Source organism: Poeciliopsis prolifica, unplaced genomic scaffold (assembly GCF_027474105.1).
Source record: "Poeciliopsis prolifica strain line A6 unplaced genomic scaffold, Auburn_PproV2 SCAFFOLD026, whole genome shotgun sequence".
Taxonomy (NCBI): domain Eukaryota; kingdom Metazoa; phylum Chordata; class Actinopteri; order Cyprinodontiformes; family Poeciliidae; genus Poeciliopsis; species Poeciliopsis prolifica.
Window position 1 is genome coordinate 7,356,690 of NW_026562401.1, and position 288,358 is coordinate 7,645,047.

At 38.1% G+C, this 288,358-nt stretch overlaps 7 protein-coding genes and 3 pseudogenes across 17 annotated transcripts; 7 read left to right on the plus strand and 3 right to left on the minus strand.

The window, feature by feature from the left end:
* The first annotated feature begins 32,939 nt into the window (after positions 1-32,939).
* On the plus strand, positions 32,940-79,016 carry erfl1 (Ets2 repressor factor like 1). The gene is made up of 6 exons (XM_055047457.1): positions 32,940-33,024; positions 66,782-66,855; positions 67,395-67,629; positions 70,055-70,232; positions 74,550-74,679; positions 76,051-79,016. The coding sequence occupies exons 2-6, from the start codon at positions 66,795-66,797 to the stop codon at positions 76,860-76,862; spliced, it is 1,416 nt and encodes a 471-aa protein (XP_054903432.1). The 5' UTR covers positions 32,940-33,024; positions 66,782-66,794; the 3' UTR covers positions 76,863-79,016.
* A 1,801-nt stretch (positions 79,017-80,817) lies between these two features.
* arhgef1b (Rho guanine nucleotide exchange factor (GEF) 1b) lies at positions 80,818-127,949 on the plus strand. Of its 8 annotated transcripts, none has more exons than XM_055047655.1 (32): positions 80,818-81,100; positions 102,835-102,921; positions 103,027-103,140; positions 105,436-105,534; positions 107,267-107,309; positions 107,456-107,561; positions 107,720-107,860; positions 110,690-110,719; positions 111,963-112,065; positions 112,212-112,281; positions 112,495-112,524; positions 112,934-113,104; positions 113,820-113,949; positions 114,794-114,805; positions 115,450-115,608; positions 117,667-117,857; positions 117,954-118,100; positions 118,322-118,404; positions 118,486-118,611; positions 119,948-120,062; positions 120,580-120,680; positions 120,825-120,899; positions 120,993-121,068; positions 121,592-121,759; positions 121,845-121,932; positions 122,011-122,118; positions 122,629-122,681; positions 122,780-122,923; positions 123,026-123,151; positions 123,238-123,419; positions 123,844-123,948; positions 124,963-127,949. In XM_055047655.1, the coding sequence occupies exons 2-31, from the start codon at positions 102,871-102,873 to the stop codon at positions 123,916-123,918; spliced, it is 3,117 nt and encodes a 1,038-aa protein (XP_054903630.1). In that variant the 5' UTR covers positions 80,818-81,100; positions 102,835-102,870; the 3' UTR covers positions 123,919-123,948; positions 124,963-127,949. The 8 variants fall into 8 exon arrangements, with proteins under 8 accessions (XP_054903630.1, XP_054903627.1, XP_054903629.1 ...); XM_055047652.1 differs by having other exon boundaries at positions 80,819-81,100; positions 123,235-123,419; XM_055047654.1 differs by having other exon boundaries at positions 80,819-81,100; positions 112,215-112,281; positions 123,235-123,419.
* Positions 127,950-128,935: 986 nt separating this feature from the next.
* Positions 128,936-133,308, plus strand: cd79a (CD79a molecule, immunoglobulin-associated alpha). Its single transcript, XM_055047948.1, has 5 exons — positions 128,936-129,049; positions 130,838-131,155; positions 131,745-131,860; positions 132,036-132,098; positions 132,681-133,308. Exons 1-5 carry the CDS (start codon positions 129,010-129,012, stop codon positions 132,801-132,803), a joined length of 660 nt encoding a protein of 219 aa, XP_054903923.1. The 5' UTR covers positions 128,936-129,009; the 3' UTR covers positions 132,804-133,308.
* A 319-nt stretch (positions 133,309-133,627) lies between these two features.
* Positions 133,628-163,381, plus strand: lipeb (lipase, hormone-sensitive b). 4 transcript variants are annotated; one of them, XM_055047795.1, is made up of 15 exons: positions 133,682-133,771; positions 137,865-137,905; positions 142,234-142,475; positions 143,223-143,507; positions 143,800-143,890; positions 144,219-144,245; positions 145,136-145,281; positions 145,578-145,763; positions 146,378-146,530; positions 150,360-150,504; positions 152,659-152,886; positions 154,356-154,556; positions 156,753-156,934; positions 158,158-158,424; positions 158,799-163,381. In XM_055047795.1, exons 2-15 carry the CDS (start codon positions 137,878-137,880, stop codon positions 159,201-159,203), a joined length of 2,586 nt encoding a protein of 861 aa, XP_054903770.1. In that variant the 5' UTR covers positions 133,682-133,771; positions 137,865-137,877; the 3' UTR covers positions 159,204-163,381. The 4 variants fall into 4 exon arrangements, with proteins under 4 accessions (XP_054903767.1, XP_054903768.1, XP_054903770.1 ...); XM_055047796.1 differs by lacking the exon at positions 137,865-137,905 and adding an exon at positions 134,104-134,158 and having other exon boundaries at positions 133,686-133,771; XM_055047792.1 differs by lacking the exon at positions 137,865-137,905 and having other exon boundaries at positions 133,628-133,771.
* Positions 163,382-164,323: 942 nt separating this feature from the next.
* tmem145 (transmembrane protein 145) lies at positions 164,324-217,871 on the plus strand. The gene is made up of 15 exons (XM_055048109.1): positions 164,324-164,657; positions 185,762-185,836; positions 186,819-186,896; positions 190,585-190,671; positions 191,272-191,373; positions 203,298-203,382; positions 203,844-203,915; positions 205,611-205,679; positions 206,151-206,231; positions 206,543-206,621; positions 208,977-209,070; positions 212,751-212,923; positions 213,960-214,080; positions 214,432-214,620; positions 216,366-217,871. The coding sequence occupies exons 1-15, from the start codon at positions 164,547-164,549 to the stop codon at positions 216,603-216,605; spliced, it is 1,656 nt and encodes a 551-aa protein (XP_054904084.1). The 5' UTR covers positions 164,324-164,546; the 3' UTR covers positions 216,606-217,871.
* A 4,319-nt stretch (positions 217,872-222,190) lies between these two features.
* Positions 222,191-224,644, minus strand: LOC129371320 (39S ribosomal protein L17, mitochondrial-like). The gene is made up of 3 exons (XM_055047874.1): positions 224,284-224,644; positions 222,700-222,768; positions 222,191-222,606 (listed from the first exon to the last, which is right to left on the minus strand). The coding sequence occupies exons 1-3, from the start codon at positions 224,455-224,457 to the stop codon at positions 222,346-222,348; spliced, it is 504 nt and encodes a 167-aa protein (XP_054903849.1). The 5' UTR covers positions 224,458-224,644; the 3' UTR covers positions 222,191-222,345.
* A 1,480-nt stretch (positions 224,645-226,124) lies between these two features.
* LOC129371505 (transmembrane protease serine 9-like) lies at positions 226,125-231,832 on the minus strand (annotated as a pseudogene).
* Positions 231,833-237,022: 5,190 nt separating this feature from the next.
* Positions 237,023-238,232, minus strand: LOC129371506 (trypsin-like; annotated as a pseudogene).
* Positions 238,233-239,253: 1,021 nt separating this feature from the next.
* Positions 239,254-241,207, plus strand: LOC129371507 (trypsin-like; annotated as a pseudogene).
* A 22,859-nt stretch (positions 241,208-264,066) lies between these two features.
* On the plus strand, positions 264,067-285,838 carry LOC129371557 (B-cell lymphoma 3 protein homolog). The gene is given in 11 exon segments (XM_055048192.1): positions 264,067-264,796; positions 264,799-264,909; positions 266,755-266,872; positions 273,507-273,615; positions 280,151-280,352; positions 282,120-282,208; positions 282,332-282,409; positions 284,272-284,438; positions 284,494-284,497; positions 284,836-284,935; positions 285,018-285,838. Coding segments are annotated over 11 exon segments (1,485 nt in total). The 5' UTR covers positions 264,067-264,396; the 3' UTR covers positions 285,125-285,838.
* The last annotated feature ends 2,520 nt before the right edge of the window (positions 285,839-288,358 follow it).

Here is a 288,358-nt window from a genome sequence, read left to right on the forward strand (position 1 = left end):
ACCTTTCTGAAGTGTTTTATAAAATTATTTGAAAAATAATCATTCTTTGCAGTCAGCAGTCATGTAAGAGCTGGAGCTACTTTCAAGATTACAAGTTATTTGGAATAAATAACTTGTAAATATTTATTCCAAGAGAAGAGAAATCTGATTTCTCATCAATTTTAGGAAAATTTAGGAAAATTGGTGGAAAAATTTTATTTTAACCAATTATTAATGACTGTCTTTACTGTCTCTAGTGTTAATTTATTTATTGCAGTTCCAAACTTATTGCACTGATGTTTGGTTTAAATCTTAACGGCAGCTTATCTTGAGGGTGGAAAAAAATGGGCGACAGACGTATAAATGATACGTTAGCTGGTGCCACAGAAATGTTGGCAGCAAATTGGAAGAAATTGGATGACCCCTCGCTGTTAATGTGATATGCCATTTAGCCATAGCATGACCCAGTCCCCTTGCAGGGCTCAGTGCCGTCAACATCCTCCAAATGGTCTTCCCTTCCCTTTGTCTCAAGTGCATATTCTTCTCACTCAAAATGACCATCATTTTCTTCACCGGCTGATTCTGGTCCGGCTCTAAGTCTGCGGAATAATTGCGCAGACAGACACCCACAAGGCGCTGATGAGCACATGAGCTTAAAGCCACTTACCACCAAGCAGTTTGCAGCCAGAGACAAGGGAAGGAGAAAAAAAAAAACAACAGTGCAAGAAAACATTAATGGATAGGTTGCAGGATGGACGGATAAATTGATAGATCTTTTAGAGAAGGTCAAACTTCTGTGCCCACACGCGGGACCATCATGAAGAGAAGAGAAATTGATTGCCGCTCACAAAGGCGCTGAAATGACTTGAGAAATTATTTTCTGGGCAATGAACATTCTGGGAGGTGCAGAGGGGGAAGGAGAGATGTCTGAGGGAGAGTGCAGCTTTCGTACAGGCTCATGCAAGCTGCTCTCAAGTGCAGTTGTTGGTGAGAAAGCTCATCGAGTGGATCCTCAGGTAGATCCCCGCCAAGTTGGCTGAGTTGGTTGTTAGAGCATGTATGGTCTGCGTAGGTGCACGTGTGTGTGTGTGTGTGTGTGTGTGGATGTAGTGGTGTATGGTCTAAAATGATAAAAGAAACTCTTAATAAAAAAGCTGTCCAGAGAGCTGCACTGTCACTGTGACTTGAAAGCACACGGCTGTAACACAATTACCTGAACATTAGTTGTCACAAACTTCCAAAGCTCTAATGTAAAAGTTTCACCTTCTTGGGTTTTGCAAGTATGATTGTCATTGATTTAAAAAACAAAAGCAGATCATGGTCTACTTTTAAGGTTTTATTTCAGATCTTTGTGTTCTTGTAATTTTCTTTTCTTAGTTTTTCTACTTTTCTCAAGTTGTGGACAAATACAAAGTATTGTAGTGAAAAAGTAGTAAAAGTCCAGGGAACAACAAACCTTCAGGAAGGCAGAAGAAAAATTGATTAAAACTTGTAAAATAAAAACATTTGAAACTTTCCATAAAAGCAATGTGTAAAGACAACAAGACTGGTTAAAAACTTTTTAAAGCACTGCAATTTATGACTAGTAATACTGGCTTCTCTTTAGTATCAAAATTGATATTATTATTAGAGTTTACTCATTCACACATTTGTTCGAGTTATAATATTTCACTTTCAATTAATTGGTCTTTGTTAATGTATGGCGTTCTACATTGACTCCTGGGAAGGCTATTGATCACCTGGATCAATCAGTGGTGAAGTTTGTAGCTAGTTCATATACAACATTTGTTCTTTTTGACATAATACTTGTTCTGTTTAAATGATGACTATTTTACATTCTCCAATGACTGTCGATGACAAGCTGACACATCTGGGTCAACTACTAATAATTCTGTAGACACGTCAAGTGTTTCTGAAATGTTTCACTCTGATTACTCTCTTTAGCATTCACATAAAAAAGTGTTTACTTATAAAATGTGCTTTATGAAAAAGCTTTACTTAAATGTTTTTATTCACAATTTCACCATGAGGAGGAGGAATTCATAGTATAAACTCATTATATTCTACTTTACATATTTTGCTATTTAAAAATTATCTTCTAAATCAAAACTTCTTGTAAAACACACTTTTAATTTTTTACTAAATGTTTCCACCTGAGCTTTGTAATGCTGAGTATTGATTCTTTTCCTAAGTGTCTTCTCTGAGATCAGAAGATTTGAATCAAATGTCCCACCACCAACAAACCATTTTGATTAAAAACTGAGTCTTTTCAGCTCATTAAAAGTGGCCAAATTATGCAGAAATGGTTTTTGCAAATCTACAGAGCCCAAAATACACTCGCCTGCATCATCATGTTTCTAATTACTTTTCCTCCCACATTTAACAGCATCATTGTGAAACACTTTTTTTCCATTTCTGCCTCATTGGTTGTTCTGAACCAGCAGAATGATCACCTGCCTCAAGGTATTTCTGAATGGCCAGCTGACCAGTTAATGTTGTGAAAAATGTGCTTTCAGCTTAAACCCTGATAAAACGACGAGGTAAAACCAGGCTCTTCAGATGGAGGATAGATTCATCTGTAAGGTGTATTGTGGTAAAAGAAAACACTGATATAAATCTGGAGACATGAGTAACTTGAAGTAGTCTACAAATCTTTAAAGAGCATGAATCTGGCAAACTGCATGGAGGAAAACTTGATTTCCACAATTATTCACTAGCCTTTAAACCTGTATTGCAGTAGCAATAGGAAACCAGCAATAAGAGGAGAAAAATCTAAAATATAAAGCAATTTTCTGTCATTCAATACATTCCAGAGTTGTTTCTTTTTAACTACAATTATTGATAACACTTTATTTGACTGGGTGTCTGTAAGACTGACATGGTACTGTCATAAACATGACATAACACCTGTCATGAACATAACGAGTCTTTATGAATGTTGTCATGAAGTGTCATTCGGTACAATATAATAAATTCAATAAGAGTCGACCTGGCATGGAACTGGATGGGCACACAAAAGAAGATTATGTACCCATAATGCCCAGGAAGTGATTAATGGAACCAGTATCAGGCCAGTCTAATCAACGTAATGCATAGCATCTGTGAAGGGAGCAACCTATGGAGGTCACCGAAATTCATTACTGACACAAGAATATTTAAGAAATCCTGGAGAAATATCTGCGAAATGTTAAGTTACCAGAACTACAGCTTATAAACACTAAACATAGCTAAATCACAAACAAAAAAAATGACTCAAAACACAAGAACCAGACAAGAGAACCTGGATGAAAGCAAATAATTTTGTGTTCCTTCTTTAAATTCCAAGACATCCTACAAGCTCTAAGTTCTTCTTATCCATCTAGCCTTGTAAAAAAAATCTCACCTATTTTGTGCTTCCATGTTTTCAAACATATTTCCATCTGCCACACACACCTGTAAAACTTAATTGTGAGGCATACTCTCATCCTCTCATCCAATGATAATCCCCAGCTACTTTTGCAGTTATTTTGTCATTAGGTATCTGGCAGAAAACACTAAATGAATTACTGCCCTGAGTTCTCATGCTCATATTCCCTCCTGCCTGTGTGCTTCCAGATAACTGAATCGTATTTCAGTGAATCAATTTAGCTAGCAAGTGTGTCAAAGATTCACACTACTAGTTCAAACAACTATTACATTATGACAGTGCTCGGTTTTAGGTTTCCATCTATTCATCTGCTGTCTTCCACTCATTTGAGATCATCTCATCCTCAGATCCAGGAGGGAAACCCGGACATTTGTCTACTCAACAACTCTCTCCAGCTCATTCTGGAGGATCCCAAGATATTCCCATGCCAGGAGGGATTTATAATCTCCAGTTAATTCTGGGTCTGTTCTCCACACACCCAAGAAAAACCTTCAAAAGGAGATATAAGGTGGTATCCAGGTCAGATGGACAAACTCAACTCCTTCTAATCATGGGGAGCAGTGCCTCTGTTCCATGCTGTCCCTAAATGAAATGAGTGCATCTCACCTCTTCTCAAAGCTGGCCACCCACCCTACACAGGAAGCTAATTTCAATTACTCCTATCAACATCACCTGTTTTGTGTCTTTGCCACTCCATGCTACCTTTGCTCATGCTCTACATCGACATATTTTAGGTCCCACCTACCAGGTGGGAGAAAAACACTTCCCCTCCATACCCCAATGATCCAGGGGGCGATGTTCTCCCAGGCTTCATCTCCTGGTAAAGTATCCCATTGCAAGCTGGTATCAGGGAAGCCCAACACCTGTAAGTATAGAAGTTGGGGTCTGGTGTCATAGGAGACCCTGGTATCATAAGACTGGCAAAGGCAGGGGCCACATGCTGATTCCTTGCATCACTGTCTGTCTGTAAATGTCTTAACTTCAGTACATATATTGCTATAAAATGATTCCTGGGATTCTTTCAATTCTCCTTTTATCACATATCTTCAGTCTTTTCATTTATCCATCATTTATATGTTAAAAAACACAGCTTGAGTATTAAATTCATACAATACTCAAGCTGCCCCACGAGACTTCAACTAAATTACTTTTTATCACATTACAACAGTCACAGTGCATGAACACCCGCCCCCCCTTCACCCTAAATATTACATCACTAGGAAATTAATCACATTCATTCTTCGAATTTGAGGAAATATCCCTTGTTTTAACACACGAAGTTGTCCTTGCACCAACTTTGCATTGTACTTAGCAAATACATCAGTTCCCTTTTTTTTAACATAAAGGTATCTATCACTTTCAAACTGCATCACAGAAATGAGCAATCTTCTTATACTGACAGTCACCACTTTGATGACAATGAGCCTCCTTTCCTCCTCCTTCTCCGCCTCCTCCTCTTCATCTTGCTTAATGACACTCGGATTGATAGAGACCTCCGCCAGCCGCCCAACAAATGGCCCAGCATCAGGACCAGAGGGATGGTGCGTGGTGTTGGATGTGCAGACTGGGGGGAGCTGCAGACAGAGATGGATCAGGGGGCTTATGTGTGGATAAACAGAGTGAGGTTGATTGCTAGCACAGAGAGAGGCCATTACGGCGAATCCGCACGCTAATCATAATGAATCACTTACTTATTAAGCGTTAATTATGGCACGCACATACATCCCCATGAAGGCGAGCAGGCAGCTAGGCGGGAGACGGTGCTTGCCACGGTTCTGGGGGTACAGGAGGAGGCAAGGAGGCCACATTAATTTATTCTTATTTATTAATTTCCTTAATTAAAACAACAAGGCTGTGGAATAGAAGTGTTTTCTTTGGGTGAAACAAATGAAGGCCCTGGAAAAGCAATATGAAACCAGGCGTGGTATGGTGTAAATATTAAATCATGTGAAGTGATGGTGCTTGTTCAGCTGTTCATTATTAAAATAGCTTTATCCAATTGGGTTGCCCCCCTCATACTCCTTCTCTTTGTTATTACCACACAGCAGAACCTCCTCTGTCACAACACACACACACATACACACAGATACCCAAACTCATGTACTCTGGTGATGTGGATGCCACATTTCATCATCATTATTCAGTAAATGCTTTAGTTGCGATCCACACTATTCTCCTTGAATGCATCCGCCTAAAGTGCCATATCTTCCCCATCTGATTGTCAGATGTTTATACCTTCTCCCCACAGTTGCTAAGGCCTTTTACTGAATCTAAACTGCCTCTCCCATTTTCTCAAATTCATCCATCTCCTCATCATCCTGCGCCTTTGCCTCAATTTTTATTTCCCCCTCCTCCTCTCTTCTTCTCTCCTCTCCTCGGTCCCAGAGTGGCCCACCTGAGCGGGCGGGGTGCGGTAATGGCGTTAATGCCCGGTAATGCGGGCCAGATATTATAATCTCAACACTGTCACATTGCGTTAGCCGTGGGAGACTGACGTGTCAATGCCACGGTGAGCAGGTGACGCGCGGGGCTCAGGAAGCGCGGCCCGGTAATCGCCCAATACAAACACATTTATTCTGCAGGCGAAATATTTTCTCCATGCTGCGTTTCTCTGAAGCGCTGCAAGTGTGGGCCTGTTTTATCGGAGGAAACTTGTTTCAGTCCAGCTGTTTGAGAAGAAGCATGCAGTCTTCTCAATGTGAACTTCATGTTTCTTTCTCACAAAGAAAGTTACTTTAAATAATGTTCATGCTGATATTTTTTGTGCATCAACACTTGGATGGATGGATGGATGGATCCCCCCATCAGTCTCTTTCAGCTTCCCTTTAGTTCTGTAGCATAAAAGCTGTTCTACATCAGTGTAATCACTTGCCTGTTTCCACTCCAGTCGTCACCTCCTTACCACTCAGAACCAAATTTTATAGTCATTGTCAGATCCTCTTATTAGCTCCTGCTCACCTGTTTGCTATGTGTCGTCTCCCATCTTGTTTCTCAGCCTTTAGGCTTCCTGTTGCGCTGTTCTTCTTTTGTTTCTTGTGTGCCTGCTTTTCATTTTCTCCCCATCAACATTTTTACGGTGAGTTTGTCTCTTTTCATAAACTTCACCCTCCCATTTTTCCTGCCCACTTCTTCTCTGCATTTTCAACATGTGACAATCAAAAGAAAACCTATCAACATCTACATTATGTCTGTACTTATTGTCATGAGTCTCATTTGTTATACATAGTATACAACCTCGATGTGGTTTATGTGTTGGTTGCAGTGTTACGATGCATCAGATATTTCATATCGATCTATATCATCACACCAAACATGTAGATATAAAAATCCTTTGTCTGATGGATCTGAGAGTCTTTCTTGTTTCATGTATTCTCATTTTTTTCAGAGTAAAAGCCAAATAATTCTCACAGATCAAAAGTTCAACCTGCACTGCGTTGGGTGACATCATCACTACTTTTTTTTAACTTCCACGGAATGCCTCGAATTTGAAATATTCAGTCAATATTGCCCCGGACATTTTATAAGTTCTTCATTGTGACCATTTATTGCTTTCATATTTACTTTTACAAACTAAAATCAAACAGCAGGGTGCTGCTCTGTCGCACCTTTTTCTCTAGAGTCTAGGCGATCCCCTCAGTAGTTTCTGTCATTTTTTCAGGCACTGCCAAAATAAAGTGATATGTCCCTCACACAGCAGTCCCCAGCCTCACTGGTGCACGATTTGTCTGTGATTTATGCGTGTGTGTAATTGAGTGTTAATAAAATGTGTGTCCGGAGTGCATGTAATTGTGTGTTTTCAGGACCTGCCAAGTGTGAGCTTATGTGTAATTGGGTGTTATCGATGTTTGAGTGTAAGCCGGGGATGAAAGGGCGAGTGGATGGGTCAGTGTGACCACAATGTCGAAGAGCTGCAGGTGTGTATGAAAATGCAGACACACACACCTTTACAGGATGCTGTCAGCATCTTACAGCTCTTTTGAATTTCTCAGCAGAAGAATGTACATATATATTTTTTTGTTTTTCTTATATCTGAAAAAGTGGTAGCAAAGTATTTTGTGCATAATGTCAATGTCAAAGGTTCAACACATTTTTTCAATAATAAGTAGACATTTTTAAAAAAAAAATCAATCTTTTAATATGAGTTCATTTATAATTTGTTACAAAAGCCACCTGTCATTGGCACACCACAGTTGTTGATAATTTGTAAAAACAATTTCTTGCTAATAGGAAAACTCTTAGTTTCCTTCTTCTAAAATAGTTGACAAGGTTGGAGCATGCCGATAAAAGGACATTTCACTTTCTTTCTATCTCTGTAGCAGATAATCCTGTTTCAGGATTTATCATACTATATGTCTTCTCTTCAGCTTGCACCAAGTTTTCTACGGGGTTTTGGTCTCAGAATTTAAATCACCATGGAAGAACGTTGATTTTGTGTCTCGTCAGCTGTTTCTGTGTTGGTTTGCCCATATGCCTTGGATCATTGTTCTCTCGAAAGGAAACCAGGGCTTGTTTCAGTTTCTTGCAAAAATCTTTTAGTACTTTATTCAGCCCAAGGTGCCATGAACTCTTGCTAGGGCCTTTGGAAAAGAATTAGACCCACATCGTCCCAGAACTTCTCCCATACGTTCAGTAACTCAAGGTGTTTTTCCCCAAACATTCCTCTTTTGATAAATAGAAGTCTTACAAATTGAGCCTGAAATGCTCAATCTTAATTTTGCCTAACCAAGGCTGGTGATTACAGTTAAATTGCAAAGAGCACTTAGTGAATGCAACATGATATAGATTATGATAGTGGATCAGAAATGTTTTTGTTTTTTTTCCCCTGTCTTTATTCACGCTTCTATCACTTGCATATAGAGTGTCTTTAGGTTGACTCATTGACTCTGGGATCTACTTAAGTCAAATATACATTAAAAATGCTTCCAATAATTATTATATGAACGGTTAGCAGTGCCAATAATTGCGACATTGGTGATTTTGTTCAAAACATTTATCTCTTTTTTTTTTTTTTTTTACATTTATTTCCCAAAGTTAAAACATGCACTTTAATTACAGGTGGGATATTTTTTTCTCAGTGTGAGGTTATTTCCAGAGGGTGATAGTAAATATGGAGGGCTCCGTATATGAAGCGTTGGTGTTGCTGTAAAATGTTAGGTGAGAGTGTGTGAGAGATGTGTGTGTGTGGTGGTGGACGGTAGGGTATAGAGGGTTTCTTTGTATATATTCTTATATATAGTGCTGTGCGGGTGCAGTTTAATTGATGCGGGCTGGCCATCGATCCCTCCCGCCCGGCCTAATGAAGGCCTGATTGGTTTGTGAGGGTTGGCTGGTTCTGCTTAGCTGCCTCTGCCTGCACACACCACAAAACACACACTGAATTCAACATCATTCTTTTCTGCTTTTGTTCCTCACGTCGTCTTGTGTTTCTTCTTTGCCTCCCTTCTTTGAATCTCGCTGCGTTCTCTCCTTTTGTTTCACTGTCTGTTATTTCCCGCCTTTGCATCGCTGCATCCATCATGAGCCAGTGTCTTAAAATAGGATCTGAATTCCTCTATAATTCGCAGCAAAGTGCTACATTTACTGATAAGGAGTGTATTCAAACACCCTGATGTCACAAACTTGGCCCCGGTTTAGTTACATTTCTGATCGATTTGAAGAAGTTTGTGTTTAAGGGTCAACAATGTCAGCGATAGATTGTGTTAACCTGTTCATGTGTGCACATATCCTGCAGCCTTCGAGAATATCTGAATGTTTTCTCTCTCTGACAGGCTTTATATCATGTGTCTGGTCTCCATCACACCATATCTCTGGTGTTGGAATCGCTCTCCTTTTATCAGCCAGCACAGCCACCAGTCAGTCAGTCAGTCAGTCAGTCAGTCAGTCAGTGAGTCGGTCGGCTGTCACCTTGCGTCTCCTGTCATGGCAGTGCCCATGAATGTCTTTTTGTGTCGTTTAGCTCTCCTCACACACAGACATTACACCACCCTGTTAATGGCTTTGTCAGATGGCCTTTTCACAGCGCTGGTCAGGAAGACAGACAGCTCCTCTATCAGTCTGAGTGTTTATGTCTGTGTGTGTGTCTTTGTACATGTTTCGGTTGCAGGCATCAGGACGCTGCTCGGGAAACAAAACGCCGACCAGTTGAGTATCAGACGTGGAACTTTTGAGATGAAAAGCGGAACAGATGTTCCTGTTTATCATGAAGACAACTAAAACATCTGGATGTAACAGTATTTTAGAAACATCTTAATACTTTAAATATTACAGAAGTTTGCATTGCTAAAGTTAAAATTTATACTTAATTTACGCCATAAACTTATTCATAAAATTTTAAGAATATATAGCTTTTTGTAAATTTGTCACATTTAGGCCAAATAGTATCTGCAGACATAATGTAGTTATTCAAGAGAAATTAGTTTTATTTCCTATGTAATATATGGATGGAAGTTATACCATCCAATTATGGGTTTTAATTTCTATTAGACGGATGTTATGTTTTATCAAAAAATATTCATTATGGTAATATTTTTTTAAAAAACAACTTTTCAGTTAGTTTTTTGTTAACCAATTAAACTAAAAACATTGCAGTTAACTTGCAAATGGGCTTTGATAATCCACTTTCACAAGTTGTAATAATTTTTAAAGATGGATTCAGTCTGGATTGCTTAAGTTTTTGGCATAGTGTTTTGCAAACATATTCTTAACCCTCAAAACTGTCCAAATTTTATCATGTGACAACTATAAACTTGGAAAGGTTTTTAGGGGGGATTTTATGTCCTACACTCGCACACAGTAGTGAACAAGTGTGAAGTGTCTTAAAAATAAAAATCTAGCTTTCATTGCAGTTACAAATGTTTTCTTCTTCTTAATTGCTCAATCTCAATAAGTTTGAATGAAGGGTACTAAAAAAATACGTTCAAGTCCTGCTGCAGACTCTCAGTTGTGGACGAGGACATTCTATCTGAAAGCTTAGCTTCCTCCCCAGTGTTTTTCAGCCTCTAGCAGGTTTTCTTACCTTCATCCATCTTCCCATTATGTGACCAGCTTTCTTATGTATGCTGGATGAAAATCCTCACATCGTGTTGGAGTCACTACTTTAAAATATCAATGTGTTTTTTGTGGAAATCTATCAAGTAATACCCAAATAAAAGATATTATAGTTTATGGTTGAAACATAAAACAATGTGGAAAAAGTTTGCAAGGCATCGTACTAACAGACATTCTTGGAAGAAACATTTGGTACTTTTATGCAGTGCTTGGTAGAAGGAAGAATGTCTGCTGCCTTTCTTGAGCACGCATTATACTTTAAAAGTGTTATTCCTCTGCAGCAAGTCTTAGTAGCAGTTTTAGAGCAAAAAAGGGGGTAAAGTGATCACCAAATGGTGCATTGATCAAACTGCCTTCCAACCTGTGGTGCATCTTTATTTCTTGTCTTGCTAGTCTGGTACGGTAGCCAACACCTCTGGCCTCATCTACCAGAGCCTTCACCTCTCCAGCCTCCGCCGACAAATACACAACAGCATACAGCGCGATAAGTGGTGTGTGTTTACAGCTTGTTCATTTCCACTCTCCAGCTCTCAGCAGAGGAAAAGGACGAGGGCGAGCGGTGGGGGAAAAGAAAGAGACAGAAGGGTAGAAAAAAAAAACGACAGGGAGAGAGTAAGAGGGCTATCGGAAAGGAGAGGGATGGCTTGTGGGTAGTGTTTTTGTCCTGGAGAGAAATAGCCCTCTGGGTTGTAATTGGAGGTGGAGGGAGAGGGAGAGAGAGAGAGGGACAGAAGGAGAGAAAGTGGGAGAGGAGGGAGGAAGAGACAGGAGAAATTGCTTGGCTCGGGCTGTGTGGGATGATAGTGTTTTTGACAGGTAAATAAGGCTGTGATTGTCGACAGTTACACTGCACCTCGCTGACCCTCGCACGCACCGGCCTCCTCCATCTATATTTCACTCTGACACACATGCTGACTCTTTGCCTTGCTTTTGTCTCTACTCACACTCACACACACACGCACACGCACTTAACCGGGTACTCCAGTATGTGAGCAATTTTAACTTGTCAGAAAGTTGGTTAATATGTAAAGCTGTTTCTCTAATCTGGGGTTAGTTCATAACTTAAAAGACTGAGCACAAAGCACAGGCATCTGTCTTAGTTCTTCAGGCTGGATGAACTAATGTCTATAAATGGAGAAGCGTTTGCACATTTAGTCCCGTGCAAAAGTATTCATGCCCGTTGAAGATTTTTTCAGGTTTTGTCATATTACAACCACAAATGTCAGTGCCTTTAAATAAGAACAATGAAGCATGCTTGCGGAACATTATTATTGCTTTTTCATTTTTTTTTTTACTAACAAAGTGGCAAGAAGAAAAGTGTCATTGAAAGAACAAGTTTCTGGTTTAGCTTACATAAAAAATGTTATAGTTGGTGGCAAACTGGGCATCACACCAACACTCCATCCCTACTAAGAAACATGATGATATATATATGTGCTATGGGAAGAAGGATGAGCAATCCTATAAAGAACCCAATAAGAGGCTTTGAAAGACTTAAGACTAGTAGAAAAATGTAATTTCCATAAGGTCAAATACTGAAAGTCTAAAACTACAATGGAAACTCGTATTTCCAGTTTTAGCTGTCTATTAGAATGGCCCAGTCAAAGTCAAAACCTAGTCCATTGTAGAATCTATGGAAATCTGTGGCCGGGAAGGGAAACAGTAGTACAACATTGCACATCTCTGCATTGGAATTTCACCCAGAATCCCAATAGAATATAAAGAAGTCTAAAAAGTCCAGGGGTGGAACTCTTTTTTTGAGGCACTGTAAAAGGAAGAAATGACAAACGAGAAGGAAATTCCATGCAACATCTCTGCAAAAATTGTATCACCTTTTTTTTTTTAATACAAAATAAAATGGGACAAAGTTAACAGATGTGGCAGGTTTTTATTGCAAAAAGATTGGGTTGGTTTTTATAAAGACTGTAAAGATTTTCATGGTATCCTTTCAACATATATATTGTTTTTATAGATAGATAGATAGATAGATAGATAGATAGATAGATAGATAGATAGATAGATAGATAGATAGATAGATAGATAGATAGATAGATAGATAGATAGATAGATAGATAGATAGATAGATAGATAGATAGATAGATAGATAGATAGATAGACTGCTGTTGTGTCCTCCTGTCCACCAGTTGTACCTCTTCTTCCTTCCCACTTTTTCCCTTTCCTTCCATCTTCCCATTCTCTTTTATCAAGTCAACAGCCGTCTCCACCTCCCCTCCTGCCTGCCCTTGCCTGCCCCCTCCTCCCCTCCCTTCCCCCCCTCCCTCGCTCGCTCCCCTCTCTCCCTCTCTCACTTCAATCTCAAGTGTTTTCAATTTTATTCTAGAGTGGAATTAACTACCCCCGATGTCAAATTGCCGACGAAATCGATAATAATATCTTTACAAAAGAGGATATTCCAGTCTCTCGCGTCGGCTTTTGAAAAATGGAAAATTTAGCCGAGATTGATTCATTAGTTGACACGTTATAGGACGGTATAAGTATTGATCGCGGCCTGTCATGTCCCATCTCGGCTAATCGAAGCTGAGGCGCTCTGTCGATGGGCGCATTTTTCATAATTCCGTCGCCGGGGAGAGAGACCAGCCGGCAGAGGCGACTGCAAGGCACAGAGAGAAAAAGAGGAGAGGAGGCTATAGGGGGGCAGAAAGAAGATAGACGGGGGGAGAGAGATGACTTGAGGGGGGGAGAATAGGTAGGGGGCAAAGAGTGGAAGAGCGAGAAATAGAGTGAAAAAGAGGCATGGGGTAAGAAAGGGAACGGGGACAGAGCGATTGTGTGCGTCTGTGCGTGCGCACGGCTGCGCCTCCCTGCCCGTGCGTCCAAACTGCTCAGAGGCCTGGAGGTGAGGCAGAAAGGGGAGCCACGGGGAGGAGAGGGTAAGTTAATAGTGCAGGTATTGGGGCGTAGATAATTAATGCATTAACTAATTAAAGTCAAATGGGGGAGATAACGAGGTGGAGGGAAGTGCGAGGGAAAATAGGAAAAGACGGTGGGATGGAGAATTAGGGAGACAACGGGAGAAGAATGGCTTTTAATGCTGAGCGAAGAGATGCGTAGAGGTGTGAAAAAAGGAGAGATGAGAAGGAGGATGACGAGGTTTTTTTTTTTTTTTTTTTTTTTTTGGGGGGGGGGGGAATGGGGGATTGTGGGGGGAACCGAGGGGCAAATAAATAGAAATTGAATAGTTTGGGTGGGAGCAGGCAGAAGTTCTGAGGCGGAAAAAAAAAATATAAAGAAGACAGCGACAATGATGGAGAAAGTTTTGATAGTTGTGGAGTTCGTTTGAAAAGTTGATTCAGAAACATGATGGTGCTCCTCTGGTAGTCTTTCCACGGTTTGCACAAATATGAGGGTCCCTGTCAATCAAGGGAAGGACGTTGTTTGGGAGGAATGAAGGGGCCAGTTTGTCTTCTGAAGTCTACGGCTCCCTGTTGGATAAACAACACATATTTAGATTGTAGTTGTTTTCAAAACTACTACAGTAGCTCACAGAAGGACTCACATCGAAACCAATATTTTATGAAACCTACTGAAAATAAATTCATCCATCTATCCTTTTTCTATACATGCATATTCCTTGCAGCATTTAAAATCTCCTATGAAGCATACTTCTCAGGTTTGATTTATCAAACAACACTCAATATGACAAACTTCCTCTGACATTGGATGGAGCAATAATATAATTTCATAGTGCAAAGACGGTAAAATCATCTCAAGTTTATGGCTAGAAAACTGGGGTTTGATGTCGATAGCAGACATGTTTTTTTTTCCTTTTCTGCTGCCTCAAAAGTGAGACAGAGAATCATCAGTTTTAGTTTTATTGCGGAAAACCACAGGATTTACATCTCATTGCACAATGACTTAAGGGAAACGCCTCACAGTGGAAATGCTCACAGGAAAACGGGCAAGGAAACAAAAACATTCCAGGTCTGATAGTCGAAAGACGCCTTTTGAATCCATCATTGTCCCAAAAGTCTGATGGCCTGTTAAACATGTTGCTGCTATCAGCGGCACCATGCAGTCCCTGTCCATGGTCCTGAAGCCAACAGCAGCATGTGACATGTAAACCCAGTTGTGGCTCTTTTGAGATGTTTTCTGCTCCATCTGTCCTCTTTTTCAAAAGCAGCTCATTCTCCTTAGATTTACAGGCCTTAATTGTGCACTACAATTAACAGTTTTAACAGTTTTACTCTTTGAAAGGCTGCTGGAAGTAGTAAACGGTCAATAGTGGAATAGGTCACCGCTTTTTGTTTGGCCAGTGTGATTGCAGGCTTTGACATTGGTCAGATATTTTAAGCTAAAACTTGTGAAGTGGTTGTCATTGACCTCACTTAATATGCAAGCTTTTAACCTGGGCCAACAAAAATGACGTTGGAAATAAGATTCTATTTAGATCATAATCTCTGCAGTGCCCTTACTTCATAAGAATTTGATAATGGGTTTGATTGATGGTTGGGAAATATGTACATTCTCTATTTGTGAACATATCAGTGTAGGTAGAACTGTTTCAATACATAAAATAGAGTTGTTTCATGACGGAGAGACCTGGATACATTACAGTCATTAAGGACCAGTGACTCGTCTGTGTAGCAAATTATTTTAGAGGGAAATTTCAGTACATCTGTGACACATCTGAAATTAGGTTGAAAATGGGTCACAAAACAGGACAATGTTTCCAAACACAGTTTCCAAACACAGCAGCAAATCTACAATTGAAGGGTTGAAAAGAAAAGCATCCAGTCCCTGCAAAATACTGCGGCGGGACCTCAAGTGAAATATTAAACAAGCGCCCAGGAACCTCAATGAACCGAAGCAATGTTTAATCAAAAATGGTTGATTTTGATAGATGGTTGGAGTTTTTTTTTGTGTGTGTGTTACTTTCTTGGGGTACAGATTAAAACAAAATGAGTCCTGAGTGCTAAACGTTACAGGGTCACAAAGCAGAGCAAGGCAGATACAGCGATGGAGTGAAGGGTCAACAGAACATCCTCTACATGTGTTTGAAGGTCTACATACGACGGGGCTTTACAGATTAATGCAGTATTTTATTTTTTATTAGGCATTAAAGGTATTGGACCTTTTCTTTATAACATTTCAGAACCATGCCAGGTCATTTCTGTCACGTCTTGCTTCAAAACCCTGGAATGGAGTGAGGGTGTACTTTCTATTTCACCTTGACTGAACGCCAAGCATCTGAACCACCAGTGAGTCTGAACATGAGACTGAGTGAGCCACTCACACAGCTTGTGCTCAAACCTCTTCTCGCCAAACGACATGAATCTCAATCTCATAATTGATTTTCATAAACTGCCAACCATGGTGTGAGGAAGTCCTGTTGCACCAACTGAAAATGGGACGGGCAGGACGGGCCGAGCCCCCCCACACACGCTCTCAATTCAGCAATGATAAAAGTGGAGCTGAAATGGGTTGTGGGATGGAATCAAGAGAAATGAGATACACCAAATTAGAAGAGATTGGCCTGATGGACTTGGATTAGAAGGGAAAAAGGTGTATAGGGAGGGGATATCGAGAAGAGGAGGAGTGAGTGAGTGCATATGTGGAAGATGGGGAGAGATGGAAGAGAGAAGCAGGGAGGGGTGGGGGGGTCTTGGTACTTGGCAGTCTCTGGGTATCTCAGGTTCTCTCCGGCCGGGAAAGCGGTCGATATTTAATTGTTATTGCTAGCATGGAACGCACGGAAGCGGGGCCTGTACGAAAATTTCTCATTTATTTGGTATTCTTGTTTTCTCTGCTTTTCCTCCCTTCACCCGCAACCCTCTTTGCGGGGGAGGAAAGCTGCGGGGGGGGTCCTGTGTGCGAATGGGGGCAAATGAGAGAGGGGATGAGGTCCTTGGATGGATCTGAAAAACCCAGTGTCGTCCTCTCCCCAAGTTTAGTTTCTGTCCCCATACACATCATATCCCACCCACTACCACCTCCACCTGCACCCTCCGTCATTTTCATCAAACGTTCAACCAAATATTATCCACACTCCATCCCCGAAGATCGAATCTTATTTAGAGAAGACGGGATTCGCCATCTGTTTTCAGATTTCATTCCTCCGTGAACTTTATTTTCCCCCTCGACTTCGGACAAAATTATAACCCGATCGATCCGCTTTCCCGGCCGCCACCTCCCGTCTACATATATTTTTCCGTGCGCGACCACTTCACCGCGCCGCGCGGGTCAATTTTCAGCCGAGACAACGCGTGCAGAACGCAGTCCGCAGCTGATAGAAACTTAGACGCTGATGTGAGGTGGAGGTTCAGCCTCAGCACCTTCTCTGCTACCTCCCCCACGCCCCTCCACCCGTTTCTTCCTTCTCTGCGCACTCATCCCTCCCCATGCGCCCGGATCGCTCCCCCTGCGCGCCTCTGACCAAATCTTTGCGCTTTCTTCTTCACGCTCCGCTCCTGTAAAGTAATATCAAACCACTTTCGGACAGCAGCAGGTTAGAGAGGAGTCCGTTTTTTTTTTTTTTTTTTTTAATCTTGACAACTTTTTGGAGATAACTTTTTCCTCTCTGTGTGTAGCAGTGCGCTTCCACGCCTCTCGCGATTTCTTTTTTCCGTTCGCGCCGGTATTCAGTCACGTTACTGCTCATACATCATGTCAGCGGAGAGTAGTTAAATGCAGAGGAGGGGAAGGATGCGCTGTCCGAGCTCCTAAAACTGCACAGTTACCGTCAGTCCTCCACGCATGTCAACGGGATTCCCGTTCCAGCCCAAGAGGGAGCTGCTGGACAAGTCAATGAAGGTGTGTCGGTGAAGGTAAGCGCCTCACTTCCCTATTCGGTTATAGTCAGATGGCATTAATAATTGAGAAAGCCGCCAGAAATTAGATTCTCACGAGAGGGGAAGCCGTGCCCCTCTCCTGCAGAAATTGATTGGTGCAGCCTGTGAGCTGCTCTCTTCAAACATGTCTGGAAGTTTGCAACTGTCTCCTTCACAGCGAAAGAGTTCCTGGCTCACATTTGCTTTTTACACACATCGTTGTGCCTCGGGGCGTGTTGTTCAGGGACAAATGCACGATGAAAAGTGAAAGACCTTCAGGGGAAGTGGAACTTTGGAGAGGAAACATTTATTTATTTATTTAAAAGTTATCCAACACAAGCATAACAACTTTTTAAATTATTTGAGGGGTTTTTTTTATTCAGTGGGATCCTCCCTCCTTTCCCTAAAACATAAGTAAAAAAAATGTTGTCAACCACATATTTGTAGCTGATAAAACGGCCCCTGTAGCAGGGGCGCATATAGAACATTTTAAACAGGGTGACAAGATGGGGGGCCACTGAGAATTTGGAGAGGCCCTCTGAAAACAAAAGTCATGTTGGAATTTTGTCAGTTTCCTCATATTAATATGCTTATAGAGAAGTCAGACATAGCTATTGAAAAATAGCTTGCAGTAAAGGGCTCAAGAAGTTCAAATTCATGAAGTTCCAGCAAATTTAAAAGGATTATAGTTGATCCCATTTGACCTCCAACTCATTTTGGAAGTGCTACTACCTTAAAGTTGACAATAAACCACAAAACACATGTGGCTTTTTCTTTTGTGTGTGTGGACAACCAACTAGAATTTTACTTTTAAGACATCGCTGACTTTACATCAAATATGGTCACATTTAACATGCAGATGCTGTGATAGAAGGAATTTTATTCAGTTTGAGAGCACTGTTGAGGGTTGTATGCTCAGTTTTTTTAATTATCATTATGGAGGACTCCTTTCCAAACACAGAGAAGTGAGTCTCTTAATTTGATGCTGATGTTCATTCTAGAGCTTCTGCTTTGATGCAGGATTGCGTTTAATGTTGGACTTTTCAGATGCTGTTTTTCAAGATTTTTTTTTGCTTTTTATTGAGTTAATTTTATTTATGAAACATTCCCCACAGGTCAAAGTCTTTTCTGCACTTTGGGTATTTCCACATTATCCTAAAGCAAGTAGTCTTAACTATTTAACATATTTCTCAGTCACACATTTTCTTGAAATGTTCTTTGTGTTTAAAAGAAAAACGCATTTTAACAGACACATCATGACAATCTCTATCTCACAAGTGCCATCCTCCTGTGTAAGAGGTGCGCATAGGTCATCGAAGCATTTTCAGCCTGACCTCTTCATTGATTTCAAGTTCATGTTATTCAAGGTCAAAACAAACACAAGCGTCAAAATTTGTAATGCAGCTTGGAACTTCTGTTTTGCAGTAATTCGCATTTTCCCTTTGAGGAACTAAAAGTATTATAGATGTCGTTCAAAAAAATCTCAATTACATCTTTAAAACTTGTGTTGAATTTTAAAACTGTTGAGCCACATTGCTATGTGGCTCAACAGTCATGTGTGATTTCATTCTTTAATATTAAGTACATCAATCGATAGTACCCTTTGCTACCTCTGCATTGATCTGCTGAATATTGCAAACAGGAAGATCAGCTTGTCTTCAGCTTCATTACTGCAAACACACTAATTGAAAGCCTTATTTTTTTCCCCTTTGTTTTGCATCGTCTTGGTTTATGTATTTAGGCAGCTTGTAGGCATAGTAATTCTATTCAGGGAGAAAATGACCAGAGACAACCTGAAGTCAACTCATTTGTCAAAGTGTCAAAGTGTGATGTTTTTTCAATATTTCTTGACGCGTATGATAAGACCCAAGGGATTAATATTGAGCTAAACTTCCAAATAGCTAAACTCAGCATTTAAATTCATTGTTACCTTCAAAGCATCAAAACCCTTTTGCGACATGTGTCTGTTTTTTTTAAGTCAGGTTTTGTGAGTACTTTAATTGTTGATCAAAATTTTTGGAGTGACTTCCTAACAGAGTCCTTGTCAGCATGTTACTGTTGTTACCAAGTTGCAATAATTAATTAATTTTCTTATATATATTGCCATAATGTAGTTAAGTTAAATTAGTGGCAGCAATAAGTCTGTTAACCAAAACATTACAATGAAACAGATGACAGCATCGAGCTGAGATATCTGATAGTTTAGCTCTTTGCTGCCCAAAGTGCTTTACAGGAAATCAAATGAAAGAAGTTAAATAGAAAACGTTTCTTAGAAAAGTTAAATGTATCAAACACTTCAAAGCATTGCATAAAAAGACATGAATGTTAAAACGAATATTCATTCCCACATGTCAGTCACTCACCAGCGATCAAACAAACGGTTCATTAGTGAGGTTCTTTGATCGAAAGCTGCAGTAAACAATATTGTTTTCGGTCCTGATCTACTGCCAACAGTTCAGTACATTTCAGGTTTTCAGAGTTTATTCCAGAACTGATGATAGTTAAAAACAAGAGTTTGCTCTGTAGATGTTTGGTGCTCTTTGGTTGATCCAAAAGGCTAAGAAATTTGACTTTCAATATCTTTGTTTAGGTTATTGCATTTGGACAGGACTTATGAGCTAAAAAATCAACTTCCTCTATGTTTATTCTTGATGAAAAGGCTGACCTACAATAACCAAAGAAAAAGATGTTCAGGGAGATTTATTGTTGGAGGACAAATTTTGTAACATTCATGGATTTTTCCTCTCTGTTACTATTGCATTGGGTGAGATGCTACATTTTACCTGGTATTTTATTCACTGCAGAATGACTATAGTGAACATAGCCCATGATTGACACATGTTGTCTACACCCAGATTAAGTGAATTGCTGATTCAAAAGAGAAATTGAATGGAAATTTTGTTTGATTTGGGGAAAACATTGGTCTCCTTCCAGCTCCGTTTTGTATTGTTCATAGCTTGGTTCCCCTGCCAGAAATCCTCCAAACTGGAAGAACTCTGGAGCTCTGAGTACAAGAGACTGACATCTCATAAGTAATTCACACAAAGAGAAAAGAGAAGAAGAGGAATAAAAAAAAAAACAAACTGAACTTCCTCTTAGATATCATCCTCCATGTGGGGCATCTTTTTGTCTACAAGAACCTGAACTCGCATCTAAACTGCATCTTTTATACTGAGATCCCTGCTGGAGAGCCTGAATTTCTCCCTGAATTACCAGCAGGATGATTCCCAGTGCAGTTCTGAAGCTTTTTTTTTGTTCTACGCAGACTTTTTAGTACCCCTGCCGTTTTCACTTCTCCCAAATAAAGCCTTTCCTATTGATGACGATAATGTGCTGATCAATAAGGCAGTTTCAGGCTCATTCTGAGTGACTTCATATCTGCAGCCTCTGTATGAATCGAAGGTCTGCTGCGGGAGAGTTTCCCCTACATTGATTATGCATTAGCTTGGCCAGTTCCGACGCCCAGCCACTTGTTTGCAAACGGTGGTCTATTTCCGAGGTATTCAAACGACCACTAAGCATGCAGAGCTGATATTTATAGAGGCTTTAACAGGTTCATTATAGTCATTGTGGATGGTTCCACGGGGGGTTGGGACGCTCATAAAGGGCCGAGCAGAGTGAGTCCCAATCCACTGAGCATCTGACAGTACAGTCGATGACTCAAATCATTCCTCATCCTCTTTATGGCCACATGGACATTTACAACCGTTATGGGGTTAAAATACAAACACAAACGAATGCAAAGTGTGATCAAGGGTCATTTTGTGTGAAGGCCATTGCACTTGATGATAAATAGAGCTGCCTCAGGGTTCTGGTTGTGCTATGGTTTTAAAGGAAGTAACCAGTGAAATGGGATTATTTGTTATCCTCTGCATAGCTGAAGACCAAAGTCATTAAAACAAAAGGTGATGAAGTAAAAACATGAAGTAGTTTTTAAATATGTCAGATACTTATCAGAATAGTATTGGCATTTGTAAATTAATAGTACCTTTTAAAAGAGTCATAATTGGTGTTCTCTGAAAAGGAGAGACGTGAGTCACTCAAATTTGATTTCTATATCTGTTCTTCTGCAAAAGTCATAAGTGGGTTGTTGTCTGTGCATTAGCATGTCAAATTTATTAAAACAGCACAGAAAAAAGCTGATGTTACAGCGATATGTGGTTTCAGGCATACAGAGATGAATGTTATGGGTTTTTTTTTTTATCTTTGTTCAAACAAAAATTTTGAGGAACATGGTAGAAACTACCTCTGGTAACACCCCTGGTTAAGTATTGGTCAATGCAGTTATCTGTGAAATACAGGAATATTATTAGCAGAAATCAGAAAACATGCAGATGGTTTAGCCATAACTGCACACCAGAATGTGAAAAAGGCATATAGTGGAATAGATTTTCTTTTTTAAGTGTTGTGTCTTTAGATTTTCAAAATAAAACTAAATATTGATGATTTCACCACTTCATTCTGCAAGACATCCATTCTAATTATGCCTGATTCATATTTACCAGGGGAAAGTTTTGAACCTGCTTTGACAAATTGAGTCAAAGTAGTTTTCTGTAATCTGTTAATAAATGTACGAAGAAATGTGGTTGCCTGGTTCCTTCGAATCATCTCCTCTAGTTAGAGATCAGTCAGTTACATTTGATTTGGTTTGTTATTTTTCTTGTAAATTTCAGAAGAATGAACTGGTCCATGTCTGAAACAGCACAGCAATCAATGGAAATAGATTGTAATACAAAGTTTCAGAAAATAGCATGCAATTAAATAATATGAGACTTGAACATTTAAATATTTGTTTTACTCCACAATTCGTCAAAAATACCTAAGACTAAAAACATTACCAGAGTGAAGACAGACTTTTTCCTTTTAGCGCCACATCTTTAGAAGGAGCTTCAAAATATCAATATTTTTATATTTCCCTCTGTTCAGATTCCTCAGGGGTCTGAAACATGTCATTATTATATTTAGACTTTTATTTGTCATGAATTGTCTTGGATTTTAGTTGGTTTGATTTCAAATATTTAGCATCTGCTTTCTGTGAATCTTTTTTAAAAAAAATTTTTTCCGATGTCGATTTTACTTTTTCTCTAGTGTGTGTTTGTGAATATCTGATGATAAGAAGTCCTTTAGAGAAGAGTTGCTGTAACTTGTGATGTATTAGCTGTATAAAAGGTTATTGTTATTAATATTAATGTTATTTATAGTAATAGTATTTACTCTATCGAGAGAAATAAACAGATAAAATGTAGTTTAACTACTGGCATACATGATGCTTTGTTCATGTTTACAAAATGGCAACGGAGTGAGTTGAGCTGAGGTCATCTACCACGCCCACTATATTTTTTATTTTCACTGGCCGAAGATTTCTTTTGACCAGTTGAGCAGTTGCTTTTGTTTGAACTCCGTCTCTCCACTCGTCTCCCCTCCCTTTTTCCAGCCATCTTCTCTATCTTCCACAACAACCACAGCGGTTTTCTCCCTTTGGACTGCATGAACCCTGTTTTGGAATCGCTGACCCCCCTCAGCTCTCTCTCTCCTTTCCCTTTCCCCTCCCGTCTTCCACTTAACCCCATATTTCACAGCTGACATACGGCTAATTTCGCCCTAGTCCTCCGAACAGAGCTCTCTATACCACTCTAGCACGCTTAATTACCCACAATTAAAGCCAAACGCTAACGAGAAAATTGCCCTGTTATGAAATGACTTCAAAAGGAGTGGAATAAGTAGAATGGATTGGAGGAAAAAGTTGGTTGGTAGCCCTTAGGTGGCGGGGAAGAGCTTCACTGCTGTGTTTTTCTCCCTTGGGCCGCCTCTGTGGACGGTGGCAAGCAAAGATCCCACTGGCGTCACCTGAAGCTGTAGACAGCAGTGCTTAACAGAGATATGCAAGTGTTGGTACTGTGAAAGCACAGTTATTTCTTTAATAATGTAGAGGTTAATCTGGGAATGCTGTGTTGTGAAATGGAAAAGACTTTCACTTTGATTTCTTTGATCGCAGCAGTTCACAATCGTGAACATTAAAGATCCACTGTGGAGGATGTGCAACACAATTTCAGCTTCCAGAGGGCACAAACCAACCTAGAGTTCACTGTTTTATTGGTTGATTTACTCTGGTTAGAATATATTTATAGGAGAAAATCAAAAAGATGGTTAAATAACTCACTGTCACATCTTGCAGCACAGTTAGATTCCATGATGTCGCCTTCCTCTGGCTAATACTTATGCACAAATTCATACAGTCTATAGAATTGCTTAATGCACCTTTACTTTACATCTTTCCTGTCTAACTCTACATCTTGCACCATATTTTATGACTTGAAAAGAATAATGTTTCCATGTTGTGTGACCAGTGCATTTTTAGTATGTTCCATAGTATGGTCCATATATATATAAAAAAGGTTATTACCTCTGCAGATCCCTATTTTGGTTGGTTATTACTACAAAGTGTAATCATGTGATGCACTAAAGTAGGTCAAGAATAACTTAACTTTTTCCCTTTAAAGCCAAAAGCATGTGACAAATACAGTCTTCTTGAACTTTGTCACTGTTGGTCACATCATAGCCACGGATTTTATGCAGAAGACCATCACAATGCACAATGCAGATGGTAGTGACATTTAAAGCAGAGAGTAGTAATACAGCAATAAAAAGGCTTTGGATATCTCACAAAGCTCTGTTTAATCCGTAATCTAAAAAAATAAAATGAGTATGACACAATTGCAAACCTGCCAAAACATCGCCATCCACCTAAACTAACATGCTGGGAAATCAGAGCCTTAGCCAAGAAGTCCACAGTAATTCTGCAGAACCCGCAGAAATTCAGGTGTTGACATCATAGTGCTGTGGAAATGTTTTTCTGCAGGGACAGGACAGCTGGTCAGAGTCAATGAAACATTGTCCAGAGCTGAATAAAGGGAAATCCTGGAAGAAAATCAGTTAGAGGCTACAACAGACATGAAGTTGGGGTTGAGATTCCACTTTCAGCAGAACAATGACCCTAAGCATATTAAATTATATGTTGAAATGCCCCAGTTAAAGTCCAGACATAAATTCAATAGTGCCAAGGCTTTAAAATTGATGTTCACAAGTGCTTTCCATCTAATCTGTCTGATGCTGAGCTATTTTGAAAAGATGAATATGCCAATCAGTCTCTAGATGTGCAAGGCCTCTTAGAGACATGAAACAAGAATCAGGCCATTGAAAGGCAACCAACACAAAGGAAGGACAGCAACATATTGATGAACAATTTAAAAGGGGGGTATTAAGTATTTTTCAGGCACACAGTGCTAGTTTATAGCACAATCGAGTAACTTTGTTACCTTTGTTGTTATGAAAATACTGTGTATTTCAAAAACGACTTTAAAAAATTTGACTTTGCATAATAGCCATTTCTGAGGCCTTTAAATTTGCTTCTGTCTCTTCCAAAACCTCCAACCCTTTCTGACACTCCTTCTTCTCGTTAAGCTTTAGCAGACATGCAGTTCCACCAGGTTTCTGCGAACTGTTGCAGACTCTAGTCTGGTGGAGCTGTGAGGGGGAAACACAGGAAAAGGGAGCTCTGTGAGGCAGAAGCTTGACTGAACTGAAGCTACAAGGAGGAGTTTTGGGCAAATAGGCGGCATTTAATATGAACAGGTGTTAAGACACCCCTGAATGGCCACCAGTGGAGATTCAAGAATTTCTCAAACATGCATGTGAGGTACACTCTGCACAGGTCACTAGTCCAACACAGTAAAAGTGTTATTTTTATTTATTTATTCTTTGCAGTCAGTTCATTTTTAAAAGCCTTTTGGTCAACTGGCCTAATTTTAGCATCTGTAAAAAAAATGCTTTAAAACTATCTTTAAACAAGCAAGTTTATATTTTGCGACGTATTGCTTTCTAATGTTTGTAATTTGTTTTTGTCAGGCTGTAGTGATAAAACAAAATACTAGATTGCTGCTGGATGGTGAAGCTAGAATAAATACTTCAAATTACTATAATCTTGAGAAGGTTCCTCACAGAATGACTGCATGTATGATAATAATAAAACTGCTAAAATCGCTTTACAGCTGCTCATCTGAACTGAGGGATCAGGCTGCTTCTCCATCCCTAACCACAGAGCCCATTTCTGTTCCAGAGACGTCCACACCATCAACAACCCCCCAATCCAATCTGCACTTGGCAAAATGAAACAAATAACCAGTAATTCAGATTATTTATGTCCAGTTTACACCTCACCTTTGAGGAGGAGGAAAAAGTGAGCTATATGGTCTATGGATAATTGGAACAGTGGTAGTAATAAGTGCAGCAGCTACAGTGATAACAATTAGATTTGATTTCATTTGAGAATGCCTCCACAGCTGCTCCCCACTCACCCCCTTTAAGCCCCCTTCTCCCCTTCTTGCCTCCCTTCCCCCTCGCCCCTCTCCCCCTAGATTAAAGTGGGTGTGTTAATTCCGTGGTGTAGCGATCGAACAGCTCTGGCAACAATGGGAAATGGGCTATTGATCAGAACAGCTCAGATTAAGACTAGGCACTGGAGCTCTTTCTTGCTCTCTTTCCCTTCCTTTTCTCTCCATTTCCCACCTTCCACTGCCTGTCTTCCTGTCTGTCCTGCTTGTGTCACCCCCCTCACTTTGCCCCCTGATGCACACACTCTCCAGTCTTTTGTCTTCGGCCCTCAAACCAGTGGAAAGTGCTTAAGAGTCCATGAGGAATTCCCTTTCTTCCTCCTATGTCTTTAATTTTGAGTAAGAAGTATCTTCTTTAATATTTTTGTGCCAAAAGAAAGCAGCAAAACGGGAAGCACATACAGGAGCCTCATCTTGAAATATCATCCATTGAGTTTTCTCCCTTTAACAGCTTTCTGTGCTTCAATGTGACATCGACTCGTGGTAGATTTCATATCAGTCCGTCACAAAGAGGGGCCCCCGCCTTTTGTTGTGCCACAATTAAAATCTGCCCCATCAAAACGGCTCGTGTCCCCAAATGAGCTGTCACGCTCGCGCCGCAGGACGGAACACATTGAGTTTGCATTGAACAGACATAAAACCCGGCAAATGTGAGGAGACAGCAAATCCATAGAGTGAAAAGTGAGCTAGGAATCCTCTCCTCTACTTATATTAATTAACTCAGTCGATGGGGATGTGATAGGTCAGTTTTTCATCCTCTTTCAGGCGCCTCCCTGCTTTGTCACATATACCTCCCAGGTGTCGGGTTGTGGGTCGGGGGGTGGGGGGCGGGGGGGGGGGGGGCTCTCAGACGCTCCAGCTGCTGTGCAGAAATCAGCAGGGGAGGATTGAAAAACGAAAAAAAAAATTTAGTCGGGCGTGTTTTCCCTTTTCAGATTCAGAGGACGACGAACAGCTGCAAATGAAAGCATAAATACTGACAGAGACCAGCAGCACACAAATACACAAACAGAAAGCCATGTTTGCATCAATATTGCCACGAGCCTCAGGGGACTCCAAGTATTGGCAAAGCTTTCATCTGCTATGTGTGTGAGTGTCTGATATTCAATGCTCAAAGCCCTCAAGACTGACACACATCAAGAAAAGAAATAAAACACAGTTGTATATGCACTCATGGACTGGACTCACGGTTGCGCGACTTGAATCTAAACACCAGAGCAAAAGTGGAGTTTGGAACAGATGGAGGCACCAGTTCAGGAGGTTAACAAGCAGTGATAGACGACTGGAATCAGAAGTCGGCACTAGAGGGCAATAAAGAGGTGCAGGAGCTGTTGTATGAATATGTGATTGTGTTGGGTGCTTGGCTTTGACCATGAACATGAGCATGCAGAACTGGTAAACCTTCTCTAGCTCTATGCGTTTTTCTCTCAGATCTGTTGTCTATCATAGTTCACAGCAAAACTGCAGTTTTATTGAGGACAACATCAGATTGACCAAAGGGAAACACTCAAGATTGAGATTTTCTAGCATTTTCAAGGGCAAGCTGATAATACCATCTTATTACTACTCTACACTGTTTGGTGATTCTAACGCATATGGCACACAGAGCAAGTCCCTTTCCTCTGCTGCTTGATACATTCCTACAACAAAGCCACAAAAGATGTGCAACGTAACAGACCCACTAAATAATTTAAACTAAGATCTTCACTTTGCTTAAACTGAGACATGTTGGCTGAATTTGACAAATAATCAGAGCCCATTTCAAGGCAAACTTCTACTATATTGACTTCTTCAATTGCTCTGCTCTTCATAAATCACTAACTTAAGTTGTAATATCCAGCTTACATGTGAGCTTTCAAAATTCAACCGAAAGAGGCATGGAGTGGAACTTTGAAGGCTCAAAATGGAGAGTCATGAATAAAATCAGTGTTGGACATCTACAATACTGAAGTGCTAAAAACACTGGTGGTGTGGTACTGGTACATTTGTGATTTAAATACCAGCTGGTCACACTGACAGACTGTAAACGTGGCAACATACCCTTGAGTCTCATAGCCATTTATCCCTTGCAGAACTTAGATGACATGAAGTTGTGACTTCCTTGCTTTAACCTCACAATGTCACCTTAGACCTGTCAGAAAACTTAAGGTGCTGGTCTTAGGAGTTTTGCTGAGCATCACCAAGGTTTATCCCAAAGGAACCAAGGTTTATCCCAAAGGAAGCAAACTGAGTAAAACCTTTCAACTCAGAGTCACACTCTGAAATAAAGGTAGAGCTCTGAAAGCCCATAAAACAGAATTTCCATAAACTACTAAAAGACTTTGATTTTTGTACTCCTTCAAATTAATTTAAGACCAGAAATTGAGGACACAAGAGCACTCTATATTTCTTAAAACAAGTTGATGAAATGTGCTTGTAAAGATTAAATACAAACATGACAGCAATGTAATGGTTCATGTAATAGTGTACTCATAAACTTCTTTAAAATGTTTTGATTGCAGTTGTTTTAAATGTTTCTTGGCAGGCAGTGTTGATGCAACGTTTTAATAAAAAATAAATAAAACATGCTAAGAAAACTATGTATCCCAGTTGAATCATATGGTCTTGTGATCTTGCAATCAATTAAAAATAATAAATAAAAAAATCTGAACTATGCCTTTAACTGTTATAGTTACCTCATTAAGTTTAAAGCACAGAGTGTACAGATGCAGATATGAAAAAAACAAAAAAAAAAACAAATCTGCAACATGTAAGAGACATTGTTGGTGATGTAGTAGGCGTTGGTCAGATTGTCCCTGCCTTGGGTCGGCTCTGCATCTGCAAAAGTAAAACAAAAATGCAAATGAAAAGAAAAAAAAGAAGCAGGCCGACTCTTCCGCCACTAAAATCGACTCCACCCTTAACAAACTTTAATTATTCAATTGATCCTCTATCAGTAAGTTAATAATCAATTAAGTAAACCAATGGAATTCACTTGGGTGCAGACAGCCGGTGTCCATGACAATGGGATCAAGAGAAGAGGCGATGGAGGAGAAGGAGGGATTAAACTGGATGCTCACCTCTGAAGCTTGGCATATTTAGGTTTGGCGATGGACTGAGATCACATTCTTGTAAAATTAGCATTTCATGAGCTAAAAACAGTCATGGGAGTCAAGTCACAACTTTTGTCTAACCTGATTTTAAAAAGGACAGTTCAAAATTAGGTCCTAGTAAAAAGCTTTACAATGTAATATGAAGCCGGAACTGGATAAATGTTGGTAGCTTGCCTTATCTTTCTAATATGATCCAAGAAAAAGAAAGACAATCAGAGATATAATTCTTGTTTAAGGCAGTCAGGACACAAAATCCCATTGCACTTGAACTCCACAAAGTGACCTCCTTTATTGCTTGTTTGGGGGGGAAATTGGCAGTAGAGTCAAACTGATGAACTTTTTGATGGGCAGCACTAAGTTTTTCTTGAGAGAGCATGCAAAGCGGCTCTGGCTGGAGCCACGGAAAGGCTCGTCTTGTGGCAGCAAAGCACAGAAAGCGCTCAGAGTCGCAAAACGGAGCACAGCGCACTCACAGCCCGCTCACAAACCTCAGACTTGAGACACAAGGAGCGGAAACGGGTCGAATCCTACTTCAAATTCTCTTTCCTCTCGGCTTGTCGACCGGGGAAAACAAACCGACCTGAGGCGCGGCGAATGGGGATTTACTAATTAACTACTTGCACACACACTCATACACACACGGAGAGAGAGAGAAAGAGAGAGAGAGAGAGAGAGAGAGAGGGAGATGCACACCTCCTGTTCTCCCTCCTCCTCCCCCTCCTTCTGCTCGCCTCCCCGGGTTCAGGTTGGTAGTTGAGCTGCCTCTCCTCCGTGTCTCGGTGCGCCGTCAGAGTGGATGCGCTTGGATTGACTGTGTGCGCTTCAGCCGGTGAGAAGATCACTTCCTAAAAACAAACAAACAAACTAAATCTGAAGGTATGTTTTGTTCATAATACTGATGATGTTGGTTTCATTTTGTTGGCTGACTCACGTCTGTTTTAGACTGATGGAAAAAAGAAGAAGAAGTTGTCTGCGCGTTAGCTCCAAAGTCTTCAGTGATGAAATTATTTCGCTTATTTTTCGCTAGAATATAACTTTCCCTTGTTTACATGGACGCTGTTTTCAGGAACAAAAAAAAGTTGAACCGCGCGTGGCATTTTCTTTCTTTCTTCTTTTTTTTTTTTTTGGTTGCAGTTGTTTTGTTTTTGGAAGAAATGGAAACAGGTTTCTGTGCGCGCACCGCGGGGGGTGGTGGTGGTGGTGGGGGATTTTGCTCTTTAAAGTCTGTAAGCAGGTGGGGAAAGTCTCGGCTCCACACGCGTTCAGCTGTCTGCGTTGGCCCGGATTAGCCTTTAAATGTCTCTATTTGTTAAGGCGTCTCGCTCTCACCTCCACGCGGCCGTATCAATCAGTCAATTAAACAGGCATTCACGCGGCGAGCTGCACGGCGCCGCTGGAGCCGGCGCACATCTCTCACTCCCTCTCTCTCCCGTTAATGAGCGCTGCCCATTTGGCTCACGGAGAGTATTCATGGGTGAGTTTGGATATTCATGAGGCCCGCGTTGCGCTTTCGCGTCCACTAATTTCATTAATTAGCTTATGATTATTTATTCATCACTTTTTTTTTTTATGTTCGTTTTGTGATTTAACATTAGAGTCGGGTTCAAGTTCAATCGCCTGTCTCCAACGTGCAGACTTTTTTCGGAATGTCTACGACATTTTTTTTTTTTTTTTCCAAGTTTCTTCTCGCAGATTTCTCCCAAATTTCTCCCAGCAGAGGTTTTCTTTCTGGGATCAAATGTCAATGTGAGTCCTTTGCAAAGGACGAGGCTGAAGTTTACAAGTTTACTCCCGCAGAAATGAAGCCAATAATTTTTTATTTTATTTATTTTTGGCTGAGCTTGTGTTGGTATCCAGACTCGCCTGGGAGTTTGTGGGCACATCGATAACACTTCGCAGTCAAGCTTTAAAAACATATTTGGAATAATCTTTATTTGATTTCGCAGGTTTCACGAGTTTTTATTTATTTATTTATTCATTATTTATTTATTTTCTGTCTCTTTTTTAAGGTGTTTGCCCCCCCCCCCCTCTCTCCTTCAAGTTTTGATGCATATTTATGCGCGCCATGGGTGTAGTCCCATCAATTATTTGTGCCGGTATATTTCCAGATAAACAGTGTTTGTAAATCGATACATGCATGTAACTATTGCAGATTAAGAGATCGATCAATGGATCCACCCGAAGACCAGAAGTACAGCCAATCCGTGCGCGTGCGCGTGTCGGCGTGTGTGTGTGTGTGTGTGTGTGTTTTTATTCACAGCTGACTTCAAGAAACATCAGCCATGCAAAAAAAAAAAAAGCGCGCGTGCATGACGGTGCGCCTATGACTAAAAACAAGATATACACAAATTGAAAAGTTAATTTGATTTATGTCTTTTACGTACCAGACGAATCCAATTATTATTATTATTATTATTATTATTATTATTATTATTATTATTATTGGTTGTGTGTCAAATATAAGGATGGATTGTAGATTAATCAAACACGTTTTTATTACATTAATATATGGATCCGCGCAACTTTCTTCGAGTTTCATTTTTGAACATCATTATTCATTTGTTCATGCTTACAGATGTTTGGCTTTTTATTCCAGACTCTTGGTCTGTGATTCAGTCACGAGCATCAGTCTGTGTTTCTGGTTGATGTTTTAGTTTAGTGTGTGTTCAGTCTCAGGCCAACATGTTGAGCTTCCTCTTTCCGGTGGAGCTCGTGGACTGTTTTTTTTTTTTTTTTTTTTTTCAGCTTAATTGTTCCGCTCTGTTGCCACTGAAGGAGGGTGAATTAGCCTACGACATTTAATTGCATTTCAGGAAACGCATTTCCATATTAGATCTTTCACCTTTTCAGGGTCGGAATTTAACTCATCAACTCGTCCGCATTACTTTGATATCCAACTTTTTTTAATGCAAATAAATAATTGTAGACAGTGATTCACACGATGTGTGGCTGCTATACAGAAAATTATTATTATTATTATTATTATTATTATTATTATTATTATTATTATTATTATGAAACTAACGACTTCTGACAAAAAGGCTAAATTCCGCCTTTTCCGATTATTTTTATTTTATTTGAATTTTCAATTTTTAATTAGTTAAATTTTTTTGTTTTTTTTTTAGGCCCAGTAAAATGCTTTATGTTTTTTTCCCCCCACTTTCTTAATTTTGAAGAACTTTTCTGGTTTCTCGGCCTCCATAACTTCCGCAAATCACAAAATAAATACAACGCGGTCGGTTTTTGTGCTGTTTAACTAAACTCCACTGTATGTTTGTTGTTACTCATTTATCTTTTTTTCGAGATACTGGTAAAACACATTCAGGACACGTACATCTGTGAATCAAACTTTCATATCTGCTATTTATTTGTTGAGTTCTTAAGACTTTCTCCATCAGTTGCAGTTGTGAAAAAAATCAGGAATTTTTACCCCTAAATTCCCCCCCTCCAAAAAAATGCTCTCATCCTTAATGTGTTGTCATCTGGAAAGCAATTTCGTATGATCAAAGTACAGCTAGTTAGTGTGGTCAATATCCTTTCCAGCAAGTTTCACATATATCGATAACAAGACGGCGGAGCCTCCCGCCGTGCTGCATTCAGGTTCCCTCTCTCTCCGCTCCGTGCAGAAAACCCGGAGAGTATCAGCGCTTAAAGGGAAGAGATAACTTTATATTCATTTGAACATGGAAATATGACTCCCCGAAGGAAGTAAAATTTGAATTCTGTTTGCATTCGGATTGGGTAATTCGTGAAAAAGTATGGAGCCTCCAAAAGACGCGTCAAGCAATTAGTGCCAGTGATCATCATTTGAAGCTTATAGTGTCATGTGTTGGTCCTCCTCGCTGCCCCTTTACTGTATGACACTAAGAGTCAATAAAGCGATTGATCTGTGGTCTGTGAGGCAGCAGGGATCCTGCGGGAAAACGTCAGAACACAAGTTTTAGTATCGGCCCGACTCATCTGGGCCGAAGCGGCGCAACTCCCCAAATGCTTCTTCATCATTTGATCTAAATTCCATGAATTTCTATAATAAAAACAACAAGAAAAAAATGCAAAATGCATTTGCAAATGTTTGTCAGATAAACACCCATGTAGGTAGTAGTTTTTTTTTTTTAAATTGTCTATATATATACATATATTTGCATGTTTGGGTTTTAGTGACGCCTCCGTGCAGTGCGACAGCGGCGCTCTCCCCTCGTCTCCTCCCTCCTCCCGGATCGGACGACCCGCAGCGGCGCGCAGACTCCAGCCCAGACCGGGAGAAGGTGATCGAGCTTCGGCCTCAGGTGCATCTCTGAGGCGGGGCGACGCGGAAGGTCCAGGTGGGCGATTCCTTCTTTTTTCTATTGTCCGCTCGTGTCAGTGCTTCCATATCATTTTAAAAGTGCAGAATTAATTGCATCGCAAAAGTTTTAGTGCTAAAATGACGAAGCTCACGGACACAAATGATCTAATAAGTTCCGTGTTTTATTTTTATGATGAAGTTGTTGTTAAACGGCTGTGCTGTAAAACTGACAGCCGTAAAACCTTTTTTAGTGCTGGATAAACTAACATAACTTTGTGGCCTCATTGCTGAATAAAAACAAACCGCCATAAATGTTCTATTTATATTTCCCAAAATGCTTTGCAAATCTATGATGTAACCACATAAGCATACAGCAGTTTTACTGTCCAAAGCGATATTTCTGTCCACGGGCTGCACAGGCTTTTCACTGTTAGAATAATCAAAATCACAGTGTATTAAATTGTTTATTGTTAAAATGTTAATTGGAAATTGCAACAATTATCCAGTAGTGTCTGAATTTTAGTTTTGCAGTTATGTTATTGTTGAACCGTTTCACAGTATGGACATCTGTAATACAAAACTACAATAAAACTGTTATCAACATGTTTAATAAACTGAAAAGCTACCATAAATTATTACTGCAATCCAGCGTAAATCAACAAGAGCATGACATAAACATATAACTTGCTGGTAAAAATAGCTGTATATGTTTTTTTTTTCCAACGGTCAAAAATGATGAGATTATCATTTACAATAAAAACAGCAAAATGTTTAGAGTGGACACAAAAATAAAGTGTTATTTCAAAATGTGCCGATTTTGGTTGGTATAGATTAATACAATTTAAGATTCAAGCTAATACTGTAGATTTGAAACACATTATACCAGTTTGATGCCACAACATAAAAAAATACATATTAGTTAAACTTTTTAGACACTCCAGCTCTTTTTTTTTGAAAAAGGAGTGAACAAAATCTGTCTGCGCATAATCAAAGATTTTCTCAGCAACATTTTTAGACCAAATTCTAGATTTTCTTTGAGCCAGCCAAGGCTCGGACGTCTCCCTAAGCTCCTCTTTGCCTCCCCCAACTCTTCCTGTCTGATATTAGCCCCCTGGCTCGCCTTAAAATGTGCGTTTCATTATTTAGGATTCAGTTCTGTTTGCCAGTGTAGACACACTTGTACCTGTTACATCTCAAGCCTATAGGGCAACTGAAGGACTCCTCTGTATCTTTTCCACCACTTTCTCACCTCCTCCCCTCTTCTGTCATCCCTCACTATACCGCACCTGGTAACTACAAACTTGTACACAATAATAACAGCCGCATGTACCTATCTATCTCTCTATCTAGCCTGTCGGCAGTTAGTGGAGTGGCTGAGAGACTTGCAGGCGTGAAAGGTCAGTTAATCAATGGCTCACAATTTGACAAATCCCAGCGACTCTTATCATCCTCACGGGTGTTTAGGGGCCAAAAGGAGGACCACCGAGATAAATGCTTAATCCTGGCCGCTCAGAGAGGAGCGAAAGAGAACAAGCGGGTAAGCAGATGGGCATGCAGAGAGGTTGGGAGAAGCAGGGAGGTGAGGAGGGGGTTGTTTGGAGGAGTAGGTGAGCAAAGAAAAGTAAAAGCAGCAAAGAAGGAGATGTAAAAGTGACTCCATTGCACAACTGGAAGGTGAACAAATGCGCCTGTATTTGGAAGATGTCAGCCCACTGCTTTCGTCTGTCACGTTCAAAAAGAAGCACGCGACTTTGCGGCTCTCAGATCACTAGGCTTGCCTGGGGCTGGACAGGCCATGCACATGCCTTCTGGGCTGACGTACAAATCCGCTTCAGTCTTAGTCATGGGTTTGACACGATGTGTAAAGTTGAGAAAAACCTGAGGAAAACAAAGGTGTATGAGTGCCTGAATTCTCCCGTGGCATGTTAGCTCGCCTGCAGCAGTGTGCAACCAAGAGGAAAATGAGCTTTTGTCCACAAGGCTGGCCCTTTTCTTCCCTCTATTTTTCAAGCTGCAGGGGTTTGGAAGGTGGCAAACTCTCTCTGCCCTGTACCCTTGACAAAGATCACCTCAGTGTGACATCGGATCAGTTGTTTTTTTTACCCCACTGAATTGTTTGTGGTTTTTAATCTTTTCTAGCTGTTTCATCATGTCTAACATAAACTTAGGTAAATGCTCAAATCTAAACACTGAATATGTTTTCCGGCTTTCTCAGGTTGACCAAACCATTGCTTTACTTAGTCTAGAATAATACATTGTACATGTAATATTATTTTGTTGGCTAATTGGTCATATTACCATTGAATATAAAGGAAGATCTTAAAACTTATGGCTTTATAGCCCATTTTATCAACTATAAAAGAATTTCTGCTATATTCAGAAATAATAGATGCAATTCTGTAGTTTTTTTCTCTTTGTAGTCATATTACTTATTTATAAATAATATGACAGACAGTGCTGGTCCAAGTCAAATGCGAAGTAAGTTGCTGGATAGGGCCTCCTGTCCAGCAGGGGGCTTAATAACGCACAAACATATATATATATAAAAACTAGCCTACTTTCATATTTTCCTAAAGACTTAGGAATAGCACATTTTTCAGAAATGTAAAATATTTCTCAAAATTTGTTTAGGATTTGTAAAAATTGGTAAATTATTGACATGTATTTTTGCAGAGAAATGTATGTGTAGATTACAGTTAAGATGGTTCTAATTTAGTTTGTTCATGTCTTCTGTTTGTGTCTGTGCTGAAGTTACATTTCATCCAAACTGTAGCCACAAACTAAGCATCAACTACATAAAAATTAGCCAATTATTTCCAACTCGACACTGAAACGTAATAGTCCACGAATGACTGCCAAACAGTAAGCCACAATTTATTCATTTATGTTGGTTTAAATATTATATATACTACAACCAGGATCCAAAATCTAATTTGGATTAAGTCCCCATGCCCACTTGAACTGGCATTGCTCAGACAGAAGGCAATGTTATCTTGTTGTTTGTTCAACCAAATTTTGAGGAATTGAGTTTGCATGCATGCATTGAGATTTCATCTGAGCTCTTTCTTTAGAAGAGAATCTGGCACACCTTGAGTGTCCTTTATCGCCGTCTCAATACAAATCCAATGTAATTCAATTGAGATAAGTTGAATTGGCATGACAGCAGATCTCTAGTATTGCCAAACCACTTAGGAGGCAATGACAGGACCGCGTCGATGCATACTGACACATACACAACACCGACCGACCTCGAAGTGAACCTGAGACGCACTCACAGATGAAGCTCTAAGTCGGTGACGAGCCAAGTCAAAGACATTTTGGGAAAGTAATCTCAGGAACATAGAAGTTGAAGGTTTTTTGAAGAATATGAAGCAAAGAGGAAAAATCTGATGAAAGGAAGTGGATGGAGAGAGGAGGATTGGGATAGAGGAATTGAAAAAACAGAATGAGGCACCGGTGCCTCCAAAAAGTTTTTTAGGGAGCATCCAGTTGTTGCCCACTAATAACTTTGGGTTGCCAGGCCAAAAACAAAAAAACGGAATAGAATTTTAGAATACTGTTTTGATGTATACAATGGCATTCAATGAAAGCCAAAAATGTCACAACTTATTGAAACATTTGTTCATTTATTGAAAGATGTTTGCAGTGTCGGACTGGGGCGAGTGGGGCTGCCTCCTTGGTAGCATGGAAAGAAGTTAGAGGAAGAATGAGACCATAGACTGAAAAAGAAGAGCAGAAAAGATAAAGAGACTAAAGAGGGGCAGGTTCAGAGGGGGATAAAATGTATAAGAGTGATGTATGAGAAGAGAGAAAAGGAAGAGATTTACTACAAGAGAGATTAAGTCAAGTTGTCCCCGGTCAGTCATTAATCCGATTTAAGCGCAATTAAGGTGAGACTGATTCCTTCCTAGAGAGAAAGAAATAGATGGAGAGGCTGTAAAGAGGGAGAAGGGTGAGAGGGGTTGGAGGTGGGAGACAGGAATTGTAGACGAGGATGGAGTGATTGAAAGAGAAAAGTGGGAAAATGAAAACAGGTGTCTGAACTCAGAGAGGCTGTAAAGTGGGCAAATTAGAGACAGTGTGATGCAAACAGACTCCTGATGAAACATTTTAATCTGTGCATTTGATCAGAGGTTTGATATTTTGAAAATACAGGTGGATATTTTGCAAACTCTTTATCAAACATGTTTGCTGGAGTTACTATAAGAAATCGGCTATTGGCCAAAATTGGCTGATTTTCAACTTGGCTGGTCTTAACTTATGATCTCATCAAGAAAAACAAACAAACAAAAAAACCTCACCTTTGAGTGTTTGTGAAATCACTGTACTGTACTAGAAACCACACTCTTCTGTGTGGAAGTTTTTTCCAGAAGGAAGAAGACTCTAAATTAGCTATTTTCAGAGTAAGTGAGATGAGAACCTTAATTGTCAAATCTGAGCTACTGAAATGGGAACTTAATTGTCTATGTAGACATGATTGCAAAGTGTTCACAGTGGTCATTCAAAATGGAGTGTGGCTTTCGTAGATAAGAAAGTTCAATGTAATATAGTAAAGATCAAAATCAGGGATTTCAAACTTAAGGCAGTTTTTAAAATGAGGTCATTAAAGGTACTCTGCTGAACTTAATGACTATTTGAGGAGGTAATTCAGCAATTAGATTCAAGGGAGCTGAAGCATTTGCTCCCTATTTATATTTTCTAATGCTAATCATGCTAATTGCCAATAAAAGATTCTCAGAACAGATAAAAATTGAAACTGACATTTTTTTTCATGTTTTAAAATACAACATGTTTTTGTTTGTTTGCCATCGACATTTAACAAGATTCTGATAGTATTGAATACTCAAGAAAGCTGAAAGGAAATGTTTTGAACTTTTAATTGTGGCTCTTAAAAAGACATTGGATTAGGCAGAAATTGGTATGAAATTGGTCAAAATAACTGATCAGTGCATATTTGCCAATGTTAATAATTTACACAGAATGCACCTAACACTATCTTATTCCCCTTACGGCAACTAACCAGTTTGTTGTTTCTGCTATTAGTGACATTAATCATGTGACTGTGGACTGAAGCTGTAAAGATTAGCTTGAAATGGTAGTGGCTGTTTTTCTGTAGCTTCAGGAGTCAATAAGGAGCAGAAAGAACACAAAAGAGCAAAGAATGAATCTTTTTTGAATAGAAGTGTAAGGAAAGTAATGCAGAGCATCCCTCCTCCTCTTGTGTTTGCAACATACCCCTGCTCTGTTTGTTCTAGATGTGTATCAGGGGTCTCGGGGTCGACAGAAGGGTCCCTCCACTGCTGTAGCATTTCTGTGTCTATTGAGAGATGGTGGTCCCGATAGCTCGGCCCATCTGACACGTACACAACGGTACATAAATCAAACGCACGCTGGCTCCATTTATCTCCTGCTCGAGAAGCATGGCAAAAGCGACCAACTCTGCATAGAGTCAACGTGAGTCAGGTCTTGTTAAGTGGGGAAAGTAATGCTTAGTTGAAAAGGGTTTGTTTGTGTTTCTGCCGTCTCTATTGTTCGGGGTTTCTTCCAGTGTTTGTGCTTCTTTTGTTTGATAGTGTGCAGCTTGCTCTCAGCTACAGACATAATTGCTGCCCCCACATGTAACTGCATGTTATTACAAAGCTTGTTAGGGCAAAGAATGGGGCAAATTGACAGCTTGGGTCATAGATTTTGTTTGCAACATTTTCAGCTTTTTCATGGAAATGGCTTTGCATTGTTTTGATTGACTTACTTGCCCTTTTCAAAGCATTTCCCCATTATTTGGCAAGAGGCTTTATATCTGCACTTTTTGTTGCGTCATTTTTTGGACACTCTGTTAAAGATTATCTCATTGTTTTTTCTCTGGCACATCATCATGACTCCCAGATTGAGAGGCCATTTGGCTGCTGTTGACAGGAGGGAGCAGCTATTGACAGAGCCCTGCCGGGGAGGCGTGTCTCCGGCCCTGCGTCCAAAGCGTTTGTGGCGTTTAATACACTGTAACAGAGGTCCTCACAGCCATCGCCCTGCATGCTGCTGCCATAGGGATCAATATGCACTGGGTTAGGAAGAAATGGACCATCTGATGCACACACAGAAAGGAGGGGTTTAGAGAAAATGAGTGGGAGAGACAGAACCAGTGAGATGGAGTGGGGGTACCAAGAGGTTTAAAAGGAAAAAGAGAGGAGCAGACTTGGAAAATGGGGAGATGGCGCGACCAAGAGCAGCAAAGAAGGAAGAAAAAAGGGAAATGATTAGAGGGATAGTTGAGGCAGAGAGCTGCTCTGCACAGAGATAGATAGCAGGGGAGAGAAGTCGTCAGTGGTTGAAAGAGATGTTCGGCTGGGAGAGAAAACAGATTGGAGTGAACGGGGATAGACTCTGAAGAAGAGGAAGACTTCAGACACCAGGGAGGATACACACAGGAAAGGAAAAAAGACATAAGGGAAGAGTGGGAGATAGGAACGGAGAGGGGAGTAGAAGAAAGAAAAAACAGAGAGAAGGGGGAGCAAGACAGGAATGGGGAGGAAAGGAGAAGAAGGGGGGTAAAATTTCCATCAGGTTTTCAATTGGGGCGGATCAATAGTGTATTAGAGCTCACCTTGACCCCGTTCCCCCCCCTCCCTCCACACACACTTCTCGCCGGCCCAGCACACAGTCCAAGCTACTCTCCCTCACAGCAGGGGACAGAGAGGGGGAGAGATTGCATTACGGCCTCTCCTTCGTGGACCAAAGTGGCAGAAAATGGCACAATAAAAGCAAGAGCGGCCAGAAAGAGAAAGGAGGAAAACTAAGTCGCGGCAGGCAGAAACAGAGAAAGTGGGAGACGGGGAGTGAGAGGGAGCAGAACGAGAAAGCAGCGGGTGTTGTCACACTTGTTTGGTAGGATCTTTCTGAGCGGGGAAGATACTTGTTGTTGTTGGGCGCCTTGTTGTGTGCATGACTTGAGTGAGTTTGTGTCACTAAAGCTCTTAAAAAGACATATTGGAGCTGATGCTGTCCACACAAAACGAGAAAATGCACAAGGATGGAGAAATGTTTAGTCTTCACCCAATCACTGTTCATCAGTCATCATGCTGGTTTTATGCTCGTTTCTTACTTTTTCTCTCCTTGTCTGATTTATCAGACTTGTGTATTGTTCGCAGAAGAATCCTGTTTGTTTCCTATACATAATTCACACAGTGTTTCCAGTATTTAAAGGGGAAAAATGATATATTGCACATTGCCAAATCATATCCAAGCTTTCATAGATGTTTCTAATTTAAAAAAAAAAAAAGTTCTGCGCATTTTATTGTCTCCTCTTACCACATATAGACTTCGCTGCAGTTGCAGGTAATTTATGTTGGAGTTTAACATTTAGATGAAACCAATCCATCTGTAGCATAGTAATGTAGAGGCGATCATGATATTGAAATCATATTAAAGGTTGTTGAAAGATGCACAAACATACAGGAACATGACTTTAATTACAATATGGTATTTGAAAAAATTCTATTCACATCAAATTCTTGATCTATTATTTTCTAATACGTAGCTTAAAATAATTTAATTTGGTTAAATATTATTTCCGATAATGAAATAAATCATTAGTAATCCCGTCACACTGGTGTGTCCCAGCAGATACCCTGCCTTGGGTAAATAACCTTGATATTCAGTGTACATATAATTTGATCAACAACTAAGCCAGGCTACTAGAAGATTAAAAAAAACATTCTGCACCCATCATGTGCCCTGTGTAGTGAACAGGGACATCACTGTTACTGGATTTACACAACTATTTAAACACTGTAGCATTGGCACAGTAATACATTACTGTAACAGTCTGTGCACATAAAGATTGACTCACATCATCATGCCAGATGCTTAAAAATGAAAAGAAAATTGATGGCATGACATACCGCTTGATCAATTCAGTTAATAATCGTCTGGGGCAAATAAATGTTGGTAGAATTAAAATAGGAAACCCTAAAGCAGTTAAGCGCAGTGACTTAAACACCCTTGATCCTAATACACAAGCATTATTCAGACCATGCATCATAGGAAAGCAACACTAATACTTCAAAGATGCAGCAGCAGTTAATGTTCCACTAAAACGATTACGTCTTCATGTTTAGACCTGCATAACACACATTTCTCAAAATTTCAACTTACATGGCCGGAAGAGAAACTGTGTGAAAACACAAATGAATTAAAACAAAAATCAAACGAAGGGTAAAATAAGGTCAATAATTAAAAAAAAAACAGTTCAGTGTTTCAACAGCCTGAGGCAGATTGCTGTGGTGGTTCTGTTGTTGATGTTGCTATGTTGTTGTTTGTTTGATGACAGCAGTTCAAAAGTTCATGGAGAGAGTGTGAGGAGTCTCAGATGGAGTTAAAGGCGATGGCTCTGATAGAGACCCTGGTTAGAAGTACAACGACTCCCAATGACCCTTTATGGTCCCTTGATTTTCCATCTGTCTGCCATATTGCAGATGAGATACTGCTCTGAGGAGAACATGTCAACATACTCTCTGCAAATAGTTAAAGAGGATGTTGGTAAGGAAATATTCTTGCCTTAATTGCTCTGAAATAAATGTGAATATTAAAGAATAATATTGTTCAGATTAAGACGTCTTAAGCATCCTGTCAATAATGTCAGGTGCCCTCATTACATTTCATTGTTCTAACAAGGGGATACCTTGCAAGGGACCTTACAAGAAAACACCTTACAAGGGTTGATGTAAATCCATACTGTAAAATGTACCTGATATTATGAAGCTTCTTATTTACTTGTTTAAGCACAAAGATTAACAATGCTGGGAAATAGCAGTTCATCTAACAAAAAAAAGGAAATTAGACACAGAACAAACCAGAGAAAAAGAATTACACCGTCTCAAATGAGCTTGATTATAGATGAGATGTTAACATTGTGAAAATTGCTTTTTAACTGCTCAAAATCAACAGTCTGTCCGGCAACAACGATGCGGAAAAGTGTTGTAGACCGTCTCAGTTTTGGTCACTTCTTCATTACTAATATTTATCATAGAGTCAGCAAAGTTTAACTCCTCAACTTTCCAAGGCTTGTAACATCGAAATATTAACAATGTTTAGAGGTGAGTGCGATTTTGAGAGTTATGGAGTTGAGGTCCACAGAAATCCTGTTGGATTGCCAACATTATAGATTTTCAAATAGTTTCTATTGCTCCAATATACAATTTCTCCAATTTAAAGCCTTTTAATATGGCACCACATTAAAATGGTACCTATTAATGGAGAGTAACATAGGACTATCTCTATCTGTTGTGCTCTGCTTGTTAGCTGACTGTAAGGAAACAACTATACTTTTATCTCACCTATATGCCTTAAAAATACAAAACATTTTACATATTTGCAAATATTTGGAAACAAAATGGAAAATTGCCACATATTGTTGTCAGACACTGGAACTTTTACTGCAGGCTCAGTAGGAACAGACAGACTGTCTTATGAACCAGTTAAATATATTCGACTTAGTTTTTGGTTAAAGAACAGGAAAGCAAAATAAGTCAAAGTGCAGAAAGCTTATAAAAACTTATGCTACTTCATCTGTTCTATTATTCATTCTGTTTGGAATGCATCAAACAGAATATTAAGCTCATTATACTCAATTATATAGTTTTTGTACCACTGCAACAATGATTTTAAATAAAAGCAATGAATTCATGGCATACACTTTCATTTAAACAGTGTGGTACTGTTAAACCAAAGTAATTTTTTCACAAAGTTATAATGTAATCCATATCGACCGACAGCAAAGGTCAACTTTAGCTGGACTGCTAATAGTAGTATAGCCTCAAGTTTGCATTAGAAATATTAGATTTTATGGGGGTAAAGCAGTGAATCTTTCCATTGTCAAGATATATATTTTTCAAGTTGCAGGAATCTGCCATTGCTGCCATTTTTTTAATGCCCAAAAGCAAAACAAAACAAGAACCTGAAATGGCAGGGAGAGGCCCAGGTTGCTCAGAGTCACAAAAGAGACAATTTCTGCAGAAATGTAAAGAACCATATAGGCTATTCAGCCCAACAAAAGAGACGTGAGCTACCATCTGTGGAAATCTTTGAGTTTCCTCAGGGGATTGTTCATATGAAATCACACAAATATGCTGGCAGCTACAAAATATCCACGCACTTCTGTCCTCCATCAGCAGTGGACAGCGTGTTTCTTCAGGAGGGCAGCGGGGGCCAGAGGGAGGTGACTGGGGGAGAGAGGTTGAATAAAATAAAATTGATCCAGGATTTTAGCATTTAGACACAGTTTACAAAGCGATATAGAGGGGGACTGTGCAGGGGGAGGATAGTTAACTTTACAATAGGTCAGCTCTGCTTCCAACTCTGTTACCAACCCCGATGTCCTTCTACCCGCGCCCCTCTGTGCATATACAGAAGAAAGTAAACAGAAAATAGAATCCTCTTATTCTGTGTCTTTGGCTGAACGTGTGATTTAGCTGTTTAGATGTGAGCTTGTTTGTTAACGCGCAGACCTGTACCAGCAGCTTCATCCCCATCTCTTCCCCACATTTCCTAATGCTGTTCCCATTGTCGCCCATCCACACTCCAGTGCACAAGCACACGCCAAGAAGACACACACGCACACACACAGCTCCACACAAACTCTGTCCCACTCAGTGAGGGGGAGAAAGGGGAAGAAAAAAGGAGAGAAAAAAAGAAATCGATCGCCGGGGATAGCGGTGCGCGTCGGAGGATCGTATCTTGTCAAAATAATATATTACCCTCATCCCCGCCTGATCGATGCGGTGGATTAGGGACGGAGGGCTCCCTTCTCTCCTCTCTCCCTCCACCCCTTTTCCTCCCCTTCCACCCTCTCTTCTTCCTTGGTGCTTGGTGCAGTTTAATATTTACCTCCGTGAAAGAGCGGCCACGACGGCTCTCAGCCCTAATTGATTCCGACACATGCGGCTCTGTGCTCGGGCTGCGGATGAGAGAGTGAGAGCCAGCAGGAATGCTGAGGGAGAGGGGAGAAAGGAGGAATGAAAAAGGGAAGGATGACAAGAAAAGATAAAGATTTAGGGATTAGGAACTTGGAGAGAATGCCTCCTTGTGCAGAAAGGTGCATAGCTTTTTCATTCGTATCTTGTCATGATACAACTTTTTACTTTATTTTATTGGGATTTAAAGTGACAAACTAACACAATGAGCTACATATTTTGAAGTCAAATTAATTTGACGTGTCGTTTTTCCTATAAAAATCTATAAGCTGATATTTTTGTTCTTTTTTTAATCTGATAAGATTGGTTTTATATTGAATTTCTGGTCCAATGTGCCACATTGCCACAGTGAAGCATGGCAGTGGCAGCAGCATGCTGTTTTCTTCAGCAGAGACAGGAAAGGTATTGAGAGCTAAAGGGAAGGTAGATGAAGCCTAATAAAGAGAATAAAGCATGCTGGACGCTGCTAAAAAAGTCCAGAAAAAAAGTACCTTAAAATCCTTAAAAAAAAAAACCTCTGGCTGTGGCTACTGTACAAAATATTGACTTTTGAAGACAAGGCATGAGTTCCTTACTCTTCAGGTTTTTTGTTACAAAAAATATTTCATTGGTGGAAGCACAGTTGCCTTGCAGCATGAAGGTCCTTACTTCAAATCCTGGCCTGGAGTCTTTCTGCATGGAGTTTACATGTTCCTCTGGTGTATTTGTGGTTTCTCCCCTGATACTCCGGCTTCCTCCCACAGTCCAAACAGTGGGGTGAGGTTAATTGGTCTTTCTGAATTGTCCTTAGGTGTCTATGTATGGTTGTTTTTGTCCTCTGATGTATCCCACCCCTAGACTATGACTGCAGGAGATTATCCTGAGACACTGCAAGAAAAAGTAGATGGATGGACATAAAATCAGACATTTTTGGTTTCAACATAGCGAAAAGTAAAAATGTTTAAGTAAAAATTTTTGCAAGAATTAAATATATGTAGAGACTGCAGCAAAAAAATAAAGGGAAATGAAGTGTCCCATCGCAATTCCACCAATTGTGATGGAATACTTTGACAAATGGATTTAGGAAGAAACCTCACAGCGAGGTCAGAGGATATCCAAACGGGAAAAATGTGAGCTGGAGATGACAGAGCCATGAGGTAAAGAAGGATGGTGATGTTCTGTGGTGCAAATAGAAGAAAAGGGATGAATGGAATAGATAGCCGAGAGGAAATGAATCAGGCAGAACGAGGGAAACTGAAAGAGCGAGTGGAAATGGGGACGGTATGCAGAGACGGCTCCAGGAGAGAGAAAACGGGAAGTGGACCGGGGCAGAAGGTAGCAAATGAGAGGGGATTAAGAGAGCGACATGAAGATGGATAGAAATGGGGGACTGAAACATGACGGGTGGAATGTAGAGCACCTATAAAAGCACGGGAATGTCTAGGGTAGAAACAGGGGGAGGGAGGATGATGGAAAAAAGAGCCCACTGCAAAGAAGTGACAGAATGATATCAGGTGGGATAGGCAGAAAACAGGAGTGATAGCGGAGTGAGAGGCGGAAAGGTAGAGAGGGACCATATTTTCCGTTGAAGGAACTGGGCTGTCACGCTGTTCCGCCAGCACAGAGCGGCTCTATAAAATACAGAGAGCAGGCAGGTCATGTCGGGTGACTTATGTGTATATCTAGGCTCTGTCAATATTTCTTTCTGTCGCGCTTCCTCTGTGCTCCCCGGGTCCTCAGCTCCAGCTGTGCTTCCACTCTCTCCTTGCCCCAGTTGTCGCTTCTTGTCCAGCAGGTCTCTGATCTTGTTCCTTGTGCCAACCAGAGGCATAAGCAGAAGGTGTACATTTTGATCATCAGCTCACAAGCCAAATACAAATGTGGCCCACTGGCTTGAGGACTTGGCAGCCTCTTATTCCCCAGTAGTTTGACATTATGAGAGAATATGGGGGGACACACATCTATTCGTTGATGCGTATGATTCAAAGATCCCTAAATTAGGAAAAACAGCGAGTGGTAGTTTAAATATTTTACCATTTTTCTTAGCGATGCATAAGATGATGAATGAATTAATGCGTGTTTGTTTGCATCTTTCCACACATGTGCTCCTTTTCTGCAGTGCAGAGGCGCCGGCTGGTAGGCTGATTTATTCATGCCTTCCCAAAGAGGATTCCACCTCCTCCTTCTCATTTGGCACACTTTGCATCCTGAACACAGGCCTGTGGAGGCCAGGGTCTGTGGGGGGCAGGCATCCTGCAGGTGTACTACTTTAATCTGCAACTCATAGACGCTCACAAATTAGCAGAAATGTCATGTTTATTTATTAGGAAATTGGGTCAGAACTTCTCTGAACAGTTCTGTGTTTTCAGTCTTGTGGAGTTGCTCCCTTCTTGACTTGTTCACATGTTGACACTGTACAACTCCAAACTGTAATGTACTTTATTAGGTCTGAAAATGTTAGGCTATTTGGCAGATATCCACCGTTTGGAAAGGACTTTGTGGCTATTTGTCATGGACTCTATACCTCTGGCCATTGTGAAGGAGTAGCATGAAGAAAGTCATTGTTAGTCACAGTGGAAAGAAAACCATGAGAAGTTCTATTTTCAGATGTAGGGACACAGAAATCATCTAGAAGAAGGTACTCTGGGAAAATTAAATCCAAAAATAAAACTTTTTAACCTGCTTTTAAGTAATTTTTGCAGTGGAAAACTAAAACTGCACATCACGTAGATTGGACTATGCACACTAGGAAACATGGTGGTGGTAGCATCATGCTGTGAGAATGCTATTCTTCAGCAGGGACAAGGAAACCATGGAGTTGAAGGAAAGATGAACAGAATTAACAAAAACCCAGAGCGACAATGGGATGGTGTGGATCAAAGTATATTAATGTGTTTGAATTGTCTAGTCAAAGTTCATGGATGAAACCAATTTAGGATCTGTGGCAAGACATCAACTAACTGGTGTCCTCCCTCCCAATCTGACTGAGCTTGAGTTATGCAAAGATGAGAAATTAGAAATTGTCTTTCACTGAAATCTTATTTTTTGTTATTTTAAAAATCCAGCAAAATTTATTGGAGTTTGAAAAAAAAAACGTATGCGAATGCTTTTGCACTTTAATTTCCAGCCTTGATTCTGGTTCGGCTGAAGCCCAACTGATCGAAAATATTGTTTTGAATTAGTTTTAGGAAAGGGGGAAAAATATTGTTTCACTTTGCAAATTTTTCTGTGAATCTATTTTGAGCTGCCAATAAGATTGTGTGACAACTGATTGCTAACACAGAACCAGGGAGACAAAAGAAAAAAAAAATCCAGGACACTGATACAGAACTTATTTACTTCACGGAACAAGCTGAAAATTCCCAATCCATCTCCGTGACTTCCTATTTCTCTGAGCCGTTGTTTCTTTTTCCTTCCCGCCCGCTTCCCTCTCTGCGTCTCTCTCACCTTCTCTCTGCCACTGTGCCTAGTTCTTTATTTACACATCTCCCCTGCTCTCTGCAGTGGCTCAGGGAGCGGTAACAGAAGTGTCACTTGTCATTATTGGTCTAATTCAGTAATCCGTCATCGTGCGCTCACTGTATGCAGCACATTATATGCCGGCACAGCAGGTGTACTACGCACCGAGGTGGAGATTCGATTTGACACGCGCGCACGCAGGCGAGCGGGCGGCCACTGAACGCGTGTGTACGTTTGTTAGTGTGACGACGGAGGAAACGCGGAAAGATGGAGAGGTTGAATCCAGGTGTTTCGGTGTGTCTGCTGTGGGTGAGTGGGTGTATGAGTTTTTGTTACAGTCACAGCTCAAGCCTGTCTCATCAGTGACACCGAGTGCTGTTTCACAATAAACCAAGCAGTAGGTATCAATCTAAAATCTTTATGTTAGGTGTTTGTGTGTTTATTATTAGCTTAAGACAAAATCACATAATATAGGTTTATTGTGGCAGCATATTATAATTTAATGTAGCACAATAACATATAACATAAAATTAGTTCTATGACATATATGGTGCCTTTATTGTAAACTTAGTTTTGCACTATAAATGATGTCATATTTGTTTAAAAATAGTAATTGATGTTTTTTAATGGATGAAGGCTCTTCGAGGTTTTTGTTGTAGCTACCTTAATACAAAATTAGCTTAACATCGGAGAATCAAATCAAAAATTTTGCGAATATTGAAGACACAAGATTAAATATCATTATAATATATTTTTATAGAATTTATATGTTTTCTATGAGACAGTTGAAGTTAGATGGTTTTGATATGAAATGGAAAAATGACGAAAGAGCTTGTTTGATATTTTTGTGCTGCTTAATTAAAATGTTTATTTTTTATGTATTTATTTACTTTATGGCAATAGTGCAATTTTAATTTACCTATCTCAAACAGCATTTTGTTTTGCATCTCCTTTTGTAAGATCCAAAACACAACAACTCCATCGTGCTTGGACTCACCTCTGCAGGTCAGTCCAGTTTCAGCGGGTTTCAGACAGTCTCCGGTGTAACGTCTCAGTGCATTCTGGGTAGTATTTTGTTGGAACCAGAATGAGAGTGAAGAGCTTTTAAGGTTTGTGATAGTGCAGCTTCCCGTTCTCTTTTTATCAGTGGCAATTTGTATGTGAGCGCACACCTCTGCACTCCCTACAGACATGGCGGATTTCATCAAGTTCTTAACCCCACAAGGCTACAAATCCGGTTACCACTGTAAGTGTTTTAAACTGTTTAAACTATCAGAGCGCTCCATGCTGAGTCCCGGGCCATGAGTGAGTCACACCTAGATCTCGCTGAACCATACAAGTCCTAACTGCATTTACTTTTCTCATTTTTTCCATTTTGTATTTGCTTCATGTAACACCTGCCATTTCCCAGCACCTTATGAAAACCAAGCCTTTATAAAATAACTCCAGGGGGATTCAGTACTATTGTGCTCGGTAAAGTTTTTATGGTTTTATTGATCCCTTTCTCAAAATTCCAATGTTTTATATAAAAAAAGGTTAGTAAAATACTAGATAATTGTATATAACTTGAATATTCTCTTTTTATGGGTGTTTTCATTTGCTTTAAAATTAGGTCTTGCATCGTTCTGGGACAGCCTGAATGTTTCTGATGTAGATATACTAATTGCTGGATAAAAACAATTGCACCTCAAGGGTAGAGATCTACATTTATTGTACTTTAAGGTTGTGAAAGATGTCCCTCTATCGCTGACATTGTACTCCTTTAACATTTTAAAACTCTTTCTGGGACAAGCTTCTTAAAAACTTGAATGAATAAGTTAATCTTTTTTGCTTCATTTAAATCCTAAAGTCATTTCTCATCAAACACAAAGACAAGAACCTGGTACATGCAGAGGATCTACATCTTTCATCTTATTTCTTAACATGTGAACAAATCTATAAATAGCGGCTTATAATGGCTCAAGTGTCAACTAAAGATCTTAACTGGGAGCAGAAAGGATTTTTATCCCACAAAACACAATTAGTTAAACATTGTTAATTTTGACCATCTTATAATTCATCATCCAAATTATAGAGTGCTGCACAAGTGGAAACAAATGGTCTCTAATCAGAGAAGCAGCCAAGAAGCCCATGGCAACTTCTGGAGGAGATGCAGAGATTTGCTGGTTGGGAGAAATATTATTGTGTAACACGGTGGTGGCAGCATCATGCTGTGGGCATGCTTTTTCTGTCTTTGGTGGGGGGCAGTGAGGGGAAAGCTCATTGAAGTTGATTGGAAGATGGATGGGAACTACAAATGCAGGAAAATCCCTCTAAGCAAATTTGCTTGAGGTCATAAAACGCGTAACACTGAGCAGAAGTTGTGGACGTTTGCAGAAAAAAAAAATGTGGAAAAAGTTCATGGCGTCTGGATACTTTGTAAAACCTTTTAATTTGACCAATTGGTTCGATTTCAGGAGCCGGTTTGCACAATGATGTATTGGGATCGTGTAAAAGAAAGTGGAGGTGGAGAAAGGGGGAGAAGGGGAGAGGGAGAGAGAAAAGTTAAGATGCCATAAAAGAAGTTCTTGCGGAAAGAAATAGTTTGAAAGATTAAACTGTGCGCTTGAGTGGATGTGAGAAAAAGCGCACAGGGAGCATTATATGGGGAGTTGTTGAGGATACAAAAAAAAACATAAAAAACGATGATAGGTGATGCCACCAGAAGCAGAGGGAGGGAGATGATGAATGTAGGGAGAGCAGGGATGAGAGACGGAGCAGCATGAAAAGAGCGGGTACGGTGCGCGGCCGCGCTCTGACGATGATGAAACGTTAATTAAAGTAAACGAGCTACCTGCGCCCCCCAGCCTCCCGGTAACCCCAACAGCCCCTGTCACAGTCTGTCAGGAGACAAAAAAAAAAAAAGAGTGAGAGGACAAAAAATAGGAGGATGGGAATTTAAGAAGATGTTGGATATTCCGCTTTAAAGTTGATTTGTGTCACATTTTCAGGAAGATGGGAACCTTTAAAGAAGCAAACATTGATGGATAAACAAATACTTTTTTTAATTCCTAGAATTCGTTTGAGTCTTTGCTTAAAACTGTTTGTTGCAAATAGTATTTATCATCCAAAAACAGTATGTTAGAGCGTTTTTTTTTTAAATTGCCATAATTTCCTCTTTTCACCTTTCACTCCGGCCCGCGTCCCTCCGTGTACATCAGCCTCATTTCCCGTTCAAGTACACGCAAGATTTACCAGCCAAGTTCACCTTTTGCTTCTCTTTTTGTATTTATTTATTTATTTTCCCCTCAGTGCTCATATCCATTCAGTTAATCTGGGCTCTAATTCTTTTATATATATATATTTATTTACTCGCTCGATCACTCTCTTCTGTTTTTTTTTTCCCTACTTTTTTTTTTTTTTTTTTCATCTCTCTCCAACGATTATCCTGGCGTCTAATTAGAAATCGATGCCGCTGGGCCGGCGGGTATTTGCAGTGTGTTTGTGGACGTTGAGAACAATTCCCCGGACAGAGAAGAAAGGGAAGAGAGAGGAGGAAGAGGAAACGCTGCACCGCCGCTCCGAATGCGCGCACAAAAACACACGAATGCACATATATTCTGACAACCGACCGTGCAACCGCTCGCAGCTATTCTTATGTCTAAAAAGCATTTTTTTAAAAAAAGAAGACAAAAAATACAAGGAAGAAAAAAATAAAAATAAAAATAAAATAATTTGTTTTGAACAAGTGACGCGAGGGAATTTTTCAAGATTGTTGCGGATTGTCTTTTAGCAAAACAAGCTGATCTTAAACCGAGCTAATTTATTATTATTATTATTATTATTATTATTATTATTATTATTATTATTATTATTATTATACGTAGATTTGCATGTGTCCTTTAAGGCCTATCTGAATTGGTTCATTTCTTTCTAAATAGTTACAAATACTTTACGCGAGCTCTCTTTTTTCTCATTCTCCCCCTTTTTGCAATACAACAATCGAAAGTTTTAACCCTGTGAGGAATGAGGTTGAATCCAGACCAAACTGTGTGACACGAAGCTCCTCTTGTTCCCCCGCATCGTTCTGCGCCACATCTGTCTGCTGCTCCGTCCTCATATATGAAGTCGACGCTTTAGCGCCATTACCGGAGCCGGTCGACCCTAACCGGATTATCAACTGCCAGATGAAGAAAAAAAACAAACCTAAAGTGTTCCAACCAAGTGAAAAAAACAGGATAGAGTGTAGAGAATGAGAGCCCCGCACTTTTATTAGTTCAGCTTTGCACCACAGTGTGTTTGTTTGTTTGTTTACCGTCTTGTGCGCGCGACGTTTTATTGGCTCGCTCCATAATCTGTTTTCCAGCGGGTTCTCTCTCTTTTTTTCTGTTCATCATGAACAAACGAGATGCATCACACACTGCTCAACCCACAGAGAGTTGAGCAGTGTGTGATGCGTCAGGGGCAGGGGCGCATCCAGAATGTTTTGTGGAGCGGTGGCCAAATTCGGGGCCAATAATAACCCCGGGGGAGGACAGCAAAGCCAAAGGCTATGGTAGGAATTCAACGTTACATCACAGTAAATATCACTCCTCCTGATGAGTTTTTAAACGTCCTTAGTTGTCTGTAATAAGCATGCTGGTATGAGATTCTACCATTATGATAGACTTGGATATAAACACCTGACTGTATTGAGGCAAGAAATTGAAAATATGTAAAATGATCAAATTCCTTTTGTTTAAAGAAGAAAAGCAACCATTATTTCTGGTGCTGCTATAACACTACATTAGTTAAAGTCAAATAATTTGTTTTAGGGTTTTCTTTTGATGCAGTGATTGAAGTAAAAATGCGCAGATAACCAGCTATTACATTGTGCAGCAGTTTTAAATGTACATTATAACTTTTCCCACCTCCTCACATAAACATATAGCTGAAATTAGCTGATTAATTAGTCATGCTATCTGCTGAGGTAGCCACCTTCCAGTCACATTGCCCTTGATGTTGGTGCCTAGAGTCTTCTTAGTGTAGTTGTCATCTTTAGACTTTGACTTATTTTAAGCCATCTGATTGGTTGTGCACAGCAACATGTGTCAGGGAAGGGTACTGTGGTACTCCTAAAAAAAAAAACTACAGTGCTTTCTGTGTTTGATATATAATCAGTAATGCTTTTAAGCTTCAGAGACAGAAATATAATGTCCTGGTTTAAACTACTAAGTGTTGACAGCATCAATAAATTTATGTTGTCAAGTACCTCTACCCCCAAAAATCTGTTGACTTCAAAGGGCTTTTTTATCCATTAAAACAAACAGTGTCTGTGATTTTAAAAAAGTGTAATTTTTTAGCTAAATGCCATGGATGGCGCATCATTTATTGTGGTAGACATCGATCCCTGATGTCTTACTTCTTATGCCACTGCAAGAAGTGCAAAGTCTTGAAAGCGGAGGCCACATCGTGGGACTCCAATAATCAAAACATGTGACATTTTAAGCCCCCCACAAAATGAAGTATCCATGATTTTAAATTCTTTGCATCTTAGCCCCCCAACCTGTTAGCCGCACATTGGTGACGCCACTGAGGAAGTGTCACATCGGTGGATTCTGTGTTGGGGGTGTCGCAGCACTCTGCATGATAAGGAAAACTGAATAAGTTGCTTTTTCTCCTTGTTGCTTCACATTTCGTCAACCTCTGTGATGCTTTGCTTGTTTCAAAACCATCAACCTCGACTCCCCTGCGTGTGTTTGTGTGTGTGTGCGTGTGTGTTTTAAACATGTCTGTGTCTTTCTCATATGTGCGCTATCACAGTCAGTCCAAATTTCAGACTCCATCTACACATTTTCTGTCAGCCTATCCTTCCATCTTGCACTCTCATTAAATGTAACCCCCCTCTCTCCAACACACACACACACACGCACACACACATACCCTATCTCCCTCTCTCTCTCTGAGTCTCTCCTTCTTCTTCCTCCGCGCCTCACGCTCCCCTTGCCCGTGGCTATATGATCGTGAAAAATGTGTTTACAAAACTCGCTCTCTTGCAGATCAAACCGTACGGACGAATCAAAGACTTTGGAGGGAGAGTCAGAGGAGAAGCGAGGGAAGAAACAGAGAAAGAGAGATAGAGAGAGGCAGAGAGAGAAGGGGATAGGAGCAGAGGGTGTGGAGGCCTTATAATTTTAAAATTCTCTGTGTGTTATTCCTTTTTTTCCTTTCTTCAAATGTCTTTTTGTGTGTGTGTGTGTGTGTGTGTGTGTGTGTGTGTGTGTGTGTGTGTGTGTGTGTGTGTGTGTGTGTGTGTGTGTGTGTGTGTGTGTGGGTGCGTGTGTATGTTTTTGCCTGCATCTCCTTGGGTAATACAATATCTTTAAGGCCCCCAAAACAACTGTGTCTCGCAGTTAAACATGAGATAATGTAATATTGATGTCTCCTTGTCTTTGCTATAACGCAATACTGGGCCCATTCTGGCTGGACACTCTAACATGGGCTGATGGTGTCTTTGCACTTAAAAGAATTACTCCGCTCCTGTAATAAATTTTATAGTGATGTTACACAAATATCAGGTCCCAGAAGGATTACAGAAGATGGTGAAACCAAAGCAGTCGAAATTACTCCAAAAGGAGCATCAAGAATTTACTAGAAATGATGCATTATGTTCAGAAAAGCTATATTAGTCTTCGGCTTGCTGTCTCATCATTTATTTGGCTGTGGATGATCTGCTTTTGGTTTAGAATTTAAAGTGATTTAGAGACATTCTTACAGTCAGAGTGCTCTTAGTGGTCATTAGTTGTTTTCACATACATTCAAGCTTCAATAAGTCACTGTTTTTGTGTTTCTTAAGATTGATACTTTACTAGTTTATAAACTAAGAAAACACCAGATATAGTAGAGCACAGAACAAACTTAAATGGCTCAAAGTGATGAAAATGTTCTGCATCGAACAAGTTGCTAACTTGGATTTACGTAACTGGAATGAATGCGAATTTGACTATTACTAGTGATGTACTGATGTATTATAATGTAACCGACTGAACTGAGTTGGGATAAATATGTGAGAGTTGAGTTTAGCCTGTTTGTTTTGTGGACCTTTTTTGTGAACTGAATGTAACTGAACTCAGTCTGATTGCACTGAGCTCAATTCAAATGAACTGATCAAAATTTTATTTAAATCTAAGTTGAACTTGAATTGAAGAACAATTCAAGTCTGAGGAAATTGCATCATTTCCTCAGACTATTCACCAGCTTGGTCACGCACACTTCTGTGCTTAACTAGCACTTTTACAAGTCAACTAGTGTGACTGTGTGGGTCACTCTGTCATTACAGAATACCTGAGGTCGTTCCAATAGCTGTTCATTGAAGAAAAGGTCAGGACTGCTGTCAGATGCTTCCATCCTCTACACTTGTGAATTAAGGAGGAAGATTCTTATAAACCCCTCTCTGTAGGAGTGAGCAGTGGATAGAGCTTAGTCCCTAAGAGTGGAGGGGATTGCCACTGGTTGCACAATCTCATTGTGATATCCTTCAGATCGCCTCTGATCATGACAAGTCCTATTTGCCAGTGAGGCAGATGCTTCCCCACATCGTCCCACTGTTTCCACGAAACCTTGTTTGGCATCGGCAGAGTAGACTGGACAAGGATTTCATGAGAACAGTCCAAATATTTAACACAGTAACCTACAAATCCATGTTCTTTACAAATGAGGAACCCTTTAAAGGGAATTAAACTTGCTTTTCAACAGTATGACATTGTTGAAATGCAACAATGTTATTGTTGCTTGCTTGCCCAACAAAGCATTGCTGTAACAAAGCAGAAAATCGACCAAACAGAATTTCTTTTGAAAGTTACTTGTTTTAAGTCTTTCTTTTAGTAAATGTCTTTCTATACTTGTGGATGTTATGGAGACTTTGATCAGACTCTCAGCATGTCTCCTCTTCAACAAAACCAAACCAAACTGCATGATGAGACTCAGGATGCACTCAAAACAGTATTTGACCTTCTTATTTCTTAAATACAAAATTGATTTGGTTGCTAAATATATTGCTGGAGTGATAGCTGAGTGGTACATATGCATGAAATTATCCATTGAGACTATCATAATGACAAACGTGTAGTTTTATTTAGTTCTGCTAAATTGCAAAATTGATAGAGCAGCTTCACAAAAACATTGATTACCTTCCTGTGACAAAAGTTTTATGGTTATCAGTCTAAAATAATCAGACGTTGAAAAGTGGAAGGCATGTAAATGACAGAGGCACAAAAAAGAAAGGGAAGGGGTGTGTGAAAAGTGTGCTGGTGGAGAGGGGTGGGGGTTAAGAGAGGAGAGGTTAGACTGGAGGGAGGGGGGCAGACAGACAGGCAGGGGGAGCGATTATAGCAGGGTTTATGTATGAGCTATTGATTGAGTCGGTGGTGACTTCTTGAGTGGTTAATTCGGGAAGTGAGCGCGATATAGAGAGTAGCTCACTGACCAAAGAGGGAAGGGAGGGAGGGTGAACGGGGGGGATAAAGAGAGCGAGATGGACAGGGTATGATGTGGAAAAGGAGAGAGACGGAGACTCAGATTTGCACATTTCCTCAGGTAAAAGTGTGGAAAACACTAATTGTTTTACAAGGAAAAATGGTAGCTCTTAATGACTCCAAGGACTCCATACACACTTATCCTGTTTGTTTAAGAATGATAATAAACATCCTCCTTTTCCTTCTCATCTTAGTCTCAGCACACAAAAGAAAAAAAACATCTCAATGCACACTAACTGCTCAAAACTTTAACTTTATAACATGTTTTTATTCTTTTATATAGTGTGCACTTCATTAAGGTACAAGTACACTGGAGATGGCCACAGGTTCTTAGCCATAACATGATTATCTAAGATGAACCATATTACTTATTCACTTTAAATTTCCGAGCCTGGCTCTTTTACAGCAGGAATTTGGCCTGCTGAGCTCTTGACACTTTTTAAAAGAACCAAGCTACAATATTCACAAAGAGGCATTTGACCTTGTCAGATGAGTAAGATATTAGTGAAAAGTTCAATATTTCTGGATATTGTTTGTCATAAGCACATGAGTTTTGATCCCCTCCCAAGTTTGTAGATGTAGACGGAAGAATTTTGGGACATTAGTTTCCCTCATTGGGGTGCGCCAGGCTAAAGAACTTAGCTGGTGGGTAATAAAATATGATTCTGAGAAAGATAAAATTGCAAAATTAAAAGAAATTACGTTTTACCAATAAAGAACACTTTGCCAAAATGAATCGAGATGGCAGCAGAGTCCCTTTGCTGAAAAACCCATATGCACTGTCCCATGTGAAGTTTGCAATTGGACATGTGAATGATACAAAGAAGGCTTGTGAGGAAGTGATGTGGACAAATAAAACCAGCATTGAGTTCTGCTGGATCAACTAGAGGCAGAGAAATGATAAATATGAACCATCCACATAGAACTTCCGAAGATGGGTCATAGATTTCACCTTGAAGCCAGTCCCAGAAAAAATGACTGGAGGGAGTGGAAACTTTGAGCCACCAAGTGACAGACAGCCTTGAAACCTTTGGAGAATAAAGACAAGTGAACCAAAATCCCTTCTCAGATATTTGCAAACCTGACCTCTGTGCTAGATTTTGGTTGAGGATGAAACACTTATTTAATTCAATCAAATTATTTCAGGAAAACTTACAAATTAATCTGGGGTTTCAAATAGGGTTTTCCTCCACTGTACATGCACAAAAGTAAAAATTTTATACGATCTTGTTAAACTGCTATCATTCCCACAAATTTCACAAAAAGGGTAAATTCTATATGACCATATAGTAGTTTTTCATATAAAACTACATGTTAAAACTGAGTTCTCAATATCTCCACCTCTCTTTACTGAGAATTTGAACTTGTTCATGACTCATATTCCCTGCGCTGAAAAGATGTTTGCATTTTTTTCTTGTGTGTCCCAACAGCTAAAGCTGCAGCAAAACAGACCAATGGCCATTTTTATTCTAAATGTTTTTGTTTAAGCTATATTCACTTTTGATCCACAAAAAACACGTTCATTTTATACATTTTTTTATATGAATACTTTTTCATCCTCTGAACTTTGAGGGTTTTTTTTTTTTTTTTTTTTAGACCTAACAACTTTAAACATTGTAACCAAGTCCAGGACTAAACCACCCCACCTTTTCTTCTCAATAGGCGTGAATTTAAGCCCACAGGACACTCATCTGCTCCCTGGAAACAACAGATGGTTCCCTCTTTCTCTCCGCATCACCTTGTCTGAGGAAGTCAAAATAATCAAGAACAGCAGCAACCCGACAAGGACACACAGTGACGTGTGCGCGCGCGCGTGCGGGAGTATCACCCTTGTACTTGAACGTGGCGTTTTACCATGGACCTCTCATGTAGCTTGTTTGCTCATAGGATCTCCTGCAGTCAGGTTCCTAAAAGCTGCGGTGGGCTGCGTGGCGTTTACGCACACATTACTGAGAGTGCGTGCGCGTGTGCGCGTGAATGTGTGTGAAGGTCAGCTCGCCGGCACAGTTTCTTTTCCTATTTCTCTTCCCTCTCGCGCAGGTTTTGATCTCTCAGCCGCGAGATCAAAGGCGCTCTCTGGCTATTAGTCAGCGCGAGCCATTGATCCCTCATCGATCCACGCGAGACACAGCCGCCCCATGAACACCGCGCGAAGCTCCCCAAAGCTCCTCTCGTGCGTCAGGAGAGAGAGAGAGAGAGAGAGAGAGAGAGAGAGAGAGAGAGAGAGAGAGACAGAGAGAGAGAGAGAGCGAAGGAAGGAGGTGCAGTGTGTGTGAGTGTGTGTGTGTGTGTGTATTTTTCTACTGGCTCGGGCAGATCCAAACTCGGGCTTTTTCTTTGCCGCGGGACATGAAACAATGAGGCTCGAGCCGGTTTTAATAAAGCGCGCTTTCCCTCCTTTCAACTCTGGCGCGAGGCGGACGAGCCGGCAGCGGAGAGCGATCGATAATTAATGACGATGAATAATTTAACCCTATCGATTGATACTTTTTTTCTTCATCCTTTCCCCTCCTTATTTTCTTAAGGCCGGCGTTCTATATCATACCAATGTACCGTTTCGCGCACTGCAACATCCTCATCCCCACTCACCTGCTCTTCAACTTCTTGTAGGAGTTCTTCACCTTTCATGAACATCTGAGAAAACAAGTTCCTTTATTTATCACAGGCTATGGCTCATATTTATGAGCCCAGTTGGAGTCTAAATTTCACCTGACTTCACTACATGAATAGAAATGGCTTTTGAAAGACTATATATATATATATATATATATATATATATATATATATATATATATATATTTATATATATATATATATATCTGTCTCTCTCTCTCTCGTCTGTCTCTCTCTCTCTCTCTCTCTCTCTCTCTCTCTCTCTCTCTCTCTCTCTCTATATATATATATATATATATATATATATATATATATATATATATATATATATATATATATATATATATATATATATATAGTATTTTATGCAATCTTCAAAGTGATTTTCTTACCCCGTAATATTAACCTGAATTGTTTTTTGAACAATTAAAAATGCAAGAAGTCACATTGTTATTAAATGACCTCCTTTGCTTTTATGAATCCAACTTTACACCCTTTACTTACCTGTGCATGCTTTATGTTGCATTTAAGGCGCATAGTCACCAGCTCTGTAAGGCACTGTTGCAATTCATTGCTTTTCAATGTAAATCGTGTTATAAATTGTACCCATTCCTAATTAATAGTTTTCATAAGGTCATATTTGTTTTTGTTGTTGTTGTTTTCATTTTTTTTTATTTGACTTTAAATTGGAGTTGGTTCATTAATTTTGCTTTAATTTGGTCATATTATGTACAGCTTTCCACACAAAATTTTCATCTCTATGCACCTGCTCTTTTTCTTGTCAGGAATATTAATAATTGGAGTTCAGATAGATAGATGTCATTATTTCATTTATAAAACTTGTATGCTGTTGTACTATCATCTTTTTAAGTTAATCTTCATATGCAAACCACTGTCATTGTAGCAAAGTTTTGTTAATATTTTGGTCAGGAAGTTTCCTTTGACATTGTAGGGTCAAATATCTCCCTCTGACCCCTGGGTTTAGGCAAAGACTTCCTTTAATGATTGTAAATTACATTTGAAGATATATAAAATATTTATATCTCTTTAATTTAATTTAATTTTTAGACCATTATTGTTTTCAAAAAACTTAAAGGTTCAAGGAGTTTTTACAAAGGAATACTTTTTCTCTTTGTAACTAAATTTCAAATCCTGCTGTCCTTATGTGTTTGTAATCAAATCAATACAAGGAAATTAATGCTCACTTGTGACAATTGTAGGTTAAAGCCCGTTTTGACAACCAAACTGCATATTTTATTTCTTTTGATGTGTCTACTACAAGAAGACAAAATATAATCTAGTTTTATAAGGAGAATTATTTGCTGAAAATATGGTTAGACATTGACTTACAATATGATTTATAAAAATTTCTACAATCATGTTAAGATTTGCTTAACATGTTTTGCTTGTTTAAGAAACATAAGGAAACTGTCAATAAGTGGCGAGATGTCTCATTATTCCTTAGTAGGACCATCTCCTGATAAAAATCATTTTTGTATTAGCCCTTTTAGCTTTTATTATCATTAAAGTACCATTTATGTTTCTCAAAGGCAATCATCTGCAGACTTTGTCTATAGAAATTAGTACAAATAATGTTTCGCTACAACGAGCCCCCTAAAGACACAATGTAAAATTGATTCCTTTCGAGGTTGTTTGCTCAATGTGGACACAACATTTGTGCAGTCTTTGTGTTTTGGTGTCGATCAGGTGCTTCCATGATTCATAGATCACTGATAAGTGGTTAAGCAAACAAAAATACAAATCCTTTGAAAATGATGAGGTACTGAATTGAAAATGAAGGGAAAATCAGCCATTGTCCAAAGGAAAGAACCCCCAAAATCCTTGTGGACCATTAAAAAGATCACATTGAAAGATTATCAGAAAATCTATATTGCTTCGGAAGAAAAGTTTTTGGAGAAGGACTGCTACTGTATATGCAAAACGTTTAGCTTCCCAAAGCTGGATAAAAATCCTGTTTGTATTTCTCACCATTCTGAGTAGTGAAGAAACAAATAGAAGAGCGGAGCGGCCATAACAGTGACCTGACAATCATCGGCAATCCTTATAACCACCGTGGCTCTGTATCTTTCAAACTGAATTTCACTGGCTGGTGTTCTGACTGGGCCGTGCTGTCAGATGATAGCCCGTCTCAGTGTGAAGGACTCAGTATTAGCTCTGCCCCTGCAGTGTGGAGTAATGTGCGCTCTGTGGGAGAGCGGGCAGAGAGCCTCGGTGCTCCTGTAACTATACATCTTGGTTAAATATACTGACAGAGCTGCAGTGCTGCCTGTTCCCATTACAGCAACTGCACTGATTCCTCTCCCTTTCATATGACAGTGCGATGGGTGTATGGATTCATGATACAAATGAGTGATCATGTGCAAGTTTTGGTGCTTTGGAAGTTGATAGATGAGCACGTTTACTCATACAGAATGGCTTTAAATTGTTTTACTGATTAAACTCTTTTCTGCTTAGAAGATAGAAAAATGAAAGGCATTAACTTATCCACTGAAACACTATAAGCTGTCTGTTTTTGGTGATTTAGGATTGAATCAAAGGAGTCTTTTTTTAGTATTTTGAAATATTTGAGGCTCTTAAAGTGGTTTCAGTTTAATTGAGGATAGAGTAAGTTTTAACTGTTGATATTCTTGCTTTCAAGAAGTCTGTGGACTTACATCTATATCGACTAATGAAGGTATTGTTCTTGCTAAAAAATGAAACGGTTTCTCTTTGATCCTTATGATTTAGGTGGAATTTTAAAAGCAACCTTTTGTCAATTCAAGTATGAAAGCCTTAATGGTACAATATACATAAATTATTCAATATTTATATGATGCACACATCTTCAGTATTGCTGCACGTTTTTAGAAAAAATGTGGACAAATGAGAAGGACCATAAGCTACTATACCTGCAGCATTGACTTTTTTTTCTTTTGCGTTTGGATAGACGGTTTCTATTTCTTTTCCCTGAACAACCCCCTTCCTCCTCCTCCTCCTCCTCCTCCTTTTTCAGTCTTCTATCTCTCCCCTCCTCGTATCTCCTCTCTCCTTCTCTCCATCTCCTGTAACAAACCCATAGCAGAGTCCCTCTGTTCTTCCACCCCGAGGCTGACCAGTGTGTCAGAGCTAACCAGGGAGAGGAACAGAGAGAGGGGAGAAAAGCGGGAGAGAGGAATTGAGAGGGAGAGGGTTCAGTCGGGCCTTTTTCAGGGGCAACTGAAGAAAAAAAAAGAGGAAGATGAGACAGATGTACAGAGTCCGTTTCATCTCTTGGAAAAAGAAAGCAAGAGAGGCCAGACTCTTCATGCTTCTCACAGTTTTCTATCTTTTTATATCGCGACCCATCACTCTTTCCTTCTTTAGACAGCACTGGAGACATAATGTTGCCTGAATGTCAAACTGCCCCCCCTTTTCTATGCTCTACCTCAGTCACTCTGCAGAATTTCTAAACAGAGTTACAGTATGTTTTCCCTTCATACGCTCGTCAGTGGCCTACTAACCTCAGCTGCACAAAGTAGAGCAGCTCTTATGATGGACCCAAACGTGCACACACCCCAAAAACCATTTTAGGATGTTTTAGATATCAGAATTTGCATTGTGGGTTTTAACAACAATTCAAATGCAAGTTTCAGTTTAAGTCATACACTTTCAAGATAAATTAGAATGTTGGTTTAAATAGACCAAAGAGTGTGGTCGGGTTTAAAAAAAATGTTTAAGCAACCTTAGACCTGAGTTGCACAAGGTTTTGAGACAATTGGTCATCGTTTTGGTCATGTTTTAGTTTTCTTTTTGTTTTTGCACCAAAAGTGTATTTTTACCTCCCTTTTGGATCTTTGTTTTACAGTTCGGTTACTTTGGCAAATTTGGCAAAAAGAAAAGTTCAACTATGACTCAAAGAAAATTGTTTTGCTTTGGCTTGACTTCTTTGAAAACTTTATTGTTTATTTTAAAGGTATATGGTGTCAAGATGAATGAACTTCTACACATTTGAGGCTCTAATAATCAAGACGTTATTGAAACGTTTTATAAAAACACATTTTGCAAAACAAAAATACTGACACAGACAATTATCCCAATTATCCATTTCTTCTTTTTCTGAATCATTATTGGTTTTTATAATGTGTAAATAATACCTGGATTTAGTGTGCCTTTAGATATTTTTGTTACCCAAGAGAGCTTATTCTTATGAATAAAATATATAAAAAAATATATTTAAACATTCAACCAAAACTAAGAGGTTAAGTTTTCTATATTTATAATCAACATAGCTAATTTACTTTATTGCCTAAACCAGATTTTGTCTGTCATGCTTTTAAGTGAGTGAATTCACTTATGCAATGTGAACACTATCCCATCTGATCTGCCACTTGAAGGGAACCAGACCCACCAGAGAAGGATAGTACACACATAAAGTTCACTCAAACCACTTAATATGATGTGGCTGCACTTTCTGCATCAAAATCCAATAAAAGATGTCTAATATAATTGCAATGAACTTTAAATTCGAACTTTAGAATGAGTCCAAAAAAGTTAAAGTTACTCTGTATTTAAAATTATGAACTTGTTTTCCGAATTAATCTTCATCTTGTTGTGTCTTTAAAACTGGCCCAAAATGACAAAATAGCCTTTGAGCCCTCAACCTTAATCTTCTAATTTCTGTGTGCCTTTGAATGGTTGTTTTGCCAGGTCACAAGCACACAGTGTTTTGCTGCAAGCCGTGTGAATGTGTGTGACTCATCAGCCCACTGGAGGGTCCTGAGCAGTAATGATCTGTTTGTTAATGCCGGCGCAGGCGGCTCCTTCACAACACGTGGAACACCATGAGTGGATAAAATTGGTTTGATTTGTTTATTTTTTGTGTACAAGATGTGACTACGTACAGTAACTCTGTGTCTCTATTGTGCAGATTGTCACTCTGCTAAGAGTGTGATCTGTCATCCAGGCCGGGCTTATTGATGACCTTTTGTGTGAAAGAGGTCTTTTGTTTCGGCCTGTTGTTTCCACAGCCGCTCTGCTCAAAACAAAGTGCTTTGTGAGTCTTTTTGTATGTCTTTCCTCGCAATCAGCACAGTAAACAAAGTGCATTCTCACGTTCTGCTCACTGAGATGTGTGTTAGTGTGTCAGTATTGATTCAGTCAATATCTATGGGCTCCATGTCTTATTTTTGTGCACTGCCTCTCACTGTTTGCGTGTGACGGCTACCTGGATACTCGCACATTTTTGCAGAATCTGTTTGAGTCTGTGCAATCCATTACAATGGGCCTACATCTGACAGTCTGTGTATGCATGTGCAACTGTGTCTGTGTGTGTGTGTACGAGGAACTGTATTCCCTTGGCTGCTAGTTATAATGTTTCTGGGGGTGATGGGGGGAACTTGAAAGCCCTGTGCTGCCCAAATCAAAACTAACAAGGAAATGATGGGGGCTCCTTTATCTCCTCTCTGGCCTGGGGGGCCGATAGGGGCAAGAACAGGAGACTAGGCAGGGAGAAAACAAGGAGAGAGGGAGGTAGAGATGGAGAGAAGAAGGAGGAGGAGAAGGAGGAGGTAGGGGCAGCCTGGCTTCCTCTTTGATTTGTAAAAAATGCATTACCTCCGAAATCAAACGGAAAATTACTGCGGCGAAGCAAAACACACAGAGTAGGACTGAAAAGGAGGTGGGTGAGGCAGGAGGGAAGGCAGGGAGTGAGGTAAGGCAAGACAGTGGATAGGTGTGTGAATAGAAAGGAGGAGGGGAACAGGAAAGGAGGAGTCACCTGTATAGATATGCTGCCGGATTGGGGATGGGGAGGCAGAGGGTGGATGGGTATGGATGTGAGGTGGTGCGTAGGTGGTTTGAGAGGTAGATGGAGAGCCTCCCAACTGTTAGGAGCACATGCATATGGTCCTCTGAGGAGACGGGTCCATACATGCTGCAGACCATGTGAATATGGCAAATGAAAGAGATGATGCAGTATTGATGACCTGCAGCCCACAGGGAAGAGGAAACTTATAGATCACTACCTCCGACACAAAGAACCTTCCATCTTTCTAATGATCGCACTTTGAAGCAAGGAGTCCTTCAGAGACAGTTTATTAGAAACTAGTACTCATGTTGTTGGTTGAAAATAAAACTTTGGATATTGCATGACATCATATGCAAATCGAGCAACGTGACAAGTAGTTTTCTGTGAAGACATACAGTAACTGGCATTAGAACACTAAAATCGAGAGCAACACTGTGTGCAGACAAAAAAAAAAAAAAAAAGAATGACGAGAAAGTCAAAAAAAGAATGAGCGAAAAAGGTTGCGGACAAAGAAACCAGCTTGAACACAAGGAGAATGAAGAGCAGGGGGCACGATTCAAGGGCTACAGAAACGGGGCGAGAGCGACGCCGGGGCTGATAGAGAGAGAGTGAGAAGTGCCTGGAGTTAGCAATAATAATTTATACAAACACACCTTAATAATTCACGTTCCATTTCAATGCTGGAGGGAAAATCCAAAATTCACAGAGCATAATTAAATAGAGGCAGAGAGAGAGAAGAGACGAGACGAAACGGAGAGAGGCTAGCGTTAAAGACACCAGCAGGTTCGCCTCTTCCATCTGAGCTTTTGTAAAACAACCCCCATGAAACAGCAACATCCAAACCTGATCCAGCGCTCAACAAAACCTCCTTCACGTCTCCTGCCTGCAGACATCTAAATGAGTTTATTTGGCAGGTGTTATCATTATGCTCTCTAATTTAATAAAATGTTGCAGGTAAGATTGTATTAACGCCGTAATTCTGAGTGACATTCAAAAGTCTTCTTAATTTTTAAATATTGAGACCTACTGATGTTCATCTGCAAGATCAAATCAAACAAAATGACTGATGAGAAATTTCAAACATGTCAATTACAAAAAACTTTCATGACAGTTTGCTCTTGCTTATTAATTTGTTGTGTTTTTTTATGGTTATTAAAAAATAACTATAAAAAAGGCCACTTGCCCAGGTCCTTCTTTAAAATGAGATTCAGATCTCAACGGGGTTTACCTGGTTTAATAAAAGAAATACAAAAAAATTTAAAAAAGGTTCAAGACAAACATGTGGTTCACGGTTGTTTAATTTTGAATACATTCTGAAAACTGATAATTTTCTTTTAATGTCAGTAAGTACAAAAAACAACCATAAATGAAGTACAATAGGCCTTAAAAAGGAAACGTTTCCTTTAACATCTTCTGTTCACAGACGCTTTCTGTCCTACAACACTGTTGCTGCAATTTGTGACAATCTTAGATCTTTTTTCTGTATTTTTCTTTTTTCACAACTTTTAACGAGTTGTCTGAAAATGCATCTTCTGGCCCCTCCCTTGTAACTGTTTCATACAAAGAAGGCATTGGTACTCGACACAGCAGTTTGGGGTTCAATTCTCGCCCTTAGCTCTTTGCCTAATCTACTGCAAATAAAGGTCACTGGTCCCAGTAAAACCTTTGAAAATAAAAATTGTATTAACATTTTCTTTTAGTCTCATCATGCATCACTTTGTGTTGGTCTATCAGAAAGAAAAAAAAAACATTATATACACTGAAGTTTGGAGTTATTACAAAATGGAAAACTAGTTCAAGGAGTCTGAATCCTTTTGGACGTTTATTGTTGTGTTTTGCCCAGATTATCATTTTAAAGAGACTTTCTCAGAGCAGTTCTAATTTTTAGTTAATATTTTAGCTTGAAATTTATATTTCAGCTGAAAGTTGGGTGAAAGTTTTGAATTCTTTATATGATGGGCATATTAACTCTTAAACTTGTCCACACCTCCATTCTGCCTACATATCATAACAGCTAATCTGCCCTTTATATTTTGTAATTTTGTTTTGCACTTTCTGCTTTTAAAAATCCACAGAGAACAAGCCAAACTCTAACATATATGTTTAAAATACTATTTCTTTTTTAAATGTGATGTGCTTCAGCGGCTTTTTTGGTGGTTTTTAATAAATCTGTGTAATTTTTGCGGTTGAAAATGCACTATAGGGATGTCCACCACATTGCATCAGACACGGCCTCAGGTGGCTGTACAAGATCACATCCATCAAACACCTTATCTCAACCGAAGACATATGAAACATAACCTTGCTGTATTTCACATCGATTTGAGGTGCCGTTTTGAACTCACGGCGCTTCTCTAGACCCTTACGCAATATCTTGATTTTTACCAAAGTTGCTGCTCGGCTGGCGTAAACTTTACTAATAGTGAATATTCTCTTGTGTTTGACCGCTTCTATTTGCAGAAGATATAAGAAAATGCATGGTTATTGTTCGTATTGTTTCAGGTGTTGTGGAGGCATGGACTGCAACTGCGTCAGCGATCTGCTGCTCCCCCCGGTGCCCGCCCTTTGGACGCCAGGTGAGTCCGATCCCTGTCAGTCGACTTATCTCCACACACTTGATGACAAAAAGTTTTTCCTTTAAAAATTAATTTTACACAACATATTCAGGGGAAACCATCCATGTAAATTTATACCTGATCAACCAAAATCATCATAAAAAAATATTACTGAAAAACTCTTCAGCAATGCTACAGATTCTGGTGGTAATTGGCTCTGTCTTGTGTTTTTACAAGGCTACTTACAGCCAGATTCACTGGCAGCTGAAGCAAACTCCTCTGTGATGTGCATACAGTTGGCTGTTAAAATTCAGGTCCAGGCAACATCAACCAAATCTCCCCCAGCGAGCTGTCATCATCCCACTGACCAATCTGTTGAGGCTAGAGGGCATTAGCACAGACTAACATTGCTCAAGGCACGTGCTGTGATATTAAACACATCATCCCTCAGCTCCATCACTCATCAGTCATTCAGACAGCAATCCCCCCCTAGCGAGCAGCGGGACAAACGACAGGCCTTAACCTTATCCCTCCTTTGTTGTTTCTCTCTCGCTGCCTAGGGTTTGCCTTCCCGGACTGGGCCTACAAGCCGGAGTCGAGCCCTGGTTCCAGGCAGATCCAGCTGTGGCACTTCATTCTGGAGCTGCTGCAGAAGGAGGAGTACCAGGGTGTGATCGCTTGGCAGGGAGACTACGGGGAGTTTGTCATCAAGGACCCAGATGAGGTGGCCCGGCTGTGGGGGATTAGGAAGTGCAAGCCTCACATGAACTACGACAAGCTGAGCCGGGCGCTGAGGTACGTCTGTATCAGATTAGTTTATCGCCCCTCCGTCGCCTGCCCTCAGTTTACATTATTTGTTTACTCTCGCCGAGCTTAATCCTCACTTAACGCCTCTCTTTTTCATGTTGGTGAAAATAGAAAGATAAAGGTGAGACTTCTCCAGGGGAACGTCAATAGCCTCAATTTCTCCTTATCAGCTGACATCCTAATGGAAAGTTCACCATTGAGCTGTAAAATAAAAAATTCAATAAGGATTTCAAAATTAAGCCGCGGTGTGAAAATTGCTCTGACTTCCCCAGGAATGGCGAAAACACTCAGACTCAAATTTGAGGAGCAGTTTGCACCCCCTCGATCACTCACAGTTTTATTGTGCTATCGCCCACCACCCCGACTTGTTTCACCCCATCCCAATTCGCCCCCCACCCCTCTCTGCTTTCCTTTGGCCCCTTGTTAATGGGGGCTGTCGTCAGAGTCTAATTGTTATGAATTGGCTGGGGCCACAATTAGCCTTCTTAATTAGCCTCACTTAATTGCTCAATTAGGGGCCAAGGCACAATTGCCACGCAAAGCAAAACATGTACACATCATTGCACTGGGGTTCAGCCACTGTGAATACATGCTGATATGAACATTCTGCTGTTTGTTGATCGAGTGCGTTTGCATAATGAGGAGCTTTATGTTTAATGCTGAGGCTGTGTTTCGCATTCTGTGATCTGCTTGTGACAAAGGAATTCCTTCAACATTTGTCGGAATCTCGCGATGACTCGTGTGCAGCTTTTTTCACCCAACATCCCGCCTTCAGCCCCGATTTCTCAGCTCCTTTACCTGAGCCAGATGGCTTCGTGCCCCCCGCACCCCAGCCGTTGATCAGCTCCACATTCTGGCACACAGTGCACAGTGACACCTCCGTGGGTGGTAAAGGAAACTGGCATGACGAAGGTTTGACATGCCCGTCGGGAGACACCGAAGGTTGCTACCATGGAGATTGCTGTTGTTTTGTCAATCTGCTGCTCTGCTGGAAATTATGACAGCTTCTCAGTGTCTTATGCACAGTAGTCTCTGATAACAAGGCTGATTTTTTAAAGTACAAATTCAAAATAAGTTTTGTTGTTTAATCATACTATAACCTAAATTCTGACTGAGAAATACGTACTGTTTCAGTTCTCTAAAGTAACTTTGGAGATGTTTTTCTAGGAGATTTTGGTTTGTTCAAATGGAATGTTGTCTTGTCTTTTCTGTTCTGAAGTTTGGTAAATTACAAAATGTAAGGTTAGATATAAATAAAAAGCGTTAACATCTGTAGGAATTTACTTTCTGGTTGGAGGGCTTACATTGGTGAACAGTTTGTATCTCATTTCAGAAGTGATTTCATTTATAAACTTTTTTCCAAGTTTTATATATATATTATATATATATATATATATATATATATATATATATATATATATATATATATATATATATATAGATATATATATAAAACACAATTGTTACATTTTTAAAAAGTTATATGAAAAACCAATTCATGTCCTCCTCAGCAATCAGTTGAAATAGCTTTATTTTAGCTGTATTTTATTTTTCAATGAGCTTTAAGTCATCAGTTCTTTAGTTTTGAGTTTAAAACTGGTGCTGTCAAAGCAGTGCCACAGTAAAACATTAAAATATGAAACATATTTCTTTATTTATGAAATAGACTACAAGAAATCCTGTGGAACTGAACAATTATTGAATATTGTTAGAATAATTTAGTTTGTTTTCTGCTGAGACAGAAATATTTGCTGCTTTTTTTCTGTTTCAGACTGTTTTGATAGTTAACTCAAACTCTGAATTGGTTTGGTTTTTACTGTTATGTAAGCTATAGATACATTTATATTGCATTTATTTTCTTACTATGGTATGCTTTGATAGAATAAAATATACTTAGACTTAAAAACTGTTTTATAAACTTTTGTTTTTAACTCTTGAACCTCAGAAAAGATTCAAATTTCAACAAAAACTATAAAGCTGAGTCTGGAAAAGTCTCACATTGTATAAAATTCACAAAACCCTGTTTTAACTGTAAAATAGTCTTGAAATGAAAGGAAATAGTTTGCCGTACTATTTGTCAGGAGTTCAAAAAGATTCTGCATTTTGATTTTTTCTGGTGTTTGTCTTCTGTCCGCTGAGTAAAAGTTCACTCAAAAAACACATTGTATTGAATAAAGGCAGCGAGATGTGAATTGATTTGAGAGAGGAGATGAATAAAAACAGTGGGAAATCAGCATAGCCCTTTGCCTCACAGCGCTAAAGCTGTTTACTTATTCTTTGCTTACAGTGAGGAAACACAAAACCTTGATGCGAGCATTAAAATAATCCTTCCCTCTCCTTTTCCTTTTTCCTTTATCCTTTTCCACCTCTCCATCCATCCCTGCATCAATATCCTCTCCTCCCTCCTCTGCAGGTATTACTACAACAAGCGCATTTTGCACAAAACCAAAGGGAAGCGGTTCACCTACAAGTTTAACTTCAGTAAAGTGGTGCTGGTGAACTACCCCATCCTGGACATGGCTAACTCTCCCTTCTTTCTGGCCCAGAACCACTTTAACGGGGGCTCGGCTGCTCCGGACTGCAGCCCAGAGGTACGAACGGTAGGACGAAGGGCTGGGAAGGGGACTTACTGTATGTTGGTGTTTCTTTATTTTAATGTACATGAACGATCAGTTTCATAATCAGTCCCAGGGCCTTTGTATTTCACTGATTAAGATTGATTTATTGTTATTAAGCTGATAGGATTTTAGTTATTGCACTAAACTTACTGTTATCTAGAATTAAAAGTATTTTAAATCAAACAAATGTATCTTAATAATTTATACCTCATCAGTTTTATTTATTTATTTATTTATTCTTTTAGGTTTGACATAAATTTGAGTTCTAATACCAAATATTAATTTTAGTATAAAAGTTCTGCAGAACCACTATAGTATAACAAGACTAAAGAGCGCACACCATTGGTCAGGTGAGCTGTTTATGTTCTGGGAAATAATTTGACAATCCCTATGTCTTTATCTTTGGATATGCAGAGCTGGATGATGAAAAGGAAAAACACAGCAAAACATTTTGAATGAGCTTTAAACAAAATTAGATTAAATCAGCAAAATGCACAAAACAAACAACAGCATTCTGTGAAGCCGATCTGGTCTGGCTCCGACTCTGCTGGACAAAATCTCTTGCTGGTTCTGTTTTGCTCCATGCTAATCGCAGAGTTTGGCTACTGGGAATAAAGCGGCTGCTGGAGAAGGAATGAGGACCTGATCAGCCATTTGTAGGCAAACTTTGGGAACGGTGCATCCACATCATTGTCCACAGCTTTTAACAGCAATGGATTCTATTTTTTTACAAAATGTTTTAGACTCAGGGAAAGATAGAGAATGATAAAAGTCCATTATTGTCTCTCAATTAGAGCTGTTGTCAGATTTAAGGTTTCTGTAATTATTCTATTAAATCTATGACTAATAATCCTTTTCAAATTGTGTTTTTTAAACAAGAAAAACAGATAATTCATACTTTAGCATATTCAGAGACAATCATATCAAAGTTGTCAACATTTTAAATTTAACATATAAAATATCTTATTATTGGACAGGTCTTCAAAGTAGCCTAACTGTTTTATAACACATTCATCCAAGCTGCAGAAGTGAAAACAATCTCCTTAAAACTTTGTCAACAACAAGAAAAAATATTTCCTTCTTATCTATTTATAGTTTTATTTCATTCCCTCACATTACCATATGAGGGAATGATATACAGCTTTGGACTGGCTCTGCGTATCAGGTAATAAAAAATATTTTTATTTTAAGGATTAAGGATGCCACTCAGGAAGCGTCAGATATGTGATGAAGACAACAGTTTTTATTGAATGTGAACATAAATTTGCACAGTGACAAATCTGACAGCCCAGATCTAAGCTTACAAATTGGGAACAAAGAAAGTAACAGTAAAATAGAGGCAAGCGCCTTTCTTTGCTCTTTAATTTTTTATTATCAATGATCCATTTCAGGTAATCGAAGCTTACTCTTGTAATTTTTTGCTGTTATATTTCTTGCTGCCCTCCTGTGTATTTTCTTTTTACAAGAGAATGATAGCATTCATCACTCCCATCTTTTATTTATTGTCCTGGAAGCTGGGGATAATAGCTTACATCTCAATGAGCCCTGAGAGATTGTTGCATTATACTCAGAATTATTCTATCAGAATATGAAGTAGATGTGTAATAATTTGGACAAAAAAATGCTTTACGTGTATTTAAAATTTTTTTAAGTCTGTTTGAAATTTTCCAGCCGATACATATGCACCACTTTATTTATATGACAAGCTTGAAAATAAAAGTTAAAGTGTATTGAAACCAGGTAAGAACTAGAAAGTTGGAGGCAGAATCATCCATCCTTCGTCTGCACCATCCTTCAGATGGGATAAGAAGTTTCAGACTCTGAAGGAGACATGAGCAGGACGATCTTAAGTCGCCCTTAAAACAAAAGAAGACGTTATCCCTCTCCTTCTCTCATCCTTGTCTCCGATGGTGTATCCATCTGTCATCGACTGAAAATGAAAGAAATGGGAGAACAAGAAAGAAAAAAATAAGCAAAGGGGCCATGTCAGATCAGATCAATAGTGGGTCATTAATGCGGTTTGTTAAGCAACGCAGATCTCAAGGCTTGGAAGTACAGTCTCAACTTTCAAACTTGGTGACAGATACTATCGATCTTGCTTTATGCAAAGGGAGAGAGAGAAATCCCACCTTTGTCCCTTTGATTCCAGAGGTTCAGCTGTTACACTTTAACTTGTCTCCCACTCAATCACATTTCAAGGAAAAAAAAAAAAAAACACACATTTTCTGACTCACACTAGCTGTCCTACTTCCTGATGGCGTCCTTTTTGCTCAAACTGGCCCACAATCCTTCTCTTCTTGTCGTTTATCCTCTGTCCCCATGATCTTAATCGCTGGTCTCCACTTGACTCTGTGTGTTTCCAGCCTTTGAATCTCTGAGACTCTGCATCCCTCTTCACAATGAGTCCCAGGGCGTCCCCTTTTATCCTGTCCTTGCTGTGACTGTGTCACTGTTTGCATCACACTCTGCAGGGTGCTGCTGTCAACATTTGACTTTACACTGTACAGACGCAAAGGATAGGAATTTGTGTACTCAGTTTATAGCATGCTCCAATGCCTTGCCAAACTATTCACACCCCTGGACCTTTTCCCTTTTTTAAAGAGTATTTTCATGGGATTTTATGTAATAGACAAATACAAAGTAGTTCATGAAGTGAAAAAAGGTTTTCTTCTACTAATCCAAACTTAAGTGTGGCAAATATATGAGCCATGAAAATACATTTCCTCCTTAAATGGTTCAGTTGTTGCTGTTATTTCACTCTTTAAGGTTTCAGACCAACAAACTTATTTCAATATCAGACAAAGAGAGTAAATACATAATGGGGGGGATTTCAGTTATTAACAGAAAAACACAAACACTTTCAAGTCTAATCTGGCTGTAAATGTAAGACTCTTGTTAAATGATTAATTATCTGGGATTTGCCACTGTTTTGAAAGTTAAGTACAGTTTCACAAATCACATATAGCCATGGTTACTTAACGACTTAATTACTTCGGTATGACCTGTATTAAAAAGTAAAGTAGGCCAATAGATCTCAATAGGCCAAAAGATCTCAAAAGATCTCATTCCAAGATCTAAACAAATTCAGAAAACTGATGTGAATCTGATCATGTTTATTGTTTACCTGAACTTGGATGGTTTACCTCAACTGGTGTTGTCATAATTTCTAGTTTGTACCCTAAAATTAGAAGTTAAAGTTATCGTTATTAATCCTTTATTTATACTGAAAAATATCTTTGTGATACATTGTCTCATTTTGAGGAGACACCATTAACAACAGTAACACAAAAACAGTGATAACACAATCTATTAAACACTTCGAAATATCAACACCATATAATATATGTATGTACAAAATCACTTTTTGATCTTAAGCTAAAAAACAACATAAATCTTGCTGCAGGACAATAAGGCAAAAGTCTCTAGTAAGTTCACCTTCGAATGGCACAGAGAAAACAAAATACAGATTTTGGAATGGCTTAGTCAAAGTCTGGAGTTAAATTTGATTGAGATACAACCTTGAAACAGACTGTTCCTGTTATATGTATATAACAGGAACAAATATATATATATATATATATATATATATATATATATATATATATATATATATATATATGTATATATGTATATATATATATATACATATAATATATAATATATATATATATATATATATATATATATATATATATATATATATATATATATATATATGTATTATATATATATATATATATATATTATATATATATATACATACATACATATATATATATATGTGTATATATATATATATACATACATATACATATATATATATATATATATATATACATGTATATATACATATATGTACAATTCTGCAAATAAGAGTCAAAGTTCCTCCAAAGTTATGCAAAATATATTTAATTTACTCTGGTTTTCTCATGGCTGACTATATAAAACATGACATGCGGCCAAAAAAAGGCAAAAACAAGAAATCTGTAATAGGCAATTCATTTCCAACAGTAGGACACAATGTATGTACAAACCAGAAAGAGCAGGTAAAATTTTTAAAAACGATGTCAAATTTCTTCTGAGTTTCACAACTATTCACTAAAGTTTGTCTATTAGGTAATAATCCAAATTAAATAAATTGAGGTTTGTGGTTGTAACATTACAAAATGTAAACCAAATCTTAAAAATAGTTTTAAAGATATTAAAATTTATTAATATTGTTCAATCAAATTTCATATTTGTGGATCAAAACCATTTCCAAACATTTTCTTCTCCCTTCCTCTTTCTTAGGCCATACAGTCCCTGTTTCCTCGTTTGCCAGACAGCGGCAGAGGAACGTCCCTGTTTGATCGGGGCTCTGCACCGCCGGGACCTGAAGGAGACAAACTGAGACTGGACACATTCCCTTTCCTCGGTTCAGGTGAGTTGAAGGAGATGTTTTTAACACGAAATTATAGTCGTTCCAGAAACAGTTGAATTTATACTTTTAGAAGAGAAAAGGTAGGAGGTGCAGGGAGAGAAAGGAGGAAAGCAGAGTCAGGATTGAGGATATGGAGAGGCATGAACATTTATTGTTAAAGGAAATAAGAGCGATAGCGGTCCCACAGCAGCCTGCAGTGAGGCTGTGCTGCAGGTGAGAGAGGCCAGATTACCTTGTGAATTATGCAGGCGAGCAGAGGTGAGAGACAAGACCGAGGTTGAAGAAATCATCTTTCTGTTTTGAGTCATAACTTTGCATCCTCATCTTCCTTCTTCCATGCAAACGAGTGTCAACAAATGCTGCACGGATTTGCGTCTTGTGCATCTGATTGTGCTTGTATCTCTTTTCTATACAAGCTTGAGAAGGTAGCATGTAAACAGACACACTCAGAGACACACACACACACAAACCTGCACCTCTCCTCCCTCCTCTGTTTGTCCTCAGGTCCTATTCCCCCCCTTCTTCCCTTCACACCCTCCTCTCTCCTCCCATGTGTCCCTGCTGTCCTAATCCCTTCCCAGGCAGGAAGGCCCTAATTGAGGGTGCAGGCTTCAGTTTGTGGCCTGTGGGCGCCCATTACTGTGTTTTCATAAGCAAGTGAGGCCTGCCTGACTGATTCAATATTCATGTGTCTGCCAGCTACTCCAGGCCCAGCACGCACAGACTTCAGCGCTGTCAAATTAGCCCTGCATAGTAAATAACAGAGTGGTAGGGAGAGAAAGAGTGAGACTTGGAGAGAGGTGGAGGGTGTAGCAGAGACAGAATCCCTGAGTTGGTTGTCATTTGGAAGGAAGTCGGGCTGGTTGAGAGGCAATGTATTTGTTTGTTCATTAAAATTGAATTGCAGCTTCACCTCAGATTTACCTCCTATTTGGGTTATGAACTGATGCTTACAAGGAATTGAATTAAAATTTGGTGCAACAATGAAGCGCATTTGTCTGATCTAATATTATCTAGTAACACATTTGACATTTCTTAAATTTGTTTTAATATTTGCTCTCAGAATCATGTATAGTACGAATCCGTTGTAAGATTTGAGCTGTGTTTAATCACTTTTTACTGCAGTGCAGACTCTTTGTGCTCACATCTGTTCTGCAGCAGTGTGAAGTGGGTGTATAAGACAGTACTGGCATGCATAAATGAACCATCAGGTTTTTGAAAGCAACTGTGCCAGAATTAGCCCCCATGGCTGCTGATTTGAATTGCAAATCCTAGTTATAATTAGTGAACATTCTTGGATCTTGTAAGTCAGGAAACCTTTGCCCTCTTCCGAGAGTTAACCTCTGTTTTCCTGGGTCTCTTCTTTCCTAGGTGCCCCGTGTTACTCCAAACCCCCTTCCCTGCTGGGCCCGTATCCCCGCAACCCGCCCTTTGACTACCCTTGGAGTTTCAACCCATACCTCCCAGGGGCCTTCTCTCTCAATAACTGCCCCAAACTGCCCCCTGGATCCCTCTACCCCTCCCAGTTTTACCCCAACCCTCTGCAGAGCAGCCTTTCCCAGCTGCCTCACCCCTTTTCCTCATTGCTTCCCCCTGGGGAGGCTGCCGGAGGTGAAAGGGGAGCACCGGGGCAGACTGGCGGGACAAACGGCACGGCGGGTGGTCAGCCAGCTCGGCTCTGCCTGCCGCCCTACCCAGGCAGCCTGCCGATGGGTCGGACTGACATCGGCAATGGGGCGACACTTGGGGAGAGGGAGAGGGTGGAGGCAAACCCTCCCAGCACAGGCCTGGGTCTGGGTTTGGGAGCCATCAGCCTCGGAGCCGGGACGGGCCAGCAGAGCCCCACTGAGAGGAGGGGCGGCGTGAAGCAGGACCCCGAATCAGACTCAGACCTGGAGATAACGGATCTGAGCGACTGCAGCTCGGACAACGAGAACGAGCATGACTTTGGTATCGGGAAAGAGTCCAGTCTGGTGAGCCGGTCACCGCTTGTGTTGGATGGAAAGAAAGGGAGCCTGCTTCCTCCTATCACCTCACTCCCCCCACCGGTGTCTCCTCATCCGTTGAAGAGCCTGATGCCCCTTACTCCTCCACCTCCTTCCCTGCCTCCATCACTCTCTCCCTCCATGGCTCTGCATGACAGACACAGGGAGGCAGAGACTCTGAAAATGATCCACAGCTAAGACATTTTCTGATCACCATGACCGGTCTACGCTCTGATAACTCTCTTCTTCGTTCCTGTTGCGATCACTCAAATCTTTGTTCACTTCTGATTATTATTTTTCCAAGTGAAGCACTTCAGTCCCCCACTTCTGAAACTGCTCTTTTTCTGTTTGCTGTGTAAGTTTTTTTATTCATCACATTCTCGGGACTTTATATATATATTCATATTTAAGTACGTTTAAAATATAATTTATTAAGACATAGTCAAATGTTGCCATCTAGTGGTTGTCTTAAGCAATGCTTTTCACAGGCTTTAACTTAATGCAGTCTCTTTTGGTAAGTATTCACACCACCTGAACTTTTTCACATTTCGTTCCACTACAAGCACAAACTGTTATTGTATTAATTCTTGATTTTTTTTTAAAATTGCAAGTTTCAAATGCTTCTACAACTGAAAATCCAAAAAGTGTTGTGTGTATGTGTAATCAGCAGCCCTAAATTTAACATTTTAAAATCACTGTTCACTGCAATCACAGCTGCTGGTCTTTTGGAAAATGTTTCAACCACTTTACTCATCTTGAGTCTTTTTTTGTCACTCGTCTTTACAACATATTTCCAGCTCGGTCAGACTGAACAGAGTGCATTCATTAAACTATCACCGTAAATACAGGTTTAAACAATTGATCCACACGAATCTGAATCATTCTGTTGTACCTCTGGTTGTGTGGCTAAAGTTGCTGTGCTGTTAGAAGTTGAAACTTTGCTCCAGTTTTAAGTCTTTCGCAACTTGTAGGTTCTGTCAGAGGATTGACCGTAGTTTAACTGGACCAACGTCTCTGTCCCTGCTGAAGTTCTGAGCTCTTCGTATTAATTTGATGACATTTGAAGGCTGCTTGCTGCACTGGATTTTTTTTAAAGATGTCATAGTAAAGGAGGATTAAAAATAAATGCACACCACACTTTTTCAAAAACCATAATTTTTTTTCACCTATTCATTACTTTGTGTTTGATCAAAAAACATTTTAATAGAACATCTGGAATTTTCTAATTGCTATGGGACTAAATGTAAGAAAAGGTGAAAGGAGTTTTAATATGTTTTTAACACACTGTAGTCTGTATAAACTCATCCTCCAAAAATATATATATATATTTTGTTTGTACACTCAGTTTTAAGTGTTTTTATTCAAATACAAAAGTTACATTATATATTCAGTTTCAACTGTATCACTCTGTGAATACTTATTTGTTGCTGCATTTTTACCAACAGGAATGAAAAAGACAGATGGAGGCTGGACCAGTTTAAAATTTGTATGAATATTTCTGTGTATATATTTTAATATGGTGTACATGACATTTAATTATCATTCCTCTATGATAAGATTTATCTGTATTGTTGTGATTTACTTCAGTATTTAAACATGTTGGAAAATTATAAGCGTCAGTGTATCAAGGTTTAAACTATTAATGGAAGAAGATCTGCGATCTGAAAGTGAAGAAAGAGCTCTAGCTTATGCTTTTTGATTTCTGATTTCCGTCGACCCAAATTCCAGTAATTGTCCACTTTCATAATTTTTACGACTTGCCCAGTGGGGAAAAAAACCTTTGGATTTCAAAAAAAGCATACTGGAAAATGTATTTTTCTAGTTAGCATTAAGCCAGTATGAAGCTATTGTAATTAGTCAAATATTACTGTTATTGGTCTTTGGATCTTTTTAAATCATCCTCAAAAATCTGCTTTGGTTACTTTTCAGTCAGTGTTATTTTTATTTTTTTCATCTCTGCAGAAACAGACCGTTTCAAAACATTGCAAAAAAAACAAAATAATTATTTCTCTGACACTGTTGTACAGTTTCTTCATTTTAGCTGCTATTGGTTTGCCAGACAGTGTCACTTTCAAGGATCCGTTGTAAAAGCTCTATTGTAAACTTACTGTAAAGCTTTATGTTTTGTTAAGTTGTTCCAGGAAAGGTCACAAGTCACCCTTGTGTGAAATACCAAGCTGTAAATACTGTCTCCTTCCTGTGTGTGTGTGCGTGTACACATCACAAAATGAAAATGCAGTGAGTCTACTGATCATCTTTGTTTATTTTACTGTAAAGAGGGAAAAAATGAATTTGCAAAAAGAAAAAAAAGATTAATATCTTCAAAAGCAATAAATATAATTCTGGATAGCAGGCTATTGGTGAGTTTATGGAATGAATGAACAGACTTGTGTGAACAGAATCAGGGTGACAAAATGGGAAGGGAGCAAACTTTCATTAAGGTTCTTAAAGTGAAAGGAGTGTGTGAACACATAGACAGAAGTGCATTATGTTTTTGTAATTGTAAATGTGTCCTTGAGTTGTGTTTAGAAGCTCTTAGTTATACATGCACATTTTGTTCTGAATATCAAAAAGGCCTCTGAAAGCTGAACATTTAACTTTGAGCAATTTGTTCTTCATAATTTGTTTTTATATTATGTCTTATTTCTGCTTCTCCACATTTTAAATATAGAGCTCTTTCCTCCTCCCTAGTCTACTTTGTTTCACAAATCAGAATTTAGGTGGAGAAAATGCACATGCAGAAAAGGGATATTAAATTCAAGTATTTGAGAGTTTCTACAAATATCCAAAATGTCTGGTTTGTAAATCAGTTAACAAAAAATATCCATCATCTTTAAAAAAATATTCAAAAGCACTGAGCGTTTGTCTAACTTTTTTTTCCTCATTTTTCTCTGATAATTTATTTTTCTAAATTATGAAAAAAAAAAATCTGTTTGTTAGATAGTAGCAATAAACAGATACATTCATAAATTAAATCATCATTAATTGCTGTAGGATACAAAACAATTTTAATGCAACTATGTGATAACTACTTCAATAAGTTAACAAGGTAGCTTTGAAATAAAATACAGGTAATAATAATAATAATAATAATAATAATAATAATAATAATAATAGCTGTAGTAAATTTTGTAATTATTCCCAAATATTTTTATTTTCTATTTTATGTAATAAAAACTTTTTTTAAATTTGTGTAATGCTATGTTTTACATTTCAGTTGAAGCAAGGCTTTTGGGAAATATGGAGATCAACTACTCCCAATGCTTGTACCCTTCCAGTTTGCAAATCATTAAAATGAGCATTTTCTTTTTATTCAGCAAGTATGCAAATCATAAAAAATACAAAAATAAAAAAATAGATGTACTTGATGCAGTTATTCCCTTCTTAGCAAATCTTTCTAGATGTTAGTTTTCCTTTACTTGCAGAAGATGCATCTTTAAATTCATTCATGAGTTGTGTTTATTGATAACGTGTGCCTGACTCCAGGATGTAATTCTATTAATTGTATTTATTTATTTAAGCTAAATTCTGAGTGTTTTTTATTTATTTATATATTTTAGGTCAGAGCTCAAGTCAGCTGTTTCATCAGGCACTGCAAGTAAAACCCTGGTTGAGTAAGAGGAACGTTTTTTCCACAGTGTGGCGCTAAGGGAATGTAATAAAGAGGATTAATCAAGAATATATGTTTACTTTGAACATTCAACACAATCACCAGCTCATCAAACAGCCACATAAAGCAAAGGAATAACATTCACAGGAAGGAAAAAACAATATAACTTATCAAATTAATTGAAGTAGGGTTAAGATAAATTAACACTAAAATTATTTCAGCATAAACAATATGCTATGTATTTCTTTAAAAAACATATATGTAAACAATTTTAATGACTAAAAAAATCGCTCGCACAATGATATTCTTTACATAATATTCCAGCTTTCCCTGAGAATCTAACAAATTCGCCATTCACACTTTTCTCTGGGAAGATGCGCATTTGTTGAAGTGAGCTTGGTTATGTTGTATTATCATGTAAAATGATTTTATCATGTGCTCCAAAATAGGCCTGGAAAACCCAGATGTGGTTCAGATGTGGTGCAGAGAGGGATAGGTGGGGACTGTTTACTGTGTAACACCGTGCGGAAACAAGTCGTTCACGTCGTTCTATCACGGGCCAACTAGGAATACACACAGAAGCATAAAAGAAACAGTAGTATCGTTTCACAATAGTATGAAATAAAGTGTAACTATTTGCTTAATTTTAAAAACTAATTTGTTACTTTTACAGTTTGTTACAGTGAGCCCCTTTTTTCTTTGCGTTTTCCTTTTTTTATGTGTACTTCCGCGTAGTGTGTGTTTTTTTTCTCCCACTGACACTCGGCAACTTTCGAACAGGAAACCCATTAGAACGCGACGGCCGTCGTTTTCTCTATATTAGCCGGTGAGTACATCATTTTAACCCATTTCCAGTCAACATAATGATCCATTGGATCCTTTTCGCCTCTACTTGGTGAGTTTAGAGTCGCCAATTGGAAGAGATATTTGTTTCTCGGAGAGTAATGGCTCTGCTCCCCCTCACCACTCACTCACAGCCCGAGCGGCAGACGGTAGCGTCCGCATACAGGAATCCTGCGCTGCAGCTAAACGCATCCTCGCTATTAACTGCTTTACTTGAGCATTTCAGACAGTTCACACGCCACACGGACAGTTCACACGCCACACGGACAGTTTCTACTCCTGCTCAAGCTCTGGACTCGCTATAAGGGGCTTTGCGTTTGCTGACAGTTGGAGAAAACTTCTTCAGGTAGCAGCAGCGGAGTTATGTTGTGTATTTTCTTGATTTATTCGAGTCGATTTCGGTTTTATCCTGAAACCACAAATCACTTTAATATTCCCAAAGGGAGGCATGTTGTGTAATGGGTTGTCAGTGGGAGGTTTATTGCAGGTGACCTTGTGAAATCTATGTTTTTATCTCCCTCAAATAGTGTCCCCCGCTCGCCCCTCCTTTTCTCTGTAATTTATCAAGCCAACGTAGCCCAGTGGAAACAGGCCGACCAAGGCTAAAAGTTGGCAAAAATGAGAGCTGCGTTCTCCGGCTCTGCTCTGAGAACAGTTGTCAGATGAAGATGCATTTCAAGGGTCTGGGTTTGAGAAAACTTTGCAAGGAAAAAACTACCAACGTTCGTATAAACTAACTTTGCCTTGCAAAAGTATTCATATTCATGAATTTATCTTCATTCATCCCAATCCACCTAAATAAAATCCATTGCAAACAATTGTCTGTGTAAAGTTCACCTGTGTGGAAGCTAATATCAGTGAACTCAGCTGCCGTGAGGCTTTAGATGTTTAGGAACAGCTGTGAACAAACGACATATGGAGAGCCCCAAGCTGAATGGTGGCAGCTTCATGTGGTGGGATGCTTTTTCTCAACAGAGACAAAAGTTGTCCAGATTCAGCCCTGCTAAGTCAGTATGTTATGAAACTATTTACAACCACATTCTGTGGAAGATAAATGTCCACCAGCTTTGCACTACAGGAACCAACAGTTTTGGACATTTTTATTTGCAAAATAGTTTAAGATGTTGACTGTAAAGATTCACATGTATTTGCTTACACGTTTCCATTGTAGCTCTGGCTGCATGTTTAGGGTCAGTGAACTCCTGGAAGCTGAGTCTGTTTAGTCTTTGAACATAGCACATATATATTTGTTTTTTCAGAATTGCTCCATATTCAGCCATGCTCATTTACCATTAAAATCTGACCGTCTTTTCTGTAGTACTGGAAAAAGCACACCCACAGCCTGATGGCACAACCATGTCTCATCGTGTGGTTGGTGTTTTTGCCAAAAATGTCAGCATATGTTCCCATCTGTCTCAACAGACTACTGCTTATGGTAAAGTCTTAAGACACTTCTTATGTCTTTTTTCATCACAGTCCATTCACGTTTGCACTTACAGCATGACAAAGGTAAAATATTGAGGTATGAATACTTTAGTAGGACACTATAGATACAGAGATACAAATTTAGGTCAGAAACAAAGATGTTGGCTTGTGATCTTCGTCCTATTGTGAGACCTCTCCTTTTGTGCATGGGGTGAATTATTTCCTCGACCATGCCAGGTTTTGTTCTCTCAGGAGCCAGGCTGTGAAAGTTGTTCTGCAGTCATTGTACTATATTGCCATTGCTGAATAGAATTTTTATGCCATATCTATCATTTTAAAACAAGCATTCAGTCCCTGGAACAACAAATACCAGATCTATTCAGCTGTTTTTCCTTCAATGCTGTTTTTGCTCAACATGAGAAATTGTGGATTCCTTCTGCCTTTCTTTACCACTCATCATCATCAGATCAGACGGTATAGACTGGGCGCCTCAGTGCAGACAGAGGTCAATAATCTGTGTCTATGCATAATTGATTGTCAGTGATAATTTTTGCCTTCTGAAAACTGAAGGACGTCACTTCCTTTAGCACTGCAGAGGGTTTCCTGCCTTCACAGGAAGCTCTAATTACCGTACGTCTAGCAGAGCAGTTGCATTAACTGATTGCCGTCATCGACTGAAGATTCAGTTGGTGAAACGCCGTGGGTTAAGATTTTATTAAACATACCTTCCAGAGGAAAGGTCGTGGAGCCAGTTTGTCACTCTTGTATGAGTATCTCTCCTGAATTTCTGTCAGGGCAAACTGTTTTAATTTTTTCCCCCTGGATGTTGAGAACTATTGGGTCTGCTCGTTATTAGACGCTGTTTGGGAAGGGTGTTGGTTGGCGCTGGTGGTTTTGGAGACTGTGACGTGTTCTCAGCGAGGCGCTGCACTCGAGAAGCCCCATGTGAAGCAGGCCCTGCCACTTCCTGTTGCGCTCTGTCAGACTGAAAGGAGTGCTGCACTTGTCATCTCTTTTCTTTTACCCACGCTGTGCAAGTTAAGGCTTGTCTGGAACCCAAAGGCTACCTTTGCTTCCTTTTAAAGGAATGTTGGCTATTTAATTTGAGCTGCAGTGCTGCTCTTCCCCATACTTCTCCCCCCCAACCTCCCTGTCTCTCGCTCTATCCATTGTTATAGACCTGCATAAACTCGCCCACATCAACTGCCTCTCAGAAAGTAGAATGATGAACCTAGTAGTACCACTGCGAGGCGTAACAGTTGTTGTCAGCCTCAATGAGAGATGCCCAACAGCTGGAATGACAGGTAAAGGCACCCACAGTTGAACAGCCCGGGGGTGTCTTGAGGGCCTGGAGCTGTGCTGCAGGAGAGCTAATAATTTACTGTAGTCAGGCACAGACTTCAAAGTGAACGCAGGTATTCTTCTCTGGCTGCAGTTAGTTTGACGAACAGGCAGCAGATAATGAGAGACAGAACGGACCGGGCTGCTCCTCTCGTCTCTGCGGGTCAGCACCGAAATCCACTGATTCCTCCTGAATGAGCTCAGTGTTCGGAGTGGGGGTGAAGGCACAAATAAGCATGCAGGGGAGTTGACGGGAAGGTGGTTTTGCCATGCTGCACCTACAACAGAAGTTAAAACCTATCTAAAAACCGCAGCTGTTCTTGGTGCTGTTGTGAGGCAGCAAGCTGCAACGTGCCACAGTGTGTTTCTGCAGTTGTTTGCACAGATCGCTCATGGATTTAAATGTACAAAAGAAGATTTGTGAGCGGTTAGTTAAGTTGTTGAAGGACATCATTTTGATTTGAACAGTCTTTGTTTTGGTATTAGAGTACAGAAAGTATTCTTTCACAGTTTGTTTTACTATTTTGTGATTGACCAACACAAAAATATTTTTTGTAGAATGGAAGGAGACAGATGCCTTCTTTTCACTTCCCTTAAATTAATATCTAAAAAATGTATGTCTTATACTGGGATTCAGCCCCTTCTTTATGCCTAAGTAATATCCATTGCAACCTGCTGCAATTTAGAAATCAGCAAATTTATACATTTATATTGTTGGCTTTGAAGGCTGACACTGCACTTTACCCTGATCCAGATTAGATATGGGAATGACAGCATCATGATATGGGGGAGCTTTTCTTTGACTGCAATCATTGAAGAAAACCTGTTAGAAGCTAATAATCATTTGAGAATGGGGTCAAGGTTCACCTTCCCACAGGACAGTAATCCTCAACATGTGATCAGAAAAGCTGCAGAGTGTTTTCTGTTGGAACATATTATTGTGTTAGAATGTCCTAGTCAAAGTTCAGATGTCAATCAAATAAAGAATCGCTGGCAAAATCTAAAAAAAGGCATTTTATAAATGTTCTCCATTCAATCTGACAATGTTCTTGTTAAAAGAACAGGCAGAAAAGTTCAATCGCTTAGAGGAGAAAAGATGATCGAGAGCTAGCTTAAAAGACCTGCAGAAACAATCATTATTCATGATTTCAAATAATGTTGACTCAGGCATTAAATACAAATGTGCATCAAATGTTTTCAATTTTTACTTGTGTAAAACGTTATGCACTATTTAAAGTTGACCTTTAACATAAGATCTCAATAAAATGCTGGGTCTGTGGTTGTAGTGTGCCAGAACGTCCTGGGTTGATGAACCATTGTGTCACAGTTTGCAGATACTGAGGTATATTTCTATTTATAGGTATCTATGCATTACATGTTTGAGCTTGTTGGTTGAGTTGAACTTAAAAAAAACATTGTCAGACATTTTATATGGGAGGAAGTCATATTGAGGTCAACTGCCTCATTTGTCCATTAGAGCAACAGAAGTAGACAGAACAATGGAATTAATGTCAATCCAGAACAGGAAACATGCCGCCACAGGTGAATGTAGTAAATTTAACAATGACTGAATTCCTTTTAAGCTGCTTCATCTTTAGGATCCTGTTGTTTTTTTTTATCTAAATAACCCACTGCAGATGCTTTGAGGATGTGATGAGGCTATTTTAAACAGCTTTTAAAGGGTACTCCAGATGAAACTCTGCCATTAACTTCTGACATTGATAGACTACTTGGAATAATTTGAGCTGACTTTGTTTTTTTTAATTAACTTTGGATACCTTCCCATTAACCAAATAAAAAACAGACAAGTCTTGTTTGTGAGACTTTATTTTCCTGTATCTGCGCTTCCCTCCTCTTCTATGTAGCCTAGGGTGTTACTCTGTGGATATAATTTTGATCATTGACGCTACTGCTGCAGATTTATTATGTAAAGTTTAACATCATCATTTTGCTGTTGTCACATTCTGACTGCAGGCTACAAGAAAATAAATGCATCAATTCATTTAATTTGATTCATTCACCATTTTCTTTTAGTATTTCTTCCCTTCCAGCAAGCTTAAAACTGTAATTGGAAAACAAAAGGGACATGGCAGATACAGATAGGAAATCTTTAGAAATCTTGCATTGACCTGACTCAGATTTTTGGATATGCCTTTACATACACATGTGTTATCCATCTTCACCTGCTTTACACATTTTATTGGGGCTAGATAAAAGCTGAATCAAAAGCTTAGCTTACATGCATTGCTTTTGCAAAAATGCTCTTAACCTGTTAAACTGTGTTAAGTCCTTTTGAAAAAGATGTAGAAAAAATAATGTTCATATAGATGAACTTTTAATTGCTTAAAATTTATATTTAGAAAAGACAACAAGTTTGAATTAGATACCTTTTTTGTTTTTGATTAATATATTTGTGATAAACATTCTCTAAAAGAAGTCTGACAATAACTAGAAAAAGTTACAAAATATAAAGACAAATGTTTAAAGAATTTCTGATAGTTTAATTCTTTTCTCAAGAGCAAATAAAAGAAAACCAAACAATCACCCTGGCAGGAAAAAATAAAGTTGAAGAGAAAACAGTGATAAAATCTGAATGATCAAATGAAAGTAGATTTGAGGAATCAGTTTTGTTATGGGCTTTCTGATTCATCCTTCTCTTTAAGAGATGAGGGATGGAGACTTGTATAAAACGTTTCTAGATTATAGTATACTTTGTTTTGGTATTCTTGGATTTTTATATATTGTGCTGAATTTAATAAGCTGCAAAGAGATTTCAAGACATGTCTTTGACTTTGTGTATTGGCCATCCTCCATTTCCCCTGCAGAAACAAATGATCAGGAATCAAACAGGATCCTTATCTTAGGTTTGTTGCAGTCAATCACTATTTGCTGAAACTAGAATTGGCTGTAACAAACAAAGCAACCATTTAAAACCATAGATGTATCATATTACATTGTGTGCTGATTTGATGGGTTCTTTAAGTTTGGTCATTGGGAAACAACCCAAAGAGAGGACTATATATTAAATGGCTATTAGCTCTATTTTTTCACTTGTTCTTAGGCAGGGCCAACTCCAGAAAAAGGGCTGACCACCAAAACTAAACTTTCTGAGATTTATTGTGCAGTTGTTATATATAGGAACAGAAACTGAACACTGGCACTCTATTTAAAACAAATCTGCAAAATCTGACCTCAGTCAACTCTATTTAGATTAATATTTTCCTTTTTTTCTTTGAAGAACAAACACTGTTGTGTTAAAAGGTGTTTTCACACCTCCTTGTCCAGTAGACTCTGTTATATTGGGGACCAAAATTTCACACTGCACTGTCGAATGAGCCAAACTAATTCACCCCCTCACCTGTGGAACCACCTTTGAAGAAGTGGGCAAAGTGTAAACAAAAAAATGGATTAGTCGCTGCAGGAATCCTCTCTCACTCTTTCCTAAAAGATAACAAACCCTTTCTTCTGCTAGTGCTAGACTCACATTTTTTTTTTTTTTTTGGTAATATTTGAACAGAATTCCCTTTGATATAGTATTCTTCCTGGTTTTGGAGCAAACTCTGGTCTGCTTAGCATGCACATATGCATTCAAACCACACCAGAGTTCATTTATACTCGACAGATAGAGGTTTTAGGTGGACCAGATTTTTGCTGTTTTGGTCCACATCCAAGTTTAATTAAACATTCACACTTCACCAAATGAACCAGCTTTTCTGGTCAAACAGACTAGAATTCAATTAAAGCCAACTAAACAGGGCTGGTGGGAATGCGCTTTAGCTTTTACTCACATGCACCGCCTGGTTGGCAGCATTTGCATTTCCTCTTTCAAATTATTATAAAATCCAATCTTTTTCACCAGTTCTCTGAGCCATCACTAACCTTGATCTGTCTCTCCCACTTGTCATAAATTATAATGCACAAGCTCTGCATCATATAGGTAATATTTGCTGATAATAATCAATGAAAGCATGCTCATCATCTATTATGATAATTTCCTTCCTGATACTTTAATGAGGCAGGAATCTGCTTATACAAGCCCCTCAGTGTATTCACCTGCCAGTCTCTACTATTGAGTCAGATAAGGAGGCCCGTTCACCTCAATGCATGTGTGGTCGAAGTGTTTGCTGGGGTGACGTTAACCTACCCACCCTCCCATAGGTAAGTGAATGACCACCTCAGACCCCACAGATGCTGAATGCAGTCGAGTTTAAATGTCCCATTGAAGATTAGAGGTTTTAATCTGTGGAGGTTTAACCTGAAGCTGCAGCGGTTTGTTTCTTTGCACACCGTGGAAGGGGTGGAAAGTGCCAAGTGGAAAGGGTTACATCCATCTGGTTAAGTGTGAGTCAGACGGATGGCTGGTGAACCGATGGGTCAGAGTGTGTGTGAGTGAGAGGAAACAGAGAATGAGCTCTTTCATTTGATGGTCCGTGTGGAAAAAGCGAGACTGGACTCCGCAGACGATGTTTACTTTTGAGGAGCGTGGGGGTTGAAAGGTCCTTCAGTGAAGTGAATGTGTGAGGACAGTATGTTAGCCTGTGTGTTGAACTGTGGCATTCCCAAACAATGGGTCCTGTATTAGTCTTAATGTAATAAATGTCTGTTTTCCACACATGGTCTACAACTCTGTAAGTAAACATTTCCACTCTGTTATTAGGCACCAAGATTTATAATTTTATATGACCTAAACATAACCCTATCCAATCATTTAAGCTTGCAGTTTGTTTTTTGTTTTTTTGTGCAGATTCAACTTTAATCAAACATGACATGTGTGAGAGTTTTGCATGCTGAAGTCATACACATACAAATAAATTAGTGCAGGGGAAAAAATAAAGCAGGAAATCATTGTCAGCTTAAAATAATCTGTATCTCATTTCTTAAAACCTTTCTTGAGGAGTGCTTTGGCATTGTAACATACCAAAAATAATTTGGATGCCATTGTTATTAGATGGAGACTATTTATATTGCACCATCCATTAGGAGGCCAGAGGATAAAAACATCTTTCTCTCTCTATAGTGGGACCTCTTGAAATATTGTTTTCCTTGCTACTTTATCTGATAACTATATTAAATTCTGCCATCTTCATATGAGATGGTAATCATTCTTTTGCATTTCTCTTAGTTTATTCAGATGAATTATTAAATGGCCTCCATAGAACGTATTAAGAACAGATTAAACAGTCGGGCTGCTTCTGGCTGATACTAATGTTTGATTTTCTATGTAGTCTGAGCTATGGATAACAATTTAGATTGATTTCATTATTGTATTGAGTGTGTATATATGTATATTGTATAACACATGCAAAGTAAAAGTAAAAAAAAAAATATCCATGCTTTTAGTTTATGCATCTACAACCTGGACATTGTTGGAGTTCTTTGTTTTGATGCATTCAATGGATGCAAAAAAAAATCTGATTATTCAGTTACTGGCCTGCTGATCACCAGTCAGTCGATCAAGTGAAAATCTGATATGTCCAGATCTCTGACTGATGAACTGCCTCATCTGTACTGTTAGATTTGCTGTTGTAAAGAAAGCAAGTCAATATTTATGATTCTAATCGGCTTCCAGTGTTTTTTTTTTCCTCTCTCTCTTTCTGACTTGGTGTGGAAAACAGCATCTTCATTAATGCTTTGTGGCTAATCTGGATGCTTCGTAAAAGCTATTGAAACATGACGCTAAATGAGGAGAGATCTGTTTTTACTTGAGTTTATTCTACTGAATAGTAAATGCCAGCGCTGGTCAGAGCCAAGTTATTATTTCTCCTTAGATATGAATGCACTTCTAAAAAGTAGCGTTCAATATAATTATTCGTAGACGGTAACAGGACTGGGCTGAGTCATTTATTGCCTTTTTGTTATGCACATCGTTGGTCTAAGATTTTCAGCATTGTGAGCCAAGGTGCACCTTTGTGTGAGTGCAGAGGCATTTTTGGCTTACAGGCTTTGATTCTGGATAGCCTGACATTCCTTACAGGAATATTTGACTTGAACCCTGGTATTTCAGCTTTGTTTGGTGCTTTTTTTAAAATCAGCTGAAGCTCAGATGAACCTGCTGCACAAGCTCATGCACATAATTGAACAACTGAATGAGTCGAGGTCAGGTTTTTTTTTGTTGTTTTTTTTGCAGAAAAAGGCTAATCAGAGATTTCTTTGTTTAATCTTGGCAATTACAGCTGCTCACATACCCAAACTCTCCCGCATACACATGGAAGCAGTTAGGCCAAGCTGGAGGTTCATTCTGAACTGCCAATCCATGCCAGTCGATTTCCCCCGGCCTATCAACTGTTTCCATGAGGCCATTGACCTCTTTATGGGGGTGCGGAGGCGAGAGCAGATGGGGGCGGCAGCTAGTTAGAGAAGGAGGCTGGAGTTAGCTTTAGCTGAAAGGAAACAAGCAAATAAGCCAAAAGCCTATTAGGCTTTACTGAATGTGTGTGCTGGGATGTGGGAGAAATTCGCAGCTTGTTATACCTCGTTTATCATCTTTACAATGTAAACAGACTCTGGAAAGCCTTGCGCAGACATTTAGGGGGACGTGGCTGTTCAATATCATTAAAAATGTCTGAATAGAAGGTCATCGACTCCCTGCAGCAGCCAAGTCCAAGGAAAACCACGATAAGCTTATTGCACTAAAACAATGTTACAGAAGTATGTTTCCTTTTTGCAGCAAAAACAAAGAACAGCATGTAAGGCATGTTGTGTGAAGCAGTGGACAAAAAAAGAACCCTGCTTGTGTTTTTCTTTAGCTATTGGCCATAATCTTATTTTAGCAGCTATGTAATGCTTGTTAAATTATATAATTGGCTCTTGACGACCTGTTATGAATGCACTGGCTGTCTTAGAGTGAAAATAGGAGGTGCTTTAGGCTGGACAAGGAGGAGAACAAAGTTAGAAGAGAAGAAAAAAGGACAAATTTCGGGGTATATAAATGAATGGTGGGGATATAGTTCATTTGCTCAGAGAGAAATATGCCTGACGAGGCATATTGTCATGTTCTTAACACCCTCAGCAAGGAGGAGCCACTCCCTTTCTCACCAACTCATGATCTGACTTCCTCATACATGCAGTCAGCTGTGCAACAGTATCTCTAGTATCTCGCCCTGTACGCGCTGCTGGTGTGTTTGCCTACTGTCAGGGCAGCGACAAGATCTCTGGAATAACTTTGCTCCCTGTAAAAAGCTGCGGCCGCTGTTCTTTTACCCTTTCTATGACACTGAAACAACAGGCAGACGTTATCTTGACATTTCTTATCTGTGAAAAAATTAAGGCTTATCTTTAACAGTTTATGGAATAAATTAGTACACTTGTGTTTTCTGGAAGCCTAATTTGTTTAGGAGAAATTACCTCTAAAGGAATTATGTATAAAGAGCTCAGTGCCAATGTGAAGTTCATGCATATTTTCAGGAAAGTTAGGCTATACTGATGCATCAGAGGTTTAGTCTGGAGACAAACAACAAACCTCTAGGACATTTCCCACAATTCACCTCCCATGTGTCTGCTATTAGATTGTCATGTAAACGCCCACGTCTTAGGATCACTCCTGTTATTCTGTTGTCATCACAAAGCTTATGTTTGAGATTAAAGAACAGAGTTAGTCAGAAATGGTTTCATTACTCTTAACGCCTTGATTAACTAAACAAAAGGCTACTTTTTTTTTTCCAGAAATATCCAACTTCAAGTTTTATTCGGAGTCTCCTTTCAGGTTCTATTTTAACTCCCAAGTGTGAGGGTCACTGAGTTCAGGCAACTCCTCACGTTTGCTGTTTTAAGTCAACTTTGGTGCTGCTTGCGTAAAAAGTTAGGAGTCATGTGACACCTGTCAACTGTATTATTTTACAAAGGGGTAGGAATACTTCCGCATTCAGTACTAGAAACCTAATTACACTTTGTAAAATATTTGTCGGCGAGTGAAGCTCATGTTAAAAAAATATTTATGTCCTCATATGTGAAATAAACAAATGTGTCAGTGTGGCGAGAAAAACAAAAGTATGATATGAAAGTTCTGTTATGTGGTTGTCCACAGGGGCCACAAGGTCAGCACAGTGGCCAGCAGTAACACTGATACACACAGCATCAGTGTTATTAATAACAGTTAACTATTAATAAAAGTTAATAGTTTCAGCTGTCTGCTACACATGCATCAAATTTAGACCTTGCCTAAGTCAATAATTGAATTGAAGTCACTGATCACATCAAACATCCTTTGCAATTTTAATGTGACATAAATTACAAATCCTGATTTAGAATTGTGAACGTGCTCTACTTTTGTGATGCGTAGTTCAGAATATTTACCTCAATGTCTTTAAGTCATTTTCAGATCCTTCACTTTTCACTCATCCACCCATCCTGTTCAACGAATACTACTGTCCCCCAGCAAAGGAGCACCTTGAAATTAGCCTCTTGCACCCATGGACACTTTTCTACTCCCAACTTGCATCCTTAGAACATTTTTTTTAACGTTTTGTAAGATGATAATTAGGGAATCTTGTGAAATGATACATTGGTTTTTAATTGTTTGTGTACCCCTGGGTCTCTGCTTCAGGCTCCCCCATAAAGGGACTTTATGCTCTTTGCAGCTCCTCCAGCTACCATGCACTTCCTCACTGCTTCTCTGAGCAATGCTCTCCTTGCCCTTCTTGTCAGTTTGGGTCGAAAGCCATATCTTGTGTCATATATCCATTTCTCTTTCCATGAGATGTTCAGAGTTTGAAATATTATTGTAGTATCAAACCACAGTTTTAAGATTTTTAAAACATTTTTAAGCCATTTTTTTCCTGCCATTTCCCAATTATGCTCTGCGTCTCATATAAAGTAACATGAGCTGGTGGGTCAAAGCACACTATATATTTATTAATGTTGCAAACTAGTAATACATGTTCTATACAGATTTATACACAGGAGACACGCTCTCTAGTCAGAGAGATGTTTTGGGTGTGTAAACTCGGAGCTCCGCCAGCTGCGGTTGGAGCTGCTTGGTCAAGGTTGGACAAGCCGAGGGTGTGTGCTCAGTTATGCTTTGCTGACTTTTAGAAATAGATGTGTAATTATCAAACTCTGATGTGTGGTACCTAACAGTTTCTGGATACTTAACTTCTTCCTGTACTTGCCAAAATGTCTTGCTTATACTTGGATATTTCCGTTGCCTGTTCCCTAAAGTGTTTCCTCTTCTGCTGCTTTGTTTCTTATTTCAGAATGAACCATTTTTCTCTGGTTCCTTACTTCTTCTCCTCCATAGCTCCTATTACCATCCCTCCTTTTATTTTGTTTGTAAATAAAATTTTTGATGATCAATTATGCCATCATAAAACAAATGAAAAGTTATGTTAGTTATGCAAGTTTCCAAAATTGTACAATTTGTAAGATTAAATAAACTGCAGGTTTCACCGAACTATCAACTTGTTAATGTTGCCGCTAGAACCATCTTCTGTTTATTTTATTTTGAAACATCAAATAACCTAATTCATTTGGCTCCATCAAACAGCTTTCCTGTAATGTACAGCTTTTGTCCTTTGAAACATTGCAGGTTAATGATCTTTAATTTGGTGTCTTCGTGAGACGCCTGGTTAATGTGAAGCAGTGTAATTTTTGGAGAGCAGTAGCTTGCTCTCCAAAACATCCCGTCCATGCACAACATTGTTGGTCATTGCTGGGGTTGAGACATGATCATTGCCATCTGCCAATGTGGAGGAGGCGTTTACTGGAGCACCTTTGATTACACTGTGACCTAAAGCTATTACAGGCCTTGCTCCTTCAGTTGATCCTCTGCGGAGGTGAAGCTGCAGTCTTGAAGGTTTTGTTTGTTTATCTTCTGTCTGTCAGTTTATTGATGGAATTTGAACTGTTAGGATTACGTGTGGTGCAGGTGTTTTGATGTGCATCAGGAAGTCTTTTCTTCAGAAATTGTATTGTTAAGAAACACCTGGCCAAACACGTTTTAAAAAGAGCATGCTCGAAACAGAAACCACATATTCTCATCTTGCTAAATGAAAATGATTCATGTTCATAAGATTTCAAATATTATGCTTGAATCATCAAAAAAGTCAGATTGACCTAAACAAAAGTATTCCAGCGTCTTTGTTTATGCATCCTTTTGTTTAGGTTAGATTATCTTACTGGAGTTTCGTCCTTTTGAAAATTGAATCATTTCAGTTTTGCTCAAGTGAACCTGAACTGAAACTGAATGCAGTTTTGTCATGCTTCTTACGGAAACACTTGCGGCCTCCATGTTTTACAAAATTTCTCAGTCTCTTTCTTGATTCTTTCTTTGTGTCTCGCCTTCTCTCACTCTCTTTTCGTGTGATTGGTTATACAGGAAATGGCTCTGATAGCTTCCTGAGGAAATTACACCCACTTCCTGTCTGTATGGCTCTTTATTTGCCAGAGCTTTTTTCTTTTTTGGTCTGCGTTGAGGCGCCCAAGGGTGGAGCTGCTGGTTAGCAGCAGCAGCAGGAGCAGCTCTGGTAGGAATCCCCTAGTAACAGTTAATGAGGGTCTCTGGCCTGATGAATGAGGCAGATAAGCAGCAGCAGTACAAGCTGTCCAAGCTGCAGCCATCAACCTCTGCTCTATTTTTAGTCCCTGCACTTAAAACTCATTTCAGTAACAACTTCAGACACATCTCTATATTTCAGGAACTGAAAATGTGCTAATGAGAACACGTTTAGGTTATTGTGTTGCTGTCAAACACAAAGAGTAGAATACATAGGGACACGTAAGAGATCAATTACTCTTCTAATAACTGCATTAAAATTTATATTTGTATTAAAACAAGCTGAGGGTTCGATGAGGAATTTAAAAGCGGGTATACCGAGTAATGCAATGCAATGCAATTCCTTTGCTAGCCGTAACATGCTTATGAGTAATAGCCCGAAAAGCCCCTGAGCTACAGTAAATTAAGAGGATAAGTGTAATTCTTCAGCTAGGGTGTGTCACAATCCCTGATAATTATATCAGCCTGGGATAATTAGGACTGTTTGTTATTTTTAATGAAATCAGAAACTGTTAGACCTGCTCAGTTGGGCTGCAAGTTATCTTGCAACAAAGGTCAAAAGGGTCAATATTTACTCAATCTGCCAGAGTCTGAGTCAGAACCCTACATCTGACTCAAACTTTAGTAAACGTTGGCCATTAGGACAAAAAAAAAAGAAGTGGGAAGATCATTCTCTTACAGATCTAAGAGTAGAACAGAATGATCGATTTTTACCCTGATCTTCTGTTTCATTCATGCACAACTTACAAAATATGTGACTACTCAGTCATCTGCTGGAAACTAAGGGTTCATCAGATGACTAATGCAGATGTTTAGTTAAGTGCAACTAAACACCTTCATTCAATTCAAAACTGAGTGGTTTGCAAGTTTTGGATGGTTTAGGGTAGTGCATGCACTATCAGTGCAGTTGCAAAGGTTTGCATAAATACAGTCTACTTTGTTTGATTATCTATTGACCTTTGCATGCCAGCAACATACCTTTCAGCTGAGTGGAGGTCCATCCAGCAGGCCTGGCATGCACATTTTGAATGTGGTGCACTTAATATTTTATAAAATGTTGCACCCAGCAGCATATTGTTATTGCAATGATTGCTGCAATTTGATTGTGCTACTTTAATTGCAATATTTATGAAAAGCATTTCATTATATTCCTAAAATTGTAAATAAAACAGAAAAAACACTTTTAGAGCTTATCATCTTACACTGTAATTGCATGATTGAAACTATTTTTATCTTAGTTTTTGCATTCTTTATTATTAGTGTTGCTGTTGATAGGTCATTTTATGAGAACTTGCGGGATCCTTTTTGGTTAGTTTGTGTTGTTGCACAATTGTGTCCTGATACACAACAGTATTTGGTGCTTGCACCAGTTTGTCACTCGCCTGTTTCACAGTCACTGTTATGCAATTACATCTTGATTAAGAGCTATGAGCCTCAACTACTGCTGAGGTATGGGTGCTGCAGAGGCCCACATTTGGGCGAGGGCCACAGTTTGGCTTCTAATCCTGTCCAGATCAAAAAGGTTTCACCTTAACCTCAAATTGTTTCAACAGTTCCAAAGTCGCTAAGATATTTACATAAGAGTTGCTGTAAGAGATGGTGGGTTATCATTAGACTGCACTGACGCTATTGGAAATATTTAATACTAAACTCTGCTGCCATTCAGTCTAAATAAAGAGGCAGCTGCTTATTTTAGCTTGCCTTCATACTGTATTAGACCTCAGCTTGTTCAGCAATGGAGAAGGAATGTTCTTATAAAGACCAGTTGTCACACACACCCACCGGTACACCGGCAGCCGCCGCACACACTCGGGAACACACACGCATACGCACACACACACATATGAGCATAGTCTTAGCTTCAATACACACAACGGCAAACACGCTTGATGGCTATCATTACATTGATGCCACCTGACACTTAGTTAGTAGTGGAATGTGATGGGAGGGAGGAGCAGGGGTCAGCTGCCGACTCTCAGGAACACCACAGTTGATCTCTGCACTTCTGTGTCTGAATGCTGCGTGCACGCTGCATGAGCCAGGAGGAGCCCCAATGGTGGAGAACTGATGCCAACTTTGATGTAATTGTGAGGGGATGGGAAAAAAGTCTGCTTGGTGTTGAAACTCACACTGATCCATCTGTTGTCCGAACTGTGCCATATGCTGGAATGCACCACTCAGTCCAGTTTAGTTAGAGCAGGAGCGACTACTCTGTAGAAGGGAACTGACCTTCTTCACTTCCCTTTGAGTAGCCACATTCAGCTTCCTGTCTGCTCTAATTTCCCTCTAAGAATACCTAAATGTATTAGAGATTCACTGAAATAAACCAAGACACAACAATAATAAGGGTCTGGCTTCAGAATCTCTTATAATGAGGGGACTGAAATGCTGAGGCATGCTGCATGGAAACGGCAGCATACTTTCCTCCATGTTATCTAAGCTTTTCCATTATACTTAGAATTCAGGAATAACTGAAACTGAAATGCATCATCAATCTTTATCCCACTGAGAGCCGTAATGCTTGGTCAGTTTATTCACTTATCAATGGTCTATGTTAATTTTTTATGTTTTTTTACTTGGATCAGCCGATTTTAGAGTGAAGTTGCCCCATACATTCTTTCAAAACAAGCGATGAACATTTGTGGTAGGTTTGTGCTAGAAAAATTAATACCTAGTCATTTTGCAAATATTTCAAAAAGTTTAAGGGTAGTTTTTTTTTTTCGACACACCATGTGTGTATACATGCTACATGTGTCTGTTGATAATATATTTGGCTTTTTTATAATTTTTTTTAAAGGAACACTCAAATGGATAAAACTGAGCAACTTTGTTATATCCCACTCAGCCTTAATGTTATTTGATGGTCTTGCTTTCTCTCACTGTGTTGCAGCCTAAATGAACTGTAGATATTTTCTTTACAAACTCACTGCTAACAAAATAGGTAGGTTTTGTTCTTTATCACACTTTAACAATAATTACCACTGAAGACACCTGGTGGGTGTTTTCATTTGCAGGAAGAAGATTCCAACTTGCTGCTCATAAATCAAGGTAGATCAGGCTTTAAAAACAACAAAAAACAAACTATTATTTGATTTTTCTAAACATCTCCAACAAAAACACAAACTAACTAGATGTTCAAAAAAACTAAATGTGTATTTTTGCAACTACACAGATCTAAAAATAATAACTCTAACCCAAATTTCATGTCTCTACTATGAAGTAAGGGTCCTTTGAAAATTGCTAGGTGGCACCGTTGAGCTGTTTTTTTTTTGCGATTTAAAATACGAAATTATTAAACAGGCTTAAGGCCTGCGCCAAGTTTGTTGAGTTTTTAAATATGATAAAGCCCTCAAAGAGGGTGGCAGAATAATAATAAGAAACGGTACAAAAACAATAGGCCTTCGCAGCGCTTAGCTGCTCGGGCCTAATTATTTTGACTTGAGTTAAACATATAGGGTATAATGTGAGCAAAAATGCCTATCCTTGACTGAAATAACTTAAAATGTCTGAAGTCCTGTTTGAATATTAAAATAGAAAGGTGTTTCTTTGCAGTTAGTTTCTGTTTGATGCATCTGTTATTAAAACTTCACTTCATCTTTTAAAGGAGTTTTAAAGAAAAGCGTTTTACCTTTCAACCAGGAAAAGCCATATTTTGAGGAGGTGTCTTTACTTCCAGCATTGCATTCAGTGTTGTTGTGTTTGTGTATGTCTCTGCAGATGTGCAGCTTTTGCTTTCTCAAGCCTGTGTCGCTCTGTTTAGCTAACCCCTCCTACGCATGCTGCTCCAGCGCTGGCCTTTGTCAGCATGCAGCCCGCTGTATACGGTCATAAATGAACACATTTTTCTCTCTCTGTCTCCCAATTCCACTTTCTGTCTCCCATGCCACCAGTTCTGTTGAAGTCATTCACACTCATTGAAAAGTGGATTTTTTTAGGTTCTTCAAATTTTCTTAATGTGTTTGTTTTTGAGGAAAAGTGGCAGTAATGTTTTCTATTTCTTTTTAAGTATTTGATTCAGTTCAATTATCTTTAACCATACTGCCCTAATTCACAACTTACCATCTCAAGGTACTGTACAAAAAAGTAATTTTAGTTCAATCAATACATACTTTACAATTGATCCGAGTCATCAAACTGTGCATCAAGTTCAGCTCATTATTTTAATTAATTTATAAGACTTTCTTTAAGGAAACCCAGCAAATTGCATCAAGTCAGTTATTTGTAGCATTAGGTCCTCCTGGTCTAGCACATAGTGACAGTGGACAATTGCTTCCTTTGTGTTGTTGACTTTACAGCAATCCCTCATATTGAGTATGCATGTAGTGACAGTAGGGAGGAAAAAAACCCTCCAGCACAACCAGGCCATCTGCTGCAACCGAGAAGACAGAATAATTATTGAAGAACCAATGTAGAAGTACTTTTTAGTACTCTTACTTTATTTTATTTTACTTTACTGAAAAGTAAAAAAAAACAGTGTAGTTTTTGTCATAGTTATTTTAGCCATTGCCCTTCTCCAGGAGGATTTCAGAGTCAAACAGAATGCCACTATTAATTTCATTATGCATAAATGGGGATCTGCCATTTAGCCCCCAGAACAACTGATTTCAAAGTTTTTGTAATGCAGGGTGAGAATTAATAATGATTAGGAACTCTCCTTAAAGTGCTACAAAGAAATGTATATGCCAATCAGGCATAATAATGTGCCTGCTAGCGTGTGTGTCCCCTGTTGGTGCTAAAATAGAACTTGATGAACTGCCTTCACCAGATCCTTGAAACTGTGTTGTGGTACTTGGCATTAAAATGTTAGCATCAGATTCTTTTAAGTCCAGTACTTTATGCGATGGAGTCTTTTTGGATTTGTCTTATTTGTCCAGGAGACCCAAGAGATACGTAATTTAATTGGAGTACTTGGATGTCAAATGAGCACCTTTCAATTGTCCTTTTCTGATGATTCTTCAACTATTTTTGCATTTTAGCAGGAAATGGTATGCTACTGAAATCAGTCTTTATTAAATTGGGTACATGGTAGCCAACAGTGCTTATGTAATGGTACTGTGTCAAAGTAAGATCCACATGGATCTAAGCAAAACATTACCCAAAGTATTGTGCTGCCAAAGCCAGCTTGGCCTTTCCCCGTACTGCATCCCAGTGCCACATGTTCCAGACCAAAGTGTTCATGTTTCATCGGACCAGACCACCTTCTTCCACTGCTCTGTTACTCCATTTCTGATGCTCACGTTCCCCTTTTTTTGGCTCTTTCAAAAGTCTGAAAGTCACAAATCTGTGTTAATGCAGTCTCATGTGCAACAAATTGTAACGCAATGTTTGCTTTAATGGGACACCTTCCGGTCAGAATCAGCCATAACTTCTTTGGCAATTTCAGCTACAGTTCAGTTGCTGAATCGGACCACATGGGCTTCCCTTCATTTCTTACAGGCATAAGACTTTATTGCCCCTGACCACATCATTGTTTTTCTACTGCTCCTTACTTGAAACACTTTTCATGAATCTACAGTACCGCAGACTGAGAACACCACATAAGTTCTCACGTTTTGTCAATGTCCTCACTCAGTCATCAAGCCCTTAAAATTGGGTCCTTTCGGGTTAACGTAAATCCTCATACTGGCCCATATTTCCTGCTTTTACTGCTTTTAACTTTTAAATAAATATAAAATATTCACTTGCTCGTTAGACCAGCTCAGCCACTAAAAGTTACAAAAACAGATAATTTATCTTAATTACTCGTCTTTCAGGGGTCATATAGTTACACCTATTGTTATACTGTACCTCTAGCCATCCAAATATGTGTTGCAGTTTATCTGGTATATTATATTGACTTCCTCAATCCTGAACAAAAGGGCTCTCTTATTTTTCATCCCAATGAAAAATAAGCTGCTGCAGCGTTCGTGACTCCCTGCAAGAAGTTCCAGTTTTATTTATTAGCCTGCAGGACAGGTTACCTAATGTCTTAAATGAGCCCCAGCCCCTTCAAAAAGAAGCACCATCTTGTTAGTTTTAAGAGTGTGCATCAGTGACTAAGCCTATAAAGCTGAAATGCATCTATAGTTAATACTATGGTAGTTGAGGGATGGAGGCTGATTGCTGAAAATTATGGCTTTTTATTGTGTTCTTCTGGATGTATCTGCATATGCCATGTGGTCTGTGTGTGTGTGTGTGTGTGTGTGTGTGTGTGTTTAGAAACTCTGAAAGGCAAACATGCTCTTTATTACAATTTCAATTAGAGTACACGTTTCTAAGAGTTTGTTTGTTAGTTATTAACTACAGTGGCTGCATGAAAATCAACAAACAAATAAATCAGCTTATTTTTAGATAAAGGATTTTCCACTCGGGCATTTTTTTTTTAAGCTGCCTTCACATGTTGTATATGATGTTGCTTTATTCCACATAATGTTACTTGTTTTGAAATGGATCTAAAAAAAAATCTGTTTTATTGAAATTTTGCAAGATCACTTTTAGGATATTTTTGAAAAGTCATATTTTATTAAGTCTTGTATTGTTTGAGAAAATGATTGCATTTGGGCCAACAGAAAAATATCACACAAGATTGAAATATCTTTGCTAAAATTATGTATAATGAGTTAACAAAGAAAAATCGAGTTTTTTTTTTTTTTAGATTTTTCTAAACCAAATTCAATCGCTTATTTAACATTTGGGTTTGTGGATCTTTGTGTACATGTCACATTTCACCGCTCTTCTGTGATGACTGTCAAGCGCTGGCGAAAAGCTCTCATAAAGTATGACAACTCAGCAACACTCTGAACCATGCAGGAGGGCGACTAGTCGTTGCTGTTGTACAGGAACATTGTTTTTAAGCTCTATTGTTTAGCTCTCCAGATGGAACAGAGTTGGGAAAAGACACCGCAATGCTTCCCAGGCTTTCCCTAATATCTTTATGGACAGCACTGTCCTTTCTGATAAGGCTACAGAGGTAGGTTAAATTCTCCACAATCTCAAGTGGTGCTCCATTCATCTGGGTTCTGTTGAGCGGGAATTTATGCACATCTCTTGAGTTTTGGAGCTGTTGATGTTAAGTCTGACCTGTCTAGTGTGTCTGTTTCCGATTACATACAACAGTGGCTTGTTGATGGAAGAGACAGGTCACCTGCAAAGTCAAAGTCTTCCAACTGAGAGGTTAAAGTCCATTGAATGCCTCTGGGTTTGATTGCTATTGTGGTTGTTGTGGTCCAGTCTATTGTAAGTTGGAAGAAATCCCCGTTTCACTTCAGACTCTACATTAGAACACTGTCCTCACATTTTTATTTTCAGATTTTACTGATGGCAATTACACTTATTACTGGTTCTTCAAAAGAGATGTTTTGAACTGGCTTAGACAAACTCTGGGCTCACATCCAATTGAAATGCTGCTTATGCTAGAAAGCCCCCTGGTGAGGCTAAAATAAATCAGTTTTGCAAAAAGTGAACGATATTTTTTGTTCAGTGACAGCAGTTTCTGCCAAATGGTTGCCACAACCATTTAGTAGGTTGAGGGGCACACACGTTTTCTCTGAGCACCAAGTTGGTAAGGACAGCATGTTTTGTAATTGAGAACTGCATTTGTATTTACTCTGGCTATGTATGATAGTGAAATTTGTTTGATCTGAAAGATTTAAAGCATGACAACCAAAGCTAAAATCGGTAAGAAGAAAATGCCTTTTCTTTGCACTTTACACATCATACCTTCATCCTTCTCTTTCAGCGTCATCAAGTTCTTACACTGTGTCCACTGTTGTCACCCAGCGTTGTACAGTTTACCTTTTTGATGTGTGTTTGGGTGTTCCCTGCTGGCGGCTCTGGGTCTGTGGCCTTCAGAGGACTGAATACAGGAGCTGTGTTTTGTTTGTGTGTTTTGGGGAAGGGGAAACGGTGAATAGTGTAAAGGGTGGAGGTAAGTTTGTCACATGTTCCGAAGCATTTTCCCCCTATTCATTGATTTCAAAGAGAAGGGCTGGCCGCAACCGTTATTTTCAGATTAACTCAGTGCCATTTTTAAATCCTTGCTGTTACATCATGACATCAAGAGGAGAACTGTTTGCTGAGTTGCATGTTGAGTAAGAACTTGCCGCTACCCGAGTCAAAACTTTTCCTCCTGAGCTCAGCAGGATGGCATATAAGCTGCAGATATCTGCTTATATGTTTAATAATGCTGAATGTTTTAGGGAATGGTATTTGAAATCGATGGATCTTTTTGCAAGTCTGATAAATTAAATCCCAATAAACGTTTTTGCTACTTGTGATTTTACACTTGGAAAGTTCCCTGTTCTGTCTCTTATCTGGCTTACTATTTACCTCTGGTTCGCAATGATCTATCGAATCACAAAATTCAAGCTGATTGCTTGACTTTTTTGATTCTAGAGATGTAAGGTCTAGAGATGTATATTGAAGATCATGATATTTACTAAGTATTTTGTTTTCTCCTCTTTTCGTCTTCTGTCTCTCCATAGCAGGGTTTCTTTGGAGCTCAGAGCTCTAGGCCAGCCATGAGCATCATTGGGGCTGAAGATGAGGACTTCGAGAATGATTTAGCAGATGTGAGTAAAGTGCAAAAGAAACTGTTGAACGTAACTGTATCATTACTTTTAGCTTAAGTTTGTAATTCTTCCATCTTCTTGTCACTCTTTCATTGTTCGTTGCAGTCAGCGGATGACAAATGCCAACACTTCGACAGCATTGACGTGTTGAAGAAACGGCCAACTCACTTGCTGGTGTTCATGCAGCATGTCATTCTCCAGTTTGACCCTGCACCCTTGGTGAGAACCTAACATCTTGTGTACAGAAGATACATTTTGATGGATTAGATGTGTTTACAATTTTTAAGCTGAAAGATGTTTCACTTTACAATCTGAATTTTATAGTTATTTCAAAAGGTTGGAGTGTTTAGAAACTCACTCACTTTTCACACATTAATGTGGATTCATCTTAATAATGTCAGGGATTTGGTTTAAAGTTTGCAGGTATTTAGTGAAGTTTTGTCTGTGCCAATGCAGACGGGAAATGAGGGGGGAGATTAGGGTTTGGGACAGTTGTGCACTGTAGATTCCCACAAATGAATCACCCTGACCTTTGATTCTGTACATCTGTGAGGAATTTTATCTACATAAAAATACATTTGCTGCAAAATGTAGTTCCTAAACACTGCTAGTATAGGAAAGTAAATGTTCCAGAGGGCCTTAAGTGATTTTATGCCTTTTCTGCTCAACATAATTTTTGGAAAAACTTTTTTATGTATAAAAAATTGCACAAGAACAAAATTTCATACCATGCAATGGATCTGTAATAGAAAATAACACGAGTGTCATTAAATAAATAACAAAATAATTACCAGAATTTCAAAAAATGAGAAACATATATGAGCCCCCTGGTGAGGCTAAAATAAGGGTTCAATGTGATGTGTTGAAGCCTATACAGCAAGTATGTATAGAAAAACATACTTGCTGTTTTATTTATTTATTACTCTAAAATCTAAGATAATAAACCATTTCATGGCAACTAACCTTAAACAGGACAAGTTTAGTCTGACTTAGTGAATGAGGAGGAAAAATAAGGGTTCAGTGTGGTGTGTTGAAGCCTCTGGTGTAACTATATATAATATATATCACACCGTTTTTTTTTTTTTTTTTAAAGATTAACCTTCAATTTAAGGTTGCCATTTTGTCTTTACCTGTAATAGAAAAAACCCTTTATTGTTATACGTGTTGCCTTTTTGCTCATTTTTAATTTATTTATTATGTCTTCCTTTTACTGACAGCTGTCCAAAGACCTCAGAAATATCCAACGCCAAATCTGTAAAGTGCAGTGAACTGAATCCCCCTCTGTCTCACCTTCTCATTCCAAGAGTGTAGAGGAATTCACACTGCAGGCTAAAAACAGAAATACCCTCTATGCTTTGTTTGTTCTGTGTTGCTTTGAAAAAAGGCTAGACTCCCCCCAAAAGATTTGCTTTTTTATCTATTTATTTTTATCAAAAATACAACTTTGTACCAATAATGTTATCTTTATGTTGTTTTATTACTCTCTGCACTCTTAAAATATGTACTTTTTCTTGTTATTGTAAAATAACGTTTTACAATAATCCAGTTCTGCCTTAATGGATTTGAATTTAACCTTTTACCTTTGCCCTACTTTTTTTCTCATGGATCTATGAAGTGTAAATGGAGCACTTGCTCGCCTTTGACTCTTTCATACTCGGTCAAAATCTGTTACAGCAGACAAGGTTAGTTAAATAATTCAGCCCTACATTTGGGAGTAAGAGTCTATAGAAGAGGAATAACTTGTACTGAGTTTTCCACATACTGATGAAGTTCTCTTTTCAAAGTATGGAAAGTCTCATTTTGCAGATTTACAGGATTAGTTCCTTTGGTAAGTTGTGAATAAAAAAAGTTGAATGTTGCAAATTGTCTCAAATTTCACTTCTTATAACCACAATATTCATGAAAGTGCATCTAGTGAGATGTTTTTGCATTTGATCATACTTTTTATGCTCCATTATCTATTTATTTTTCAATGTTGCCATCCATTTATTCATCTGTCTGTTTGTCCATCTGTCCATTCATCCACTTATCCATTCATTTGTACATCTCCTTCATACGTCCATTGATCCATCGGCTCTGTCATCTATCATCTATGTCTGCCTTTCCACCATCTACCCATTCATTTGCTCATCTATTCATTCATTTACTTGTCAGTCGCCTGTTCACTATCCATCCATCCATTTGTTTCTTCACCTGTCCAGTCATCTGTTTGTCCAGCTTCCATCCATTTATCCATTCTTTCAACTTCTCTGATCTGAGAGCTCTAAGTTTGTGCAAGTATATTATGTTCAGTAACCATAATATACTCTAAAAATTAAGTATTACTTGTATTACATGAAGCTGACATAGAGCCAACAGATTGCAAAGACATTGCAGAACAAGAATAAAGAATCACTGTCATAGTCGGTGTCAGTGATTTTTAGGGTTTATGATTAATATTAAAATGACTTCCTCCATCAACAACTGTTACAGATGGCTGACAAAAAGTTGCCTTGTCTTCTGCCTCCTTCACAGTTGTGTTATCTTCACGCTGACATCGTGAAGAACCTCAATGCCAGAGACACCAAGAAACAGTTTCCAGAGTTCTACAACAACTTCTTGGAGAAGGGTGCTGTAAGTAAAATGCTAAATTTCTTTTTCTGCAAAAAAAAAAAAATAAGATGAAAACAAATTCCAAAGATCTGTAGACAAATTAAAGTGTAAAAAGAATAATGGTAAACACCTCAAAAACCTGCCATTGAAGGATTTAAAATTGAAATTAAGCAAATAAACATGAACAGTTAGCCTTAATGGGTCACTTATGCATTTGACCAATATACTAATGCTTGTTTTGGTTGTGATGAAAACAAAACAAAAACTGTAGTAGCAAGAAAAGAACTGAACTGTCAGTCAATAGTCTGAAAATGTACCTTTTTCAGACAAAGGTACATTTTCCATTATATTTGGAAATCAAGGTCTGATACCCTGGAGGAAGAGCAGAGGCGCACAGAGCAAAAGTTGCAGTGTGAAATTTCCACATTCAGTGAAGATTTAGGGAGCCGTGTCATCTGCTAGTGTTGGTCTGCTTTGTTTTATCCATTTAGTGCCGTTAAAGCATTTCATTCTTTGCTCACATTCTTCCAGCAGGACTTGCCACTATGATCATTTCTGTTTCTTATTTAATATTCTAATTTTCTGTGAAATAAAATTCTTGATTTTCATTACATGTGGGTCAGAATCATCGAAGCAAATAGTGATAAATCTTTGGAATTCATGTGTAATAAAATCAGTCTAATTTCTTTTAAATTAAATTCAATAATATGCAACATTACTTAGATGCGCCTGTCATATCCTGCTCTGATAAGAGAGAAGTACTCAGTGTGACCAGGAGTTTGTTTGCTTGTTCCCAACTGTGTGTGTCATCTGTGTTTTTCTCTGTGCCCTCTATCAAAGCAGCTGCCCTCTGTATTTTTTTGTTTTCATATACACTTTCTCTTTTTCCCCAGCACACTTGACCTTTCTCACTTCTCCTCTGCACCTCTTTAAACATCTCCCAGACTCCACATATTAGTCAACTCTGCTCTCTATCCATGTGTCCTTTAACCTTTCAACTTCTTGTCGGGATCGTGGGAAAAACCCCCGAGGAGGAATTATTTGTCATAGGTCTCAAGTTTAAAAATAAATAAATGAAAGCAGCATTGTGGTGATCCACCAGCTTCAAAGTTAGACTATTTAGCTACTTTTATCCACATAAGAGCTTCACGGCTCTTATTATGAATATCCGTTTGCTTCCAACTTTGATATTTAGTTTTTATTGCTGGTGTTGAAATGACCCCTGGTGGAAAAACACAGCAATTGCACCGATTTGTTCTCTTGGTCTTTAATGTTGATTTGGCCATTAGCAGACCCTGAAGTGATTTAAATCTAATCTCAGGTTTTCAAAAGTACACATCACAGATTCAAAGGGAAGTCATAAAGCCAATGTGTCACTCATTTATACAAATCTAAGTACAATTGATCAGAGACTATTTTATTTTTATTGCCAAAAATTTCTATTTAGATAGGTGGCAGATGATTTTTTGTGTGTCTTTTTTAGTTTTTTTTTTGGGGGGGGGAGTTTATTCAAAAAAGTTCTTTAGCAGTCAATAATTCTTCTGCAGCGAAAACCCACATAGTGTCTTCATTTAATGTAAATATGAGAAGGTCAACAGCCAAAGCCTACTTCTTAAAACAGATCCAGTTTTAGAAAGGTTGTAACTTTTTTATAAGTCTTTGAAATGTTCTAGATATATGCAAAAAATATAATTCTTCTGTATTTAAATGGATTTTATTTACTTTTGACAGTTTTTATTTGATTTCATTACAGATTCTCAGAGTGTCGATGCCATCCAGTTTAGCCTTTGAATTGGGTAGGTCAATATATATATATATATATATATATATATATATATATATATATATATATATATATATATATATAAGCTATTACAAATGTTGGAGTTTTTTGTGGATTGTAAGTGTTAATTATTATAAACTCTGTTCCTCCTTTTTCAAGACCGAACTCGCCCAGAATTGCTGTCAGATGACACCCAAAGACGTTATGCTGCAGATGTTCAGAAATTTCAAACTGCAGAAGTAGCCAAACAGCTGGAAGATTTCAAGTAAACCTCTTCTAATTGTAACTCTGTGTTTGAACTGAAAGCAACCGGATTTATCTTTTCCCCCTCTCATCTCCTGAGCACCGTACCTCTGATTCCTGTATTATCTGTGACAAACTTCTCCCTTAACAGCCTCTGCCTGTTTTTTTTTTCTTACACAGGCAAAAAAGGATGATGGGTATGACCCTCTGTGAGGAGCAGGTGATGGACGTGGAGAATCACTATCCCACTGACCGTGTCCCGTTGGAAATGAAGGAGAAGTCTGTGGCTGAGAATCTGTTGGAGAAGATGTATGATTCACAGTAAGTGGCTTTTTCTTTCTTTGTCAGGAGTTACTTCACTTGTTGAGCTTTTTTGATGTTTTGCACAGACGAAGAGTTGAGGCTCATTTTCCATTGATTTTTACCAAATTCGGTGGAATTTGGTAAAAAATTAAACTCTGGTTTAATTTTCTCATTTCTGTCGATAAGTCATTGTGTATCTGTTTCCTCTCATAGAAGAGAGGGATTATGACAACATGAAGTATTTTCTTAATTAGAACTGTATCCTGTAGTTTATTCAAGTGTTTTCATTCTTTTTCTGTTCAACTTTGAGGAATTTAATGACATGCCATTGTGGTCTGGTTACAAGTATTAAGGCAAAGCAAAACTTGAAGAATAAAAGCAGCATAAAATTTCAGCTACTCTTAGGCTTTAACGTCTTGATATTGAGGTGTCAAAATTACTGGAGTGATCAGAGTTTTTCTGTGGCTGTATGGAGCACAGCAGTACTGCCCCTCCTCCACATGTTGCTGTACAATGCCAGTATATTGGCTGGAACAAAGGCCCCTACATTTTTCATTTACTTTCTGGAAATATTTCCCATCACATAAGATGGTGGTGCTGTTACAGTTCCCACACGATGTCTGTCAAGGTTGACAAGCAAGAAGCGGCGTGTTTATTCAGCAGCTGAATGCAGATCCTACCCAGGCAGGTTGTACAGGAGCTGATATTTGCTCCTGTACAATTAGGGAGAAAATATCAGCTTAAATTTACTATTTAAATTAGTGAAGAACAAAACGACAAGAATGCTTAATATACCAATCTTGAACCACTGGAAAACTCTCGTGAAATTTATCAGCTTTTTTTTTTGTTTGTTTGTTTGTTTTCAGCACAAAATATGGAGACATGTATCAAAAATAACAAAATGTACAGTTCATGTCAATGTGTTGCAAAGACGGATATCTACGAATTAAGTCACTAAGAAAGAAGGAGCAAAAATAAAGGCAGGTAGGACACAACAAAGGAAAGGGAAGAAGAGAAAGAAAGGACACAAGAAGAGTGGGAAGGGACAATGTAGAGAAGGAGGAAAAGAAGTGGGGACGCAAGGGAGGAAGAAAGTGGTTTAGTACTTGAGGGAGGAAGGCAGGTAGGACATGAGGAATTAAAGAAAGGGAGGACAAAGGGAAGAAAGATGATTAGGACAAGAAGAGAATAATAAGGAATAAAGGCTGGAAATGTAAGCAAAGAAAATCTCATATTTTTACAGACTATGTATGAACCCTGGATACCTTTTTAGTTACTCAATCATAAGGAAGAATCTGATAGTCATCCGTCCCTAATAATATACAATTATGTTCAAAAGCTGCTCGGTGTGTAATCTTTTTGATTATCATTTAGGCTTTCCTGGATGGGAATCAATAAAAATGCCAACTGTGCATGCATTCAATTTACGCATGCATGCAATATATTTAACCTGAAGCACAGTGGGGAAACCAGCAGCAAATTAGAGGAAAAAGAAGCTCTCGGGGTGAGAGTGTTGGCAGGAGATCTGCGACAGAAGCACAGCAAAACAGCGTGAGAAGGAAATGAGAAGGCAGAGAGGAAAAGATGGAGGCAGCAGTGCCACGCTGGCAGAAAGGCTCCGCTTGGAGTTCAGCCAAGTGTTTGTTGGGATGGAGGTGGGGGCACAACAAGAGACACAGAGCAAAGGATCCTGAAGGTTATCAGTGCAGCGTTGCTTCTGCGATGTGCAGAGAGCGTCAGATCTCTGCTGAAAGTTGTCTTTGACCCCATCAACGGTTTTTCAGATGGCAGGTCAGACAGGGAGGCAAAGGAGGCCATGGAGAGGGCAGAGGATTGTCTGACTTCATCCTGTTGGGAGAAAGGAGGAGGAAGGGAAAATGAAAGGAAAGGAAATACAGTGTTCACACTCTGCTGTCACCCTGTGAAAACAGGCAGGGATAGTGGAAAAAGTTTCCAAACTTTTCAAGACATTAATTCAGCTTCAGACTGTCAGTTGGTTCAGCACTGTTGGATGTCTATCACCACTGCACAAATGATCCAACAAGCTTCGCTCTATTCATTCATTCTAACAGTTGTCTCTCTATTCCTCTGCCTCCTACAATCTCCCACAGTCTTGCACCCGATCACCCTCCACACACGCCAACCTCCTCTTTCACTTGACCACAGCACAGTGACCTCACCCCATTCGTTGCTCATTGGTCTCTGTGGTGATGCAAACTAGATGGACTAGACATTTGATTGGATAATGCAGGGAAATCCCGGGGAAACCCCTCCCATTCTTTTATGTTCATCTCAAAACAGAAGGGTCGAATGTCTGCAGTCTTGCCTGCATGTTGCATCAGACAAAAACATGATTAAATAGAGCATTTCCGCTGTGTTGGAGCAATTCAGATTTCCTTTTTGCAGACTTGTTTTACCAGAGAAGAAACGTCAGCAGATATTTGGGAGACCAAAGTTTTAATTTGCATTTCTTCTGCTTATATGAGTATAGTTTTTGCAGTAGGACAGACATTGTTGAACTTTTGGATGCTTTTCATTTCATAGTTTTGATCTTTTTAATTTTGTTTCCTTTTTTCTTTTTGGGTTTTCTTTTTTTGTGCAAACCTTAGAATATGATCAAAAGCTTTAACTCTGAGCACAACAACCAGATTTTCAGCTTTGAGTTGCATCAAGATAAACTTAGTCATTTTAAGTTCCATCGACCCAAAACAGAACTGATAATTAGTCGAGCAAGCGAACGGAAAAATGCTACTTAAAAAGAAGAGGTAAGCTGTGAATAACTCAGGTTAAATTTTCTCACTTCTGTTGATAAGTCATTGTGTATCTGTTTCCTGTCTTTTGTTTTAGACTCACGTTTGTCCCAGATGAGGATAAATGGTAAGTTATACCCGTTTTTTTTTACTCAGTTCTATTAAGTTTGAAAGGTTTTTCTTGCTTTTTCTTATTTTCATACATTGCTTCTCTGCATGCTTTGCTTGGGTGTGGCCAAACCACAAGATTTCTATGCTGTCAAGCCCACCGAATGCTCATTTATAAAGTTAGCTTTGCAGAAGAGTTAACTTAATGTTTATGCTCTCATTCTCTAAAACCTTGCCGATTTTATTTTTTTGTATGTTTTATGATCCACTCTTAAGTTTTGTTATATTTTCATTTGGCTTTGACAAAGAGTGATAATTTAAACCTCCTCTGAAGGATTTTGTAGTTTGAGTTTGTTCTATTGTCATTGTATCTGATGGAGGCTGTGTTTCTAATATGAAGCTCTGCTACTGTGGGGCTCCACTCCAGGTGCTCCTCCATTTCTCAAATGTCTCCTCAGCTCCTCCTCTGTCTCTACACATGACATATTTTTTCTTCTTCCCACTAGTTGAAGCTCCACCTCTGAAAAACAGTCCCTCCCCTGGATCATTTCTTCTCTTTCTTCCTCCGCCTTTGTTTTAAGTTCTTTTAACTTTTTTGTCCGTTGGTTTGATTTCTCTTGAACTTTGATTTACAAAATTCAACATATTTCCTTTGATTCTTTACTACTTACGGAGAAATGCAAAGCCAGTTTCATCATTAATCATTATCTTTCCATTGATACCTGGCGTCGAATAAGTGGCGTTAAAGATGCTAGCTGTTTATTTTACGGGATCAAACTCTTCATTAATAAACACCAGATAATTTTTATTAATTAAGTGCCATCAGCCTTTAATATGGTATGGCTGTAGCAGGAATCCATTTAATCTTACTTAGTGTCAAGATTGTAATGTTATGGATGAGAGGCAAATAAATATTTTAACTATACCACAGTATAGTTTTAAACTGTCATTAGCATTTTATTTTAGCATTATTAGCATAACAAAATGCAAACAACAGTCTGTGTGCTTCCTAGAGAATACAGACCTTCGTTCAGTTCTTCCTTAAAGCTGCCTAAATTATGAAATCCAGCTTTTTCAATAACAGAAGGCTAAAACATATATAAATGAGCAACTTATATCAGAAATGTTACTGAAAATAGTAGGCTTACTGTTTTCTGCTGATGTGTCAATCCCTTTTGGTAGAATTCTGAAGAAATGTCCAAAATTAGAAAGCATTTTTGTCGCTTCATTTTTAGATAACCTGTCTTTAACTTTTATTCTAGCCAAGCCATCTTTTCTGCAGTGGCTGCCTACATGAAACACCTTGAAGTCAAAAACAGGGCAGGAGATAGTAAAAAGTCCAAAAGAGGTTTCCCTTGGATTAAGGTATGCTATCCTCATGAGTGCAGAAAAAATGTCCAGTTATAGAAAGTAAATTAAATCAACTTTGCCTTTATAAACTTATTTTCTTTTATTTTTGCTTGAGATTTTTGCTTCACCTTCTGTTTTATTCTACCCCTGTGTTCTCTTAGCAGAAGAATCATGATCCTCAAAAGCCCAAGATTCGGGGGTTCCATGTTCCCAACTGGATTGGAGGCAGTGGTAAGATAATTTTTTTTTTCTTCTATATTTTGTATAGAATTTTTTTGTCATGTTAATACAGATTTATTTTAAACATTTAAAATTACATTTATTAATAATACAAAATCCACACATGTTGAACATCTATGTGTTTTAGAAAGATTACAAAACATGCATATTGATTTGAATGATTGATCTGCATATAAGAACCTGTCCTGCCCTTCTTTCCTATAGCAGGTGAAGTCAAACCAAAAGACCCTGAAGGTACTCTTTGTTCAGAGTCCTCCTCCCTTATTGTCTGTAGAATGACTTCATCCCTACTAATCAATGCATCAGCATGTCTGCATGTTTTAAATCAAACAGCAAGTGTGTGGGTGCATCGTTCTTCACCTGTGTTTTAGTGAATATTTAGTTGTGGTGTCCTAAAGAAACTTGTTTAGAAGACTTAAGATCCTCACTCTAACCATCCCACCCTTAACAGGAGCCTTGATTGCATGAAAAATACTTAAATTATTTACTTGTCTTATAGTCTTTTCAGGGTTTCTTTTGTCTTTGTTTATTTTTATTTTTTTTTACTTGACTACTTGACTGGGGTGCTTTTGGGTTATGGCTTTCTGCAGCTGTATTGTTAACAGTTCCGATTGCATAAAAATATCCATTTCTTCTCCTGCAGTGGAAAAAGATAATAAGGGAAAGGACATTAAAGGGGGTTCTGGCAGAGGCTCGTTGACTGACATTCCAGTTCCTTCCATCAAAAAACCTGAAAACCCAGGCTCAATGCCAAATGCGGAGCCTGCTGCCAACAGCTTGACCCCCACCACCACAGAGCCCACTCCAACCGATGGTAACGCAGGAAATTCTACGTTATATTGACTCTGAAAACTGATTAGAGTTAACTGCTGGAGGGCTTTAGCATGTTTTACAGTTTTGACATATTGAATTCACACATCTTTTTTAATCCCAGTAAAAATACAGCCATGTCTCTGCCATGGTGAAGCCTAGTGACTCAGACCAAGAGAACATCTGGTGGCTCAGAAAACCTTTATGATTATGAAGAGCTAATTAGCTAATTAGGATGAGAACATGAGCTTCCAATATTTATTTTCTTAATCTATAAGCCAAAATTCATCAGAATTACAAGAAATGGAGGCTTGAAATTTGACACGTTTTATGCTGTACAAACCATAGATATGAATTTTACAATCTGAAATGAATGACAAGGAATATTGGACATTTCTCAGTATTGGAATATTTGGAGCGATAGCTGTAAGGAAGGGGAAACAGAAAAGCTAAACAATTTGAAATTGTGGTGGAGGCTCACATTCTATCAACCCTAACTTTGATTTTATTACATTACTCTGATTAAATAAAATTTTTCTATCAAATATAAAAATGAACATTTTTGGAGTTTCTGTTGGGAAAATTTCACAATGATTGTTGCAAAATTTTCAGTCACTGAATGATTCTTTTGTTAAGCTCAATTGTACTTGAACTGATCTGGCTGCCTTTGACTCGTAATTTTTTTGTTGATAATAAAATGAAGTTTTCTACCCTCTCAGGTCAGCCAAGCAGTTGCTTAGAGATCCCCTTGCCACCAGATGGGCCCCTTCAAGACATCGGAGCCGGGGTTTCTGTCATTGAGCACAACTCCCCCCACGACACTCACCCAGAGGAGTCGGACAGAGAAAGGTGAGAAGGAAGAATGAAGACTGGAAAGAAAATATTATCCGATTAACATCAGTGTATTGGCTCAGGACTAGAGATGGGGATTAAAATGGATAGAGTGGGAAATGGGGGAGAAAAAGCCAAATGTGTCTGAATTGCGCTGGCTGTGGGAGTGTGGTAAAACTCCCCCAGCTGTCTGTCCCTGCTGTGTGCTAGCTCTTGTCATGCCGCCCGTCGCTCGCTAGCTAACAGAGCCTGCAGTTTTGAGATGGACCCTCACCGAGGTGAACGTGGACTCAGCCCCCTTGCCTTCCCTCTCCCTTTCATCCTTCTTCATTCATCTTCCTCACAATGGCATGTGTTTTCCTTTTCTGCTCTCTCTGTTTTTGTGTGTTTCTTCTCATTTTAACATCAGAGCTTCATCGCAGTTTTTATTGGCCTCAGTTACAGAGTTGTTACAACCTTTTTTTTTTTTCATTGGAATCAATGAAAGCTGATCAGTTTGTAATGAATACAGTATGGTTATTGATGACAGCGAATATTTGCTTTCCAAATGAAGTTTCGACCTTCAGCCAAGCTTTAGTCGTATTTTAGCTGCTTAGTCAATGTGCTTCCTAAGGTGTTTCCGTGTGTCAAAATCAGGACCAGCCCTGCATTTCTGCTTGCGTCTTGTCTGATTCCATGTTGTTGCCAGGAGCTTTTAGCATCGTACCAGGCATGCAGTTTGGACAGTGGTTCAGTAACATCTCCTGAGTGTCACTCGTTGGGGTGTGCGTACATGCATGTTCTGGTTGTGACTGTGGTTGAAGTCAGCTGTTTGAAGGGCGAAGAGGAGTGTGTAACAGTGTGATGTTCCGTGTTTTTGCAGACGGAAGCCAAGGTGGGTGTCAACAGAGAAAACAGCAGAGACACGCTTCAGACCCCAATATCTGTTCACATATGATGCAGACAGAGAGTGCAATTCTCATAAGCAAACACACTTTAAACTAAGCTTTGTGTTCCTGTTACGATGCAACACAAACTGGCTAAGTATGTAAAAACTAATGCGACCGGATTAGCTGGATTATGGAGAACAGCTGGATTGTAAATATCTGCTTTATTTGAAACTGAAGAGATAAAACTAAATTAATTATAGAGGCAATGCATGGCAAAGATACTTGCTGCGTGGCATTCAGATGCTATGATGTCAGAAAAAAAAAATTCTGTTTTTTGTCATACTAATATATGCATGGCATGTCATGCATATTTACTTTTTAGTCAGTATTTGTCTTTGTTAGTTTTTTCTTTTTTTATCTGTAAATCTTTAATTAATTTCAGTCATCCATTATTCTCTCTATTCTGATAATTACCTCAAATTTTAACTCCATCCTTACACCTCTCTGTAATTTTCATTTTTTTCTACTGTCTTTTGGATCTGTATGTTTCTTTTTCTCTTTTTTTCCTCCCACATCTTTATCCTGTCCCTATTTGGTTTCACCCTCGCCTCCTGTCCCCCTCGTCCTCTCCTACCTTCCCTCCATAAAGCAGGAAAGTAGGACGCAGCGAGAGCGCCCGCGTGGACCGGCACTCTTCTCGGCGGCGTGGCTCTTCTCGTAAACAGTCTCGCTCCCGTAGCGACGTGGACCTGCAGCCGCCGACTTCTGCAACAACTCCTGCCCCACTGTCCCCGCAGCACCTCCATCCGTAAGATGGACAGTCCCTGTTTTATTGAAGCCTCTACGGCTGGAGAAGCTCACAGCAGGGACAAACACAATCGCTAGAGTAACAGTTTGGAATAGGGATGTATAAGGAAGATGTTAACGTCTTCGTTTTTGGACTTTTTACAATGATCCAGTAGTAGATTATTTGTAGATTTGCAAATGGTAAAACCATTCTAACCCCACTTAGTTTTATTTTGCTTTTATAAGCAACATCATAGTGTAGAAATGTCCTTGATGAAAAAATCATGTGAAAGTGAAATGATTTTAAAAACTGCCAGTTGTTTAAAAATATGCTGGTTAAAATAAGTATTTGCATAAATATTTGGGACCTCTATAGCAAGTGACCTAACTCATTGCACTTCCTATGGAGTTTAGTTAAGTCCAGTTTGGTCAAATGGGAGGAGCGTGACACGGGTTCATTTGCCTTGTGAACCATATTGTTGGTGCCATCATGGTCTGGGAATGCTCTTTAATGACGTTCCCTGGAGGACTCATAGACTTAGAGAGAAACATGAATGAAAGAAAAAATATAAGATAATCTAACTCCTGAATCTATCCATCCACTTACAATCCCTGTCATGCAGCAAAAGAAACTTAGAAATTGTTCAAAACTGATAAGGTGAATATTTTAGTGCGTAAGTTAAAGCCCTGATCTCAGTCCGGTCAAGAATTTGTGGTTCAATTTGAAATGAGCTGCGATCACTTGATCCCTGGGCCAGATGGTGGGTGTTGGCCCAAGTGATCCCTGGGCCAGCTGTTATGAATGAAAGAATAAAGTGAAATTGCAGCATTTGATTGAGACTGAAATGATTGCACCCAAAGATGCAACAAAAAAAATTATGACCTGAAGGGGGAGAATCTTTCTGAAGCGGTATTATCTGTCTCACTTTGATAAGAATTTTTGTTTTATTTTGCAGTATCATAAATACTGCTGCTCAAATTACTGAAGTTTAGTTTCTTTCCCAAGGGAAACACCTGTGTGTTACTGGAAATCCATTGTGCAGCTTTTGCAGTGCCTTCTACAATTTTACTGGTGAAGATTAGAAAAAAAAAATTGATAAATACAGATTTTAATTGTTAAAAATTTACCTAGGAACTTTTAATTACTAATTTGTCAGTCCCAGTTTCTCCAGGGTATAAAATGTCATGACAGAGAGGTGTCTCTTTTAGGCCACTCTTGAAATGAGAAAAGCAACATCTGAGATGTGTATTGATCCTCATAATTCAGGAAAACCCTTCAAAAATGACTACAGGCCTAAACTTGCCCTTTTCTACATCAGTGAAATAACTGAATATTTTAAAACTGAAACTGTAGTATTTTGGAGACCACTTCAACTTGGGCTTTATTAACAAATATTGGAGAGGTTGCAATGAAGTGAGACAGAACCAATAACTGGACTTCATTTCAGCAGTGGCATCATCTTAAGACAAACATTCTATTCATTTTGTGCTCTTTCTTATCCTATTGACTTGAACTCACCACTTCTCTTGGTTCATTTTTGAATATGTTGGTCACCAGAGTGATGCTAGTAAAGAGTGCTCATTACCTCTTTTGCTCATGGACATCCTCAGTTTAATCTCCCTTGGGAATGGGGATTCTAAAACCAGTATTTGTTTTTTGAGTCAAATGCTAAAATCAAGTTCAGGTCAAGTGTTGTTATGGCAATGGGCTCTGGAAGCTATAAGCTCTTTTAAGGTCTTAAGGAGGTGTCTGGACTTCTGCCTGAATAAAAGCAATATTGCCCCTGGTTCCCTGTGCAGTTAGCATCAACATCTGGCTTGTTATTGCACCTTAAAATATTCAGGAGAGTAAGATTTATAAAATTGCTTGTAAATATTTTGATAAAATGGGACTAAATTTACTTATGTTGTTTTCCTAGTTTTTTTTTTTTTTAGCATGATATTGTGCTACTATAATAAAACGTTTGCTACTAAACTTTACCAGGAGTGGAGGAAACTGTAGAGGGCACTGTAAAGACTGCCAGGATTGTATCTGGTTAAGGTATAGCAGCTGTAAGCTAATGGGTCTTTTCTGTGTTAGTTTGGATGGAGCAGCTTTCCCTCCTGAAGTGCCTGGCCAGGCCCCAACAAGCCCGTCCCCACAGTTGGAGGAGATTGACCCCCGCTTGCAGGAGTTGGAGCAGGACCCGCCCAGCTGGAGGGTGCTGGCGTCTTCTGAAACCTTAAAGAACCTCAGCAAGAAGGAGACCAAGAGGCAGGAAGTCATAAATGGTAATATTTAGCAGTGTGATTAAAAAAAAAAAGAGAAAAATTTCACGTGCCTCTGTTTTATGTTACTCATTCTGCACTTCCTGAATTCCACCTTAGAGTTGTTTGCCACAGAGCATGCCCATGTGAGAATGCTGAGTGTCCTTCAATGGGTGTTCGCCAAGCCGCTGGAGAGGGAGGAAATCCTCTCGTCCCTGGACCTTGAGACCATTTTCCCAAGCCTCGAGGAAATCATTGACATGCACTGTGAGTGTTGTTTTAATTACATAGGCTTCACAAATTTTGACTTTGATCAATTTAATAGTGCCTGGATTCTGAGATTAAGCATAGTTATGTCTGTAAACTAGCTATTTAGACTGACAGACAAATGCTGACATGGTTTATTACTGGTTTAACAGCTGGGAATGAAGTATGAAAGAAGTGCTCTGGTGACTGCAAGTCTATGTTGTTTTCATCTCCTCTTCCAGATAACTTCTATGAAAGCCTGAAGAAACTGCGTGTTAGTGACAACTACGTTGTTAAAAAAATCAGCCCCACATTGCTCAACAGGGTAAATGAATCTGTCCTCTTGTTATTGCTCTAATTTGCTCAGTTTCACTCTGCATGACACATGTTTACATGTGTGTTTCAGTTTGGTGGCCCTGAAGGAGAATGGTTTCAGAAACTTACAGCCAGATTCTGCAGTTACCAGACCTATGCTCTGGACCAGATCAAGCAAAGACAGAAGAAAGACCCTCGCTTTAATTTTTTTATACAGGTATAACAATGACTCAAAGAAATTACTCAAAATGTAATAGATTTACATGCACACAGGGACTCACAAGTCAAAGAAACGGCAAACATACCTTGTCAGCACTATCTAGAGATTTTCTATGGGGAGAAATCATAAATTTGTGATGACCACAATAAAACTTTGACTTTGACCTTAAGCCATTTATCAAATAATTTATCAAAATAGTTGGAGTCGTTGTTCATTTGGAAAAAAACCATCAGTCCCCAAACTTGACGAATGTCTGGGAAAGTTTTGAGTATTTTCACATAATCTTCTTTTCTCATGATGTCTTTTTGGTAAATGTGTTAGAACAACATGATGTCATCACCGCCACGCTTCACAGTGGGAGATTGGTTTCATAAACCTTTTCAAGGCTTTCTTATTTTACTTCTAAGCGTAAAAGCGGGTAGTATGGCCAAACTCTTCAACTTTAGTCTCATCAAATCGCAGGACAAATTTTTTTCATTTGTGAGGACATTTGGAAATTTTAATCTTGTACTTCACACTGATGTATTAGTAAATGATTTCTTCAGCCGTTGTTGATAGGACTTAGCTGTCTGTGGGTGATGATGTGTTCTTTTCAGCTTTGGCCAGCAGTTTTACAAAGCCTTTTTCTTTTGATCTGGAGCTGACCCACCGCACCAAAACACATTGACCAAGGGTCCCAGAGATCAGTAGGCAGCCTGAATTTTCTGCCTATCTACAGGCTCGACATTCACATGGTGTTTAGTTTGAACAGATGAAAGTTGCACGCTTGGTCACCTTCATAGGATAATTCAAAACTTATTTATGTCACAATTGTCTTCTCAAAATTATTGCTGATTTCTCCCATGATCTCACACAACAGAGCAGCCTGTTATATTTGAAGGACAAATCTGATGTAGTGATATAAACCAAAGCAAAGGTAATAGCAAAATGCTTCAGAGCGTCCGTGTAATCTTGTAAAATCGTCAGCAGTCTGATGCAGATAACACACTGTTGACATCACATAACAAAACTGCTTATATTTAAAACCCTGAATGCATTTAGACCACAGCAGTTTGCAGGGATCCTTCATGTTTATTGAACCCATGTTGCACAAGTTAACGTCTAATCTCGTAGGCCACACCCCTTTTGGTTCCACAATCAAGTTGTATGATGCCAATAGTCTGGCATTTAACAAACAGAGATATTTTGGTAATCCTAACTGGGCAAAAATATGGCAAAGTTTAGACTGGTTTAATGTTGAAGAGTGAGGGAAATGCTTTTTTTATGTATATGTATATTTCTGGTTTCAACTGTTATTGGCATTTTTCTGACAGTGTGTGTGTTTGAACCTTAGGAGGCAGAGAGTAAACCGCAGTGCCGCAGACTGCAGCTCAAAGACATTATTCCTACAGAAATGCAGAGGCTAACAAAGTATCCACTGTTGCTGGAAAACATTGCAAAGAACACAGGTTTGTGTTTGTGTGCCATTACCTCTTGTATTAAACTCCGATTTCACTCAAGTTTCTCTAAAAGTAGTTTGGATTTGAAATACAGAACTTGATTGTTTAAAATTTATGGCAGACATTTTTATTACAAAGCTCTATTACAAAGATTAAAGCTTTGAGAAAGTGCTAATTAGTTTGTGGATATTTTACTTAAAAATGGTTAGTACAGGGATTAAGAAGCTTTGCTTTGCAAAACCTCAAGTGTTGTTAAAAGACATAGTAAATTGTGCTGGATTATTTATGACAGGTTGCAAATATTTTAATTATTTATGCTCATTTAGAAAATTACTGTTTTTCAAATCAATCACTTTTCTCTGTTAATTTAAGCACAAGGGTTTTATTTCATTCCACTGAGTAAATAATCATTTAAAGAGCATCATAACTATTTTATTAGTACTGAGTTTAGGTGTTGAATGTTTGCAGATTTCACTGTTATGACTGAAGTTTATTATTTGCTTGCGTTTTCTGCCTGTTTCTGCAGAGGAAAAAGAGGAGAAGGAGTCGATCCAGCAAAGCGCAGAGTGCTGCAGAAAGATCCTCAACCATGTCAATGAAGAGGTCAAAACAATGGGGAACATGTTGGTAAGAACCCCATAATGCATCACTCAATAAACTGTTGTTACCGAGCAACTGGAGTCTTCTGAGGGTCTCTGTTTGTTCAACTCCTACTGCTTCCATGTTGACTTATCAAGCAGAAATCTGATCTCTGTCTGTCTTCGCTCCCAGACTCTAAAGGAGTACCAGAAAAAACTGGACACATCGGGGCTGAAAGCCAGTGTTGAGCTTTATACTGAATATAAGGTAGATTACTGAAAAAAAGCTAATTTCTAAGTTATTGTCCTTTTGTTCTTGTTGTCTTGGCTTTTCTCAACACTTCTTCTTTGTACATTTAAGAGCATTGACTTAACTCAGAGGAAGATGGTGTTTGAAGGTCCGTTGGTCTGGAGAGTCACCAAAGAGAAGGCTATTGGTAAATAAATTCACATATTCAATACAAAGAAATCCTAAAGGTTATAAATGAAACATTTGGCTGAACTATTATTTCATATACAACTACGTATTGGAACAAAAACTTTTGATGACTCAAGTGTGCTTATCCACTTTAAAACTGTGATTTAGTTATGAATTAAATAAAACACTCCCCTTAGCTGTACTCCACAGGGAAACTTATATTCTAAGCCTTTCTGACATTCAATGTAATTTTTTCATTTCCCTTTTTGATATGTGCATATTTAAATTGCAATGATGGGTGACACAGCTGAACTGCACCTGGTGGAGTTTGACTTCCTCTTTTATATTAGTTTAAATTAGTAATGTAAATCTCTTGGTAATAATAGTAAAGCCACTTGATAGACTAAAACAATCTGGCTGGCTTCAAACGGTCTGAATCAGTAAAATACTGCAGTGAGTAATGAAAAGAGCTATTACAAACTATCCAAGAACACAGTGGAGAGAACACATTTTGTGAACCTGCAAACATTTCGTTTTCTTAGATGTGCATTGCTTGCTGCTGGACGATATGCTGGTTCTTGCACAGAAGCAGGAGGACAAGATGTTGTTAAAATGCCAGAGTAAAAGTAACATGACTGCACAAGAAGGCAAGCAGATGCTGAGCCCAATTATAAAGCTGGACTCTGTTTTCCTCCGTGAAGTGGCAACAGGTTGGTTTTTGTAGCAAGTAAGTAAAGATCCTTCCAATATATCTTCAAATTGCTTAATTTCTGTTTTTATTTCTTATTCTGTCAGATCGGAAGGCTTTTTATGTGATATTCACATGGGACAGTGGTGCTCAGATCTATGAGCTGGTGGCTCAGTCTGTTGCAGAAATGAAAACGTGAGAGTCAAAGCTTACTGTCAGAGTAAAAGTCTTTAATCTAAAGATGAGAAACTCATTAGCTTGTTTGTTTTGTAGTTGGGATGATATAATAAAGTCAACGGTTGACGTTCTGAAGAAGACCGGGACATCCATGCGGTTACAAATTCCTCCTGTAGCTGGAATAACTCCTCTCAGTCCCACCACGTATGTACTTTTGTTTTTTAGTTTAAAAAAAAAAAAAGAGTTTTTATTTAAAACAAAAAAAACTATTTCATTTTCCCTTTGTAGAACCACAAAATTCTGTCCATGTTTTTTGTATTTTATGTGATTTCAGATTCACAATTGTTAGAATGTTTAATGCATTTTTTATGGATAGAAATTGGAAAAGTTTTATAAGCCCAGCAGAGTCAAACCTTTCTGCTTGTGCCTTATCTCTCTTTGTGTCCATATTCTGTTTTAATGTTTGTACTTAAAGACTGGATATACATTTTCTCACTGTAGACACATATCCCATAAACATATATTCAGTATTTTGTGCTTTAGCATGATATTAACCACTCTGGAAAGTTTAGCCTAGATTAGTTTGACATAATTTATAGGAAAAGTTTTCAGACAAATGCATTGAAGATTGGGGTTATTATGTTACAAAATGTTCAAAAGCTAAAGCGGAATTAAAAAAAAAAGATTTACTCCTTTTCCTTTTCTTTCGAACAGGCTGAATGTTTCATTGAATCCATCTGAGAATGGAGCTTCAAGAAGCAGTAATGGTAAGGCCACATTAGAGCATCCCAATATAGAGGATCAGGAAAATGTATCTTCATTAGATTTCTCTAAGGCCATAGCTGATCTCTGTGTCCATCTACAGACCAAGACAGGGACAGTGTGGCAGATCACAATGCTGTTCAGTCAACCTCGCTGATAGAGAAGTTGACCGACAGGGGCCTCATTCAGTTGCTGGATCTTTCTAGCAGGAACCAGGAGAAGGTGGCTGACCGTGCTTTGGATGAAGGTGATCAGTCGTCTCGCTGATACTACTTTGTTGTTTTGTTCCTGCCTTCCAAAATTAGCTTTCCAGGACTCATCGAACTGCTGAATTTGTCTTCTCTGCCAGTCATGTCACTTAAAAGATTGCTGATCGGCAGCATCAGTCTGTCAGAGGACTCGCAGCATGATGAAGAGCATGAAGAGGAGCAACCAGAGAAGCCTTCTGATGAAACGGAGGCCCCTCAGCCAACAGGTTAAAAATCTGAAGACATTTTAACTACTAAAATGACTCAACTGTGAGCTGCCATCTCTAACCTGAGCTGTCTTCAATAACAGTAGAAAGCGAGTCTACAGACAGTGGATACATGCAGTTGAACACCAGTCCTTCTACGAAGGAAGATGGAGCAAAACAAGAAGATGAAGATGGGAGCATCAGTGCCCCTCTGGTCTTGTCCCAGGAGAGAAGAGACGAAGTAAGCAGGAGGCTGGACAGCCTGCTGCAAATGATACAGAGACTACAGGTGAATAAGGAGGGAGATGAATGGGAGTCTCAGGAGGTGAGCAGATTGTATGACAGAGGCAGATAAAGATGTGAGAGGAGAAAAGATTGAAGCTGAGTGGAAAGGAGCAGCATCGCTGGCCATTTCAGTAACGATAACTTAAGTAAGGAGCGAGCAGTGGACAAAATAGGGCCAAATGGTAGCAAAGAGAAACTGGAGAATAGAAAACCATTTAACCACTGCTGTTACTGCTTTGCTGAAAATTGCCTTGTAAAATTGGACTTGTCTAAAAATGGCCATTATGTCCGGCGCACGCAATGGGATGTGTCAGGGAAGCAGCGAGGGAGACAAAAGGTGGATGTTAAGAGGAGGAGGCTGAATTGCGTGTGTCTGTAAGTGAGTTTGTTCTCAATTCTTGAGATGATATTGATTTTCTGTGTTTCAGGCTGTGGAAGAGGAACATCACAAGCTGAGCGAGGTCCTTTCTGAGTTCTCCCTGAAAGGCGCCAACTTCCCATAAGATGCCATTTTGCCACCTGCTGGCGACAAGGTGAGAACACCAAACGAGTTCACTGAATTTGGTAAATTAGCGTGTTTTACCTTTAGGTGTTATTATGTATGTTTTATTGTGTGGATAAGACTATCAAGTCTGCTTTTTGGGGGGGTGGGAAATCTGTCAAGCATGAATATATTTTACGCCGGTGGCACTTTTCTAAGATTGTAAGCTTTTGCTTCAAAAGGATAAATACTTAATTGCAAATTTCTCTCTTTTATGTGAAAGTGTTGTCAAAAAGAGAATTTTAGTTTTTAGACCTCTGGAAGAAAAAATTATTCTTCTTTTCTGGAAAAGCTGAAACTTTGTGTTCATTTCTAAAATCAGTTCAGAAAATAAACAAATGATGCTGTTTTATTGTTTTTGATCATGGCAAGATAGTAATAATGTCAAAGCATGAAATATAAGTCAAACACAACTAGTTTTTTAAGAAACGTTGATTTTTAAAATAACATCATGGTATGCCCAGTTTATAGTGATAAAAAATAAAACGTCCAACTATTAACTTGTAATGCTGTTCCAGTGATAGCTGTTTGCCTTCACTTTCCCAACTTAACATTCAGATAAACAAGTAAAAAGTTTTAAACTACAGGACTGAGAGAAGAGGCTGGCAATTATGAGCACAGAGAAGAATGTTGACTGAGGTAAAAATATATTCAGTGCTCCGTCAGACAGAAAAATATTGCTTCAGTTCTCTAAGTTATGTAGCTCCAGTAAGATATTCATTAAATATAAGTTGAAGTCTCTTCACATATACATTACTACTATCTGAGTTTCACTTTACCTTTAGGACTACAAAAGAAAAAAAAAATAATAATTACACACCATAACCCCTAATGAAAGTCAAAGGGAAAGTACCATGAAGACAAACTCTTAATTGGCAAAATATCTTGACTAGTAAAAAAGATGCTATTAAACTAAAATGGTAGAAATTCTGACAACTCTCCGCAACAAAATCCACCGATCTGTTATAATATTTGTTGCACTTTCTTTCTTTCTTTCTTTCTTCAGGTTTTCTTCTGGCTCTTGTTCAGAACAACGTGACTTTCAGAGGCTTCCCTAGAACTTCCAAACCCCCACCACCCAAAAAAAAAAGCTTCTTGCCTGGATCCAAGCTGTCATTATTATATCTTTGTATCAGAGCTGTTTGCTGCCAAAGCAGGAAGTTTTCTGTCTGCCAGAGGAGTGTAATGGCTTTGTGCTCGGTGATGGAGCGTGGGAGGTGTATGTGTGTGTGCGTGCGCGTGCGTTTGTCTGTTTGGATGCATGTTTGAAACAAAGGTATGGGATGGAGGACAAAAGAAAAAGAAAGGAGATATCCTGCTTTTGAGTGGGAGGTTGATTTTGCAAAGAGGTGCCAAAAGTAATGAAGCAATATTTTGGTGTGAGAGACATGCTGCCTAATGAAATGTAGTCTTTTCTTCCTGCTGTAACACACATATGCACACCTGAGACATGTATGCTGGAACACAATTGACAGTAATGCCAAGAATAGCAATGCACAGGAAAAACACACCCTTAAAGGGTAATGTAGCGTTAGAAGGATTATTTAAAAAAACTGCTGGTATGTATTATTTCTAGTTGATGCCAAAGTACAACAAAGATGCACTTTTTTTCTGATCAAGACGAGTTAAAAACACACTGTAACCACAGAATTTCTTATTTAAACTCTGTTTCAGTGTGTGTTTTTCATCTGTTGGGCTTTATGTAAGCGGCCCTCTGTATCGGAAGGATGCATGCAAGAAAGTGTGTGTATGTGTGTTACCGGGTTTGAGAATGTGTTTATTTGGAATTTCCTTTCTGTTATTCTCAGTAAAACATTTATGAATAGCGGCACTATAGGCAATCATGCTGTTGATAATGGAGACGTGTTTGTATGTTCTGCTTTTATTTATTCCTCTGAGGATTTTTTAGGTCAGCGAGTTGCCTCATCTTACTGATACTGTTACAACACTGGGCCAGGTTGAGGCGAGAGCGGCGTGCAAAGGTTGGACAAGGCTGCAGTAGGAATTCTGGGATATGCAATGAACATCAAAGGTGGGAAGAGAGAAAACACACAGGCCTGAGAAGAATGTTTGGAGTTTCTTGATGTTTTTGGCTTTGGATAGTTTGACAGAAGGTCCTGAAGAGGACCGTGGAGAGAACCTGAGTTTAGGATTTGTGAAATCTGATGAAATCTGAACTCATACCTAAAAAGTGCCCAGAACTTCAGACTCGTTCATAAACGCACAGTTTCTGCAGCATCGAGAGTTTGCAACTTCTGACCCGAAACATACTTCATTTGGGGTTAAGATTTGTATTATATGACATTAGATGCGTATATTATTCGTTATAAAGTCCCAACTAGCAATATTTGTATCAATGCTTTTCCTGCCTTTGTATTTTACTCAGCAGTTGATTGTAATTATAATTGTTGTAGTATAATTCCTAAGTAGTGGCATGATTGAGACTGTGCACACAGGACCAAAGACATGACATAAAGCACATTAAGAGTGGAAAAAGTGTTTTCAATAAATAAATAAAAAAATAACAGTTGATTTAAATGAATGTACTGGTAAATATTATTAGGACTATTAAAGCTTTATGACCAAATTGCAGCAGTATTTGCAAGTCTCTGTTATCCTGCTTACATCATAGTGACGTTAACCAACTATCCATCGTTCAGGTGACCAGCTGCATAAGGAATCTAGCTGCAAGAGGCCAAGCACTGTTAATCTGTTTCCAAACTGTTTGCATGGGACCTGTGGAGAAAGAAGGCTAGAACAGGCTTAAAACTAGACAATATAACAAATGATACTTTCAGAATTTGAAGGAAGGAAAGCTATTGTCTTATTCCAATGTCACTGTAATCATGATCACTTCCTGATATGCATTCTCATTGTTGCCACAACAGATCCTACCTTCTGAACCTACTGAACCTCAATATATTTTCACCATTTTGTCACTTGAGTGCCACAAGAACTAGAATCATGTTTGTTTTTTTAGCTATACTTCCATTTTCCCTTATGTCTTCCTCTTTAAAATGTATGCAGTAAAAGATAGTCTGAAGGCACTTTATCTGTCTTCATAGCATATTTACCTTTGCCCGACTGCATAGTTTTACCAGGAGTTTCAATTAATGTACTTAGAAATAGGTTGGGGTTGTTATTTCATTTTTTTTTTCATTGCTTTTTAAAGAAACTCTTGTAATGTTGTGCTATGCATTTTCTGTTTCTGTGAAACAGGGAGGAATGTCTGCAACCAGTCAGTGCACCAGTGAATTGAGCAAACATGCAAATAATCTAACCATGACAGATTCTGTTAACATTTAAAAGTGTCATTTTTGACTTCAGTATGAAATGCTGCTTTTTCTCTATTTGGAACTCTCTGTATCTAATTGCAAAACTCAGAAAGAACTCGTGATGCCTCCAGGCGTCATTGGCTGCCAAGCATCACAGACATTTCTCCCTGATTCTCCCTTTCTTTGATACTTTTTCTCATATTTCCTACATGCCATGTGTAAAGTGTGTTTATATAGCGGTGCCTTCTTCTGTTCATTGATTTGTTTGCTTCTTAAAGGGCTTGTAAGTAAAAGACAACTAATAAAATGATTAATCAGAAGTAAGATATCATCCCAGAATGTTAATTAGTACATTCTGTAATGTTCTAATCAACATCCCAGAATGTTAATTCATATTTATGGTCATTGTATTCTAGGTTCCGACTTCCTCCCCTTTTGTTTCAAACTCCATCAAATCCTTATGACTTGAGCCCACTCAGCCAGCCAGATCCCTCATTAAACAAACACACTGCTCTTTCTTCCAGCTTATTGATCTTATAAGAAAAAAAAAAAAAAAAGGATAATCGAGAACTATATTGTGTATTTGGTATTGATTTTTATGCTGTAAGAGGCTCTTAAAAGATGTACACCTAAGGAAAATTGTGGTACGTTTGTGTTTTGTTTTTTTATGCTTTGTTTTTTAAAAAATAAACTGGGGAAATAAAATGAAAAAAGTGTTGGTATTGTTGTGCTGCAATTTTATTTATTTATTTTTTTGTCTTCTGTGCGACACCTGTTTACCAGTTCCGTGACTTCACAAAAAGAAAAATACTTCAGAGAAGCTTCAGGAATAATGAGATTTGGTTAAGCATAAAACAAGGCTTTAATGCCGAAAATGATCAAATATACAAATGGAACAGATGCAGAGTGCCGGATCCTCTCAGCTCACCTTAAGGGTGAAACAAAGCTAAGCATACATTGTAGCACAAGGTTTACTTTTATCGTCTCCTCATTCTGCATCTTCTCTAATGTTTGTTGGTCTGGCTTAATCAGTTTTGTTTGTGTGACTGTCACCAGTCTTATGCATAGATATAATCCTGGCAACAGTCTGTAAAAGCAGTGTGCTTGTGAGCAGATAAGAGAGAAGAATCAACATTATTTTATAGTTAAATCCAGATTTGAATTATCTCAAAATATTTGAAAAGAAATGCCATTTTCTTCAGATGTTGTGGAAACATTTAATCATTTTTAAAACTGTTTAGGAGCATTAGTTTCTTAAACAACTAATGCTGCCTATTAGTTATATGCATACTTTTTTAATTTATGGGTTTTACATTTCAAGAAAATAGTTGTCAATCTGTTCAAATCTATCCTCAGGAGTTTAAAACACAATATATTCCGTACTCCAGTCAATAAATATACAAAGATAATGGTAAAAAAAAAAAAAAGAAATGAATGGCTTGTAATGACATTGTTATTTCATGGTGGTAAATTTAAATAATTTTGGAACCTCGGAATTATTATATAAGTTTTATAATGGTCTGTTGCAGAAAAACTTGGAACTGTACAAGAAGTTACTTTGAAATCATGCTTCTGGACATATTTTTAATGTGCACAGACGAAGTCTTTATGCAAATCTGGGATGGGCCAAACTCAACTGAGCATGAATCCTGACAGTGATCAAGTAAGCTGCTCCGTTTCATTAGAGAAGGGAAGCTAGAAGCTATTGAATAGTTGAGACTTTCACCTGAAAGTAGTTCCTTTTCAATTGTTTGACGTTTTTATTGTTTCGATAAAACATGGGAGTATTGTTGTTCTTTTTCCTCTGCAGCTTGATGGGTAAGTCACATGACGTATTTAGTAAGATTATTGCATATTTCATATTTTGACTCCGTTGGAAATATTTTCAAAAGTAAAGTACATATAAAACACACATTTAAGATGTTCTAATATTCTATTTTACTCTTGATTTTAAGGGGAGGTTGTGTGCATTTTAGTCCTCTTTCTACATAATATCTTTATATTTAGTTTTTTTTTTTTAGTTCTGCTTCAGTGAACCACATTTCCTGTCAGAACAGATGGCTCTGCTGTGAGAATGATAACATATTTTTGTTCTTAGCTTTATCTAATGGTTTGCTTGTGTCAGACAAAGGGAACATAATAAAGATGATGATTAGAACTGTGATCAATAAACATACAAAAGCGCAATCTCAAAAGTCACATAGCGAATGAAAAAACTTAATATAGCTGAAGTTTTGACTTATAAATGTCAAAACTCTCGAAAGAATACAATCGTTATATTTATGTTCTTTCAGTTGAATTATTAAACTTCCATAGATTCATAAATTTCATTCCATTGCTGCTTAAAATTTGTTCTTACTGGAGTCTTTGAGCGTCCAATTGAACTCAAAATAATAGCATGTTGCATCATTTCTGTTTTTTTCCAAATTGGAATTTCATCAGTCCATACTGACTTTCTTTTTGTTTGTTTTTGCCAGTGGGATTTTACAAAGATGTCTAATTGTTAGAATGCTCACAGGTAACTTTAGCTTGTTTTTTTTTTATCACCCTAAGCCATCAAGTCGTTACCATTTTGGCTATTCTTTGATCCAGTTTATATTTTTCCATTTTCTTCTTAATGATTTAGGTTTCAATTTCAAAGTGTTTGAGATCATTTTTGTGGAGCTGCATAGTCACCTGCACTCCTTTGTGTTCCCCTCTTCTTCAATCAACTTTTAAATCAAAGTAGTTTTGTGCAACAATGTTTAGAATGAGCCGTGTTTCACAGAGGAATGCACAACAACCAGCCTGTATGACTTCTGATGCCTTTAACTCGACATAAGAGCCACCAGTTTGATACCTGTCATCTTCACAAAATAAATGACACAATAGATCACACTCAACACTGTTATCAATTTGAATCAATTAATGGTTCAGTAACAAAGAATCAACAGTATGCATGTGATGACTACTTTTGTTGTGTAAGTTTTCTTTTAGGTCACTACTCGTAAATTACTGGCCTTGGGTTAGTAATGTTTAACTGCTAATATTCTGAATATAGGTGTAACTTGTCCTCTGAAGTCACACATCCTTATAAATAGTTAAATAAATATTTTTTTATATACATATATATAAAAAATATTTAACTATATTATAAATATTATGTATATAAATATTTTTTATATACACATATATACATATATATACATATTATATATATATATATATATATATATATATATATATATATATATATATATATATATATATATATATATATATAAAATATTTATTTAACTATATATAGCATTTCCAAAATGCTTTGCTATACATAATTAGAGATTTTGAGTTTGAAAATCTATTATGTCCTTGAAGTGGGACGTATTGAATTTGATGATATTGGCTTTCCATAACTAAAGCTGTATGATTCTTATAGGGCTTTTTTAGATAATTAACACCAAATTTGTGTTGTTATATATTTCATCACTCTTTCTCCATCATTCTGACAGAGAGAAAAACAGCTTTTAACCCGACGTGTTCTCGTGTTTCTATTGTCCTTTGTCTTTTACCTAAAAGACCACAAACAACAAATAGGATCATTAAAAGTTTTTTCTTCTTCTTCCACAGGTAGTTTTGCTTCTGACGAAGGAATTATGTTAGAGCCTGACAGACCTTTCTTGAGGGTGAAGCTGTTTGACAAAGCTGAACTGGAATGCTGCTACAAAAATGGGCCCAACAACGTTATTTGGGTGAAACGCCTTTCATCTGGCCAAATTCACCCGGTGAACCAAACTGAAGAGATGTCTCAAAATTACAGCAAGTCAAATGGCAAACAGTGTGGCTTCTTAACCCTGAGGAATGTCAAGCTGTGGGACACTGGGATGTACCAGTGCCAGCTTAACAACACGAAAGTCTACACGCACGGCACCTACTTGCAGGTCTTCAGTGAGTATGTGGAGGTGGGGAGGTGGAGTGAGGGAGCACAATGCAGGACAAGCCAATCAGCAATGCTGTTGTGTGTGTATGTGTGTGTGAGTGGAGTCAAGCGAGCACTAAGCACTGCTTACACCTCATAAGCCCCAAATCCTGTTAACCTTAGTCTGTTCAAGATTCGTGTGAGTTGCTGAATCTCAACATATTGTAGTGGAGCTGATTGTTACGTCATGAGACGAGTCTTATTATAAGCACTAATTATTCATGCAACAACATTAACAAATAGTGATGAATAAAATGTCTAATGCACCACACATAGCAACAACTGACATATTAATTGAATAGAGATGGAAATTGAAATCTGTAAGCGCATGTCTGCATGAGTGGCAACCTGCATTAGTCTTGAGAAACTATCAAACTGACCCTCTAAAGCTACTGATTGTACACCAGCTACACAAACAATCTTGAAACAAATCTCTTTGACAGTAGTTAAAGTTCATGAAGTGCTTTCCTCTGGTTCTTGCATTTACCATTAAAAGAAAACAATCTCTTATTAATACGCCAGCTGTCAGGATGGTTGAACCTTTCTCTGCATGTTTAGGGCCAATCGAGAAGACAATAAACCTCAGTGAGAGCACCAAAAACAAGATCCTGACAGCAGAAGGAGTCTTGCTGCTGCTGTGTGTGGTTATTCCTTCCGCTTCGCTTCTGTTCAAGGTGAGAAAGCCACATTACTCAGATTGATCGAATCCATGTCATCTGTTGACATTACAGAGGTATCATTCCTCTGTGTTCAATCAATTACTTATTTCTCAACAGGATTTTTTTTTTTTTTTTTTTTGTCGAAACTCTTTTACCGTTAATTAGCCTCTTTTCTGTTTCCCCCTCACAGTCAAAGAAACAAAACAAACTGGAGATGAAAAAAACGAAACAAGAAGAGGAGAACATATATCAGGTGAAAATAATTACTTCTTCGCAAAAGTACTTGTAATGCTGAAACTCTTTTTTTTTTTTTTTTTTCGTCTTGCTTTCAAACAAGTTGTCTTGCCGGAGGGTGAACTCCTGCCCTGAAAGTTTCAAGTCGTTGCAGCTTCTAACAAGTTTTCTTCCAAGATTTAAATTCTCATCAACTCTGAAAAATCTCTGTTCCTTTTGTGTGTTGAGTTTGATATTCAGGTTGTTTTAAAGCATATAAGCCAATGTGTTTTCTGTGTTCCTTACGTATCTTGTGACATTTTATGAAGAGGAATAAGACAAAAGGGGTTGAATAAAACACTTCACATAGCCTTACTTGCTGTGCTTTCTGTAAAAATGCTAATAAAACACATTAGCCTGCAGTGCAAAACTTCAACATTTATGTATAATTTTTCAAGGCACTCTAGTCAAGACGAGTATCTTCAAAGATATAAACCTACTTTTGTTTTTATCTTGGATCATTAGAAAGTTTCCTATTTATTCACCAGAATTCAATGTTTGGTGGTGTAACTTTGTTTTTGTTTTGTTTTGTTTTGTTATGTATGATTATGTCATACACCAGGGGCTGAATCTAGACGATTGCTGTTCAACATATGATCAGATTGAGCGCTCCCAGGTCCAAAGCCAGTACCAGGATGTGTGCACTGCTGTGGAAGAAAGGGAAGAAATCCTGGAGAAACCATGAATGAAAGCAGATGGAGGGGGAAAGCAGAGAATCTATTTCGGGAGATGTGTGAAATGTGGTTGGATTAGGACACACAATGGGTTTCTTGATTGCACCACATTAAGCTTTGAACATTGCAGCTACATTTTTAGCTTTCTTAAACTTGCATTGCCTAATCACATTTTTCCTTCTGGGATCAAGACATACAGCTGGTGTTGAAACAATCTTAACACAACATCTATTCCATCAAGATTACAGCAAGCATTTTATGGTACAAAATGATCAATAATTGTTCATATATATTGTGTCTTTAAAAATCAATGTCCTGGGTTTTCTTTTTTCTTCAGCTGTTTTAGAATTATACGTTTGAGCCTTTCAACAGTTTTGCTGTCAAACTGTGATATATTCTGATTTGCAGATTTATGTGACCATATTCAGTTATTAGCTCATATAATTTTTATCTAAGCCGTAATGATTTTTCTTATGGTTTCCTGCATATTTTTGGATGTTAATGTTTTTTTAAAAAGAGAGGAATGCGTCAAAATGTCATTAAAACTTACAATTTTTTCACGTGTAGTGCCGTGTTTCCCAACCCTGGTCCTCAAGCCACACCTCCCTGTGTGTTTTTTCTGCTTTAACACACCTCACATGACTCAGTTCAGTAAAACCTGTTGGTCAGCCATCCATCACCTTAAATCATAGTAACGCAGGGCAACACCTAAAGCATGCTTTGGAACAAGGGAAAACATAACATTACTTATCAGCCTTCTGATTGGCTGTCGGAGTGAACAGCCGTGACTCCATTCGCTTGACCTTCGGTTGTGGGCGGGGCCTGAGCGTGCTCAGGTAGTTATGAAGGGGAGACATGAGAGGCGGTGCGTAAACAGAGTGGGCGAAGATGGCGTCGAGTAAGAAGGGCGGAGGGAATAACAAACTGGAGAGAGTTGTGAATGGAAGACGCTCGTCCAAATTCAAAGAGGGTCCTGTTGGTAAGTTTTTTTCCCTGCTGTGCCACCTCGCTTCCCGGCATTTGTCCTTGCAGTATCTCCCCCTTTTTGCTAACGGAACGACTTCACCCCTACAGCTAACATATTAGCTGCTAGGTTAGCCGTTTTAGGGTAGCACCGCTGGATTTATAACAGCCTCTATCGACTTACTGTAGTGTCGATTAGAAACTAAGATGTTAGGGTTATACCTACACAGCCATGTCGGTAGTCAAAAGCATCCCCATTAGTACTAACAGTATGCAGTAAAAAATATTCTTTCCTGCGTTTTACCCGATAACAAATGGCTGTCATCTGTATTTATATAAAAATTCCAGGTCTTCCATCTCTAATGTCAACAGCTGACCCTGACAGCGCCAACCTGATCAGCAGGTACTTTAACAGTGAAAGGGGAGAGGGCTGGATGGGTGAGTGGGTGGAGGATGTGAATGGGAAGGGTTTATCTGTTCTCCTGAAGCGCTGTAGACAAATCTTTTAAGACAATAGACAACAGATCTGCTGCTGTGACACCAAAGAAGATTGATTCAGAATGACATCCTGAAGGATGGTAGCATTGCATTGTAGATACTTGCATCTTGTCTTGACTTGCGTCCACTTTGACTTGCATCATGCCAGACTAACCAGTTTGAAGCCTTTACAACAATGAGAATATTGTCATGTTTTCTCATAAGCTCTTTAAGTTATCCGTTTGTTACCACTGGGCATTTAATAGCCTTAGCTCCATATAATGAGATTACCAGTTTTTCACCGAATCTTTATTATTACGTAAGGTGCAAAACATGCATAATTTTACATAGTAAAACCAGATCTGATTGTGCAAATTTTAATTTTGCTACTTTTAGGTTACCATTGAACTAAGCCCTACATTTGTTCTCTAGGTGGGGGTGTGCAGGCTCTTTGTTACTAGTTTCCTGTTGTTGCCACTGTCAGTGAGTGTAAGGCTACTGTCTGGGATGCCACAGAGCCCAGGCTTGTAGAGTCTTCCTACTCCTCCCCCTTTTCATACAATTATCATTTCATCCCTTTCTTCCTCTATTTTGTGCCCTATGGATTGACTATAAAATAGAGGAATAAAGAACATCTCAATAAAATGCACAAACAAGGGGATTTATTTCAGGAATGCATATTAAAAGTGAAGTTTGGTTTATAGGTAATGGAAACACCAGATTTGTTTTCTCTGTAAATTTCAATGTAACATTAAGACAAAAATGATCTTATATGTAACCTTTCGCATGCGTCATTGTTTCAGTGTGGCATGTTCTGATGAATGCCATCGGTTTGTGGCACTGCCAAAGTTTTAGGAAGTCTAGGTGACCTTGAGCTTCTCTGCATTGTTGGACCTGGTGTCTCTCCTTCCTCTTGTTCAGTGATTCCCAATGTGGGGGAGCCAATTAATCCCGTGGCTCTCCGCTCTTGGAACTTTGATTTCCAAATAAAATTCTAAATTTGGTTTCACCAGAAATAAAAAGGACTGAACCATTGAAAAAAATAGCTTTTTCCCAAGTACAGTCTTAATACATATCTGGTATGTCTGTTTCTCCTGGAAGCTCTGCAACCCACCAGACTTCTCAAACTCTGAAATGAGCTTTGCATCACCATTGTGTCAAGGCTGCAGTTCTCACATATGCCTCAACAGTTTTCTACAGGATTTCTCTCTCCTCAGCGTTCCATTACAGCACTCTGTAAGCAGGCATTTTATTTTGCACTGGCATTTTTTGGTTACAATCCCTGTGGAGGTGTGACTGTCTGCTGGACATGATTGCATAACATTACTGACTTAAATTTTGTTTATTGGTCTTGCTACATTTGTGAAAAACTGAGTGGTAGATTTGAATTGCCTGTAAACTATTATTATGAAAATGTACTTTCTATACTTCTGTACTAGGCTTTTTTGGATCCCTAGAAAATATCAGTAAAATCTGATATTTTACTGTAAAAAGACCACAGGTCTTTATATAAAGACCATATAAAAACCGGTGGAAGTCCTGTATGAGCAAACCTTAAAACTTTCAACCTGAAAATATGCTGATGGAGGAATTGCTCAGGCGGGAACCCTTCACAAGGAATAAAAGAGGTGTTTTTATGTTCTAGGTATAACTTTACTAAATTAGCTTGCTATAAGACTTTTGACAAGTACAAAATTAAAGCTTAAGAATTGCCTGTTCAAGATTAGCACATCATCGTATCCTGATGGAAACCAAGCCTTTGAGTGAAAGAAAACAGTTCAGACTACATCTTCCCATAAACGTAGTCAAGCACGTTTTTTGTTGTTTTTTTTATTTCCCACACCCAGAAGCAAAACCTGTCTTTGTTATGTAACAGTGGCAAAATGTATAACCAATTGAAGAATAGTTAATGCTGTAACGGGTAAAATATTCTGACATCTTGCTTTTGACCTGTTTGTTGATGTTTTTTTTTTCTTTTCTGAAGGTTTTATTTCATCCCTGAAGTTTTTTTTTTTTTTTAATTATAAGGTTTTTTGAAACTTTATCTTGCTGTGATTTTTTTTTAAGAATAGTTAACAGCATGAATAACTTAATTACCTGTATTAGTCAGCATTTTGTTTTATAGTCTGACTGTATGCTCATATTGTGAGACGATACAAAACAATAAAATGGGAGGGAACGAGAACCACAGGTTGATGGTGACTAATTAAATCTTTTAAAAGCCATTTAAAATGGTTAAAGAGTCAGTATGGGAAAGGATGCTGTTGTGGTTGGTAAAAATAACAGAAAACAACATGTTTCTTAAGTGATGTGGTGTTTATACATCTGTCTTTGGGGGAAAGGTCACATCTCCCTCCTTCAAGTTATGAAACACTCTTCTGTGATATCAACCAGAAAGTGTTGTCTGAGGTCATACTTTCCACAGAAAGATTTCACAGAATTTCTTGAAATTATTTGTATTTTTTCAAGGCTTAATATGTTTGCTGTGTAAACATTCACATTTCTCAAGAGTTTCCACGTGCTTTTAATGTGTTATGGGATAACTGTTTTATGATAGATGCTACATTTAAAAGTTAAACTCAGACAACCATGGACATCAAAAAAGTGTAATGTTACAATATTATTGAGTAGAATAAAAAGGTAGCATTAAATTACTTATCCTATACTTTTGATTAGTACAATTATGGCCATTACCACTGATAAATTCTTGGTGGTCTTTTTTTCTACCTGGTGTTTTTATGTCAGTTTAATTGAAATAAGTTTTCATATCCCTTCAACATTTTATGTTTTGTCACAATATAACCACAAATTTCAATGTATTTCATTTGGATGCAGTGTGATGGACCAAAACAAAGTATCCCATAGTTGCAAAATGGAAGAAAAATAAAAAAAATAACAGATTTAAAAGTATTATTATTATTTTGTTATTGCAGAATCACTTTTCACTGCATTTTATACCATTCTAATTATTTTCCTTCTATCTAAACTGTTCAATTGTAGCTCTTGATATATTGTTAGGGTTGTTGTCTTGCTGGATGGTGAACCACAGCAAGACGATATGGATCCTGGGGGCTCGTCCAGGATTCATATCACCACATCATGATGTTTCGCCAAGGATAAGTTGTGTTCATGGTGCATTGTTAGTTTTCTGCCACATCACTACTTTTCCCCGTTCACTGTCTGATAATCAGTAATTTAACTTGTTTATGCTTCCTGTAAGTGACCTTTGATAATACAATATAAATCAAATTAAAAACATTTCAGATGCTGTTTTGCTTTCATAGCTGTATGTCTGCCAGTGTTGAGGATTTGCCAACTGAGCTAAAGTTCACAGGGTGTTGCAAGCTGACCAGCCAATGGCAGTACAGCCCTCTGTCACAGGGGAGATGGTTGACTGAAAATGGATTGTTCCTAAATTTCCTGTGTTTTTAAATGTGGCGGGAGGAGGAGTTTGGAGAAGGATACCACGTTGCTCCAAGGACTAGAAATATGGCATGCTCTCATACAGATTGAACTCAAAGAGCTATGCAGTGAAGACGCAGGAGCAAAAGATCCACAACATAAACTAAAAAAGCTTCTCTTCTTTATCTTTTCCTTTCTTTTTCTTCATGCTTTCAATGCTCTCACGGAAGAGAGGAGGCTGACATGGACAAAGCTTTGAACTCAGATTCTGGTAAACATTTATTTATTTTAATCCGTACTAGTCATTTATATTTTGTCAGGAGCAACGGCTCTTTTGGCCCCACTGGAGCCATTGTCAGAAATGTTGCTGGTGTTGGTTGTTGTACATGACTTATTAATGCCTACTTTCATTCATCTTTAATGTGAAGAGACAAGGTACAACTTAGTAGTTGCACTAGTGGGCTTACAGTGAGCACTTCTGTCATTAAAGCACAAAAGAAGCTTTATTCATTAGCTGACCACCTGTATTGCCCAAAAGGCTCCAAAGAGTTGAGAAGCCAGGAGGTGAGTCATGTTTTTCTCCTAATAGATGAGTAGGTTGACAGCTCTTCTGGCATTAGTGTGAAAGCACGTTCGTGTTCTCTGAGGCATTATGTAAAAAAAAAAGAGAGGAAAAAAAAAGTGAAATCTATTCTGATGAGATGGTAGCAACTCGCCTAACTGTTTTACATTTGCATAGCATTTGCATGAGAGATGCTTGCCGAAGTTAGATGGGGGTGTAATGTCTGCCGACTTCGTTGTTATTAAGTTTCTGAGCCTGTTATGCTGATCTGGGTTCGTAAAGTTCATCCCTGGCTTACTCTGTCAACATCAGGCCATGCTCAGAAGAGAAAGTTGATGAGAGGGTCGCTTCCCTGTGCTTTAATTAAGCTATGTAATTTGTATTTTGGCTGCAGGCCCAAGCTCGTTTGACTTTAGTGGTGTCATTCGGGTGACTCTTTGATTGGACCAGCCACTGTATCAACTAACACAACCCTGCTGAGAATGCAAATAGAATATTGCCTTCCTATATATGCTCTAGGCCTCTGCAGTTTTGCTGATGTGTTGTTTACTTTTAGATATTATACATTCATACCTGTGTATAATCCTCTGCTGGAACCATGCATGTGTTTGTTGTTAGCTGCTGAATTGCTCTAAGTGTTACAGGCCATCGTCATTGATCCCCGTGATGAATTCATATGACTAATGCTTGCATAACCTCAGAGTGAGTCGATAAACTCCAAGATAACGCACTCACACTGTGTCTGCTATCTTTTAGACTTTGTTAAGCAAAAATATGCTAAATGATTTCACTCCTGTCTGCCCATGTTGTGTTTTAGTACGTGTCTGTTTTAAGATAAAGTCCGAAGTTCAGTAGAAAAAAAAACGTTTTCCTTGATGAGCTTGTGTTGCATAAAGAAATCTTTTTACTTTGCTGATTTGATGTGAAAAATATCTGAAACAAACTGATTAATAATGATGCTGAAGTAATTTATTGTTCTGTATTTGGTACAAGCAAATAACTGAATATTCCCTTAGTAAAAATTTGCTCTTGGTCTTCCTAAATTCCTAATTTATCCAAAAAACTAAACAGTTTTTTTTTTTCTTGTCACTTTGGGGGCCATTTTATACTCTTAGAAGATGCACTGTAACTGCTGGATCAGTTGTCCATGGATCAGTTGTTTTTTTTGCAAAAAACAAAAGTGCTTGCTGGACTGTTTGTGACTCAGCTGACATCTGCATAGAGACGTGTGCACAATAAAAAATTAAGTATTCTATGACTTCCAAGCAATTAGAATAAACATTTCTCATACTAAATAAAGTATGAGAATTTCAACTGCTCTCCTTTATAGAAATGGCACCTTAATGTCTTGGAAATGCTTCCAAACCATCAGCCCAATGTTTTTCTAGAACAATGAGAAGCAGCAGTCACCTAAAGGTTTTCAAGATGATAGTTGTCTGAAGTCTACATTTGCATATTCCAAAGCTTGGTAGCACCTGTTCCAAATATTGAGATATTGGCAACATTTTTAATCATGTCTGAGCAGGTTTTCTTTTCTTTTTTTTTTCACAGTTGAATTAAATAAAGTACTGACTGTTTACTGCTGTTTACTCATAAAGTACCACTTGATTTATTTTTTTCTTTTGTGGAATTGCCTTAAAAACTTGCCTGAAGAAAAACGGAAAACAAACTCCAGCTTCCAAGAAATTGCCGTGTTGATTAATGTCCTGTTGGAGGCGTCAAGGGAGTATTATTGTTCCCCTGACAAACTGAAAGAACTACTTCTATTAGTCATTGTGAACTGGAGGAAAAACGAAATACGTGTGACCATTGTGGTTCAATTACTCCTGTGAGCCTCAAGACAATATTTCACTCTTTAAGCATCTTTTCTTTTCTCTCCCAAAAAGTGAACTTGATATCTAACTAAATTTACTCTTCTTTTCCAAAGTCCAAATATTTTCACCGCTTTACCTTTTCAACTTTGTTCAGGCTTCTTGTAGCTTTTGTAAGGAAGCAGGTCAAAACGCTGCCACAGGTTTACAAGAATCGACCATGTACCAGCACTAACGGCAACCTCCGGCGTCCGTGCATAACTCTATATTCACCCATGATTAAAGCAGTGACTTCGAAGTCTCCAGACCAACTTTGAGTTCATAAAATGAATATTTTATGCAAGTTTGTTTTAACCCAGTGAGAAAGAGGAAGTCGGGGGAACTGATGTGTGTCTGCAGAAGCGTGCGGCGGCAGAGTTTACGCTGCATAAACAGTTTTTATTCCTCAGCTTTCAGTTGGATCCTTCCAGTAAATTCAAAGTTCCTGTTGTTTCATAATTTCAGCGCAAAATGAGTTTCAGAATAGAAACTCAAATGTTTTTTGTGGGTTCAGGGAGATACCTGTGTTTACATCCACACAGCTCACCTGCTTTTCCTGCATAGATGTTTGTAGTAAAACTGCTCATGATATCATTCATCTGTGTCACCAATAATGACACATGGCTCTTTATCTGGGAGGTTAAGAAAAAAAAAAGTCTTTGTATTCATAACCTTCTGACAGATTTGGATTCGAAGACATCTTTGAAATTGAGTGCATTGTTTGTGAATTAAATTATTATTAAAGCTTTTGGAGTGACTCAGTCTGGCTTAAATTTGATAGAAAATCTGGGAGGTAAAGATTAGGATGATGGTTGACTAGAGTTGGAGCTCATCCCTGAGGATGAATTAACAAAATGGCAGTGGAAGCTTTCAGAAAGTTCAGAAATCACAAGGAGTTTTAGATTTGTTAATAAGAAGGATTTAAATCATCTTTAACATTCCAATTTTGTGAATGTGAATTATAAACTGAGTTTTGGTTTTTACTTTTGTCCATTGTAATACTTTGAGATTTTTGTCGTTTTCCATTAGGAAAAAAGCTTCTTGAGGAAACTTAATCTGCAAAGGGGTTGAATAATTTGGGGCATAACTCCATGTCATTATTCACTTGTTATAGTGTTCTGTTTTATTGGCATGATTAAAAAACTAAATAAATGAAAAATTGCATTTTCAGATGATCACTGTGAAACCTTTGAAGCTCTTTGGATTTTCTGTTCCAAAAATTAATTTAAAGTAAATTTTAAGGACATAGAATAAGTTTCAAGTAAATTTGTGAGATTTAATTTATCGCAACACACCTCACATTTAAGTGTTCTTTATCTACTCATATCTCCACCTACAAGTACTAATTAAGGTGATTTATTAAAAATGATTCATGAAAAATGTCTTTTGTTCTTGTTTCTGTACGTTCTTACCGTTGTGGAGATGCTGTCTTCTCTTACACGTCTCTCTTCTGTCTCAGTTTGACAGTCGGCCTTTAGAGGAACCGTGAGCCGGTTCCCATAGCTGGCATGGAAACTGGCATCTCGGGTGACTTGGCAGAGGAACACAGTCCAGAAGGAATAGACAGTGCTGTATCATTGTCCTCCATTAGGAAAGAGATATGAGCTCGTTCCATAAACATACCAAGCTCTGTGATGTCAGCTGCACGTCTCCACTGGGACACTTTCATGAGCATGTTTGGATGTTTTTCTTCAGTTTCTGGCCAATCTGTTTGTTCTCAGCAGTGACCTGTTAGCAGAGGGCCTCTGCCTTCTCCTCCTGTTCCATGCGGATCTTGTGGGGATTTTAGCTGCTTAGCCTGAGTTTACATCGCTTAATTTCAAGCCTTGTTTAACACATTTCAGCCCAGGAGTCTCTGTACACCATGCAGCAGGGGCTTAGTTATCCAGACTAGGAACATTTTGTTGGATAATTCTCATGGGTGCAGTGTTTCTCTTCGATGTTCTCATAAGATCATACTAATGGACTTGTTCTTAACCTCTATATAAACGTGAAATTGGAACTTTCCCATTCAATAAAAGTATAAATGTCATTACTGGTCAATTTTGTTGAAATTAAGTAAAGCAAAGGGACATTAATGACAAATAAATGGAGTTACATTTATATAGTTTCTTAAAATGTCAGATACTCAAATGTTTTCAGCTAATCTCCTTTTGTTTTGTCTCCCTTTTCATGTACTTTTTTCAGTGATGGACACCCAGGCAGTGTTTGCGGCACTGTACAGCGTATGTGAAGAAAATGTGGCTTTCTTCTCGGGCGGAGCCAAGGGGACCCATGGTGATACAGGTCGACGTCTGGTGGAGGCCATGAAACTGATCCAGGAACACGCTCGCAGCCTGGAGCCTGTTATTTCTGGCTTCGCTGCCGTTTATCAACATTTTGACTTTGATCCACACATACCTGCTAATGGCTACCGCTCACTCGTCAAGGTAAGCTGCGCAAAGCTTTGAAGTCTTTTCTTTTTTTTTTTCTTTTTGTCTGCAGGAGTCGAATTTTAAATTCTTGTTTCTTATTTCCAACTTGGTGCAGCTTGGAGGATAAAAATCTTTAGTCTGCAGTAAATTCATATCAATATTCCCTCACCCTGGTGAAAAACTGCTCCACCTTTGACTTGATATTGCTTTGTTTCAAGGTCGGCACATTTGTTGCAGAGATTGATTTTTATGTTGCAAATCGGGGGTAGAGGTAGATGAATCCTCCAACTGCGCAGTTGCCAACGACTACAGGATCCGATGTATTTTAATCTTTGACGTTTATCGATAAATCATCACGACCTTCAGTTGGTGCAGCAGACTGTAACTGAATGGGTTTGGCAAATGAATGCTGCTCTGTTCTCATCGCCCTTGATATACACATTTATGATCCCTCTGGTTTTTACAAATCTTCTGCTTTTTTTTCTTTTTTTTTTTAAAACATGTTTGCAGGAAGGCTCAAAATATTTATCCCCTTTCAATGTTGTTATGATTTAACTTTCAACTTCAATGTATTTTAAAAGTAATCTATTTAGTGAATAGAGTCTACTTATGTGTAAATTCTGTTACCAAAATGTGACTTTCTAGATAGACGAAAGTTTGGAGAGACACCACGAGTTATGTTAAGCTTTCCCTTCACGCACTTTCAAAAGTATTTGTTTTGGCAGTCTGAAGTTTTGACTTGCTTGAAATTCTTATTTTCAGGTTGTACGTTGCTGTCTTCTCCACATCATCCACAAGGGGCGCTACATTACAGCCAACCGTCGCAGCATCTTTTTTCGGGTAGCGCACAACGTGCGGGAGATGGAGGCGTACTGCAATGCGCTCTGTCAGCTGCGCGCTCTGCTCTACTTGGCGCAGCGCATGCTACACGACAACAGCCACGGAAACCTGTTCTTCCAGGACGAAAGTGGCCTCAGCGAGAGTTTCGTCCGGGAATACGCCTCCATGCATAAAGGATGCTTCTATGGCCGCTGCCTGGGTTTTCAGGTGAGATATAATGAGAATGAGTTACAGATGCCTCCCTGGTTATGAATAATACTTCTACTAGTATCATTCATAATACTAGTATTTTGAATTAGTAATTCTGATTAATGTTAGGCTATTGAAATTAATCCTAAATGGATAAATGTAAACAATCTCAACATGCAGCAAAAAAAAAAAAAACGATAGATTTGCTCCTCTTTAGCAAATTCAGTCCTTTTCTGCTTCTCTTTTGTACTGATGGATTGGAATACAAGTGATCTTTTTATTTATTTTTTATTTGACTTTTTCTCTCTAGTTCACGCCGGCCATCCGTCCATGTCTTCAGACCATCGCTATCGGCCTTGTGGCCTTTGGTGAAAACTACAAGCGTCATAAGTCGGGAATAGGTCAGCATCGCCTCATCGACCAGCACACATTGCTCACATTCATCCTCACATCTCTTCTGCATTCCTCCTTGGCCCCTGACTCTGTACCTTTTTGATGTTGTGTGTTTGGATTTTAAATGCTCTTTCATCCTTTTTGCAATCTCGAGGGTTAGCTGGTGTGTTTCTTGTATATTTCAGAATGTTTTGAAAATTCACACACAGTTAAGCACAGAGACTGATTCATATACAAACTTGAGATATACACACATGCACTCAGACATAAATAATTAACACTAACAAAGAAATACCCCCACTCTGATGGTTTCTTATGCTCTCTGCTGCATCTCAGTGGACGCAGGAGGTATTGCACCATATGGTGAGTTTATTGGAACCTTTTCATTGTGTTGTTACTCTTTATTGACTTGGAAGACATTTTAACATTACTCTTAAATTCTTTTTACAGCATCCTGAATATTTTTATTCAGGACGATAGCTTAGTGTTGGGTGTTTTTCTATTTTGCTCTGCAAGAAATTTCAATTACCTGAGTGGTTTTTATAGGTGCATCTGTATTAAAATAGTTATAAAGTGATATATTTCCAAGTATTTATTTATCTTATTTTATTTTCTCTTAGCATTCAGCTTATGAAACTGTTCATTTGAAAAAAAAAAAAACAAATTAAACAACAAAATAACACTTCTGTTGTAAAAATTCATTCTTCTAGGTCTTGGTTAACATTCCAATCTCCTGAGAAACTTGGGGTTTTCATTAGCTGTAGGTCTAATTAAAATGAACCAAAATATACTTGAAATGTATATCACTCCATGTTTAATAATATAAAACTGTTCCTAAGAACAGTTTCATATTATTATTTTTGCATTGGATATTAATACATAGAGATGTACCTGTATTATATCCTATTATTTACTGTCTGACCTTTCCTGAAATTATTTTTTTTTTGGAGAACCAAAGATACATTTTACTGAATGAAGCCAAAGTTTTCCAGCTTTGTCTCTATTTCTGATGTTTGCTGTGGCCTCTTACATTCACATTTGTTTTCCTCCTGTATTTGACCTTCATTATCAGTAACTTGTTCCTTATTTTTTCCAGTGTTTTGGTTTTATCTATTTGATTTATTTTCATTTCATTTTTTTAACTCATATTCCCTAGACGCTCTCTTTCTCATTGTTTTGGTTCTGCTTTTGTCCTTTACATTAACCTCTCATGCATCCCCTCCTCACTGTGTCCACCATCTTCCTTTTCCCAGGTGTGGCAGCCAGCTCTTTCTTCACCTCGGGCAAGTATGCCATCGACCCAGAGCTGAGGGGGGCAGAATTTGAACGGATAACTCAGAACCTGGATGTACATTTCTGGAAGGCCTTCTGGAACATCACAGAGACGGAGGTCCTGTCGGTGGGTAATGTCCTCCTGTTGCTACACACGTAGACACATTGTAAGACATTTGTAATGTGCGATATTTGATTTTATTGCATAGAGACATTGTAATTTAGTTATCACATATATTATACATTCTATGCCTCTGGGAAAATTACCTGTTCTCTGGTTTTATTCTAGAGAACAGTAGTAATAATGAAATAAATTCATTTCATCTTGTTTTTAATGATACCTAGTTTCTCATCCTCTCCAGTGACCAATAATTTTTACCTTGGTAATTTTTCTACCTCATGTCTGTCTTTTATTTTCTCCAGAGTCTTGCCAGTATGACCTCTACTCAGGTCAAGGTGAACAAAGCGCTTTCTGTGCCTCCTGTGCCCTTTGACCTTCCTCTAGCCAAAAACCACAGAGCTTCTGTAACGATAGCTCCACCTTCGGCGCACATCGGCACCGCTCCTGTTCAGATGAGACTCATTTCTTATGAGTTGCGTGAAGGACAGGTAATCCCTTTTTTAACTTCAGGTTTCAATGAAAATGGCTGCAAAGAAACTAGCTTTGTTTTTGTTTTTTTGTTTTTTTAAGTAGAAACCCTGGTAAAATGTTCTAGGCATCTTAAAACTTTTTTATGTCTATTTTTCTTCTATTGTGTTTTTTTTTTATTCCTGGGGCCAGCTGTCTCCATTTCAGCTTGTTGTTCTTTCTTTATTCACTGGTAATAAACAAGATATTCTAACAGCAAACATCTTAAGCCATTGATAATGCTCCAACAAGACAACAGTGTTCTTTTATGCTGTCAGAATCCAAGCCCACAGCAGTAGAAGTCCCTGCTGTTGGTTCCTGTTGATAAATAGAAATTATTGTGCAGTTCTGCTAGCGCAGGACGGGCTGGCAACAAACTGCTGCTGCAGAACCACCAGCTTATCCAGCTCTCAGAGGAGCTCTGCTGCCAACTTCAGCTGCAAAAGTATCAGCACAGACATTTGACTGTTGGCAGCACATACACCATGCATACAGTTTATTTGTGTGTGGCAAAGATGATAAAGAGAGAATGGGAAGTTTGAACCCAAAACTTATGTTTAGATTTTTAATTCAGTGCCTTTCTCTTTCTTTTTAGGACAGTGAGGCTCTGCTATCTCTCTCTCGATCTGAGGGAGGTGCTATTTCTCTATCCCTGGGGTTGAAGACCAAACGCCTCCCTTCTTCCCCCTGCCTTCTCATCCACTTCCATGGGGGAGGCTTTGTGGCACAGACCTCAAAGTCCCATGAGGTGAAATGATGCTCTTACATGGAATAGTTGAATTATTCTTATTATTTCTTTCCAAAGTTCAAAAGGAAATGGCAAAATAATTTTTACTTTAGTATTTTTTTTGTTTTTAAGCTAATGTTTTTGAGGACAAAATGGCTTAATTATTAAATATTGAATTATTTTTAGCACATCTGGTAATAATAATTGGAATAAAAAAGGTAAGTAATGTACAAACATAGAAGACGAAATAAATTACAGATGTTATGGTACATACTTCCTCACTGTCAGACTAGCTACTCTAGTGTTGTTTTCTCCCTATTTGAGTTGCTTTAATTAGAGCAGTCATCCAGTCTAATTCACCTTTTGTATTCCTTCAATAGTGTTTACTCAAACTAATTGTATCGAACCCCAGATAATTAAAGAGACAGATACAAGTTGACAATGAAGGGGCAATTGGTTGCCATTCCGCTTTCCCTGTCAGTAGTGCTGCATGTAATGAGCTGTTAAGCTAATTATTGTTGTAATTATTCCATGAAAACTTAATTGAGAGTTTGACCACTCTCTTTGCTTTCTTTACTGACAAAGTGCACACAGAGCTGCCCTTGACTGCGCAGCATATTAGTGCTTTAGTTACTGTCTTCATCCTTGCTGCTCAAGACTCAGTCCGAGGCATGGGTCAGTATCAGATTCTCACAGTTTGATAACCTCAAGTAAAATACCAAAATACTAAAATAAGTTAATTTGTGTCATCACCGTTTTAAAAATGTTATTTATTTTCATTATAATATGAAGACTTGGGCCAGAATATAGAATGAACCTGTAAAATTTTGTCACTTTGAAGTGATTATTGTGCTAAATATAACATTTTTACCACTCTGCTCTGTAGTTATACTGGGAGATAAACAGGATAACATTTGCTAACATTTAGTCAAGTTATCTGATAGCCTGCAAACTGCTACTTTACCAACATCCTGGTCTTAGTTATGAACTGTAGTTTCAAAGCAGCGTTATGGATGGTGCTTTATTTCCACACTGTCGTGATGGATTTTTTTTGGTAATTGACAATATTTCCAAACAGCCGAGTTTTATCTTTCTTTCAACCAAGTTAGAGGTTTAGATGACGGGATTCAAAATCGTAAAGCTAGTAGTTAGAGGCCAAAAAAGTTTTTTTTTTTTTTTTTTTTTTTTTTTTTTGTAATTTAAAAATGTTTTTTGTCTTTTCTCAACAATAACAGGATATGGGTCGCTCTCTCTAAAAGTTCCTGAATTGAATTGCAGTCGCTGGTCAGATGAAATCATACTGGTAAATGGTTTGCGAGCTTCAATTCAGACACCGCTGGTTTAGGAACACTCTTTGAGCCAGTAAACAGATGGGAACGGGCAGTTCTGTACTTTGCCCCGAACTCCATTAAGTTTTTTTATCTTCCCTATAGATTCTTCGGCTTTAGTGACCTTTATTGAGTAAATAGGGTGGAGAGATGACGAAGATGTGCAGAAAATCTAAGACTGGTAATTGAGTCCAGGACAACGGCACATGGTGCATGTGCTCTACCAACTGAGCCACAAAGCTAAACAAAAACTTCTACATCTTTTTCTGACATTTAAGTAAAAGCCCTTTGAAAAAAATCTAACAATTTTTTTTTCTTCATTACTGTCAACAAGACAACTGCGAACCTTCCTCTTTCATTTAACCTGCTTCTTACGAGATGACATATTATTCATATATCACTAATTTAAGCTGTGGAACATCCTGCATCCTTCTGTGTATTGGGCACTGCTCCTGCCTGCTGCTTTGAACCTCTCCAGCCTCTGAGGTCAGATGCTCTTTTCACTCTCTGCTATATGAGCGAGCCACTCGGTGGAGGCAAAGGTGCAAGTCTCACTACAGAACGTGTGTGAGCAGCATGTGGATGGAGCGACGAGATCGTAGCTGGGAAAACCCTACATTATTCTGTCAAACATTTACACTTCAACTCTTCACAGCATAGCCATCTCTTAAATCCAACAACCAGCCTGTCCCTTCCTGGATTTGTTTTAATGAACTTGTTTTCTTGTTAAAGTGTGTGCTATTATACCGCAAACTTCACAGGAGCAGCACATGCATTACTTGCTTAGCTCATCTCAATGAAAGAGAGAATTGTGCTACCAATGGTTTGATCCTATTTATCCTGTGCCGACATGGCCATCTGTGACTATTTGCTGTATTTAGCTACTTACAGCTGTTACAAGACAAGGCTCTGTGAAATTGCAAAGGACATGGGCATCTTTAGTCTGCAGCTGCATGGTAGCTTGTGGATGAGAGGGTACAATCACAAGGGTGCAGAGCACTGTCATGTTAGATTAAGAAAGAAAGAATTACCCCAGGCACTAATAGACGTGTCGGACTGTCCTTCACTCTTTTCTTCTTGACTGCAGTCCTGCCAGTGTCTCAGACAATTCTTCGTTCACTTGGTATCCTTTGTCACATTTTGGCAGTGATGTTTCCCTTTTTTTTCTCATATATATATTTTTTCCTTCCTAGAGTGTCTGAATCCCTCATGGAAGAACACAAAAGAGAGAGTCGAGAAAAAAAGTTTTTCTCTCAGAATCAAAACCAAATGCATCCTTCCCAACATCCATGTTATGCCCCCCAGCAAAAAAAAAAAAGAAAAAAAAAGACTGAGCTTGACCTCTTTTGTAGAATGAACCAGTGGTTGATTCATTGTGCATTAAAGTTCTGATCAAGAATAGATGCCATGTCTGCAATTTATGCAGTGCATCAAGTGTTGGGTAGCAGTATTAAAGGATTGCAGATTAACAGCTTTGCCTGTCTGAAAGTGAGTCGGAGCTCTCATTAATTCCCTCTTTGGAAACCTAAGAAGAGTATATATGTGAAGAGTTTCCAAAGTCATGTAAAATTAAACAGCCTCTATCCCACCTCAACAAGAACACTCATCTCTTCTCTGCCCACAGGGCTGTGTGTTGTGCATTCACAGCAGTTTCTGTTGTTGTTTTTTTCTTTTTTTGTGCAGGCAGCTGATGTATTGCCTCTGACTGACAACTTTGCCACACATTCAGCTGCATATTCTAACTCATTGTAGACTCTCAGTCAGTGAAGGATGTTGTTCTCAAATGTTTATCCTCACCTTAGGAATACCTTTCACTGATTCACACGTCGCCTAAATCAAAGCTGTGCTCATTCTGCAAGTTCGCTCACTTCTCTGTTGCTGTGATCCAAGATTTAGTGTGAAAGATTAAGGCTTAAACACACCCAAGCTGACTGCTGTTTTATTTTATTTTTATTGATTTATTTTTCATGCTGAATCACAAGCTGGTGGTGTGACATTCAAACATGCACACACACCTTCATTTTCCCTGGTGCTTTGAGTAAAGATGTTTCACTTTGACTAAAAGCACTGTTACAGCAAAAGGGGGCCACAGCAATTCTCACATTTTAGGGTCACTGTCTACGTATAATAAACTTTTAACCTGACTGACAGGCATACAGAGAAGCACTCGGCATTCTAGTCTTTTTTTTTTTTTTTATAGAACATCCTTGTAAATCTACAGCAAAATCTTGGCTTTCTTCACACTGAAAAGTAGGACAAGTAGCTGCATTTATTACTGTATAGAAAGAGCAAGTGGAGGAGACTGTGAGGGCAGATCTCGCCTCTTGCACTGGTTTTGTCTGTTCTGTAAGCCAAAAAGCAGATAAATGAGATCAGAGGGACACTTAATGTTCATTTTATCCTTGTGTCTTAATGCTGGCTGCATTCCACCTCTGCGGACTCTAATAAATTTGGCAAATAGACTGTTTCTCTTTTATTAATAACGTCTTGCCTCCCTCCCTGCTTTTATGTTTTTCGCACAGCCTTATTTGAAGAGCTGGTCCCAGGAACTTGGTGTTCCCATCCTGTCGGTGGATTACTCTCTGGCCCCTGAAGCGCCTTTCCCACGGGCACTTGAAGAGTGTTTCTATGCCTACTGTTGGGCTCTTAGAAACCACCATCTACTGGGTACATACATCTCACACACATTGCACAGAATTACATTGATATATATAGTTTTGGAAGGGGCAGCACACAATAGCAACTATAGTTACCTAAGTTGGCTAAAAGGCTAGATAACGCCTTTCAGTTCATTTTCTCACATTGTGCTGAGGGTCAGGTGACTGCAGTATTTCACTGATGTCATGCTGTCAAAGAAAACAAAATAGACTAAATGTCATCTTTCTGTGCAGGATTATACAGTTCCGTCTGATGGCTCGTTTTACTCCTGTGGATTTTTGATTCAATATTTACAGTCCCACAGAGGAGGAGGATAAGTCGACTGTGAATCCTATATATTAAGCAAATATTCCTACTCTGAAATTCTCCAGAGAGGAGCACTTGTTTGCATAAAGATGATCAAAGATTGTCAAGTTATCTTGTATGAATTGGGCCTTTTTACCAAACAGCAATTAATATGACTGAGAGTCCTTGGGAAAATGTAGGCAATATAATACATTCTTTCCGAATCAAAATCTTTCCAAACAAGACCCTGGAGCAAACCTTTTCAAAATAAGTGTAAACTTTCACTCTTAAAACAATCCTAGGCTTGTGAACTGTATATTATTTAGCATGTAGTGCTAAATAAAATTTAACCTGCTATTGAGCCCATTTGATAAACTTAGTGGACTGGATTAGACATTTTCACTTTTAACAATTTTATAAAATAACTAATAAAAAGTGGGAAGCAAGGTAATTTTTACTTGAAACTGTAATGGCTGACTTGTTGGCTTCAGTAGGACAAGAATCATATCTAATAAGCTCACCTTCATTCACTGAGCCTGTGACATTCTCTGAAAAAAGGTTTTCCTACATTTGATTTATACTGGTTGAAAACAAAATATCTATTTTAAGATGATCAGTAATTTGATGAGCAATCCATTTTTTCCGTGTGCCTTTTGATGTTATAGTCTTGCTGCTATAAATCACGCATTGATCGATTATCACATATTATCTGTCGATTATAAGTTAAGAAAGTAGCAACATTTGTTATTATAAAATCCTACCAGTTGAGCTTCAGTCTTGCTTTACTTATCTTTTGGGAACAGTTTGAGATTTCTCACATTTCATTCATTCACACATTTCAGTGGGTCAGTTCATGTTATAAATGCAAAATCTGCTCTTGTTTCTGTTCTAATCTTATTCCAGAGGTATCCCTTTTTACATAAGCACTCAAATGTTTAATATTGAACTCGAATGAGCCTTAATTCCACCAGTGATCTTCAGATGCCTTTTAAAGCAAAGTTGACTGACCTTGATTTAATAGACTGAACATAACTAGGAGGCTCCACTCTTTGATCAGTATTAGGTTTCCTAGTGGATAGAGCATGTCAAAGTGAAAAATAAGTCAGGAATGTTGGTGACAGATGGGGAGATACAGTGAATATAAAGATGTATTTTCTGAAGCACTGCAGAGCCTTTAAAACAGAGCAATCACAGATGAAGCACTATGCATACACACATTGTTAGCAATAGTAGAACAAAATAAACTTACATGTTTACACTATAACGCGATTCTCATGAAAATGCACTAGGATTAATGGGCCTCATTGTGCTCTTCCAAATCAATAGAAACTTAAATTTTAAACACACAATACTGACACAGGCCTGAAGTTGTCTAAATGTTTGAATTTTTTTTTTAGAAATGAGCAATATAATCAGACAGTGGAAATGAAAGTTCTATCTTTTTCAGTGTGGAGCTGTCTGAGTGTATCTGTACGTCCTGACCTGTACAGATACACTGTCTCTGTGTCTCTGCCACAAGGCTTCATTTATCACTTGAAAATTGACAGTGCTGTGAGCCACTCTGTGCTCGCTGCTGAAAAATATAAGGCAGTTCGGGATGTTCAGTATTCAGACAGAACCCTTATTATGTAGTTGAAAACTGAAGCACATTCTGTCTAATAAACAGAGATATTGAAGGGGTCTTCTGTTTGTCCTGTAACAGAAAAATCTCAGCAATTAGCCAAATAATGAGACACCTGTTTGCAGTCACATATTATCTGTCTGTTGTTTGGTGAAGACTGTGTTGCACTTCCATAGATGGTTCCAACACTGAGTTATTAATACATTTAGTGTTTTTCACCTTTCCATGAATAACTATTTCAATCTTTATTCAATCAGGATGGACTGGAGAGAGAGTGTGTTTGGCCGGTGACAGTGCGGGGGGCAACCTGTGTGTGACCACGTCGATGCGTGCCGCTGCCTTTGGCGTACGGATGCCAGATGGCCTGGTGGCGGCCTACCCAGCTACGCTGCTGACGGCCTACGCGTCACCCTCCCGTCTGCTTACACTTATGGATCCCCTGCTGCCACTCAGTGTGCTGTCCAGGTGTCTCAGTGCCTACGCAGGTAGGATTGTGTTTATTTACTTCTTAAAGAGTGGTACAGAGGACTTCATTTTTTTAAAGTTGAGAATTGTGAGGATCCACACTTACTGGCTGCTTTTTTTTTTACCTGTTCAGTTGTTTATTAACCTACCTACAAGTTAGCCAAACCCATGGTATGAATTTAAATGTAATTAGCCATCTAGATGTGTTGAACATGACAACTTGTTAAAGTTCAAACTGAGTATCACAATCTGGAAAGGTTTTTTTTTTTCTTTTTTTATAAGAAAGGCTGGTGTGAATGTTACAGAAACTGCAGATCTGCTGCATAATCGGAAAGAAAAAATCTCCCGAGAGCAGCGGTTTTGTGGTTCAGAATGCCTTGTTGGTGTCAGATCAGAATAAGTAGACTGATTTAAGATGATCGAAAGGAAACTACAGCTAAAACTACCACAACTGCTACAAAATGCTTTCAATGCAATCTCTGAACGTACAACATGCCGAAGCAGAAGCTGATGGATCTCACTGGGTGAAACTCTTCAGGAAACTGAAGATATAGTTTGTAAAAACAGCCGAACAATATCAGATTGGAAAATGATAAACTTTGCAACTGCACCATTCCAATGTAAGAGTGAAAATGTGGCCAATGGTAGCTAATAATAAAGTGGTTGATGAGTGTGTTGGAAAGGTTTTTGCTCTCAGCTTGTTGGTTTTATGTCCTGAATTGCTTCATTTTATGGATCCCATAAACCTCAAGCTTAGGACAAGATGAATTGCTGCTAATGATATGATATAAATTATTAATAATTTACGTAACTTCTCTTGCAATAGTGAAAAGGGTTGCTTTTGAAGTATTTAATAAAATCACTGTGCAGCTGATACAAAAATGCAACTTGTGAAAAAATCTATCAATAAACAACAGAAGATTAATTTCATCTTTTGATGACACATTGTTCTGCTATATATTTTTTGTTTGGTTTGGTTTATGAGAGAATATTTTTATTATTAAACTTTCATTTGCCTATGTATGTTATCATTTCCTCAGTGAACTTTACAGTCTCAGACTGAAGTTGCATAGATATTTTATCTCCTATCAAGGATAAATTTTATACTCATTATTTGTTGCAGCTGTAAGATTACCATATGACATTTAGCTGTTCAGCTCCAGTTCAGTTTTTTTTCAGTTGCACTGGAATAATGCCATTAATTTTGATTGAAAGCTCTTTTAAAATTTGAGAGCAGTGACAAACTGTACACAACTGTATGAAACAAAAAAACAAGATAAAATGTTGACATATTGCCTCTGCTTTTGTTTAAACCCTTTTCTTTTTTTTTTTATTATTCCCCCCACCCCCGATGTTACTGTCTATGAATTGCTGCCGGTAATTTGGTAGCAGCATCAAATCCCCTTGGAAAGTGATTTTTCTTCCTTGGATCATGTGTTTCCTGTCAATGCTGCTTTGCCATCTTCTCTGCTGGTGTCTTCTCCTCCAGGTAATGAGCCACAGGCCGAGAAGCAGGTAGAAAAAGTGAGCACGTTGAGCCTGGTGAGGAGAGATACGGCCCTGCTGCTGCGAGATTTCCAACAGGGAGCCTCTAATTGGATCCAATCTCTGCTGGATCCCAACAGAGCGTCAGCCTCCTCCAACACAGCTGCCGAGACGACACCAGCAACCCCCGATACACCGACAAGCGGTGTGTTCTCTCTGTGTGTTTGCGTGTGTGTGTATGTTTTCTGGTGTGCAGTAAGGGTGAAACATTTGAAAGTTAAATGAGGGTTGTGAAAGTATTATGGTATTTTTGCAGCAGCTTATTGAAGGATTCCAATTCATTTAATATTTAGTCTGAATAGTAACTATTAGGACCTAAACTAAGTCCTGGTGAAGAAATTGTTGTTCCTGTTCCGTCTGAATAAAGCTCGATTCAAATTTCTCACATTTTCCAGATCTGGATATGTATGGAATAAAGAGAAAATAACTATTTTACAGAAATCATTCTTTATTTCTTTGATGTTTGATATGGACTTAAAGTTTTAGCACAATATTTAGCAGGATCATCACTTTTATCATCACTGTGATTATGATAAAAGTGATAAGAACTATTTATTAAAATTTTTTAGGTAACTGTATACTATCAGTGTGTGTCAAGGCAATTATAGCCTATAAACATAAATAATGCTAATTTGTAATGCATTTGTTTATTGCCCCTGCAATATAAAGAAGTATGATTTGTATCTCTAAGAAATTTATCATGATAAATGATCAGTTAAAAGCCTGCCCTTATTTCCTTTTGTGTCCTTTAATCCTTTTTTCTTTTCTTGTTTTCTACTTGCTTCCTTGTTTTTCATTCTCTTGTTCCTTGTCCCTATCCTTCATTTTATTTTATCCTTACACCCTTTCCTCTTCCCTTTGGTCCTATCTGCCTTCCTTCCATGGATGCTCACATCCTACTGGTTTTCCTCTGATATTTAAAGTCTCGCTATTGTCGAAAAGTATGCCAAAATTTCACAATAAATTTTAGTGTTTTATATTTTGAAACAAATATGGAAGGAATTATATCTCTTGAAAGTTGAGTGTAGAAAGGAATGGTGTTTTTGCATAATGAATGTGTGGAAATACTGTGTTGCTGTGATTGTGGCTGTCTTTAAAGGGAGTGTTTGGATTCAGGTTGAGGTTTAATTGTTTGCACACAGTGAATGAAAATCAAAGCATTTTGCTGTTTACATCCCATATTTCCTGCATTCTTATTCCGTCTCTTTAAGACCACTATGCCAGAGTTTATTTACATGTCCTGTCAAGGAGGTCAATGATGTGGGTCCCTGTTCTTCAGCATCCTACAAACCAATTACGGCCTCATCCACTCTGTGGAGTAATAATCCTGTAGCTCCATTCATATCAGTATCTTGACAGTAATTTTTAATTATAGCTGCTGTAAATCTGAAGGGGAAATGTAATTTTATTGGTGTCACCTTAGTTAGGTGACAATCTTACAGCTGGCAAGCTGGATCTAATGGGAGTGTCATAGGTGGAGGCATATTAATAAAAGGCCATCATAGTGCTGAGGTGGTTCATTATTAAAATAGAAGATTGGGTAGGCCTTTGTGAGGAGACCAGGCGTGAAGGCACATGGTGGTGTTATGACAGCTCAGGGCGGGGAGATGATATCACCCCCACGGCTTTTTTTTGGATTTCCTCCACCCATTTCCTTTCTCCTCTTCCTGATGTGCCTCAGTTTGCATCTTGGGCCCTTAGCTGTTGGCTGTCAAACGGAGAACGCATGAAAATCAGAAACAGTGGAGTAAATAAGGTATTCTGAGTTGCTTGACTTAATTTTTTATGCGTCCTTCAAATGCTGTTTATCCAATGTGAATTTATTGCAGGGCCTTGAAAAATATTATGCACCTTTTGTTACCTGACTACCACAAAGTTGTGTGTTTTTCATTGAAATTGCTTTCAATTCAATACAAAGACGAGCATAATTGCAGAGTGGAACGGAAATGATTGTTCTCCAAATTATTTCAGTGTAAATTTTGCTAGGAGAAAGGGGTAAAATTTAAAGTTTACCAATTCAAAAAACTTACAGACATAAACCAAAAAAACTAGCTGTAATTAAAAGAAAAGGTAGATCTACAAAGTACTTAAAAATGAATTTAAAAGCCATAAATCATTTTCCTACCACTTCAGTCAGGCACCACTTTAACTTGGTCTAACACATGCAGTTCAAATAAATTAAACAGAAGTTTGTGTTTGTAATGTGACAAAGTGTGAAAAAGTTTATTCATAAACACTTTTTCAATGCACTCAAAATGTTCAGTGGTAAAGTTTCAGCACGAGCCAAACAAAATTTCCTTGTGAAGTAACTTCTGTCCTCCATCTCTGCTTTGTTTCCCAGATACAGTGAGAAAAAGCGTCTCGGCAGCTTCCATCTCTTCTCCTCACGCTGACCCGCCTGTGCCCAACGAGCCGTCGCCGCTGCCCGGCAGAAAATTATCTGTGAAGAGCAAGACGTGCCAGGACTTGGAATCCCACAGCAGTCCCATCCCCCAGAGTTCTCCGCTGATGTCTGAGCACGCTGTATGTCACACTGGAACTTGCTTATGTTGAGATTAGCTCGCTCTCTGGATGACTTTAATGCCATTAAACAATAGGATGTTACTCAGCACAACACTGCAGTGTTGGTGGGGATTGAAGTGGGAATTAGGCCTGCCACACAGCTGATAACTCGTGATGGTTGCAGTCCCCTCACAGGGAAGAAAAGTCCTTCTGCTCTTGATTGTAATCAGAATTGGACAGTCATTTTCTCTTTTTAAAAGTTAAGCATGATTGCAATTGAGAGATGTATTGCTGGTCATGGTACGAATGTCATTCATTTTAATTTAATTATTCATTTGAACTGTTTTTTTCCCCTCTGGTGGCCAGTGACTATACAAGAAACATTTTCATTTAATTTTTGATGATGAACAAGAGCTTTTTTAACTTGCATCATCGGTTTTCAAAAATATCCTTGCAAACTTAGATATATATTTATATATATGTATATATTCACCCCTCACTGATATTTGGAAAAATGTACTTTAGTAAGTTGCAGAAAACTGTTGGCAAGGTAATGGAACTGGCTGAAAATTAAAGGTAGTTAGTTCAAAATATTGGCCTTTATAAACCAACTCTTTGAACTATTACTAAGTGTTCATGGTTACATTAGAATCTACTTTAATTTATTACCCTGAGTTGAATAAAACTGAATAAAAGTTTTCATAACAAATTAAAATGTATGCACATATTCCTGTTTTAAAAACTAAATTCCCAGTGGAAAAGAACCATCGAAATTCAAGTCCATTATCGGCTCAGATTGAATGAAAGTTAAGAGTATGTAAACTTCTGAACATGTAGACAATGTAGAAAACTTTTCTTGACTATTTTTCAAGAGGCTACTCAGCTAATGCCACTTTCTCTTACAACAGGTTGCTATAAAATTCCTTCAAAAAAATTAAAATAGTTTGAAAATCACTGTTTCATAATTTTTTTTCTCTCTTCTAGATAGATTAGATTAGTTACAGTTCTGGCAAAAAAAAAAGAGCCTACATTAATGTGAGACCTTAAATAGTCTTTCTCTCCTTGAAATCTGATATTTCAGCCTGGACTCAGGCACTCTGCCAATGCTTTTCTATTTTCACAAGGACAAAGTGCTGTCTGCTTGCAAAAAAAAATAAAGAAAAATGCAAACCCTCTTCAGTTTTTCTATGACCTCTGAGCTGTCTGACCAAAATGGACTAAACATATTCTGTTCTCCTTTGTAGGTAGAAGACGTGAGTTTCTTTCTCTGCAGGGACGGTGACCCGTCCATGTCCGACGACCTGTCCTCTGTGGCCATCCCGCCCCCGGCCGTAGAGGAGGGATCGGAGCTGTCGCACCCCAGGGAGTTCCCTGTGGGCTTTGAGCCGCTGCGCTCGGAGCAGCTAGCTGAAATGAGGATGCAGAGCTCTCCGGTCGTCAAGGATCCTTTTTGCTCACCTCTTCTGGCCCCTGACAACATGCTGAAGGGGCTGCCCCCTGTACACATAGTGGTAAAAATGCATATTTTTTTTCTCTCTAGTAGTTGTTTTTGTGTTAAAATGAAGGTTTTAGAAGTGATCAGACTTTGACAGAAAACAAAACCCTCTAAAAGAGTCTCGAGAAATGGTCAGTTTAGCTGAGGTTACAGCCTGCTCTTTCTTTTGAAGAGGATGTTGTATGATGAAGAGGAAACTAGCCTTGATTTTTGAGTGGCTTAAGTGAGTCAGCAAGACTTGAAGGAACAAAAAAAAAACTGAACAAAAGACACTGGGCGGCTTGAGCTCCCTCTCTTCATCCTGTAATTAAGATTCTTGACATGTCTGCAGGGAGTTTAAATTAGTTTTTCACCGTTTCTTGCCCCACCTCCCTCCCCGCCTCCTCTCAGGCTTGTGCGTTGGACCCCATGCTGGACGACTCTGTGATGTTTGCCAAGCGTCTGAGGAGCGTCGAGCAGCCCGTCACACTGTGCGTGGTGGACGACCTCCCCCATGGCTTCCTCAGCCTCTCGCACCTCTCCAGGGAGACGAGGGAGGCTGCCAACGTTTGCGTGGAGCGAATTCGCGCCGTCTTCAACCAGGAGGACACGCCCCCGGAGCCACGCAAGCACCGCAAGCTGGAGCGGACCGACAGGGGGGAACTGGGACCTCCTGGAGAAACCGGCGCGCTCCTTCCCAACCCCATTGACGACCCAGAGGCAGCTGTCGGGAGAGGGTCTAAAATCTCTGATGGAGAGGGCTTGGTTGCTGTGGCAGCCCAAAATAACACTGACGCCGGTGGCATCGGTGCTTAAATGAGGTTTGGGGTTCAGGGGAAGGCTGCGGTTCACCCACAGGAGTGGAGAGAGAGCGGGAGTAAATGAAAGTCAGACTGATGTAGGCAGCACAACTCCTAAATGAGAAACGAAAGCGGCATCTTAGGAAAACAGAAAGAGGAGTGGGAGGGGTCAGTCTGGGGAAAAAAATGCTCAGTGTTTGAACGATAAATAAGAGGAGGTGGAGCACTGAAATGCATCTCCTTTTGCTTCTTATCACTCACCCGCATGCCATCATGCACCGACGCAAATCTGGCAGACAAAACGAACACACCCACAAAAAGGCAGTCATGTTTCAGAATGAGATGATAATTTAAAATCTTTTCAGATCAAAGACCGATATGCACACACACACACAAGGAGCAGCACACATACTTAAAGGAGTCAGTGTTAAGCAGGCGAAGCTCCGACATAAAGCACAAGCAACGCTGCTAGGACGACGCCTGAATGGGTGATTCATCTGGACCGCGGCAGGCCCTAATCAGATAGCCGTGGGCACACTGTACGCTTCATCCGCATCAATGTGGCCACTTGTCCTTTAGGAATCCACTCTAAATCACACTTAATAACTCGACATTGTCTTCTCCATTATGCCTGTTTGGAAGTCAATATAGCTCACTTTGTGGGTTGTGACTATGTTGACTCTCTCCAAATAGAATAACGAAGCTAAACACAACAAACCAAAAGACTCCAAGCTAAAGGAATTGATTTCCTTGCTTTCTTGAGAATTGCGTTTTGTTTTGTTTTTTTGTCATATTTTGAACTTTATGCAGGACTGTTTTTTATAATGTATATCGGGTTATGATCCCTGAGTTTTGACTTGTTTAAACTTTAAATGAATACTACCTGAACTTTCATATTTCTGTCATGCAATGACCACAATAAAACCCATTAGGATTTCAAGTGATGGACGAAAGGCGACTTAAAATTATCAAGTTTAAAGAAAATTATTCATGGTTTTCAAAAACTCCAGACTTCTGGAGCATGTTTCAACCAGCTTTGCTCGAAGTGGAGTTCACAGAACAAATGTGAGCAACACTTTTCCTATGTAAATAATAAATTTAGATTTATTAGATTCAAGGTTATTACTCAAATATACATGAAAATATTTGAGTAGAAACCATTCAGTTGCAGTTTTAGCTTTATGATGAGGTTTACTGTTCTGCTGGAAGGGTATTGTTAGCCTTTTGCTTCCTCTAACAGGGTTTCTTACAATTGTCCTGTGTTTAGCTTGTGTCCTGCTGCTCTTCCATAGTGACCAGATATTTTGGAGCACATGCCTAGTAGTTGTCCTGTTGATGTGTCATTTCATCTGGGTTGTAGCTCCTCCATTGTTTCCATCTGCCTCTCGGTTGCTCCTCTGATTAATAACGACATTTTAGTTTAGATGAACATCTGTGACTGTAATTATATTGTTTCCATTCCATTTGTTGGATGACGGGTTGAGCAGATATCTATGACATTAAGAATTTTACTTGTAACAATTTTGAAAACCATGTATCATTTTCTTCCCACTTCACAATATGCTACTCACCAAAATTATGTGTGGTTGTTGGATGACAAAAAGTGAAACGGTTCCAGAGACGTTAACACGACAACGAGGCACTGAACAGATTTGTGTCTTTGGACTAAACTGCTGACTTCTCTGGTCTTTTCACTTAGGCTTATGCAGAACAAAGCAGAGTTATCGGAAGGAGAGGATGATAAATATTACAATACGGACACAGTGTTCCATCTCACTGCCGCCTTTGGCATTTGTAGTGCTGTATTAGTAATGCAGAGACTCAAACTAAGATGCATTCAAGTGAAAACAAACAAGTTCAAGGAAATTGTTGTCCTATCTCTGCAAGTCATGGTTCTTGAATTTCTTCAGAGGGTGAAGTGTTTTTAATAATATTAATATTTCAGGATTGGAAGCAGTTGCTTGGCTTCCCAGCCCTGCTAAGAAATGGAGTTCAAAAGAGTGGAACAGTAAAGAAAAGTCCAAGTCTCAGCTGTCCGTACACATTTTAAACTCGATGGCACGGTTTTTCTTGCAAGTTGTCAGAAATTTCTCTGCTGGTTTCGGTGTCCAACCAAAGCGTTCTCAAGCCTTGTGATTTATGACCTGACAGCTTGTTTGTTTGTTTTTCGTAACAAGTCGGAGGCTTTTAGGCAAATCTCAAGAACCCCTGCTGTGAAAAACAATTGCTAGAAGACAAAACAAAAAAAAACCCACTGACACATTTTTGCACACTGGTTCAGATATTTGGACTCCCTAACAGCTACAATTGTGGTTGTCACTTTTTTTGATTACTTGAGGACACTTTTCTGCATACACAGCCATCAATGTACCGGTGGATAAAGGATGGCGATGTTACTTTGTTCCCTTCTGTTGATAGCTCGCATACGGAAAAGTTTGAAATGTATGTATTGATTTAAAAAATGCACATGTGGTTGCCAACAGTGGCTGTCTGTGTGTCACTGCTCTGGTAACAGACCAAAGGTTGCCAGGTCTGCAGAGAAGGATGCTGTTTGATGAATAGGATTTAGCTGATTCTCTGACTCTGAAATCCTCCCGCCCCCTGTAGAAGTGCTGGATTTTCAGCTGCAGTCATGCTACAGGATTAGACCGTACTCTGCTCTGTCAGCTTCAAGTACTTACTGCAATATTTTTAGTCAGATTGACAGAAAGAATAATACACTTAGCCTCTCAGGTTTGGAGCTAAAGTTTGAAGGTGTTTTTGATAGTTGCTATTAATCTACAGTTTCCCTGCAGAGTTGGTTTATTCGGAGGTTGAGCTTTTACATGTTTGTTCTTTTTGCTTGCTGCTTATCGACAATTCAGTTGTATGGAAACAACTACCTTTGTGTCATGTTTTAGCCATTAATGGCACTTCAAAGTTGATGGACTTTTCATAGCCTTTGCATATAGTCAATCCTCATTGGGGCCTATTCTGTCTGTAATTTGAAGTGCTTAGACTTCTTCAACAATACTAAGAGCGACACCCCAATTGGGCAAGAAGAGCTGGGTTGGTTGAAATGTGTCAAACTGTTTCACCTTCAGTGTATTGACCCTCATAGGCCTCATAATACTTACCTATTGTGGTTCATGAGAGCAGGTGATGGGCCAGAATATTTCTGAGGTGAATCATATATGTGTTTAGTGTTGCATTTAGGGTTCAAGCACTGGCAAAGCTATGGATTTATAATTGGAGTGCCTGTAGCTTTAATCTGCTATCTCAGTGCAATGCTTAGTATTGCTGCCTCATATTAGGTTTGTCAGTCAGCTCTTCCCTGCAAGTTAAAAATGTTGTTCCAGTTCAATGTAAACATATTTGTTTGTATGTTCAAACGGTTGTTTGGCTTAAAATTTTTTAGACCAATCCTGATTTTTGGTGAAAGTGCAATGCAAAGTGCAATATTTTTACGTCAATTAGTGTTTAGTAAGGGTGCATAGGTGGTTACTTTCTAGGATTTGTCTTTCCAAAGTCTTTGTTCTTGAAGTCAGAAGTGAGGTGATGCTGATTATTATAGTGCAATACGCTTCATTTGCCTCCAAATTGGGCTTCACACGTAAGATATCAACCTATAAAGTATGGAAAGACTTAAGGTCACCTGATGGCTGCTTTTATAAATGCAACAGTTCATTATATTTACCTCAATCACTCCATAGGAATGTTTCATGGTGGCTGGAAAGAGTAGGTTGGAGTTTAAAACAGAATCAATGAGCAGCCAGTCCAGGAACTGATTTCCTCTCCTGTTTAATGTTTTAGCGGTTACCATTGCATCGCAGGTGCTGGTGTGTAGAGTAACCTGTCTGCACTCCATATGCAAATTGTGCTGCATCATTTCAGCTGTAGAAAATGTTCATTCTTGATGCATGAACAAAATAAGTTAATCCATAAGCCATAGACTGGAAAAAGTATCACTATCTTTTCTTTAAACATTACTTCATTGAAAACACCACAAGTGCAAACCTGTGAATCATGCTAAAAATGTAAACTGAAGATGATTCATGTAGATATTTATTTCTTTTATGTATGTTAATCAGATTGATTATTTTTGACTGCATTTATTTTACAGTTTCTGTAACAAATTGACGGATGTGACGAACCATGTGGCGAATTCCTTCTTTTGCTGATTTTTATTAAAATAAATATATTCTCCCATAAGAATGCCTCGGCTGTGTCCACATTTATCGATGAACATTGTCACTGCACATATGAAGACAGATTTTCTGCCTGGACATTTGGGAGTTTCTTTGGGAAAACATTGCAGATTTTTCATTTCACTTATTTTGTTGGTTTCTTTCACCGGCAAAATACAAGGGACCACAAAACTATGACATGAAAATAAAATGGTTGTCTGCATGAAAGATCTGTCATGTGTAAAGGACTCTGGTTTCTTTTGGGATAAGTGTCCAAGTTTGAATAAATAAAGACTGCAATTTGTGGTCCACTCTTACTTGCAAAATAGCTCCCATTCAGTCAGACCAAATGGAAAATGACTGGGGGGAGAAACATGGTAAAATGTGAATGTCTGGCAGTCCAATCATAATTGGATGATTATTCATCATCCAATCAGCTGACTGGTTTCACTATCCCAACTCGGAGACAAAAATGTTAAATTATCTAACATTTTTCATCCACTTCACAATTCTGTACTTTCAGATGATCTCACATAAAATTCAATGCGGGACTGAATATTTCTGTCAGTGTTGCCAGCAGTCTATAAGAATGTCTATGTAGAATGAAAATTGTAGTTGAAATGTGGAAAACGCATTCATGTAATTTTGCGATCGGCTGGCATTTGCACTTGCTGACTGACGCACCTTTTCCAGTGCCACCAAAATAGTTTTATTTTGCAGTTGAATGTGAATCTTGTTTTACTTCACACACACACACACTGCAGGAAGAGAAGATTTTCCTCCTCTGCGTCCCGATCAGTGATCTAATCACTTCTGCAGCGGGAGGCCAGGCATCATCTGCCCAAGAACTCCTTCATTAGCAGCGTATGACCTGAGATGAAAACATGATTGCAATCAAGGATGGCATTTTCACTGCGTGGACGTGTCGCATGGCCGAATCACGAGCGGAACCGAGCGCGCGCTCGGTGCCCAACTCCCTCCACCACAAACACACACAGAGGCACATAACCATCCATCCATCTTCAACAGCTGGAGGGAGGCGGGGGGTGGCCTGCGAGGACGCGCCTCTCTCCTCTCCCTCTCTGTCTTTCTACCTAAATGCGCTGCTGCTCCGTGCGCGTTCCCGACACGGAGGCAGGCTTGCGGGGAGCTGCGAGAGAGAGCAGACGAGCGGCTGCGGGGGAGAGAGAAAGATGGAGGTGAGGGTCGGGGAGAGACTCCTGTGGCTGGCCGTGCTGTCCACTGTCCTCTGCGTGGATTCGGTCTTCGGAAAATACGTCAAAGGCATCGTCAACACCAAAGAGGTGAGGGCAGAATGTGTTTCTCCGCGCGCTGCTGACTTGAATGCAGGTGTCACTGAGCCGCACTGTGCTACGTTTCACGCCCAAGTTCCCTCTTCTCTCTCGGTCGCTGTCGCTGGAAACGCACTCGGCTCCTCCGTCGAGCCGCTGCGCGCTGTCTGCGGATGTGTCGTACAATGTAGCCGTATTGTGACCGCACGGGGTCCCTCTGGTCCAGCAGTGTTTGCCTGTCTTTAATTAGCGGCTGAACGTCAGGAAAGCCTCTCCTGTCTCCTGGTCTGTAAATTAGATGACCCGTCACAGGTGTGCGTCATATTTGTGCTTGCGCGCAGCTTTTGGTTTGTGTTGGAGCTCAGAAACTAAAGCCTGGTCCAGGGTCTGAGGTCTGTTGTCGCACAGATCAGCATCACATAGAACTGTAACTGAGCAGCTATTACTTTGTAATTCATGTTCTTATTATCCTCCACTCCGCTTTCAGGTTGAACATAATTAGCCCTCTCTGCTCATGCCACAGTAATGTGGTTCGTAGAACTTGTGGTTTTAATTCCGGAGACAAAAACACATGACATTCTCTTTCAGTCAGTCAAATCAACAGCATGTATAAGTCTGAAGTGAAACACAAACGCTATACTCTGCTGGAAGTCTTGCTCTCTCTCGCTCTTTGGCAGCATGTTTCATTATGTTGCAGAAAATTTTGTTTGTATTCTTCCCTCAGTAATGACTCAGTATAATTCAGAAAGTTTTATAGGTATGATATTTTGATTATATCTACCGCCACAATTTACTTAATAACTATTATAAATGTGATGTTTACAAACACATTTTTATTGGAATTCTAAATTTAACTGTGAGCGTTGCAGGTCGACTTTTACATTTTCTGGGGACCGTGCTGGAGTGTGTCTGTTTTCCTCAAGTGATGGCTCCTGCAGGAAGTTCTTGGGAAAATGCAGAAATAAACTCTATGCATTTTGTTTTCGTTTTTTTTTTTTTTTTAACCAAGCCAGGTTGGATTCTCTTCTGTCTGTCTTCTCTGTACCTCACTTGTCTCTTGTTCATTGCTTGATTGTGAAGCACCAGCACCCACTGCAACCCTGACGGATTAATCCCTTATTGAAAAACGGACAGATGGTGATTAGTGGACTAATTGTTTCAGATACAATATTATTTTAAATGATGTGTTCACACTGTGTGGCGCAGACACAGTATCGTGTGATACTGAATTGACTGTTGACTGGAATTTGTGTTGCGAGTCTGACTGCATTAATCACAATTTTTATTTTTTAGTTCTTTGCAGAATTTTGAGCAAGTGATAGTTTTACAAATTATCCTCAAAATTAATACATGAAATGTAAGTCAAGTTAAATGTCTATTTCAAAAAGACAAAATGATAAGGAAGTTGATATTCCCTTGAAATGGTTGATTCTTTTGTTCACTCTCAGATTTCCTTATCTGCTTCCTTACCAGGAGAAAAAAAGTACCACTTTGTGGTATTCCTCTGAACCTTCCTGGTGTCTTTTCCTCTAAAAATCTTGCTTTCTCTCACTTCCTTGCACCATGAATGAACCATTTAAGTAGCTTACAACATCCTTTTTCCTAACTTTTAGTCCTCTTTCTCGAGTAACAAATTGAACAAGAGAGAGTACTGTTGTTACTTGGATGTGGTAATGTGCAGGTTTTATTTGTTCACTGATTCAAAGGTTAGATTTTGCGGTTTCTTTGCTGCCAGCTACCTGTCAGTCTCTCAAGCTATAAATAATAGCTAATTTCTCTGTACATCTTTACATTAAAGTCGTCCCCAAAGCACCAGTGTTGTCTGTCCTACTGACCTATCAAGTTGCACCAACATGCTCTGATTATTTTGTCACTGACATCAGATTGCCTGACCTCTTGACGTTAATAAACCTGAAAATCAGACCAGCTGCGAGATTGATCTGACCAGTTTGAATCCCCTGGATGGTGACAGACATCTGAACAGATAAACAAAGAAAGAGCCGTTTTTCCAAACACCACAGCTGTTGACATGCCCTTGAACACAGACTGAATCTGCACCTGCTCCAGTGGTGCAGCACAGTGGTCATGCGGCAGAAGGTAGCACTGGGCAACTTCCAAGACGTGTGTGTGTGTGCGTGTGTGTGTGTGTGTGTGGGGGTGTGTGTGTGTGTGTGTGTGTGTATGTGGGTGTGTGTGTGTGTGTGTGTGTGTGTGTGTGTGTGTGTGTGTGTGTGGCTGAGTGAGGGCAAGTGTTTAGTTCCTCAATAAAAGGACAGCCATCTATTCTTCCAGAACTCTGCAGTAAAGATTTTATCTGGATATGCCTGACTACAAATGGACAGTGTTTGTGACAAAATCCCACAGATCTTAGCCTTTCATAAAAAAAAAACACATGAATTTTAATTAACTGGATTTATATTTGTGCATATACATAATATTTATGTTTTTATTTATTGAAAACTGTCTGTTTTAAACCCTGCAGAAAAGCTTAATTTGGCAGAATCTGCTCTGCTGCCTCTGATTTCTCCATTGTCGTACATCACAGAGACTCCTGCTGATTAGAGAATTTTGAGCAGGAAGCATTAATTATGATTTATTTATATACTGTTGTTGCAGTATTCAGGAGGTTATCTCCAGAATCCAAATATTTGATTCAGACCTCATTGCTTCTGTTAGCATCCTGATTAAAATTGCGTGAAAAGCCTTGAAATGTTTTTCTTGTTTATTGCAGTAGCATAATTTCTCAGAAAATATTGCTGTGCTTTGGAGATTATTTTTTTAATTTGCCCTTCCTACTTTGTGTGTTGGCAAGATGAACTTGGCTTCTGTCCACCAACCTTGTTTTATTTTTATTTTATTTTTATCACACTTCCAGTCATTTTTCATTATTGGCCTGATTGCAGATTTGGAAATCGAGTGGGAAACAAGAGCAGTGTGATATGATTGTTAAATTTTAGGATTAAGTACTATTCTCTCTTTATTCCATAATCACAATGTGATGTTTACCAAAGTGTATTTCAACTATAGGACTAAAAACAGTTTCTATATATCCAAGCAGACCAACATATTGCTGGCAACCAGAATTTTAACGCATCGACTCCTAAAATGTAATTGTTGACCAAAAAATGCATCTAAGCAATCATTTGGAACTGGACAAACAGCTGGGATTCGATGTATTGTCCACCTCTACTCTGAAGCGTCAGCACAGCAACAAACGTACCCCCTGAAAGTTGCAGTGTATCATTACCATTCCACACCTGTGAGGCTTCCCCTTCCATTTATTTTATAAGAAAAACTCCAGAAAAAAGGCCAAATAGCATGTCTTTGCTGAGTGGGAGGTAAATGGTCTGCACTTAGCCAACCCCTTTTAACCTTCGTTAGGTTCCGCAACGCACTGCAGAAAGGGTTTTCTGTCACTCATTCACACAATTGCAGAGAAGAGTGGAGCTGCCTTACAAGGCACTTCCTTTGTATTTTGGTTTCAGAGTTTTCGAAGCTGAAAGATGCAGGGATGTTGAAATGCCAAGCAACTGATTAGATGACAGTACTCTTTGCTACACGGGTCCCTCTGCCTGCAAAATTTGCGACAAGATTTATCTAGAGGGAAACAACTTTAAATCAATATTTAAATTGTTTTTTGTTCTCCGCGCTAGCTAGCTTTCAGCTTTGCTATATTCTGGAAATATAGGAACAGTTTTTAATAGATTCTGTGTCGATCAGAGCTACGACTACATATATTAATACCTCAGCACTCAATAACAGACTCTCTCATGTCTGTGTACTGGTTGACATTCATAAGGAGAGACATGTTAAAGGGACAGAGAGAAAAGACTCATGTTGGCAAAAAAAAACCAAATCTCTACTTCAGAGTAGAGTTGGACCAACTCATGATTCTTTAAAACATGTCAGCAGCTTTTAAAGAGAACTTAGTTTCTCCTCAGAGAATGGTGAAAGTCTGTCAAGGCACACGCTGAGTCAAATACCTCAATTGCTTTTTGACTTGAAAGCATTCAAGCCACTTCACAAATTGTTCATCCTTTAATATTATTTGGCTCATGAATAAACCAGAAATCCATGGCTGGTGACTAGAATGGACAAATTTTCAGCCCAAATGACCCCTCCTTGGCAACTGGACACTGAAAAAAGAATCAAATCTTTTTTCAAATGAATCAATATACCATGCATGAACACTACCACTTTGCTCTGACTACCCTGATCTTCAATGTAGAAGCTGGCGCTGAGTGTGAATAACACAAAATGTGGTATTTTCTTTCTGTATTAATAAGGTGTTAAAAATATTTTGTCAGAGAAACGTCAGTATTTAAAATGGAACTGTATTTTCCATGACATGTCATGCGGTAAGATGGAAAGAGCAGATAACAGGAAGGCTAAGTAGAGTTCAGTGTCATTGTCTTTGAACTTTCAAACTCTTTCTGAACAGTATTTCTGCACTGAAACAGTAGTCTCAATGCAAAATACGAATTTTGTTTCCCCCAATTTTTTTTTTCATTTTAATTCAAATATTAGTACAAATTTTTCTTTAAGATTAAAGTTGTGCTAATGCTATATATACACTTGATATACACATGTTTTGTGTTTATTCTTCCCTCCTCACCTTGTAAAAATCAGCATTTATTTACAAAGTCACGTCACATCACAGGTGCAATAGCTATTCATCTGTATGCAACTCATCAACTATGTTGAAAAATTAGCTTTTGCTTATGACTGAAGCAAAAAAAAAAAAAAGGTTATAGTTACTGCTGCTCCTACTTCGCTCCCTCTTGGTCCTGTTTGCTTCAGGGTAAGAGAGCTGTCTCCCTTTTCTAAAGGTCGAGTATTATCAAGGTTTCCAGTGGGTAGCTCTGTTTAGAGCTAAGCTTAGATCCTTGAAAAAGTTTGGAAGTGACAGAAGAAGACTCGAGAGGATTTGTCTTTTAAGAAACAAATGTTCATCACTGTCCTCTGAAGTCTTGAATGCACAGCAATGTGAATCCATGTAGTTTAACGCCTCATCAACCTTAGTGGTGCATTCCTGCTTCAAGGTCTCCCTCTAAATTCTCTTCTCTCACATGTATTTAAAGTTTAAGTTCCGCTTGAGTCTTTCTACCCTGCAACTTTATTAGTGTCTGCACAGGTGAAGGCAAAGTTTGTGCTGAGCTGTAAACTGTCCAAGGGAAATGACCACACCGGGAGTGATGAACTGCTAAAAATTGTTACTGGCTGCAGAAATTACAGTAAGCCACAAACACAGCTATCCAAATTTGCTGGTGCAGAAGACTGGTCAACCGCTTTCTGTGGGCAGGTTGATGTTCACAATTAGCCTAAGTGTCTCTCAGTGTGTGGACGCGCTGATAAAACATCCCTTTGAGAGGGTTGTGGTTCACCAGATTTAAGGGCGGAGGAAGGACGCTGGGTTGAAACCAGCTGGGAAAATTAGGGAAGTGAATTAACTTTGTCCTCCTCCAACATTTAGACGCAAAGGACCGCTGAGCAAGCCAGTAAATCTACACTCTGTTAGGCGTTGTGTCATTGAAGTGTATACTTTAAGTGAACAGAGGCAAACATTAGCTTAAGGAAGGATTTTCTGTGACATTTGGTTGACCTGGACTGTCAATAGACTGTGGTGTTGGGGAATAAGATATTAAATTATTTTAGAAATATTATTTTATTTTTTCTATGTAAGTTACATACAAATAATAATTAATAAAGTTCTAGTCAGTAAGATTTTTTTTTTCCAATATCAGTCCAAATACTATGTAAACACACTGAGCATAAATTAGGTGTGCCTAGTATAGTATAGTTAATATTACAACATTTTGTTAACTTCATGAGCTATTAATTAAAAATGTTCTTCATTAAAAGGTTAATTTAAAATAATTAATTTATGTTTTCATCTTAGTTACTGCAATTCATTCAGGTTTACTTTTTCCAAGTCTATTTATGGCAGCCACTTACAACTAATGTCTATCATCTCAAGGCGCTCTACTAAACAGGAAAACGTAAAAAACAAAGCAATAGCCAGTATTTAATGGGATAAAAATGACTGCTAATCATACTGTTAATGAAAGAGACAAAAAAGTACAGAGAACACAACGGCATAATTTAATTCAACAATTTCAAACAATGCATATGTGGAGTATAGTACAAACGAAAGTGATTCTGGAGCTATCTCATAAGATGACTTGCCATCAGTTTTTTTTTTTTTATATTATTTTAAGAATGTACTTATTAAAATTAAGTGCCCCCCGGGCTGTACATTTTGTTTCAATCTTGAACTTGTGGGTTCCTGCTGAATATTACTGGAGTGAAGAAATTGGTTGCAGGCACATTGAAACATTTTTTTGTCTGCCCACTTAATGACCATCTTTGGATTGGACCAGAAGTGGCTGGAAAGTCCTTTGGAAATAAATGAAAATGAGCGAGTGTCCTTGAAAGTTCTCTTTCTAATTTAAAAGTTTGGCACCCAGATTCATCAGCGCTGCTCTGCTCAGTGGGCCTTCTGACTTCCTAAAGTCGACACCTCCCAACCTGTGGGGGAAAAAAGAAAAGGGGAATGAAGGTTAATGAAGTAACAGTTATTCAATGTCGAATTTTGTCAGGATTAAAGGTGATAATAGAATGACATAGAACAGAAGCAAAGGCTTTAGTTTTAGCTTGATTTAAATAATTTCACTTTTCAGTTCTAAACTCTTTAGATTTCCCAACGTAAACTTTAGAACACAATAAAGTCTTTTAGTTTGACTTTGAAGTACTTTTTAGGGACCTCTTGTATGCATGACTCAATCAGTTTTCCTTCATCTCTTTATAATGAGGACATTGTGATTAGATACAGGTGATGCTGGATGTGTTCACGCATGTGAGATGTTTCCATATGTTTGCTATTATGTGTTTGTGTGTGTATGTGTGTTCATGTGTCCCCAAAAGTCTGTCGACACACCACCGCCCCCAACAACTGCAAGAAAAGGCATCAAACTTCTGCATTTTTGTGTGTGGGTTTATACTGTGCCACGTTGTGTAGCCCTGACTAATGAATCATTGAGAGGCCCAGCGGTCCAGGGGTGACTTGACTAGCTGACTGGTAATTAATTGTTAATGAGGCTTAGCAAGCAAACATGGATCTTGGGAGAAAGAGGAGGAAAAAAAGACAGAAATCTATGGAGATGAGAGGACGGAAACTGTGAGGACTCAACCAAGAATTAAAGGGAAGCAGAAGTTGGGAGATGCTGAATTGACCAGATACTGCATCAAGGCATGGGACTTGATTAATGAGGTGTACATACACACATACACACACACACCCGCACAATTTGAGAGGTGGCTGAGTGACTCTGCATCACAATGCAGTGGCCTTGGGGAAATAGGAGGACTAAAAAGGGATTAAAGTAGACACCTCATTCCCTGTTGCTGCTCTCCTGTGACACTGAACTATACTAGGCTAACTATTGCCGCTTATTTCAGCTGTTGGCGATTGTGAAATTACAGAACCGCTGTTGCAACTGCTCTGAAAACTAGTAAATAAAATAGAAGCTTGACATCACTTCCTCAGATTCAACTGTCTGCTTTTATAACAAACAAGCCAAATATGTGAAGCTTTAATTATCCAGAGCTGCAATATATAATTGTTTATTAAATTCACTGTACTAGTGATTGCTTGTTTTGTGTTTATAATGTCTGAAAATAGTCAAAGAAATGCCTGTCATGATGCTGAGATGAGAGAATGATTGTCATTTTTTCTTGAAAGGAGATCTAAATAACTGTCAAGTATGTCTGCAGACACTGTTGCATATATGTCATATAATAGGGGTAGTGTCTTATATTTCTGTTTATTCAATCACAATTAAAGGTCCTACTGATTTAATAAAATTCATACTTTTCATTATTTGCTGTAAATATCCTTGCATTGACTTGCTGATATATGATCTTCATAAGTCTGTCGTTTTCACACTAGAGCATTCTTGTTATTGAACATTCAGTCAGCTATTAAAGACATCATACAGTAGTGTCATTTTCATTATTCAGTGTACAATAGCAATAACCTGCCATCCTTCCATAATGAAGGATGGGATTCTGCTGCAGAAGTTCAGAAAATAAATTTTGAGGAAGAACTCTGGAGAGTAAAACCCAACTAATTCTACTAATTCTGTATTTCGGCACAGGAGTTTACAAGATGCACAAGAATCGAACCTATAGTTAATATTTGAACACACTGTGGCAACTACCACAGAACTACTTTTAAGACATTTTGACACTGACACTAAACCATTTGAGCTGCACAAGGTCCAGCCTTATGTTCTTATGCCAGAGGTTGACTCTATGACCCTTGTTTGTCTCCCTGGCAATTATTTTCTGCAAAAGCAGCAGGTGATGCAACGGTTCAAAATCTTTGGGACTTTAATAGGAGGCACTACCCAGACCATATCTGTCTAAATGAAGATCTTTGGTCATGAATCTGATTCATGACCTACTGCAGTCTTTTTTCACAAAATGCCCTTTGCCTGTGTGTTATTATGCTTATATATTCAGTGTTGTGACTGAAAGATAAACATTGACAGAGACATTTGATTTAAAGACATTCAAATAAAGAGGGGTAATTAATAATTACAAATGGGTCTACTTAGAAAACCGTTACTTTAAGTGACTTTACCAGATGTACTTGTTCATTGAATCCTTTTTTTGGGATTGTATTCTGGGTCAAAGAGCAATTTACAACAAAATAGCAAAGCAAATAGAAAACCTGGTCATGACATGTTCTGTAGCTCATTACTCTAAAGATAATTTGGCTTATCTTACAAATTAGTCTGACTTATAGCTTCAAATCCACTTAAAAAATAATACTTATGAAAACTGTTGGAGACAAACAATTGGCAACCTTTATGATAAACTAAGTCTTTTAAAAATGTGCCAAATGAACTTTAAACAATGTTTAAAGGTATAAAAACGTGCCATCTGAACACTGGAACTGCTGAGACGTAAGGATCTTCTTAGACCTGCCAGACAAATGCTTTTTGACCCAAAATCAGAAGAGCCGCAACAATAACCAACAGGAGAAGAATTAGGCTTGATTAGCAAAAATATTTATTTTATAGTAAGACTGTATCTAGTTCATGTTTTAGATTCTGTTTGCAAAAGTAATCAGTGACTTTAATCATAAAAAAGTCACACTAATAGAGATTTTTTCACTGAATATTTCTCATTGTTGAATATTTTATTAAGTCACAAATAAAAAAAAATCAAATGAAAAAAAGCAATAAACTGAATGAGGTAAACTGTTATTTTGTTAAGCAAGTAATTTCTTTAATTACAAAACATTTCTGTAAACGCAGAAATATGCACACCCCTAAAATATACAGGAAGATAGTTCTCACAGCACTTAAATTGTTTTATTTATTCTCTTGCATTTCACACACTTCCTGTTTTATTTAGCCCTCTTTGTTGATCAGCAGTGATGCCCTTACTAGCTCCATCAGGGCTGAGGACGTACTGATTGCTTAATTACCAGCAGAGCTCATAGATGGAGTCATGCTGGGTCACAAGGCATCAAGCCCCAGCAGAGGATACCACTGATGGCATTGACCATCTTCTGGTCACAGCCCTAATGAAATATTTCTCCTCCATATTTTCAAGGCGGCATTAGTCATATTAAATATTGAGCACTGACCTTCATTCATGCATAGCAGGCTAATTTTCCAAAATTTGAATCCTGCCTGCTCATGTTCTAGACCAATATTAATGTTTATGTTATCTTGTCAAACAGTTTGTAAAACTAAGCAGGTAAAAATAATCTGTAGCAAATTATGGAATAATCATTCATCAATAAACCACACCCAGTTAACTGATTTAATTTGTAATCAATATTGCCATTGGTTCAGTTTACAACCGTGCCATCATTGTCTGTTCCCAGATATACACACCCATAACACAATCATTTCCAGTGGAAGTCAGTTTCACACTTTGAACAACATGCAGGATTTGTTCCATGAAAATAAATAAACAATTCAACATAATCGTACCTCAGTTATCTAACAAAAATGCTGGGTTTTCAAGACTTTTTTACAATTCATGTAAACAGCTCAGCTCAGATGAACTAAAACAGCTCATCTGAGCTGTTTTTAGAGAGAAAATACTTGAACTTCATCGAGCAGCTTTTCCAAGGCTTTGATCAGGACAGCAAATATGGATTAATGTCTTAGGGAGGTTGCCTTTTAAAACATTTTTGTAATCAGCTCTGCTTTCTTAATAAATATGCATAAAATTCCCTCAAGCCTTAATGTCACTGTCAAACTGCATGCTTTCTAAGACCAATAGTGTGAAACCTCAAAGTGTGCAAATCCTCAAATTTGGGAAACTGTTCTTTTTTGGTTTGTATAATAATTTTATCTCATGTTTTCTTTAGAAAAAGTTATACATCCAATCCTCAACAGCAAAGAAACAACATTTTCTTTTGTCAGTTCCCAGTACATAACACCATGTCCAAAACAGAAAGCTCTTTGAATTTGTTTTAGAAAGACTTAACTGGTGTGCACAGATCCTGACCTCAACCCCATCAAATACCTTCTGGGAGGAAGTGGAAGGCCGAATTGAAAGCATAGCCTTATCGCCTGACATCAGCACCTGACCTCTCTAAAGCCCCTGCAGCGGAAAGGGAGCAAATCCCTGCAGCTAGGTTCCAAAATCCTGTTCAAAGCCTTTCTTGAAGAGTAGTGGCTCCTCTGGCTGCATATTAAAGACTACATCCAGGGACTGAAATTTCCAACAGATTTTTTTTCTCAAAGTTTTGTTTCTTTTTCTTTTCGTGAATGCCTCCGTCCATTTCATTTTGAAAGCAACAGAAACAATTCTGGCATTCAACAGCAGCTGCTAAATTCATATCAAATGTAGTATTTTCAATTAATAAGCGTGCATTTCAATTGAGAAAAGGTTAGCCAGACAGTTGTGATTTTAGCCGCGGATTTGTTGTATTGTTGAGCCGTTGTGATTAATTATGGATGAGAATAATAACCAGTTGATTCTTCTGCTTTCAGTTTATAAATGTGTGTATTCACCACTCAAGTGGCACGGCTTTGCCTTATTTGTATGTGTGAAAAGCCCAGAGAATTTCTCATATTGGAACAAAGTCAAACTAATTTACTGCTTTGAGCATCATTGTCAGAAGCATGTACTACCGCCAGGAATTGAGTTGAAAAACACCAGAGCACAAATGGAAAAGAGCAGGACGGAATAAAAATTGATATTTGTTGTAGATGAAGGCATGTCCTTTGAGGTTTCTATGGCAGCTGTAAATGAAGGTATATTGGAGTTGAAAAATGAGGTAAAAGGAGCGTGTATTCACTGTGTTTGGATGATGGTGGGCTTGCATGTTTCAGGCCTGTGAAAAACGCTTCTGTTTGGCTGACAGATGTTTGTCGCTAATTCTTTGTGTTTGTTTCCCTAACAAAGGGGTCTTTCATAGCCCCAGCCTGTGGTGTGTTAAATGATACACCCCCGCCCTCTCCGCCATTCCACTCCCTCAACCTTGACAACCCCTTTCGGCTCACAGGGTTTCATCTCTGGGTCAGTTCTTCCCTCTGCTCTCATGGCTACAGCCTTAAGCGTCACCTACAGACAATGCTCCGAGGTCGGCACGAGTCCCCGGTTTTTCCCTTGAATTTATAACCCAGCAGCTCCAGGCGCTGGAGTTGGCTGGCAGTGGCTGAAATATGGCTGCAGTTCTGTTCATAGTGATATATGGAGGCAGCGGAGCTGGCTATGTTATGTCGCTCTAGTTGCACTTTATTTCTCAGCACAGAAATTACAGGGCTTGTTTATGTAGGGGAGAACGCTGGAAGGAGGTAATTGCAGTATAATGGTGCAGGAGGCGTTTTGTTGGTTGTTCTGAGATTCAAAGTTCATAGGAGTGGACCATGAGCTCTTCTTTAATAAGGAAGCAAATCATTGAGGTAAAAATATGCTACTGTTTCTTCTGTGTGCTTTTGAATAAAAAGGCTTTCTTTGAATTATTTTTCAGTTTCATAATAAACAAATTTTTTGAAATAAATCCAACAATCTGATAAAATGTAACATAGTCTCACTTATTTAATATTGGACTGCAGGGGCAAAGGTCATGCACACCTCAGCTGGAATTTTCCAAGTCACTCCTGGCTAGAAACAAAAGCTGCTTCTCCATTGTCGATTCTCACTAGCCAGTTAATGTAGAGCTTGGTTCAACACCAGTTCAGTCTCCATTACGGTCTGTTCCTCACTGTCGTGGGAACAGACCGTAATGGAGTATGGTCATCTCAATATCATCATCATCATATTGAAATGATATCAGTTATGCTGTGTGTGGGTGGGATGCAAATGTGCAGCAGTTGTGAATGACTCTCCAGTGAAGTATGCAGTGACACTCAGCAGTGGAGAAACTTTCTCTGGTTTGGTTTTGATGGACTAAAAACCCCCAGATTTTTTATTTTGTCTTATGGAAATTCATTGCATGTCGAAACATAATAAAAACAATTCAGAAAACAAAACACATATTTTTAAGTATTTTGTTACTTATATAAGCACATCCATATCGTGGCACTTTATTTTTTAAGCAAACTTTTAAATTTGGGTAATGCAGTCAAAAGATTTAAGACAATATCCAAACATGAACTGCATTTTAAAAACTTCCAAACACAAAATTAAATGCATGTCATATCAAACTAATATCATATAGTTCTTCAGTTTTACAGCAGCAACACAAAACTGTATCGCTGTCAGAACGCTGACCACAGGTTCACCGCTTCTCTCTTCTTCATTGCTGCCTCGTTCTTCAGAGAGATGAACTGCTTGCAGGGCTGCAAAATCACCATTATTCTGCTCCAAAAGCTAATGCATATGCTTCTGGTGCATTACTTGTGTTTAATCTTATAATTACTTTCCTTCTCACTCTGCAGCTTTGTGATAGCAGATGGCATGTTCGTTGGTCCAATAGTATATGAGAAATATTGTTTTGAATTTGCAATCACGTTAATCATGGGACAATCAGTGAATGCAGTCAACTGTCAATCAAATCACTTCTGCACAGTATGCATCTGAGCGGGGCTTGTACTGCCCTTGAAATGAATACCCACAATGGAGAAGAGCTGTGCAGGATCTGCTGATGGAGATAAAGCTGGCCAGAGTGGGCTAGGCCCTCCATCTTGTTCAGGGTCTACCTGGATTCTTCTTGAACTTCAACAGAAAACCGGCAAAAAGCAGATGTCATTGAGGCGTCCTTACCAGATACCCCTACAACCTCTGCTGACTCTTCGATGTGGAGGAGCAGTTACTCCATTTCTGGTGTCCAGCATATACCGGACCTCCTCCCCATGACTCTAACTCTGAGCTCATTGACCCTACAGAGGAAGCTGATTGCAGTATGCAGGATCTCATTCTTTTAGTCATGATCCATTTGTTATTACTGTAAGCAAGGGTGTAACTAGAGTAATAACAATTATTTTCCATCTCTTTTCATCACAACACAGTGGAGCAATACCCAAATTACTGCAGACAAGGGTCTAATCAGTCTAATTATGTCCCGCTCAATCCTACTATCACTAGCAAACAAGACACCGAGATATTTAAACTTCTCTCATTTCTAAGCAGTCCTAATGCCAAATAAACTTAGAGAATTATCCTTTTCGTGTTACCAAAAAGTAAATACATTTTCAAAAGACTTAAATTGTGGTTCATATTGTTTTTGTTCAATGTAGGATTATGTGGCTCAGGTTTGATCAAGGTACACTAGACTGGTATTCACAGCAATTAGGGGCCACTCTAGCTTTTAGGCAGACTTGAAATTTTGTCAGCTAAACGATTTAAGAGTGATAGACACTTCTTCAGGGCTTTTATAAGCTTCTGCTGTCAGACAGCATGACAAGCACTTTTTGCTGTCCACAGAACAGGACAACTAAAAATTATTAGTTTCTTACTTCAAAATAAGGATACTGGATGTTAAGCTTAAATCACACCCCATATAATATAATGCTTGCATAAAAACCTCAGCTGGATAACACTTTGACACAAACTTCACTTAAGGCAGAAGTATAGATTAATTTTAATTTGCAAGACCTTGTGGTATAAGACCACATTACACTCCTATGGTTGAATAACATTATAGAAAATACTATTGTTTTCATTTTCTACTTGGACTCATGTTTATTGCATCTAGATACCCACAAGATTGTTTGATTTCTTTGTATGTGAGAAAGCATCACTGAACACACTGGCTCCTAAGATGCCAGAAGGAGGTGATCAGTATCTGGTGAAATGATCCACTGTCATGAAATTTAAATGAGGCAGCTGTCTCATTCTCACATAGACATCCTAAACTTGAACTTCCCAGGAACCTGTCTAGTAGCTAAATAAATAAAATACGAATTTGCCTACGCACACCAAGGGTTGCTGGCTGACATATCCTTAGATGTATTCGGGGGGAAAAAACAGCATAATTTGTGTCTCTGCTTCTTTGCTTGAGTATATATTGGATTTTTACATAGCTGTGTTTTGAGGAGAAAAAAAAAAACATCCCTCTCATATACTTTTCTATTTCTGTTGTTGGATCACAGAAGGAATCCAGATTTCCACTGAAAAGGGGCTCATTTTGACGATTGTAATTGCTACTCATTTCTAAATCTTTCTACTTTCTGAGATTTACATTTTTCTTTTGCAATTGTGATTCAACAAGGAAGGAAATTTGCTAAACCCTTGCATGCAAACCCAATGCAGAAAGCTCCTTGGACAAAATTTGAATCTAGCACTTAACCGTGCCCAACTGCACAAACCACAGAATTAAATAAACAAACAAAAAAACTTAAATTAAGCAGCTTTATCTCATTCACAATGCCCCTGCCAGAGTCCTGACTAACACCTGGAAAATAGCTCATATTACACCAGAGAATAATTCACTGCATATGCATTTATAGAAGGACTATAAAATCTTGTGAATGTTGCATAAGGCACTGAATGGACCTAAGTACATTTTAGAGTTATCTGTCATGTGAAAAGCATCAGTTTCCAGGAAGGGCTTTAACAAGGAGAGACAACATTTAGTGTCTTTGCTCCTCAGCTCTGGGACTAATTCTCTGAAAAGCTGAGGTAAGCAGAAGCCTTTGTCTTCTTGATCTCAGGAACATTAATGTTTTCAGTAGCTTTCCCATAAAGACAAAGTTTACTTTTCAGTTAATTGTGTTATTTATTAATTAAAAAATGTATTTATACCTTGGTTTTCTTCTAAAAGAAAATAGAGCGCTGGCGATAACACTGGTAAATATTGAGATCATAATATTAGTTTTGCTATGTGCCTCTTTTTTTCCTTTTTCTCTTTCCTATCTTTGCTTCAGTCTCTCACTCTGTTTCCTAGCATTTTGGGCAATGTGTCTGGTGTGAGCATCTGCTGCTGTGAGTCTATAACCAATATTAGCTTGTAAAATGAATGCCCATAACACTTGGGATATATTAGCTAACAGTTATTGGATTCCAAACAGCCCTTTAATTTTTAAACACATTAATGTGGCAATTATGGTATATTTACACTATATTGTGAATCCCTATAAAACACTGTGGATTACCTTGTTTATGAATAGGCTTAGAAATAAACTTGCCCAATAATATGTAGTCTGTTTTTTTAAACCATTTTAAAGTTTGAGGGTTTGTGCAGCTATTCCTTTCACATATAAACCCCCTCGTATATTCTTGTTTTTAGTCTGTCAGGTCATATTATCCAGCTTTAAACCTGCCATTTGCCCCTGATGAGAAAAGATTCACCAATCAGTGTCAACTGCAGAAGTGTGGAGGAAAAAAAGACTGGAGCTCAGCAGGAACAAGCTGCAGGGACTTGAGCATCATCAGTTGGAGTTTAGGCGTCTGCTCAGAGCTCAATGGATACTAAAAGAAAATACCTGCCTGAGCCACAGTCTGTTCACCCACTGTCTTCTCCCAAGAGATGCAGATGTATCCACTGTGACATAGCCAGTTTTTTTCCTCGATTTGTGAGTTCCAACATTCATCCTTGACACTCCACCAAGAAAATTGTTTTATTTTTGTTTTTGCAGAACAGATTACTTGTATATGCATATCTAACTTTTCGGAGGGGGTGGCATAATGTAGTAGGACTGCATCTGTAATACAATCTTTCCACTCTGCTGTCTCAGCCTACAGTGAAATATTTTCTACTGGAGCTCAGAAAGATAACAAGGTTTGAAGTCCACTAGGCACACTTGGTTTATTTTATTTTCTAATCAAGCAGCCCCAAGTTGGTCATTCTTTCTGTTGCTCAAGGGGAAAAGTTGCATTTGAAGCATGTTGGTTTAGATTCTCACTCCACCATGAAAGAACTGCACTTGAAGCAACGTAAAAAATAATCTCAAAACGCAAAATTGTTCACATTGATTAAAAATCCAAATATGTTTGGGACTTTCCTTCATTTTAGAAACAGCAATCTAACTTTTGAGATGCATTTGTAACAGAGAACCAATGGAATAAAAATGATAAAATGTAATATTCAGCTTGTTTCAAAGAGGTTCCATTTTTGGAAAAAAAAAACAAGTCACTCATATTGCTGTCAGTTGTAGCTGCAGTGGTGTATTTAATGTGAAAGTTTTCTGTCAAAGTTCACTTTCTGGGAATCTTTGAGAGATGCACCCACCCACTGCTCAAAATGGGAAGGCTCAGAAACATCCCACAGAAAGCAAAATAAAAAACCGAGGCAATCATCAACAGAGACAGTTGCTGGTTCCCACCGTGAAGCAGGTGCCATAAACAGTATGATGTTATGTTTTTAGATATGAGCCTGTTACCTGTGTTTCAGCGCTGTAAATATCTTGTAAGAAATGTAACAGAAAATATACTGCAAGACAGATATTCTTCCTTTGTCTATATTTTCCTAGTCTCCATACTCGTTTGTGGTGGAGTGACTGCTGTGTATTTTGAGCCCTCAGTGTGGCAGTGGCAGAAAGCACCTTGAACTGGCTGCAGCTCCATCGCACAGACAGATTCTGTTAATAACAAATCAGTTGGTTTTCAGGTTTTGGAGCTGAACCTCATGTTCTACTCTTCACTAACTGCTACCAGATCTTTTCCTTTAGTAATAGCAGATGGGAACAAACAGCCATGTGTAATCTTTAATTTCTGTGAAACAAGCATTTATTCCATTACTGGAGTGCATCATTAAATGGGGTCAACAAAGCACCTTTACAACAGTAAATTTACAATGATTCATGGTTTCCCCTGACTGGCATTTTGCCAGAATCTCCTTGAAGCAAACTGAAAATCCTGCTTCTTAGCATTACTAAACTCTTCTCGCACCATAGTTTTTCCTGCGTGAGTCGAATGCTACTTTGCCTGCCTGTATTTGAATGCCCCCTCTTCCAGGGTTCTACATCCTTATCAAGCTCTGTAGGACTCCTCCTTAGGCAGGATGAACCATTCAAAATAAGTTTCTCACCTCTGGGTCTGGCAGTATCATCTATCTTGTGCCTGTTGCTCTTTTTGAACACATCATTTGCAGAAAATATTCCACTCACTGTCACCAGCATGCCTTTGCATATTGGAACTTTGCTCAGAGGTGGGTTGTATTTAACATCTCCCAACAAAGATGCCCCTGCTTTCTCAGCACTCTGTCACTAAGAACCTGGAGACATAACGTCTGTCTATGTCTTCGGTCACCAGTGCATTCATACAGATAATGTTTTGCAATCATCAGTGCACTATGTTCTGCATATGTTCCATGTTCTCCATTTTGCTCCTTTGATTTGTATCGATGTCAATAACCAGATTGTACATAACTTGAGAAACTGTAAAGGTAATTCAACTATCCAGGTCAATTAAAACAGGAAAACACATGGAATATGCCCATCATACTACACAAGGAATACAAAACATGGCATTCATTGATGTTGGGAATCATGGTGTAAAGTCCACTTAGAAGTGTAAATAGGACATTTGTTTATGGACTACTGATGATTAACAAAGAAATTCAGAAACTGGTTTTGGTGACTTCAGCTTTAGGTCAGTCTTAACCAAACCTATGGAATCCAAGAAAGCTTTTTACTTTTGTGTCAACCTTTCAAAAATAATAAAACATTCAGATTTTTTTAACCAAGGAAGAGGAATAAGTAGTCACTCAGTTAGCTTGGAAAATTTCTACATAGGTCACTGCTCTGAGATAAATGGTCTTAGTTAGCAGCACACCCTACTTTGCCATCTCTCATCAAGGAGGATCTTTGAGAGAAACAGAATCCACTACAGACTGGCTCCATAGCGTACGAGTAAGTTGGATGTTGAGACAAGCTTGTCTCTCTCCATCTCACACCTGTCAGTCCCACTGAAAACCTGTCTATTTTTGCTCTGGAAAATTTCTAGTTTGTTTCGGTGCATGCAGATTGGTCTGCCTAGAACTCTGCTTGTAATTAAAGCTCATCCATGTTGCACTGTGACTAAATATAGATTTCTTTCAATGTCCTTTATTAAATTTATCTGTGACTGCAATTTTTAAGTGAAAATTGAATTTTTGTTAAGTGGAAATTATTTTGTAGAGCATTGTTCCCATTGAAATGTCATGGATGAAGTGTGCAGCAGTGTTAATCAATCTCATCTAATCAGTTTTGTTCACATGCTTAAAATACAGCTCTCACAGCAGACTGCAGTCTTTCTCGCCTGGAAAATGTAGGGATCTGGAAATCTCTTCGACAAGCTCTCTCTCCCATCTGAAAGATTATCCAGTACACATGGTGTTGATGCTGGTTAATATGGTTGATTAGACAGCTTGGTACAAGTAGTCAGATATCCTCTTCTAAGACGTTAAATCCTGGTATGCTTCATTGATTTTATTATTTATTTCAAGTATCAAAACAGCAGAAGAAACTACCTTTAGCCAAACTCCTGTATGTCTGTAATCTTTTTTGCAACCTGTCCCCTGTGTCATTGCAAACAGGAAAGTATGTTAACACTGCACCACGGTGCTCCTGCTGTGTTTTTGACTTGAATCCAACATTTGATCTCTGGATCAGGTGTTTTTATCAAAAAGATGGTTAACCCTAAGATAAGCTTGCTGATACTGTCTCGATTGACGGACGAATGGCTCAACAGCAGTGAGTGACTTCATGCCCTCTGACTGCATTGGTTATTTCAGAAAAAGCACAGAGGTATTTCAAGGTTTCCAAGTCCTGGCTTACATGTATTCTTTTTCTGAAAGATGCTTACATTTTTAAGAAACATGGTTTTGTCTGAACATTGTTTGGATATCACAGAACAAAATTGACCTCGTCCTTAAAATGATAAAAATTTCAACTGATTAAAAAAAAAACAAAATACATGAAAATCACTTTCAGATACTTCAGTCGATGTCTATGTTTTTCTTTCTATCAAAGTTGTTTTAAGATAAAAAAATGAATGAATAAAATGGAAAATGTGAACATTAGGGGACTTGTTCTAATATTATTTAATGCAAAATTTATACATTTTTCTCTCCCACTCTTTTGATGACAAACATTCCCGATACTGATAATTGTGTTATGTGGCTTGCACATAGAGGGCTCAAAACCTCTCCATTATTAGTTCATATGAGAAAGCTGTTATTTGCATAACATTTTCAGGACGGAAAGATGAGACGTCTTCTTCTGGTTTACCCCTCATTTACTCTTCCCACCTCAGCTGGGCTCCACAGTCAACCAGATGGAAAGGTGTTTGATCCATACGCTGCACAGTATGCACTTATCTACAGAAAGTTCATATATATAAGGCCACTAGTGACTGATCTGCCATGCCAACACTGCTGCAGGCAGTGCCTTATGTAATCTAAGTGAAACACACCATCAGCACTATTATCTGGTCTCATGCTGCCAAGTCGATGGCTGAATAATATTAGGGACATGCAGGTATTTTTTTCATTAGCATGCACAGCAGTCCCTTAATACCTTTTTTGTTTACCCTCTCTAAATGTTTAACCTCTTGCCTCTACCTCTATACCCCCTTTTATATTTAGCACCTTTTTTTTTAACAATCCTGAAGCTCTTCCCTGCTGTTATATGTCCCTTTCTCAATCTTTTTCTTTATTGCTCCCTCACAAGTATACCAAGTTTTATTGTCTTTCTTTCCTGAGCTTCCTCTTCCCTCTTTTGTACTTTTTTTTGTACTTTTTAGTGTGTACATCCTGTTTTCTGACTAAAATAAAATTTAATGAAAATCTGACACATGATTTACATAATTCATTTGTTTTTATTTAAATTCTTTTATGTTATTATTATCAAGAGTTTGGTTCAGATTTATTGTCTTTGAGGTTATTTTTAATTTATATGATCAGTCGTCAAATAGATGGCAGATGTTATCTGTTTTTACCTGGACTGATTCATTCAATCTTTTTATCCTAACAAATATCCACAATAACATTAAGATATAATCACCGGAATTACTTCAGAGCTAAAAGTAGGGCTAAGAAAATAGGAGTCATTACTGAGCTATTGCCTTTTTTCATTTCACTTTTTAAAGTATGAATTCTGTCACACATTATTTGTGTTCAAAGCCTATTCTTATTATTTCATAGCATTATCTACAATAAATAATAATTAGCTTGGTTTGAAAATCAGTTATCAAGGACTTTTGCTACTACAAAGCATTTGACAAAACAAAATTGACTTTATATTAAGGAAAATGTTTTATATTTTTAAGGCATGCTAATGTCTTATCTAATGAAGTGGAAATCTACTTAATAAATGTAAGAATTTGCTTAAATCGTATTTCAAGCTCCATCAACTGAGCTGCAACATGCTTTAATGCTTACCTACTACTAAGAGAAACTGAGGAATGACATGATTAACATGAGACCATGTTCATTGATGTTAGCATGTAAATGCTAGCCTTTCTAAATGTTTCTTAAACAGATCCGTAAACAACCTCATTAACTAATGTGGCTGCTATAAGTTGTACAAGCAGAATACTCCTCAACAATTACTTTTAAACACATTCCAGGCATCAGGAGCTGAAGACACAGAGCATTCTAAGTAGAGGTGCATCCATTTTTATATCTTTTTTATATCAACATTAGCATTTAATGTGGAGCTTTTTTATTTGACTGATTTTAATTGTTAATTTGTCTGATCATTGTTTTCCTCTCTCTGCAGGACTGGGTGTTCCTCACACGTTTCTGCTTTCTCACAGAGTTTGGTCGGCTGGATTTTAAATTTCGCTACCCAAAGGTAGGACTGCTCATGCTCGGTTTTGTCTGAGTAAAATATCTGCTTAAAGAAAAACAGAATGTTTTCCTAGAAGTTGTCCAAGGGCGATAATATTGTAACCAAAGATTGAGACTAAAATCCTTGGCTCTTTTTGAAAATATGTCAAATGCTCCAATACTATTTTCAACATTTTTTTCACAATACATCAACAAATCAATTCAGTCTCTGCAGTCTTGTCACAGACTAAATATTTAAAAAAGCAACAATGCTTCTAACTGCTGAATAACTGACATCATGTAACTTGCTTTTAAAGTTATAACCATTACTTTTCTTAGTTGTCAAAAGCTCACAGTGACATAAAAAAATGAGGTGATGCAACACAGTTGCAAAATGTGCTTCTAACTATATTTCTACCAAAATGTGTTGCTGCTCTGACATTCAAAATGAAAATTTCTTTTTATTTTGCCTTTGTTTAATATTCAGTCTGATTTATCTAATTTATAGTTTTATAGAGAACACTAGTTTTTATTCCTATTTGAGTTTCTTCTTTTAAATTTTGTTGCTATGTCAAAGTGTTTTTCCACATTAACTAGGCTTACCACACCGCCTAGCAAAAATGAAAGTATTTGTCTTACTTCTTTGCCTCAGTTTCTCTTTCCAAAGTATCTTCGACCCAATTAGCTTTCTCATTTTTCTTTTACTCTATCTCACATCTCACTTCATTATATTAACCAATATCACAATGTTGTTGTGTTGACTTCACACCCTGGTCTACTCCTCCTTCTCCCTTATTACCAGTCTGCATCTCTTTTTGTCTCTCCTTGTTTCCTTATTTCCTTTTAATGAGTTAACCAATATACCAGCCTCTTCTTGCAGTGCTTTACATGTTTTAGCTTGAGCCAGTTCTGTACTGTTATCACGTCAAATCACCTCTGTGGTATCTCTGATCGATGTACCACCCCAGTGTGATCTCTCTTTCTGTTTCTGTCTCCCTTCTGTGCAGTCACGCTGTTGTCAGAACATTCTGCTCTACTTTGATGACAGCTCTCAGTGGCCAGCTGTGTACAAGAAGCCAGAGAAGGTGAGGCGCTGACTCCCTGCTAGATTAAGATAGGATAAAAGAGAAGTGGTGCTTATCCATGTCTGTTTGCACTGAAGATGAAGTGACATTAATTTTAGCAATTCAATTTGGACCTAATGTCTGCAAACTTTCTATCTAGCTGTCAGTTTCTACCAGAAGTTATCTGTGATGTGATGAAAATAGAATGATGTCAGTTTCTCTTCCCAGTCGAAGAATTTTTCCCTAAGCTTCAGTTTTAAAATGTTGACTTCATTACCTGTTTACTTGTAGTTTGATAACAAGCAGTCTTGTTCCATTTTGGCTAAAGTAAATGTTTTTTTTTTTTTTTTTTTTTTTAAAACCAAATAGTACCAGACCTATTTGGGTTATCTTACAGATACAATTTATTCCCATTTATTTAACTAAAAACACCAAAGATGACACAGTGTATCTCCAGCTTAACATAAACCATTGGCAATCCAATTTAATCTGCCTCCATTTTGTGCCCATATATTGAAAGATGCATTTCATTTTACTTCTCTTGATAGGTAATTATTTTTCTACAGGTAAATAATCATCAAAATAACAAAATATTGTTATTTTGAGAATATGTTAATACTTAGTTCCATTAATTGAGGTGCTGATTCACATTTGAGACAGTCAACTGAATCATAAGCAATGATAAGTTATTATGGTCCCTAATCAAACTAAACTATCAATCAGTGATATTCTCCCAATTTATGTATCACATTTTGGAGTCATTTAAACACATCTAATAAAACATCTACAAGTGTATTTCAGAAAATTACTTTAAATCATTCTCGTATAGAGGAATGAATGGTTAGCTCAATGCCTAGCTCCTTTTCATACCTGAAAAAGTTTTGTGTGAAACACCAAACCAACCAAATACAAGTGTGAGATTAAAAGCAACTGTATAAAATGTTTATAGGTTTCTAGCTTCATAGTAATTTTCAAAGACTTCTTAGGTGAAAATTGGTGAATAGAAGATGCTCTACTTAAGGATGATGCAGCTCTCACATCCTGTCTGGTCTTTCTATGATTGGTTCCTTTTTAATAAGAAAGACATGCTGTTAATCAGCTTGTCCACTTTAATCATCTTGTTTATTTAATTTGCAGCCTTGGTCTGCTGTAATAACTGTACAAATAGCCAGTAAAAAGGCTGACAAAGTCAACATAATAAGGACTATTGATCAAAACATGACAGTCTTGTTCCTACGTCAGAAAATAAAGAAATTCATAATGATTTCCGTCCTTATACATTACACATGATATCTTTCTGGCAAAAAAACAGCAATAAGAAAAAATCCAAAGGTCTACTTTTTTCTTTTCTTTTGAGTCTGGGCCAGACGTTTGCTGGTCAAGATGTTAAAAAGGAAAAGTGCATTAGTTGGTTGGAGTGAATGAGTCTACAATTTACACAGAGATCCATAGATCTTTCTGTTGCCTCCACATTCAGCCAGCTCCAGGAAGACAGAGTTGTTTTCAAACCAGATAAAATGAAATCTCTCCTGCATTTCCTGAGTTTGCCTCAAGGCCTTCTCCCATGGTTACTGAACAGATGTCCAGAACACATAAAATGGTTACTTTCTAGGAAAAAAAACATTCTTAGTTTCACCCAGACTGAGTTTCTTGCCCTATTTTTAAGAGCTTCCCCATAAACTACAGGGGGAGAACTCATTAGTTTCACTTGCATTCTCTTACAATTGTAGTAAGTATTCATTCCCTAAAGCTACCATCAATTAACCTTATCTTTTCCAGCTCTAGCTGGATGCTTTATATGAAAGAATGCAATACAATGACTTTGAAGCTCAAACTCAGTACCAGAGTTTGTGATTATTATTTTTATTAAAATGCTAAATGACTGCAACACAAAAATTAGAAACAATTTTATGCCTTTGCTGTAGAAGTTTAATTTAACGCCTATTTAAGATCTGATGTTTCGATCCTTGCCTTCAGAAGGACAAAGAGGATTGATTTTAAATGTTTTATCCTTCCATTATGGAGCTGCCTTAGATGTGGTACAGTCTGTTTTTTTTTAAATTGATGTTAAATGACTTTCACACCCAGTGACTCATGAGTTAGCTATTTCTCAATATCCAGGCATTTCTAACTGGTCTTGCTAAACTTGTTCTTCATTTTATGTTCATGTAAAAAGCAACTTGAATTTCAGAGAAAAATCTCTGCTGAAATGATTCAACATGTTAAGAATGTTGAAAATGAAAGACATGGACATGCATTGCTTTCCTTTTTGAGCTCATGTACTGAAGTCATTCAATTGGTCCTGCCATCTTATGCCTTATGTCTTCTGACACAGATCTGACAGTGTATTAGATATATCTCGTCACTTACAGAGATCACATCTCTTCTCAGCTCTGTGTCACACATTTGCAGGACCAAACATTTTTACACTCTACAGAGCAGTTTGCATCTAAAGATCTCAGACATGAACAAATCTGTCACTCAGAGATTGATATGTGCATAAAAAAGTGTGTTTTGGATTGAGTAAACAAATCCCAATAATAAAAAAGTATGTATTATCTATTTCTATATTAATAGGTTAATGCATTTCTGCTTAAAGGTTTGCATACAGTCCTTATCCACATTGCTGTCTTAGAAATACTTTGCCATTATTGATTTATTTAAACTATAATTTTTTCTTCGTGGTCTAAAAATGCACCATCCAACTTAATGATTTCTAATGAGAACTAAGACAGAACTAATTAAAAAAAAAAACTACAATTTGTAGCTGGCCAAATAGACAAGTCAAATACTGTCTGTGAAAGTTTTATGCTTAAACAAGATAAGGTTTGTGCTATGTGGACATGATGACAAGTGAAATGTTGGGAGATGTCAATTTGAAGCTTTTAGAACAAAGTAAACAGTACCCAGTGTCAGGTACAGTGTTTGACACATCAAGCTCAGGGTCTATTCCATTCCTAGTGGTACTGCTGGATTGTACAAATGGGTGGAATATAGCAAATGTAAGACTGCAGTTGAAACTTGCACACAATTAAGTGTTCTACCAGGAAAATGATCTAAAACACATTTCAAGATTGGTTTTGGAATCGATGAAGGACACTGAATGATGCATCTGAAATACCCTGACCTCAACCAATTGAAAATGTATGGACTATGTAAATAATGGCTCTCTTAAAAGCAGAGTGGTTAAATATCTGCTTAGCCAGGACAAAGCAGATATTTAACCGGGAACCTGGCAGATTTACCCCAGGAACTCGTTGATGGCTACAAGAATTGTGTGCAGTCTCTGCCACTTTTTAAGGAAATTTAACCAAATAGTATTGAGGGTATATGTATACATTACATGCATGTATCATTTTGAGTCATGCATATAAGTATATGTAACTTTTTGATTGGACTGTACTTGAATTATTACTCTTTAAATACAAACACCTCTATTTACCTACACATTGCAGTTCAGTGAAAAACAGTCTTCTCTCCGATAATAATAAAATATAACTTAATATGAAGAAAAAAAAATGCTGGATTCACATCTTCAAACAAAGATTCATCTGAATGTTACCTGAAAACATACTCACAAATGTAATAGCATTTCTACCTGTCAGGACAAAAAATCTGCTTACTCTCCGCATATGCCTAAATGTATTTATAGTCTCTTTGTTTTAGTAGCTTTAAATGTGTTTTGTTTTTTTGTGTGCACTGATAACAGAACTGCTATGAGAAGGAAGCAGTGCTGAGGCCTGAAAACAACCAGGTCATCAATCTCACTACCCGCTACACCTGGTCAGGATGTGCGGTAAGAACATACAAATACTCTACATCTGCATTAATACAGTGGAAATGAAATGTTTAAGAACAGAAAAAACACGGCTATTATCCAGGAGTCGTTCTCTGTTTTGTGCAGTAAGTTAACCTCTTACACTTCTCTTTTATTATGAGATAGTTAAACACATTTTCTATCTTATGTCACTTTAGAATGCAAAACAGCATTAAAATATGTAAAATAGAAAAACAATAAACTGAGATGAAGATGGAGAGGAGGTGAGAGTTAATGGTCCATAATGTGTTTTTATAACATTCCACTAATTTACATATTTCCGTTGTTGATCCCAAAAGATCTTTCTGCCTCACATTGTCTTTGTTTTGTCTGTTTTTCAACAACCTTGTTGTTTATTACATGAAGAGGTGTGACTGTCAGGGTGATTCGGTTAGTAGATCTTGTCGCAACATTTCAGGCTATATCAAGGTGTGAAATGTGCTTGTATCTCGACATCTCCGGCTGCTGTTCTAGTGTGACAAGTCGGCATGTCTCTGAGGTAAAAATGTGCTGCCTTGTTTGGAATAACAACGTCCTCTTTGCATCACCAGACGCTCTGCATTTCTTTACCCCTCTCAGGTGGAGGACGACACCAACGAGGAGGTTCTGAGCTGCGTGGGTGGTCGCAGTTTCCGCTCAGTGAGGGAGAGGTGGTGGTACATCGCTCTCAGCAAGTGTGGGGTAAGTAAGTGCCGGCCTCTAACCCCTATTGCAACAAGGTTGGGTTTACTGCCAGAAGGTAGATTCGGTGACGCACAGACTGGGAGGGCTTTTGTGGAAGAAGCCCATGCTTGTATTCACTAAATCACTCTGTTTTCTCATTCTGATCAGAAAAACTTCTGTCATTAAGCCTGTCATTATTTTATGGATACATAAATCTGACAGCAGATAACGTCATAGGAAAAAACATCTAGTTATATTTTTCAAACTGTCCAGTTTGATTTATATCCATCTGTTACTTGTTTTCTAGCTAAAGCTTGATATAAAGTTTTCTAGCTAAAGCTTGAAATATATGAACTGGACCCTTTAAATGGTTAATTTTGGGCAATTATATATTCAACTTATCCCAAAAAAGCCTTGTGAAACCTTGACTTTTATTTTTGTTCTATCTCCTTATAAATCTTAAATAGACTTGAGCTTAGTGCCAGTATATCTTTTTCCATTGAAGCAAACTGCACCAATCTACATTTTTAACAGTGAAGTTAATCTAAACTGACCAAAAGCAGCCCAGGAAGTGGTACCCCATGGCTTTTAGTGGCCATCTAAATTTCTAACTCTGACCGATGTATGCTTTTAGAAACTGGTGTTCTGTTCATGGGCAGCCATAACTCAATTAAATATGGCTTATAGTAACACATTTCAAGAATTTTATACTATTGACTGGGTACAAATCAATTAAATTCACAGGTTCATGCAGTTACAAAAGAACACATTGAAAACAGTGAATTAGCCTAATTTCACTATAAGTCTAGAACCTGAGCTACGTACATAAAACAGCAACATGAAGTGCAGAGAGCAGCATCATTTATTGATGATGCTATATGGTTAAACAGTGTTAGTCAGACAGAGTAAACTTTATAAGGAATAAAGTGAGATTAACCTATGTGGCTGTGCCATCTGATTTTATGCAAAAAGTTTTTCCGCTTTTAACTTTATTTCTACTTCATTTCTCATATTTTATGGACTGTGTGGTGAAGCATGTTAGGAAAAATAAATTTCACAAAAAAGATTGGAGGCAAAGTCACATTTCCACTAACATGCAGTTTCTGTAATGGCTGTGTCAAGTCAAATAGGTGTTATGTAAAGGCCTGTATTACAAAATGTACCCCACCAACTGAGGAAAATGTTTATTTTCTCAGATTGAGGAAATAGAGAAGGGGAAAGGAGAAAAATATTAAATGAAAAGATGTAAAAGTATAAGGATTCCTCCTTGATATGTAGGCAAAAACACAAACCAGAACCCAGTATTATCAGAAAGGGAGGACAACATGGCAGCACTCTCGTCTGGAAAGAAATGTGCCCTGATATGTATGCAGGAGAGAGAGGGGTTGTTATTACTTGGTTCAAACTAGGGCTGCAAAATATCAGAAAAATATAATGTTGAGATGCTGTGGGAAAATGCTTGATGGCAGTTACAATTAACCCACTTTTTTTTCCTTTTTTTTTTGTATACGTTGTACTTACTGCTCTAGATGAGCTTGACCATCTCAGCCACTAAAAACAAACATCAGGAATGAGAATCAGTGTGATATTTCTTTGTGCTTGGCCTCTAAGGAGTCAGAGCTTCTTGTAACATTTTAGTGTTTGATCAATAGTTCATTTGGCTTTCTGAAGGTTATTGTTTTTTGTAACGTTTGCTGAATTATTTTTTCAATTTCTCCCCAGTTCTCATACCTGACCATTGCAATACATTTTAGAGTTCCTGCATAAAATTGAGGAATATACTTAATATAAGAGCAGTACTAAATAAAAAAACAATCTCCACCAGAAGATTATGTAGCATTTCATTTTACCTTTATTTTACCAGGAATTCATCTGAGATTAAGTCTCTGTTTTTCAGGAAGACCTTGCTAAAAGGCACAAATTTGTAAACAGTATTTCAAGCAATACTTAAAAGGTATAGACAATTAAAACCCCATAAACTCACTCAAGTGTAAACAAAATAAATACTTAGGGGAAGTTTTTACTGAATTATTTTATGATTATGAACTCGTAAAATAATTAAAAAGGGATTTAAGAAATGAAGCCTTGGCATAAATTCAAACTGGAAGACTCTTTAGCCCCACCTGCATCATCCAATCGGTGCATCCCACTAATCACTGACCACCTATCATCGCTGAACCAAGACATGTCATGGCCAATCACCGACCAAGCCCTAGTTCATAAGGACATCCATCCAAGGCATCTTCCGCTTCACTGCTGCGCTCAACCCACCTCCACTGTCCTGCCTCTCCAGGCATCCTTCATTCGCCGACCTCCACCACCAGTATCGGGTACCGGGAGATGACCTTCCTATCAGCATCGGGAATGCTCATCCGAGCTCATCGCAATCACAGCTCGATATCCTTAGCCGGGGCTCGAGCGCCAAAGACTTAATTCAATAAACTTTTCTAATCGCTTTCTTTCTCTATCCCAGTCTCTCCAGATTGAATTATAATTTTACTATTTATTTTAAACTGTTTTAAAAACAGTTTAAAATTTGTGCATTTGAATAGATTGTTGAAGTTTTCTTGAGTTTAGCAAATCTTTCCAGCACTAAGGTGCAGTGTAAGAGAAACTCCTGACCTTATTTGGTCCACTTTGAAGAGAAACTGGGTGGGTATTGTGTCAACTCCTAACTGCAGACATGATTAGACAAAGCAAATATAGGGGTAACTTGCCCAAGACACCACAGTAAATGTTACATGTCAGTTTCTTTGTCTCCTTTGTTTTAGTGAAGGCCATGAAAAAAGGGCATGACGTTCACAGTGCTGAGTTCTGCAGGCGGCATTCATGGTAAAATGTAAAGCACTTTGAAATATTGTATCCAGACAGTGGAGAATTGAGAAAGCTGCTTTCATGAAGATAATGTCTCCATAGTCCAGCGCATTCAGAAAGTCGTTTGCGCAAGCTTTTTTCCTTACGTCTGGCTTCAGACAGGATTTGTGTCGATATTAAAAGCCAAGGTCAGCTTTGAGCTTTTTCAACAGATGTTCTGCATAAGGTGAAAAAGACTGTTTGTCATCAATCCGTATGCCCAAAAATCTTTTTTAAGCTTACACTTTTTTACACTTATTTTTTTTCTGTCTGATGTCCAAATGTATTTTGTGCATTAAATTTTGAGAAAGAGCTTTTGAGATAATCCTTGATCTTCTTCTGACTTATGAGCAACTTAGATTGTTGAGGAAAATATGAGGGTGATGGAAAACAGTCTGAAGCTCCACAAGAGCCTGATTAATTGAGGCTGCAATAGTGTAAAAGATAGCGTCGTCAGCATACAGAAGAAAGTTAACATTTTGTAGTCATTTATAAAAATGACAAATAGAATCAGAGCTAGAATGATCTCTCATTATAACATTTCTAACAAGTTCTGTCACCTCTAATATCTCGGAAACTATGCTCTTTGTAAGGTGTGTCATGTTCAATAAATTAAAATATTAATTCCAATGCATATCAAAAAGTTTTGTTTTAGTCAAATATTACCAGAAAAATCAGTCTGTATGTAATATTTTACTTTGGGAACTGAATTATGGAAATAAATGAACTTTTCAATAATATTCTTACTTAGTAAGTGGGTCTATACTGCTGAGAATGCTATTTAAGATAATTAATTGGTGTGTAAAGTGGGAAGTCATAAGACTTTAAATATAATAGCCAAAAATATTGTATAGTAATAATAATATTTACACTGATTTACATGTTTTCAAGATTACACAGCCTTATTGTGAAATGCAGATTTAATCTGCATTTTAAAAGACTCAAGCAATTAAAATTTACAATGAAACATAAAAACAAGGAATGTGTGTTCCACAGTAGGAGTATGGCTGCTGAAAGTAACAATATCAGTGGGGTTTAAAACAGATCTGAGGAATTAACAACAGCCTCAGGTTAGCACACCTCAGGATTGGAGTTGACGTACCAGACTTCTGCAGGCTCAAGAGAAATGAGAAGCTTGACAATCCATAGTTCTAAAGGTTAAGACCAAGATTTTAAAGTGAACCCTCAAAGTAACTGGTAGCCACAGTAGAGATACAGAGGATCAAGTGTCGCCTGTCTCAGATAGACAGATAGAAACTCCTCTTTCGTCAGTTGCGTGGAGTGATTCCATTGAAAAAGAAGAGATCTGAATTTCACAGACTACAGCTGACAGCTGAATCTACATATCCAATTTCTTGAAGAACAACTTGTTGAACAACCTTCTGAAATCTTGGAGACTTGGTCAAAACTGCTGATTTTAGCAAGATATTCTACAATGTCCTCTAGAAACAAAGTGTAAAAATGAGAAATGACTCAAGACTTTTGCTCAGTAGCAAAAAGGAACCCTTTCGTCTCCTAATACTGTATGTTACAACTGATTTTACAACAGATTGTTTATCTGTGTTACTTGACTCTCCTATAAAGTGCATCGCTTCCTGCAGCTGAGTCCAGAGAATCTTAATGTGCAACAGTGGCTAAACTGCTGAGCACAGCCCCTGATGACTCCTCTGTGGACTATTGATTAGCTTCTGGAAGAACTGTGGATCTTTGTTTTGTTTTTGTTTTTTAGTTGAGCTAATGTTGTGCAGGGAAAAGACAAAATGGTAGTAAAAGTGTTTGCTGATGTACGTCTGTGCCTTGGGTTCTAGTTTTTCTGGAAATTATTAGCTCAGGTGATGATACTGAAGTGATGATGCATTCTTCGTTGTCCACAAAGCTGTCAGTGAAAGATGGAGTAGGTTTGTGTTTTTATGCTGTTGTTGTTGGGTTCTGTCTGTTTATGTCTTGCGGTCTTATGAAGTTAAAAGTGACATTTCTGCCCATATAACAGCTTGTCTTCTATTGTCTTATTGTTGCACTGGCGTCATGCGCTGGATTACTTGTGTAATAGACTGTGAGGACTCATGCCCTTGAATTACTTTTTTGGAAGGTTGTTTTTGAACATGCTGGCAGAGAAGGGGAACGATTAGAATGGATGCTTCCTACAGAGTGCGGTTTAGTGTCATTCCAGTGTCTGCTGAAAGACACGCTGCCTAATGCTGCTGGATTTGAGTATAAAAGCTCATCTCGGCTCCCATGGACATATGCACGCTGCGTCCCGTGGCCAATTTCCACCCCTCATCTCGCGCCGTTTGCCTTCTCGCTTCCGTTCGGCCTTCACACGTCTTCATCTTCTCTCCTGCTGTCACTCACAATCTTTGGCAATGTCCCGCTCCCTTTCATCTCTCCGCCACCAAGATGTGACACACTCCACACTATTTCATGTCTGTTTACCTCGGCTTCTCTTTTTTTCGCTTCCTATCAGCATGTGCCTAATTGTGTTTTTCCTCTCGATGTCTCTTTCTTACCCGTCTCATTTCTTTACCTATTGCCCATGCGATGCTTTTTTCTCAAAACAATTTTTTTTTTTTTACTTTTAAGTTTTATTTTATTGTTATCTAGCTCTACTTTCATGTGCTTTCCATCGTAGAGTAATGGATTTTAATCCATATCAACCGACCGAGAAGGACATGAAAAGCAGAGAAGGTCGGTTTGCCCTCAGTTTTCTTACTTACATGAAACTGTAACTTGAGGCTGATCGTCTGCAAACATTTTCAGTGCTTTCCACTTGATTCCATGTAGGACAAACATGGTAAAATGATGGATGGCTTCTTAATAGAATACTAAATCCATGGAAAATAATTACAATATATAATTGATATTTTTGGTTTTACTTTGATAACAAAAGTTTTGGATTTGAATTGTAATATGACAAATAGCTTCATTCTTCATTCTTTTTCTTCCTTTCGTTAAAAGCATCCAATGAATTTTTTTTTTAATAAATGCATTTTCTGACACTTTTTTTTAAATCAAACTTTAAATGATTTATTGATCAGGGAAAATACATAACCCTGGTAGAATAAAACTTCTGAAAGCATCAATTATATTTTTTTCTCTTTAAACTTGCAAATCTTTTCTGCTATGGTACAGTTAAAATAAATAAGGACCCTTTTGTGTGAAACAATTTTAAATAATTAATTGTTGGCAGCAAAAATCAATTAGACCAATTTTATTTGCCTCTCAGATGTTTCAAAATGCCCGGCCTTCTGGTCTTTCAAACAAAAATCCAGTAAAAACCTTTGAAGTCCTTCTATTGCCATCAGCTGATCTACATTATTCTAGGCAACCAAAAAGAGGACATGAAACCAGAACAGCTGCTAATTCTTTCATATTTAGGAAAAAATATGTCCATAATTTCGCAGCTGCCAACTTGGCTAATTCACTCGTCTTTATAGAAGAGAGATTGTCATAAAAAGCCACCACAGCTGCTGCAGCACAATTGCAGGCTATATCTCACACAGAGACTTCCAACTCTGTCATACAGGAGTGGATCGTTCCTCTGTGCCAGATGGGGAGCCAGTTTGGTCTTGAAACGCTTCGTTCAGTAGTGTAATAAATAAGAAATAATAACAGGAGTAGCTGACACCATTACAAGCTTTCTGGGAGATTTATTCAAGCATTCAGGAAATGAAGACAGTTCTTGATTTGTTGACTGTGTTGCTTCATATGAGTACTGAAAGAAGAGCTTTAACTCTGGATTCTGAAACAAAAAACAGATATTTTTATGATTAAATATTCATGTGGCAAAAAAAAGATGAACAATAAATCTGCAGGTAGTTTTTAATGGCTTGTCTGTCATATTTTAAAAATAAGTCACCAAAATGTAGTACTAATTTAGAGTGAAAGAGAGTCTTGATGGAATGGTTGCTTGCTATGTAATGCATTAACAATAATACATTTCTATTCTCTGATGTCTTATTAAAAAAAGTTAAAATGTAAGAAGAACATTGTGGAAAAATGTAGCGGTTTTTACACATCAACTTTTATGACCTCAGGGTACTTTACTGTCATAAACCACCCCATGCCTAGTCCCAAATTTTCTGTTAAATATAAAGTTCAATTTCTACAGCATGTAACTTTGCCATGGTTGTCTTACACAGTTCTCTTTTTCTCAGAGGATTTTCCTCTGTTTATCTGAACTTGTTGTTGAAGCCCTTCAGGGGCCTTCACAAAGCTCTAACCCCAGACAGCTTCAGGAGGAGTGAGAGTACCGACAACAGTGAGGCAGGCATTATCACCTGCACCAGTTTCTGCCCTCACCTAATCCTTTCCTGGCAGGGAAAGGAGCAGTTTCCTGCAGCCAGGTGCTCAAATCCTGTGGAAAACCTTTTGTTTATACGAATGCCTGGTAGAGAGAATGAAATATTGCTGAACTTGTTTCAGTTGCACCTATATAGCCTATATATATATATATATATATATATATATATATATATATATATATATATATATATATATATATATATATATATATATATATATATATATATATATATATATATATATATATATATATATATATATATATATATATTCATTCATTTTCTGTCTTTATGTCATCATGATATCAAAAGTTGCACATAAACACATTTGAAGTCTTGAGTAGATAGAAAGAATTTTGATATTTGAATAATATGTTGGAATAATATGTTGGCAAATATTGGCTAAGGTATATTTGAAACAAATAGCTGGAATTCCTTTAACTTTTTAATTGGCAATCCTTCTGTAAATTCTTGTCATAGATGCAAATACAATGACGTATAGCTGCTTGAAGTTAGTCTATTTTAAAATGTGATGTCGCCCTTGTTTCATATGGGAATAACACTTTAACAAAGCCAAGCTCTGTTTAGCTGTCAAGTGTTCGCTGATGTGCAAACTTCGCTGCTCAGGGCTGTAATGTTCCAAAGCAACAATATCAAAAGATTCTCAAAACTCCTTTTTAAGTGCACTTATCATGCAACCCAGGAGGTGAAGCCCTGCAGATTTATATGTGACAAGTCTTCTGCAGCTGATATCAGTACAGTCAATTAGGTGTCTTTTTATTCCTGAAGCCAACCATCGGCTTCAAAAACATCCTGTGGCTCTGTCCACCCCACAGAGTGGGCTCCCTTGGAGAAATGTCACCTCTTTCCACATCATTCCATCCAGCATACTTCCAACTTCTGGTTGCATTTACTCACCCTCTCTCTCCACTTTTATTTTAAACTTTCTCCACATCTATCACTTTCTTTATCTCTGTCTCCTTGCTCTTTATGTCTGTATTGATTTTGTGGCAGCGTGCGCTCCATGCTTCTTGCCCTTTTTGATAGAGGGAGTGAAATGGAGTCTCAGTCTGCCAAATGAAATCAAAGTCTTTTTTTTTCTTCTCCTCCCTCCCTCTGTTCCTTCACTCCATTGCAACAAGCGCGAACTCCATCAGCTTTGAACTTGCGTGTGTGAAATGAGCTCTCTTTGCTCTGATTGTCATCCCATCTCTGTGCCCTTTCTCTTGTTCTTTGCTCCCCATCGCTCTTTTATCTCTATCACCTTCCAGTTTTAATTCAGTCTGGTGTTATTTCTTTTTGTTACTGTCAAAAATAACTCTATTCCAGCAGCATTTTACTTTGACTAATGTCTTATATTCTCCTCTATTTTTTTCTATTTTGTGCATGTTTAGAAATATTTTTTTTTGCTTTTATATCATTATATTTCAGTGTAGAAATATGACACTGGCACATAAGTCTAACAGTGAACTTTAAAAATAATAATTTTTACAATAAAAACAAGAAACGGTTGCTAAAAGGAAGCCGGTCTCATCCGTTTCTTCTCATCTGGGTCATGTTCACTCTGACAACATCCTACAATCCATTTTGTTCTTTGTGTACTAACTTCTTTCTCCTCCTTGGAGATCTCATGGTGTTTCTAGACATACTATGAGATTTCCTGACTACATAACTCAGCAGATAAATCAACAACCTTATCCTCCTTAAGGGAGATCTGCAGGGTTTTTTTCTTGCCTTCATGTACGAGGAAATATTGGACGACTTCTGTTCTCTTAAAGTATGGTGACCAACAATGTTTTATTTATTTATTTTTTATTTTTTTTTAGTACCAGTCTCAAAATAAACTATAACCATGTTCTGCAACAGAAAACAGTCACTAAATTTGGAAGAAATATATACATCTTTATTTTTTTCCCCTTACACACTAATCTGATATGGATGACATTGGAAAATTCCAGCAACAAAAGTTTATTTTTCTATTACAAATAAGCAGCTTATTGACCAACAGGAGTTTTTTGTGGATGCAAAAGCTTTGGTGTGAGGATTCTTTTTAAAGGTTTGAGGTATGAGCAAAAAGAGTTTACAATATTTAATCATTCAACATTTATAAAAAAAAAAACTCGATATCTTATTTCCAAATCAGATTACTGATGCAAAGGAATAAGATGTCTTGCAGTGTCCTGGTGGTCATCAGGGTTGTGTTTATTGTATTTTTTATGATTGGATTTACTGCCTTTCCACTGGGAGGGAATCTATGCTTTCAAAGTGTTTTTTTTCTTTAGAGAGCTGCAGTTTTTGATCTGCAGAGATATTTATTTGAATACTGTGTAAACATACTCCAGTATAAGGTTTTGATGATAACCTTTGAAAAAAAACACATACCCTAAAAACTGTTTCAGGGTATGGTGGTATTAAAGAACATCTATTATATTTCAAAGTCAGACAACCTAAAACTTTAAAAGTATAAAATCTAAGTAAGTCACAATCAATCTTTTCATTGTTTTTGAAAACAAAGTTGTAGTTATGAAACACTTTTTGGGAAACAGCCATCAAAACAGGAAGACTAGACTATATACAGTAACGATGATGGCGTTCCATCTGTAACACCAATAACTGGAAATCTTGCACAATAATGACAAACAGATTGTTTTCTTGGGGAAAACAATCTGTACTTAACACTTAATTCTGTTAAATAGTTCAATAAATATTTGGGCACTTATTGGCAACAAGTGGCCAAATATTTATAAGTGTGAAAAGAGTACTTTTGCTCCAAAAGTACTTTTTGCAGAAAATGTGGCTGAAATGGATGTGGCTGAGAACAAAATTTCCATAAATATAAACTTGAACGAAGAGTGAACAGCGAGACTGCGGTATGCATTTCTGCAAGCATAAAGTTTATCAATATTGTGCAGCTCTTGTTGAAATCAAAGGAATATCCACCCATTCATTACACTGCATTCATCTTAAATTGGATTGTGAATGTAACAGGTTTCACTGGAAACCCAGTGAACTTTCTTCCTGGAGACACTATCCAGCCCACACTGGTGCAACCCCAAAGGATGCACTTGTCAGAAGGCAAATAAAAATTCTAACGTGAGTTGTGGTCTACCTGTTGTCTCTTCAGAGTAGTGAGGTGAAGACTTCAGCAACACTTGAAATACTCGGGAACTAACTTTCAATGTTTCACTGTGTGGGCTACATCTGGGTCATTCCTTCTTACAATGGGACAGACTTTCAAAACCTCCAAGGATGGGTTTATACTGTGACAATATTATTTTTAAGACAAAATCTTTCGTTGCAGAAAAAAATATATACAATCGTCTATTGTTGCTTGGTGTGACAGATGCAGTGACCACATCTAAAGCACTTTCTGAAACAAGGATGACCCGTAAATATCAAGCAGCGTCACAAATGTCCTGGAAATACTGTGCTGTGACGGCTGCTTTGACTGATGTCACTGATTCTCATCCACAAGTGCTGCTTCTTCATCCTTTCCTTTTTTCCCCCCTTATCCAACTGCAATAAAAAGCTTATCAACACCTGTAACTTCTTGCCATGGACTAGACCATTGTCTGTAGCATCTTCTTTCTTGTATTTCTTCAGCAACTCAGTCATGCAGTCTGGCATGATCAGCTGAACAGTGCAAAAGGAGTTGCTGTCTTATTCAGCTTGCATGGTGTGACTAGTTCAGATCCTGTGTGAGTTTGATATTTGCGTAGTTTGTGCAGGGCTTTAAGGATGATGTCTGATGAGGTCTCAGAATTTGATCTAGCGGAGCAGCAGTTCTACTTCAAGTCTTCAATCTGTCTCCTCCTTCTCACCATCACTCATGAATGACACACCACGATACTTCAGATCTTCAGATGGGTGGAGACTTTCTGCAGGCCTGTAGGGATCTATTCACCCTTTTCCAATAGACCTTTTTCACGCTTCCGTGTTTGAAAGCGGATGTGGGGTTGGACAACTTCCGGTGGCTATAGCGTTAGCATTAAAAGGCTAGGAAAATGGCTCAGTCTCGGCGCAGTTGTTTTTGTTCAGTCTCTGGTTGTTCATGTGGGGCAAGAAAACAGCCTTATCTGTCATATCATGCGTTCCCGACGGACCCGGACCAACGGAGGCAGTGGATCCAGGCGACACGAAGAGATGAAGGTCCGGACTTTTGCATAAAGACGGGGAGCACTTCCGTATGTAGCCGCCACTTCACACCGGAGGATTTTGTTAGCGGATTCACCACCAGCCGCCTTAAAAGTGGAGCTGTTCCTTCCCTGTTTGCCTGGAATAACTTCACTGCACCGGCAATGAGAGAGTCTGCTTTCGAGAGGGCTAAGGACTGGACTTGAGTAAAAGGAAACCATGCTATTTAATGTACCAGTCATTAGATTTTAATTGACAAGTGAGTAACCATATACAAATCATAGTGATGCCTGTGCTTTTGATTTTATTAGTTGAACACTTTTTTGAGTAAGTTCATTTTTTAAAGGTTTTTTTAGCTTGTCTGATTCAGCACATTGAGGTCTTTAGTGTTTAACAGCGAAGCAGTTTTTTTTCCTACAATATTTGTAATAAATGTTGATATTCGGTATTATAGTGAGAGAGCTAAGTGCTCTCAGACTGCTAAAATATAAATCTAAAAGTCATTACCTGGTGCTGCCTGCATAACCTGCAGAACTGACTGCTAAAGCACAAAGCATTAATCATATTTTGTACAATGATCATTTGGCCTGTAACGCTGCAAGAGAATATATATTTCTAATAAAACCTCTTCTCTTTCTCGCTTCTCTGTCTCAGGGCGATGGCTTGCAGCTGGAGTACGAGATGAAGCTGACCAATGGCCAGTCTTTCTGGACGCAGCATTTTTCTGCAGATGAGTTCGGTGAGAATGATTAGACAGAATGAAAGGGATTATGGAATGGATCGCCAATGGCACAAGCTAACACCACTTAGCACGGCCAATAAAGCACACTGTTCTGAACAAATTGCAGTAATGAAGGGATGGTTGAATGAGTTAATGATGATGGATGAACTGAGAGGGACGGATGAAGAGAATAGGATGCCCATGTATCTTCTAAATGAATTATTCCTACATCCCCATTGCCTTTGTCCACTCACACTCTATTTTCTCACAAACTTACCCAGTATCTTTATTCATTTACTCGATTTCTTCTTTTTCTTGTTTTTTTCTGTTCGCTCTATGTTTTTATGTTTACATTTTGTGAATATTTCCTTAACTCTTTTACGTACTTCTCTCCTGCTTATTTGTTAGCTTTTAAATTATTTTACTCCAATCATAAACTTCTTCATACATCTGCTAACTCGTCCAACTTTTGTTCTCAGGAATTTTGGAGACAGACATCACATTCCTGGTCATCTTCACGTTAGTGTTCCTCCTCTCTTGCTACTTTGCATGTAAGTACTACCTTTTCTACTTAGTATAATCACTCTCTCCCCTTTAGGGCAACTTACTTTGACTCCTGAAGCTCTCTGTAATCATTAAATGGACTTTGCCTTGGCTCTATTTAAAAAAAAAAAAAACCCTGCATGTTTTCTTGATGGGAAAGAAGTAGATTCCTGTGTTCCTTCTGAAAAGAAAAGGTCAAGCTAGGCAGTTTCTTCTCGAAGGATTCAGCATTTATCACGATGGAGTGCATGTCTTTTTTCTTTTATTTACTGAATTTATTGCTCTATATATTTCTTTACCTTTTAATAAATTACTCTGAAATCTAAAAAAAATATAAGTCAAACCACAAAGTAGTGGGTCTTTGTAAATATGCCAGACTGTAGCCGTCTTTTCCGTCTGCTTCTACCTAAGACATTTGATGTTAAGAGAGAATACACAATATATGGCGCTAGCGTAGGCATACAGCAAAGATCCACAAAAAGAGTGCAAAAACAAATAATTAATGTAAAACAAACATAACTGACAAATAGTCGGAGTTACTCTATTGAACATAAATGAATCTCAATGCCTATTTCATTTATTAAACTTGATTGTAAGGCTTCTGCCTAAAGATCTTTTGCATATGTTCACTGCATCAAGACGAATTTAGTAAATATCCACTGGGCATACAACACCTGGCTAAAGAAGCTTAGTCCTTTAACCATGTGTAGATATTAGATATGTTGTACATTAGATATTAACAAAGGATATTTATTCTATATGTGTATGAAGAGAATTAGAGATTTCTACTCACAATTGGCTAAATGACATATAGTGACTATTGAATTTTTTGCAGCATCATTATCTGCTAAAATTATATAGAACAAATCTGTGCTATAATTCTGTGTGTCTATCAATATTTGGGGTCACTCTCCTCTACAATTGTTACTTTGCAGGTCAGAAGCCTTAAAGTTGGTAAAGTCCTGATCTAGAGAAATTTACAAAGAAAAATGGTCCAAGATCACAATCCCTGTATGCGCCATCCTTGGAAAATTTAGATCACCAAGTTGTATTCTTTTGCCAAAAAAATGTACAAAATATTATCAGAAGGGATACTGATAGATGTTTGAATGGTGGCTTTTATGAAATTGTCACTGTGAGATTATGGACTCTAGCCCCTACATGGGTGTCAATAAATGTGCAGGGTTTTGCAAATGTAATAAAATAGCTTAAGAAATAGGTCCAAAGGGCATATGGTGATAATGTCAGTAGGAGGTTTTATTTTTAGATGACATTCTTCCTTAAGGCACTTGACAGATTGAGTCGAGGAGCATAGAGCAGCTATGTGCTGTTGTTTGCAATCCTCCTTCGCCTGATACATTTCCCCTGCTAGCCACCGCATTGTTTTGGTAGTAAAATAGGCTGCTTAAATATGCATTAAGAATATTTCCTCTCAGATTAGGTAGCGGAAACCGAGATGAGATGTATCAGGGCTCATCTGGAGATGGGCATCACAAGATGGATGCATATTAATCATTGCTCTCCCTATTTATCAGGCCTGTTCCCTTGTTCATCTCCTGTTTTCTCCCTCTCTCCGCACCTCCCTCACTCTCCTTGGCCATCTGTTAGCATATCTCAATCCTTTTTTGTTTTGTCGCCCTGACGCGCATACATATACTCACACCTCTACCACCTTATTTCTGTTTTTCTTTTTCTCCCTCCAGACAATCTGAAGGGGAGACAGCTTCTTCACACAACCTACAAAATGTTTATGACGGCAGCAGGTGTGGAGGGTAAGATCTCCTGTCCTAAACAGGCACACACCTCCATCATCAAGATGCACACATGTGCACGCTCCGGGGATAACAATGAGCCTCATTCACTGTTGTAGTATCTCGTATCTTAATCCGCACTTGAAGAGCAGATATCTTCACACTGATTACACTTCACACTGCAAGCAGATGTGGAGGACTACATTGTTCATTGAAGCTTGTTACTGATGAACCCCGATGCTTTCTTCATGCTATCCTCTCCACTTTCTTTCAACTCCCTATCACTGTCTTATTTCTCTCATTTTCTTGTCCCCAAAACCGTTCTCTTCTCTCCTGCTCCTCCCAACTCTCCTTTTTTATTCCCTTCTCTCTGCTTTAATCCCACGTCTCCTTTGCCTTCCTCTCCCTTTCTTCACCGCCTGCTAACCTACCCCTCCTGTGTCTTATATTCCTCATTTTTCTTTCCACCCTCCATCTTTTTCCACATGGCAGTGCTCAGCCTAATGTTCCATTGTGTCTACTGGGGCCTCTATGCCAGGGATGGAGTTGGCAACGGCAGCCTGAAGATACTCGGTGAGTTTCTCCCTCTGGATCGGTCACTGGCTGAATGACTGACACAGAGTCCGGCTGGAAGATCAGTCACTGTCAGAGCAGAGCGGTTGAGTGGACCATGATGGATGCATGTATGTTTGAAGGGACCTTGTAGATGGTTGGATGGGTATAGGCAGGATAATATACGACTTAATGTGACCGTGTGTGTGTGTGTCTGCAATATGTGTATCATGACCTGATTTTATTGTTCCCCTCTGATGTCACAGATTCGAAAACTACAACCTAATTACCTCCTCTGTCTTCTCTCTCTCCACCTCTGTGTCTGTCTCAAGGGAAATTACTGTTCTCCGTCAGTTTCTTGGTGTTCCTTCTGATGCTCATACTGTTGGGTAAAGGTTTCACCGTCACCAGGTGGGAGAAAGGGAACATTGTCCTTTTTCTACACTTTTAGGTCTGAACACATTAGGGGTGTAACATTGCATCCAGCTCATGAAATCAGTCTGTAGATGATATTGACTCCAATGGAAAACTAGACCTTTGGTGATAGTTCTGAGAAAACTGAAAATCTCAGCTTCTTAATATTTTTTTATAATTAGAAGAATCTGAGTGTCCAAAATTTGGCTATATGAACAAAAAGTGTCAGAGGCTCTGTGGAGCTTGTATACTGAAGTGCTGTTGGCAGGGACAGTAAGACCTCTTACTCTGCAGACCTTGTCAACACAACATAAGGACTTAATAGCTACTTCAAAAATGATTGGACTGAAATTTTCCATCGTACCTTTCCTACAATTCATGTTCCATTGATAAAATTAGAAAATCCTTGAATGATCCAAGTTTCCTCCCATTAAATGGAGGAGGGAGTTGAACTGCACTCTTCCTTCTCCAGCTGTTGCTGCACAATGTTCGTCAGCTGGCTGAAAAAAAAAGCTAATTTGGCCGTTGTGAAGTATTTCTGATGAACAAAAACCACAGACATTCATGGTGTGAAAACTTCAGCAGCTCAACTTTTGACTCCTGCTAATGCTGTTTTGAAAGAAAAATACCAAGTTACAAACAGAACATACATTAAATGGCCAATGTTTTTGCTCAAGCCTATTTCATATTAAAACAGAGAAATGTAAGTTGTTTTTGTTATTTTAGAAATATGGCGGCCTTTTCCCCATAGCTGTTTGTCATTCCAGGCTACGACTAGTCACTAACATATGTCCTGGATAGATGATAGTAGCTTATAGTTACTTTGCAAGATGAATACAGGTTGAAAGCAGATATAGCTTCAAGACCCCACGGTCATTTTAATAAGAAACATTGTTGTATTTTAATAATGTAAGATATCACTGTGCAAGCAGATGTTACACCACTAGTGTATGCATGCATTTAGTCTTTTCTTCTGCATGTCTTTTCCATTTTGTGTCTCTTCCAGCTCTCACTCATTGTCACAGCCACTAACCCTGTATCACAACATGATAATGCCATGTGTCAGTCAAGTTATGTGTTGTGAAGCTAAACTCATAGTGTGACTGCATAACAGTTTTGTCCTCAGGATAGAAAATATTAGCGCTGAAATGTTGGGCAGTTGAATTGTTTTCAAGTAATTTGAGTCAAATTATTTCCATTGGCACACAGTGGCACAGTTGGTAGCATTGTTGAATGTTCTCCCTGTGCATGCGTGGGTTCTCTCTGGGTACTCTGGCTTCCTCCCACAGTCCAAAAACATGACTAAGTGAATTGGTTTCTCTAAATTTTCCCTAGGTCTGAGTGTGTGTGTGCAGGTTGTTTGTCTTGTCTGTTTTTGTGTTGCCCTGCGGCAGACTCGCGACCTGTCCAGGGTGAACCCCGCCTCTCGCCCGGAATGCAGCTGGAAATAGGCACCAGCGACTCCCGACCCCATTAGGGATAAGGGTGAACAGGAAATGGATGGATGGATATTTCCAGTGGTGATTTGTTTTTTTCCCCTCCTCGTCTGGCGAGGATTAGTGGACATTTTCTTGTGACTTACAGCTCGACTGCACAATAGATTATTTATGAGTGCCTTTTCTCACTGGAACATCAGCATTTATCCATCTTACACCTGACTGGAAAAGTGCCTTTCTGGCTCAGCTGTCACTGGTGCTGCCAGTTTTCTAAATTCATTTTTTCAAATTCCAATTTTCAGGATGGAAAGGCATAGAGCGACGGCTCCTGTTCTCATTAGTTTGTGATGCAATGTTATGTTGGGTAAAATGGCTGTTTGTTTTGACCACTGTTCAAATTTTGTGGATTTTTCTTTCTTTGCTATCTTTCTCTGAGAAAATTCAGACAGAGCAAACCACAAGCTTACTGAGTTTTCTAGACATTTTTGGGCACCAGGTCTTGACTTTCGTTTAGTTACATCTTGGATGTGGTTAACTAATTGCTTCAAACATAAACTCTTTTATTTTTCAGATTTATTAATTTCATGTGTTATAGATCTCGCTGAGGAATTTAGATGTTATTAGACTGTGAAACTAGCATTTGCTGCTTATTTCAAAAATATAAATATGAATTCCACATTTTGCTCTATTAATGTGCTACCTTCAACTCATAAACAGAGATCGACCATGTTCAGTTTCTATTCATGCATTAAGCTAGCTGCTACAGCATCACCAATCAGATGCATGATGCGTGTGTGCACCTGCATCTGTCCCTTTCATCTGTGCTTCTCTTAGTGCGTCTGAGTGTGTTTGAGTTTCATCTTCTTTCAAATGTTTGTCTGACCTCTGACCTTCCTGGTTTGTTCCTGTGTGGCAGGGCGAGGATTAGCCACAGTGGCTCTGTTAAGCTGAGCATCTACATGACAGTCTACACAATCACCTATGTTATCCTGTTCATCTATGAAGCAGAGGTACAGTACACATTGCACTGTCTACACACACATGCAGTTCTATAGTTAACAGCAAGGCCATTAGTTTATTCTTACTCAGATAAATCAGTGGTTAAACTTTAGTTGCTCTGTTCATCGCTGCTGGTCTGAACTTTTAGCATCTTTAACTGCAGGAATAGAATACTATCTTCAAAAACACAGCCACAAAGACTCATAACAACTTTTAGTTTTATGCATTGAAATAAAAATTAAGCACATTAATAATTGAACATGTTCCTGCATAACTGGGGCGATTGTTTCTGGTTTCTGTTCCAATGTGGCAAAAACAAGGAAGCCGCCAGAGTGAATCAGAAATGCTAATCTCCAAAAACATAAAAATTTCAAAGCTGCAAGGGAGGCACCAGAGAATAGCCCCCAGAACGCCTGCTTGCTACAGTTCCGAGGTTTCACAGACAAAATTTAATTAAATTCACTTCATTAATTTAACTCCAAATGAAAGCAAAGGTCATGTCAGGCTATTTTATAGAGTAGAATACATATGTTAATTAAAGTTACGTTAAATATAATGTCATTCCTCACACAATGCTTAAAGCAACTGTATCTTATCTAAAGATGTTCAGAATAACTGATTTCAGTCGATGAATTGCTTAAAGAAACAGGATTAAACTGGGCCAAGAAAAAGGCTTAGAAGAATATTACTGCAGGAAAAAAAAAAACAACTCAAAACTAATGTTTCAGATGAACCACAATTTTTCAGATTTATTCTTCTATTGATGCAGAAAACTCCTGGACATGGTATCAGAAATGAAACACTTAAGTTTCTTTATGTTCATTAAGAAGAAACCTCAAAGGAAAAAAGGTGTTTATATGGTAAAATAATATAAAAAGGGTTTAAAGCTGCTGTGTGCCTGCTTTGTTTATTGGTACTGCAAATACAGAATAGCAAGACAGTAAAAATAGTAATAAAAACAAATTACACAATAAGAAATTCTTGCTGTTATAGATGGTCATAAAGAACTGTTTGCACATTCAAAAACATTCAAGTAGAAAATTGTAGGGAGATAGATAGATAGATAGATAGATAGATATAGATAGATAGATAGATAGATAGATAGATAGATAGATAGATAGATAGATAGATAGATAGATAGATAGATAGATAGATAGATAGATAGATAGATAGATAGATAGATAGATAGATAGATAGATAGATAGATAGATAGATAGATAGATAGATAGATATATAGATAGATAGATAGATAGATAGATAGATAGATAGATAGATAGATAGATAGATAGATAGATAGACAGAGAGGGAGAGACAGAGAGAGGTGGGTAGGTAGGTTGTAGCACACAGATTTTTTTTTGTTGTCTATTTATCCCAATGTGCTCAAAATGTGTTGAAGGAGCACATCAGCAAAATTTACACAGACATGGTACATGTAGTTGGTTTTAATGTTTCACGAAGTGTGCCTCATTTCTAAGTATTTAGGTCCCCATAAAACTCATTTTTAGATACAGCAACAAACATGGCAAGATGAGAAATTATGTGGCATCAACTGCAGTCTGACAGCTACTAATTAGTTACTTCTGCTTATTACACTGTTAAACAGATAATGGACAGTGAACAATAAATCTGTTAGCCAGATAAGGAGTAAGGATGCAGAGATTTTGAACCAATTAAATAGTCATCAACAAATAAAAAAACAAAACAAAAAAAAACCCAGCAGGACTGATTTGTTAATTGGCTCTTAGTTTGTTCACAGACTTAATTAGGATGATAATCATGGTGTTTGTGGACCTGCTAAACATCTTATGGTGGTGGCATTGAGCTTGTTGACATTTAGATCTGCGTCTCTTCAATCTCACTCTGTTGCAAGGAGTTGAACTCTGGCTTTTTCACACTTCACATAGTTTTTTTTTTTTTGTGAATTAATAATGCGTAATTCCAAGTTCACACAACGGAGAAACTCTATACTGTTTAGTGAGAGGAACCTTTCAAAAATTAATTCGTGAAGTTAATTTTTTACCAGTTGTTCAATGGTCAGTACTTTATGGTTTGTAACAGTCAGACATAGTATATAGACAGTTAGATTCAGTCAACAGATGCTAACTATTCAACAGAAGAGTTCAAAAAGCACAGTCCCACCACTGGCTTTCCCAATATATGTGAATCAGTCAAATAAATCCTAAATATATGGATGTGTGGGATTTATATTTGTTCCTCTTCTCCACAAAGTATCACTGAAACTGACTCCTGGACATGGTTTCTCAGTTTAGTATTTATTGAGAGGTTTACGTAAGTATGTGAAAATACTTGTTGATGAACCCTCAGTTGGAACAGATTGTAAATTTCTATTCTATTCTATTCTGTTCTATTCTATTGAATTCTGCCTGTGTGTTTGTCCTTTCTAACAAACACAGGCAGAAACTGGTGCATTTAGTGTGAGTTTCCTCTCCACAGAAGGTTCTGCAAAACATGTCCACATATGTTAAAGCTCTATTTAGCTTTTTTGCAATAATCTCATAAATATTCATGAAAGAATGTGCCCTGCAGATGAGCGTGGGCTGTAATGGCTTTTTCTGTCAGAAACTCATTACATTGACATTTTACTAATTATACAAATGCATCAACTTGACCGCAAAACATATAAAAAATTAGTTTGGATCAGGATTTAAAATTCTTAGAAGAATAAGCATGCTTCCTAAGTAAAGAATATAAAATTTTTTATTAAAAGTTAACTTTTTATGCACTTTATATTTTATAATATTTGCTTTCAGTGGTAAATACCAGATTAGTGATCTTTATATATTTCTTTGAAAGTTGGATTTTTCTAATCAGGGAAACTTTAATCTTTGTAACCCCCCCTGTTTTTTTTTTATCTTCTTTAAAGGGGATAACACATTTAACCAGCACATGATCTTATGAATTAATAATTCACAGAGGAGCGTAAAGTAGTACATATATCTTTGCTCAGAGAGAAGGCTTCTGCACAGTCAGATGTAACCCTGCCCCATTTAGAAACGGTGGATTACAGCCTTTGAATTCAGGGTGATAATGACCCCAGAGGAGAAAAAGGCTGCAGAAGTATATGTGCTATTTCTGATATTGAAGCATGCAACCGTCTCTTCCAATATGTGGTTCTGAAGTGGTATGATTTATCAGCCGCCTGCCCTTTTGCACAGGCCCTGCTATTTAAGAGCTTCAAACTCTGGGGAACTCGGTCTAAAATAAGCAAAACTAGGTTGGAGGAGGAACGGAACTGAAGACTTGAAATTTGGACCAGATACTGTGACTGCAGTTTGAAGTCACTTTGAAGGCTCTGGTTGGCTGAGTGCATCTCGAACATCTCCATACCAAACTCTTAACACTATGCATTATGTAGCAGCAAGAGTATCTGTGTAAAGTCAGAGCCTGTATCCAGTCACTGGATTGTGAAATACAATCCATTGTCTGCACATGCAAACATACAATCACACACACCCAGACAGAGCTGTGAGCACACATGCCGATGCCCTAGATGTGGAGAAGTGTCAATGTCAAACTTTCGCACAGACTGGAACTAGCTGCTCTTGGCTCGGTGACCGTGGCAGATCAGCTAACCCATGAGCAATTCATCATTACGAAATAGGACACAGTCTGCACATTTCTCTGTATTAAAGGTTCTGCTTGTTTTTAACGTCTCATATTCCTGTGCCAGTTCTTTGACCCAGGTGAGGTGCTTTATGCCTATGACAGCCCTGCAGGCTACGGCCTGATGGGCCTGCAGCTGGTCGCTTACGTGTGGTTCTGCTACGCCGTGCTGGTCTCGCTGAAACACTATCCTGAAAAACAGCCCTTCTACGTCCCTTTCTTCACCACATACACTCTGTGGTAAGACACCATCTCCAGTTGTCACTGACTGTTACACCATGTGAGCTGATGAGGCATGTACTTTTTTTCTATGATCTTTAAATTTGAATTATTTATGTAGTTCAGTCAAAACAAAAATTAAAGCAGATAGCGGGTGCTTGAGGTGGGGAAGTCCCAACTTTGTGCTCGTCTTATGTTGCAGATAATTATTCCCAGATGAGAGATAGCTGGAGGACATCTATATTAATGAGCTGTTCAGACTCCATGTGTGAGAATATGCAATGCCTGTAAAAAAAAAAAATGTTTCTTGAACTTGTTTCACATTTTGTCCTATTACAACTACAAAAGTTGATGCACTTTAATAAAATTTTTCTCTCCCAATGGAAGGATGAAATTATCTCAAACTCCCACTTCATTCCCACAAATATTTGATGGAATGTTTTTAGGAAAATTCACCATTTTTACTTTCTATAAAAAGTAAAAATGGAATTGGAAAAGTTTTCCTCAACTTTCCAACTCCTTACATTACCCATACAGTTGAAACCAGATGTTTACATAGTCTGAATAAAGTGATACATACACCATTCTTTTTTAGTTAGAATTACCAAAAGAAATTCTGTTTGCTATGCCACACTAATGAGAAACAATATGTCATACATCATATAACATACCATAAAACTCACTGATGTTTTTGATTGTAACATAAAATACAGAGGCACAAACATTAGTAAGAATCCATATGTGCCAGATCTTATAAAAAAAAAGACAAAAATGTTAAAGATGGTTTTGTTTCTCAGTTTTTCAACCAGTGCTTCTAATAGTAGTGGCTTAAAATGAAGCTGAGATTACAAAGACTAATATTATCTCTCACTCACTGCAGCAAGTATCCCCTGCCTCATTATCCACTTCTCTCCTTCCATCATTATCACTCTGAGCACTTTACATATTTTACTCCCTGAGCTCTCTGTTTCTCACCATCAAACCATACTCTTATCAGTTACTTTAATGTTCTCCCTCCTCTCTCTTATCTCTTATCTCTTATTTTTTTCTTCCTCAGGTTTTTCGCCGTGCCTGTGATGGCTCTGATCGCCAACTTTGGGATTCCTCGATGGGCTCGGGAGAAGATTGTGAACGGCATTCAGCTCGGCATTCACCTCTACGCTCATATCGTTTTCCTTGTTCGTACCACACGCACGTGCTCATGCGGAGCCCCACAGCTTTTTTAGAGCTAGCGTTATTCAGGAGTCATTATTGCCACAGCCTGTCATACATAATTGACAATCCATGAGTTCTTACTCTAGTTCGGGAACGTCTCCTCCACACATCATTATCCATCTCTTTGTAACCTTAAACGCAGTGTTCTTCACTAATGGGCTGTAACGTTCTGTCAAATATCTCCGGTCCTCACCACACACCTCTCATGTCTCTGTCTTTACCTAGAGCTTATAAGTTATAGACATATTCCCAAAGCTATCTTGAATAAAAGTTGAAGAATTTTTATATTTCTTCATAAATGTATTCTTTTTTAGGTCATAACGAGACCATCAGCAGCCAACAAGAACTTCCCGTATCATGTTCGGACCTCCCAGATTGGGATCTTGCAGTCCAGCCCCAAAGGAGGCGAGGGAGGGGAAAGCTTTCCCCACCATGCCTATGGGAACAGCTCCTTCCTTGGAGATTCTCAACCTAACTTCACTGAACTCTTCTCCATCCAATCAGTAAGTCTAAATGTGATGTGTGTTCCTGTATTCATTTGAGTGGTCGATATGCAGTCCAGAACATCTCATTTGAGAACTAATAAAACAAAAGGAAGAACCAGAAACCATAAAGAGATACATATTACTCCACATGTACTGTCTATATAATATCCACTATAAATTCCCTATTATTTTGCAGCGCTTGCTACATTTAATTAGATAAGGGCTCTAGTGTACTCATTTTCTGATGCTTTTTGTGTGTCAAACGTAGCTTGAAATTAACTGCTGTCTTATTGAACAGAAGTGCCTGAAAATAGAAAGCGATTGGGGCACTAACGCAGTTTGCGAGGGAGCACGTTTTCAAGGATTATTTCTCAGCAAAATACTTATCTCCTCCAGGGATGACGCATTACATAACAATATGCCTGACACTAAAACTCTTGAGTGGAATTAAATATAAGTGTGAGCAGAAATTCTGGCAAGACTTAATTAAGTTGTTGTGTTTTCTCTGATGAATTGTCTTGCTTCGGTTACTGTCAGCTCTGAAGGTGTTGCTTTTTTACGCTACATAAAGATGAGAGAGAAAAGAGCCGTCATTCTCAGCTACAGCATTCCTCTTTAATGTAGCAACAAACAGGCTATTTTAAGCCCTGTTTGTATTTTCTTGTTTTAAAAAAATGATTTTTAAAACAATACTAAATTTTGTGGGGAGAAAGAGTAGTTATAAGGATGTACTGACTTTACCCCGTTTTCTTAAGCTACAACCACCGGTTCTGATGTTCTTCTTAATAATGTGTTTGATACGTGACATACTATATTGCTTAATTACCACATTAGTAATGTTACAAAGTCTGAACAGAACAAAATTCTCCATGTGAAAATATTTCTAATTTAAGTTCTAATAAAGTGAAGAAATCTAAATTTCAGTGTTGTAAATTTGGGAATTAATTTGATGTTGAAATCTACAAACTACATCTAAAAGATTTAACTGATGGATAGAAGATGTAAAGTCCAACTTTGTAAACAAAGATAATTGTAATTTGGTTTCTACAGTATGTGATGTTCCTTTTTAAATAAATAAACTTCAGTGAAACCTATCATTCTTAGAAGTCACATAAGTACTAAATAGGTTCCACCTGTGTGTAATGTAATCTCTATGTACCATATCTAATATTCTGTAAAGATTGATAGAGTACATCAAACAAATATAAATGCAGAGGAACTGAAATGTCAGATTAGAGATAACGTTTTGTGAAGCTTTAAAGCAGGATTTCATTCGGAAGCTAATCCAAACATACAAATTAATTTGACCTAAAATTGTTTGTGGCAAGACTTAAGAATTAGCCTTTGTAAAGACTTTGTAAAAAAGTGAAATCTGTTGATCCAGATGAAGAATAAAATTCCAGTTAATTATGTTTCCAGATTTTTTAATTAGGGTTTGTAATGTTTCAGAGTAAATACCAGCTTATCGTGAGATTCAGTTTCCTGCATGAGGTACTTTTAGTTCATAGATTCAGGGTAATGACGGGCTGATTATCCATATGCAAGTTTCCTGCTGTATATACTGTATAACCAAGTCTTTATTTTATCCCATTCAAACATTCTCAAAGGTAAATTAGCATGGTTTTCAATTTGTCAGAAGATCCTAGTGCTGAGAGTGTTGAAAGTCCAGGGTTTCTTTGTTCCGCCTAGCGTATCTTCTTGTATGAATTGTTGTCATTATCATATAAATGATGCCTCAAAACTTGTTTGTTTTTTAATCCCAGGATCCGGTGAAGACCGTGGAAGAGACAGTTGCTCGTAAAGGACCTGATGTGCCGAGGAACAGCGAACAAAAGATTATTACCACTGCTGCAGACTTAACCATGATATTGCCCCCACCTCCACCTCCGATACCCCCACGCCCCGCCTCCCGCTCTCCCCCAATGCCCCCTCGACTTCCATCCTTCACAGAGTACTTCAGCATGCAGAGCGGCGGTGGAGGAGGCTTTGGGACGAAGGCATGAAGTGGATGAGAAAGCGGGAAAGACTGCAGCAGAAAGGATGAAGGCTGCAGACAGAATTTACAAAGCTGGTGGGAGAGAAAAAGGTCATCCTAAATAACAGAAGAATTATACATGAAGGGACATACATGAGAAGTCATCACAAAAGTAAATCCCTAAATGGTCCTTTTAACTTGGAAATGGAAATGACCTGTATGGAGAAGCTAGGGGGATGGCTAAGACGCAAATGCTGAGGTTGTAAAAGAATAAAGAAGCAATAAATATTTGATGCTGACCAGTTGAAGGCACACGGGAGAGAGATGACAAAGTGGATGTAGCCAGAGCAATAGAATGATAGCTGTGCACAATGTGGAAATGAACAAAATTCTTGAAATACTTTTATTCAAAAATTCATGAGGACTTGATGGTGTGCCTGAAGGAGTTTGTAAATAGCGAAAACTGTTGAGAGCAACAATTATGAATAGTTTTATTTCAAAATACGAAATGAATTCATGGTTTCTTTCCCCTAAACATGACATTCCAGTTGGTGCTTCGACCACAGAGAAATCCCATGCCTTTATGTTTAAAATACATTAGAAGAAGAAGAAGAAAAAAAAACTTTTTTATGTTTAAGACATTTTTGATAAAACTTAGATATATTTATGGTATATGGAGTATGTTGTGTTTATTTATATTCTTACTGTATAAGTCCTCATTGGAGCTGGTTTTTCTGGATCAATATACTGATGTGTAACTGTAAAAACCCCAAAGTACAGTACTCGTAAAACATGCATGTTTGTGTTGTATTTTCTGTCCGAAAGGCAGATATATGTGCTCCATGTGACCATAGAATATTCGCTTATTGTGTGTGTTGAAATCCACACTTCTGCAAATACATACAATAGGCTGCAATATGTTTGTTTTTTTTGTTGTTTTTTTACTGCAAAACCTTTGTTAATTACTATTCAAATCAAAGCTGTCTTGCAGTATTTTTAACTAATAAGTAGAAGTAGGCATGGGCTGGTAGGATATTCTGAATTCTGGTAACTTTAAGATAAAACCACAGTTTCACAACATACTTTGAAATGTTTAAACTTAATATTTAAAATTAGAGAGCCCACAATCTATTCATGGGTCATTTCTGATTTTGTAAACATCCGACATGCTGTAAATAACTTTTAGCATATTCCAAATTTTCTGAATAATTGCAACAGTTTAAAAATTTACTTGTTTTTACAACTATGTACAATGAGGAGGTAATGTCACTATGTGCTTGTATGTGTGTGTATGAAAGAGAAAGAGAATGTGCTGTAAAAATTGGTTCTCTGTTATTTTAACACTAAAACATAATTATCTGAGATATTTTGAGAGATCTTTGACCACCTTTATTAATATTTAGCACTGTTAGGATTAGTAACCATTAATAACTAGAAACACTGATTGGACTCTCCAGTTTGTATCTTTGCAGTTTCACACTCCAATGTATATCCATCTACCTAACAATTGCATCTTTTTGCTTTAGGTTGTTAAATAACTTTGTAGCTTTGATCATTTGTGGAGATCAATGGTTACAGAAAGATGTGAAAGACCAGTTCTTAAACTTCCTTACCAAAGAGTGTTGTTACACCACTGGTCAGCAAAAAGATCTTTTTTTTTCTCAGTTCCGACAGGAATAATCTGAGCCGGTTGAACTGAAAATCATCCGTGTCTGCTAGTCAGCAAACTTGTCTGTTCATGTCTTTTTAAAACATTTTCTAATTGCTTTCATATTTTAAAGAGATATCTAAAACTTCTGCTAGAAATGGATGCTAGAAAACCTAATACACTCCTTCTGACAGCTCTGAAAGCATATGTCTTTTAAAATGATGTTATGGACAGAAAGACGGTGAATAGTTTATCAACAACATTGACAATGTGACAATATTATTTATAAGTGACCATGTAACCTTGTTAAAATCTTGAACAAATTGACATAAGTCAGTTACAGTATAAAGTAAAGCTCTATTGTTCAGCATATCCTTTCATTGGTTTGTCAATCAGAGCACCCTAAAGATACATAATAGTTTTGATGACAGTGCTGTCCATAATAATAATAAAGCCGAATACCTGCCCATGCCTCGTAAAATATCATTTATACTGGGCTGTTTTGGTTAGTTTCACTGGAGTGCAGAATATTCCTGATTTTAACTGTTATGTCTGTGTTTGTGGATGTTAGTGAATATACTGATTCAATACAGCACAAGGACGGGGTGACGCTGAAGTTAGTCACAAGTCATGATTTCAACTTTATTTGGTTAATTCTTCTTGGACAGACTTCAATCAAAATGGGAATTCTGTGATTTTAAAAACAGTGACGCCTTTGCATGTTTTGGTAATTGGATTTTCAAAAAATGAACAAAAAAAAATCAGGAATGACTAACATTGAATGATTTGATTTTAATATTAAGAGCATATTAAATTGAAATGTAAGCCGTTTTTTGTCTTGCGTAGTGAAAAGAAGTTGAGCAGAAATGTAACTTTAATTTTATATGATTTATATTTAAATCCTAAGATATTTGCAATTGACCAGTTTACTTTGCATTCCTATTTAACCAACCAACACTACAATGGTTGCATGTCGTGATACTTGGAGGCTCTGGTCCTTCTGTCCACTTCAAACATCTTATGTATATATTTTTATTATTTGGACAAGAATACATCAAATCTTCTTTAATTTGTGACATAAAATCTTGTTTTTCTTTGCTGATTATTTAAATTATTTTAACGTAAAGGATGACATTTAAATGCCTGCTCCTCTGGTTTCAACTACAAAACAATAGAAGGTTGCATTTCACTTTTATATGTTTTATTTTAAAACTAAAATCAAATAACCTCCTGTTTTTTGTTGCTGTTTTCAATTCTTGGTTTCAACAAGCAGAAACCCAACAGGCTGTTTCTGTCTTCAGTGTTTTAAAGAAGGAACTTTATTCTCACCCGTCTTGTATCAGAACCATAAATCATTACATTTGTTGGCTTTTTACACCTTAATGTTTAAGCTGTGCAAAAAGCTGAACAAATATTCATAAAATTTTTATCCCCTTATATTGGGAAAAAAAAAGTCTTGTAGAAGAAGCTGTGAAAGCAGCAACATAACTGTACATTTTGTCTGTCCTGCATGGAGCACTTTAATGTTCCTGGTCTTGGTCTGTTTATTTGTGCGGATCCATCTTATAGGACTGCTTTAAAAACCTGTATTCACACTTCATGGAGAATTATTCCTACTTGTAAATATGGACTGAAATGGTTTTTCAGACATTTTGGGGAATGATTTGTGCTTTGTTCGAAACAAATCCGGTGGTTTTATCTTGAATTAGAGAAACTGTTGTGCTCAGCTTCGAGCCGTGAGATTAATCTGTGGGAAATTTGTTGTCATGGAGTACCGATGTTAGGACTGTGGTGTATAACCTGTAGGAGTGTTTCCAGAAGTGTAACTTTGTGAAACTGACAGATACTTGAATACTAATTGTTGCTTCTGAATATGTCTGGTTTGTATTTGGCACGTCTGCCACTTTGTCTGCTGTTGCCATGACTTGACTGAACGGACACAGAGAGACGGGGGGAGGCGCACTGATATCGGAACGTTGCTTAAGCTTCGTCGATGCTCACGTTTGATTTGTCATAAAGTGTTGTGGAGAAAGAACTTGAAGAAAAGATTTATGTGTGCATGACGGAGAACAGCACAGCTTACAGAGCGATCTGGTTAAGAGCACATCACAAAAGCACCATTCAGATGCATTTTAATGGTGTCAAATAATATTAATTATAAAGATGCTGTACATATATCCTTTTTCTCAAAATAACTAATTAAAATATGGTTTTATTTAAAGCATTGTCTGGCTGTTTTATTTGCTTGCTGTGTTGATTTGGGAGCTGTGGCGTTCCAGTGAGGAACCAAGGCACCAGTCCAAACACTTGATCTGATATTTGTTTATCGTGTTTGGGATTTGTTCTCATTACGAGGGTCTATTAAAGTAAAACGCCCTAGGGACGGTTTTCAGCTCGTCCTGATCTGAAGCGCGCAGACCTAAATGTTTTGCAGTCGTTACCGATATGTTGATCTGTCTAATTGAACTGTCCAAAGCTATTACTGAGCTTTCAGTGAATGTCCTGCGATTAGATCTTTATTTTTTTTCTGTTGTGATTCAGTCTAAATTTATATTTGAAAGACTTCCTTTAACCTGTTTTTTTTTTTCCATTTTAGGGAAAGTTTTTGTCATCATTTTGAACTAAATACACCTTTTTGTCTCCACACTCTAAGCGCTATAAAATAATTAATGTTGCCTCCTAAAAAATTACAGTCTCTTTGAAAGATGAAGGTATTTCTCATATAAATACAATGTAGAATCATTACACAGTGCGATGTTTTTTTGTTTTTTTTTTTGATTGTCAAGGATTTTAGTTTACAGCTAATTAAGAACCAAAATGAGAATTTTTAAATTAAGGATGTTCAAACTGTGGTTCTGGTGCTGTTTGTGGTCTTGTTTGCAGAATCATCTTGAATCAGCCACATTGAAGGCTTTTCAAGTGTGACAGGCCTGATTAAGGTCAGGCCCCAAAATCACAATCAGATTTAAGACCAGACTTTGACTAGGCCAGTCAAAACTCCTTATTTTTCATTTATTCAGAGGTGGACTTCATTCTATTCTTCACCAACCAACACACTTCAACCACCATGTTTGTGTAGTTTGTTGATCCTTTGCTAAAATTATTTTTGGTTTTATGTCAGATAATAATGTGATTTACATCAGTGAATAGAATATTTTCTGAAAGGTCTTGTGATCTGTCACAATGTTCTTTTTTATATTGACCTGATATGGTCCTTTGTTTATTTTTTAACTCTTCCATCGATAGAATTTGTGCTAAACCTTTTTGTCCTTCTTCAATCAGGAATACTAACCTCAACTGAGGTAAATGAGACCTGCAGATCTGAAATACAACAAAAAAAATAGCATGCACAGGAACTGCAGGAACCGAACAGTACTGCAGATTCACTGATACAAAATTATTTTTGACATTCACTTACAGCAGGAATTAAGATTTCAGGAGCGACTAAAAAAATAATGTCAGGTGAAACAAGTAAGAAAAGGCTAGACGTGTCTTAATGCATAAACTTCAAGCTTTTAAGACTGAAAGAACATTTTTTGCATCACTCAACTTTTAACTATTTTTGTAACTTTATTTTACTCATAGGGAAACACATATTTGAATTCTGTGTGATGGTTTTGTGGTTTCACTCATGATCAACCTTTATGAAGGGAGCAGAATTTGTTGTCCACAGCCCAAATTCCCTGTTTTACAACTCATTATCAGAATCCTCTGTTTAACTGTTCAAAGCTCATCAGATTATTTTGTGCATAATTGTTTTAAAGAGGTTCAGACACATTTTATTGGAAATCAATAACCTTTTCATGCAACAGTTAGCAGCAGGCGATTTCATTGATTTTTTTTTTTTTGCCTCAAATTTAACAAATGCCTATGCAACAGCAGTTTTCATCTTCTTTAGAAGATCCATGACCAGAACCTGCATTAATTTAAACTCAAACAGTGAAGACATAAGACAAACCTGGAACTTTAGTTTGGAAAATTAAACTTTATTATCACAATCAGAATTATTATTTTACAGATCAGTTCTTGTTTTCAGATCACATTGGAGTTTTAAAACTGGACATGTGAAGATGTAATGAGGCTCTTTCTACAACCTGAGAAAACAAAAACATGGAAGTATTTAGGCTTCAGTAGCCAACAGTTTTGCCCTCGCCCTTTCCTCTCTGTAGCCTTTGAGGAGCTGGTTGATGAGAGTCAGTTCATTTTCCTTCTTCACAGGATAAAGAGGTGGAAACGGGTTGCCTTTGTACTCCAACACAGCCATCTGGGCTCTGTCCAGGTTCTCTCTGTTGGGGATCCGAGCCATCCGCGTGTAGTCAGTTGAATGGTTTTCAAAACGCGGAGCGAGGACTTTAAAGAGCTTCGGGACGAGATCCTTTTCCTGGAGAGAGGGAGCAGGAGGTAAACTTCAAACAAACTCCTCTCCATTACTCAGCTTTTACCTTCACAAGGATGAAGAGCTGCAAACACGCACCGTGAGCCAAAAACTGGCCATTTTCATCGCCTTCTCATCTGTGTCTCCTTTCTTGGCATAGTCGATCAGCTGGGAAGATGAAACAAAAAATATCCACAGACTTAATTGTAAAAGAATTCAGATTGTGCTGCGTGATTACATTTGCAAACAGGTAGCAGAGTTTCTACGTAAGGTTCAACCAGACTTCAGGAGAATCTGCAGGATTACGAGAAAACTTTACTAAAGCCCAAAGCTAGGCTTAAACATACGGAGCAAACCTGGTACAGACGAGGCTTAGCTGAGCTGCAGATGAGGGACAGATTTTATAATTTGACTTTTAATAAGTGCAATATTTAACAAATTTCTGGTAGAAAATATAAATGAGCAACTTCAGAGCTGTGTGATCTTTGAAGAAGATCCCAATAGATGCAATATTTGAATAGAAGTATGAAAAATGAAACAAAGGATTATATTTTTAGACACTTAAATATATACAATGTTGCTGTATTGTCTAAAGAGATATTGTTTTCTCAGCAGAAAACAATATAATATATATTATAAAACAACTAGGTAATAAAAAAGCAATTTTACTAAAAATTAGACACAGGGGAGCGTTAACCTTTCGTTTGGCTGATCACACGTTTCATTTTAGCAATGAAAATAGCTGATAGTTGTCGGATTCAGAGCTGTGTGATCTGTTTATTGATGACATGAGGATTATAGAGAAAAATCTGTGGAGAAGGACATTAGCAGCCTCAGCAACAGCAAAGAGGATACATGTTCAAATATCCTCAGGGCAAAAAAAGGAGTTTGGAGTTTAGGCCTGTGCAGGAGCTCCACCTTCTGGGTCTGCTTTAAGCTCGGTGGTGAGAAATGTTGGCGAGATTTCACTAAGTCTAGCAGAAACAGAAAGGCAGAAGTCTTCTTGCATCTGTTTGCATCTGCAGAGTGTCTAAAGCTCTTTAAATATTTCTACTATATGTTGTTTCTTCATGGGAAAAACAATATAAATGCATTCAGCACAATCTGACAAAATAAGACAATGCTATTCCTATACAGATGAAACCAAATAAAATGTAACCTTTGGTCCTGTCTGTCTCACATTAAATCAAATGAACATTTCCCATTCTATGTCAGTTAAGAGTTTAATGAAATTATGTCTATTTGTTAAATGCCAGAATCTGGTATAATTGATTTCTACACTGTAGGACTTGGGTCAGGCATTTTTGGTTATTCTTCCCTCCCACAAAGCATGAAAATGTAATTATTTCAAAAATACCATTAAGCGGATTGAAATGAACAAGAATATGAAACTTTTAGTTCAATTTATTGTCAGTAAGAAGCAGATTTCAGTCTCATTTGAGGTTTCAGTTGCAAATAATAGATAATCTGCATCTTTAATTAACTGGAAAAGTAAAAATAAAGGCGTACATGAAAACTAACAAATAAAAATGTTTCCGTCTTTTTAAGCAACAGCGTCTTTTAAAATGTGGAATTTGGGAACATTCAAGCTTGTAAGAGATAATTTGCTTGAGCTCCAGAGAAACGGGTCAGAGGAGCCGATGTTTCTGTCCGACCGGGCCTCGCCCTGCCGGACTTCCTCACCTTCTCGGCGTAGAATCGGACTTCATCGGCTCTGACCTTCGTGGTTTCTATCCTCTCGTGTCGGACCAGTCCAGTCAGGATGTTCCGGAGCATGTTGATGCGGGACTCCGGGCCCAGGCCCATCCTCCTGGCCACCCGGCCGTGGGAGATTAGCATCCGCAGCGTGAGGCGCATCGCGTCGCGTGGGTTCCACCACACAAAGAACCTCCACGTTAAACACAAATGATCTATAAAAAATAACAATACACCACGTACCCAATAGAGCTGCGTCAGTCTGACTTTTACAAAAAAAAGAGGTGATATTAAGTAAAACAAACATCTCAGTCGCTCTATGGTGACTTTACTGTCTTTGACATTGTGCGTCGGCGAGAATGTCCGACCTGCTCACGAAACAAGGAAAACACAGTTCCGCTTAATCATACGTAATAAACATAATAACCAACGCTTACTTTTCAAATGAATGAATGAATGAACGAATAAATAAATAATTAAATAAATAAACAAATAAATAAACAAATAAAAGTAGAAAAAGAATGCATATAAAAGTAGAAAAAGAATGCATATGCATGTCCACTCATATGTGTGGACAGTTTATTTTTTCCTAAGTACTGTTGCACAGCAAGATGGTACGATTCCCGGCCTCGGGTCTTTCTGCATGGAGTTTGCATGTTCTCCCTGTGCATGCATGGATTATCTTCGGGTACTCCGGCTTCCTCTCACAGTCCAAAAACATGACTGTTAGGTAAATTGGTCTCTCCAAATTCTCCCTAGGTGTGAGTGTGTGTGTGTGTGCATGGTTGTTTGTCCTGTGTCTCTGTGATTCCCTACGACAGGCTGGCGCCCTGTCCAGGGTGAACCCTGCCTCTCGCCTGGAACGCAGCTGGAGATAGGCACTAGTCCCCCTCCCAATTCCACTAGGGACAAGAGTGTACAGAAAATGGATGAGTGGCTTATTTTCCCTACATCTATTGAATACATTGTGTAACTAAATTACAGAATTATTTAGTAAAATATAATATTGCAGTTAACAGCATAGTAAGAATTTACCACACATATCCATGCTTGATGAAAACAAATAAAAACAAAACAAAAACCAGTTGCTTATTTTCAGTCTCAGCATGAACACTGGGGTGAATTTTCTCCATGCATCCTGAACTCCTAAGAAACAGCTCCCTGCTGATCTGCATTACACAACTGCTTATTTCCCAGGTAGGGGTTCTGGAGAACAAAGATGTTCAGTGTAAGTGATTAGGATACATTTCAAATAAATAGCATATTTAAATTTCAAAGGCAGACTCTAAGCCCTGACAGGACTTCTTGCTTCATTCGACATTCAGCAGGGAAGCATAACATCAACAGTTTTCTCAGTTGATATATTTCCAATAATATTATGGAGATGGAATTCACATCAGGTGCCTGTGACAATCCTACCTCCTCCCCTCCCTCGACTCCAATGATAACACAGAAGCAAACAAACATATGTCTATTGTAGAAGTTTTACTTTTTCCACTAAAAGTAAGTTTTGTGGTGTAGTACTGTTCTAAAAAGCTTTTCTTAGTACATCCTAGGCAAAAAGCCCCTGATGCATCTTTTCATTCATTCAATCTTCAATAATTTGGAATGTGCTAGAGCTACACATTAAAAAAGCCCCCACCGCAATGGTCCATCCTCCAAAGTCTGTCAAATCAGTCTATCAGACAGTGCTATTACCCTGATCCCATAGCTCATACAGGTGTAAAAGATGAACATCTGTTATGTTAAGAGTATCTCAAAGCTGTGCATAAAATGTGGGAAGAACATGTAGAAAAAAAAAGCACAAGATGACACAAAGTCAAAAGATATTAGGTTCTATGATTTATTTATTGGTGTCAAAGTATCTGCATGATGTTCAGGATGATGGTAGACAAACGGCAGCATTAGATGGCTATAGAAGGATCCAGTTTAATAGCTGGCCATGGTGTTCTGCAGCCAATCATTGAAGAGGCAGACCTGTGAAAAAAGACAGTAAAACAGATTAGGACAAGGACGATGTATTTTGAAAAAAGAAACCAAATGAATTGTATGTTTCTGTATAATTTGAAATACAAAGACAATTTTGTTTTACCTTGGCGTAGACACCAGGGTGGTCTCTCTCAGCACATCCATAGCCCCAGGAAACAACTCCCTGCAGCTGACCATTGCACACAACAGGGCCACCAGAATCACCCTGAAAACAAAACAGATGAAAATGATTGAAACTTATGAATAGTAAATTAAAATTTCTAAGTTAGAAATTGCTGGAAAGATATTTCCAAGATTAATGGAACAGCAGCTGAAGTGTCCTGTTCAAATATCAGAATATGGATCTAAATTGCTCCTTACCTGGCAGGAGTCCTTGCCTCCCTCCAGGTATCCGGCACAGAACATGGCATCGGTGATCATTCCAGGGTAGGAGTTGTTACAATCCCTGTCAGACAGGATGGGGATCTCCAGACACTGCAGCTTGTTCTTGTCAGCAGCTGAGTTGTGTGAAGCAAAACATCATATTAGTCTCTAATATAAGCCGGAGAAAATCAGATGTTGAAGCACTCTTTAAGTCTGAGAATCAGCATGTAGGTGTTACTCACTGGAGCTCATGGTGTTGCCCCAGCCAGAAACTTTGCACATGGTACCAGCAGGAGCACAGCTACTGGGCAGAGACACAGGCTGCACGTACTGGTTGAGTGGCGGCCCTGCTGAGCTTGATCAGCATGATGTCATTGTCAATGGTGTAGCTATCGTAACCGGGGTGACGGATGACAGAAGCGGAGCTGATGAACTGCTCGGTTCCCTCAGTGATGCCGATGTGGTGCTCTCCCAGACGCACTTCAACACGGCTGCAAAGAGTTAAACAGAGAGTGAGAACAAACACACACAAGATGGCTAATCCAAGTAAATCTGACCTTCTGTCATAAGACCGGAGGGACGTTGAGCACTTACGACTTGTAGCAGTGAGCAGCAGACACAACCCAGAACTCGTTGACCAGGGAGCCACCGCAGAAGTGGTAGCCGGAGTTCAGAGACACCTGATGAGGCTGAGAGTAGGGTGTGCACTCATACCCTCCGACGATCTTGTCGTCCTCCAAGGCAACTAAAGACACAAACAAATAAAATCCAGTGTTAAACTAGTATTGGATAACATAGTTTATCCAATGCTGATAAAAAGACAAACTTACAAGCAGCTCCAATGAGCAGAACAAACACCAGAGACCTCATGGTTGCTGAGTGATCTTGTTGATGAGAGAACTTTGTCTGGAGTCCTGGTTTATATAGGAAGGTGGTTTGAGCTTTTCTTATGAGGAAACCTCCCTCTGTTATCTGTGGCCAACCAGCTTCCAGAACAAACAACTGAATGTTGGAAAAACAAACATTTTTTTGTAAAGAACCTTCAGATATGCAGCTGGAGATGGAGATCAATACATGATTTAAAGATAATCATAAAGATGGAGAGGATTCTTTAAAACATTCCTCAGATTTACATTTGTTTTTTATAAGATGTGCGACTATTTAGGAGTTTTTTCTTCGTGCAGACTTCTGGTCATCATAAAAAATCAACCTGGGGAACAGTTGTACATTTAATGAAATGTTAATAAAAACATTTCAGACCCAATTTTACAATATTATATTATGAACAAGTATTTTTTATCTATTTATTTATTTAATTTTTATTTCACTCATTCTTATGCCATGTTAATTCTGGTAACACTACTGATAATGATTGATAGCATTGCCTTGAGCATTATTGGTATCATGTGAATTTACCATCTGTGTCAATCAGATTGGGTTAAATATTGTTAAAAGTCCAGCAAAATGTTCTGAAGGAGACATTCATATCAGGCTGCTGATAGTGACTATTAATATGACTTTTTCCCCTTTGACGGCAAGAATTGGAACAATTGGGTCTTTTGAGACAGAAGAGTGCAATACTACTGCAAAAGGAAGATGATGTTAAGTTCTGGAGGGAGGATGCTTCAGTGGTTCTATACTGATCTTGGTGGAGTCTAATAGTTATTAACAAATAATTCCTGTTTGGTTACCACATTTAAAACCATGGAGTTTGGACTGCTGGAATGAAATTGTGTTAACCGTTTTGCAAAAGAGTAAGAAAAATATGTCTAACCAATGACACCAATGTCCATTTATTAACACGTTTACAAGAGTTTTTTTCTGCTACACTGAAATAGTGATGATGAAAACTGAATGGATCCCAATTCATTTTAGCAGGTCAAAGCAGGAAAGAAAAAACACAACCTGCCAAAGTGTGTCACTTGTTTAGAATGGACAGTTCATTCCTCAAAAACATGTGTTCATATCAAAGTGTCAGTGGCGTCTAAATAAAAAGCCTTTACACCATATTTGTCTCTAAGATTGTCAAGTAGTTCCAACAGTTCACCACATAGATCTTTGTGACAGTACCTGAACATATGATACACCAATTTCACAGCAACTTAAGTCTACAGTAAGTGAGGTAAGGTAATGTAAGACACTGAACACAATGCTTTGTATTTTTACTGTATATTTTCTTTGAGTACAAACTTATTTTTTTGGGTAAAACTGTTGAAAACAACTTTAAACAACAGCACCAGAGAAAACAAGTGAAAGCTGCAGTTTACATGAGAAAAATTATTAAATCTGGCAGACATTATATTTGACACAATTAGTAGGAAATGCATAAAAAAAAATTCAGATTTTCAGAATTAATCCAACGGTTTTATATCCCAGTTGGTAAAAAAGATTTACATCTGAAGGGATTGAAATGAATTACAGAATTTGTAATTATCCTCCTCCTTAACTTGCATGTACTGACAGGAGTAAAAAAACCTCCCTTAATATGGAAAAAAAAAAACACTAACAAAACTTAGCTCACTGTGAGCAGCTATCTGCCACTAACTACTGGAGACAAAGTAGATGGTGGTCAGAGGAGCCGGTGGTGCAGGTGCATAATAGTCTCTCCTCTGTCAATGCCCCAGAGCAGCAGTGGCTACCATTCAGTGGGGCGCCACTTTCAGTGTGTAAATGGGTGAACCACTGAATGCAGTGTGAACTGCTTTGGGATCCTCTGGACTTAATAAAACGCTAAACAAGTACAAGCCATTTACCCGTTTTGCCATAATAAAGAAAAACCCACAATGACTTTCTGTGATAAAGAAGTAAAGAGGCAATACATCCATAAGTAGCTTCATTTTGGTGTGAAATTCAGCTGAATATATGAGCATAAGGCAGGAATAAAATTCATTACCCCCCAAAAAAGAGTATGTTTAAAAAGTGATAGTAATAACTCTTTCAATTTTTTTTGTCTAGGAAGGACACTGGGTTAAATACAGAAAGGCACAGTCAAGTTTATTATCTATAAAAAGAAAACATAAAGCTATTGACAGCAATCACTTTTCTGATGTCCATCGTTACATTTAAGCAAAAATACTGGGCCAAATAGAATAAAACTCAGCAAAAACCCAAACGTAAATCCAGAATAGTTTGCCGATGGCAGACAAGACGTAAGTGGATATTGGTAGAAGAATAAATAAAACAGAGAAAGAAATGGCTATCAGTATATCCTCCAACAACAGAATCTTATATCATCATAAGAACAGAGAAAGCTCAGACTATCCCAAGTCTTTAACAATAAGCAATATTAAAAACAAAAAAATATATACAAGCTCCATCTCACAGGCAAGGCGTCTGCCTCACAGACAAAAAAGGAGCTGATTGCATAGAGAAATCTACCTTCCACTCTCCTTTTAGAAACACTAAGAGCCATAAATAAAATAAATATATGAACACTGAACAATCAGTCTATCAGTCAGTGCTATCACCCTGATCCCATAGCTCAATACAGCTGACTTTTTTTTTTTTTTTTTGGTTACCATTTAATAAAGTTATTTTACAGTAATTCTTGATTTCTCATGAATATAATTAGAAATGTACTGATTTTTAAGATGATTTTTTCTGTGGAACCATAGAGGTGTTTCTTGCAGAACCAGTGGAAAATTTTCAGCATTATAACATCTGTTATGTTAAGAGTATCTCAAAGCTGTGCATAAAATGTGGGAAGAACATGTAGAAAAAGAAAAGCACAAGATGACACAAAGTCAAAAGATATTAGGTTCTATGATTTATTTATTGGTGTCAAAGTATCTGCATGATGTTCAGGATGATGGTAGACAAACGGCAGCATTAGATGGCTATAGAAGGATCCAGTTTAATAGCTGGCCATGGTGTTCTGCAGCCAATCATTGAAGAGGCAGACCTGTGAAAAAGACAGTAAAACAGATTAGGACAAGGACGATGTATTTTGAAAAAAGAAACCAAACAAATTGTATGTTTCTGTATAATTTGAAATACAAAGACAATTTTGTTTTACCTTGGCATAGACACCAGGGTGGTCTCTCTCAGCACATCCATAGCCCCAGGAAACAACTCCCTGCAGCTGACCATTGCACACAACAGGGCCACCAGAATCACCCTGAAAACAAAACAGATGAAAATGATTGAAACTTATGAATAGTAAATTAAAATTTCTAAGTTAGAAATTGCTGGAAAGATATTTCCAAGATTAATGGAACAGCAGCTGAAGTGTCCTGTTCAAATATCAGAATATGGATCTAAATTGCTCCGTACCTGGCAGGAGTCCTTGCCTCCCTCCAGGTATCCGGCACAGAACATGGCATCGGTGATCATTCCAGGGTAGGAGTTGTTACAATCCCTGTCAGACAGGATGGGGATCTCCAGACACTGCAGCTTGTTCTTGTCAGCAGCTGAGTTGTGTGAAGCAAAACATCATATTAGTCTCTAATATAAGCCGGAGAAAATCAGATGTTGAAGCACTCTTTAAGTCTGAGAATCAGCATGTAGGTGTTACTCACTGGAGCTCATGGTGTTGCCCCAGCCAGAAACTTTGCACATGGTACCAGCAGGAGCACAGCTACTGGGCAGAGACACAGGCTGCACGTACTGGTTGAGGGTGGCGGCCCTGCTGAGCTTGATCAGCATGATGTCATTGTCAATGGTGTAGCTATCGTAACCGGGGTGACGGATGACAGAAGCGGAGCTGATGAACTGCTCGGTTCCCTCAGTGATGCTGATGTGGTGCTCTCCCAGACGCACTTCAACACGGCTGCAAAGAGTTTAACAGAGAGTGAGAACAAACACACACAAGATGGCTAATCCAATCTGACCTTCTGTCATAAGACCGGAGGGACGTTGAGCACTTACGACTTGTAGCAGTGAGCAGCAGACACAACCCAGAACTCGTTGACCAGGGAGCCACCGCAGAAGTGGTAGCCGGAGTTCAGAGACACCTGATGAGGCTGAGAGTAGGGTGTGCACTCATACCCTCCGACGATCTTGTCGTCCTCCAAGGCAACTAAAGACACAAACAAATAAAATCCAGTGTTAAACTAGTACGTTGGATAACATAGTTTATCCAATGCTGATAAAAAGACAAACTTACAAGCAGCTCCAATGAGCAGAACAAACACCAGAGACCTCATGGTTGCTGAGTGATCTTGTTGATGAGAGAACTTTGTCTGGAGTCCTGGTTTATATAGGAAGGTGGTTTGAGCTTTTCTTATGAGGAAACCTCCCTCTGTTATCTGTGGCCAACCAGCTTCCAGAACAAAACCACTAAATGTTGGAAAAACAAACTTTTTTTTTGTGTTGAAGGTTGGCCTTCAGATATCCAGTTGAAAATGAAAATATATTCTCTGTATTGTTTAAATTATTTGAAAGCAGATTAACACAGATTCACTTTAACCATGACACTGTGTTGGAGATACATTTATTTGGAAATCTTTGGAAAAGTACAACTTATGTAGCATGACACTCTCAGTATCACAAAATCTGTTACTTCTTTGCAGCAATTTTGACCAAGTAACATATCGTCACAAATAATTATTGATTAATAATTTTTTTAAGTAAAAATATACATCATAGGGATTAATTTACATAAACTTGACGTAATTTTAACATAGCTTCAACATATCACTCTTTCTCAGTAATTTCTCAATATTCACTGCTGATATTCTTAATGTTTAATATTTTATGTTCATCATTCTACACTGTTGGGCTAAAAACAGGCCGTCTCATTAATTGATTAATATCAGTAATATCAGTCAAAGTGTAATGAAGTGAAGTATTGAAAAAACTAATGGTGGAAATCTACAAATGTTTGACACACAGATTTGGGAAAATGCACACATTTTTTCCCACAGTCATGTATTTCTTATCATTGAGCTGATAAGTCTGATGAATTAACCAATATTGTGCCAAAAATTCTTATGTTGGTACAACAACTGGGTTTGTGCTTAATAATGGTACAGACTGGATCTATTGCCTTGAAAGTGAAGGCCTAATGTGAAAAGTCCATCTGTTCTTCTTGACGGGAATATCTACAGATTCCACAAACAATATGCAGAAAAAAATCTGTCATTCTTTTAATAAAACTTACAACCAGAAACGTTTTGAGGGGAGAAAGATGATGAATATGACAGTAATTGAGGTTTTGAGAGTAGTAATAGTTGCATTTCTCCACTTTACTGTGATCTACCTAAATATTTTTTGGCATGTGGTATTACTATTTACTCTATTTTTTAAAATGTAGAACGCTTTCTCATTTTCCATTTCTCACTGTTCCAAATGCTATTTGGAAATAAAAATAAACTTTACAAGGATGTCAAAACCTCCATGACAGAATTTGTGGCTGGGAAACACACAGCTGTGTGACGTCTAAAAATAGAGTTGGTAAAACATTAATACTCTGGCAATGTAAAACTTACAAAAAAAAGCAATATCGATTTCACATATTCATCTTATTTAGGATTTCGCATTTAAATGTATTTTCTGTTTACCTTTTCCTCTTTATGAATACAAATGCAACTATAACTGTGTATAGTCAGTGTTTTTACCTTATTTTGTTGGTATTAATCAAATTGTGATGCTATAATTTTCATGTTTTGCAGTGTTAAAACTGTTTTTAACCTTCAAACAGAGAGGTTAAAGCAACCACTTTTTTGTTAACATTTTGTGATTTGTAAATAGCAGGACTGAACGATTGACTTATCCTTGCAATTTTCCAAATTTACTTACATACCTCTTCTTAGGTAACATTTGAAATGAATCGCCCACATAGACTATCTGTGTTTAAAGAGCATGCTCGGACAGCCGAGGCAGCTCTCCCTAATAATATAAATTATGTTTTCAAGCAAAATCCTCTCCTCAATGAGAATACGAAGGAACCATGAAGTCACTGCTCTTCTTTCTCCTCATCGGAGCTGCTTGTGAGTGCCATGCCGATAAACCTTTTACAATATCTCTGTACTCCTATTTTAGTAATAAGATTTAGTAACTACTTGACAGCTAGTAAAGACAAACTTTACTAGTTGCTTGTTTTATTCCTGTTACCTTTGATGACGACAAGCTCATTGGGGGTTATGAGTGCCAACCCCATTAGGTTTGTCTGCGTTATAGTTACCACTTCTGTGGTCTCTGGTCAATGAAAACTGAGCTGTGTCTGCAGCTCACTGCAACTTTGTGTAAGTGGACTGTTGTCCTCCTGTTCCTCTAAAATGAAAAGTTTATTTGACTTATATTTGCCCTTAATGGCACATTTTGTGAGTTTTTACACCGCATTGCACCATTAAAATTATTAGGAGTGGCATTGAACTGCCCTTTGGAGAGCACAGCATTGAGGTCCACGAAGGAACCGAGCAGTTTATCAGCAGCTCTGTTGTCGTCCCTCATCCCAAATACAACCCTCAAACATTTGACAATGACATCATTCTGATGAAGCTGAGCAGGCCCGCCACCTTCAACGAGTATGTGCAGCCAGCGGCTCTGCAGACCAGATGTGTCTAGCTGGAACACAGAAGACCTAGGTAGGCTTACTACATGCACCATTCTCATATTCTTTTTCAAACTTACATTACACATTTTTAAAATTTTCTATCTGAAAGCTTGTTATGTTGGAAAATAAAAGAATTGCAAGAAATACTGAATGTATTCAGACTCCTGTCTTGACAGACCTAAAGTGCCCACACCAGTCTCTTTAAGGTGTAAGTATGGACAAACTGAAGAAATATGCAGCTAAATAAACAAATAGAGGAGACAGATAGAGATTCTCTCTGTATATTTTTATAGAGAGAGTGCTTTCAGCCTCCTCTCTGTTTTGGGATTAGGATGGCTGATTGGAAATAAAATCTAAAACAAGCAGGCTCAAGTCCAAATCCACTGTAAATTAGCTAGACCTGGGCCAACCACACCACATAACCAAGTAAACAACAAGATCCCAAAAGTTGGAATGAAAACCACACCTTTTAGGCCAGCAACTCACAGAATCTACATCCTAAGATTTGTTTTGTTCTTTAGCTGTAGATGATTCCAAGCTGCAGTGTGTCGACATCCCACTCATGGACTATAGTGTCTGCAGAAACTCACACCCTGGTATCATCAAGGGCTGTGTTCGTGGCGGGTTCTGGAGGAAGGCAAGGACGCTTGCCAGGTATTTAAATGGGCTTATAAATCAGCATATTAAACACTTAGTAATCCACGTTGAGCTCTATTAGAATTTCAAACTGAATCCAGATACTTTGTCCCCAGAATGACTCTGATGGTCCTTCTGTGCAACGGCGAGCTGCAGGGTGTTGTGTCCTGGGGTACTGGATGTTCAAAGAACTACCAGGGTAACTTTCAAACAGAAAAAATATTTATATATTGAATTGAAGTAAGGAGAGAACTTTATCTGAACTTTCACTGATTTTATTCTCTTTTAAGTCTGTCTCTGGCTTTAACAACTGGCTGTAGAGTACCAGGATCCAATCCAATCTATTCACCTGTACTACACAATAAATAAATAATTACATGTCTAGTTTAATTACCTTTTCTCCTTGTGGAATTGAAATTGTTCCAGCAAGAGAATAGGTCAATATTATTCCCATAGCTTTTTCAGGACCGGTTTGTAATTCTTTGTGACAACAGGCTTTATGGTATAAAACATATAAATATATAAATATCTTTTTGCAAAGAGTATAATGTAGGGTAAATTTGTGCTTCTCACACACATCCAGTACCGTAAATGAAAAAATAAAAATGATATCAGAACATTTCATTTAAAAATATATAATTTACTTTCAGACAGCTCAAGATACGTTAATCAAAAGATTAGATGTAGTGATTTTTTAATATATAAAAATTGTGGGTTTCTGTTTTAGGGAGGAGTTCCAAAAATGACTATATCTAATCTTTCTAATAATCACATATACAATTCAATATAACAAGATTTAATTGCCGGTTTGGAGAAACTTGTTTACCAATTAAAAGCAATTAATATCCTCTTTAGTTCAAAGACTGAACTAAAGAGGATAGATGATATATTATAGATGCTATTTAATAGTTTCCGCCTTAACATGACAACAATTGTACATACATGAGGGCTGTATTAATATATTAATGACACAGTCAGCAAAATGTAATGGAAATATTTAAAACAGCAAACTACTATCTGATAAAATATCAGCGCAGATAAATATATGCACAGAATGTTGCTGGATGTCTGAATGGATTTGGGAAAATGTCTAATTTAAAGATAGTTTATAGACATAATGTTAAACTTGCAATGCCTCAAAAATATTTTTTCCTTTTTCTGTTTTTGCTCTTTCCTAATACATATATTTTTCTCTTGAAATTTTTAAATTTCCTCAGATTGGGGCACTGTATGTTGGTTTTTGACCTTTTTTACCCTTCTTCATGTCATCAGAGGTTCTCTCTAAATAATTTAAGTCCATCATAGGGAAGCAGAGAGCAGCTTCAACAAACCTTATGAAAAAGAAGGTAATTCAAAATTGGTGCCTAGTGAGCCAAACAGTGTGCTTTGCAGTTAATCATGGTGGACATAAAATTGTGGTTAATATTTTTATTTCATGTTCATTTAATTAGTTTTTACTAAATGACATTTAAAACAATGTTTTATTGTTTATTTCCCTTACGAACTAAAAAAGACCGTCATAAAAAAACACCACTTACTGACGGGGTTTGCTGCAACACCATTAATATTGCATAAAATTAAACTTATTGCAATTTATCCATTAATTATTGTGCATTTCTGAGTGTCTCTGACAATTTAGAGCTCAAAAAATGGAGCTCAAAAAGCACTTATCTTTATTTGTCTGGTTGAGGAAAGCTTCAAAGTCGAAGGCTTTTTGACTCCACTTATAGCAAAAGAGTCTGAAAAAAATGACAGATAGATCTTTTTTTGCTTTTTATGGATGTTGCAGCAGCAGAACATTGTGGGTCTTGTTCAGTAAAATGTCCGAAATGAGCAAAAAATAAACTCAAAGTGATCTCCTGATACCAAATATGTATTTTAATGTATTTTAATCATATGCATGCATACAGATTTGTGCACAGAAATCTGTATGTAAGTTTTTTTCAAAAGAAATAATTAGCTTCCTGTTGTTTCTCTTTGGTATTGTCAAAGGAGATTAAAATTAATCAGATTAATGAAGAAAAGCAGCACTATTGTTAATCAAAAGACCACCATTGAGATGTGCATATTTTGTTCCTAGTTGGCTCAATTCAGCCATTATCTGATTAATCTGATGTGTGTTTGAATCTCTCTGGTTTTAGATGGTTCCTTCTACCAATAGCACTTTTCCAATTTTTTTCTGAACCACCTTCAACATCCTCCTCATTATTTCTGCCTCTGTTTCCATAAAATGAGATCGCAGCCTTAGCTGTATCTGGAAAGAATCTCATTGATCCAGGCATGAGAGCACAAATTTTGGTGTAAACACCCGGGTAGTTGGGCTGAGCGCACCCCAGCACTCTGAGACACTCTTACCAAGTTCATCGGGCCCTTCGCAGGACAGGAGTAAGGTGGAAAAAAGAAAAAATCCTTCAAGATTGTACAGTCGATCCATTTTTGTGCAATTGTGCATAAATACCTGACAAGCATCCTTGCCTCCCTCCAGATATCCTGCACACACCATACACTCAGTGATTATGCCGGGGTAGGAGTTCTCACATTCCATGGCAATACACATGGAGGTAAAATGGGTTGAACGCTGTAATTTGAGAGAAGATGGAAAAGACTTTTTTTTTTTTTATTTATTTCGTAGAAAGAAAATCTCACTCACATCGCTGATATCTAAGTGCAACATCATTTATACCCCTTGAGTTACTTCACATTTTGTTGTGTTTTATCCAATATTAATGCATGCATTTCAAATTAAATGCATAATATTTGATACAGAAGATGTGAAAAAGCACAGATGCACATATGCAAAAGTGAGTGTAATTAATATTATTCATGTGCTACTCCTGCTGTGACTGAAGCCAGTAATACATCTGAAATTAGAAGAAAAACAAACAAAACCAACAGATTATCTTCCAAGGTACACTCTCATCTTGATCAGCGTAGATGTCCCTCCATCCAGACATCATGCCCATGTCTCCAGGTGTGGGACAGGCTTTGGGCAGAGCAACAGGCTTCACAAACTCATTGAAAGCCACTGGATATGCCTATTTTCATCAGCATGATAATCGAAGGTCTGGTAATTGTAACTCTCACTCCAGTAGATGGCATCAACAGCCACGAACTGCTCAGTAACCATCATGCATCCAGAGGTGATTCTCACCCAATGGCAATCTGTGAAAAGGATTGAAAAGAAGACAAGCAACACATGATTTTTATTCTGAATAGTTAAATGGAGGCATTTGTGTGTTGTGGGTGTAGAACACACTTTTGCCAGCAATTGGCAGCAGAGATGATCCACTGGTCATTAATGACAGAGAAGTGATAGCCGATATTGAGGACACCTACCAGGTGTCTCTCAATGGGCTTCACACTGATAGCCTCCCACGATCTTGTCATCCAGTACGGTTGCAGCTGTGACATCAGCAAAATGCACATCTTCTTCAAATTTCTTTTTCTTTATCATAAATCAAGTTGTAAAGACTTTACCTGCAGCTCTCAGGAGCAGGAAAAAAAATAACATTCATTTTGTGGTTTACTTAGGACTTCTACAACCAAATAAATGTGGATGACCTGCTGGCCTCTGCATTTATGTGACCTCCATGGATCCCTCCTCCTTCTCGACATCTTGTCAGCTCCACCCTCATTCACATCCACCCCAATCTCTACCCACAACTTGGTCTGTAGTATTTTTTTTTTTGAAAACATAGCCAGGAATTATCTTAATAAAGTAAAAAGAACATAAATATATACTTTGAAAATATGCCAACTGCTTATATCAGTTTAGTTTTTCATGAAATTGTTCACTGGCTGACTGGGTGAAAAAAAAAAGACAGTTTTAGTCATTTCGCTGCTTCAAACACCACAGATGGCTTTATTCTCACCTTTTAAAGCTTCAAAGCTTTACTCAATATGACCTAAACCACAGCAACACCCCAGTACTTTTACTATTTACTCATTTCTTTTGCCACAGATTTTATTTACACATTCTGACTGTGAAATCTTTTATTTATACATTTATATTTTATTTATATATTTTTTATAAACATTACGACGTTCATCGGCTTACTGGAAAATCCCCAAAACAATTAATAGTAGTTAATTGTGTGAACCCTTGAGAAGATGTACATGACATTAGAGGGTGTGCTGTGGTGTGGCTGGCTGGGCAAATATGAATGTAGTGAATGATAAGACAACAGATTATAGGTTAAACATTCAGTAACAAATCTAAAAACTCAGAGATAACACAGCTTCACAGAAAAAAGAAATAAAGTGAAGGCTGGAAAAGGCTCAGCACAGCAGGCTAGTGATATATATATGATCCACTGTGGCCTAGATACCTCCGATCTCTTAAAACCATGAGACTGCTCTATGTTCTGCTGCTTATTGGAGCAGCTGCTAAATATGCTGAAATACACCCAGAAGGATGGACACAAATACTATGAACACTTGTTTTGTTCCATGAAAGCACGAGACCATATTGTTATATGCACTGTAAAACACAAACGTGTGAGCCGCACTCTCGTCCCTACATGGCGTCCCTTAACTATGGGCCCCACTTCTGTGGAGGAGTGCTCATCAGTACTCAGTGGGTGGTTTCTGTCGCACTCTGCTGGTACAAGTATGCCTGCAAAGATGCAGAATTAATTGCTTTAAATGGTTTGTTCTGTTCTGTCTGGTGCATATTTTGAATCCTTGTTCAAATGGTGATAAATGTAGAGGGCAACTTTAAATCCTTATCAAGATCAAGATGAGAGAAAACCAATGGAGAGCGACAGGCTAATAGCCTCCATGCCTCAAAAAGACTATTAAGTGCACATACTATCCAACATGGACAAATATTTCAGGAGGCCAACATATCAGTATGACAATATTTTTTACTGGTAAAAAAATTCCAAAAAACTTCATTATGAGTTTCCATTATCTTTAAGCTTTAATGGCCAACAATAAATATATGCTTAAAATACAGGAACTACAGCAGAAAATACCTGTTGATACCATTGTACACAGCATTGTATCTGTTATGAAAGTCTTCTCCTGCTTCAAGCTGTGCATGTTTCTTCTGTCAGTCCACATTCGATGCAGATCTTCCTGGGACAACATGATGTACGTGTATTTGAGGGAACAGAACAACTCATGAAGACTGACACTATCATCTGGCCCCCAAAGTGAATACACCACCGCCCTCGTCCACAGTCCGTCTCTTCCCTTTGAGCACAAGCTATGCTTCACTGATATCTTGTTTATAGTGAGCTCTTTTTTGCATATCAAAAGATAGGATTCAAAATCCAAACCATTGGGGATCATCATCTACCAGCAGGAATTTTGAATAAGAAAGCTGGAGATAACTTTGAACTAATGCCTGATTTATCTCATCCTGAAGACAAGTTTCATGATACAGCCTTTAAGCCTAATGACCTCACAAATCCAGATTTAAAGAAACAGAATATCAAAAAAAAAAGGCTAAAACAGCACAATGTAACAATAAAGGCTTTTTTTATTTCTTCTTCCATACCAGTGTGCATAGTGCAAATACAGCAGCAAGCTTCAGTATCTTTAATTCATGCATGTAATCAGTGCAGACAAGCATTTGAGTTTTAAGTTTTCTCCATGTGTAGCTGTGACTACGAGACTCTGGACTATGACATCCTGCTGATCAAGCTCTTCCATCCAGTGGAGGAAGAGTTGCACCCATCTCACTACCCACCGGCTGTCCAATGGGAGGCCTCCCCTGCTCCATGTCTGGATGGGGGAACACTGCTAAAGATGGTGAAGAAGGTAGTTCAAACAGGACATCAACACTGTAAGTGTGTGAATAATTTGGGGTTTCTGAGAGAGTCTCTGTTTCTGTTACAGTAAACATGCCCACCCATCTGCAGTGTTTGGATGTACCCATAGTGGATGATGAGGACTGTGAAAACGCAGTCCTCATCAGTCCTCATGATCACGCGTAGGATGGTGTGTGCTGGTTACATGGATGGAGGCAGAGACGCATGCAAAATGGGTCTTCCAGAACTGAACCACCAGATGTGGATCTGTTTCGGAGCTTCACACTTTTACTCTGTGTATGTGCGTGTGTGTGTGTGTGTGGAGGTGTGTGCATGCGTGTGTGTATGTGTGTGTGTTTCAGGGTGAGTCTGGCAGCCCTTTGGTGTGTGTTTGACAAGTGCACAGCCTGGTGTCATGGGGTCAAGGCTGCGCTCAGCCCAACTACCCTGGAGTTTATGTTAAACTCCAGAGTAGCAAGTGTCTTCAACTCTTGCTACAAGAGTTGAAGACACTCTTGCAGCAAATCCTTAAAAAATATATATAAATCCTTCTCTCCTCCCAACTGAGTTCACTGACTTATTTTCACAATTTATGGGTTATTCTAACTTATTCTTGTTCTTCTCTTTCAGGTCTCTGAATTCACTTGAGTTTTTTCTATATGATTTCACACACTTTCTCACATATTTTAAAGGCGATACATATATATCAGGGTTTAAAACACTTTTTCAACAGGAAGTAAATACTAATAAGTCGGAAACAGCTTGAGTGAAACTCAAGCACACGGGAAAAACATAAAGAAAAATCACAAGGTTTTTCTTTCATGTTTAAATGTGGCTAATGGGGGAGGTAGCAATTTTCATCATTTACCCAATGTTTGCTCCTGGCAAGCAATTAGCCTCTTCCAGTGTCTTCATAATTGAATTCATTCATAATTCGAATCAGTTTTTTTACATCTAGGAGGCTGATTAGATGATTTGATTACAAAGACGATGGTGTACGAGACTACATTGGGAAGTTAGGATGAATTCACCATGGTGATAATGTCAATGTGATTACTGAACAGCAGGTTGCCACAGAGGGATTACTTCCCACTCCTCTTTTTCAGCAAAAGTTCTCATCAGAAGTTTACATTCAGACCATCACTTACACGAAGGTCAAATTAGTTTCTGCCTTTTAATAATTTATTTGGATCCTCCTGTTTTTCCTGTGAGCTGATAGTTCAGCTTCCACTTGCAGTGATTTTTAAAACCAAGTATTGTGTACGTAAATTGGAAATTATTTTGGATGTTCTATGATTACTAGGCTTACATAGACATATAGCCTTGGTGATATTTGGATTATTGACCCTCAGCGAGTTGTAGAGTAAGTAGACCTGTTTGTAGAAATCACATGCCATTGGCATAGTTTTACCTAAATGTTCTTACTACTCATTTTAAGAAGAAAAGGGCTACAACTCCTTTAAATCAGTTGGATTACTAGCAAATACCCTGCTTTGACTACGAACCATAAATGAGCAATAGTGTTCAGTTTTTGGCCAGTCCAGAAGTTTAAGATTAGACAATCTTAGTCATTTAAAAAACAGTTTTGATGTATGCTAGTAATCATCACTCCGTGGTGACCAAGTTTAACTAACTGTATGAAAAGCTGGAGGTAGCTTTCATCATTTCACCTGCTGTGCGCAAAGCGCTCAGTACCAACCTTCAACATAATACTGCCACCACCGTGGTTGACAGGGGTAGAAGTATTCTTACATTTAATGGCCTCATTTTTACTCCTCTAAGTATTCTTAGTCATACTGTGAAATTGGTTTGTCTTTGTCTTATCCTTGTTGGCAGCTTAAAATTTCAGTCTTCAAGTCTTTTTTGACACCGTCTCATTCCACGGTATTGTTAAGCTCCTTTGTCATCATCTCTAAATTCATGATAGCCTTGGGTTTTTAAACGTTTGTCATCAGCCTGAATGTGTGTTTTAGTCAGATTTGAACTCCACAACAGTTGTCACAATACCAATTGTGCAATGGATACACTACGCTAACATTAAGCTTCTGTGGCAGCGGAAAAAATAATTTAAATAAAAGGACACTGATTAATTACTCAATTCTACCCACTAATCAACCAAATGAAATTAGCAGTTTCATATTTTAAATAAAGAGTGATCAAATATCCAGTGAGCATTTGCCATGACCTTACAGCCAGCTAAAAAACCAAAAAATGATAGATTCTTTGCAACTTGCTAGTGGACATAAAAATAGAGGGAGTGTATGTGAATATTTCAGCCTTCTTATATCTGCTTGACATTGAGTGGAAAATAAATAATCCAAAAATAAATCAAAACTTGTGCGTCTACTTCTTGCTTCAAAAAAAGACTACAGCTGTGTGGTGTGTTATCAGTCCACCAGAAAATAAATAATTTAAGCAAATAAGGAAAAACCCACAATGAAAATCATATTCCTGTTGATGAAGAGTTGATGTAAACTTCTGATCAGAACTATTTGCAGCAGGCATGACCATTCAGACATGGGATACAATGACCTCTTTTTTCTTACATTCACTTAAGTCTTATTATGTAAGTTATCTCAGATCCCCGTTGCTTCTTTGTTAAACATTTCCCAGACTTCAGATGTTGCCATTCTGTTTGTTCAGTCAAGAGGACATAGTTCTTGTTATTTCTCCCAAGCCAGTTTTGTCTTTTCTGAGTCTTGCTGCTGCACCTCTCTCTATCTCTTTACGTCTTCTCCCTTGGACTGGACTGGAAGGTTCGGCCCATGCTGCTGCACCTACAAACAACCACAAAAAAGAGTAGGAGTGTACCAGCCTCATAAGTAGCACAGCTGTCTAATTTTTTTTTTCCATTTCACTATGTTCAAAACATTTCATCTTTACTTATGTGTATTTTGTTTCCTCCTCAATTTTGGCTTTGAATCAATCAATTCTGGCATGACACTGCTGATTGATTTCAGTTGGAACAACAGTATGTAGTTCTTCTCATCTGTTTAATAAAATAAATTTTTTTGCATTTTAGGTGAAAGAACATTTACTTGGAAAATAGCCACTTGTATCATATGAGGAAGACCCAAATACAATGTGCTGTAATTTCAGCAGAAATGGTCTGCTGCACTTCCTGGATTAACACCAAACCCTCCGACTGAAACAGGAAGTGGTTAAACCAGTGTTTTACCAGAAGATGGCACAAACTTAATTTAGACCTTGCAGACTTGATTCTAAGACACAATTAGATATGGACTGTACGAATCATTAATTACATTTTATGGATATTTGCATTAATCCATTTGTTGTTCAAAATAACAACCAACCAAAAACATGTCATAAAAATCAAAAAGACACGGTAAGCAAATAATTTTAAGTCATTTGAGCAGGTTTTCTGCTATGGTTTTCTGCTTCTTCTTGAATTGTTTTCCACTTTCCACTAAACTTTACCTTGAATAAATGTCACCTAGTTGACATGTTAGTTGTCACAATAAACAACCTCACTAACTAACATCATTAACACTGACTTTTATTTAATGATCCAAATACATACAATCAGCAGGAATCATGACTGTTAGCACTGTGTGCTTTCTTATATCTACCACTATCAATTACTTACTGAGTAGAGTATATGTTTTCTGTCAAAACAGTGATGGATCTGGTTTTAGATGTTGGAATGTTATTACTTTGAACTGTGTTTGAAAATTCAATTCCATATCTTGGTTTAAAATATTACGTTGTACATAATTTTGCACTGTGGATTCACGTTTGATGGATCAAGGTCATCACTTACAGTCTGTAGCCTTTTGGGAGGAAGAAGAAGAAAGAATTTGCTTCGCTGAAGAATGCCGAACTGTTTGAAAAGGAATTCAAATGGAAAATTAATCCAGATGAAAATATTTGCAAATAATAATTACAAACAATTGAAATTATATTCAATATCAAGAATATTACAGAGCTTATTAAGTAGAAAGAAAACTTTGCTGTTTTTCTAACAAATTTTTAAGATTATTTAAGTCATTTGTGTAAAAATGGTGTACTTATTCTTATTTATGAATAATGTTTGAGATTATTTTTTACATTTTATCTTTTTTTTTTGCATTTCTGAAAGTGAAAACAGTTTTCATCCGTATGATGACCGCATTGAAGGTACATTGTTTTGCTGAATGTAAACTTATTAGCAGTATGAACTGAGATGGAATCTCATTCTCATTCAAGGGCAGAAGCTGTACAAGACCAGAAAACAGACAGATGCAAAACGTGACGACAAAAACAAGAATGAAAAGCATGAAAAATGTACCACATTTTTCATTTTTAGCTAGATTGGTTATTTATCTTAAATTTCTTCCTTAAAGTCAAAATTCTCTAATGATTGCAAATAGTCTTTAGAATATTTACTTGTGCAGCCAAATTGAAACAAGCAAAAAAATAAAAAAAAAAAATCAAAGCAACTGCTGTCAAAATCTGCTGAGCTATTTTACTGTGCTTATTGGATTTGTTTTTGTGTTTTTTTGTCTTTTACCAACTTACTGTAAATCAAAACATAAGAGTAAATTACAAGAACTACATGTTTAAGTGTTACATCTCTGTATCTGCTCTATACATAAGCAGTGCCTACCTGTTCGCCTCTGTCTCTCAGATGCCGCCTGCAGAAAAAGGAAAATTGGGTCATAAAGATTGTATCAGTTTTATCGCATCAATAATCTATAACAGCGAGTAAATGAGCAAACTTACATCATAAGATTGAGAGTGTCTGCTTAACAGCTTAGGAGACGGACAGTCTGCGTAGCAGAGTTTTTCGGGGGTATAGGTGGAGCTCTGAGGTGAGAACTGTGATATGGGAGTCCAAACTTGAGAACTGTGAAAAAGTTATGTTATTAGCAGTGGAGAACCTTTCTCCCCGTTAAGAAGTGCTGAATCGTGTTTTAAATGAAGTCTCCTTGATGTTGATAAGCATCGACTCATACATAAAACTGGTTAGCAGATCAGAACAAATTAGAAACAAGGCAGTAGAAGTACAGACACTTTCTAAAAATGTGCAGTACTCAGATTTTATGTGAGCCAAAAAAAGTGAAGTCTAAGTTAATTTTAAAAAGACATTTAATTTAGGTTTCGTTGGATTATCAAAGTATTTGGGATTTTAACTGATTAGGAATGTGTCCCACATAAAGACACTGCAAACATTGCATACAAATAAAAATTTTATTCGATAAATACTTCTTGAGTGAACTTCATAAAGTCTATATTTTTTTTATTAGGATTTGATTATTTGTCACATATTGCCATTCCATGGAGTCTGCTACTCAACCAGACCTACGCATAATATTACAATGTCAAACACACAAATCCTTGTAAGGTCATAACAAATGATATACATACATGCTGTGCTGTAAAAAAAAAATGGCATTTGCAGTTTCTTTGTTTTTGCTTATTGCCATATAAAACAAGCAAATTCTTATTTTGAGAAATCATTTTCATTTATCAAGAAAAAATGTATTAAACCTATGCATGAAAATAGAATCACAGATTCACTTTAATTGACAGCATTATTTTCTCAATTTTCATCATTTTACACCCAATAACAGACAGACTGGAAAAAAACACAAATGCTGACGTTTACCAAAGACCATCCTGAAGATTAGTTCTGAGCAAATTCTGTGGACTGATGGGATAAAAGTGGGACTTTGTGCAAGGTGTTCATCCTTATACATTTGGCATAAAATTAAGACAGCATTTCAAAATTAGAATATTATTGTGACAGCAAAACATGGTGGGGGTAGTGTGATACTCCGGGGTTTCTTTTCTGCTTCAGGGCCGATACTTTCTGTATTTAACTAAACTTTTTATTATGCTGGATGTGTCCTTAGGTTCAGAACAATTAAAGAGGCTCAGCTGAGATTTGTTCTTTTTAATGCTGGGTGGCTATTTTGTTATTAAATTAAGTCAGAATTTGAAACTAAATTTTATTTTCTATGATTATCTTAAATGATCTGAAACATTTAAGAGTGACAAAAACAAACAGAGAAGAAAATCTGTAAAGGTGCAAGCACTTTTTCACAGTATTGATAATTATAAAAGCAATAACATTAATTAACTTACAGCAATACAACAATTAATTGTTCATATTTCTTTATCTTGAACAAACTTGATAGTGTAGCTAAAATAGACTAAATGAAAAAACAGGTTTTATTATTCACACACCTTCCGGAGGGCAGCCATTCCTTTACCACCACCTCAATGTCCTCATGATCCTCCTCGCCATCATCATCATCGTCTTCATCATCTCCCCACTTATGGCTGACTTTCAGGTAGGGCTCCACGAGGACGGACTCGGTTCCTTGGATGTCGCAGCGGCAGTATGGGCAGGTGTGGCCGGCGACTTCTGCTAAATTGTGATCACGAACCCAACACAGGTAAAGATACAGAAAGACATTGACAAGTAGCAATCTACTGTCAGTACAAGCGCAGATCTTTTTGAACTATGTGTAGTGGAAAGAGTTGAACTTAGCTTCAAAGAAAGTGTTTTTAAAAGTGCTAGAGAATAGCAACAGTTTCAACAGAAACTTTCGATTGAGGTTTTCCATTTTGTTGCCAGATGGGGATGAATGTCTTGTGTTTTGACTGTAAGATCCAGCAATAGCTTAAATCATGTCTGGTAAGAGACTGTGCTCTGAATCCCTTGGCAACCAGATCTGCTGTCAATCAGTACTGAAAAACTGCAATCCAAAAAAAAAAAAAAAAGGAATTCTTCCATTGACGTCTCACAAAGATGAGTCTTCTCCTGTTTTCTTTTGTTTTTTTTCTCTTCTTCAATTAATCTCTCGTGTGCTCTTACATACACACATGCACACAAGTGCGTTGACTTTTACTTAAAGTCAGTGTGATGAAGAGGATGTGAAGGTGATCTCACACAGGAAATTCTGAGCCAAATGTCAGGACATAGCCCCTTCATTTCTGAAAGAACTATGCCTCTACACATAAGATAGAGGGGCTGATCGTTGATTGAAATGCTTACAAAGCAAGATAACATGATTTTACAATAGCAACTATATAAACTATATACATAAACATAAGGTAAGGTTGAGCCGCTACAGGCGCTAATAGAGTTGCTGTTAGACTGGATTAACTAAAGGTACATTCCTTTCTGTTTTGATCAGTTGTTTTACTTTCAGATATCCGTGTTAGTTCAGTATGTGGCAAAGGTACATTGTTAAAACTTCCAATTCCCCGATAGGTTACGCAAGTAAAAAAAAAAATGCATTTTTACAGTCCTTGTTGATCTCATGAAAATCTTTAATGAATCTCATATTTCACAGTTTTCTGAGAACTTCAGTTTAGGTTGCTGTGCAATCAAAACTTAAACTGAATTTTCTCAGTAAGAGGAAAGGATAATTTGTTTATCTGCAAAAAATCAGTTATTCTGTTCAACTCCTTCACTAGAATCAATCTAGTGTACCAGATTGGGTTTTCTAAGTAATATAATATGTATGACCAGAAGGGGTAATGATGCAACAGTAAGAATCATAGACTCATTCATAACAAGCATGCAGCATATAATCTCCTAGATAATAACCACTCAAATGCAAATTTACATATTTTAAAATTAATGTACAAAAATCTTTTGGTGCTTTTAAAATGTTTTTTTTTTTTTTTTTTTTGCATTAAACATGTTAGGTTTAAAATAAGTCACGTATACGTCCATCTATATTTTGCACCCCAGGCAGAAATGTGTACAGCAAAGTTAGAGTTTAGGTTTTTTTTGGACGAAAAGTTTTATTAGTGTTTTAATCTAAGGATTGGGAAGCCCATTAAAATAATTTACAATTTTCAACAAAGCCCCTTACTGACAAATGCTCATAAAACCCTTTTGATACATTTAGTATTCTCCTATAACACTTTATAAAGTTAGAGCAAACATGTGCTCTCTCTTAATACTCCATTTCTTTCAGCTCACTCCTGAGGTTTCCTATAAGATTTATTTACTGCGACTGATTCAGCCACTGGAGAGGATCAACTTTGTGTCTCATGAAACAAACAAGGCACTTTTTACACTCTACCTTCGTTTTACCCGAGACCCACCCAATGTGTTCGTCTTTGACAACCCCAATCTTAGTCTCGTCTGATGACAGCACACAGTCAGCATAACGCCTAAACAACGAGTCAGCATAATGGTTTCAGTAATTGTGAAGGACGACGTGTAATTTATTGTACTTTCTGGATGGCAAATTTTGGGAATATTGCATACTGCCATCTAGGTTATAAAAATATCTTGAACCAAAACATGCAATGTATTAGAAAAATATATAAGTGACTTGTAAAAGTAGGCAATTACTTAAACAAGTATGAGTCTTGTGCTTTCTGAGCTATGTGTTATCTAAGGAGATCAACGATGTGTTTGTCAAAAGGAAAGAGACACCATTTCTCTTTGCTGTCTGTAAAATCCATTTTTACAGACATCTAAATGTTCTATCTAAATGTTTAGCATTAAGACAGAATACACAGAGCCATTTGATAGTTATTCCTTAAAAGATCAATTACATGGTTCATATTAATAAGGTTTGAGAGTAAATGATCTTCTATGTGAAACAAAATAGGGTTTAGGAATGACTACATTGATCAAAAGAGTGAATGTATTTAATGAAACATAATTAATAAATGTTCTGAGAAGTTACATATGTTATCCATGCTTTCTTCTGCAGTTTAAAGTTTTAGATTTATCAATTAAAATTACATTACACTATTTATGAAAAAAGTAGTCACTTCCTGGCAATTCAACATTTAAATAAAGTGTTTGCATAGAGAACACAAATGATATTTTGACCTTAACCCCAAACCACATTCAAATAACCAGCATTGTCACAGTGCAATGATAATAAAACCAAATACCAACCCATAAATCCAAAAATAAACCTGATCACACAATCTGGTCTGCTTCTCTTCACTGAGCATGCATGAGAGTACTGTAGAAGTCTGTGGGGATGTTTATGATTCAGCTCCAGCTCAGTCTGCAAATCTGAAAACCGATCAGCATTGGGATCTTTTTCTAAATGCATGGGATTCCTACCTGCCACCCCGTGAGACAAGGCTGGCACAGAAGATGTCCACAGGGCTGAATCCGAATGTCCTTATCCCTCTCTGCACAGATCTTACACAGCTGGAAAGTGCTTCCAATCTCACAGTACATCTCGTACTGCTCCTGTTGATGGTTGATTGGTTAAAGGAATAAAGCAGAGAAGATTATCAATAAGGTTTTATCATAAAAAAATGAAGATTCTCTTTTAAATACATGCAAACATATGTGTTAACTTACTTCGGTAACTTTGACTTTGTCTCTGCCGGTCGGTTCACACAAGCTTGTCAGGTCAGGGTTCATGTCACGGCCATCTGGGTACAAATAGCTGCAGATACAAGGACAGAAAGTTCTTAAAAGTTGCTTAAACTGAGGGGGAAAAAAAAAATGAGACCTATGCGTGTACGCGTGTGCATGCTATGTCTGCATGTTTGTGCTGACCAGCCCTCCTTGAAGCCCTGGATGAGTGCCTGGTATAGAGGCTTGTTCTGTGGAATAGTCTGGATGATGTTGCCTTCAGGGGTCACATGACCAATGGCCCACTGACCCATTCTGGTGCAGCTCAGACGAAAGATGAAGCTGGAAATTTTTAATGATATAAAGGAAAAATATATTGTGCATCATTTTTGTCACTGTAATTATGGTTAGTAAAATATGTCGATGCCTATTTCTAATCTGAGCCGCAAACTTTTTCTGTTCATGTTTTATACAAAGAAATGTGAAGAGTGAGTGCTCTTCACTATTACATCCCTGCATAAAAAACAAGTTCAAACCATTGTCTTCATAAGTCATCTAGTTTGTAGTTAGAGTACACCTGTGGGTAACTTTACCTGAAATAAAAAATGCTGTTTTTCTGTGAAGGTCTTGCATGTTTGTAAGAGAATATTATTAGACAAACATCATGAAGGTCTAAAAATACAGCAGACAGGTCACAGAAATATATATTAAGACCTCAGGAGACGTAAATTCCCAAACCACTACCTGAATGAAATTCTGCACCAGTATATACAACAGTGTAGAGAAGGAATGCTGAAAAATTGGGAGCTTCCAATGATGGGAGAAGTTCAAATAGGATCATTTTGAAAAGAAATGTTGCTATAATTATTTATTACGTTTTGGACATTTTTAACAGCTGCTTCTAAACTGACACATTTTTTGATTTTGTTATTTTCACCTAATTTTCAGACTTTTAATACTGATAATTCTGATATTTTATAAAACACTTAATGTGATTACACATTTAATATTGAATAGCAACTGGCATTGCTCTTTAACATAAGAGCATAAGCATAATATTGCGCTTGTGCTTACCTCCCAGGTCTGTGCAGGTAGTGTTCGAGCCGATCTACAACTTGGTCATAAGTAAGAAAGGCCATGTATCCTGGGTGTGTCACAGCAAGCTGGTTCCAGTTTCTTATAAGTGATTTCCAAGGCTAAAAGAGGAAGAACAGTAAATTGATAAGTCATTTTCGAAGCCATCACAAAAACATTTTTACAGTTTACTTTTGTGTTTATTAAAATGTGCCCGCATCTGTTGTACTGTTATAATTTCAATAAGCCAGCTGAGTGACTGTATCGTTGTCTTTCTCAACAATAATTTATGTGGACCCCTTGTATTTGTTGTTTACAACCCAAAATTTTGCGAATGTGCACAATGCGAAAGGGCAAAAAGACAATTAGTCAACATACTATCTATAAAGTGTTCTGTCACAGTGGAACGTCGACGTTAAAAAATGAAACTTGGAGATCAAGGTATTATTAATTCAATGCAGTGCACCACAGCAAAGGGAAAATTAACAGAAAAATTGTTGAAGAATCACTCAACTATTTTTTCTGTGTTGGCTACGTACACAGATTCATTGTCCCTGCAACTGACAATAATTCAACACCAAAATACACTCATTTCCCACTCAAAGAACAAAACATTGTGATATTATATCAGGTCATTATGATATTAATTTTTCAATGCTTGATGTTTATTTTGTGATTATTATTATTATTATTATTATTATATATTATTATTATTATTATTATTATTACTCATCACATCTACATGTTACGGTTGTCACAGCACAGCATCCCTAGCTAAAAGATCTTGTTCACATGACATCACACAGGGATTACACATATTTATTACAATTTTTTTATTTTTTATTGATGTATCGAAGTTCTTACTTTTCCTGGAAATTGTTTACTTACCTGGAACAGCAGAGTGAAAATATCAAACTCAAACACTGAGATGTTATCATTACAGGTAAGATCAATTGTTGACTTTAGTGCCATGGCCTCCATCCCTTCCTCAAATGGATGTGCGTTTTTCAACTGTTCTTTGAATTTTCTCCATGGCACGATGCACCTATCAGAGCACAACAATATGTACATGAAACAAATGCAACATTAAGCTTGTACTACAGATATAGTAAAAAGTACTAAACTTACATAGTTCCAAAATATTTCCTCCAGAATTGATCTGCTTCAACCTTCGACACATTGTAGGTGTCACCCTGAAAATATCCCCCTGGAAACATAGCCTTGAGCTCCCACAGCATGTGACTGAACAGCAAGGACAGTTTGGTCAAATTCCTCCTGACAATTAAAGACACAGTGAACTTTCAGAGGCAGGAACAGAACAAAATAGCTCTGAGTAAAAAAAAAAAAGTAAGATATATCTTTGCATTACTAGAAAATAAACTTCCAGTTAATTTTTTCCCACAGTTTTCTTTGGAGAACATCAGTGAACTAACAGACCAAGATCAAAACCCAATCCAAGCTGTGAACATCTCACAGAGTTCTGTTCAATCCACCATCTGAAAAGCAACGTCTGTGGAGAATATATCTACAGCATACTTACTAGAATGCATACATGTGGCCTTATAGTGTTGCACGATAAAAGCCATTGTTGACAAAAATCTGCAAGACATCCCATTTAGAGTTTAAAACAAGCCTAATAAGAGGCTCAAGACTATGAAGAAGATGTTCTGGTCATATGACCATCGTAAAGATGTATTTGCGGTGGAAACTAACACATCACCTCACCCTGAACAACTCATGAACCAAGGTGTGGCATCATGTTGTGGGTGTGCTTCTTTCCTACAGGGATGAAGAAGCTGGTCATAATAGATCAGAAGATGGACGGTTGGAGCTAAATAAAGGATAATACTAAAACAAGTTTTCAGGCTTCACCACAGAAAACCTGTCAGGCTGCATAAGACTTGAGGCTGGATTAAAGGCTTACCTTCTAGGCACAACAACAACCCTAACATACAGCCATAGATGCTTTGAAATCAAAATGACATGTTTAGAATGGCCACTTAAAATCCAGACCTATATTCAACTGAAAATGCGTGAGGGGACAGAAAAATGTGAAAAGCAAATTATACAATAATTCTCATTTAGACTACAAAACTGGTAGAGATGTACCACAAAAGATTTGTAGGTCAGGGTGGTTTGATTTACTTTTGACTCCACTGAGCTAATTGCAAACACATGCACACAGACTTTAGTTTATAAAAACAAGAAAACGTATTATTAAAAGTGTATTATTTTTTTCCACTTCATGTTTTACACAGCTTTGTGTTGGTATACCACAAGAAATGCAAATATCTGGAGAAATTTGTTATGGCAATGTGAGAAAATACAAAAAGAAAAAAAAATGTTCAGGTGGCTTAAAATTAGATCAATGTCTATATTTGTTACCTTGTAATAATTTCAAGTTTTCCCAGTCGCTCATATTTAGTGCATACAATATACGACCTTGCTGTGACTTAACACCTTGTTGTGCAGTCAGTCAGTGTCGGGCAGCAGTTTTATCAAAGCATTGCTGGTATTTTCCATAGACACACACACACGCACACACACACACACAGGTAAACACATAACAAGTAGTCCAGCTTGCAAACAGGATGCTGGCTTCTGCAAGCTCGTCTGTAAATACCACAAAATGTTCCATTGGCCAGTGTGTCACTTCAGACCTCTTGTAAGAGGTCTCACTTTACTTTTTTAATGAGTTCTTTTGCTTTTGCTGGTGTATTTTTCCACTTTTTCTCATGCATGTAACTTTTGTGCACTGCATGATGTCAAACCTTAAAAAGTGCATCGAAAATCACTATTTTAACACCTGCAACAGATACTCTTTAGCAACACCTCTGCGTGACGTGAAATAATTTTTAGGAAACACAATAAAATAATATAATGCAAAGTTAGGCTATTTTCCATTTCCAATGGACATATGTTACAAAAATGAACTGATTGAAATGAATCTCAATAAAGTTTTCACAGATCTGTCCAAGGTTCAGAAATTTTGAACATGTTTGACAAGTGGTGGTGAACTTTTAACTGAATGAGAAAAGGACAACCTCTGCTGAGTGTTAGAAAGAGAGGAGTAGTAGAGGTGGGGGTGGGAGGAAATGCATAAGCCACATCTCTCACCATGGCCGAGCCCATGTGTTTAAAAATACATTTCAAAGGACATCGACCCTGTGGTAAAATTTACAGTAACAACAAACATGATCTTTTTGTGGACTACAGCGTATCCCACCTCTGCCTGGTCACAGTTTTAAGGCTATTCTCTTAAAAAAAAAAAAACGCTTTAACTTTTGCTTTAACTTTTACAGAGAAGCAATCGAAAAAAGCATAGCAAGGAGTGCATATTGCAGTGCTTTTCAACCAGTTTCAACTTCATCATCTCCACCAGGTCTCATGTTAGTTTTTCTAAGACGTCTGATGTCCTGCACCATAGATCTGGTCACGTAGTTTAGGTATGTCCAACTTTTTCCTACTTTTTTAACTAATTCTTTAAAAACTATATGAAATAAGATACATAGTACAACAGCTTACTGGTAACAGTAGTTGTGTAGCGATTTGGAAATTATGGACTTGAGTCCAGATTTGTCCCGCCACATGTCAATGTGCCCCTGGGGAAAACAATTAGCCAAGTTGCTCCCTGACTGCATATTGGTGGATGGATGTTTGCAGGAGACAGGATGAATGTGGCTCGACAGTAAAAGGGTCATTTTACCAGATCCCTTGTTAGTAATGTTTGTTCCAATTAATGAATCTGGTGCACTTAAGGAATATAGTATTATTGGGGTGAAGTTTATCACTTTTACTGCACACCGATCAGGCTTTCACTACTGGAGATAAACCTAACCTCATCTAATGCCATGGTGCTTGGAAATATCAGGCAAAACTAAAAACGGAAAAAGTTCTGATATGTACAGCACAACACCACTGCATTTTCACAGGCATGCGTCTGTTCACCTTTATTTATTTATTTTTTCTCTATTTACTAGTTTAAGTATATGCACACTCGGGCTCCTGCAGTGGCACGGGGAGCGGACAGCCCACGTGACGTACGGGGGCCTTTAATTCTCGATACGGCCGATGCGGGTCCGAGTCCCAGCCCAATGACCTTTCCTTCCTCCACTCTCACAACTCATTTTCCTGTCTGACCACTTTTAATTAAAGGCCAGTGTAGCAAATAAAGCCTTAAAAAATATATGCACACTCTACCCAAAGAGGATTGCGCCATTACTTTGTGTCTGAACGTAATTGCGCATACGAAGCACATAATAATTCTTTTCTTTTCTTTGGATCCTTCTAGTTTAAGTTACAACTTGTGTCTGTACATCCGATGCTGTTGCCTCATAACTTGTTTAAAATGAAATAAGCACAGAGGGGTTTATGTACTGTTATCATTCAAATATTAATATTCATTCTTTTGGAAATTATGTTATTTTTGTTATTTGCCTCTGTTAAAGGTTTCCTTTTAATTTAAAACTCAATATTTAGCAAGAAAGTTGATCTTGTTCTTATTTTTCCCCTTGACATTTCAGTCTGTGGACTCAGTTGATTTTTCATCGTTTCCGTCAACTTAAAAATTGCTGACCTGTTTCCTAAAATCTAAGTAGGTTTTAGGTCTTAAATCGGCATGACTTAAAGGCTGTGGAGAGATGCAAACCCATTTAGAGAAGCACTTCTTACTTACAAACTACTTTTGCATTTAATTTACACGATCTCGTTATTCTAGATTAATTTCAAAGTACGTTTGCGTTCAAATGTACTTTGAAATTAATCTTTTTAGAATGTCACATGTGGTTGTTACTATTTAAAACATTTATTTATTTATTTTTAACAAATATGTAATGGATTTTGATGAAAAAGGAAAATATATGTCCCTAAATATTTTTTTACCAAAAATTAAAAGGCTGTAATGTGTTTTTCTGTAGTATTTCTCCTTTATTTTTCTTCTTTGGTTGATAACTAAGGTATACATGTCATATACATAAAGGTATTTAATATATGTTGGTCCAATTTCCTCTACCGAAACCATGCATGCAGTATGAGACCCATAAAAATTAATTTTGTAAGAGACATTGTTTATATTTGCATCTCTTTTAAAATTTCTGAGAGAGGAGACAAAGGCAACATTGTCTTGCAAACAATTATGTAAAAAGCGCTGCACCTTCTGAAGTGTGTTTCTGCCTCCTTCACCGTCAGCCAGATCTCAGTTCTGCTTCAGGCCTCGTTTGACATCCGACTGCGTTATTCTAAAACTAAAGATTCAATTTTACATAAACAGACAGAGAATTTGCTCACAAGGCCGCAACAAAGAGCATGTTGGAGGGAGGCATTTTTTAAACAGAGAAGATGATATTCATGCACTCTGACATGTGAACCACAACACACGTAACAGTATTGGGAATTTCTTACTTGACTGCCCATGCAGATCTGCTTTGGTAAGAGACCCATCTGTTGTGCAAAGAGATTCAAAAAGATGGCTTACCTAACTTTCAGATTTTGCTGAAAGATATTCTCTAGTTGTATATGTATACAGATTCATCTAAATGAATTAGCATATAAGTAAAAAACGCCAATTTATTAAAAAAACAAAAGTCTAGTTAAAAAGTGAATTGAGTTACATCAATCTTTTCAATGAGCATGACATGTTTCAAGCATTTTTTTTTTTTTGGCGACCTTCAGCAAATAAAACCATACCTTTCTCAGTTTCTCAGAATGTTTGAATTGCACTTAAGACAAAAAAAGAAAAGAAAAAAAAATTCATACAGAGATGGTTATGATGTAGTCTACAAAATCCAGAGGAAGATCTATTTAACAGTTTTCCATCATGCTCCTTAAGGAGGGGTGGCCACAAAAAATCATTGCTGAAGAAGCTGACTGTAGGGTGCTATATCCTAGTATATTAAGCAAAAGTTAAGTGGAAGGAAAAAGTATGATAGAAGGTGAACATGCAAACAGTCATATCCAAATTGGACAATTAGCCAATTTGGGTTAAATTCACAAAGCATTGCCTCAGGCTGGAGTCAGCGCATTAGGAGCTTCATACAGAAGGACCAGGACATGGTTTTCATTTTACGCATTTTTTATTTGCGTAAGATAAAAACCCGAGGTTCATTTTTTCTGAATGTGCTGTAAATGGACTCTCTTGTTTAAAGTGATCAGAAAATGTAACTTCGTTACCAGAGTAAACTGAACGGGAACAGTTTTTTTGTACTTTATGTTCTTTGTATGATCCAAGTTGAGAATGGTGTCAGGAAAAGTGTCTTACATGGCTTAGAAGAAAAGAGACTGAAGTACTGCTTAGCGGTTGAAAGCATTCTTGTCATATAAAAATAAAAATAACATTTGATGTCCAGAATAAAGTTTCCACAATCAATGATGATTTAGTCTGATGCAGTAATTCATCTGACAAAAGTAAAATACTCTCCTGTGTCCGGACACACTTTTCAGAATGCCGGCAGCTCGATATTAAAAATCCCGTCATTAAAATTTACTGCATGTTATTTTAATATTTTCAAAACAACCTAATTCTAGAATTTTTTTAAAGAGCATAATTATAAATAATGAAAAGAAATAAACATTTCAGTTATATCAATAAGTCTTCATTTTGTCAGAATTTCACTTTTCTTAAATTTATCAATCTGAACAAAGTAACTTGTGATAATAATCTAATTTTTTGCAATATATCTGCATATTTAATCTCTGAATGTATTGAGAATATGGTAGAACCTGCATAACTCCACTCCCAGACCATCCAGTAACTGGATTCTGTTTTTGTTCTGTACTATTGTTGAGCTCTCCAAACTTGATCGGCATTAAGTTTGATACTTCATTTTATCGCTCATTACTGATACGAGCAAAATGTACTGTTTGACTTTCAGATAAGTTTATTTTCCTAACGGACATCTACAAATACTAGAGGTTAATTAGGTCCCTAATTGTTGCCTCAGTGATAAAAGGAAGGCTATAGAGAGAAAAAACTCAATTTAAACGCCCACTTCCACTAACTAGCATTTGTAATCAATAGAAGTGCTTTACTGATATGCATCTCAAAAGAAAAATCTGGGCAAGTTAGATTTGGGTCTTGTCAGAAAACATTTGAATGAAACATAACACAGAGGTAAATATGTCCTTCTTCCTGCTGAGCTTGTTCAGTCTACTTGGGGATAAACAGACAATTTGTTTGTTTGCAAGCTATTTCCCGCACTTTCTTTCTCAAGCGGTTCAAATTCAAAGGACATCTTGTTGCTGTTGCTTTTTCAAGTTTCCTATTAGCATTACAAAGATGCAGGTTGTGGCCCTTTTTCCACAATCATCATTAGTATTCCTAGCAGGAGAAGGCAGCCCAGCCTCCAAGAAAGCTCCACTTAGCTGTTTGAATGTAACCACTTAAAGAGAACTGCTTACAGTTATCTCGTCACTTTATGACAACAGTAAGTTCTATATTAAGACTCCGGGAAACAGTGAGTTCAGTTTATTGTAGGTTTTATTAGTGTTATTAAACTTCCTTAGGGCTGATTAAAAATGTTATCTTGAAAGTTAAGTATAATTTTAAATGCCTTTTTATGTTTAGGCATAAACTCGCACTGTGTAATAAAAGCACCAGCCCAATTTAGCAGCGTTGGAAATTATAAATACAAGAACAGAAAAGGAAATTAGTTTTAAATAGTCTGGATGGGAAGGAAATAAAATATTAAGTATGTAAGTGAGATGGGTTTCTATCAAATTCCTGTTTAGTTATTTGTGATATAACTGGTTTGTTTGTTTCTGAATGGAATGTGGATGGACAAAACACGTAATAAGCGAATCGCAAAGGTTTACTTAGAGCTGGAGGCAGCTGTCATTAAAATTATAGAGAAAAATTCTCACATGGCCAATTTATGAAAAAAGGTGTCTCATTATGTAAAGTTACCTTTGCAGTCATATTTAAATAGTTTTTTTCCAATATTTTTCCTAAATGCAGGCAATTCTGAATGAAATGTATTTGGAGCAAGAATTTTTAATTAAGTTATTTGTTCAGGGTAAGCCAAACTCTGAGTTTCAAAATTATGGAAGTATTATTACCTGTAGCTGGATGTCTCATCAAATATCTTCTCTCGGCCTTCTTTGAAAAGCAGTATGGCCCGGTCCGTCTTATCCAGCAGGTTTCTGATATGGATTCTCATGTATCTCGCCTCGTCCCCTCGTGGAGCCAGGCCTCCTCCTGCCCTGACATCTTGATAAGGCAGCCAGACCTGCGTGACCAAAGTCAAAGTCTCTCGAACCAGATCGGGCAGAAACGGTGGACTGTTCCTCAGGCTGAGGCGGGGATTCGTACACAGCTCCGAAAGCCTTTCCAGTCTTTTGAGGGTCTTTTCCATCAGTCGTAGGTCTTCACCAGTCAGGGGTTTACAGCTCATTCTGGTGCTTCGTGAGGCTCCTGGACCAACTTCTGCCATAAAGATCCTGGTTGTGTATTTGAAAGTGAAGTGAAGCAAAAAGTACCTCAAACGTCCGTGTTTCAGTATGTGTCTGCATAGGAGGGCGTTTAACCAGATTATATTAAACTGTCATGAGATGTCAAAGTTCAGTTTTGAATGCATGAGAACTGATAAGTAGAACATGGGTGGAGCTGAAGCTTAAATGGTTCAGGTTTCTGATTGATCACACTGGCACTCGCAGTCAGTCCAATAATATTTGAGAGTCCTCAAGTAGATCTGAGAACGCCGCATCCTATCCTCTTCAAACAGCATCCGGTGTTGTTCCACCTAACACATACAACCCATATCACACATCACACTGTTTTGTACTGGACTGCACATACTACTACATCCTAAAAAATGGAGCACTTATGACCAGCGTAAACACTGCTGTGTTAGAACTTGAAAAGAAAATTGAATGTAAGGCAGCATTTACGGGTGCCTCTTAGCCTACTTACTCTCTTCTACTATACACACACAGTCACTCTTTAACACCATACTTTTCTTACCAGATTTATCTCAGCAGCATAACAATCCTACAATCTCAAGGCCAATGGAGAAGGTATATTTACATGCAGCACCGTGAAAAAAGAGCTGCTTCTTCTCTCTCTTCAGGTCACCCTTTTTGTTGCTACTTGTCTTGCCTTTGATTGGTTTCCTGGTTTCAGTAAGACAAACCGGTCTGTTTTCTTTGCTCTGTTGCTCAGGCAAAAAGTATGGGTAGAGAGACAAAGAGAGAGAGAAAGAGAGAGAGATAGAAAGAAAGAGACAGAGAGAGAGATAGTGTGAGCAAAACAGAGAGTGAGTATGAGAGAAAGAGAGGCAGAGAGAGAGAGCAAGAGAGAGATGGGAGGGATTGAGGTAGACAGGAAGGTGTGCACTCATAACTAAGATTTACTAGAATGAAAGCAAAAGGCAGTCACTCACCGAGAGAGCAAGAATAGAACATTGTTTTCTGATAACAAGGGCTAACCAGTGTAGACAATAATGACCATGTCAAAATACCATCATATATTCTCAGCTGTTAGTAGGAAACTTGTTGTAAGTTCTGCAGTTGGCCTTTATGCAATGATATGAAATTTTAGATATTCAGACAATGACCCTTCAGAAGGTCCAACACAGATGTTGCCACGAGAAAAAACAAAACAAAACAAAAAAAAACAGTGTTTCATTGAATGGCATATTTATTGGTGCAGATTTTCACACCATACAAATGATGTTGGTCGCATGTCTACTGTTCCTCTAGCTCCATCATGAGGCTGCTGTTTGTTACTCCACCTAAAATAGACCAATTAGATCAGACACAAATGAAAGCTAATACCAAGCAGTTTTCCTAGTATTGACAAATTCCTTAACTCCCCACCCCCACTGAAATCACAAAAATCAATATTATTCAATAATTGACCGGATATCTAGGAAATATCTGTGAAACTTCCTGATGGTCCTATTTTGTGCAACTCAGAAAGGATTTAAAAGTAAATCAGTAAATGTAACAATCATCATTACAGCCTAATAATTTCTCTTTAATTCCAGACCACAAGACATGGCTCCATAAATTGATATCTTTGTCCTTGTGTGCATTTGAAAACAGCACACTGGCTTTTTTCCCTCTTTTTTTTGCAGTAATGGCTTCCTCCTTGCTTAGTGGCTTTTCAGCACATATTAGTGCAGAACATATTTCACTGTAAATGATGTCTCTGTCTTACCAGCTTCAGCCAGCATCCTCTCAAGGTCTTTGGTTTCCAATTAGCTCAAACGTGTCAGTTAACGTATCAGAAGTTTCCAAAGCCATGACATCATCAACTGGACTTTCCCTTGTCGCTTACAGACATAGTAATCTTTCTATGTGTGATCTGATTTTGAAGACATCAATAAATAAATCTGACATATATTTTCTCTAAAATGAGAAAAAAATGGACTTATTTATCTATCAAATAAGGAAAAATATATATTTGTCTTTTTAATGTATTGTATATGCAACCTTTGGTTTCAACTCCATAAGACTATGGGGCAAGAAGTGCTTTAACCAGGGAAAAAGGTAGAAGGAAATTCATGGTAACTGGCAGAGCTGCAGAGATTCAGTTAATGAAGCCAAAAGAATCTCTATGTGTCACAGAAAACTGACACAACAGATCATCCGGATGACACACCTTCCCCATGAGAAAAGGTGGCATCATCCTGTGGTTTGAAGTAAATGGCCTGGTAAAAAAATAGCCTGTTCTCTTCAAGTCTGGAGAACAACATTCAGCTTTCTCCTACAGTGATTCAACAACTGCACAAATTATGGAAAAATTGACAGAGCCAAAAGAAGCAAAGTACTGGGACATATCCGGTGCGATGTTGCGAAAGACTTGAGACTTAGACGAAGGTTTGTGTTGCAGGATGCCAATGACCATAAACATGCAACAAGCTATTCTGTGTCCAGACTTAAATCCAACTGATAGTTTGTGTGGCAAGACTTTATAATTGTTCTTGGCAGATGCTCCCAATTCAGTCTGACTGCGTTTTTGCTATTTATCAAACAAGCAAGGCCAATTATTTCAGTCAGTTAAAGACATACCTCAAAGGGACCTCAAGCTACAATTACAAGAAATGGTTTACACGAAATGTTGTCTCAGGAAGGCTGTGTACAAATTCATGCCACTCTCTTCAGAAGTTTATTTGTGAAAATTGCTGAAAATCCTCCATCATTTTTCTCTTACATAATTATTATGTATTACTTTAGAAAGATACAGTTAGCAAACTTAGTGGAATTTGTAAATATTGACCAGCATAATTCCATACATATATGTTGCTGTACCAGGACTTAGGTAGTAAATTGTTTTTTTTTTCAATTAAAATGCTAATGAATAAAATATTTAATTTAAAAAAAATATATCACTGCTATATAAATTTCATGGCCCTGTGCTGAACAACTTAACCGTTGCTTCCAGAAAGGTTAAGCTTTCTAATTTAACTCATTTAAAAGCATCGTTTTTTCAAGTTAGTTATTTAAAAACAACTAATTAACTCTGCACTTTTTCCTGGGAAAAAGGAAAAAAAGAAACACCTTTCACTTTTTGGAACAAAGCAACAATAAAACTGCTCGCAGTTAAAACACCTGCTGCTGAAAATGCCAGTCAAAAACCACTCAGCACCCTACTGCATAAATTCAAAGGTACAAAATTAGTTTAAAACAATCTGTGCATGTAATAGATAATTAAATACACAGTGTGTATTTAATCACACTGTAATTTGAGAGCTGTGTTGCACTTTTTTCGTCCTCTCACAAGAGGGCCACATTTCTCGCATGTACTTTGATGTGTTACCCTGTGATTTTCTGTGAATGCACTCTGCTGAAGGATGAACCTATACATTAAGGAGTATTATTATATTTTCTGTTGAAAGTCAGTATGAATGGAACGATCATTGGGGCTCTATGGTTTGCATTGTGCTGTAGGCTTTAAGAGGTGTGTTTTCAGGAGTAAGCAGGCTGTAAATGTGCAAGCAAGTGTATACTTTTGATAAATAATTACAAATTATTCCACATTTAACCACAATGGTTGAGTGCACTGACAGCTGCAGGACGTGTTGATAGTGTCAGAGTGTTTCAGGGACTTTAGACACACAGCTTGACTTTCCGTTGCCCACTCCACACTTCAGTGGAAAGAGGAAAGTCCCAAATTGACCCAGGTAATGTGAACCTTGCTAGGGGTGGGGTAAGACAGGATTATAGACAAGGAAAAAAAGACTATGTCTGCTTGGGTGTGAATTCGCAGTAGGACTAGTAGCAATGCTTCATGAGTCATCATGGAGCATCTACTGTTTGCTACTCTCCTTGTTCATCTGTTTGTGGTTTCTTGAGCTAAGCTTAACATGCAGGCTGGTGGTGTTCCCAAACCCAAGCAACAGAAAATGTATAAATCTTTTCAGATTTCAGATATGCATCATAATTAACTGCATGCTAGAAGAGAGACGGCTTGTCAAAAATATTAGACAAGGCATTTGGAGAAATAAGATGCAAAGAGGAGAAGTAAATGTGGAAGTTTGATTGAGCCGTTACCAAAGACTTTCTGCGTTTTTTGCAGATGAAATCAGCTGTAATGCATTACAGCCAGGAAACTATTGTTTGTTTTTCACAGAAAATAGATCAAATCAGTTCAGAAATGGAAGTGGGCTACTGTAATGAACACGAGACACTCAAAATGTGTGATGGATAACATACAAATCAAAAGTCCAAAATTATGTTAATGGAAGCATAAGAGGACATAAAAATTTCCGACGGGAAGTTTATCTTTCAGTACCATCATGGTACTGGAAATAACTTCAAATCAGTCAGGTATGTAGGAATGGATCCAGTACATGGAAACTTGCAGGAAACTTAGCTGAAAATATTTCATTCTTGGCATTAAGACCACCAGTATCCTTCATTACATAAATGGCATAAGGTGTTGAATCTGTTGCTTTGTGTCCCCATGCTTCTGCACTGGTCTCCCTTTTTTCTCACCTGCTTGCCTCCCCCCAAAAAAAAGAAAGAAAAAAGGAAAAGGAAAGAAGAAAAAAAGACAAAAAAGACAAGCATGCCTGCTTTAAATTCTCAAGAAATGTTTTGAACTCGTCTGCAAAACAGTCAGTTAATCAGACTACGGAAATGCAAAAAAATTACCACGAATTCAGCGCAGCGTTAAACTCCTTTCCTGCCCAGCTCGGTGTAATTAACAGCTTCTTGCTCATTGTTTCGGTTTAAAACGAAAGCAGGCCCACAGCGTCAAACAGGCGTTCATTAAGAGCAGATGCGCAGCTCCTCTGAGGCTCGCTCAGAAAGGTGCGCAGGGATAGAAGTTCTCCTGGCTTTTCCTTCGTGTATATTTGCATGAGTCTGAACATCTGAGCGCTTTTCTGATCAGAGACAAAAAGGGAAACAGGGCAATGGTTTGATTTGATCGTCGCCCGTTTCCTCCCTTTAGATATTGGAGTTTCTCACTTTGGTTTGTCTGATATAATTAGTTTTTTTTTTTCCTCTGGACGTGGCCAAAGTTGCGCTGTCACCTGAACCTGGTTCAGTTGATGCCGAGTCTTATTACAATGAGCGTTGACCACCAGTCGGTTGCCGCAGCGCCGCTGGATCTGAGCACCACAGCTCGAGGGCGCAGGAGCGCGGGGGACTTAACCTTTTGCGCCGGGGACGCCCGCGCGACCGGCGGCTCACCTGCGCCTCCTGCGAGCACCGGGACGGACAGTTCAGCGGTTCGCCGCTCCCCGGACGCGAAAAGCACTCTGCTCGGCAAACGAGCAGCGGACTCATCTCCCACAAAGACTCCATCGAAGCTTCCTTTTAGGAAGCGCACGTTTCACGTCGAACCGGAGGTCCAGAAGCCGGCTGCGCCGATTTCAGAGGCGAGCTCACCCTGCTCTTCCCCCGCAGAGGAGCAGAAAGTCCGGAAGAGTGGGGATAGTCGCTTGGAGAGAGCAGCGATGAAAGCAGGTTCGCCGTTGCGCCGGTGACGCACAGGCGGACCGACCAAGTAGCTCCCAGTCCGGAAGGCTATTCCTGCTGCATTTTGCCCATTATTAATTACGGTAAGCACTTGTGACCAGCATTCACATAATTACTATGTTTTCCCCGTTTTCTCTGAAATCTGTCTTTCTTAACCCTAAACTGTGTGAAGCTCTGGAATAAATCTGTCTTGCCCATTTTTCAGATTTCATAGTCATCAACAGTAAGATTTCCTATATAATTGCCAACATGGTGAATAAACAAGTTTTTACAACAAGCTTGCACCAAACACACACAGCCCATGCCAGATATGCCCACTCAATGTAACTTTGTGTTTCATTTTCTTTTCTAGTGCTAAGAATAAAGCCAAAACTTACATGTGAATGCCAGACAGTCTTATTCAATAAATTAGGATATAATCCTCATCAGCACCGTTCGCAAATAATCTTTTAGCAGGTATTAAACATACTACAAAATATAATCATGTTAAAACATATAATCTAATTGATCTGCATCATGTCTTTCACTTGGTGATGGAACTGCTGACAAAGGAACTTCTTAATCATATTCTAATTTATTTAATCAGCCTGTATTTGCTGGATGCTTACCTACAATTCAGTAATATGTTTTTGAAGAATTATCACATAGTTGCCTTTTATGTCTGATTTTACCAAGTACTAAAAACATCAACAATAAAATACTGCAGCAATCTAAATATTATTAAACATTTCAAAAATAGCATAAGTAACTTATGTGTGAACCAAATGAATCCTTGTCAGAACAAACTCTGTGCTTTTCATTTATGTGATTTTGACTCCACAGCTGATCCTCAGCTGGTTGGTAAGAACTTTGCATAACTGACTTGCATGCAGCAGATGAGATATGATGCCAGATGCCTTCATGCCAGAGTTGGTGGGGACATGTCCACACCAGTCCTTCAGGAAGTTATGCCTGTGTACCCACTCATTAATTTGATGTGTTTTTTATGTATTAAACATGTGAAAAGCCAATGTTTATGTATTAAACATGGGCTGCAAAGCCCTCACATGGACTTTGCAGCCCATGTGAGGGCTGCAAAGTTCTTACATGGGCTCTGGAATAGGGTGCTCTGGTCAGATGAGTTAAAAAAAAAAAAACTCTGGCCATCACCTTCTACTGCTAATAGTAATGATAAATATTGGAAAAGTTATGGTTTGGGTATGCTTTTCTTTGGTAGACAAACAGACGACTAAGTCAGGCTTGATGGAAAGACAGATAAAGCTCATAATTTAACAATTTAGGTCTATATTTGTGGTGACATATTTTTTATTTGAGTTCAGGACAGGTCCTGAGCAGAAGAGGTCAATCTTCAGCTAAGTCTATGATAATTATTACACCCTTAAGAGTTGAGAATCAGGGGTGAAATTCCATGTTTTGTGCACAAGCTAGAATAGAAAATAAGACCTTCGATCACTGATCTACTTATAAACAATTGCAGTGTGTCTGAATTTCAACAGATTAATAAAATTAGGATTCAATATAACAGTGTTCATATAGCTTTAAAATGATGAGTTCTGTCTTTATTATGTATCATGGACTCAGGTGTTCTTAGAGCCTCTGGGACAGCCTGCCGGCATAGGTTATTGCAAAGTTTAGTTTTTCTTCCCAGCGTAGTGGTAGTTGATGCAGCAGTTCTGTATCTGAAAATCTCCAGTCAGCTCTTCTGCAGCCATTCATCTTTACTGTCAGTTACTCCTCAACTGACAGAAGAGCATCACCTTTCTGGGTCAACTCATAAATGAATACACACCACACAACCCTACCGCAAATGCACATTTCCTTACTACAAAAAAGACTTGTTCGTCATAATTTTTTTCTTCACTGATTCTAATCTTCTTTGTGTAATTCTGTTTTTATGGTTTTTGCTTATTTTTGCCATTTCTCCTCAGGTCACTACCCAGTGTGCCTGACCCCCTTTCCAGAGCCACATCACACGCGAGTCCATCAGACTGACAACCTGCTGGCAGGAATTTCTCTGGCCACACGTCAGGATGAAGACGGAGACACGTATGTTGATGTGTCAGAATTTGTGGTTACAGTGCAACTTATCACTGAGCATATCATTCCTTTATTCAAGTCCTCAGGGCTGTTGGTAAACTGAGAATGTCACCATGATTCATTCCCAACTTGGATTTTCAGGATCACAGATGAAGTCAGATGGGCGGCTGTGGTGTAAAGTGAAAGTTGGCATAGGAAACAGATCTAAGAGCCTGCGAGATTCATAAGATTCGAGAGTTTTACGCGTCTCTGAGGAGATGCATTGTCCTTAATTTATGTAGTATACATTGATGATGTGAGATCAAGAGATTGAGTCATAAAATGGTATGTTTCAACTGTTTTTAATTTTAAAACAGTTAACATTTTGTTATTTTAAAATCATTCTCTGTCATTTTGGAAGCAAAATTTGTTTCACTTGCATGATATGGGATTCAAAGCTCCTCAGAATCTGGGACTTTAATTGTTTAATTTTCTTCACTCTGAACACATTCAGTGATTAACACATCTGTCATGGTAATAGATAAGTTAAGCAGTTGGATCTTTTTGAATACTGATACGATTCGTACAGATTTGTTCGTTATCTTAGTTAGTTAGCTTACTTTGATTCTCATGATTCAGTTTGTTTTGCTCTAAAAGTTGCAGGAGTCATTCCCACTGTAGACATTACACATGCATCAGTGACTTTGCTAGCTTTCTACAGTGTAGTGCAAACACGGTAGTTTGTGTTTGCCTGTATCACTCACATCAAGAGTCTTTGAACTTTTGGCCTACATTTATAGGTGGTGGCTAATGCTGCATGTCACCTTGAATGCAATTTTTTTTTTTTTCCACTCTGAAACAAGGTGGGCATGGCATGCCGTCCCTAAATACAAAGCAAACCTAAAGTAAAACAAACATATTTAGTTTTTATAGCCACAAACACATGACCTAATTACAATTTTTAATGGAAGTGAAAAATGTACATGAGTCTTGAGCTTTGACTTGTATTTGTCTGTTTACCCTATCAAAGGGTTCCAGCTCCATTTCTCAACCTAGACAGTTTCACTGAATACTCAGATCTGTGTTTAATACAATTTTGCATCCATGGCCACTCAAGTTTTTGAATTGCATTTTGTACTGGAAGGACAGTGAATGAGTCGCAAAGTAAAACTTAGAAAAGGTGAAAACATTTAAAAGAATAACACTCCCAGTTGAATGTTTGTGACAAACACACAGCATACATGCAACATCTCAACATATACAGGATAGGGTATTATTTCATCAGTCACTGCATTTTTCTTGTCAACCTAAGTAATTTTAACTTTGATCTTTTCTGAGTAGAACCTCTCTCCACTTCCATGTATTTTCTTTGTTCATTACATGGTTTTGGACAAGCTGCAAAGAAGATAACATATTTTTAAAACGATGCATTTCTTCCAGCCATTCTGAAATGCACAATAGTTGATGCGGCGTCAGTCTCCCACCTGAGATGTGTGTCTCCTGCAGGCTCTCCAGGGTTAAAATGGATCTCCTGACTGTTTCTTAAAGCTCTTCTTGCCTGACCTGTCAGTTTGGGTGGACTGATATGTTTTTATTAAGTTTGCTCTTGTGACAGTCACTTTTAACTTTTGATGATGGGACGTATGAAGGGGTCGCATTTTTTTATTAGCAGAATAAGTAAAAGAGACAAGTACATAATATGAATGCCACATTTTTCAGATTTAAGTTTTCTTTTTGTCTACTTCACAAATATACACTCTTGTTTCTTCTTCAGTAACATACAGCTCCTGAAAATACATTGAAGTTGCCAAAGTCAAGAGGGATGAATACATTTGTAAAGCATTGCATTTACATTGCATTTACGTTGTGGTTCAGCTTACTCAAAAACAGTGGGAGTATGCATGTGCATGTATATGTGTTGACTAGATCCAAGTATTCAGGCTTTTAGAAGTAATTTAAGACACAACGTATATTGTCTTAATGCTTATTGTTGCAACAGCAGACCATTCCAACAGAATGAGTAAGTAGTTTACCTCATTTTTGCTTCAAACAACAGTTTAGTATCACAGATACTAAATCTTTACAAGCTATTTTATTTAATTCAACACTAAATTTGACTTACTGCAAAGTAGACTTGTCTCACTGCAAAACCTTGTGATCTCATGAGTAAAAAATGTAATATTGCACAACGCAAATGTAAAATGTTTGCTGTATCATCCCGGTTTATTAGTTTCACCCTCAATGACTCACCTGTCTTTACGTATTTAGTGGGTACAGACAGTACTGCTTCCACACTGCAGTCAAATACAGGCAAATTCTTTACTGCTGTTTAACTTTCCATGAGGGAAAGTAGTTGTATGTTGATCGTAGTTGATTCATTAAATGTCAATGCAGAAATTTAGCAAAATTGCAAAGTATTGGATTATAGCTACTTGAGCTGTCAAACTCTGTTGCGATTGCGTTTGTTTTCTATAACAGTCGGCTGACTATTCTTTCAGGGTGTGGGAGTAAGGGTGTTTGGAATGATTCTGTCCACAGGGCACAGAGTCTTCAGACCACATGAATGCAAATGCTAAACTTTAAACGCATGGCTAGCCGGCCTTTGTCTACAGGTTCAGCACCTTCCCACACACAAAGTTAAATGAGAAACTGACACAAGAGCATGAGTGCAATCTCGGGCAAAAGTCATGTGACTGAAAACAAAGCCTGTTCAAGAATTAAATGACACTTTGATGCTGCAGTTTCAAAAAGGATCAACTTAATTTGCATCCACTCAAAACAAATGTGATGACCAGGATTTTAAAGAGCTATTAATCCCGTGGCATACTGGTTTCTAAATATTCTACATGCACATCTGCTGTTGGTTGTAATAATATTAAGCAGAATACAGTTTATCTGGATGCTCAATAGATCTTATTAGTTTAACCTTTTAAATGGTTTACATTTTGCATGCTTGCCATCCCTTCTTCTTTTAATTCCAGTTTGCAGACAAACCTCTGTGCTAAAGTAATTGTGGTGCTTTTACAGTTCGTGTTACTTTGTGGTTGCATGAAACTTTGTCTGAATTCTTCAGAAAGAGACATTCTCATCCCCTTGTCCTTTTTTCACATTGTATATATGCGAATGTGTGTGTGATTGTGCGTGCATGCATAATGTGAGTGATGGTGTTCACGCCTGCTCTTACGTCAATGAGCCCTTTAGTTTCGGGAAAGCCAGTGAGAGCTCAGTTTTTAACATGATTGCGGTTTTTCTCAGGTGTCTGTCTCTCTCTTTTTTCTTCTCTGTGTTTTTAAATGAATGGGCTCAAAAAACCCAAACATCCGCTCCCCACTTCCTCATTTACCGCTTTCTTTCTATCAGCCCCATCTTGCACCCTCTCTCTCTTTCGCTGTCTCCTTTTATGTTGTGTGTCACACTGTCTTCTGCACTCAGGATGTAGAGATGTCAAATTTAAGTCGAACAACTGATTTACTCCAAAGTTTAAGTCACTTAAATGACTAACTTATACTCGGAGTTTACAAAGCACGTTACATGTTCCACTTATAGAAGCAGTTAGTGTGTGCAAGATTATTGAGGAATATTGCCTTGAAATTTTAAATGTACATTTTGGTAACAGTTATCTGCTTTAATCCTCACTACCAAGGAGTCCCACAAAGTTCTGAACTCTTAACTTCAGGGGGAAATGGAGTAAATATTTTCATCATGGGCATGGAAATTAAGCCCAGAGAAGTACAGCACATTGTCATATTTTTTCAGAGGTAATAACAATGTTCCATTTTCAAACAAACAGATGATAACCCCCGTGTCTCCATACAAAATACATTTTTTGTTACCAGGGCTCTGCAGATCTGAGTTACTGCTAGTATGGGAATTCAGCCTTCTGACTCAGGCATTTTAAAGCATGAATGTTAGATGAATAATGAAGATAGTGTATTGTGGTCAAGTTTCAATTCTCTAAGGGACATTTTACCAAATGATAGTGGAGATGTCCCTTTAGTTTGAGTCTGCATGTATAATAATATTGGCCATTTATGGATTATGAATAATTCACATACATTTTAAATCTATCCATCCAGTTTATAGTTTGAAATTCCTTGAAATTGTATAATCAGTGCATCTAAAAAATGAACAGTTCAAATGTGTCCCAAAGTCATGAAAAAAAAGGTGTGTGTATTTTAACATTTCACTGGAACTGTTCTTACAAGTTTGCTTTACTTAATTATCATCTTGATTTTTTTATAGCATTGATGTGCACAGGAGGTTTTGTACAATCATCTTTTCTTGTGAACTGGACCACCAATTTCCTTCTTTAACAATTTACACAAACTGATGCATCACATCATTACTCAGCTGGTCCTCAGACCACAGGACACTCAGTTTGTTCTATGTCTGGCTGTATCTTCAACTTTCACACCAAACAGGATACCACATACAAGCTGCCTTTTTTTTCTCAGCCTTCTACTTTTTTATCTTTCATTTTTTTTCTTTTTTTCTATTTTTTTCACACACACTTTGGCTGCCTGTAACATAGCAGGCCTGGGACTTCTGTCTACGTCAGTACCGCTATGCCTGAGGTTACCTCAGGCTATAGTCTACCCCACTTCTAGGAAGCAGAAACAGTACAGTTTCATCTTAGGAGAAAAAGAGAGAGATAGGTGCAGATATAGAAGACAGGATGAATTCAGGCCTTTGTTAAGGCACCCAGTTCAGTGAACTCTGAATTTGGAGCCAAGTTCTGATGCAGTATTTATTCACACAGTGAAACTGCAGCTGCTGTTTTTTTTATTTATTTATTCACAGCACTTTCCTCTGGGCTCTGAATGACAAATCTCGTTTGATTCATACCTGAACAGTTTGGTACTACTTGACACCACAATGCTGGGCCATGACTGACCAAAACTATGAAAGAGCAATACACTTTTTTAACTTTTTTTTTTTTTTACAGTCTGTTGATGCACAGTGCTGAGGTCACTTACAGGAACAGGGATGTACTGAGGAAAGAACCGTCATTCTCACTCTGCATATAAAGGTTCTGCTTTTCGCTTTGATTCCAGGAGCAAATATGTATTTGCCTTTAACGGTTGCACTTCCAGTTTGATTGGCCCATTCTAATGCATTGCAGTTCAGTTCTGGTATGCTTAGGGTCATCCTTCTGGAAGTTGACCCTCAATCCGAATCTCAGCATAGTTGCAGGTCTTCTTTCAGTATCACCTTTATTGTCCAATGGTGTATTTAACCAGATGTTCCTATGCCTGCAGAAAGAAAGTTCTCCAAAGCACAATGCTGGGACCAATGTATTTCACGATGGAAATGGGTTCTGTTGAACAACTGATGTTTTGTTAGTTTTCTACCACACAACAACCATATGCATGAGGACCAAAAATGTTTTGCTTTGGGCTCGTCTAATCAGAGTATCTTTTTTCCCATGTTTCTTTTGTCCCAAACTGGGGCTCCCATAGTATTTTTTTTTTCCAACAATGGTTTCTTCTTTCTACTTCTTTATAAAGGTCAGCTTTATAGAGTCCACAGTTTGTAGTTTTGATGGTGACATATTATTCTAACTGAGCTGTGAATCTCTGCAGTTCCCCCAGAGTTACCATAGGCTTTTTGGCTACTTCTTTGATCAAGATTTTTTTTGACCGACCAGTTTGTTGAGCAGTTTTGTAAACTCTATGTAGTTTAAGAGGATGGATTGAACAGTGCATAGAGAAGTTGAACACATAATGTACACATGTTAAATTATACTCATTCTTTCTACTAAGGAGGTTCTGAAGGCAGCCAGTCACTTGGACTTTATTTAGGGATTTAAGTGTCTGCATAAGCAAGTCATATTTCTGATTATTTGGCTTTATTTTTTGTTCTGCAAGTGAAGACAAAATATAATTCTGTTTGACGAGATAAAGATGGATATCATAGAAATTCATCATTGACAGGAAGTGCAAAAGCATTTTTCACCATTAAACCAATTTGTGGCAGTACATTTATTGAGAAGTTCCCTGTTATGAAGTTCAGTGTCTTTTACTGGTTTTGTCTGATCCATAAAGCTGACAGTGCGAACCTGCAGAAAGCCCCTATAAGAAACCATGCAGCTTGATGGCTAGATTTTATAACACACAAAGCAAGCCAGAGAAAAAAAAAAGCAAATGGTGCTTCTCACAGTGACAACAGGATGTGACATAAAACAAATCTGGCTCTTACTGGAAGCTGTTTCTTCTGATAGTATGAGAAAGAATATGTAAAAAAGAAAAAAAAAAAGCTATTCTGCTTTTCAACTGCATGCCTTCCCCCCTTCTCAGTTTCCTGCACCTTCCCTGTCTTGAACTCTAGCCTGTGTTCTTTTGCCTCGCGTAAAGACCACAGATAGTGGTTTCCCACTAAGTCGGCCTGATAAGAGTACTGTGAGTCAGACTTGTACATCCATGGCACAGGCTACAGTGTTTTGCTTCTTTGATTCTCATTTTAGGCTGATGCTGTAATTTTTCAGTGAGAATATTTAAATAAAGTACAAAATATTTTTGGAGTGTAATCATGTATCATCCAGTGACAGGTATAATATTGACCACATTTGTTGAAATTTTACACAACTGCCAGAAACTTGGTTGAGTACTCAGAAATGTTGCACTTGTTTACTGAGTGAAAATATTTGTGTTTGTGTCCTCTGCAGTGCCCTCCATATAGCTGTGGTTCAAGGGGAACTGCCCATCGTCCACAAACTCATCCACTTGTTGGGGTTGGCTCGAAGAGGCCTCGATATCTACAATAATCTTCGTCAGGTGAAACAATGCATTTATGTTAATGGCATATTTAATATCATGACTGCTTATCTTCAGCATTCACGGGTAATGACTAGGGTACAGTCTGTACTGGTCTTCAAAGGGCAACACACAGTCTTAAGACAAACAATATTACTTATATATACTCACTCCTGAGGGCAGGTTAGATGGATCAGTTAATCTAACACCTTGTGCTAGGAAACCAGAGTACCCAGAGATGCCCAAGAGTGAGATCTGAACCTGGAATCATTTTGCTGCAGGACAGCAGTGCTAACCACAGCTTTACTGTGCAGCTTCTAGCATTAAAAAACAAAACAAAACATCACAACAGTTAATAGCAGTGTTTGATATACTGACATGCATTTTCTAAAATAAAGATATCAATGGCCCATATGTTTTATAAGACTTAAGGATAATGATTTGAATTCATAAACTACCGCAATTCTGCATTGACTTGACCTCACACTGATTTTGGAGCAAAAGAAATGAGATCTGATTAGGATTTACTTCACAAAGACCTGAGACTTCACTTAGACTTGTTTCTCAAAGACTTGAAGATCAACAAGAACTTGCTCCACAAAGACTTAATTTGGAATGGCCTCATAAAGAGTTGAAAATGGATTTAGACATGCCTACCATAGACTTACTCCTCAACTTAGACTTACTCCTCAAAGAAGACTTGACTTGAATTTGGGAACATTTACTTTTTCTTCTGTGCATACTAGATATCTAATGAATAATTCTGAACAGTAATGATAATACTGTTATTATCATTACAATTATCTGATTACTGATCAGCAATCATAATTGTATTGGACAAAAAGCTTAACAAGTAAAGTGGTGAAAAATTGCTCCAATGATTCAAATGTTTATGGAGCCACACCTTTCCAAATAAGACAATATCTAAAACATATCTATCAGCTAGTAACTGCAGAATAATGGAGAATAAAAGAGGAAGTGCCTTGGTTTCCTCCTTTGCTTGTGCTGTGTTATCAAATTCTCTTCCAGGCATAGTGTCTGAGGTTTGTGTGGTAAATTTTACCCTTCCTGGATATTTCACCTGTACTTGCCATAAACCAGAGTAACGAGCATGCTGGGAAGTGCTTTATGTCCATTCCAAGTTATTATACTTTTGCCCATAGTTGTTTTGCAATCACTTTGCCCTCAAGAATAGATTTTTCTAGGGATTGTAAGTAGGCTGCCCTATCATTGTTAAAGTCAGAAGATAATGCTAATCTTCCTATAGCCTTTATAGAAATTAATTGTAATTTTTTTTTTTTTTGTTTACACTGTGGAAGGAATTTTGGACTTTGCACTCATGCAAATCAACAAATGGTATACACTGTAAGCACTTTCACTGAAACATTGAGTCTCCTAAAGAGAGCTTACCGGAAAATTCTCTAAGAATTACCTTTGAGTGTTTCCCAATCCAGGCTTTTCCCAACTACGTCTTTTAAGACGATACTTCCACATTCTATCTCCCCTTGTTGTCTTAACCTCATTGCCTTCCTTATCTGGTCTCTGCCAGCTGTGTCTTTTTCATCCCTCAACAGAAAAAAAGCACCTGAGCTGTGCAAGAGCTGTCGTTCTCAGGGCTGGGGTTTCACACCACACAGGACGCTGCAGGCATGCTTACCAGAAATAATACCGGTGCTATCATCAGTTGTTCTTTTTCCTTATCGCTGAGGCTTGACAGTATAGGTTTTGTGATATCCTGTGCCTGCCCTGTGTATGAAATGCTTGCACGCAACACACTCTCACACACACTCCTCGCAGAGGCATACACACACAGACACATACACTCTTCGTGTCATATGCAATTATAACCAAAGGGGAGATTCACAGGCGCACGTCCCATCACAGTCATTTGCCTACCAGATTTTGTGGTTTTGACAGAATACCAGGCAGAAAGAACGCACTTATCTAAATGAGGCCAGGGAACTTTTTACTTTTCAAAACAACAAAAGAAAAAAAAAAGATAGTTGACAAAGTTGGACACAGTTTCCAGCATTAAGCAACTTCCCAAAGACCAAAATTAATATGCAGGCTCTTTTTCCAATATTGATGACAAATCCTGGGTTTCTGTGGTTTTGCATCTGGAACTTTTTGACAGAGTGTTACTATCAGTACCGTTATTGAACAATTGTGCAAGTGTCGGTGTATGATTTGCCTTTCACATGATTGGTTTGGAGCCAGCTGTTTGATACTCCCACGTCGGTCATGCTATCAGTGCGCTAACCAAAACACACAGCTTTGTTTTTTTTTCTCTTTCTGCAAGGTCGTGACAGCTGATTATGTTGTGCATGGTAGTAACATTGGTAGGAATTAATGAGTTATTTCCTTTGCAGTGCCAACTCTAACACATGCATCTATATGCACATGCTGTTGTCATTAATGTGCAGCTAGTGTACAGCATGTTGGTGGCATGCTTGCTTCTTGCTTAAGAGTGTGTGTCTGCATGTGTGCGTGTGTGTGTGCGTGCACATACACAAACGAAACAACTGTGTGTTTGTGTGTTTTTAGTATCCTTGTTCCGAGAAGTCACATGACCCCCCCTCCCCTCCCTGCCTGCAATGCTCAGGGCTGTTTCTCAACATACCTTGCACTGAGGTTCAGAGGGTAGTTTACAGGGACTTTCCCTTCCTGCGCGTGCTTCTCTGTCTGTCAGCCTCACTCTCTCACTATTGTTTTTTTTTGTTTTGTTTTGTTTTTTTATCATATCTGTTACTGCGTATATGTTTTTAAGATCGCAGTTTCTAACCAGAACTGATAAACTGTGTGATGCTATCAGCATAACTGTCAACGATACTGACGTAAGAGGTGTGATTATTTGTGCAACATGACTGACTTTGCCCTTCAGTATGCACTGCAGAAGGCCTTTATCTCTTTCTGCTGAATTCCATGTTTGCGTCTGCTTGGCACTGCCTGTGGCTTCGGGCTGTTTTTCATCTCCATAAAGCTCTTTTCTCTTCGTCTTTTCCCGTCATGCGTGTTGATTGGCTAATGTTGCAGGAATGTTTGTATATCAGAACACACTAAAAGGGAAAGAGAAGGGATTTTCCCTCTTATCCTGTCTTTCCCCTGGACTATCCTCCACCGCTTCCTCTTTTCCTCATTCTTGTGCCTCCCCACCCTAACTCTCCCTCTCCACCTCAAGTCTTATCAATGCAGGAGTTTTGCTTAGTCACTGAAGTCCTTTTACTGGAAACTATGGCCTGAATCTCTGTGGTTTGTTTTAAAAGGCCATAAAAGGCCATAAAAGGCTTAGGATTGCAGAATTATTTGCTCTCTGAATCATTCAAGACAGATAATTTTGTGAGCAGTTTATGATACAGTCATGAGTCACAAAGTGGGGAAGGCAGAAAAGAATGTAAAAAGTAATGCAAGGAAATATTTTTGGATAAAGAGAATATTTATGAAAGCTAGTATTGTTTGGGAGTATTTACGGCACCTTCATTTGTCACACTCTTAAACTCATCGGCCAGCCATGTAACGTCACAATGATTTACGTCACCCATTTGCTGAGACCCAGATGATATGAAATTTATTGTGTGGTTCGTCCATAAAGCTACACTTGCACTACGCTGTTGCTCACCGTGTTCAGTCTATCCGCTCACCTGCATATATACTCCTGTATCGCTTTTCCAGCTGTTCGCTTTGAACCAGCAGCTCCCGGTGGAGAAAGACTGCTGTACTCCAGGCATCATGCCAGTCATTTTAAGGATGCTTAGTCATCCCCAAAAAATGATGAAAACCCAGGCATTATCATCAATTAATAAAATCACCATGGCCAAACTTGAAAACTGGATGTTATGCCACTGACACTACATTCGTTAACAACTCAGAGGCGGAAGTGGGAGCTCCGCGCAACGCAAATAATGTTCTGACTGGAACTCGGTGTGTTAAATAATAAAACATAATTTCATGAAGCTTCGAACCAGCTAAATTTTCCTCAAGGAATTTTAATAATCGAATCTTTCGAGGTATTGTTTCAGCATTTAAGGTAAGAATGTTTCATAACACCAATAAAAAGAAAAACCTTGTCATTCACATTGCGCACATTCACATTGTCATTGTGAATGTGGGCTTAATGTATGTTAATGCCCGGTTAAAGGTTACCATTTTCAAAAGACACTTTTAGGCAACATCTTCACGCATAATGTATTGAATATGACTGCATTCTATTCCATTCAAGCCCTACTTTATTCACTGGAGAAGATTCACTGACCTTAGCATGCTACATGCTTGAATCTGAAAGTGAAACTGATGGCTTGACCTACTTTCTGATTATATCAGCTAAAATTTATCTGACATCATGATGATTTACCTGACCAACAGGTGTGTGTTGGACGCATCACATACAATTCGCAAAGTTATAATAATCGGAGTACTATTCTTAGAAGAAGTGTCTTTACACAATGTGGTGTAAGAATGAATGCTGCAAGCTACAGTAAAACTTTTTCGGAAATGGTCTCACATCTTTGCTCATCTGTCAATATGAGTCAGACTTCAGAGAAGCAAGAGTTGAAGAGAGGAACATTACAATGACACAAAGGAGGAATTCCTAAAATTGGCTCTTCCATAGCTCAAAAATTTTTTAAAATAGTCTTTACTGGAACACACAGGCAGTGCGCGTGAACACACACACACCAGTAATACAACAAAAGTGAAACTTTGAGCAACAGTTTCATCCCAATTGCTTCATCTTTGTAAAACTTTGAATAGCAGCTGAAAATCCCATTATGAAAGACTTCCCTTTGTGACACATTTGGAATTGATTGATGTGTCCTTTGCTCCTCTGGTCATCATGAGATGATTCATGATTACCTCTAGGCACACCCTAGAGGTGCTTCGGATGTGCACCTATGCACCTCCTAGATTGTTTTACAATCTATTACTGTTAAACAATCTAGAAAGTGCCTAGATTGTAAACTGCTGGCTCACACAGCACAGATACATTAGTAACGCTTTGTAAGCCGACCTGTCATTTTAGATGGATCCAAATTGAAGAGCTGATTTTCCATGACAACTTTTCCCTGAGATATTATCGGTTTTAACCTTGACTAGAACCATTAGTCAGTCTAAAGAAAGAATGCACAAGTTGGTTCATAAATGTATCCGTTCTGTACGAATGAACATATAAATAATGCAACTTTTTCACTTTTTGTCACACTATGGCCAGAAGATTCACTGTATTTTTGGGGCGATCAAACATGGTGTCAAGTAAGACGACTCATGAAGTTGTGAACAAGTTCCTCCTCATAAGTTATTATTATGGCACACTAATTGGCTTCACAATTGATTCATGCTATGCTGATGTATATATCAGTAGAAGTTATGTCATTTTGAAAGGGTAGGCCTATCACTAAACCATTCAGCTGAGTTGCTTTTTTTCCATCCTGTTATCTATTTTTAAAATGGGTGTGTTAGCCAAGTGTATTTGTCTATATTCAGGAATAGGCAGCTGCAGCTCATTGTTTCTTAATGGCAGTGATTGGACTTTGGTGTCGCAAAAATAAACCTAAATGTAGTTTTAGTTCCAAAATCATTCAGGCTTTAAAGAGCCTGCAAATATTAGACTATAGTTATTTTAATAGTCTATAATCATACATTTTATTACTAGATTGAAACTAACTATGCCCATCTGCTTGCTGAATACACAATAAGATGGGGAACCCCCTTCCTGTAGTTCAGAAGGCTTTTTATCTCTCACCAATTGCTACCACTAACCAACTTTGATACTGCTCTTCTCTCAGTGTGTTCGCTTATTAAAAATCTATATATTGATACATTGTCATGGAATACCACAATGCACTATGGTATAATGCATTGTGGTATTCAGCTGCAATAGTAGGAATGATGCCTTAGGGTTTAGGGATTAGGGTTAGTAATGCCATTGCCATACTGTATGTTAATAGACTGAATCCTCTCTGGGGATTGTTGACTATGATGCCATTTGTTTTATTGATGATATCATTGAAAGGCCCTGAACATAATTAAGGACTTAAATCAAATATTCCATCATACTTTTTATTTATTGTTTGGATTTTGCATATTGGATACAGAAAAAAACATGGAATGTTGATTAACTGCCAATTTATATTTTTTTTTTCTTTAACTGGAACTTAGTTTTATAGCTGTCACTTACAATAACAGATATTAGTTATATAAGCCATTCTGCTCCAAAAGAAATTTTTTTTTTTTCATATGGATTTTAAATGTCACAATTGATATTTTACTTGTGCTCTAATACCAGACAGACAATCTTTTGGTAGTATTTGTTTCTGACACCTTAGAGTAATTAGTGGTTATATCTTTGTTTTTGTGAGCCATAGCATTTGTATTTATAACAGGAAATGTAGGAAAGAAAGAAAAGTATTACTTTGAAGTCAGAATAAAATATAAAATTGGAAAACATTTCTATAGTGTGCAACAGAATTAAAAAATGTTGGTATTTTGTGGGAAAGCAAAATACTTTTTACTTTCATGCACTGTGTACACTGGATTATCTAAACTGAATGTTTTTATCCTTTAGACTCCTCTTCATCTGGCAGTGATAACCAAGCAAGCAAACATGGTGGACGTTTTGTTGAGAGCAGGGGCCGACCCTGCTGTCTTGGACCGTCACGGCCAAACAGCACTCCATCTCTGCTGTGAATATCAGCTGCTCGAATGCCTACCTGTACTACTGTCTTTCTCCTCATCTTCACCCTGCCTGGAAATCAGAAACTTTGAAGGTGAGTTGTGATGTACACTCTTCTGCTTTAAGCAAAGCCATATGCACGGAAGCGCCGTTGCATCACCACCTCTCTTAATAACATTTCCTAATTGGATGCTGTGACATGTGGTCTCTACTTCATGCAGTTTCTAAAAAAAAAAACAAATATTATTTCCGTGAATATTGATATTTCACTTACAGGTGTTTCTTTAACATTGTGTTCAATGAGAACAGCGATTTTCCATGTATACAATTTATCTGTTAAAAATACACATTCAATACAGGGTAAAATTAATAAAATATCAAACATTTATGAGATCCGTTGGTCAAGTCTTCACTTTTCCAACTGTTTGTTATTAATGTAATTAGTTGTGGCACATTCCATTTAGAGATTTCCTGATCAGGATTTTTTGAGCTTGATATGAATCAGTCCTCTAGGAATAGGTGTTTACCCATACTAGGTCCCAGTTTATTATATAAATAAAACAAATGCTGTTTATATGCTTGACAGCTAAGCAGCTGTTGCTATTGCTTCAAAGTACAATACAATTATTCACTAGATTTAATAAATATAAGTGGTGAGAACATAAGTATTACTCCACATAGATATAATCATTTTCCATTTAACATATGATGTTGTGCAGTGTTTGTTTTGTGTGACAGTCGCATACTTTCATATTTTTACTGTAACCTTTATAACTACAGTCAGCATTAAAATGATGTCTTACCTTCTGGTGATATCTCTTAGCTGAGCTCTAGGCTAACTCTAACATGTCTCTTGTTTGTTTTAAAATCACATGATGATGATAGAATAACTTTTGTTGAAGGTTGAAATTATTTGGGGAAAACCCAGATCAGCAAAGTCCACAAAATAACATGCCTACCTATAATATAGTTTATATATTCAAAAACAACTTTTGTTTTATTATGCCTGTTGAACAGCTCTTGGGGATTTTGGTGGAGGCTAAAGCAAACAACAAAACTTTTGAGAGTTGAGTTTAGTTTGGCAATCCAATTCCAATCATTTAAAAATATATTTAAATTATTGATGACAATGGTAATGATCTACGATAACTGTTTCCATTAAGGGATTTTGTGAGCTCATGTGTGCTTGTTTGTAAAATTCTACGTAACTTTTTCAGTCCTTCTTTTTTCTGTTCCCACACTTTATAAATTACTTGCTGCCATGAAAACCTTTTTGTAGCATCAGTAGTTTAAACATATGAAATGCTTTGTTTCTACTTTTGAATTAAATGTTAATTTAATCTGATTTTAGCTGGCTTTTTTAACTATTTGTAGTGTAGTGTTGGTTTTTTTAAAGTCTGGCTCTATTCCCACGGCTGCTTGGTGCTTTCACCTGCTCTGAGTATACCTGAAAAAACACAAACCACCCCCTCAACTGTGCATTACAGTTTGTGGGGGGCTGTAAAAAAGGTCATTTTATTTTCAGGTGGGGGTTGGAAGCTTTAAGTTATGTAGGTGGGATGAGAACATTTCCTTACTCTGCAGTCTGTTCGGTCTGTCATGTCTTAATATTTGCACGGCACCGAAAACATTGCTTGCATGACAGTTACTACAAGTCTAGGTAAATGGTATCATTTTGACTGTGTACTCGCATCATTACAATAGCACCATATCTGGCCACTTGCATTCATTAAAGCAGTGCTTGTGACTTCAATTCGTGTTGTTGTTTTTTTTTTTTATACTATTGTGAATTATACATTTTTAAAGGTGGAAAAGTGAGCCAAATGTTTCAACCTGAATTTTTACTTGTTTATGTCCTCAGGTCTGAGTCCTCTTCATTTGGCTGTGCTGCAAGGCCATAAAAATTTGGCAAAAATGCTGCTGGATGCAGGAGCAGACATCAACGCGATGGTCAGTCCCAGATCCACAAACTCTGTACTGTGGGTTAAACGACTTGTAAAGGTCATCGTGTCAAGTATCTTTGTTTTTTGACTATCGTGTTGATGGTGGTTTTTTTATTCTTCCTCCTATCAGGACATTAAGAGTGGCCAGAGTCCTCTTATGCATGCTGTGGAAAGCAATAATGCAGATATGGTGCACTTCCTCATTGAGGTAATTATGCTTTGTGGTGACTGAAACAAGGGGGGAAAGGTTGGTGACACAGCTACAGTGTCTGAAGAAAGTACCAAGCCCCTTGCCTTTTTCAGATCTAGTGTGTTACAACCACAAACTTCAATGTGTTTTAGTAAAATTTTATGTGATGGAACAAAATATTTAAGGGAAATGATTCAAGTTTCTTTTTTTTTCTCCTGCGAGGATTTTTGTTGGCTCTAGTGGCCTGTATTTTTTGAAAGTAGAAAGAGGGGATGGAGATAGAGGGGAAGACATGTGGCAAATGTTGCCAGTGTCTGGAGTTGAACCCGCGACGGCCACGTCAAGGACTAAGGTCTCCATACGTGGGTTGTTCTAACCCCCTACGCCATCATAGCACGCCCGATTCACAGTTTTAAAATAAAACTCATATGCGTTCAGCCCCGTGAATCAGTGCTTTGTTCCACAAGATTTCATTCAAAATTACAACTGAGTGATTTAGAAGCAAAGATTTTTGCCCATTTTTGTTTGCAAAATAATCCAAGCATGGTGAGATTGGTTTGAGAATGTTGGTCAAAAGTTTTGTTTTCAAGTCTTGTTAAAGATTGACAGCACCTTTCTAAAGCATACATATACTGCATTCCAAACATTTCCCTAACAGCCCTGGCTGAATGTTCAGGATTGTTTTTCCAATGGAAGATGAACATCCACTCCTATCACAGCCTAGCAAGTTTTTCGCCATGCATTTACATCTACCACTCTTCTCATCTGACTCTCTCTCTCCTGCCCCTGTCGAAAATAATCCCCATAGCATGTTTCTACCACTGCCATATTTCATGATTGAGATGGTGTGTTTAGGTTTGCAATGCTAGTTTTCTGACATACATGGCATTGTGCATGAAAGGTGGAAAGAAAAATGAAGACTTGTATGACTAAACCTTCTTAATGTTTGTGCTGTCTCTTATCTGGGTTGTGGTAAATTTAAACTTCTAGGACTTAGTTTCAGCAATGATATTTTCCTTGCCTCACTTCCACAGTGGAGTACTAATATAGTTGCCTGTCTAATAATGTTATTTTGCTCTGGAAGAGCTACAGGAATCCATAGCTCAGGTGAAAGAACTGTTGCTTTGATATGTTCATATTTTGACAATAACTTACTGTTGCTTTAAACTCTTCCACAGCTGTATCCCTTTCTGGTTTGCTCCTGGGTCTTTATGATGTGGTTGACATTATCTGAGGCATTCACATTACTACTGTATTTTTACTGAAATCAAATTACCCACAAGCAGATTCTGCTCGAAGTGAACTAATTATTAGAAAGGTCAATTGCACTACATTTTATTTAGGAATGTCAGATTGAAGGGGTATGGATGCAAATGCAGTGCTCTAACCAACTTATCATATTTATTTGTAGCAAAAAAACCCAAAAAAAACTAGGAATTGTTTTTTTTTTCTTTTGTTTTTTTTAATAATGTGCTATGTTTATCAGCTAAAATCTGAATAATACACATTTAAGTTTGTGGTTATGTAGCTAAATTTAGAAAAGGTTAAATGGATATAAATGCTTTTCTTCTCTTAAGCTTCTCTTTTTACCTTATACTGTTTTTGCTTATTTCCTTCTGGCTTATATACATGTATTTCTAAGAAATACATGTTGCCATGTATTTCTTAAATGGCGACATGTTGTGGGACTGCCTTCATTCTCTGCATTTACCTGCTGAACTGTGCATATGAGGATTTTTCTTTCCCGTTTTGATCACATTTCTGTTGAAACTACTCTCTCTATTTTATCTTGTTATGATTAAACCAACCTGCTTTTTTTATGTTGAGCATCATCTAGTCTGGTTTTCTTTATGAATCAGTCTGTTGTTTCTCTCTCACAGAATGGCTGTGACGTCAACAGCCAGTCGTACAGCGGGAACACGGCCCTGCACATCGCCTGCGGCCGAGGTCAAGTGGATACCGTCCGGCTGCTGCTGAAGAGCGGAGCAGACAGTAGTCTCAAGAACTACCACAATGATACGCCAGTGATGGTGGCCAAAATAACAAAGTAAGAAAATAACTGCATTTTTTAAAACTCTGTTTTAAGATAGTTCTGCTTTTAGGAAAGTCTCATTTCATGAAAACAGGAAAACCCCCGAGGGATCTCCAGTGGTGTGTTTGTTTACACTTTAATGTCTCACTATAATTTCAAGATGGAAAATCCCACCTATTCACTAAAGTTACATCAGAACAAACACAAACAATTGCAAAACCAAGTTGACTCAACTCAGCTTTAAACAGTGGAAATAAGTTCGAGCCAAAAATGGAAGAATGCATGCATTCCTCCCTCTAGAGGCCAAACCTAAATGGTGCAATGTTTTCTCCACTTGTATTAATCTGTTTTTAAAAGTATTTATACCAGTGTGTGGCACAAAGACTATCATAAGTTTTAAAATCTTCTGCAGATAACAGATGTGTTACGAGGAAGAGGATCCAAGCAGATCAGAGTTCAAGAGCAGCCTTGTGTGTCGGTGTCACCGCATCAGAGTTGCTATATGGAAAATGGTGAGAACATTTAACAAAGACACTTGTGCACAGTCAATAAAAATTCCTCAGTTCCTCATTTTTTCCTTTTTCAATTTTTTAGGATCCCCTTCTTCAAACCACAGTCGTGGATCTTCACCTCCAACTACGCCACACAACTTCCTTCCTAGTGCTTCCCATCCCCTAAAGACTTCGTCTGCACTATTTTAGCTCAGTGCAATATTTCCAGTGGATCTCACAACTACCTCCACACAGTTAATCATCAAACTCAGGGCATTCAGCAAAGAAATTGCCTCATATGAGGAAAAACTGGAAAATATCAGCATTAGACTCAACACTGGACCACATCCCAAATGTGGCCTTCGCTGAGCTTTTAATGCCTTGCCAGATGCCTCATCTGGGAAGGCATGTTCAAATCATACAGCTGCTGTTTTTGACATATATCTTGTGAATATAAAAATAAAACTTCTGGGTAATGCTGACATAAAAAAATGAAGAGTTTCCTCTTTTCCAAGTCGGCATGAACAGAAATGGGAAACTGCATGTAAACAAGCTTGAATGTAGAAGATTTTTTTTTCTTTTAGTTACTTGCACATATTTGTAAAATATATATAATAATTCTTAATGAAATCGGAATTCCTGCCTTTTATTTTTGATACATATCTGACCATAAACTTAACATAATAGGAAATGAAAGAGGCTTTAAAGAACATACAGGGCTGCAAAGTTTATTTGAAGATCCCAGTATTCCTTTTGTGAATGTTGCTTTCATTACTGACTGTAAAGAAACAAATCCCTCTGTATTTCAGCAAGTGAGATTGGAAATGGTATCTTGTTTCAGTGTTATTGTTTGTATGCCTGTATCTATTTTTCTATCTTGTCAAAAGTTATTGACTATTTGTTATAAAGTTTGTTCAACATTTTCATTTGTGTTGTTACTGTTGCATTTATGAAATGATGTGGCAGTGAAATAAGTCATTGGCCATACAAAACTAAAAGGATATTATAAACTTGGTTGACTTTTTTTTTTTCAGTGGTTCAAACTTCATCAAGTTAGAACTATTGATATATACACACGTACTAGACACTGCATGACGGGACTACAATTTAACATGTAAATGTTCTGGACTTTACATAGATTAAATGCTACAACCATTCAACACAATAAAATACAACTACTCATGAAAAGCAGAATTGATTTGAAGAGGAATAAAGGCTTTATGTTCATGTTTCTATCAACTAGGATCAACATGGCTATTAAAATCTGACAAAACTGGATGCTCCAGTTACCACCATCATCCAGTGCTTCCAGAAATGTGATATTATACTAAATCATTTTGTACTTTAATATTTTTAAGGTCAATGAATAACTATTTTACACAAAAACTATTTTTATTTGCATTTAACTCCTTTATTATTTGCTAAGAACTGTACATGATATCTATCTTTGAGGGGAACAAATACGCAGGACATTCCAAATGGATTGTGTCCTCTTTCCCCAAGAAGATTACCTTTAGTTTTACAAGATTTAAACGGCTGGCCTCTCTAAACTCTCAGCAATAGTCAGGTTAGATTTGAACAAAGCTGATAAACACAGACTGCCAGCTGTCTTCACAGCATGTTTGCAAAAGGATTAACTCATTCAGAAACTCTTCTTCTGTCTTTTAATTTTATAATCTTAAGGTCAGTGGCTAGACCAGGTTATAGCAGTGGAATTGACTACAGTTAAATATTTTCCCATCCTCATTAGATTGATGTATTTTGCAAGCATTTTATACTGGTTCATTTTTTTTCCCTTTTGCATTATAAAATACTTATGGTTGTGCCCATTTGGTACATTTAACAGGTTTTCATATTATGTTTTTATTATGTGAAAATAATTATTTTGTATATTTTCATTGACCAAACGCATTGTCAAAAACAACAGCTTTTTCTTTGTCTGTGAACAGCCGTGTTCCTTACAGCTGTAAATAACATGCCCAAGACTGAATATGGGTCAAAATATGCTTGTATCACATGCTGCTTGGCAAAGAAACAAGCAGAAGCAAACATAACACATCAGGGATATGAACAAATGTTGTACAAAATAGTTAGTAGCAATATAAGGATGACTGTAGCTCAGAAGGTAGGAATTTGTCCTGAAACTGGTGGATTGCCAGTTCAAAGGTCTGGTTTGAGGTTGATTCATCCTCTTCAATCAGAGGTAGTTTCTGATCAACCTCACTCTGTATGTTGGAAAATGGAGTTCAGTCTAAAGGATGGTAGGGGAGAAGATTGGCACCAGAATTTCATCTTGATTGTTCACTGTGAAGGTGATCCTAAATGCCATGCTTTTCCAGGAAAGGACCTGCTGATTCATACCATCCCTCCACCAGATGTAGTGCATTGAGGATTAGGCAAGTTTTTATGCCCCAATCCACATATGCACCTCTGCAACAAGCTTTTGATAGGTGTAAGATTTCTATTTAAAAATAAATTTTAATTGTTGTGCTAAATTCAGATAACCAGTATGCACAAGTGCAAGTGATTTCTTCAATACAACAGAGTAACTCTCTATTTTGTTAAAAAAAAAAGAGAGAAAACATCTGCAGTGAGGTTGTTGAATTGTATTTTATTTAAGCGGGACCCACAATCCCTTGCTCCTTCTTGCTCTTATCCATGATTTGTCTCACTTTGAATGCTTCCTCTATTTAACTCTTCTTACATTTACCTGTTTTAAATCTTTTTCTCACATTTTGCTATTACCAGCCTCAAATGTCTGGAATAAAACTTGGGCACCAGATGCAGAAATTTGAAATGTAGCTTTACAAGCTTTGCAATTTCACAAGTGTGCAAAGGAACTTAAACGAGGCGTACCCTTGGAATGTCATTCAGTGCGACTCTGAAATAATCCAACGTTCAACGAATGAACCTCACCATACGTCAGCAACACTGAGCCCGCCCAGTCTATCTCTCTCAGCCAATCGCTATTTAAATAAAATATCCATCAGCCAATCCAAAAGTCAGAAGCGGATAATGGGTGGGCGCTTGTGAAGTGCGGTTCACGGACGTTGTCGCGAACTTTACCGGTTTGCAACTACCCCCCTGGACCCTGTTCGTCTGTGAGTAGCAGCATTTTAATACTACATATGGGTGTTATAATTTGAGTGTGGCAGATAGTGTCTCTTTGCCAGCGCTAGTATTTTAAACAGCCATGCTGGCCATTTGTAAACGAAGACATCTCGTGGTTGCCTCCACATGGCTACCTAGCCAACTAGCTAACACCAACCATGTTACCTTACATTAGCCTTGGGAGATGAAATACAGTTTTCTGATAGTTTCCTTCATCTGTGTGTTAATCTTCATGTGTGCCCGCTTTAAATGCCTCATGCTGCCATGTGATATCACTTCTTTTTATGCATCCGTGTTTTATATGTGGAATTTGACCAGAGTGGGCCTTTGCTA

What these genes read in the sequence shown, in the direction of transcription:
- erfl1 (XM_055047457.1), top strand. Translation starts at nt 66,795, where the DNA reads ATGGACTGCAACTGCGTCAGCGATCTGCTGCTCCCCCCGGTGCCCGCC. An exon ending in AAGCTGAGCCGGGCGCTGAG is followed by an intron (nt 67,630 to 70,054) that starts GTACGTCTGTAT and finishes CCTCCTCTGCAG; the next exon opens with GTATTACTACAACAAGCGCA. An exon ending in CTCCGGACTGCAGCCCAGAG is followed by an intron (nt 70,233 to 74,549) that starts GTACGAACGGTA and finishes CCTCTTTCTTAG; the next exon opens with GCCATACAGTCCCTGTTTCC.
- arhgef1b (XM_055047652.1), top strand. Translation starts at nt 102,871, where the DNA reads ATGAGCATCATTGGGGCTGAAGATGAGGACTTCGAGAATGATTTAGCA. An exon ending in CAACTGGATTGGAGGCAGTG is followed by an intron (nt 112,282 to 112,494) that starts GTAAGATAATTT and finishes TCTTTCCTATAG; the next exon opens with CAGGTGAAGTCAAACCAAAA. An exon ending in AGAGCCCACTCCAACCGATG is followed by an intron (nt 113,105 to 113,819) that starts GTAACGCAGGAA and finishes CTACCCTCTCAG; the next exon opens with GTCAGCCAAGCAGTTGCTTA.
- cd79a (XM_055047948.1), top strand. Translation starts at nt 129,010, where the DNA reads ATGGGAGTATTGTTGTTCTTTTTCCTCTGCAGCTTGATGG. An exon ending in TTTCCTCTGCAGCTTGATGG is followed by an intron (nt 129,050 to 130,837) that starts GTAAGTCACATG and finishes CTTCTTCCACAG; the next exon opens with GTAGTTTTGCTTCTGACGAA. An exon ending in CACCTACTTGCAGGTCTTCA is followed by an intron (nt 131,156 to 131,744) that starts GTGAGTATGTGG and finishes CTGCATGTTTAG; the next exon opens with GGCCAATCGAGAAGACAATA.
- lipeb (XM_055047792.1), top strand. Translation starts at nt 133,681, where the DNA reads ATGGCGTCGAGTAAGAAGGGCGGAGGGAATAACAAACTGGAGAGAGTT. An exon ending in AGGAGGTATTGCACCATATG is followed by an intron (nt 144,246 to 145,135) that starts GTGAGTTTATTG and finishes TCCTTTTCCCAG; the next exon opens with GTGTGGCAGCCAGCTCTTTC. An exon ending in CCCCGATACACCGACAAGCG is followed by an intron (nt 154,557 to 156,752) that starts GTGTGTTCTCTC and finishes TTTGTTTCCCAG; the next exon opens with ATACAGTGAGAAAAAGCGTC.
- tmem145 (XM_055048109.1), top strand. Translation starts at nt 164,547, where the DNA reads ATGGAGGTGAGGGTCGGGGAGAGACTCCTGTGGCTGGCCGTGCTGTCC. An exon ending in ACACCTGGTCAGGATGTGCG is followed by an intron (nt 190,672 to 191,271) that starts GTAAGAACATAC and finishes TACCCCTCTCAG; the next exon opens with GTGGAGGACGACACCAACGA. An exon ending in CCTCTCTTGCTACTTTGCAT is followed by an intron (nt 203,916 to 205,610) that starts GTAAGTACTACC and finishes TTCTCCCTCCAG; the next exon opens with ACAATCTGAAGGGGAGACAG.
- LOC129371320 (XM_055047874.1), bottom strand. Translation starts at nt 224,457, where the DNA reads ATGCGCCTCACGCTGCGGATGCTAATCTCCCACGGCCGGGTGGCCAGG. An exon ending in TCCGATTCTACGCCGAGAAG is followed by an intron (nt 222,769 to 224,283) that starts GTGAGGAAGTCC and finishes TCATCTTCCCAG; the next exon opens with CTGATCGACTATGCCAAGAA. An exon ending in TGGCCAGTTTTTGGCTCACG is followed by an intron (nt 222,607 to 222,699) that starts GTGCGTGTTTGC and finishes CCCTCTCTCCAG; the next exon opens with GAAAAGGATCTCGTCCCGAA.